At 33.9% G+C, this 225447-nt stretch overlaps 2 protein-coding genes across 2 annotated transcripts; one reads left to right on the plus strand and one right to left on the minus strand.

The window, feature by feature from the left end:
* Positions 1-17241: 17241 nt before the first annotated feature.
* LOC118196015 (putative polypeptide N-acetylgalactosaminyltransferase 9) lies at positions 17242-213484 on the minus strand. Its single transcript, XM_035367379.2, has 11 exons — positions 213324-213484; positions 85066-86013; positions 78514-78680; positions 75103-75267; positions 46775-46988; positions 41892-42009; positions 39900-40085; positions 36862-36990; positions 28444-28557; positions 22600-22728; positions 17242-20809 (listed from the first exon to the last, which is right to left on the minus strand). The coding sequence occupies exons 2-11, from the start codon at positions 85503-85505 to the stop codon at positions 20660-20662; spliced, it is 1812 nt and encodes a 603-aa protein (XP_035223270.1). The 5' UTR covers positions 85506-86013; positions 213324-213484; the 3' UTR covers positions 17242-20659.
* Positions 213485-218126: 4642 nt separating this feature from the next.
* LOC146997491 (general transcription factor II-I repeat domain-containing protein 2B-like) lies at positions 218127-219836 on the plus strand. The gene is made up of 2 exons (XM_085814320.1): positions 218127-218720; positions 218880-219836. The coding sequence occupies exons 1-2, from the start codon at positions 218127-218129 to the stop codon at positions 219834-219836; spliced, it is 1551 nt and encodes a 516-aa protein (XP_085670446.1).
* The last annotated feature ends 5611 nt before the right edge of the window (positions 219837-225447 follow it).

Below are 225447 nucleotides of genomic sequence, written 5' to 3' on the forward strand. Positions count from 1 at the left end.
AAGAATTGCTTGTTGGTAAATAAAATTTGAAGGTAAGAATTGTTAAGTAATTATAGCAATTGATAAAATACTAACTGTCTATATATATTTTTAGTTAAAACAGATAAGAATAAGCAACACAGTAGGGGCCCGAAAACGAAAAGAAAGAGCAGGCAGAAGAAACAAAAGTCTCAAAATGAGACAACTTTGGTATTAAAAACATCATACTCACAAAAAGACATCCAATAAGGTTAGAGAGACGGAATAAAAAACTGTATTATCGGTGGAAGGTGGTCTCTTACTAGAAAGGCTGACCATAAACATATAGAATAAATAATTACTTACACATCAACAGGCTCAGATAATTATGTAAGTAAAAATATTATTGGTGATATGAAACGGTTTCTAATTGATTGTGAAGAAAAACTTAGGGGCCCATTTCCAAAAGATATTAAATAAGAAAAGAAGCATTTTATTGCAACATATTATACATCCATGCAAGGGCGGGTTAAGCCAGTTGGAGGCCCCGTCGGTAAAATGCTTGGGTAAATATAAAATGCTATAAAAATATTTGTGTACCTATACCCTTGAAACACAATTAGAATTATTAATATTGTTATAAAATTACGATTTAATGTTTTTATTTTAATATTCTTACATTATTTCCTTCGCACATCAAGACTAAAATACATAAAAATTAAGTATTGTACGGAAAAGTACAACATAAAACTGCTAACATATTTTATGGAATATTTTAAAAGTAAAATAATTGACTATTAAATTAGATTACTAATTACTGATATACACTGGTGTGCAAAAATTAAGGACGAGGCGGTTTTTTCAATATAACTTTGTACAAAAGCTTTCCAAATCAACACATTTAATACCGTAAGATCCCCAATTTGTAAGGACATGAGTAATGTAAGCAACACTTACTAAAAGAGAAATAAGAGGGATAAAAAGAAGCTTTATTGAAAAAGTAGCATGGAGCGCAATGCGACTGAAGGCCGAAACATCCCCTGTGATGGGTGTCCAGCAAGAAACATCCGGTCTTTAATAGGGAATATGATCTCCCCTGACTGCTAGGCAGGTTTCACAGCGTCTGCCCATGCTGAGAATGAGGGTGTCAATGAGTTGTTGAGGCATTCCTGCCCATTCGTCTTGCAGCGCCAATCGAAGCTCCGGAATCGTCACTGGTGGTAAGGTACGAGCTGCCAAGTGTCTGCCTAGAAAATCCCATACATGCTCGATGGGATTGAGATCCGGAGATTGTGCCGGCCAATCCATACGTTCAATATCCTCACTCTCTAAGAGCTGTTCGGCAGCTACTGTGCGATGACATGGTGCATTGTCGTCCATGAAAAGGAACTGCGGACCCATAGCGCCTCTAAAAAGAAGCACATATGGAAGAAGAATCTCGTTACAATAACGGGTCCCGTTGACTGAACCTGCGTCGAAGATGTGAAGGTCTGTACGACTACCAAGCATGATGCCTCCCCAAACGAGAACACCGCCACCTCCATACCTGTCCCTTTCAATGATGTTCGAGGGATGATTGCGGCTTCCCCGCTCTCTCCAGATGAGTATGCGATGAGAATCGCTACTCAGACCGAATCTGCTCTCATCTGTAAAGAGTACTCGTCCCCATTCATTGTCTCTCCAATTCCGATGTTCCCGGCACCACAGAGAACGCCTTCTCCGATGGGCAGGCGTTAGAGGTACACACCGTACAGGGCGTCGTGCAAACAGACCACCACCGTGCAGTCTTCTGGCCACGGTAAAACGCGATATCGGTCGTCCAGTCGCCTGTGTCGTGTGTCTAGCGATTTCTCCCGCTGTCTGCCGCCTGTTTCTTCTGGCCTGTAAGGAAATATACCAGTCATCTGCGTGTGAGGTTCCTCGTGGACGACCACTACTAAACCCCCGGATAGCTGTTCCTGTAGTTTGAAATTGTCTCCAAAGTCGTGAAACGATGCTGTGAGCAATTTCGAACTCTGCAGCCACACTTGTCTCACTGCGGCCTTCCTCCAACTTCCCAATGATTCGACCCTCGGGTAAAAGCATCCAGATGTCGTCTAACAGATTGATTATTCGCCATTTCTCGCTGAGGCAGCAACTCGGTGTGATTTTAACTGCTATACGGCGTGCAATCTCTTTGCCAGAAATACTGATCTTACACCGACAACATGCTTTATACTACTCAGACACTCCCCCATTACGTCTACGTGCATATCTGCGCATGTGCTACCGTACATCACCTTACTTAATCTCCTGAGTGAACTGAACGAAGAGGCAGAGCGGACAGAAAGTGACTTTCTGTCCGCTCTGCCTCTTCGTTCAGCTGATATGCTAATTTTTCGACTTCGTCCTTAATTTTTGCACACCAGTGTATTTTATAATATATTTTAAAAGTAAAATAATTGACTGTTAAATTAGATCACTATCATATATCAAGTTGAATTTTTTTTCTTGACATAATTTTAGCAAATTCATCAATTATTTTCGATGTACGTTTGCTGTTAAACCATTTTTGTTTCATGTATCTAAAACCATGTAGTTTAATCTATTTTCTGACATCGTATTTCTTGAATAGTCATCCCCCCATTCTTAACATAAACAATGTTCTGTCTCCGAATCCCCACTAGTGGCCTAATAATTCAGACCCCCGAATATTGCTAGTTCGACATGTCTTGGTTTCGAACTCAGGCAAGCAGGCTTGGCTGCATGGTTGTTTTTTGTGGTTTCCGTATGTCTAAAATGAATGCAATCCAGTTTCCCTCGGAAAATCCTTTAGGAAGGCAGCCTTTCTCTTAGCAAATAGGGCCCACCAGCGGTCGAGCGGTAAAGTCGCTGAACACTGGCAGTTCGGTCTGAGGTTCGAATCCCGCGAACGGGCTGGCTGCAGGGGCGTTTTCGTGGTTTTCCCCATGTGTAACGTGTATACGAGTCAGTTTCCCTTAAAAAGTCCTCCACGAAGGCATCCCTCCCTTTAAGCAGATAGCCCTAGTGTGCTTTTCCAAAATTAAATAAACCAAACCAAACTCTTAGCAAATAGCCTTCGTTACTTTGCCATATTTAAGTAACCTAACCTATCTCTCTCCAAATGCACTAGAAAGTGGAATAGTAAAAAATATTATTTAAATCATCATCAGGAATGAAGTAACATCTACATAATTTTTCATAAATCTGGTTATCCTTTATATGAAAACTTTTTCTTTTAATTTAACAAATTTAAATCACAAAATATTTTCAAATTTTCTATATTATTTTTATATGCTTCATTTCTACCAGCAAGTCGTGATATTATATTGTCACAAATAATATTAAAAGAATTAAACATAATTTCCACGCGTTGAAAGTGATTGAGATCATTCCTTTCTATTATCAAAATTTTTATCCTTTTTGTGGCCTGCAATTCTGTTCTTCAAATGTCAAAAATGCGGCTGCAATTGCATCTTTTTCTATGTTAAACATTTGAAAACAGAACCCTGCAATAACATTTTTTCCAAATTGTAATAAATCAGCTTCTTTAAACAGGGTACACTCAATTGTTTGTAGGAATTTGCTGGTAGCATTCATTCTCTGTAAATGGTGTTGTTCCAAATGATTGTTATGTATATTGTTTCACAACGGTACAATTTTTATTTCCTTGTACGAAGTAAAGTACAGTAATACCAAAAAAGTTGTGTTATACTATTTCAACGGAAATATCCATTTTGACCATCCCCGGAATCTATTTGGAAGATTTTTTTTTTTTTCGATGTTTGTACATACGGAGAGAATAAGGGACTCTTTTTTCCCAAAACGGATTATAAAATGGATTCAAAAGACATTTTTTTCATGACGTCTGTACGTACAAACGTACGTGTGTCTGTATGTATCTCCCATAACTCAAAAACGATTAGAACGTATCTCTCTCTATATATATATCTATATATATATATATATACACAAACACACCCTTACTGGGTTGAAAATTCCTTATCTTGTCTTTATTTTCATATTCGCTATCGCAGCCATATACCTTCAAATTATAGAAGGGGTTTATATAACCAAAATATTCCTGTTTTGGGCACGTCAAATTAAAATAATTATCGCCTAATAACGAATCTAGCTTTTAATGCTATCTTCAGGTTCCCATATTTATATTTAGGAAGGTTTTATACTCATTATGAAAAAAATATATATATATATGTATATAAGTAGTCTGATTATCATACGACAAAAGTACACCAAAATTTTGGATTTTAATTCTAAACTTTGCAATTTTTGACATCATTTTTCATCTTGCCTCGGGGAATCGATCAATCAAGTTAGAATAATTTGAGGATATTTAATAGTTTAAATGAAGTGCAGCAAAAAATATATATAATTTAGTAAACATGTAAACAAGGATGTCATGTGGTATTCATAATATATTTTTTAAAAAGGTATAATGCTGCCATTCTCAGCAAATCCATCAACCCTCAAAGAGCTGTTCAAAACATGCAAAATGCGATAGATTATTTTTCCCATGGTTCAGTGCATGGAAAATTCGTGTCCCCAATAAAAAATGCATCAAGTATTTAGGAGTTTATCTCGACCAAAAAATCACATTCAAAGATCACGTTGAAAATACATGCGGTGGTGGTGTTTTTAATTATGGCAAAGCACACTAGGGTTATCTGCGTACGGGGAGGGATGCCTTCGTGGAGCACTCTCTAAGAGAAACTGGATCGTATACATGTTACACATGAGGGAAAACCACGAAAACAACTATGCAGCCAGCCCGTTCGCGTGATTCGAACCTCGGACCGAACTACCAGTGTTCAGCGACTTTACCGCTCGGTCGCTGGTGGGCTCTGAAAATACATGCAAAAAAGCTAATCAAGCAATAAGAAGTGTTTATGTGCTCATAGAAGAAAATTCTAAACTTAGTCTAGCAACAAAAAGAGTAATTTATCTTCAGGCAATACGTTCCATTCTTCTTTATGCATCTCCAGCTTGGGCTGCTACTGCAAGAACTCACCGCACCAAAATTCAAAAGATTCAAAACAAGGCAATTCGAATAATTACAAATGCACCTTGGTTTGTGCGGAATAGCACCTTACACAACGACATGAAAATCAAAACCAACAGATGGAGAAATTTGAAAATTAATCTCATAACTTCTTTACGAAGTGCGACAATCATCCTGAAAATATTATTAAATCTCGAAAATTATGATTACACAGTAGAACAACGCCACAAAAGACCCCGTATTATTCACCACAATAGTCGGTGGTAATTGTATATATTGTTACGAAATGTGCAAGTGCAGTGGGATAGCTTCCCCGCAAAGCAGGTTTAAGGTTGCCATAAAATAGCAAGAGAAGGCAGGTTTGCCCCATTTGGCGAGAAATCGCCCGTTTGGCGACATTTGGCAAACGAAATGTACAGACGCGGTGGGATAGCTTCCCAGCAAAGCAGGTTTAGGGTTTCCATAAAATAGCAAGAGAAGGCAGGTTTGCCACATTTGGAGAGCAATCGTCCATTTGGCGACAAAATTGGCGATATACCATGGACGGTTGGAGAACCTTCTGGAACGAATTCTTACCGGTTTAGCCCAGAATATTCTCGATCACAAGCCGAAAGCTATATAAACCCTGGTGCCCCGCAGTCAGTTAGGCCTCGTCTAGCGAGCTGATAGTCAGTCATTGAGCGAGAGTCTCGAAGTCTAGCGCCGAGTTGGTCGTCGAGTGCATCGAGAGAGTCTTTTAGTGTATCGCGAATTAGTGCATCGTCGAGTTGTGAAGGCTATGTCGCTGATTGTGTCAGCGTGTTTATAGTAGTTATTCGACGACTGTAACGTGATTTTGGAGCTGTCCTGATTAATATTGGCTAAATAAAGTGTGTTTCGATACTTCATCAAAGGTCGTCGTTATTCAGTCCAATTCTACAAAACCCGTGCGAACGTGAAGGAAGAAAATAACGTAACAACTAGTGTCAGAAAAGGAAAACGCAACAATATATTTTTCGTTCTCATGAGCACCCTCGTATTTTCTAAGTTTACTTATCTCAATGGATGGCGGCACTGGAGCCTCCATTAAAAATCTCTGCGTTCTAGCCCAGTATGTGTACAAGTACTTTCCATTCTAGTGGATTCAACTCCCTTGATTCTCAAGATTTAAAAAAGTCGAGAATAATATATTGGCTAAGGCCGCAATAGGCCGATTGCCTCTTACCCGAAGTTAAAGCATAAGACATATAAAGGTATAAATTTCATTACAGTTACTTTCTTTTCTCAACTTGAATCCCCAGATATCAGAGAAGGCTTCTTTTACACTCATGTCCATAAATTAAGGATAGTGCAAAATCAGACAAAGGAAGAGTTAGAAGCAAAACAAATTTGACTTATTTGTAAAGCTTATTTATTAAACAAAAGGTAAAGAGCAAAAAAAGATGCTATATATTTGATATTATTAAAAAATTAGCGATATTTTCTCCCTGGAGCAAATTACAAAAAAAAACCTATTTACAAAAAACCAATATTACATGGTTGGTATGATTGTTAATACATTGTATGTCTCCCAGACAATGCAATACAGTCCGTACAACGCCTAGGCATGCTGAGTATCAAATTATCAATCTGATCTTGGGGGATATTACACCACTCAAAAAGCAATGCTCTCCGAACTTCCGGTAGACATGTAGGAGGAGGTTAACGGGCTGCAACTCGTCGGCCAAGCATGTCCCACACGTGCTGTACTGGATTCAAGTCCGGTGAGAATGCTGGCCAGTCCATACGGGTGATATCCTCCGATTGAAGGCATTCGCTTACGATGTTTGCACGGTGAGAACGGGAGTTGTCATCCATAAACACAAATTGTGCGCCCATGGCGCCCCGAAACAAACGTACATGTTGTTCCAGAATGACATTCCGAGAGATTTGGCTGGTCATTGTTCCAATTTGAACATGCAGATCAGTTCTGGAACCCAGAATGATTCCACCCCAAAAGAGCACTCCTGCACCACCGTAACGGTGTCGTTCAATGATGTTTTCTTGGTGGTAACGGGTACCTGGAGCTCTCCGTATGAAAGTCCGGCGAGAATCAGACTGCAAGCTAAACCTGAACTCGTCGGAAAACATCACACAAGCCCACTGTTGCGGTGTCCACAAAGGCTGCAGTGAGTTGCAGTAAGTGGAACGCATCTGACAGTTCTACGAGCATATAGAACATATAGACCAATCTGCCCTAAGCGTCTGTACACGGTCTGCCTTGAAATTGTCGTACCAGTGGCTGAAGAGAGCTGACGAGACAGGTCTGAGGCTGTGCTCCGCCTGTTTCTTTTGGCAGTAACTGCCAAATACCAGTTCTTATTCGGCGTTGTAACTCTGGGGCTACCTGTGCTGTAACGTCTACTCACATTACCATCATCTTGGAATCGTTGCCAAAGCCTGGAGATGACATCTGGGCAATTCCAAGTTCGGCTGATACCTCCAGTTGGATATGCTCACCTTCCAGACGGCCGATAATTCTACCACGTAAAAAATCATCCAAATGCGTCCTTTGTGTCATAACTATTCAGTTATTGCACTGAAATGCTTATAAAGCGCCTGCGAACAATTTTACTTCTTTGCCTGTATTCCTTATATATCACTCTCTTAACTCTCGTCATTTTGACGTACCATTGGTGTCATCTGGTTACTTCCCGAAATTTGCATATGATTCTTGAAGATGTGTGTAGTGATTTTAAAGGTGATATATTTATTTTAGAGTTCGATTTCCGCGTGACTACGAATTATCCTTAATTTATGGACATGAGTGTATATGGTTGTACCAATTTTGAAAGGCATTATAGCTCTTGCCACCCGTCTAGTAACGGATAAATTTTTTTATATCCTTTTTCAGCTTTTTGCGCAAAATTTGAAAGCGATGAAAAGGTACAGACGTAAAAAGCAAGTAAATTTTGCATAAATATAAAATATTGAATAACAGCACTAAAAGTTTCGGCAGCACTAAATATAAACTAACTAAATTTTTAAAATGATTAGCGAAAAAGATGTATACAGATAGCATTCGGACGATAGTATTTAATATCAGCTTGAATTCCTAAGTATTTTTCCGATAGCCTGCTCTGTCATATATTTGCCCTATATAAAATTTAATATCCACAGCTAATTTTGCTAAAGATGACAATATCTTAGTTCCAAATATAGTGCTGTATATTTATCAATCGTTATAAATCTTAGAAACTGTCTTTTACATCCCCACTTGGTAATACGTAATGTATAACTAATACCAATTGATCAATGTAAAGTGATGTATATAAGTCATATGTAAAGTCGAATATAAGGCTTTAGTAAGTTGCTGATTTAAATTCTTCTGTAATATACACTGGTTATCATTAATTCAGAAAAAATCGCAAAAATGACGGTTAGTTAAAAAGCTGCAGGTAGAATTTAATGAAATTCACCCACAGCATACGACACATAGTAAGGTATAAAATAACCTGAAAAGAAATAACCAAAAAATTATGATATTATAAAATTAGCATATGTATAAAATAAACAAATCGTATGTGTCAGTTTGGTATAGGAAAACTGAGGAATATGATCTTCCCTAGAAGCAGCACAACACATATACAGTGATGCTGTCAATTATGCAGTCTCTCAGTTCCGTAGGAATTCAGAGCTATTGCTCTTGCAAACCAGTTGCTAGCGTGGCAAGGGTGGAATGACCGCAGATATACGTCTTCCTAAAGCATAACAAACATACTCGATTGAATTCAGCTCCGGTGATCGAGCTGGCCACTCCAGTCGAGTAAAAAGATGTTTCTACATCTTGACACTCGAGAATTAAATACGATCTGTGTGTGTGTGTGTATACTCTGAATTGTTTGTATTGAAGATAATCATCCACGACCACCTGTGCAGTCTAGCGTTGTCGTCCTGTAGGAAATTATCACCTATTGCCCCGGCATAAGGGTTCACATAAGCATCAGAGACGTCATCTCTATAGGCCTGAACATTCGTGGTTCCATGTGGACAGACATGGAGGTCTGTGCGTCCACCCAAAGAGACATAAGCATCAAAGACGTCAACCCAAACATATGTAAACATACATAAAAGAGATGCTTACTCTCTATATGCATCTCTTTCACGGATGTTTGATGAATGACAACGGGGTCTAGGTTCTCTCCAAATCAAATAACAGCTACAGTTGCTTGGGAGGTTAAACCTAGACTTATCCATGAAAAGAACAGCCTTCCATTGATCAGAGGGTCCAGTGGGCATGTTGACGTGCCCACCTCAAACATTCCCTTCTATGACGTAATGTGAGTGGCAGGAAACGGTTAGTCACCTAGCGTGCAGACCCCCTTCCTAAGGCCTTCTTACGCACGGTTGATATTGACACCAACCTTCCAGGGGCTGCAGCAAGGGCAGATCTGAGCTGATTCGGAGTTGAGGCTCTATTCCTTCGTGCTCATGTACGAAGCTCATGTACGATAACATATATCGGTCATCAGCGCTCGTCGTACCTGTTGGCCGTCCTTGGCTGAGCCTCCTAGATGCCGAATCCGTGGTTAGAAGTTGTTGCCAAAGTATGTGAACTACAGAAAGACTCACATTTATCCATCTGACCACGTTTGTCTGACTTTGTCCTGCCTCTAGTCTCCCAATAGCTATCCATCGCAGTTCTTTGGGCAAATGAGGCATGAAGGTCATTGTTACAAATTGGCTATCCTAGATTTCTTATCTCAGTATCACAGCGAAATTGTGCAGGCTTGCTCTGAAACATACAATTTTATGTATTTAGGCAATGCTCTGAAACATGCAAACTGGCAGATGACGTATTTCGATTGCAGCTCCACTAATTTGCATACTGCAGTTTTACTCAGCAATTCATATTTGACAACATTCAAATTTTATACAGATTGGCTTATTTTTGAACGAGTTTTCGTTTTTTTGCGATTTTTCCTTAATTTTTCCAAACCAGTGTATGTTATTAAACATTTGTTAATTAGGCTGATAAATCCATGACAAATGACGAACTTTTCCTCGTCCTCGATTATCGTCTCCTTTCTTGCATGAGTTCTAATTTTCATCATGACCCTCTACATGTTAACTGTAACCGATCTGAAAATTTTATAGTTGATAAAAATCTTTTCAACACTTATTTCTAATATTTCCTTCGTGTTCTGCTTGTTGAAATAAATTAGAATCGATTCTATTTAAAGCTGAAGAATAATGTATTTTTAAAAGAGTAATTTAAAGAATGATGTATTTTTTTCATTTGCAGCGAAAATAATGTAATCTAACATTTCATATTCTACTTTTCAAGCCTGCGTATGGTATTTCTTATAAGCTACTTTTCTTGTGTGTGTGTGATCATGGCAAAGCCTCGAGGGCTATCTGCCTAAGGGGAGGGATGCCTTCGTGGAGGACTTTCTAAGGGAAGCTAGCTCGTATACACGTTACACATGGGAAAACCACGAAAACGCCCATGCAGCCAGCCCGTTCGCGGGATTCGAACCTCGGACCGAACTACTAGTGTTCAGCGACTTTACCGCTCGGCTGCTGGTGGGCCCTACTTTTCTTGTAGTAACCAGCGAGTTAATTAATTGTTCAAATTAATATTTGTATAATTATAAATGTTAATAACTCATACCTATGTTATGCATACGAAGTAAATGAATGAATGAGAGTAGAAGTGTATATTTGTGTAAGGAATGCATAGTAAACCCATGCATATGTATAAGCATAACATATTAACTACGCAGGTTTTACTAAGATTCTGAATTCTTAGAAACTGGCTTCATTAAAATACAAGCTAACAGGAAAATCTTATAAATATTACACTCACTCTTTCAAAAAATGTACATACATTAAAATAAAAATGTTTATACTTATTTTCATAACTGGTGGCCAGAACAATATTTGTTGAGGTGTGTTTACTGTATGCTTGCCAAGTGTATTAAAACGTCTTCATATTCAAAACTAACACATCTTATATTTCGACTCTACATCAGTAATCTCGTCTTCTCAAAAGTACTACGAAAGGAACCGCAGAAATGTTTGATTAACGTCTTATCAGATGAGACAAAATAGGAGAGGAGGGGCTTATTATTTACTGAGCTTATGAAAATATATGCCAGTATCTTTTTTCTGCATTTTTTAACACTACAAAAAAATAAAGGATCTAATACCACTATTAGAATTTAATAAGATTAAAATTATGTCATTTAGTTTTATATACAAGTTGATTGTATTTATATATATGGCATGAACATAGGTTAAAATAGTTGAACATTCACTAGAAATATTAAACTTTCAATTTATATGTATATTGACCCAGAACCACAAGAACAATTCTCCACTACGGTGGATTCTTTTCTACATTCTATATTAAAAATTGTGAAGGAGTTTCGGTATATTACTCTAACCGTAAAATAATCCACAAATAAATTTAATTGAGAAACACTGATGTAGCCAACGACAATTGTTACAGAATTTTATGGTTATCTTTTGTTTTATTTTTGAAGGAAGTGATAGTCAGAGTTGGATTAACCATTAACCAAAATAAGCACATGCTTAGGGCATCAAGAAATAAAGGGAGAACTAAAAGGTACTTATGGACTCAAGAAACAAGGCATCACAAAAATTTCCCATTTCCGATTTTAGCTACGAAGACGAGAGAGATCGATAGGGGAAAAATTCTCATAAATATATGACGATGAGGGCATCAAAATCTTTTGAATGATTAGGCCTCTAAAAGTCTTAATCTGGCGCTGGTGATACTGTACATTCGGAAGTGAAATTTATAGCAAAGGTGCAGAATATATCCCTTCCAAAGCAACATTAACTATACTAATGGCACAAATTATTAGTAAACTTATTGCAAAATATTATTAAGAAAAAATATTGTTTTAATACATCATACTGTTGTTAAACTGACAGTAATCAACTGATTACTGTTCTTTGATCTAATAATACTCTTCTCATTTCTTCGTCTTAACTATGCACTAAGCATACTCTTAAGTGCCTTGAATTAAAAAAAATTTGTCTGCGCTCAAAAGTGATTGGTGATCATTTGAATGACAACATATATGTTGAGTGTCCATCGAAAGCTAGTTCAAGAAAGAAGAATGGAAATAGTTTTTCCCCCCTTAAATTTCAACCGGCGGGAACTAGCCGTTATAGGCACTGGCCTCTGCTAAGCCGGAAGCGGTGGTCACTGTATTATGGAGACACCTAATAGGCGAGCCACCGTTATCTCTTACAAAAGGACAGACAATTTATATCAAGTCTTCTCTGGGTTTCGAACCCGGTCCCTTCGGTACAGCAGTCAAAGTTAGTAACCACTTTCCCGTCTGGACGGAGCAGGTAGAAAGTTCTACAGAGGTTTGGCGCAGACAGGATTAAAATTATTACAGTGTAAGTTAAAGATTAAAAAAAAAAAAAAAAGGTTCAGGAATATCTTTGTTCCTTCAATAATCTGCTTACTCAAGTATCCGAGTCCAGTACTTACTTATTCGTTAATTCGATTCAGTTGAAACACGCGATTATTCGATTACAGCTATCTGCCTAAGAGAAGAAATGAAGGATTTTTCAAAAGAAAACTGTCTCATCATCCATATCATCACAGATACTTTAGAAAAATCACAACAATTCTCATGCATCTACGCAGTTCTTCGATAGTCGAACTTCTGAGCCTGATTATTAGTGCTCAACTATCGTTCTACTCGACCCTGGGGAGCGTATTCCAGTCCAGTTCTGATTTAATTTTTGAATTTAAAGTCGTGTGCAGTCCGAATCTAAAGTTCGGACATAGCCAGGTTCCTGGCTACCACCATCGATATATAACAATTTAGATATGACGAGTTTCTGGATTTTAAGCTGGCGACCTTTTTGCTGAACTTTTTTCCTCCAAGAAAATGTTCCTGCCCTTAGTTAGATGACAGGCAGTGCTTATGCTTTACTATAATCCAATAAATCCCAGTCCTTCTTTTTGCCCCCAGGATCCATATAACTTATACAACATGCTTCACGTGAAATATGCCACTTAAAACAAGCGCTGCGTGGGACGGATCGCCCCCTTTTCTGTGCCACCGAATAAAGCCAGCAAAAACATTAAAATAGTTGGAAAAATGTTTTTTTTTTTTTTTTTTTTTTTTTTTTGTGTTGTTCTAAAAAAAATCTTAGCTACTCAACGACCTGCTCCGCTACATTTGACACTCTGGGTGGTAGTTCTCCCTTTTCTTCCTATTTCCAAAAATGACATTAATTGTATAAGAATTTATTAGATTTCAGCAACTATTTCTGGTAATAACGTGTTAGTGAAATGCAAAAACTTATTGTTGCATAAGTATATGCACACACAATTCACAAATAAGATGAACGGAAACATGTTCGATGTCTCCCATGTATCTTGATTAAATAAAAAGTAGCAAGTTTGGAAACAGCCTTCTATTTAATACCATCTGAAAGATATTTACTTGTGGATGAAAATCAGAAATGGAGAATGATCAGTTGGATGCCTCCTGAACAGGATTTTAAGAACGTGGAAGAGCTTTTTAAGGACTGAACAGTTAATTATACTAGGGTAACTGCAGCATTTTGAAAATTATTATTAGTTATTGTTTACTGGAATATATCGTTACATAACCATTAAACAATTCGCTTGAGAACCTCTCTTCAGTACTCAATAGCTAATGTTTTGCTTAACAGAGGCTTTAGGCGAGAAAAATACTACACTGCGTTCCGTTTAAGAAAGCTAGTGTTCGTCTTATTCATCACGGAACTTTTTTTATGGCGGGCACTAGCCATTTTAGGCTTTGGCTACTACTAAAGTCAGAAGCAGCGGAGACACCTAATAAGCGGCCATCGTTGCCTTCTATGAAAAGACAAACCAATGTTACATCCATACCTTCTCCGGAATTAGAGCCTGGGCTCTTTGGTATGGCAATTCAGTGTCATTAACCACTTTACCGTCTGGGCAGCCCATTACGGAACCTAAAAAGACTGATCTCGAGTTCCGTTTACAAATGAGTACAAGTTCAGATTAAATGGTGACATTGGACGTACTTTCATTACTGACCCTGGAACATATAATCATTACTGCAAATTCATGCAGACACTGTAACATGGCGACTATTTACTTGCTTGGATAGAAATCGGGAGACACTGCAACACCGAATTTCGTACATATGACAGAGGCTCACCATTCTCGAATAACGCTATTTATGGTGCCGCCCATTTTTGTTAATGAATAAGCAATGCTCTGCTTCATCAGATTGCTGTGGTAGCTGAATACTTTCAAGATTTGATAGACTAACTGATTGAGGCAAAACACGTAAGGGCTGTCTGTCGAAGGAAAGAGATGCTTTCTACGAGATATTAGTGCGTATTTATGTTACAATTGGGAAGAAATCACGCAAATACCTGTGCATCTAGTCCCGTTTCCTGGATTTGAACTACGGACAAACTACCAACATTCAGCCGTCTTATTCGTTCGTGCGCTGATGTGACTCTGAAGGCTTTTAACCTAAAGGTATAGTTGGAATGGATTGGCGACTATACTTATTTGACTTAAGTCGTACTGAGCATGTCCTGTGATATGTTGTGTAAGTTCGGATATACCAGTTCTTATTTTTTTTTTTTTTTTGGAAGACTGCAGGAGGCAGGAGTTTGGTTTCAGAGAATTTAATCACATTTTAATTAATAAATACAGAAAGACGTTTTGAAGTGTGTATTTCCGATGAATTTAATATGCGTTATAAAATAATACCTTTGAAAACGGTGTTGCTTCAATTTCTTGTTTTTTTATATTTCGTGCATTTTTTGACATTAGCAAAAATATTTTAGAATTATTCAATTTATGAACTAAGTAATGTGTCTTTGAAAGTGTTTATGTATGATTTTTTACATGTCTTTTATTCTTTTTGCTACAAAAGTTCAGGTTAACCCCATTTTAATTATCATATTTTTATTTTAAACGCCAGTGTAGCTCAGTTTGGCTGGCAGGAATCTCGAATGCCTGATACTACCTCGAGTGGGTCTCACCAGTGACATCAAAGTTTGCTGAATACTGGTAGATCTTTCTGGGTTCGAACACAGCTGGACGGGCTGCCTGGATGGTTGGTTTTCCCAATACGTAACACGAATACGAATAGTTCTCCTTAGAAAGTCCTCAATGAAGTCTTCTTTCTCCTTAAGCAGATAGCTCTTACGCGTTTGTCATATCCAAAAGTCGTAATCTAACCTGCTTGAAAATCAGTGTGTATGACGCCAATAAACTGATGTAAAATGGCAAATTAAAATAATTTATTCAGAACTTACTTTATGATTAAACTGCTATACTTCTCATATCAGGCATTTTCTTAAGGTATAGAATTTATCTTGTTAAAAAGTGAACATACCAGATTTATATCAAAGTGCAAAACAGCTTAATTTACATAGCCTGTTGTCTAATTCCAACGTGTTAGAAGTATAACAGAATCAGTGAACTTTTCTTTATTTGAGAACAGATAATGACGTATTAGTATTTTTATTCTGAAAGTGACGTAAGGCTCAGGACGTAAATAATTATGTTGTTCCTTCTGTTCCAGTGACACATAATTATTTGCATATAATGACATATAATTATTTGCATTAATACTACAATAGATATATTCCTGGTGGCAACTCTAGTCAATCAGAAGAGACATCACCTTAACTTTTCCTAACAGATCTCTTTCAGCGTGATTTGTTTGAGTATTTTGCGACGATTCATCCAGTCTTGGGGATCGAGCCTAACCGTCACCACCGGCATAAAGGTGACGGCCTAATCCGAACCAGGGTAGAGCAAAAACAAGCTTCAGTGGTGCCATCTACTGGCGTTACAATTATGCTGCGTAAACCTACAAACGAATGTGTTTCACTACCATATATAGATGGCACCACAATATCGGCGGTCCAACACCTTCTAAGACGTTGCCGTTAATTATTTTTTGTATGAAAAATTTAACTTTTTTTAAACACCTTCCATTCAAGTATTAAAGGAAAATTTAGAAAGAAATACATAAACTAGCAGTGATTAAATTCAACCACAGCACCTTTATTTCTCAGTTTATGAAAAAACTGTAACTCCAATTATAGAAGAAGTTCTCAACTGAATGGGTTCCCCCTATTAATTTACATAGGGATAATTTCATGTAAATTAATAGATACAGGGGGATTTGCATTCAGCCTATTTATTTATCTGTTAAGTATTTAGTTACAGTTTATGAATATAAAATACAACTTTTATTCAAGTTTTGGCATTTATCAACATTTTCTATATAGTTTGTTGTTTAATTTATAAATCAAATTAAAAATAATCTAAATTTAAATGAACTTACATATGCATTTTTTGAGTTTTGGAAAGGGTGGATGATCTCCTACCAGTGGTGAAAGGGGTGCATGAGGATAAAAGTGTTGAGAACTACTAGAGTCAAGGTAATGAGATAAGTTTGAGGACTTCCCTGTATACCGAAATTTTAAAAGAATTACATAATGAAGCTTACATAACACTTCTTTACACAGTTATTAAAATTAAAATTGATACTAGCCATTCCCAGCACTTTTTGTGAAGAAATACTTTTAGAATTATTTGCTTTTATACTTACTCTTTTCTATTAATTTACTCATTATTCATTTTATTTCATTTTTTTAAACATATTTACCCGAATTTATTATTTATTTCTTCATTATCAATTTAGATTATTATTTTACTTCCCTCTTTGAATTTAATATTATTTACTATATCTGCTATTTATTTCTTTTGTTTCACTGATCCTGAACATCTTTCATACAACTCTTGCAATTTTAATTTTGGAAATTAAGCTCAATGTCTTATTTTATTGAAAAGTTATACCTTTTGATAGTTTATTTTGTATTTATGAATCAGATCATTGCTATAGAATAATAGTACAATTAATATGTTGTAAGATAGTTTTTCAAAATTATATAAATATAAAAAAAATAATCTTCAGAAGTATAAAATCATAATCTTAATTATCAGTATCTATGATTTTTATTAAGATGCTATTTTCCTGACATACACAAAAGACTTTATTCATTTTTTTTATATTTTGTAACAGTAAGCATATATCAATTTTACAGTTCATGACTTTCATTAAAAAAAATACTTCAGATACATATTGTATTATATATATCAAAGATTAAGTTTTACATGTGGCATTTTATTACTTCTCACAGTTCTTTCTTAAAACTAAATTTTAGTTACTAAACTGCAAGATAAATATTGCTGAAATGAATTACAAAGAGACTAATTTTTTTCTAAAATATTTTATTTTATAGTGATTTTTTTATACAGATGTTCCGTCTTTGATCAACGGAATAAAGTGGTCATATAAATAATGGCACTTACAAATGTAAAAGTGATTTTCATGATACAAATATACAGAAAAATCAATATCAGTAACAAATTTAAATAAGGTTCTGCAACTGCTGGTAACTAAACTATATATAAAAAAAGACTTCATTACAATTCATGTTTTCTTTTTCAAGATTGGGAGGGGAGATGCACATATTTTGAAAATACTTAAGCATTTTCTCCAAGGCCCTCTGCAATCAGAAAAAAATCACAGTATGCAAGTTTCACCGTGGAATGCATGTTGGAATGAAAAAGTAAATCTTCAGATGTTTTCATGGAGAGCAAACACTAAATGCATCTTTCAATTGTTCTTACTTCTAAATTTTCGCTCTGGTGCTACAAGTTTATTCTTGAAAATGACTGAATAAGCAGAAGGCATTCAGTATTTGCATGCAGCCTGCTGCTTAAAAAATTAGTAACGATCTTTAATTTATAAAATGTTAAATGATATATTACTTTCTCATTGAGCATCGTTCTCAGAAAGCTATCAAAATGCTGCACTAGTTAGTCTGTAAACTATTGTTTCTATTTATATTACTAACTGATGCAAAGATTTGTTTGATATCTATCATATAAAAGAATACTATAAACATAAAAAAGTAAAATATATTATCTTTAAGACCCTCAGTTCCAGATGATTTTGATCTATTGTGGAAGTAGTGGTTGTCTTATGAAGGATTGTTCAAAACCAATGTTTATTTATATTTTCAGAAATATGGTCACTTTCAAAAGTGATCATAAAAAAAAGAGGTCACTAGATTTATTTTCATCATATTTTGTACACATTTAAAAACACAACCTTTATATTTGAATGTGCAAATTAAACTTTTATATTTCAAAATGTTAGGTTATCTTAATAAAAAATTGTTATGTATGTTACATTATTAAATTTGACTTTACCAAATCTTACATGTACATATGTGCAAACACAACAATTTTTCTTATAAAATAGTTTTATATTTACATTTTCTTTATATTTAATACATATTTCAACTTCTGTTTTACACAATACATATACTAAGATTTACATTTATAAAAAATCTTCCATTTCAACAGCATTTCTTTTTAAATGATTTTCCATTACATTAATATTTTCTTATCATTTCTTAAGAGATAATCATATTGATATGATCTCAATTTGTCTTGGATTATATAATTTCAGTTTTATATTTGGCTGTTTTAATATACCAAGCATTAAAAATTCAGACAAAATCATTCCACAGGGGGAAAAATGATAAAAAAAGTCAACATAATTTTTTTAAAAACACATTTCAAATTCATAAAACTTACAATTTTAAAATCATATATACTAAACATTATTTTTGCATTACAATTATGAATTTATACTATTAAAAAAGGATTTGTATTATTTTCAGTTATTTCAGTTTATAAGTATGGAAATCTCAAAGGGAAATTATGCATGTAAAATATAATCAAATTTATAGGGTTCATCAGTCTCATAAAAATTTTCAAATCTAAAATTTTAGAACTTTTATAAAATATTTTGATTAAATGATAAGCTTTTGATAGAATGCTTAGACATTAATTCCTTAAACATAAAATATACATACAAAATGTCCACAAAAGTTTTTAGCTGGCCTTTATTTTCACAACTGTTGGTTATAGACGTTACTTATAATTACAAAAATGTTTTACATGAGCATAAAGATTCATGTTTTTATACTTTCGAATTAAAAAACAAATTGTATAAAATATGAAATCTAACTTTTTACTAATTCTATCAGGCTCTTCTATACAGGAAAATTTTACACTCGTTATAAAAAAAATAAAATACAAAATGTTTGACTTCCATATGACAAACATTGACCAATATATTTAATTTCAAAGTTTGTGATAGTTGATATAATTTTGAATTTGCATTAAGAGGCCATTTAATAAATAAATAAGAATAATTCGAGGTTGATTTTTTTCTCCTTTAAATGCTATTCAATGACATTATTTTGTGTGACTAGTGTCTTAATTTATTATTTTGTTATATTTGGTATGTCAAAAGAATTTTCACACAAGTAATTCATAAGATTTCAAAATCTAAAAATAAGTTGCTAAAATAAGTTTTATTACTTCAAAATCATAATCTGATAATCATAAAAAATCATTAAACTATAAATATATTTCACTTTTTAATTACTGTAAATTATATTACAAGTTGACCACGTGCTAATACTGAAGCCTGTCAGTATTTTCTAGACATAAATTCTATAAGATTCTATGAATAAGTTTCCATTCTGAAAACAATTTATATTGATTAATACTTTTTACAACAATCTCTGCATTAAAATGCTCACCACTTAATCTCGTAACATCAGAAATCTTTTTCTAAACTGATATTTTATTTTTGGTTATGTACAAATGCAAACATTTTGCTTTTATATTTGTATACAGCCCTTAAATATGACTTTACTACCAGCAAGCTGTGTTTTATTTTTTAAAATGAGTAGAGAATTTTCTGTATTATAATATCTAAATATAAATAAAGGAATGTACAAAAAAGTAGATTTCATATTCTTTAAATGTCACAATACCAAAACATGAATGTTTGCACATTAAAAACGTCCCCCCCCCAGTTGGAAGTATATATAGATACGACCAACAGTTGCGAAAATAAAGGCCAGGAAAGTATTTTTTGGACAAAATGATTATTTTTAAAAAACTATCATAAAATATAATTTAAAAAGTCCCAATCTCTTAACTGATAGCTTAATGCAGTAAATTATTCATTTACTTGTTTGAGCAGTCTAATATTTCATGAGATATTTAGCCAAGAATCTCATGACTTCAGTTATCTTCAAATCTGAATGATTTTAGTGTTTCAGATTCATTACACAGGTATCACAAATTACTGATTTTCAAATAGTTACTAAACTTTCTTATTCTCACAGTAATACAGGAAATTTCTTTAGAAATTCAACCATTGTTCCACAATAAAAGATTTGAATCAGTATCATATCATTTTACTGATTGATATATGCATGGAATCTCACTGCACCAAAGAGATACATCTCACATTTATCTGGCAGTTTCTTATGGATAATTGGTAAATGATAACCAATATAATGACGAAAAAATTATGAATTTTTTGTAGCCTCCACAACACCACCATCACCATTTGTTGAATATTTAGCAACTCCTGTTTTCCCTCGGGATAGTTACTAAATCTCAGGAATAATGTTCTTATATTTTAAGCTTTTGGCTTTCAGTAGTATCTCTGTAAGGCATGCAAACTTTAATCAAAAAGATTTTGATATTCCTTTTGTAAGCAAAAGCCATAATGATACAAAATATTAAGATTTTCGACGAGCTTTGGTGGGATCATAGTTCTCAAAGGACCATTTCTGCCTGGGTTCTTCAGAACACTCTTGCATCAGCACTTTCTGTTTGTCTGCACTCATTTCTAGACATTGACCACTACTTCCATGCTGAATTGTCTTTGTCTGAAATAAAAGACTTCATAATAAATACACTGATAAATAAATCCTGAGCTGAAAAAGCATACAGGTAAGTTTTAATAAGTTCTCTAATTCTGAACTATGAAACTGATTAAAGACTGTCCAGAATTATAGAAAGAATAATTTATTTCAAAATTTATATACTTTGTATTTAAAAAAAACTGCACAACTAAATATTTCTAAATGACTGCTCATAGATTCATGGCTCAACTCTGAGAAATAAATTTATTATGGTGGGCATTCAGACAGTGAAAACTTTGGTCAAAACACATCCTTCAGTCAAAAAATAATAATTATATTTCCCTTTTTAATACATATATATTTAACTTTATATACCTTGATAGGGCTCAGATAAAAATTTACTACAAAAATATGCAAATTTTGATGCAAAATCTTTCATTTCCATTCAATTAGGAAAAGATTACAATAGATTGCAGGATGGAAAAATTTAATCTGAAATCAACAGGAGACAAATTGTAATAATTAACCCTTTCATTTCCATTTAAAGCAAAAAATTCAATTTTATTGGCCAATGTTATCTTACAGCAGGAATTTTACACTGACTTGTGCTTTCATAATCCATATTATATGCAGCTTAGTTTTGTATTTGAGAGCAAATATTTTATTCAGCCTTTCTCATAAAGCATGCAGCATTATTGTGCATATCATTTGATTATTATGCTTCTACAAATATTTATGTAGTAAGAGGAAATGAAAAGAAACTGAATGATAAAAAGTACACATAATTTATTGATCATCAGTTTATTCGGTATCAGCTGAAGCTTTTTTACCTGAAATTTTTAATTGGCTTATACCATGGTGATTTTTAAATTTGGTTAACCAACCTGTCGAATATGTGCACTCAGTGTTTAAGTTCATTTCTTCATGAAATATTTGGGCTTGAGCCATTAGCATTGGTACCGTGAATGACACGCCCTTGCTGCGATGCTGTCTGACCCATTTAATCGTCACTTTAAGCATAACGAACCCTTTTTCTGTTATTCATTGCAAGTAAGGTGTCGGAATCCACAAAAAATTCAAAAAGTTCCTTTTTACTTTTTGCTTATGTCATATACAGTTGACTTTCCAATGTCATACTCCTCGCATAATTTTGAGACGGATATGCCTTTATTCATTTTTTGCAGCAATTCCACTTTTTGTTTAATGGACATTGAAACATGCTTTTGCTTTGTAGATCCTTTGGCAGCTCCAAAATTGGAAACTCTTTTTGACATAATCTAAAGTTCAAGCTTAATTTTTATAAAATTGCTCTAACAGTCTGCAAAAAATAATAAGCTGGATCCAATTAAAAGATTAAGGAACAGCGCAGTCTGCAACATTAACTGAAATGCCTTAGAATCAGTAAAGATAATTTTAGCCTAGCTTATACTGTCCATTATACATTAAATGTGCATGCGTAAAGCATACAAAAAAAGTTTATAGCTTTGAGGTCCGGATTATAGATCATTGTGAATAATGGATGTCCGGATTACGGACTTTGTACTGTATATGTATTTTTTTTTTTTTTTAATGTGTCCATCAAACTTAATCTCAAAATTGGAACATCCATACACAGTCTATGCACTTTAAAGGTACAAGTATTTAATAACAGTTTTAAATAAAATAATTTATACAGTGTCCTGATATTTATTTAAAGTTGTGAATTATTTACAATATTATTTATTAATTCTAAGAACTTGTATTTAAAGTTGTGAATCATTTACAATATTATTTATTAATTCTAAGAACTTAGTAATACTAGTGCAAAAATTTACCTTTGGATTGTAAATCCATAGCTGATTCCCTTTAGATCCATGACAAGGATATAAGATTACATCTTTACCAGCATAGTCTAAGCAAGCTTCATCCCTTCGTATTTCTCCATCACGGCTTAACATCCAGAACTAGAAATTTTGATGCAACTTGTTAAATAAAGAGGGCAGAAAATATGTATCCAAAATATAAAATTAAGAGTGGAAGAATCATTTTACTAAAATATCTTGTTTGCCTCAAAAATATTTCTACATATGAAGAGCTCCTTCAATGTAGTTAAACAAACATATAACAATAACTCAGTCAGTTTCTTTACAAAAACAAAATATGAAATAAGAAAATATGTTAAAAACTACTAGTAGAGAATGACTTGTGCTGTAATAGGTTTCTTTCAATTACTCCTGGAATATAAATTTAACATGAATGTAATTAATTAGGAATAAAATAAAATATAAATAATGTACAGATAACAGAGTTGCGAAAAGACTTTAAACCTTTCCAATTAAAAAAAATGAAAATTTCTTTTTGAATTTCTGGTATGCATTTAATTTTATACTGATAAAGTTAAATGCATAACAAGAATTCATTTAGTCTTATACTGATAAAATTAAATAATTAATACCACATACTCAATTTAACATAAAATCTGACAACACAGTACATGCATTGATTGACCAAGCAAAACAATGAAATTTCAGTATTTAATAATTATAGACATTTTTTATGAATTACTTGCTAAAACATTTAAGAGAGAAAAACATAGTCCTTAATATTTTAATTAATTTGAAAGCAAACAAAACATAAATTCAAAATTTACAAAAGTCCATTTTCAATTATTAATATAACCTAGAATGACTCTGCTTTTAAGTGAAAATTCTATTAATTGAACCAGATTAATTTTACTATAATTAAATTACATTTGTTAGTGAATACAGATATCCTTCCTTACATTACAAAATTAGATGAAAATTACCTAAACTAAAACTGTTTGTTTTACAAATAATTATACCAAATAAGTTGCAATACTTTTCAGATAAAAAACAAATTTTTTAAGGATCTTGTTGATAATTGTTTATTATAAAGAGACAAGCGAAACAGATGTTTTGAGTGAATTCCTATTCAAGACAAATGATGTTTGGATCTTGAACATTGTAGTTTAGTTCAATAAACATAACCATTAGAATTCTTAAAAAATGCAAAAATATGTCAACACAGATTGATATCCCTTTTCAGTGAATTCTTTCATATATTGATCTTAAGTAGAATGTCATTACAGATGATTAAAATTTTCTTTGTACATTAATTTTAATAAAGGCAATTTTAACATTTTAGAATTTGTCATTAAAAGTAAAATGTCTAACTATGCAGTAAGGGAAGTCATTTGCGATCAGGAATTTTATCAATAAAGAATTCCAAACTTTGGTGAAGATTTCTTTGTTTAAAAGGTAAAAAGTACCTTATCCATATGGTACAGTTGTCATGCAAAGATTCTTAAATTCATCAATAAGCAAAGGTTTCACTGGATTGTCTTACTGAAACTAGAGGCCTCTTCTTTTCATATAATTCCTTGTACTGATTTATATCCTTAAAATTTAATATTTAATCTTTAGTACTGAATGAGCTAATGAGGAATAGTTCATTAATGTATCTAATACTAGTTAACACTAGGAGAAATTAGGAATTTTTTTAAAAATAATTCTTACATATCCAAACATTCATTTATGAAAATGTTACCACTAAAATTAAAGTTGATTGGTTTTGTGTCATGAGAAAACACAACCAGAAGTCAGATTAAATCTCATAAGGTAAACAGCAAACCAGATCTTTATCAAACTTTTGATAAAGGAAAAAAGATTTTTAGTTGAATGTCCTTTTCTGCGTCATGTAGTGGATTTTAGAAAATCGTATTTTTGAATTCAAATATATTTTATTTCTGCAGTAACTTTTTTTTAATTATTATCCAATTAAAAACATTCCAAAATATTAATTTCTGAAAACATTACATATCCCCCCCCCAAAAAAAGCACCAATTTATGGTTTTTAGTAATGCAGGCAAAGATTCACTTCAGCACAATCTACTTTCAGATATGAGGCCAACCTAGCTTTATATGATAGGTAAATCAAGCTAGTTGCCATGTTGCTGGGGTCAAATTCTACACCAAATCAAGAGTTTTGTAATCATAGTATGTTCGTTGTGAAATGAAACAGTGCATCGATCAGCAAGGTCTCAAGAAACTGGTCATAGGTGAAGACAATTGAGAGCAAATCTGATAATATTTCCCAAGATGTTTTGTCCAGAATTAAAATGGAGCATGTCAGTAATTATGTATGTTCTGTCTAAATATTCCAGTCAAATAAAATCCAGTATAAATAATCAAATAACTATTAAAAAACCAGTACATCAAATATTATTTTATGCACTAGCAGTAGAAGAAAAACTAATCTTTGACTTGCCCTTGGATGATGAGTGTACTTTCAATCCAATTGAGTTTGGCTATCAAGTTTGCAATCTCAGTTCAACTCAAGCTGACAAACTGATATTTTGGACTACAGACAATATCCTCTTCAGTAGCTGATACTACAAGCAATACTTTATACATTCAATTGCACATAGCTCATAGTTTAAGTATTAGTGATTTCAGAAATGATATGAATTACTCCTTTGAAGCTCTACTTTTTACCCACAGAACTAAAAACATCAGTGCACATTTATATGATTTATGTATTAGATATCAGCTAGAACATGCTCTTTAGTGCACTGAGGCTGACAAGTGTCCCAGCTTGTATATTGTGCTGGTATACTGAAGAGAAAGTATTTTAGTGGTGGTGCACTAAAGGTGAAAATTAATCTCTGATTTATTCCTGGATCATGTATTTACTTTAAGTCTGATACTTAAAGCATCAGATTTGCAAGCAAAGGCAAGTTTGGCTAATAATCTTATAAAGTTAATGTTTCGGACCTCTCATATTCACCTCAATGAATAGCACCACTAACAGTATATCACTCACTTGACTGTAAATAGCTTATTGCTACACAGCCTTCAACTTATAGAATGCTGTAATAAAATAATTTGGTAAGTTTTGCCTCTTGTCTTCATTAAAATCCATAAGAATTTTTCTCTTCCTCTCCATTAAAATTTATAATATATACATTACTTAAAAAACATGATCAAATTTTATATACATTTCATATAAGAACTAAATTTGTGATTAAATAAATTGGTGGAGAATATTCTTAATTGCATTCTTAGTGCCCATGAAATAATTCCATATATATACAGCAACATCTAAGATGGAAAGGGTCTGTTTATATACAGTAAAGGCTTCTGTCCAATATGCTTGCTCTATACAAAGATAATTACTTCATAGCAGCTAAGGTCACAGCTAAGAATTTTTTTTCTTATAAAGAAATGAACAAGTGTACATTCTTATTTGTTAGAATTTTCTATAGAATATTTCAAACAAATATAAGCTTAGCAATTTTTTTCAATCATCGGTAATAATTTCTCGTAAGGCAACAGACAGTACCTGAATATCTCTGCCAGGGACACATTCCCACATTTGTACTCGGAAATATGCTCCAATTTTAAATGGTGACTTTTCTATGCACCATTCTTCATCCTGACTGGCCAAACTGAGTATCTACAAGGTTAGCCCAATTAAATAACAATTTTATAAACTGGTCAGATTTAGTTCCACTATTTAAGATGCTTTTAAGCAACAGAAGTACAAGAAAACTGCAAAGCAAATGGATGGAAGAATGCTTATTTATTTTGACATTTTTACAGCTTCAAGTGCATCACATCTTGCAACATCCAAAGGAGGTCAAGTTTGTCCTTAAACTATATGATAATGGAAATCTTTTTTGTTATTCCTACTACTAAGATAACTTTCATTCATTAAATGCTTTATTCAGAATCATTAGTAGCTGCTAACATGAAAATTTCATGAGATATAACTATCATTATTTTGGTACTGTTTATTTTCATTATTTCTCATTCTTTCACAGAAGTTTGCTCAGCCAAAGATTCACTGTTAGTCGTATTTTATTAATGATGTAACCCCTACAAAATCCCCCCATCAAGCATATATGAAGGAGTTTTATTTCAGTTAGGCCTTGAACAATATGCAGAATAAGAAAAATATGTAAAATCAGAACTAAAAGCTAAAAATTGGAACACAACTATTCTGAAATGGAGTGAAGTGTACTTGAATAGAAAAAAATATCAGTTATGTTTTGAACATTTTTTCTTTGTTAAAAAAAAAAAGAAGCCTTGCATCATCATCATAATAATAATAAAATGAAAAGATAGTTAAACGTAAAAGTAGGATCTAAAAACCGAAGTTCACATATTTTTTATCCGAACTAGTAAGTATATTTAATATTTAAATAGAAAAAAATTTCCCATTGAAATACAGTTAATATGATTAAGACTACATGACAGAGTTTTTACTGGATTTTCATTCTTAAAAGAAAGAAATTCCTTCTGATTTTAATATGCGGTCTTGCAAAAATAATCAGTCAATGGTACCATTTTGTTTCTGCTTGTTATTTTATGTTTAATGGAAGAATGAAAATAACTAAGGATAAAAATATACTAGATAAATGATAGTAAAAGATTACAGTTTAAAAATTACTTTATATTTGACATTCACTACAAGTGTAGAAGAAAAAGCTTTAGAAATTTGTTTCTAGTCAATATCATTCAATAAATTATTCTCAAGGGGAAAAAAAAATATCTTGCTATAATAATTTTTTCTCTTATGTAAATAATGATGTAACATTTACTCGTAAATAAATGCTTTTTTTTTTTTTTTTTTTTTTTTTTAATTTAACTTTTCAAATTCTGTGCTTTAGTTTTAGTTTCCTGAGCTATCATGGATAATTATAAAAGTCGAGATTAAGATTTAAATTGTTTAACCTTAAATCAGAAACCCTGAATTTTTATAAGAACAGTAGCAGATCACAGAAGAACGGTTTATGCTTCAATTAAGATAATATTCAACAGTATTATGAGAGTAGTTTTGCATATTATGTCATTTTTTAGAAAATATTATTGAAAAATTTATAGCAACAGAAACATTTTTTCTAGTTAGTTCTAATTAGAATGCAAAACATGCATCTAGTTTATATGTACTATACTTAATTCTTAAGAAGCATAGAAACGTTTTTATGGCAGTAAATGCATGTTCAAAAAGTAGGGTCTCTTCTTTACTACATTAATGGGATTGAGAGATGAAGTACAATTATCAGGTATATTTTTAAATAACTTTAATCACACATTAAGTTCACTACGATGACATATTATAACAGAAATAACTTTCATTCAACGTTTTAATGCATTTTGAAGCATGCCAGAAGGACACCTGAAAACTAATCAATATAATTAATGTTACCAAATCTACAACCAAACATCATTACAAATGATTTAAATCCTTTTATTTGGAACTGGAAGAAACATTGGAATATTATATATGAAAACTGAAATAGTACCATTATTACTTATTTTAAGTAATGAATTCTTAATTTTAATTGTCTGATATGATTCGTAAACTTATTTTTCTTAAACATTTAAAAATTTAATCATGTTAAAAATTATTGATCTAACACTTTTGATATATTTAAATAACAAAACAAATTCATACATAAATTTGAAAAATTATTTAAAATTAAAGGAGCTCCTCATATCAAATAAAGTTTGAATATTCCTAATATATATTGAGACAATTTTTTTTATATTTAAATCTTAGTGTCCGAAGCATGAAATATGTTTTAAAATGTATTAGAAAGAACCCATCAGATGTGAATGATTTGACCATTACCGGATTCATAAAAAAAAACTCACCTGGTTGCCCCCCTGTTTGTGGCAAGGATACAACCCAATTGGCTTATGTAAATTATTCCTCCGAGCAGGGCTGTCAAGACACATGCTGCGACCATCGCCACCTAAGTTTCGAACCTGGTTGGAAAGCAAAATTCCATCGATCAATCACTGCAAAAGCTGTTTTCATCTTGTTCAAAAGTAAACACTATTAACATTTGTGTAATAGTTGAGAATAATATATATAGGAAATGAAAATGTACAGGAATTCAAAAATCCTCAACACAATTTACAAACTTGTTGTGAAAAGTATAAACAATAGAAACACAAAATTGACAGATATTGTAAAAATAATTCAAAAAAATTTTGTTATATCACTACCATATATCATTCTGTCAAATTCTTGCTGCTTTAAGCATATCTAACCAACAAGCAAATTCAATTTGAAAATGCATCAGTCAGAGCATTTATCTGGGAAAGTTCTTGATTTTGCTGCTTTCCTAATTTCCAATAAGAATGCTATGATTTTTTGAAATTATATGCACACAGAAATAAATTTTAAAGAAATTAATTTTTGATATTAAACTTTAATTTCAACCTTTTAATACCATTTTCTTGCTTTATGCATAGCAAAATCATCAATGATATGATTGAAGTTTATTTTGCAATCATTGTTTTATACATAATGTAAGATTTCTTAAATGCATTTTACATAATGTTAATAATTTATTCTTAGCAAAATGATTTTTACAACTAGTTTAAAACAATTAAGGAAACTTTACTATTTTTAACAAATATTTTTACTATTTTTTATTAATTAATATTTTTATATTTAAGGAAAATTTGCAGCTGTATTGCAATACAAAGAAACATCTCTAAAATGACAAAAACTGTTTTAAATAATTTTGGTTTTCCTGTGAAGGTAAAAACAATAAAGCAATCATACAGTTATGCATTTAATGATTTACTTTTAGGAATCTGAAGCAAAGAGAGTAAGCCTTTTTTTAAGTTTATATTTTTATTTCTTTTAACTGTAAGTGTAACTATTGTAAAGCAACTATTAATTAAATGATGAAAGCTATTACATTAACATAAATCAAAGTACCATCAAAGAATAAAATTTCATTTCACACAAAAACTGCTGCCCCTTTCTAAGAATGTGACAGAGATGCATAAAAATATGCAAGAGCCTGATTTATTTGTGCAGTTTCCTACAGTTTTATGACTTATAACAAATACACTTTGACATGACTCACAAGACAAAAATCCAAGGGTCAGGATTCTGCTGAATTTAATTATTTGATTATGACAAGTTCACTAGAACTGTGTGCTTCACAGGAGAGGTACTTTCATAAAGTACGTCTAAGGAATATTTGCTCACATTCACGTTACACATGAGAAAATCATAAAAATGCCAGGCAACCAGCCTGTTTGCCAGAATATGAATCCCCAGGTGAAACTACTATTGTTCAATTGTTTAATTCCCTTGGACTGAGTGAGCAACTCCTTGCTCAGATAATCTTGCACTATTTTACACCTGAAAACCTGAAAAGGAGGTATACCATACTGCTGCCAAATCACATTTAGATGCAAGCAAAACACCCTGAGGAACATTAAAAATTTTCATTATAGCCAAATAAACTTTTTTGTGACAGTAAGTTTGGTTTAAAAAAGAAAATCTAATCACAAGATTTTGGGGGAGGAGCGGGAACTATTTTTCAATTATTCTGACAATCACAGAAAAACTTCATCTTCCTATTATTTATACTTTATAATTCATTAATATTTCAAATGTATTTAGAACAGTTTGCATTTCTGAGTTAAAAATTGATAAGTTACTGCCTCATTAAAAATATTAATTAAATATCACTAAAGAACTCTTTTCTATGCAGAATGTTTCGCAGTTTATATTACATATTTTCCAGATTTATTTAAGTACATAATTTTTAGCACTATTACTGAGGCGATCAGTTTTGTCTTTTCAATATCATATAGTTTCAGTACAATGAAATTTTAAAATCAATCATTAAAAATGAGATTTATTTTTCTCTTCCCTGTTAAATTAACAGTCAGTGTAAATTATCCCATTACATTTCATAGATAAGTAGCAGACCTCTAACTGTAAATGTCAATTAGAAATTCTGCATCAGATAAACATTGAAAGAATCAAAACTGAGTATACAATCAACTAGTATAGAATCATATGACATCATACAGCAAATATTATTAGCATTTAGATGCATAATTAAAACTGACAAATTCCTGGAAAACAATTATGTATATCACACAAATGGAACATTGATAAAACAAATGTAATTAATCAGAAAATGTGCAGCGAAGACAGTCGCAGCAAGTCTGTGTCTTACTTCTTTAACTCAAAATTTCTATTTGAATTAAATAAATCATATTTAAAATAATTGAATACATGAAAGTTTTGGCTTTATACTGACTAAATTTAATATTTTATCTGTAACGTGTTTTCTCCCTCCTTCCAGCATGCCTTTGTGGTGGTAGCGCACTCGGCATGTATTTGAGAGATCCAGGTTCGAGTCCAGCAAAGGCATTGCTCATTTTTCACATCTCCTGCTTCAAAATAGCCTAATGACTCTATATATAATTTCATCTATTTAGTTCAAAACAATGTAAGCTGCTAATTTTATTCTGTTGCTTTTAAATGCTTTCTTTATTTTAAAAACAATCATTCTTTTTTGTTTTAGTATATTCCTAATACATGATCAAGTGAGTAGATCAAGGATCTACAAGTAGAACTGATGAAAAGCACATTCACTCTTATAAATTAAACTAAGTATATAATTAACTAAAAATGAAAAATTCAAACTTGTAACTAACAGTAACCTTAAGGTATAAAACTATCTATGCTAGGGTTAGAAACAAACCTAAAAATTTTCCTTCTGTTGTATTTATCTTCTCAACATCTCCCCCTCTATTAACTATTATAGCAAAGCATTTGAGATCTGCTGCCTTTAGCACTAGAAATCTATCTACTTTTTTAGCTAGATGGCCCTCAAATCAAGCATGTCTTTGAAGAGGTTTTCCAAGTTTTTTTTCTTTCATATTACACATAAAGAAACTTATAAAAAAGCCTTATGCAGTCAGCCTGTTTAGCCATCAGAATATGAAGCCAAGAAAAACCACCAGTGAAGTTTTATTCTTCATAGTTAAACTATTAAGCATCTTAAATTATGAGTATAACTGAATTAAAATAATTAAAAGTTATTCATAGAGCAATTTCAAGTGAAGATGAGAGAACTTTGAACATAAAAATGAAGTTACTGTTTTACTGTGTTTGGAAATAAACTATTAAAACATTAAGCATTAAAATGTTACTTTCATAATTAAATATAGAAGATATACCAATATGTGTTTTTTTAAACTGTTGTGTTAATTTTATTACATTTATTGGAAAATTATTCCATTGCTATAGCTGTTATAGCTATTTTCATTATATGCATTAAATATATTGCAAATATTATTCAAACCTATCATATTCTGAACAAATGTTTCATTAAAGAATGTATAAATGCAGATGTTGCAAGATGTATACTGGAGCAATTTTCATAAATTAAATAATACATATTCATGTTAACCTAGTAATAAATTAAAATACCATAACTTTAAGTGGTATTGTTCTGCCTCTTCCTTTAGCAGATTTAATAAAATCGGGAAAAAAGCATCAACCATCCATTAAAAAGCAGTTAATAATATAAATTAACGACACACAATCTTATATTCAGAATTATTTTAACAATAAAAAAATCAATAAAAAAGAAAAACACTTTTAAGATAATTATAAAGCAATAAAAATACACAGTGCTTCTATAAAGTGTCAGACTTATTTTTTAACACGTTCCAGAAAACTTGCCAAATAATGACTGATAGTAGTTATTACTATGACATCTCAATTTATATTGCTTAAAATACTGTCTGTGTATGGAAATAATTTTCTATGCAGTTAACGATGCACTTTAATCTAGTAACATTTGCTGTCATCGATTTCAAAGCTGAGAAAATGATTTCTTCAGAACGGCAGACATTAATCATGATTTTCTTAAAATGTGATTGGAGGTGAAATTTGATGCTTTGCTTATGATCCTGACACAAAATGGCCATCATTTGCTTAAACTGGACAATGTTCTCTGCAAACACAGAAATTTCAATTTCAGAAATCTTTAATCTGTAAGGACCATGCTGGTGATGGTTTTTGATTGGGAAAGGTTAATTCATGTGCAATTTGTCCCCGAGGGACAGAGAGTGAACTATGGGTTTCGGCTTCCCTGTTCCGAGTAACTAAATCTCACTACAGGTCGACTCTGCCTTCGGGCACGTCGTGGAGGTTCAACCTCCACTATTACCCTCCAGCAGAGCCGCACACAGAGAGTGAACTAGATATTTTATAGACATAATAGACTTCTGAAGAAAATTCATTGCATTAGACCAGAAAAATTTCAATCAAATGATTGATTTTTCTTGCTGACAAAGTGTTATCATGCAATTCTGTTCATATAATAATATTTCTAGCAAAATAGTAAGAATATAATAATAAAACAAAGTACCACAATTCTTAACCAGTCACTCTTATTCAAAATTTCTCTTTTCTAAAGTGACAGTAAAGTTCTCTTCAGAGTGATTATTGTAATGTCAATGTAAAGATTTAGAAAAACTAGAGACTTAAACAAATAATATAAACTCTATGAAGGAACCAAGCAGTTGTATGAATGAGCCAGGTATTGTACAGACTTATAAAAATTACATATTGAGAGTTAAGAAGTAAGATTGCTATCTTTAACTTTCGCTTTTGTACAGATTTATTACCAAAACTTTGTAAAAGAACTGTGTATAATAACTCATTAAAAACAAATTAATAAAAGCATTTTAAAAAAATTTAATGTATCAGATAATTTCAAATACTGTCTATATGTGCATAATAAAACACAATTAAACTTTCTGCATATGCGATGCATTCCACATAACAATAAATCCAGAAGGGAAAATGATAAGTAAAATTTATAAATTATTTAGCACCACCCTTAAGATTTTTTATTCTGAATTAAAAATATATAGTTTCTTATACAGGTTTTATGGCTCGAGTTTCTAAATCTGTGTCAAATCTGAATCAAATATCTCAATTGATCATATTTAAAATGAATGAAAATAGTACTTATTTCTTGCATAATATATTTTCATGACTATACTTGACATTCAGATCACAATAATTATTACTTTTCAGTCAAATAAGGTACAGATCAAACTTTCACCAACATATGTAAAGACCACTAGATCTTTCATGACAAAATACTATCAAATGGATAAACTTTCAACTCCTTTTATCAAATATTATACAGGGAAATAAATTAAATTAAATTAATTTTTTTTAAAAAAGAGAAGTATTTTTTTGTTATTATTTGTTGTTATTTTCAGTTTTCAAATATTTATTTTCTAGCACATCTATTTTTTTCAACAATTAATAGTTTTCTTGAAACTGTGCAAAAATAATTTTCAGACTGGTGTTATATTAGGAAATAAGCATAATGACCCTACTTTTGGAAGATGGATCTATATGAGGTTTGATTCAAATCGCATTAAATTTTCCTATGCTAACTAACTGAATTTTGCATGATTTCTATGAATTCATTGTTTCATGGCTTCTTTTGTAATTAACACATAAGTAGTATAGACTTGCAATTAAAACACACATGCAGAACTGGACAGTACTTTATTTAAATTATACAACACGAAGGAAATATGCTTTTAAACTAACACAGTATATGTTTACACTTTTTTGAATGATTTCAGCATCTTTTATCTAATGTTTAAAATATAAAGAGTATTTTTTTTAAAAGTCCAATCTGATAGCTTAATTTTCTGGACTATAAGTTCAGTATTCTATCAGTTCAATACTGGATTATAAGTCATGATTTCCATGATAGACAAGTTTATCATTATGCTCTGTGTTTAGAAAGAGTTCTTTTCAAGAGACAAAAGGAACAATAGTCTATAGGTGAAACAACAGTAAACTTTAGCAATATATTGAATATATGCAATACCTGTATCAATCTTCACTTTTTTTAAAGGAATGAGTAATACTTTTTGATGCAAAACTTTATTTTGATGGTACATTAGCACAATCAGTAAAACTAGTATTCTTTCCTGCTCTTCTTGTTTTTAAGTTCCTTTTGTTAAAGAATCATGCAACAAATCATAAACCCCTTGCTGAAACTTTCTTTGCATTGATAAAACATAACTGATCTGTACATTTTATTTTCTTTGTTTTCCATTTATATGTAGACTTTTTTTTTTTTTTTTGTTGTTCATTTAGGTAAACACATGCTTCATCAAGAGCTACAATGTATTTTCATATTTCTTTTGCTAAATAGTTTTCATAGAAGTTTCTGCAATCTGTTCTGCATTGAGCCATATGCCTCAGCAAAAGCTGGTGAACGTTATGATTTTTAGCTTTTTTAAGTTGTAAATCTTGGTTTATTATTTTATTTATTGTTGTTATAAATGCATTTAAAGACTTTTCAATTGATTTCTTCATTGGGAGATTTTCGCTGTTACCAATGATTTAGTTTTAGAAACATTAAAAACAGTACGTACTTTTTTCACGTAAACGTTTAGAATCTGCTTTCCAGGTAGAATTAAAGATTGACAGTTTTTTCCTTTCAGATAATAATACTGCTGTTTTGCACTTGGAAATTTTAATACCATGTATTTGACAATGTTTTAGAATTATGGAATTGAAGTACTTCTCTTCGAAAAGTGCAAATGCATATCCTTTAATCCACAGCCTGTTTACATGTGACATTTTGAAAGAAGAATAAATTTAAAGCAGCAGAGATGATACTTCTCATTTTGAATAATAAGTTGTTGCCAAAAATTTTTATTCCAAAAACATTTGCTTTTTTGTAATTCTTTACCGAAATTTTTCTAAAAATGTGTAAACACTCTCTTGTGTACGGAATCCAGAACTGATCAAAGTACATCATCTTTCTGGATCTTTTAGCCATGTAGCTTATCTGAGACCTTTCTCTCTTCTTTGGAATGTATATGTTGCCTGATTGAAGAGAGGTGGGGCATGCCAGTTGGGCTTAAGTTCGCACGGCATACCCAAAATTTGACAGATCATGACAATATATACTTATGTATCTACTTATGACAATATCTACTTACCGAAACTCAGTACTTTATTTATTCATACAATAATCAATAAACTTATGCACATGTTTGCTGATGCATTTGCTAATGGGCTCTTTTTTAAAAAACATGAATAAGACCTGAAAAGGAAGCACGCCAATTTCAAATCCGTGTGAAATTTTAAACAAATCTGAAAGGATCGGAAAACCATAGGAAATTTCCAGGAACTTGAATTCAATAAATTTGTAACTTATTACAGCTATTTACTAAATTTAGAAAAAAATAAATATTTAAAGGAAGGGGGATAACTAAATAAAGTTTGGGAAAAAATAATTAAACAAGCCTATGTTGCAATTATTTTATTAATTATAATTAGCTCTTACTGCAGTAACAGCTTAATAAATGCAAGAAAAGAAATCCTTGACTTACCATTGGATCATAAGTGCGTTTTTAGTTGATGGTTTAAGGCACTAGATTAAAATGCAGCTGTTCCCAAGTTCAAAACTAGCTGAGGAAGTGGTGTTTCTGACTACCAATAGATGGCAGCACCAGCAATATTTCATTACCTCAATTGTTAATCATTCACTCAGCCATACACTCCAGTCTGTAATGGCAAACAGCTTGCTGCTACAAGTTGATGACAGTGATTGTGACATAAACTATGCAACTATTTATGTATGCACCTCAACATACTGGGGTACATTCATACATACTACAGCCAGGACCGGATTTAGATTTGACAAGGCCCTAAGCTATTTGAGATATGGGGCCCTTTATAAGTCCAGGTATTATATGCCAGTGGCAAATATGATTTTTGAATACTTAAAGGTTTTTTTTGGGGGGGGGGAGAAGAAAGCAGAGGCCCTAAGCTATAGCTTGTGTAGCTTATACATAAATCTTGTACTGACTACAGTCCTGCAGGCATATGTTATAGTTCATAATGTTGCATGCTAGGATAAGAATACTATAATGATGACTCATTAAATGCAAGAAATTAAGACTCCTGACTTGCCCTTAGATCATGAGTGCATTTTTGATCTAATGGTGCCATTAACAATGCTTCACTCACTCAATCACAAAGAGTTTGCCAAACAATAAACTTGAAAACTAAGATAAAATATATTTAGCTGCTATTTTCAATATTTTCTCAAAAAATGAAAAATTATATGGTACTGTGACAAAAGTCAATTTTATTCCAAATTACTTTGTATGTAGGGGGAGGAACTTTCAGTTAGCAAGCAAGAAAAATACGAAAGAAATTCAAAAGAATTCATGAACGAAATATACCTCTCCTGAAGCCACTGCTTCTCCAGGAATGAAAAGCTCAGGATATACATTGTCAAGGTACCACTTGAAAGTTTTGCATTTCAGATTCTTTCGAAGTTCCTTTCGCTCAGTTATGTCTCCATAATCACCCTGTAAAATGGTAACAAAAAATTACATTTACTTTAATTTGGATTACTTTAAAATAGTTATATTTTAAAATTATTACAGTAATATATTACAGTAAAACCCTGACTATCCAGCATTCAACTAACTGAGAGACTAAGTACCACAATATATAAGAATTTTAGATAAAAATTTGCCCCCACCACCAAAAAACATTTAGTAAATGAGAGACCTATTATGCCATTATAGTGCTTGTAATATTATTAACACATATACATTGTTGCCAAACCACAATCATAAGAAGTTCGTTTGTGTTTAATGTAAATTTGATGAATTTCCAATAAGCCAGTTTAATTTTTATAAAGAAGGACATAAGTTTATATTTTTATAAAGAAGGATATAAGTTGTTTCTTCCTCACATTTTGAAAAAAATGGTTAATTTATGGAATTCCATGAAATGGGGTATTTTCAAAGTTAAAGGATCTGAAACATCAAAAAAAGTCACGATATGCAATTTGAAAAGAGATAAATAATTGCAATGTAATGTGAAAAATTACGATAAGCAATTTAAGTTCTTTATATGCTATATCCTCAGTTTGTATCAGCTTAATTTCTAACTACATAAAGAATGAGCTGTTCATTTACAATTTTACAAAACAACTGGCGACATCTTTGACAACTTACATATTCAGCAAGACTTCATAATAATAGAAATGCATCTTTTTTCCCCTCCCCCCCAAAATATTACATGATTTTAAATGCAGGCTTTTATTATTAAAGTTTCTAATAAATAAGATGATTGTTTTTGTAATTTTAGAGTGGAAATTGTTCCCACTGATTCTAATGTAATTTCCTTTTTTTATACGCTCAACTATTCAAAATTTTCACATATCCACAATTCAGCATTTCTTGAGTTTTCTAGATAGTTGAGTGTCATTGCAACCCAGCATAAATAGCAAAGTATCTTTTCACAATGTGTTGCTAGCTAAACTTAGTCAATATTAATCTATATTATATAAATATTTGTGATTATTTCTATAATCAAAATTCAGAACAGTTTTTCTAATTATTCAAACATTTAATACATATTAAGTTCGCAGGCACATTTTTTATGGTATTCACAGAAATACAAAATACTGCACACAGAAGTCCAGTACGCTACATTTCAAAATGAAAACTTAGAATTAAGAGTGCGTGACATGGTACAGCTTATTATCATTTGTTTTAGGGAAAGCTTAAGTTTTTAGGGAAGAAAACGTTTGAGATAAATGCCTTAAGGTGATGAAATCTGGTTTGATTTCCAATGGGTGTTGTTTGGCAATAGCATTCAAAATGGAATTAAACAGATTGTTATTTTCGGAAACTTGCCTCTTTATCCACGCAAATTTTGATAAATAAGAAAACAAATGCTAATAAGCTCTACCATGTTAATGATTATTCCTAGATTTGGCTGATTACCAGACCTGTTCCAATGTTTGTGCATTGGCCAATCTCAAGATCAAAGTAAATGCTGGAATAATAATAATAAAATTTAAAAAAAAAACCCTCTCTGCCTTCTCTTAGCTTCCCAAATAAAGAGAATGGCAGAATATTTAAAAGAAAAGCGAATAAAAATAAAAATCTCATCTTTCTAAAAAGTCCTGAATAGCATCTAGGACTAAAAATGCACATGATCTGCTGGTATTGAGATAATGGTCACAATCAATTGCTTTGGGATTTGGAAAAAGGACTTAAGAGTGTGATTATAGAACACCAGTTTACTAGATCCTGTGCAACTTACCCATAGGCCCAAAATTGCATTTCATTATATTCTGCAACATTAGTGACATTCTGAAACGCAGAATTTTTTTAACTTTTATTGTACAATTACACATATCTAAAATTAAATCAATCATTTTTAATCATCCTGGGCTATAAAAAAATTCTTATAAATAATCTTCAGAGTAGCTAATTATCTCAGTACTTATTCTTACACAAAAAATTAAGGTACACATAATAATGAAACTTTTTACCAAACTACCAAATCATATGGTTATATTTCATTTGACAAATTTTTAGTTTGGAAAATCGACTCAGGAAATCTCATTTAGTTGGAAATGCATGGCAACATCAGAAACGTTAAAAAATAAATAAATAAATAAATAAAATAAAATAAAGTGTCTTATAAAACCAAAGAAAAATTGGAGGGAGAACAGGAAAACATAGAAATTTTTAATTACTTGAAAAGCAGAAAAGTTAAAATGCAATTAAGATATCTGGTTTTTATTTCATGAATTTCACCAACTATTTTATAAACATATATATTTATTTTATGAATAAGAATTAAATCATGAAAATGTTTTAATTAAATTTCAATATTTAGCCCTGGAATTAAGAATGAAAAAAGGAGAAACCAAGATCTCAAACTACAGTAGTTGTGTATAATAAAGTATTTACCAAATCAGTTCCAATTCTCTGATAGTAATATTCTTACACAAAAAATTAAGGTACACATAATAATGAAACTTTTTACCAAACTACCAAATCATATGGTTATATTTCATTTGACAAATTTTTAGTTTGGAAAATCGACTCAGGAAATCTCATTTAGTTGGAAATGCATGGCAACATCAGAAACGTTAAAAAATAAATAAATAAATAAATAAAATAAAATAAAGTGTCTTATAAAACCAAAGAAAAATTGGAGGGAGAACAGGAAAACATAGAAATTTTTAATTACTTGAAAAGCAGAAAAGTTAAAATGCAATTAAGATATCTGGTTTTTATTTCATGAATTTCACCAACTATTTTATAAACATATATATTTATTTTATGAATAAGAATTAAATCATGAAAATGTTTTAATTAAATTTCAATATTTAGCCCTGGAATTAAGAATGAAAAAAGGAGAAACCAAGATCTCAAACTACAGTAGTTGTGTATAATAAAGTATTTACCAAATCAGTTCCAATTCTCTGATAGTAATATTTGGCATATTCATCTAACCAGACTTCTGCTAGCCGGATTGAATTCCTTTTCAGAACATTCACTCCAGTTCTCCACTTATAAGGACTTCGTTTCCTGAAGATATGGCCAACATGGGAACAAGGCACTATTTCCAAAGTACCACCACACATCCAAGTCTGAAATATGGAGTATTACTACATTTCAGAACTTAATAATAAAATCAAAAATACACTTGCTTTTTCAAGAAAAAACTCTCGCTGTTCTAATTTTTAGGAAATTAAAGTATTTTTTATAAATTGCTTATAAATTTTCAAATTCAGTTATCTCATTTTGGCAATCATTTGTGAAAGTGACCAGTACTTCTGAGTAAAAAACTAAACATCAGAGTTGAACATCACCTTTCTATAAATGAGAAAGAAGCCTCAAATTATTTAGAATGGTGTGTTGCCATTTTAGAGAGAGAGTTCATTGTATTATATGTTTTTATTGCAAAAATATAATGCAATAATGTTATATACAGATTCCAAAATTTCTAATGGATGGTTTATTTTCTAATGGATCATTCAAACTTTTAAAAGAACAGCCATTACTTTCAAATTAATGTTCTTGTATCTTGTATTTTTAGTTTGCAGTTAAGAGCATTAAAAGACAATAATTTACATAAAATACCAGTGTTATTCATATGCATAAATAGGGAGGCTTTTATTTAATTGAATGTAAAATTGCTATAGATAATTTAAAACTTGCCCATATAAAATAATCAATTTTGATTATAAAATGTAAAATGAAGCAGAATTAATGTTTCCATTATTAAGAAAAAACAATAAATATCGTTTTCCTCAACTGCAAGGAATTTTCTTAGCATGAAAGAAAATGTTAAAAGCAAGAGTAATGTAAGGAATGTAAAACTAAATTTATTGTTTTTAATCATAAGCATAAATCAGCACTTTGATTGTATCTTTCTCATTATATATTTTATAAATTGATATGAGTACACTGGTGTTCAGATTTAGAGAGTTTTACAAAACTGTAATCAATTCATAGTATATGAAGGATAATGTAAATGAGTTCATTAACATGCACATATAAAAAAAGTGCTGAATCATGAATTAAATATGCAAGCTGGGTATGTGAAATTTACAAAAACTATTTACTTCTTACACAAATTGAGTTATTGTTCAAATATGTATGGATTGGTAAGAGACAAATGCACTCATAATGGTAAAAGTACGGTTAACTAAGTGAAAGCAGGTGAGTATTAAATGAAGTACTACTACAGCACTAAAATGACTCAAAATGTTCTGTTAAGATCATAGCAAAAATAAATAAAATTTAGTAGAGTTAAAGTTAGCATGAAACTTCAGTTTCAAAATAAATGAATATTGTATAATTTTAATGACAGAATATGTCAAATGATGGTGGTTAGACATTTGTTTCTTGAGTTAAAGAGTTAAAAGGTAGAGTCAGAGAAGAAAAATTCCATTGTTTCACAAAAGAGATTTTTGTTTTTTATTTTGTTTCGTTTTAAACACACAGTTTCCCAAATTTACACATTGTTTCACAAAAGAGGTTTCTAGGCTCAAATGACCTGTGTTAATTAAAGCTTTGAAGCTTTAATTAACCATTTTGCAAAAGGATTATAAATGAATTTATGGAAGATTTTAAAAAAGAAAAAAGGTCTCATGAGAAAAACTACAAAAACATTGTCAACTTCAGACAGGTCTGAAATTAACAGTAACAGCTTCAAACACATGACCACTAGTGGGCTAGATTACTTACAGATTAAAACACAACTGATAATATAATTATTTACTAAATCATGCAGAGTAATACAAAAATATTCTTCATTTTAAAAGTAAACATTTTTTTCTGTACTCTCTTTTCAATAAAACCAATATAAACTTTGCCTCACATATCTTTCCAATGAATTTTGCCACACATATTCAGAAAATGTAAAAATAATAAACGTCTACTATACATACCTTGAATGAAAGTTCTAGGTTTTCTCCACCCCAGATATCAAAGCCACTGTCATAAGTCCCCAGCTTTTTAAAGAACTTTTTATCAATAGCAAACAGACCACCAGCCATTGTTGGAGACCTAGAATAATATCTATATCAAAAATCTATCCATATGAAGTCCTTTTCTTTAAATAATTATTTTAAAAGTAAAAATTCAAAATAAATATTTTAATGATGCCGAGTGATTTAGGTTGGGTTAATTAATTAAGACAAAGCACTTATTATTTGCCTAAAAGGTGGAATTTTCTAAGGAAAACTGGTGCATACTCATTGCAATGATAATAATATAAATTTAATAAATGCAAAAAGTTTAAACATCAATATTTCTGATGAACTTCTTTTTATTCCTTGAGGATAGATCTGATATAGTATTATAGTATTAGCAGTGTGATACATTTATCTTTTATGAGAGAAAAAGGAATAAATAAGTATCCCCCCAATGAATGGCTAAATTGAGGTAGAGGTGGTACCATCTACTGTTGACTGTTGCAGGTGCAAATGAGTGGATGTGTTGGCATTTTCTATCACTAGCCATTGGAGGTACATGCTTCTTTCACCCACGGTCGAAGTGTCCCCCCCCCAGCGCTCATACTTTCAGCGAGTAAACTAAAAGCATTCTCAATTTTATGTCAGCTTCTTCCCAGCCTTCATTGATATAAGATGATAATTCATTGTTCTCTTTCAAGATAAGGAATTAAAGCATAAGGAATAAAATTAAATGGCTTTGCTATGATAACTTTGCTTTGAACCTACGATGACTTTGTTATTTATCAATATAACTTAAGGTTTCGAGTTCGCCGTTATGAATACTAATCACTGCAAGCAAATGCGCATAGATACTGAAATATTTAAGTGATGTGCTAACCATATCACACCCATCAGAGTCTAGTACGAAGAGGCATTCTTTGGAGAATACAAATCTCTGTAAAATTATATCGATCAACTTTAGGAATTAATCCAACAATGAAGAGATACACATAATCTTCTTCCTTCTACCCATCAGCTCTTACTCTTACTCTTCCTTCTTCTTTTCATTTTTCTTTTTCTCTCTCTCTCTCTCTTTTTAGTCCAAAGAGGCTTTGTCCCTGAAGGACTACTGTTTTCATTTTGCTATTTTGCGTTGGAGCCAAAAACGGCATTTCACTTTTCAAATCGTTGCCACCAAATACTATCGACCTGTATTATACTTGAAGAAATTAAATAATGAAGAATCTGCATAAATGTATCTATGTTTCTCGCATTGTGATAAAACAATGGTACCTAGAGCCATCCAATTTTGAATGCCGTAATCCTACTGCGAATATGGGCATCTGAAAGCCTAAATTTGAAATTTGGTTTATTATCGATTTCATATTTTGTAAAAATTTAACGAATTTTTGAGTAACAAATCCAACGATTTAAAAGCGAGCAATGGCAACACTCTACGAGGGGAAGGGGGAAACCTTTTTATCTTCAGCGAGCGGAACTGTGTATCAGAAATTCTAAAGATATGCTCATTTTAAAATTATTTTACGACATTGTTGTTGAACTGAATTTCATGGTTTAAGTGCAAAAAACATGATATTTAATACATAAAAGTAACACATAAACGTAAAAAAAAAAAAAAAAAAAAAAAAACCTTTGGACGTAATTTAAAATCTGAAACCTTTCAAATTTATTTATTTATTTATTTTGTTTATTTTTTTAAAAATTTTTATAATGCGATGCGATATAAAATTTCTACCAATACCCACAACTTAAGGAAGCCGCCATGGAAGATAGCGCTGAGCAGCCAAGTAAGAAATAAAACAAAATTTTAGATCGCCACTTGAAACGGCAAAAGTAGTTAATTCTGATGCCATGCAAACTTAAATTCATATCAGCTGAATTCTGAGTAAATTTCTGCTAATGATCTCAATCATATTCCTAAATGGAAAAGAACTGTTTAGATTTCATGCATAAATCCAAAAAGAGTACGGACTCGATCCATATTAAAAACTTCGCAAATACCAACTTCAAAGCTAAATTAGTTAGAATAATTGCTAAATATCCTTTCAGATTCCGAAGATGACAAGAATAAAATCATCAAAATTCTATATAAAGATAAAACGCAGAATTTTTCTTTCAACATTTTTAAGCAAGATATCCATTCCCAAGGCGGAATTAAAGCTTTATCCCATAGCAGCAAATATAATTTAATCAAAGAGCTTTGTTAATTAAAGTAAACTTTCAAAATAACAAAAATTTTACATCTGAAACATATCAAAACGCACAAACTAAACTTATTTCAGGTTTCAGTGTCGCCAGACTCCCCAATTTCCCAAGGGATGGATATTTTGGGGGTATTTGTTTGGTACAAGTGCTAAAGAACCGTGAAGTTGCTAAGATATTTGGTCTAAAAAAATTATGTTATTTCTCTCTGAAGATCGAAAAATGCAGCGCCCAAGCAAACCAAATAATGCATACCACAATTATCAACAATTAAAAATGCAGAACTCAGAAACTGCAGAAGACGTGTGATCCCACTTAAGGTTTTTCGCCATTTTGAACCAGGATATGTGAAACGTTCCACAACGTATAACACATCTCTTTTTCTGGAAAAACATTAATCATGATTCTCTTGCATCAATTGTGGGACAAGGACCCATCCTGCGAGTTAGAAAGGCTACCCTGGATACCATAGGAAAAATACCATTAATGTTCAACCTAAAACTGAGTAAGTTAAAAAAAAATGAAAAGCCAATGGAAGCCTGAGCTGATAAAGAAAAAAAAAATCTGTATCCGAAGACAACACCTAGAGAAGCAAATCAAAAAACTGATATTTTGCATTAGCAATCACAATGGTTTGGTTTATTCAATTATAGCAAAACACACGAGGATTATCACTCGAGGACTCGACGGAGTGACACCTTCAGTGAAACCGGCTTGTGTATGCGTTACACATACGGAAAACCATTAAAACGCCCATCCAGCAGCACATTCGCTGATATTCGGTTCTCGAACCGACCTATCAAGTGTTCAGCGACTTTACCGCTTAGCCGCTGGGGTGCTCAGCAATTATAATGATAATCTTATTGAAGATAATATGGAAAACTACAATATTATCAAATTTTTACTTAATATTCTTAAAAACATTGAAAAGATCACAAAAATATTTGGTAATGTCCCTCTTTTCTATATGACAAAAACAATGCAAAATCATGTCTGTAACTTAAAAAATACCTCAGAAACCAGAATAGATAATTATGCTTTTTAACCATACGAGAAATTACTGGCACTGTGTGCCAAATATGTTCATACCATGGGCAACTTGTAACTTGTTAAGAAGTCTAAAAATTACCTTTGTTGGCACCGAAGAGTTACCTAGTTGTTGAAAACTTCTTTTATATCGTTGAAAAAAATTACAATGTAACCTGCTTTCTTACTGGCTTATCACACTATATTTCTGTATATATCACACGATGCAGTTAGTTTACGATTGGTAGCTATTTTACTACTCCCTGAAGCATCATCAGGAAAACAAACACCATACACGACTTTGGAGACTTTTTTTTTTTTCCATCGGACAGTATACTCTTCAAGAGTCGTTTCTGTTTTATGCTAAAATGCTGTTTCTTGAAAGAAAAGTTGTAGTTACACTATGATAAGTTTTGTTTCATTCTATTGCCAGAGTGGAGATGGTGAAAGTAATAGTTTAATACAGTGGTGGCCAATCTTTGGCCTATCGCGAGCACATTTACAAAACATCAACATTTTCGTTAAACATATTTCCAATCTTATGTGATACATCTGAAATATTAATTTTGGCAAATGGGTTTGAGATTAATAATAATATTGGTTGAACTGTATGAAAATCAGAGAAGCGGAGTTTAAAATTATTTTTTAGTGCATTTAGGTTTTCCGAGTATTTCTCTGTTTCCATTACCTTGGTTATTAATATGGCTTGATAAATTCTGAAAATGGGTGAAATCTTTTTCTTTTCATCTGATTTATCCACAAATTTAACTTTTTCTTAAAAGCAGTTACAGTCCCAGTCAATTGAAAAAGAGTGTTTTTCTTTTTTTCTTTTCCCTGGAGATCTTCGTTCAATTTAGCTGTTATATCCGTGAGAAAATATATATTGAATAACCAATTATTATCGTCCAATTCTTTATAACCTTCGTTTCCGGATTCCCAAAACTGCTTTATTGGCGAAAGAAGTTCTACAAATCGTTCAAGTACTTTTCTTCTGCTGAGCCATTTAATATCGGAATGAAGCAGTAAGATTCCACATTCGCTATCAAGTTCATCAGTCAGCAATCAATTATTTTATAACGTCTTGCAAGATATCTCTTATGACTATAAATGCTTACCACATTTTAACAATTAAGAAATATAAAAGAATGGTTATTTTTAAAATATTTTTTGTTCATAGTACCTAATTGAGCTGGCGAGCACAAGGTTGGGCACCGCTGGTTTACTCCAAGAAGATTTGCAAAGAGTTGGAAATTTATGTACATTCTCAAAGAAATGGTTTATGCTAACCAAAAATTTAAATAGAATTTCAAATTGCAAGCAGCAGCGGGAAGTATCATAAGAATTCAAATATAAGTGTGGCACTATGACACAGGAGGATATGAAATATTGATATGCCTTTGAGCTTCTGTTGTTCCAAGGTATTTCCATTCGTTCAATTAATTTAAATTTTAAACTATTATAGGAACATTTTATTTTTACAATATTCTTCAAAGTGGATTTATAAAATTTAGTTACTGGAAGTACATATCTAGGATTCATATTTAAGAGATAAAAGCTATAGTTGTAGGTCATATATTGTTTTGTTTGTAAATATATCAGATAGTTAAAGCCAGATAAAAATAGCTTACGCAACAGGCATCCAGGTGTGCTTCCTTTTCTTATTCTCCCTTTCAGGCACAGGATGCCAATTAAATTGCAAGTTCCAGTCGAAACCTCCCACATTCAGGCTCCTCGAATCTCTGTAGTGATACTGGAATGTATCGTCACTGATGACATCAATGACAGGGCAAACCACATTCGTTGTATTTTGATAGATGCGATACAGCAGTGGTTCCAACCAACCTACAGGAATGGCAGTATATTAAACAAAGAATAGCAAGCGTAGAGGATAAAATCTTTTTGTCACAAAATATAAGCAGGTTTTGGGGATAACCTTTAGAGAAATGAATCAGATTCAAAATATTTTAATAGAATGTAATTAGAAAAAATCATTTCAGATTGAGATTAATTAATTAACTACGGTAAAATACTTTTGTGTTTATTAATTACGGAAAAGTACTTTATACATAGGGAAATTAGTAAAATGTAAGTCAAGCTATTCAGCTGTCTGATAGCAAATGAGATAAACTATCCGTATTCTAATAGTCTCCCAAAAGCCGGCACAGTAGTTTTAGTTACAAGATTAGAGGTAGTTATCTACTCTTGAAATCTAATGCAATACTCATACCTTTCATCTGTTCACAAAATTCAGAACGGAAAATATAGTCACAAGACTCCACAAATCGCTTCCTTTTCACAGAAAACCTATAAGGTATTTCTCCTGTCCCGACGAAGGCATTGCTCATCTCTTCGATTAAAAAAATCTCTTCTGCTTTAAAGAAAAATATCATCTCAACGGTGGCGGCCGAACTAAAAAAGGATGGTGGATGACGATTCTCCACCACCAGGATTTGTCGATTGGGTCCCCTGATCCCCAGTTCCCTTTAGAATGGGGAGTATATAAGATATTTCTTTCACCTTCTTAGCATGCCTTCGTGGTGTAATGCTCAGCACACTCGGCGTGTATTCGAGAGGTCTGTGGTTCGAGTCCCGGCATTGCTCATTTCTTCGATTTCCTGTTATAAAAAAAAACCTAATGTGTCTACAAACCCACTATGTAAAGTGGTTTTAAAACACCTAAAGATGACACACATTTATAAATATAGAACAAATGAGCAAAATGAAATGCAGTTAAAATTAATAAAAAAATTAAATTTAAAAAAAATTCCGAAAGCTTTCAGATTTTATATTATGTCGGCATTTTTTCTCACTTATATACACATGCACGTTTCGAGAGCATTTGAGCTAATGCCCAGTTGGACATTTAAAAGCAGCATATCTTTAGAATTTCGGACAGATAGTCTCGTGCGCTGAAGATAAAAATGTTTTATTTCGTACAGTTTTGCATTGCTCAATTTGAAATTGTTAAGTTTTATTAATCAAAAAATTCACTAAAGTTTTACAAAATATGAAATAGATGACAAAACAAACTCGAAATTCAAAATTCGGGCTTCCAAGTGCCCATATTCAGGTGGAGGACTACGTTATTCATAATTTGATTGCTCTAGGTATTCAAAATTTGATGATTCTAGGTACCGTCGTTTTTTCACAATGCGAGAAATATATATGTACATTCATGCAGTTCTTCACATCATTACAGAAGATTCCTGCAGAACATTATTTAATTTTTTTAAATGTAATACACCGTGATAATATTTGGTGGCAATAATTTGAAAAGTGATTCAACGCTTTTAGTGATTTAACGCAAAATGAAGTTTCGAGACTAATAGCCTTCTGGGACGTCCTTTTGGGTTAAAAGTTTAAAACTAAATTTTATGTCCTAGAATCAAAGAGCTATGATATTGTGAAAACATTAATTTGCAAAGGGAAAAAAAAAGATTTTGAAGGCTGGCCATGTGAAATACGTCAACTGTCCGATTTGACCAACCATATCGTAAACGTAAGATTCTTTACTCAATATAATTATAATAATTATAATTAATGATTTAATTATCTATATCTTGTAAAAAATCTTAATTAAAAATGACTTAGTGTCAAAATTTATTGTAAGTTTCTAGAAAACAAGGTACAAAATGTTTTCGTATGAAATTTAATCATCTTTAAAATATTCGCTTTTAAAGCAATTTCCAACACAGTTTTTCTTTTGACTATGGCAATTTTCAAAATTGTTACACGATTCAGAAATATGTATAGCAAAAACATGCGATTTATAAACTTCAACTATTACTTTCGGGCTTTAATCAAGAAAAAGTCATTGGGCGTTAAATCACGCGAATAAGGATAATGAACCATCAAATTAATTTTTCATACTCGAATTAACTAAAAGTTTGAAATGCAGAGGTACGTTGTTATAAGGCACAATAACACGACATTGTAACAATCTCCTTCACTGAATTCAGCACCTACTTCTGGAAAGCAAACGGTCATTTAACCATCAGCATTTATTGGTCTTCGAAAAGCCTCCAAAAATAAGGGAAAATTTGCAAGAAACAAACTGTGCAACTACCTTTTTTAAGCACTTCACACAAGAACTGTTTTTGAAGGATTTGAATCCTTCTGAAACTCCTAAACAATAAATAGACTGTCATTTTGTTTCGGGTTCACATGTTGTAATATCAATAACAGTTTCTGAGACACGAGAGTCGAATCTTCGAGATTTTTCTGCATCATTTGACACGAGCAACCTTTTGTGCTTGAGTTACATTATGTGGAACCCAATGAGAACACATCTTTTTTGTTTCTAAATGATCATGCAAAACTGAATGCACTGAATTCACCGATACTGAATTGTTTCCAGAAACCCCAGTTTCATCAGATGTTACATGGTGATCTAATTTTGTTATTTGTTGCACATCAAGAGTGTGTTCAGGTGCTACAGCAGTTCTTCTTCATAAAATTCATCATTGAGATTCTTACACGCAAGATGGAACATTTTAAAAAACTGTAAATAATTGCTCTGAATTGTGCTTATCATTAATAGTCGAATTCATTCGACCATCACACAGTTACGACCAACCATGTCGAAAATCATAATAAATTGCAGCTCGGAAATTCTTCGGATTTAAAACGATATTTTGTCATTATTTTATTACCTTTAAAACGGCAAAAGAATTTTACAGCATTTCTCGCTCTTTAACAGGATAAAATTTAAAAAAAAAATCCATATACTCCGAGAGCTGCTATTTCTGATACTGTTGATTCTAAAAACTTAAGCAATGGCTTATCCATTTCTATGCCCTCGAATTTTGGCAAGCTAAAATCTTGAGTTATTTTTCGATCACCCTAATATAGAAAGTTTTTAAAAAAAATTTTTTTTAATTTATTTTATTTATTTATTTATTTATTTATTTATTTATTTATATATTTTTTTTGTGATAAATAAAGAGCAACGTTAAAAAAAATCCTAAATTATCTTCATATTTATTTTCACTTTCATTTTATGGACGCAAGAAATGATAGGAAAGAATGCCCAGTTAATGGCACAACTACAACTGAAATTGCATAGAAAAAGAATGATTTTATTTCCAAATTAATATTCTCAAAACTCTTTCCAATTGATAAAATTATGTAGATTTCAAACAAAAGTAGAATGGGAAAGTTGGCAAATTAATAATTTATCTAATTCGAAAGGTGAATTCTTTTGTAATTATCCGAAAATCGAAATAGACAGCTCCAAAATTCTTTTTCTTTTTCATTCGAAAGCGGAAAATTGGACTAAAGGAAGAAAAAGAAAAACTAAAACGAGCTTTCTGGCAATGAATCCAATAAAACATGAATTCCTTTAATTTTTCATTGTGTCTCACCTATTGGTTCGCTTAAAAGGCAATTACAATCACAACAATTCACGGTTATGGTTGAGGAATCTCTGAAACACGTTAATCATCGCTGGTCCGCCCTGTCGGATAATACAGACGATCAAAAAGATGGAGGGGGGGGAAGATATAAAAAGACATGGGAAACAGAGACTAATAAAAAAAGTAAAATGATATATGGCAAACGTTAAAATACACATGACTAAAAAAGATAACCATCTGCGCTACTTGTTTCATCCACCATCAATTCGGTAAGCATGGATGGACTTGATCGATTAACAAAACTTATAGATTTCGGAACTTTTTTTAGCGGTTAAGTTTCATACGTTTCAAATTGCAAAAATTACACTAACTTACTACGTCGCAGACGATTCAGTGCACTACGTTAATATATATAATATAAAATACTTTTGTATTACTTGAGTTATATGAACAGTTTAAATTTTCAGAACGTTGAAATTTTAATCGATTTCAAACAATTACTATGGAATCTGGGAAATAATTTATTAAACTTAATTCATGAAGAAATTTTCTAGGCTAAAATTTGTCAGACATGAAATTCTATTAGCTGTGATAAATAAGCTTTAAAATAGAGAAAGTCCTTTTGTTCTTTTTAAGAAATTATCTCCGTTTTTTCTTTTACAGATAAACGAAATTTATAACCTGCTGGCATTTCATATTATATCTTATATTATGTAGTAACATGCTTTAGATCAGTGGTCTCAAACTACCCGCAGGACAAATGTACGATCTGAAAACAGATGAAGTACCAGATTTTTTTTTATTTCTTTCCACCCTTTTTTACAAAATGAAAAATTTCATTAACAAAACAAAAAATATAAATTTTAAATTTCCCTTACTAAGTATTTCTCAAACCACATGTAAACAATAACAATAATATCGCAAAGAAAAAAAATCAAATTTATATTTATTTTCTGTCTGAAATCTAAAGTTTGGTAAGACATTTTTGTTGGTTACACTTTGTAATTCAAATACATTGACAGCTAAATATTAACTCTTAGACTGACATTTTTTTAAAATAATTCTTAATAATTAAATTCTGATTAATTTAAATATTTAATTTAATTTAAACTTAAGGTTAAAAACATAATGAAAACTATATAATTTTTTTTGAGAAAATTTACCAAGTGGGACGAAACTTGAAAATAAATAATAATAACCCAGTCACTTTCTCTTATTTATTAAATTTTATTCAATACAAACATAAAAGTACATATGTTTGTACGTGAACAATTATTAATTTTGTAATTTTTTACTACAGTTTCAGTATTTTTTTACTACAGTTAGTATTTCTATATTGATCAAGTTTGTAGATTTGGAAATTATTAGAAATTATCTTCAGCACGGACTATAGATGTTCATCGACCAATCGATTTCTTTTCTTACTAATTTTCAACTATGAAAAAACGTTACTTACATATAAATGTACTTCCAAAAAAGTGATTATTCCCGATTTATTACTAAAGCCATTATTATTATTTAGCTCAAAAATCCGTAACTGAGCTGATTTATTTCTTGACAATTATGAGTGAAAATTAATAAAATCTGTATTTTAAAATTTCTGCATAAGATTTATATCACATAAATTAATTAGCTGTATTTATAGATTTTCTGGTGTTATTTATGTTAGTTTTAATGGAAATAAAAATGATATAAACTCGGACTTCGAGTAACTAAAATCATGAAATCTTTGCAACAAATACATAGCTGAAATGTCTTCGCGGGCCTCATAAAATTGTTGTGGGGGCGGCAGTTTGAGACTGCTGTTTTAGATGACAACTGGGACAGCAAAATGAACCAACAATTTTCAACTAAATTTTATCATTAAAGTAAAATTAGAAGTATTCCGTCGTAACATTGCAATTTTACTTCATCAGAGCCTCTTATAAGGTCTTAAACCTATCTCCTCATACATACTCAGCAGGTAGCTGAGTAGCTTAAACATGCGAAACTCTGCAAATTGCTCGATTCCATTTCCTGCAGCTTCAGGGGTGGCTACATGATTCTGTTTACCCCATAAGTTTAGCATAAAATACAAGTCACTAGAAAGTCCTATACAAAGTTGATCTTGCTTAGGAAGATAGACTTTTAGTATTTTGCAATAGTTAACTAACAAACCAATTTTCTTATTTAAAATGATAATATCACAGATGCTGAAAACTACAAGGAAATAATATAAACCATACTTCGCTTCTCTTTCTAAATGAAAATAATAACCATTGTTGCAGCTTAATGAAACAAAGTCTTCACAAATTAAACAAGGTACAATTTTATGATGTCGTTGGGTTTTAGTTTTCAGAAAAAAAAAAAAATAATAATAATAATAATAATAATAATATAAACTTAGAAAAGCGATAAAGAATTTCATAGCTACTATATTATCGGGCTAATGCATTTGAAATACTCGATTTCAGATAATGTTGAAAACGACCACTGAAAGCACGTAGAAAGAAAGTGGTGATATCACATGGATGACATTATGTGTTTGACGTGACTGATAAACTACATTGATAATGTAATTATGTCTGGTTTATTTGATTACGGCAAAGCACCGCCAGGGTTATCGGTCTAAGGCAAGGAATGCCATCGTGGAGGACTTCCTAAAGAAAATTGGCTTGTATCAACGTTACACAGGCGGGGAAAAACACGAAAATGCCCATGTAGTCGCCGAAAATTAAACCCAAGTCGAACTACCAGCGTTCTGCGACTTAATCACTTGGCTGCGGATCGACACGATACTTTAATTGGAAATTATAGTGAACTGCTGCACGAAGTCGTTAAGGAGGACAGTGGACAACTTAAGTTGATTTATTTTAATGAGTTTAAACTGAGTTATTCATCTCGTTCTGGAGCAGACAATACTAATTTAGCGTTTATATTAAATACAGCTAAGAATACAACTTTCGACAATGATTTGAGAAGTTCCTTGCATGCGAAATAGCATTGAAAGATGCTTTACGTAAGCATCGACTCTGGGGCGTAGCTAGAGTTTCCAGCGCTCAGGGAGAACTGAAGAATTTGCGACTCTTTCTGTGTGTCAAAAATGAAAAACATTTCATTAAAAAATTTCGTACCATCAATTTGGCAAGATGTCCCCCCTTGCCCCACCCTAGCTACGCCACTGCATCGACTATAGTCTTTATTCAGATGGCCTTCTAAATTAGATTGTGAAAGATGACCCTCGACAAACTATCAGTACTATTATAAAATATTTTGTATTTAATTAACCAATTACTATCTTTTTTCTTCAGTTTACGTTTTATTATTCAACTCTGCCAGCGAATATACTGGCTTTAACCATTTCGCTAGCCGACGTTAAAAGCGCGCCATTAAAACACTGAACCAACTTAAATAGGCCAATCTGTGCAGTTTCCGACTACGTTACCTTTAATTTTGAAATTTCAGCTTATGTTATTTTTAAGTACCCAAAAGTGGCGGAGTTTATTTATATACACGAGTTGCGTTTTCTGGTCATTTAAAAAATTAAGAAAAAGTTGTTTAAATCTTCGCAGGACTTTGTCATAATATTTTAAATGCAGCGATAACTCGCTTTGTCAGTCTAATAGGGTCTGAAGACTTCTGAGTTAATTCTACGTATTTAGGACATTATACAATGCTAAAAAATTTAATGTCTTCCATCCCACTATGGTTCGGCATCTGGCAACAATAGGTAAGGTGAAGAAGCTGGACACGTAGGTCCTTTATGATCTCACTCTCATAAATAAGGAGCACGAGATAGAGTTGTCCACTTCCCTCCTATTGAGATAAATTGGGAGAGGATTTCGAAAAGAATTGTTACCAGAGATGAAAAACAGATTTGGTTCATCAACTATTGCAGATGTTTTGGGTATGTAGAGACGAAGAAGCATGACGGATGCTTCCGAAAGCGAACCCTTCATTCATAAAAAAATGCTGTTGCTTATTTAATACTATACAGTTGACACTATTCACCATGCATTTTTTGGACAAGATAAAACCATGAACTTGAATAGTTACTCTTCACATGGGAATAAACAACTTCACAGGAAGCCGTTCAGCATTCGTGAGCAGAGATGGTGTCCTTGTGTTGCATAACATTCGTCCCCAACGGTCATATAAAATTCCTCTACATTACACTGGGGTAAGAAATCCTTCCTCCTATCTACATTCACTAACATATTATATTCAATGACTTGTCTTCAACAGATTATCACAGTTTTGCTCACTCGGGCAACTTTTCTTTGTCTCAGATTTCAAGATCACAGGCAATCGAGGTATTGGTTCAATGCTATTTTATTGCACTGATTTACACATTTTTATCAGTGCAGCTATGAATGCAAATATAAAGGCACAAGGATTTTAATTCTTATATCAAATTGCTTAGGAGTGCAATCGGTAATGACTTGCTCTCAATGGACGATAATGCTCTTCCTCATCGTGTTCCACTAGCAACCGATTATTTTGACAGCTAAGTAATCCAGCTGATTCGATGGTGCACATATTCTCCGCATTTCAATCCGACAGAACATGCGTAGCACGTACTAGAATGTCGATTTGTCTTATTGCAGTCTTCACCTAGTACTCTCCAAGAGCTTAAGGCGCTGTTCATCGTGAATACCACAATTTGTTACACCCATCGGAGGTCTATATACCATAATTTACCTTTAGGAAGCGCAACTGCTACTGCAGGAGTTTCTTGACAATCTAATACACAGCATGGAAAATCTATGAAAAACCTTGCACTTCGGACAAATGTAAGTCAAAACCACGGACCACTTTACTTCGGTCAAAAACCACAGACTACTTTATTTCGGTCAAAACCACGGATTTTCTTTCTCCATTTTATATAACACTTAGCATGCTCTTATTTATTTTTTGTAGAATTGGCAATTCTACATTTTGAAGATATGCCAGGCTTGACAAAAGAAAGTTCTGTACTCTTAGCTGTAAAATGATTGAAGTTACTTTAGTTTTTGTAGATTGTCCATTTTAATGTTTCCCGACAGACCTTTCCGACTTTATAGTCCAAGCCACGGAGATCACGTTGCATGAAATAACACTTGCAGAGAATGCATCAGAGTGGGGCGAATCCTAATTAAAGAGAGTGCATTAGAGGCGGAGTGAATCCTTTTCTCGAATCTGAATCAGAAAAGCAAAACGTCCCTCCGATCTCTCGAATCCTACAGGAAAAAAATCTGATGTATATATCACATGACTTCTTTGTGCGAAATATTAAATTATATGCATTTTCCCCCTGCCTTTCATTTAAACTTATTTTCTCGAATTTCATTAGGGATATATTTCTCATTAAATTAATTCAGTTCTCACATCGAAACAAGGCACATATACGTAAAAACTCAAAATATCTATCTTAAAAATTGAAAGATATAGAAAAAGATAAATCACCAAATACAGTTAAAACAACTAAATTTTTTTTTTTCACAATTAAAAGTACAGTTTGTAAACAAAAACAAGCAATTCGGCCAGCGGGCAAGAAGGCAGATTTATTGGTGCACAAAACTGAAAGTTAACTTTTGGTCTCACTCGGCAAAAAGACACTGAAGTGTAGAAACTGACTTAATTCGTTGTGGACGCTATGCGGAGTCAATATATGGGATAATTTAATAAATTAAATGATAAATCCAGAATGGATTAAGCATAATTTAATTCGCGATAATAAAAGAATGTGTTACTTTGTTGTTGCGAATCTTAGTTTTTCTAGATTGGCAACAAATCCATTATACTGCTAAGTTTCAAATGAAAACAAATATGGCTGCTACGGTAAAAAAATTAGGCTTAGCCGCACTTTAACAACTTTTTAAATTGTAATAATTCTACAACTATAACATGCAGGTTAACCAAAGGCATAAAAACTTTAACCGGAAGATAAAAACAGCATAATTCAATCATTTTTAAAGTTAAAAATGAACAATTTACAAACATATAAGAATATAAAGAAACTGAGTTCACTGAGTAACAGAGTGGATATATACATATATTTATATATTTTTGGTGCGGCCGATTGCAACCAAAATTGGAGATGCACATCTACATGCATCTATAGCAGTCCTATATACAAAATTTGAACGTTCTGAGGCTTCTCGTTTTTGAGTTATGCGAGATACATATATACGTACGTACAGACGTCACGAAAAAATCTCTTCTGAATCCATTTTAAATCAGTTTTAGAATTCGTTTGGGGCAAAAGAGTCCTTTATTCTCTCCTTACGTACAGACGTCACGCAAAACCCTCGAATTGCATTCGATAGCGGTCAAAATGAATATTTTCGTTGAAATATGATACCCGACATTTTTCGCGATTACAATACTTTCTTTTTACTTCGTACAAAGAAATGTTTTTTTAAAAAAATCCTTTAAATATTAGAAGCTTTTAATTAAAGATAAATCTGAAATCTGCGTTTAATCAAAAAAGAATTTAAGAATACAGTTTTTATATTACACGATATTTATTCAGAAGATACGAATGAAATGAGTAAAAGAAATACTTTAATTAAACTCTTGAAGCGTGACTTTTATTCTCTCAAGATAACTTGATAAAATATATTTGAGTAGCAGCTCAAATCTGTTATATTTCCCCAGAATATTTTTCAATCCAAGCAGGTATAGGACGAGAGATTAGAGTTACAGGACAAGAGTTACATAGAATACGAATTTTTTCCAGAAAATTAAGAGTGCAGCTCTATGAATTGCTACGTGGTGATCCTGACGGTTCAGGTCAAATGAAATATCAGCAGTCACCATTTTCTTTTTTCATTTTTAATGAATATTTCTTTTAGATGTAAAGAGAACTAATCTTTACAAAGTTTAACGGATTTTTAAATTATGATTCGAAACATTTAAATGGTGAAAATATCACAAAAATTTTAATTTTAAAATTCAATAGATTTCAATATACCACCCCTAGAATCGACCATTACGATCTGAAATGCTACACGACAGAAGAAAAATCAAATAATAAGTAAATTTAAGAAGCTATTTTGGTACCGATATAATGACAATTAATTTCTTTTTCATGGTCTTAAAAACCATAAATTAATGAAATTCATTTTCTCATAAAATAAGAAAAGGAAAATTTTGATATACATCTACCATTGAAACAACAAACTCTAACTAAATATTAGGTAAATAAATTATTCGACGACCTTGATTCAGAGAACATTTTCTATAAGAATGCCTAATAAGAGAATAAACTTTTGAGCATAATGCAGAATACTTCTAGAAATGTATTTCGCACAAGCATAAAAACCAGTTTTATTCTGTTCCTGATTACTATTCAAAGTTACTGTCGAAAACAAGAATTATTTATTAAAAAAAATTTGAGATATCTCCCCCCTCCAAGACCTTGATTAGAGATACCTTTTTGAATGATGCAAAACGTTAACTCGCTTCGTTGCATCCGCTTCTGACATCTCGTCACGGACTTGACGAGAAACAGACGATAGAAAGTTTTTCTTCTTCAAAAACAATTTCATACCATTTCCAATTTAACTGCTGCTTAAATACTATCAACTGCAACATCATCTTTCTTATTTCATTATAATTGCCCTAAATGTATTCCTTTGCGTTTTAAAAGACTAAAACCTTTAAAACCTAAACGTCGAAAAACATAGCTTCCGATGACTAGAAACAACAGATTTTTCTCGATCATAACCGAAAAGAAAATGATATTTAAAATTAGGAAAAGGAGCAAGCTTGTGGTTGGCGTAGATTTTAGTCAAGACTCAACCGATTTCGAGTGCAAATAGGTACAGGACTTTTTTCGGAGCAGACCAGTTGAAAAGTCCATTATGATTTTGCAGGAATTTCAGGTACGGATCTTTCAGTTACTAGCTGGATATGCTACTATTTGCATGTACGGGTAAATGCGATGGTTCCTTATATCCCACCCACTTAAAGGGCGATTAGGGTAAGACACGAAATCCAGTCGATGAAATCCAAGCGGTGATAAATTATCATTCATTATGTTTTAACTTCGGTGTCACTATAGAAACATTTTTTAATGCTTTTTGAGAGCCAGAAAACCTAAGAAATTAACTGTGCTCTCCCCGCGATTTGAACCACGAATCTTCAGTGATAGCTGGACACACTACCACTTACAGTACGACAGTATGTAATATGGTCGTAATACGACATGGGGTATGGATAATTCCCCACACTTTTGTTTTATGACTTTAATACCACTAATGCTCTAAATATTTTTATTCTGTCATGTTTCAATAGCACTATTTTTTATTCATACCTTTTAAAATCATCAAACACAATTCTTTTAAGTCCTAAAAATATTACTGAATGCATTTTTTTTTATTTAATCTTTCATCTTGATTAATTTTACTATAAAACCCAAGAAAGAAATTTCAATGATTTTTCCTAAGAGTGAAGCTACCTGTAAAATTTTTTTTGCTTGTTATTGAATGTTAAGTTTCATAAATCCAATACACTTAGCAATTGTATTAATAACTACTAATTTTGAGCATCTTAATTTTTATTTATTTAGTTATTTGCGTGGAAAGATTAGAATTGACGGTCTGACATGTCTCCACCTAAATGTTCCAGCAGGAAAAAAAATGTCTTCCATAGAATTAATTGTAACAGAGCTAATTCTTAGCATGTTCAAGCAAAGCAGAAATGTTACTGATAAATGAACAAATTGAAAGTTAAAAAATAAATAAATAAAGAGAGAGAGATGTTACGGTGATTTTGATCAACAGACTGCACTGTAAATTTTGATTCTATCTGTACTTTTTTTCATTTCATCTATTTAATAGGCCCACCAGCGGCCGAGCGGTAAAGTCACTGAACACTGGTAGTTCGATCCGAGGTTCGAATCCCGCGAACGGGCTGGCTGCATGGGCCTTTTGTGGTTTTCCCCATGTGTAACGTGTATACGAGCCAGTTTTCCTTAGAAAGTCTTCTACGAAGGCATCTCTTCCCTTAGGCAGATAGCCCTAATGTGCTTTGCCATAACTAAATAAACCAAACTATCTATTTAACAGACGTATTTCTAGAACGTAGAAATATTTTTTTGTTCCTTGAAAGATCTAATTTAGAAATGGATAACCTTGCTGTAAAACCAATATCAGTCTAAAGCTACAAACTATAGAACATCAAAGGCAAAAAGCAACTCCTAGAAACGCGAACCCTGTTTCAATAATGCAGGTCTGACTGAAAACACAAAAATTTGCCTCTAGCGAGGTGTTTCGAGTAGCCTAGTCAATCGCAAGACGAAAAAGGTTGCCTCTACCTGCTATTCGACTCGTGATTGGTAAGAAGTATCCTTAAGAAATGTTGTTACTCACTCTGTGTTTGGTCTGAGAGCAATTTAAAAGTGAATTTTACCGAACAATTATTAGAAACAAAGAGTGTTAAAATTGCTCAGAAAATTATACGTCTGAAATTATTACAACAATTAATCACAAACACAAATTCGAACTTTTTTACCTTGCGGTTAGAACACACCGTACAGTAATACCGTCTATTTTTCTCTTTGGTGTTAAGAACAAAGAAAATTAAATCAAATGTACAAACAAATTTGAAACTGCAAAGCTAAAGTTGCCGAAATACTGAAGATTTCTACAAGTATATTATTCCCTCTCAAAACAATCGCATGACAATTTCAAAATCAGCGTCCTAAAAAATGAGCCAACTCAGTGTAATAGACCCATTACGGTAACCCTCGTTACTACGGAACAAGCGCCAAAGCTGAGAAGATTCAAATCACGTACCACGGTAAAGCCATTTAGTTCTGGTTGAGAAAAGAGCGACATTTTTTTTTCTCTTGTCACTCTTCTTTTTTCACTCTCTCTCACTTCTTGTGATAAAACAATGAGGGTAAAAGCACTCGGGCAGTCGCGAGAGACCACAGATGCCTAAATAAATAATTTCGCAACTTGATGTGGAAGCGTAACGAGGCTTACCAATGGGGGCGCTAGTGACCCATGTTCCTCAATTTATCTTCAGCCGCCTCTTTTTGTTCCAGCCGGTGTGTGCTTTTATCTATTTATGTTGGCAACAGAATGACACAGGAGATTCATTTTTTACATCACACCCAGTGTTGCTACAATAAATGGATGGAATATGGTACGCAGAACAAGAGCAGAGATCCAAGAGAAAAATGACGCCAATATATGATGCAATTAACATTAATTAATATGGACGCAAATAAAAAATTTTATTTTTGTAAAAATTTAAAAATTTGTCAAATATGTTAATAAGAACTAAGGAAAGTTATAATTCTTTACACAGATTTATATCCATTTAATTAATTAATCATGTGCACCTTAACGAAGTTAAAAGAAATTTATGCTAAATACATACATTTGTGATAATATTTAACCACCCGCCAAAAGAGTGTTCTTTTATAGTGAGAATGGCTAATCTTTGGAATATGGTAACAGGTAGTTTGGTGACATTTTGGTACGGCGATAAAGGTTACTAGCTAGGACTTTATCAGTGTACATGGATAAAGTCAAGAGTGTGCGCAATGCCATTTTTGTGCTATTCTAGGATGTTTTTTTAAGTGAAAATAGGTCGACGTGTACATGGATGATACAGTGTATATGCAATTCTTAAAAACGCGGCAAGCAGTGGGCGATTCTGCACTTTCTCTCAATTTCGCCCCTAGTCTTCATCATGATTAAGCACTTTTGTTCCATACTTTTGTTACATCTAGCATAAGCGTAATTCGGCTAGCAGATTGTTGGAAAAAAGATGCTGAGTTAAAAAAAAAACTAGCAGGTTGCTGTAGCAGGGTTGGTCGCCAAAAAATCGCCAAGTTACCATAATCCAAATGTCAGTATATCTGAAAGGTATATTAATATCAGGATTCAATATTATATCTCTACCGTGGCAATTTTCACAGAAGACCAAACTCATTTGGATCCGTATATGGTCGTCTTAGCGAGGGTTCACTAGAATATATTTCATTTTTATGTTTTCCATTAAATAACATATTTTTTTTCTATTCTAAACTGCACTTTTTTCCTCGCATAAACATTGCTAAAAAGAAGGTGCATATTAGGTGCAAATACTTCCGGATTTGTTTTTATTCCGAAGTAAATAACTTTGCCAAAATACTAATTTAAATAAAGGTACTGTTGTTGTTAACAAATCCAAACTAATTGTTAAAAAAACACAGTGAATCCTTCGCGGTGACCGCCTTCTTAAGACTATTATCTCTGAGGATTTGACATGGGTATAGAACTTCACCTCTGTAAGATGACCGCTTCCAATAGAAGACCGAAATCACCTGGAACCGTAAGTGGTCATCCAAGAAGAGGTTCACTGCGTTTCCTAGATGTATTCGAACGTTTCATTTTTACTTTCTTGTATGATATAAAGAAAGTATTGTAACCACGAAAAATTTCGAGTATCATATTTCAACGAAAATACCCGTTTCGACCTCTCTCGAAACCATTTGAACGATGTTTTTGAGTGACATCTGTACTTACGGACAGAATAAAGGGCTGTTTTTGCCAAAACCGATTGTAAAATGGATTCAAAAGAATTTTTTTTTTCCTTGACGTCTGCACGTCTGTATATAGGTATCTCGCATTACTCAAGAACGAGTAGCCGTAGAAGGTAGAAATTTTGTATATGGGACTGGGAAAACAACATAAACAGGAATTATCGGATTTAGGAATCCTTAAAACGTGAAGTCCTCGACTCAAGCTTTGTGGACTTAGGGAGTAATCAGGCCCTGATTCTAAGTTGGTTTCACAGAAAATCTCACCAACCATATAAAATATACTCTTGTTAATTTTCCCTAATTCTGCGAGAGCATTTATTTTACTTTATTTATTTATTTTTTTGACATCATTAACAACAAACATTTATTATTATTATTATTATTATTATTATTATTATTATTATTTTGGAGGACTCTAAGCTGTTTACAAGATTTACTTCTATAGCTGAAAATAAATCAGGGCACATATGCTGAAACGTTATTTTTCGTTCAAGGATTTGTCCGTTTAAAACGTAGATGCTTGATATTTTTACATTTGACAATCACAACTTTAAATAAGGGTAAAACTTCTTGTAACACAACAAGACATTTTTCTTGAGAAAAAAAAGCATGGAGTCCATCATAATGCTTTAACTACTAATATACGGTTACAGGTTGTGAAAATAATTTATTACAGATTTGTAAACAATCATTCTTATAGTTTTTACTAAAATCGGAACAAAATTTGTATACGTAGGTACATTAAAATGTTTCGAGCCTCACTTATACACTGCTGGCCACCGTAAATGCAACACCCTAAAGGAGGCATGAAAATAAAATGAAATTTACAACATGCATTAGCGGAGGTGAGATATGCAAATGATTAGAATTTCAACGCAGACGCTCATCACGCGCGCCTGTGGCGCCACTTCAAAGCGCTATTTAAGGCTTGGAGTTTCCGACAATTTCAAGTTCGGCAATTTTTTTTTTTTTTTTTTTTTTTTTTTTTTTTTTTTTTTTAAAGGATCAATTATGCTTTATAGTAAACGGCGATCATCGTTTGATCAAGTATCCGAGTTCGACAGAGGAAGGATAGTGGCCTACCGTGAGTGTGGATTATCTTTTAGGGAAATCGGTAGTTGTGTTGGACGAAACCAAACAACTGTAATGCGGATATGTGACCGTTGGATGCAGGAGGGTACGACGGACCGACGTGTTCGATCGCATCCACCTCAGTGCACCACTTCACGAGATGACAGGAATATTGTGCGCATGACAGTGACGGATCGCTCAGTCACATCACGAACCATAGCACAGCACATTCAGTCTGTAACGCATCATCCAATGTCTGCGCGTACCATTCGACGTCGTTTACAGCAGAGTGGTCTGTCCGCAAGACGTCCATTGCTTCGTCTACCCTTGACGCAGAACCACAGACGTCTCCGCCGCCAATGGTGCGATGAAAGAAGGATGTGGACGGCAGAAAGGAATGAAATTGTCTTTACTGACGAGGCAGGCTTCTGTCTACAACACCTCGTTGGTCGGATTCGAGTTTGGAGACACCGTGGAGAGAGAATGCTGGACAGCTGCGTTATGCACCGTCACACTGGTCCTGCACCAGGTATTATGGTATGGCGCGGTATTGGATATCACTCTCGCACTCCTCTAATACGCATTTCCGGTACTTAAAACAGGCAGCGGTACATCTCCGAGGTGTTGGAGCCAATTGTCCTTCCTTACCTTCAGGGCTTGCTCACAGCCATATTTCAACAGGATAATGCGCGACCACACGTGGCACGCATTGTCCACGGGTTCTTTGTCAATCGCCAGATTGAATTGCTTCCCTAGCCGGCTTGCTCTTCGGATCTTTCGCCGATAGAAAACATTTGGTCCATGGTTGCTGAACGATTGACCCAGATTACATCTCAAGCTGCCCCACTAGATCAACTTTGGCAACGTGTGAAAGGTGCTTGGTCTGCTGTACCCCAAGAACACATCCAAAGTCTCTTTGAATCAATGCCGAGGCGTGTGGCAACGGTGATCTCCAACAATGGGTGGCTACTCTGGCTACTAATTCTGGAAGGAACCACACTTCACAGAAGTCTATAAATTTAATCATTTGATACTTGGTCAACATGTTATCTACTAAATAAATTTTGTTGTGATATCTCTTGTCTTTCTTGGTGTTGCAATTTGGGTGGCCAGCAGTGTATAAAATCATTTCACAATAAATTTCTCTTGCAGACATGCAGTGACAATAATAAACGAATAAATTTGAAAGTTTCGTTAATGAAATTATCTGCAGCTTTTTTTAATTGACTCTTTACGTGCTAGTTTGTTTTAAAATATTTAAAACTGAGTATCGTTCTGTGATTAAATTTTTCACTAACGAAGTTCTTAATCCCAAAGAAATGAAACAATGCTTGGATTGTCTGTACGGTGATTCGCCTTCTTCCTATTCTACAGTGAAAGAATGGGCAATACAATTTTATATGGGCCAAGAATCCGCAGAAGATGATTTCTGTGAAGGTCGACTATTGGGGCACTGGCAACACAAAATATTGGGAAATAGAAGAATAAAAATCAGTCAGGTAGCAACAAGATGGGAACTATCTAAAACCACTGTTTTAAGTACTTGACATGAACATCTTCACATGAACCTCTGCAAGATGGATACTGCGACTTTTTTTAGCAATTAAATCAACAGTAACATGTTTTTTGCTGTGAATAGTTGTTGCACGTTGTGTGAGTAGTTGTACAAATTATAGAAATTTTTACAGCCGATCGTAGGCAGTGAAGAAATCCAATACTGTGATCCCCTATGGAACAGGGAATAAATGGAGTGGAGAAAACCAAAAGGAATGTCATCAAGAAAACCGAAGATGCAGCAAAGGAAACGATAATGGCTACTTTGTGTGTGTGTGTGTGTGTGTGTCAAAGAATCTTCCTGCTAGATTTCATAACCATTAAAGTAAGAAACACAACTATTAATTTGGAATAGTCAGCAATCCTTTAAACATAAATTGCTACGAGTAATTAAAATTAAAGAGATAAAGCCTGGAATGCTGAGCCATGGAATTTATCTTCTCCATAATAATACTCAAGTGCATTCAGGTGTCATTGCTAAAGAAGCAGTGAAGAAATGTGGGCCTAAAGAACTTGCTCACGTCCCTTACAGGCCGGATTTAGCTCTGGATAATTTTTGTCAGATTTTAGTTTGAGAAAATGAAACCTGAACTTCACGGAAAAAGATTTCATTATGATGATGTCGTGAAAAGAGCAGTTACAGAACATTTTGAGTACAACATGCACGTTGCTTTTTCAAGGACACGGAATTGCTTTGAAACACTTCTAATGAAGTACAAGGATATTATACTAAATAAACTATTTTGTTTTCGAAGTATATCAGGCCAGAAACATTTGGATCTACATAAGCACTTCTCAAAAGGACAGGACGGCTGGAAAATTCCCCTCCCCCCTCTTCTAAAAAAGAGGTACTGTCTCATTTCAAATGGTACGTAAGCGCGCAAGGTCAGTTTAATTTAATATGAACACATTCTGAATTGCTTTTCTTTTGAATTCCAAGTTCTATTTCAACGAAATTTCTGAAATCAACGAGCATGGATTTCCTTCGAATATAATAAAATGCCATACTGCGCATTTTGCTGAACGGTAGTTTTGTTTCTTTCGATGAACTTAAGTGAAAGCGATTTAATATCATATCAAACGTGAAAGAAATTAATATCGATTTCAAATGCCTCCAGTGATATTAATGCCATTTATTAAGTATATATATACACTCACGTTTGTGAAAATTGCAACACCATGAAGGACTTACGCGAGTGAGCTGAAATTTTCAGGAAATGCAAAGTAGCGCATGATATGCAAATGATTAGAATTGCAAATCCGTAGCGCATGCGTATGCTGAGCAGCGCCCTCTGAACGGCTGATGGATCCGAATAAATAGACGGCTGTAGCGAGGCGTGTATGGTTATCGGTGGTTATCTGCTAGTGGTAAACGTTAACTCAATCTGTACTTATGCCTCGTCGACGAAAGAGAGCGAGATTTGAACAACTTACAGAGTTTGAACGAGGGAGAATCATCGGCCTTCGTGAAGCTGGATTGTCGTATCGTGCAGTAGCCTCTCGTGTGCAGCGTAACAGCAGCACAGTGATGCGCGTTTGGAAGCAGTGGACGGACGAGTGTCGGACAACTCGGAAATCCGGGAGTGGACCCCGAAATGTGACGTCAGCTCGCGATGATAGACACCTGGTCCGCATGGCGCGGACGGACCGTACAGCTTCCTCTAGACAATTGGCAGCACTGTGGTCAATAGCTACAGGTGTTTCATTGTGTGCTTCATCAATTCGTAGACGTCTGCTGCAGTGTGGACTGCGCGCACGGACTCCTTTATACAGGATCCCCCTAACGCACGACCATCGCCGCCTGCGGCTACAATGGGCCAATCAGCATAGAGACTGGCTTGCTGATTGGCAGCATGTCGTGTTTTCTGACGAATCCCGCTTTAATTTGTGGTACCATGATGGCCGCATTCGTGTCAGACGCTATGCCGGTTAACGCCACCTTCCGGAGTGCATTATCGAACGCCACAGTGGACGAACACCCGGAGTTATGGTCTGGGGCGCCATAGCATATCATAGACGATCTCAATTGCTACGAATTGTGGGCAATCTGAACAGCAACCGGTATATCCGTGAAGTTCTACAGCCCGAAGCTGTTCCCTTCCTTCAAAGCTTGCCAGGCGCTGTATTTCAACAGGACAATGCCCGCCCTCATACTGCTCGGATTGTTAAATCCTTCTTTGCAGCGCAGCAGGTACAGCTTCTTCCTTGGCCAGCGTGTTCCCCGGATATGTCGCCAATTGAACATGTGTGGGATGTCATTGGTCGGCGTCTTGCTCGTGATCCTCGTCCTGTTGCGTCTGCAGACGAACTTTGGGTACGCGTACAAACGATATGGAATGCTCTTCCTCAGTCAGACATTCAAACTTTGTTTGACTCCATGCCACGTCGTGTAGCAGCACTTATTGCGGCGCGTGGTGGCCACACAAAATACTGATTCTGATCTCTTGTTCTTGTTTGTTTGCTTTGAACATTTAATCATTTATTTGTACCACTACCACTCAACTGTGTATTAAATTGCATTCAATTATGACGATTCCTTCTTGGTGTTGCAATTTTCACAAACGTGAGTGTATATATATATATATAAAAGACGACATACATAGCATTTAATTGAGGAAAACTGAAGTATGTGGAAACCGAGTGGTAGAAAAGTTTCGATGGTTGGTTACATGAATATAACAAAGCACACGAGGGCTATCCAAGGTAAGGAATGCCATCGTGAAGGATTTTCCAAAGGAAATGAGATCATATTCACTTTACAAGTGGGAAAACCATGAATCCTAACCATGCACCCAGCCCATTCGTTAAGGTTAGGCCCTTATGACACACGCATTTGTTTCACATGAACAACTGTTTCGCATAATTCTTCTGCCTGGTTTACTATTGCAAGAAATACAAGCGATTTTTCCCTTCTTTTCAAAAAAAAAAAAAAAAAAAAAAAAAAAAATGCAAGTTGTTCGTATTTAAGCAATCAGTTATCAACTTGTTTGAAATGGGGAACCAGTTTCCCAAAGCGATCAGTGGTGGTTGGTTGTTGTGACAAAGCAGAAAAATTGTTCCAAACAGCTGTTCTTCCAAAACAAACGGATGTGTGATAGCAGTCTTAGAATCCGGGACAAACTACCGGTACTTAGCGGTCTTTAATCCCTTGGCCACTAGTTGGGGGGGGGAGACTGAGAAATGATTCGAACCACTTACTAAAACGCAAAGAATTTGTAGAGGCATTAGGTATTTTTGATGCGGGAGACGTGAAAAATGAGCAATGCCTTCGCCGGGACTCGAACCACGGACCTCTTGAATACGCGCCAAGCCTGCTGACCACTACACTACGAAGGTATGCTAAGAAGACGGGAGAAATACCTTATAAATTTTATTAAAGTTTCTTTCAACACGTACCTTTGCTTCATTAATAAGTACGTACTCTGGCAATGAAAGATGGGAATGGATGAGGGCTGATGTTCCATCGCTGGACACCGAATATCACTTTCAAGAACTCGTGATGATGAAGGCTCACTGAAAAGTCCTTAATAAATTATAAGAATAAAAGAAAACATTTTTTTTGTGCGTATTTATGTAAACAAACTTAATTGTTTCTACAATTACAAAATATAGTATTGTAAAGTGGCTTAAGACAATCAACCTCATATAAGCCACTGCAGAATGTGATAAGCATCAAGGGAAAATAGTTCATCAACAGAAGGAATTTTTGAATCATTTTAGCAAAGAAGAATCATTTTAGCAAAGAAAAATCTTTATATATATAAGCGGCTAAAGTGTGTGTCGCTGATAGTTTATTGTTGTCACTCGGAAAAATGAGCTCGCAAATTAACGTTTCTGCAGTTTTTAATTAATATCTCGGTCGATTAAAGTCGTACGAAGATGAGAACGGTATCGATGGATTCGGAGAATTTTTTGGAATCCGAGAATACGCGTCTCGAATTTCAACTCCGCGCCGTTCCGTAGATATTCGAGATAAAGAATTTGGCACGTAACCAAATCCCTCTAATAGGGAAAACCCAAGAAAGAAAGCGGAAAATGTAGGGAAAACGTAGGGGAAAATTTGTTTTTAATTACTATCTCGGCTAATTAAAGTCCCAAGAAGACGCGAATGATCAGAATAGCGTGCCACGGACCTGCGGAATCAACCGATGTGCTTCGCTAAGCCCGGGAGCCAGCCGTTTCGGAGATGATGTTAATTCACCCCATATATATATATGTAAGATAAAAATATATGAATCAAAATTATAGATTAAACTATAAAACATTAATTCTTCCTCTTTATTCTAAAATCGTAATAACTTCTCTGCATTGCGTCATTCAAATTAATCATGCGATCTTACGTAACCGCTAATGCAGATGCCTCTTGACCAATCACCAAATCGCAAACAAAAACTTTTTCTCTTCGCGTGCTTCCATCCTTCATAACTACGCACTTCAGCTTTGCTCTCTACGATATTAAGATGTAATTTCGTTGGCTTGCTTTCTATCTCAAAAATATCAAAAATGTAAATCTTCTGTGGAAAGGCACGACTAGAGTGCCAAGTGTTTGTGACCACAAATATCAGTTGCAAATAAAAATGGAATTAAAACTGCCTCGATTGCCAAGTTCTTTAGATATTACCAAGTTAGCATTACTGGCATACTATGCAATCAAAATTCGTCTTCAATATGGATCTAAGCACGCATCGATACTGCTTTGGCTTTTTCTTGTGATTTTATTATCACATATATATGCAGTTTAAGTGTCTGTTTGTCGCCGATAGTTTACTGGTTGCTCGCGTAACTGTAATAGCCAATGGGGTGAAGTTGCCACGGCACAGGGTTGCCGTTTCAATTGAGACGTAGACAATTTCCTGTAAAACTTGCCTTTGCTATGACTATCCATAAGTCTCAGGGCCAAACGCTTAAGCGTGTTGACATTTTTTTCCTGAGCCTGCATTTGGACACGGTCAACTTTATGGTGCCTGTTCAACTGTTCGTGAAAGAACGGACGTAAAATTAAAAATAATGGATGGTCCTCTGCAAGGCGAGCTTAAAAATGATGGAAAGATCTACACAAGAAATGTTGTGTACAAAGAGATCTTTGACATGTGAATTAACATTTCATTATTTAAATCACCTTTATTTATTGAGCTAGCGGTGACTCTTAAGAAATGTACCGCCAGTGGTTTCCTTCATTGCACTCTACTTTAAGCAATTAAGCAAGTAGAAGGGGAAACCTCATGGGGCAGTAAGTACAGGGGCGTCCTCGCCGCCTGCCCTGGGTAATTCAGTTTGAATTAGCAGACACCTTTGCACAAATCATTTTAATTACAATTTATAATATCTAGAACAGCGGTCATTTCGTATGGCTGCCGAGCTTTCTAGTTAATAAATAAATGATCAAGAGACAGAAAACTATCAATAATGACTAACTCCTATTTTTAAATTCTTATTTGCTTAGCTATCTTTCTCTGTAAACCAAAATAAGGCTTTTGTTTCTTTTTTTTTTTTTAATAGCCATTTTAGACGAAAAATTGAGACAAATTTGCGGTTAGTGTTAAATAAAATTGCGGAGAATCGTTGAGGAAATGACTCTAACGACCTTCAAAGCATAGACAGACATCATATTTTATTCAAAAGGAAATTAGATCCCATTGGAGTACAGCCGAGGAGAGGGGAGACGAAAATTATCCAACCGGTCAACAATAGGATGGATCTATTAGGACGGTTATATGCACATTCACAGAAATTGTTCCATCACTAATATGTAAGCAATTAAGGATTGCACAGCTCTTTGAACAATTTTATAAATATCATAATCAAAGAATACAAGTCGATTTTACACATCTCCATACGTCTGGCGGGTTTATAAAAAATATCTCATGTGTACACCCCATGACTTACTTGTACGGAATATTAAATTATACGCATTTTTTCTTGCATTCAATTTAAACTTATTGGATTGAATTAAATCTACTTCGCCGACAGCGCACAAACCACAATAGAATAAATGCATTCTTTAAAATTCACTCTATTTGTTTACCATAGCGACACTCTGGAGCTAGGTTCACTTAAGAGTATTATATTTCGTTCATATTATAACTCAGAATGCACAAAATTTATATCATTTAAAGAATTATCTAATCGTTGCCACATGTTCTATTCAAATACAATAAAGCTAAAACAATGTATAAAAGAAATTAAGCAAACAAAACAAAAAAGAAACAGTTTTTCACAGACGATTGAGTACTTCTCATTCAATTAATTCAGTTCTCACTTCGCGACAAGGCAAAAATACATAAAAAGTCAAAATATCTGTATTAAAAATTACAAAGTAAATCTTAAACACTTATTTCCTCGAAAAAATTCCAGAAAGGATTAGGCATGATTTAATTCGCAATAATAAATGAAGGCGTTATCTTTGTTGTTGCGAAGCTAAGTTTCTCTAGATTTGCAACAAATCCACTATTCTGCTGTTTCAAATGTAAACAAGCAATGGCCGCCATCAAAAACATTATTAGGCTTAGTGGCACTTAAACAACTTTAAAATTGTTGATAATTCTAAAAATATTGCATAGAGATTTACTAAAGGCATAAAATCTTTAACCGGAAGATAAGAACTACATAATTCAATCATTTTTAAAGCAAAATATGTACAATTTATAAACATATAAGAGTAAAGAAACTGAGATCACTGAGACGGGTAACAGAGTGGATATATATATAAATATATTTATATATGTTTGGTGCGGCCGATTGAAACCAAAATACGAGGTGCACATCTACATGTTATAGCAGTCCTATATACAAAATTTCAACGTTCTGAGGCTACTCGTTTTGGAGTTATGCGAGATACGTACGTACATACGTTCGTAGAAACGCCACGAAAAATTCTCTTCAGAATTCATTATAAAGCAGTTTTATAATTTTTTTGGAGGAAAAGAGTCTTTTATTCTATCCTTACGTACAGATGTCAAGCAAAAACATCGTTAAATTTCATTCGATAGCGTCAAAATGGATATTTTCGTTGAAATATGCTGCCTGAAACTTTTCGCGATTACAATACTTCCTTTTTACTTCGTACAAGGAAGTAAAAACAAAAAACCACATTTTGGTACTAATATGAAGAATTTTAATAAAGGTGATCATTACAAGGCTGATTAGGAAAAACCCTAATCTCTTTTCTGCAAGACGTTTTAAAAGGTAATTTTTTTTAGAGGGAGTTACAAATTACCAGTTAGCATATATGAAAAATTCATATCTAGTTAAAGACTTTTTCTTTGAATAACAACAATAAAATTAATTCCAGTATCGAGAAAAAAAAGTATCAAGGTCTGACACGTCTTTTCAAATGCTCTTAATAAAATATATTTCGATGACTTTATTCCTCTTCTCCATTTACTTCTTTCCTCTTTTGATGCATTCATTTCTCCTCTTCCTTTTCCTTTCCTTTCTCTTCCTTTTACTTCTTAAATCACGTTAAATCATGCTAAATTATCAGACTGGTTTGCAGTTTTCATTGGTGTTACTTACTGAATTCGTTTATTTTTTGGAATAAAGATAAGAGAAAAGAAGATGAAGATATAACATCCTAAGTTAATTATAATTGTTGTAAAAATGGCAAATTTCATTTGTTCCTTCCACCCGCTCCAAAAAGACTCATAAAAATACTACATGAAGTTAAATGCGAAACAGAACACTCACTCACCATTTTGCTGTTAAGTAAAGGACATCTAAGAGCGAATGATGGCATTTTATGCCTTCTCTTAAGCATGCATTATGCAAAATGGATTCCTATCAAAATCTATCTATCCACAAAAGGATTCTGAAGAGAATTAATAAATTTCAATGTTGTAGCATTGACAGTAAAACAGACGTCACAGCGATACTCAATTATGGCCCACAATATGGAAAAGATCTATTATACATCGCTTGGAATTTCATCTGCGGTTCACTATTTGAGGTAGTCAAATTATCCACATGATTCGAAAAGTGAGCACGTGCTCCATCTTATTGAAAGAAGATTTGCTATTTGATGTCTTTTATTTCCATTTACTCTAATTTATTAAAAAATCGCATGTAGCACTACTAATTGCAAGTTGAAGCCGATATTAGCTTTGACAATGAAAAAAAGTACTCTTACTCATTAGGACCTACTATACACTGATTTTAAGAGAATCTTAAATGGATTATGAGTATACGCGGCTGCACATGTCGCAAAAGCCCATGCCTCTTGAGTGACTCATATTAAATAAAAACACTTCTTATCTATTTCAACTAACACATATTTCACAGTGAACTCGTTAAACACTCCGATGCCCGGTACTTTAATCGACATTTTCAAAGCAGTAATGAAATATATCGTAGACACCATAACACGAATCCGTATTTTTGCTATTGACTTACATTTTTTGCTATTTTTGCTATTGACAATTTCTTCATGCGTCTAATTTCTACATATGTCCAATTTCTGCATTATTTTTTCAATGCCTTACGCTAAATCAAAAGAAAGAGATGTGTACTCCGAGATGAATATATGAGAGTTTTCGTGTTGAGGACAAACCTCAGTTTTTCGCAAAACGAAGTACTTGCTAAATGTTTAATCGAGTTTTTCACAAAACAGCGATTTTGAAACTATACTTAAAAAATAAATAAATAAATAAATAAATAAAATGCTTTGTTGAAACATAGTTTTCACAGTCAGATCCCGATTTTCTAGGGTAATACTAGAAACGATGTCCCCGATTAACTCAAAATTACGATTTATCCAAGAAGCATTTAAAAAATATATAATAATAAAAAAGATAAATAGTTTATAGGAGGGAAAAAACTATTAAATATTTACCTTTACTCTAAAACAGGATAATGTGGAGAATAAGTCCGTTTAGTTACGTAAATTAAATCAGTATTCAAAGTTTCTCTTTTTCCGGGGTATGCATCTTTTATCTCTTTATTTCTTTCTGCCCATTTATGCTTCTTCCTCGCTTCACGTTTACATGGGCTTTAATTTTGTTACATTACTTTGTTTTTTCGATAAGAGTCAATAAAAGATTAACAACTATATACATAATTTATTTTTTAAACTGAGCAGTTTATTTTTAAAGAATTACTTAAATATATTTACATAGTCCGTATTTAGGACAATTAAATTTAATACTTTTGTAAATAAAAATAAATTCTATATACTACTATGACATGAGCTGCTATCCTTGTTGTTAGCCCACGCATTTTCCATATCACTTTTGTAGTTTCCTTAGACAGTTTTGCATCACGTTGATGGTTTCAGGTTTTCGCATCATATAGCAACATCATCATTTTATATCTACAGTAGTTACCTTTAGCGGAATTGTCACATTTATTCTCAACTCCCCAGCCCATCCCTAACTTTTTAAGAAGCTCTGCTTAGATCGTCAGCCGTGTTGCTTGTTAAAATTTGAGGCGCTGCTGCTGATGATGGATTCTCTCTTTTGTGATTGGTCCACTGGCGCGAAGTTCAGATTTTTCAACTAAGAAGTCAAAATACCACTGTGTCGAAAATAACAGTTTTTCTTTCTTCTGAATCTGCGCCGTCTGTGATATCTGCCTACGCTATCTTAAACAGACCCAGCTTGAACAGCTTAAGGAACATTTAAATGGTTGTACAGTCACGATTGTCACAGTGCTTAGGCATAAAATCATTAGCTTCGCTCATACTTGTGGAACAAGATTTAAGCCATAGCTAGTCAGGGAAATATAAAGTTGCGCATGCGTAAATGTGAAGCTGACTAAACGAAATCTTCGGGTAGTTCGTGTTTACTTCGTTGTGATTGGTCAGTTCTTATACCAAGAGACAGTTAGAACCTTTATACAAAATCATTATGCCAGTTTCCTTGACGTAGCAACGGCTGGCTGTTTAGCAGAAGAGATTCGGCTTATATTAGATATAACCATGAAGCCCTCATGTGAATGCTTTCTTATGGATGACTTTTCCAAACGTAGGAACTGTCGGTCGCTTATTCTCAAGCTACTGGCACTAAGGATTAGTAATCAGCAGATTGACGTTAGTGAGGACAGTTGAAGTACAGGCTAAAGCAGTTGAAAGCGTTTAGTTGAAGTACAAGCAGTGTGATGAGGAGCAGTATATCTCGGTTCAACTACCAAGACTCTGTCTTTCCTACAGCATGGGTTCCATGCACTTCAAGCTCATGGGCAGTTTACCCTCCATGGGAAATTAGAAGCAATAACTATAACAGCAGTGATCGCCTGAAGAGACTAAAATATGCGCTAGAGGAAATTTAAATATGGATTTTCAATTCGATTTTATTCTTAATTTACAAATGAATTAATATTCTTAAAAATAATAATTTTTAATGAAGTAGTCAATAAATAACTACTAAATCTATAATAATAAATAGATAGAATAATAACAAATAGAGTATGTAATAATAAATAGAATCTATACACCTAAATATGAATGAATAACTGATAGTTAGTAGGAAATGGTCATTTTTACCTTCAGTGCATTCACAGTGAGAGTCCAGGTAAGTGAGCACAGGTCCAGAGGCGACGGACGCTCCAAGAAGACGAGCTCGGATGAGGCCTTCGCGCTTCTGTGCCCTTACCAACTGCACCTTTGGTAACTGCGCCAAGTAGTTTTCCAGCCTCTTCTTGAGATGAGCTGCAAAAGACAAACCAAAAAGTCTTTCATTTATTTATCTTCATACATATTTCTTTATATTACTCTTAATTCTATCGTTTTATGTACCTTCAAACCCAGATATAATATTATATAAAAAATAGATACTAGACCCAGAACTAAACGATTAGTTCTTCATATCCACTCTTCCTATATAGAACCCTTTTTTATTCATTCTACACAAGAGCTACCCTTGTTACCTGTACGTACATTTCTAGCAGACTTTATGTAGTAAAACATTCAGAATTTCATAACCGCTAAGAAAATCCAACAATGATTCAATCTCGAACGATTTTGAGTCAGATTATTTGTACTTTGAGAAGTATGCTAATAATTCTAAATCCCTTATCAAATTAAGATGACTTTATTGCTCTGTTTTATAAAGCAAATGAAGATCCAGATATTATTTTAAGTTTCTACTTAATTCTTAAATCTGATTTTTTTGTGAATCACCTTGCTTTTCTTCATTGCACGTTTCTTAGCAGCTAAAGATAAATATCTCTCTCTCTCCTTCTTTTAAGGAGAAATAAAATCAGGATCGCAGCAGTTTTAGACCTTACAAATGTAATGAATAAATAAATAAATAAACTCTCAATTTTAAAAGAATTTAATTCCATATGGAATAATCTAAATACATTGAATAAAATTTCTAAAAACAGAAGCCAACTATCCAATTGAGTAAATCTTCATATACTTCAACCCACTTTGAAATTCGTTTAACTTTTTTCTTCGTGACATTTTGGTCATTCCTAGCAAGAACAACAAATAGAAGAAGCCGCAGCAATGATTCTATTTAAAAACTGTCGAAGAATTTCAGACGTCACCTACAGTTTTGCTTTAGATATCTCTTCCAGATTCATAGAGCCAATGTTGCCCTCAGCAGCGTTCTAGAAATATTCAGTAGAATCTAAACTCGGAGACCATGAAGGACAAGGATGATTCTAGAACTCAGATGTATGTTTTCGAATCACTGTTGGATAACAGTGAACCCAAGAGTCATACATTTACCCGCTTACAATTTTGAGGACGAATGAAAGCTGCAAATTTGTGTACTTAAACTTAATATACTAGCATTCATGCATTCTCAATGTTTAGTTTTAATCTTATGAGAATATATTTTTGTACACTTGTTCTGCCTTGTTTAATTGTTTGAATATGATCAAAGGCGAAAGTGTCGGGGAGCTATTTTCTCAAGTAAGAAAATAAAACTCACTCTTGTAAGAATTTTATTCCGAGTTAGAGACTACATTTACAGTTTGACAAAACCGACGATTTCTTCCTGATTTTTGATTAGCAATTTGAATCACTTTATTCCGATTTGAAGATTGCACTTAAAGTTTGACAGAACCGCAAAATTTTTCCTGATTTTCAATTAGAAAATTGAATCTTTTAAACTTAGTCTTATTAAACAGCTTTTTCACTCTTTATTCTTACATAAAGAAAGACAAAACACTTTCGCATCTATTAATTATTGTTTATTGATCAGAAGTTAGTTTGTAATTTGTAATAATGTACTTTAATAATTCCATTATAAATATGCTAATAAGTAAATTCATTTCAATAGAATTCTAACTACTTTTTTTAAAGGAGATAATATATTCAATAATCTACTAGAATATATATATATATATAAATTGATTTACATCATGTAAGGGAATTCTTGAAATGCATACGAGTAAGCTAAATTTGGGGAATTGAATATTTACGTATAATTTTAATTTTTAATTAACATATGCATAGCAAGGACGAAATACGATGCCTGAACAGTTTAAAAGAGAGTGAAATAAGCTAATTCTCCCCGAAGAGTCAGTATTGTTTCGCTATCTTTTCAACTGCTCATTTTTAGATAATTTTCTTTATATGGCTAAAATTATCATTTGCAATTTTTGCATCTCAGTTATATACAGTTCCACTACTATTAGCCAGTAACCGTAGGGCAATTTTTTTCGATCTGCCACTTTTCCTTTTACTATTTCAAGTATTTTTAAAATCATATTATTTCAAACACTTTTTAATACTTTACTAATTTAAAATAATATCAATTTTATTTAACCTTTCATTTTAATTTTTCTATCTAACCATCTAACCTTACCTATTAAGAGTTTGTAAATTAGAATTTATGTCGACTTCAAATTGTAATTCTTTTACTTTATTGAAATATTAGAATTTTAAAAGTAGTAGTTCCCTTTCATTCTTATACACAGTCAAAACAAGTACAATCTTTAGAATTTCAACACATTCTACGAGAAGAGTACAAAATTTTTTACAGAACATAGCACAGAATATGGAAAAGGGAAAAAAAACTATGCTTTGAACAGAACTACAGTTATTAAGTAACTGAACATCACAGAACAGACTCATGGTCTTATATTATCGACGCCGCCTCATGTCTTTCCGACAATTCAGTAATTCATAAAACAGTCTTTATCTGACCACATAACTTAGTATCATTAGTATCAGTTTCTAGAAGTCCAGATTTGAAATTTTCGACAGCAGCCAAAGCATAGCTATCAGACAATGGGTAATTAACACTGGCACGTGTTTAAGACGTCGACTTCTATAACCTAAAGTCAGTAGACTGCATACTAGTGTGCTTATTGAAGACCAAATATATGTCAAGAACAGAAGCTTCGTTAGCACTGAACTAGTCAGTTTGAACCACTTTAAACATTTTACACCGACACAGGTCATCAGTGTACATAAGTGGCCGTTATATACTCCCTCGGTCCTGTTCAATCAGTTTATTAACCGTATATTTACGCGCTATATTCTGTAAATGGTTGACATTAATGTTAACAATACAGCAATATAACAAATAAAAAACTCAATACAGATTTATAAGTGCATTCGTCTCCCTTGCGTTTATAATCAGAAACACTACCTTTATATAATTCACAGGAACAATTCAGTTTAAAAAGGAAAATCAATTTCCATTTTCTTGCGTATTTTTCTCCTTAACGTTTTAGCACTAGGTTCTGAAATTTTTTAAAAAATATTCGCAAAAATTTCCCCTTCCTCTGTTGTACATAATTTTTTCTATTGAAGGCTAATTTCCTAGCAAATTATTTTATTTTTCTACTGAAGGTTAGTTTATTAGTACATAGTTTCGCTTTCTTTGAAAATTATATTACTTCTATAATTTTCCTCTTTCTATTTTCGAATGATAAATTAAAAGAGGAGGGGAAATACGCGAGATATTTGCAGTGACCATTATGAAAGTGAACTTACGTAGGTCGGAGTAGTCATCGACAAGGATAATCTCTTTGATGAGATGTTCTGGTGAGCGTTCTAGGACACTGTGGACTGTCCGTAGCAGGACACTCCATGCCTCATTGTGGAAGCAAATGATGACGCTGGTCGGAGGCAAATCGGACGGATACTTCAGATCCCGACACCTAAAAAGAGATTTTTTTAAAGCTTTACAAAATATCTAAAACAAATAACAGTGTCATTATATCTTGTAACATATATTAGCACTGTCGAGAAATCTCGGGCCTTAGCATAATTATTTTTAAAAGAATCAGACATTTACTTTGAAAAGTCTCCACAGAAAACAATTAAAACCACTTAAACTGCTCACTTCTTAATGAAGGATTTTTCTCTATATGTATACTTCGTTTTGTACGCTGGTCTGAAATTCGCTAACATTGAATGCAAGAAAATGCCAATTTGAACTTCAACTTAGACAAAGTTCAGCTTTAGAGACTGGCAAACACTTCATATAAAATTCCATGCATTTCGAAGAAATCTAACATGGATTCTTTTTAAAAAAGCAAAAAATAATACTCGGTAACAAGAAAATTATTTTTGCATTTTCCTTCAAAACATTTATATGAAAGAACCTATGACAAATTCTTTTAGAATCCAGGGCCTTTATAAAATCAACGTTATTTTAGTGTTAAATTTTGCTTAGTTTTAGAATGACGATAAAAAGCTAGAAAATCCACTAAACCTTGTAATATGTAACTTCAAAATATAGTGAAATCTGTCATGATCACATTGCAAAAGTGAGATCGAACATGAATTAACAGTTAACATACGTACTGAACATCACCATTCTAACATGATAACTTCGGCAGAAAACCAAAATCCTATGGAACCGAGAGTGGCCGTCTTAAACAGGATTCGTTGCATTATAAAATTTAAAAGTTATAAAATTATAAAAAAATTCCGTTATAAAAGACTCATATTTAAACATTTTGTTAAAAATAAGTTGATGCAAAATTGTAAGTATTTAGTCCCAACGAAATTAGTCACAAGTATTATTTAAACTGTGAAGACAGGTGGTATTATTTATTTAAATGACAAATTCAGGAATTCTATCGTCTGCAATTCTTTGTTTGTGCAGGTAAATTTTGCTATTATAGATATTTGTAAACTTTATATTTTAAAAATTAGTAATAAATGGGAAACAGTATCAGGTTTTCCCGTTTGATTACTAATTTTTTTTTATTTATTTTATTTATTTATTTATTTATTTATTTTTTAATTTTTATTTATTTAAGCAAAACGCTACTTTTCGCTCTGCTACTACTTACTTTTTTTTTTTAAACCGTTTCGTTTTTGGCAACTTTTATATGTTTTAGAATTAAATGTCTTTTTGTTTTGCGAAACAACATTTTTCTCTCAGCTTCCGCAATTTTGGCATTGTTCCGTTTTTGGTAGCTTTTTATAGTTTTTAAAAGTTTTCAATTAGTTTTTTTAGTCTATTTTTAGTAAGGTTCTAGTAAGATTAAAAATCTTCGACGGTAAACTAGATTTGCCATAGAACTTCTGCTGAATAAGATTGAAATTTAATTACGGAATCAGCCAGCTTCTGCATGAATCAAAGTCAATGACCCTGAATCTTACCTGCTATCTATTCTTAAGCAACTGAAATTCCATTAATTTACCTTTGTTTTTCCTTTGTTCTCCATTAATGACAACTATCACAATACTAATTTTTTTTTTTTAATTTTAAATTGGTATCATGAAGATTGTTTCTAATACATTGATAAAAAAAATGCCGTGGAAAGGTTAGAATATTTCGTTCATTCATTTATTTATTTAAACAAACGCAAAGTCTGGCTGATTCCGTAATTAAATTTCAACCTTATTCTGTGTATTTTGAGAGTTGGCGCTTAAACAATCACACTGAAAATAAATAACAGAAGTTTGAAAAAAAATCAAACAAGCAAAAATCTAATACTGGTTATAACTGAAATGCTGGGTCTATAATTACACATTTAATAGATTAAATAAAGGCTTGCAATCCTAAATCTTGAAAATATTGTTTAACATCTCAAACAACAGATTATCACCAAAAAGGTTTCAAAAACATTTAATATAAAAAAAAGTGTTTCTTAAAAAATAATAATAATAATAATAATACCTATAATAATAATGCTGCCAACTCATGAATTTAAATTTTAACTATTCAAAACTATTAAAATTCAACTGGAAAAGATTTTTAATCTTGAAAGCTCCATTGATTTCTGTATTTCTTTTAAGAATATAAAATGACATCGACAGAAAAATATCAAAATATTAAAGAGGTATACTCATGCTTGAAGGAAAAAAAATAGAATAATGCTATTATAAAAATATAGATACAGGCTTTGAATGTGTATACTACAATAAAAAATTTTATCATAACCAATTGATATTATTCTGAATGCAGACTCTGGAGCAGCTAGAGGAGGGCGGAAGATTTTTATGGTCGGCATTTTTGCATGAAATATAGGGGTTAGTCAGGTGAAACATCCAGGCAGGTGAAGAATAATTAGATTCTAAATAGCCACATAAAGTTAAATTGCGAAGAAAAAGATTTTTTACTCTAGTTAAAATGTTCAATGAAATCGCGACGTGATTTCAACAGCTACATATTTTTTGATATACCTTTTTTACTTCTTCGAAACATTGGAATGCAAATTACGAATATCAACTAAAATACGATCATGGTGACAATAAGGAAAAATTCTTAAGAAAGAAGTATTAGCTTTATTATAAAATACAATCTCCAGAACCAAGTTCCAACTATTATAACACTAGTCCTAAATTTCCTCTTAATTGCTAAGAGTGTCGCAAGCTGTGAGATGGGTTTTCTAAATAAAAATCATTTAAGAAATATTTAAGACGTACAAATGTTTATTTTACATTTATTGCGAACGAAGAAACAAGTGAAATAATAATATAATTTTAAAATGTGTCAATTTAAGTTTTTTTTTTTTCTTTTCTTTTCTTTTCTTTTCTTTTTTTTTTTTTTTTTTTTTCCCCAAAAATAAATACAGAGTTTGAATTTATTTCTCTATGCGTCGTTTTGATAATTTTTTGTAGTTCTTTGTTTGCATATCAAGAGAGGCGGCAAACTCAATAACCACCCTAGGCGGTAAATTTAGGGACGTTCCTGGGAAGCAAAAGTTCCAGCTATGCCACTGCATAGCATACACAAGAATTAGGATAAAAATTTTTGCAATTGATTAATTATAAACCTTTTGATTACTAGAAAACTATTTGATTTATGAAACTCGACATATAAAATAACTCTCCTCACAAAATATTTTTGAAAACTTCAGATAAGCAGATTTTTTAAATGATAAATAAACGTATGCTGTATTGAGACAAATACCGAAGACAAATGAAAAATTTTATGTATTATCTTTTATTGCTAAAGCATCAAATTATCACGAATACTGTTTTAACGCAACTGAAAACTAGACTTCTCGAAGAGTGTTTTCTTCAAGCTGTTAATTATAGTTAAAGTAAAGTTTTCTAGCTGAATTAATTACAAACAATTTAAATTTCTGATCAATCTAAAGAAAATTATAAAATCATAGAACAAATAATATCAGCAGTAAAAACACTAGAAACGCGTTAACTTTTATCAGGCTATATCACGCTCGAAACTACGCCCTTCCGCGATTTTTTTAAGAGCTCTTATTTATGCTCCCTTTTAAATACTTCTTGAGAGAGCGAGTTAATTAATAAAAAGAAAAGACATTACATAGAAATTTGCTTAAAATGTTTAATATTACATTTGAGTTTTCGATACTTCAAAGACTAATTTGATTCGAGGATTAAATATGTTTTATTAGCAGCTAATGAACAATTAAATTACAACTGTCGTACACAAATGAGCACGAGAAATTACAATCTCCCCACATTCCCCACAAAAATTGTATCAACACAGAATAATTGATTTGGATGTGTATATGTTTTCGTTTCTTTTCGTTTAGTTTCAAAACTTTGAACTAACGACAACGACAAAAATTTCAGTAATGCCTCTACCGTTAGTTTTCACTGTTTTTTACTAATATTTCGAAGGGCAGGAAATAAACAGAGACGGCAGGCTACGAACGTGACAAACAGGTCGAAGGAACATGCGATATTAATCACACCCACAGCCACAGAGCAGAACCTAATTAATTTCACCAGTTATGCTTCCAAACGAGGTATCTCATTTAAATTCATGAGGATAAATTTTTAATGGGTAGTTGTTCGGAGTTTTCACATAAATTTCGATGTATTTCATACTTTATAAGCGACGCATCCAAAAATTCGTAAAGATGCCAAAAAATCTCACAAATCGAATGGTTGGGTATGAGCTCTTTTTGCATGGAAATGAAGTAAGATTTGTTTTACATGTGTGTGCGTATGTGCTATGAAAGGGGGATATATAATTCACTTAATGGGAGCATCTGGACTTAACGAATAAAAGAAAATTAATTCTGTAATGCTAATCCACAAGGGCTGTCCTTCCTAGACGGGTTGGGATGCCTGAACGTTCTAAGGTTTGCATTTACGTTATACAGGGACAGGGAAAAGTGGACGGAGCACCAGAACTTCGTCAGTGACTTTTACAGGTGTTGCTCCGCCGCACTACTGTAACCCGCTGGGCTTTTAGTTGGCCTGCATCCGGATGCTAGCCTACCAAGACATTTACATAGTAATTTTACATTAATACTAGACTTACGTATTGAATATACAATTACAAAGACACAGTATACAATTATTACAAAGAAATTAACCTATTAACAAAAGTTGGATTATGGCAAATTAATATAACATAATTACTTCGAACATACATACAAACTTTCATTGTACATTGTACTTCATACAAACAATATATTTACATTAGTATATCTAGTTACATCGAATTACAATAAACATCTTTTTAAGGAACTAATTGGGGAAGATTTTTTTTTCATCTTATTATACTTAGTTGAATTATTAAGGCGGATTATCTTATTAATACATTTCCTTTCATTTTTTAACTTGTTACACACAACTGCATCAGCACTGAAGTCTTACATTATTATTTTTGTAAATTAATGTATCATAAACACAGAAAATATACATTAGAAAATCACATAATACTTACATTTACACTAATATATCTAATAGAGTCGTATATTATTTATATTATTTTTAAATTAATGATTTAATTATTACAAGATTTTCCCCCCTTATCTCCTAATACAGTCCAAATTCTTAATGTAACTATTTTATAAAAACTAGTCATACCATATTTAGCCTGTTTCAGACATTTGCAATATTTCTGATATCTTGCATTATTTTTGCAAGTTGTGGAATAAAAGGTATTTATACAGATGTGATAGCATCTTGACATATGTCTTCTCTTTTATATGCGAAAACATTCTTCATAATCAAGGAAACCTTTTGTTGTAATTGAGGGATCGTTAGCATGCATTTAATGTACTCGGGCGTAATTTGTGACCTTCCTTTGCAGTGTAGCTCTTTTGTGAGCTGGCACTTGAAAATATAGTGTTCTGGGTTTCCTTTTTCCCCACATACGCACTTGTCTGAATCGCTCAAATTTCGTGCAAAGTAGTACGTGGGGAAAGGACCATGTCCAGATAAGAATATGTTGATGAAGAAGTTATAAGAGATTGGATCAAATGTGGGTTTCTTGTAGAAGTTGAAAAGCCTTCTACCTACTTCTGCATTTTCCCATTCAGTTTGCCATTTCTTTAATGTAATTTTTTTCAACATATGTTTCGCATACGATTTAGGGAATGGGACATTGAATGGAGATAGAGATGGGTCTTGAGCTGCCTTCTTAGCAAGCGCATCTGCCCTTTCATTTTGGGCTTGTCCAGCATGCGCTTTTACCCACTTTATTTTTATAGATGTTATTTACGTTATACAGGCGAAAAACTATGAAAACACCCATACAACTAGCCATTCGTCAGGATTCCATTGTTTACCGATCTTACTATTCGGCCATTGGTGGGCTGAAATGACTAGTAAATTTCATCACTTCTTACAAAACTCATAATAAGATTTCGAAAAACGTTCAATCGCCATGGATTGATGTTAAGCTTAACATAATATTTTTCTCAGTGATGCCGTTTAGATACACCAATGGCGAAGTGGATATATCTACTACGCCTGAGGTACCCGAGTATATTATACTGGTAACTCTATTGGACACTGGTTCAAGTGAATATGAGCCAGTTTCCTTCAAAGAATCTCCAACGAAGGCATTCTTCTCCTTAAACAGGGAGAAGTTGCCCATTTGCCTTGGTATGCTTTGCTATATCCAATAAATCCAATCCAGTGCACTGCATTAGATCATTTCTAGTTGACGAAACTGTATTCCAGTATGAAAACTGACAAACAATTCACTTGTTAAGGAGACGACCATTTTTAAGAATTAATAACAAAATTCTTGTGATTTATTGTTTTAAGGAAATTTAATTCAGAATAAATACATTAGGCCTAAATTGTATCTTAATCTAAGCAAATTTAGTGGAAGATAAAAAGTACTAAAACACTTACTCTTTGTCTCGAGGATCCGGCAAGCTTCTGTGGAGGGATATCATGTCGCTTATATACTGATTAAAAGCATTGTTCTTCCATCCTCTCTTCACAAGGATTTGCTGTTCCTCCGTTAGATTGCTCAACTTGACTGGCTTTCCCATTTCGCCGGGGCCATCGGGTTCGCGAGGGGGTAGTAGTACACCTTGTCCTTGTTCTACATGGTATTCAGGATCTTTGTTTCGAGCCTGAGCGTTGTTGCTGGGCTCGACTAGAAGGACATTAGGATGCGCAGGTTGTTGTTGCTGAAGAGAACGTTCTGCTTTGTGCTTTGGTTCGGAGGGCTTTTCCTCCCCAGCTGAGTGACTGGAAGTGGCAGCAAAAATGTAAGTCACAACCACCCACATGGCAGGAACGATAAGAAGACCCTTTATAATAAGTTTACGGCGCCGAGGCATCATCTTGCTGATTATAATACTGAACAATCAAATAACATAAAAGGAAAAGTCTTATATAATGAAAAAAAAAATCTGCTACAGACTATCAAAAATGGCAGAGGAACTTTGAGAAAAGATACTATGTTTTACTCTCGATTCAAACTAGAACAAAAGTCACGTAACTTTGGAAAAATATAAAAGGAACAGCGGTTGTCCTTTAATGCACTAATACTTTTATAAATGCTTGAATTAAATAAATATATGACTAAATTGAGTATATTACCCAACTACATGAAAAGAAATACTTAAATAATAGGATATCATGTCATAGTGAAGATATTAAAACAAATAAAATATTTTACATGAACCACAGAGTACGAAACAGAACATTATTGTCATAAACCAGTTATCATTTTCTAAGCCGACAGCTTGCCTAAATTAGGTTAAATAACAATCAACAAGGAGATCTTTCATTAAAATAATAAACAGCTTTGGACTTGAAAGGAAGCAGCATTGGACAGTTGTTATGGACCTGAAATATAAACAAAAATTATCACTTATATTGCATAAACATAAATGGATAGTTTTGTTATTCAATTCAACATCATTTAAAATACGTTATTATGCACTGAGATATAGCATTTATTTTTATTCTCTAAAATTCATAGTTTTCGGGGATACATTTCTAAAATTTAATTTGGAAAACTGTACTTGATATACTAGGTGTTTAATAATAATGCCATGTTAATACTAAAAAGGTAGGATTCATAAAAACCTTGTTGTGTTTCCTTCGATACCTTTGGATGCATGCATGATGGAAATTTATAGTAAATCGTATACAAAATCGTTTGCTATATAGTTTTTATGCACAGTATACTTCGGATGTCACCTTTATAGTGACCCTGTGTGAAAGAATAGTTCCAGTGTAGCTCATACAGGTCGTAAGAGGAGACTAAAGTGAGTACCCAGCGGTCGGGAGTATAGCCGGACACCCTGCCCCTGGGGATTATATCAGGGCGCTGGCCCTCCAGTTTGGGGGTTGGGCATAAGGCCCTTACCCAGTAAAAAATACTCTCACACCACAACAAAGTGTAGGAATTAAGATGGTTGAGCCATGTTTGGAGAAACCCAGAAGATAATCTCACTAAGATTTTGACATTAAAAAAACATAAAGGATACCGGACTGAAGACCACCGACTAGATGGTTAGATGACATTGAAAACGACTTTAAAAAATTGAAAATAAAAAATTGGAGAAGAGTCGTTGCAGATAGAAGACGCCGGATGAAGCATTCGGTTAAGGGAGCCAAAAGGCTTGTAAGGGGCTGTTGTGTTTGTGAAGAAGATACTTCAGATATGAGACGATTTTTTAATGATGGCCTCTCATACAAATTAATTACTAGCATTGGGTGTCTTTTCGCTTGATTTAAATACAACGGACTATTTCTATAGCAATATAAAGACCTTTGTCTACTCATTCAGGCTACATTCTTTTTCTCAACATCGCAGGAGCAAGCCGTGAAACGACTGATCAGCAAATGCGAAATAACTCCCACGGGTTGGGGAAGCAGGTTAATTTAATACGTCTAAAAAAGTGGTTGCCATGGAGAATTTTAGACGTCTGAATGTACCCAATAAAAGATACAAGAAACTTTCATGTGTAGTATAACTCTTTATTTCCCTTCGGGATTTAAAGTCCAATGAATAAAATCGATCAATTATGTCCCAACGGCACTTTTAAGCTCCAATTTTAAATTAAAATAAAAGCAATGAAAAACTTATAATAATTTTGTAAGTTCAACGTGAGATGCTTCTCATGCATAAAGAAATGTCATAAAAAAGTTTAAAACTCTTTTTCAAAACGTATAGTAACTTGGCACATAAAGGGTTAAACTGTAATATTTCTTATATGGGTACATGAAAAATCATTAACGTATAATCTTGGAAGAAGATACTTTTTGTTAGATACCTTGTAGAGCCATTAGGGGGCTTTTTTTGAAGCAGGAAACGTGAAAAATGTGCAATGCCCTCGACGGAACTCGAAACTGGACTTCTCGAATACGTACCGAGCGTGCTACAGTTACACCGCGAAGGCTTGCCGAAAGGAGGGAGAAAATACCTAATAATAACTTGTCACATCAAGAGATTCTCAAGGTTGCAAACATCAGACTAATCAAAACGAATCTGGACAAACACAACCAAATTTGGACTAAATCTGGATCTACCAGAATGAGATTTAATCTTGTTTTCCTACAAAGAAGTTCTCTTCTGCATTTACGCAGAAGCACAAGTGGTGTGATAGCACTACGATGAGTATAATCCCTGCTTTGAGCTGAGCCTTAGATAACTCTTTGATTTCGCTTGAGTGTCCTTTAAGGTTATTACAAGAAATCGTAGTTTGATTCATAAATGATATCTTGAATCTAAGCATGGGCCTAATGGATATCATCGCAGATTTTTCAAACTCAGACAGACCAAGGAATAACAAAAATGCAAAAGTAAATAATATTGACCATTTTCTCCCCATAATAAGAGAAAATGAGTAGTCAAAATTCGTTTCCTAAATCAACGAGCGTTTTATTGCGATTTTTAAATCAGTTGAGAAACGAATCAGCCTCAAAAGATTTCAGCCAGAATCGAATCAGAATTGACTGTTTCCCAAATCTAAATTCTTGACAGTCACATTGCAGTGGGCTACGTCATCGCACATTCTACGATTTTTTTCATTTTACATTCTATGAGTCAAATGAAAGCCAATATGGAATATTCTTTTCACAATTTTCCTAAGGCTGTTATAATTATACTTCCGTAAAACTACTTTAAATATTTTCTAACAATCCGCATTCCCAGTTTCATCATTCGGTAGAACTGCAATGATTTTGGCTTATTTTTGAGTATACACGCGATAATAGCTGACCCACGCATGTACATATCATGCACGTGTCCGAGTACACGTAGTTCATATTTAACCATTATTTCAGGAAACTTTACCCTTTTCAAACTGCTTTTCTGGGGGGGGGGCAGATATGTGTATATGTAAGTGCCATAACGTAATGGTAATGGTAATGGTAAAGTGGAGTGGCCGACAAGAAAGAAAACATTAGATTTCTTCAGAAATATGGTGATTTGTCGTAACATAGAAAAAGCGAAAAACCACAAACTCCTCAGTGAGTGGCAACTTCTTGTAGGAGTGCAGATAATTCAAAGCATACATGTGTTCAATTAGGGTCTGTTACAACTAAAATCGGCAAATTAAATAATCTCGCTACTTGCTTTCTAAGTAGCAAAAGCACATAAGTAGCTTCCAAGTAGCTTCTATATTGCTAAAAAGCTGCACCGATTTATAAATCAATACTGTATGCAAAATCGGTACACTTTTGTATACAAAAAATGCATGCCAATCGATACAATGTTTAATTATCTAACTACCTCTGCTTGATCTAACACTGCAGTAAATTAAGTGTTTTACATCAGAAGTTCTTCGGGCTTGGTGCACTTTCAGTTCTATTTAAACCAGTGGTGTTGCATGCGTCTGAAGTTTATTAAGAGATTATGAAGTGTTTTTATAATAGCGTTTGCATCTTGATTCAATATAACCAATATTATATTTCAAGCTCGATGAAACTTTAGATTTTTTTCAAAAGCTTACTGAAACTAATACGGTTATTGTAAAGAAGAAAGAAAAGCCTTTAAAAATGTATATTTATTTACAGTTTTAATTATGTAACAGCTTGGGATGCCCAAAACAACGCACAGTAATGCTTTAAAATTGCATACAGTCGGCTTCCGATTTACCGTGATAATACCGGAGACTATGTCTACGGTTAACGAGAGTGCAGTTAAATAAAAACACAAGAAAGAGGAATAACCCATATTAGTATAATTTAAAAAAATGCTATTAATAATTTTACCTGCATTTTCATGTATCTTAATTCGGAGAATAACATCATTTAGTTACGTATAACTAAAGCAGAATTTGAAGCAAAAATAGCATATTGCAGGGGTTCTCAATCTTTTGACTGTCGCGTACCATCTAAACAAAGATTGAAAACCTTTAGTACCACCACTACAAAGTATTACTACTACCACCACTCTTGAACAAAGCTCAGATCGCATAAATTTACGCGTATTAGAGAAAAGACTCAATCGGAATGATGAGGTTTTAATTTTTTAATTTAATAGTTAAAAATACTTTGCTTCTTTGCGTACCACCGGTTGAGAACTCCTGCCATATTGAAAAGAATAATAAAAATCCTGAAGAAACTAAGTTATAAATGACATTAAAAAACAATACCCAAGAGAATTTGCATGATATCATTGAGTTCAAACTCGTGTAAGACAATTCAGTTAGAACGTTTTGTTTTCGAAAGTTCATCTGACAGACAATATATGCTTAACACATTCCTTTTATAATGCAATTATCCCTTGCATTTTAATTTTCAATTTTGAATGCTGTTATTTTATACATTTTAATTCCTCCTTTCGAATCTTCCAAACACAGTTTTGTTTTACGCTGATGATTTGCGACAGCAATTTTTCCATTATTCCAGAACAAAAAAAAAGTAATTATTATTTTATTTTTTTTTTTTTTTTTTTTTTTTTTTTTTTTTTTTTGACACAGCCCTGTTAATCCGTCCGTGGTTAATCGGGAGTTGACTGTAATAATTCGCTCCTAGACCACCGACGTAAATACACATATTTTTTTTTCGGTAGACCAAAAGTTAATATAGTTACACGATTTCCCCAAAATAAGTAAACTAATTAATAAAGTAGCAAGCTTCGAATCAACACCTCGGAAAAGTATTTACAATTTGTAATGTTCCAACCTAGAATTTACAGCTAAATGTGTGGAACCTTGAAAACTGGTATGTGATAATCGCTTTAGTTCAGTAGACAGAGAACAGATACTCAAGAAGGGTTAATTACTTTTTATGGCTCAAAATAAAGTTAACAGACATTCCGTTAACTTTATTTATTCTCTCAGGACGTACAGAAAAGCCTCTACTTGGGCTTGAACTCAAGAATACTAAGCAATAAAACTTAACTAAAAAGATATAGCCGAAGCTATCTAAATTCTACAGGAGTTGGCCCCTTAACACTAACTACACAGATAAGCTATCAAAGGCCTAAAAATACGGCCGAGCGCAGTAATAGCTTACAGAGAGTATAGCCAAACGAGCGAAAGAGTGCTGGTCAGAATCTCTGGCTCTCTAACGAAGTCAGTAGAACTTCCACTGTAAATACTTGCTCTTCCTCCATTTGCATTTAACCGCGATTCTGAAAACACGTTCTATCAGGAAAGTGTAAGCTGAAATTAAGAAAGATGGGAAAGTGTCTTTAACTAAAAAGTAACTGTTAAAAACTTAGGATAAACCTTTTAAATTAACAATAAAAATATCTCTACAAAATGTAAAACATAATACAAATTTAAAACAAAAACAAAAAAATATTTGCTTAACACATGGCGTCAGAAACATCTTTTGTAACTTTGAAGCTGCAAATGTTCATTAAAATTATTAATTAGATAAATTATAAGTTTAATTTATTTTTGATTTATCGAAAATTTTTCAAACGCTTGTACATTCTTTGTCTATTTTAAATTGCAATGTGATTTAGAAATTCACAAGCTCTCGCTGTAAATACAATTTACTTTAACAATAAATGAAAAGAATTGTGAGTATCGCTATTTTAGGGTAAACATGTGTAACCATCAGTGAAAGGCTTATGCTCATTACAGAAAAGAAAACAAAACGCAGTGAGCGACAGGTAAGAAGAAACGACAGTTTCGCTAAGACGACGGTTTCATCGTCATAGCTTTGTGGCTTAAACATAAAAAGTCCATTCACACCTTTTAACATGTAAGCCATGACCATTCAGAGAAGGGAAAGTTGTGCATGCGTAAATTTGCAGCTGAATGAAATCATTAATCGATGTATGCGTTGCTGTGTTTGGTGGTTCTTATACCAACTTGGTATACAGTTGAAAAGTTAGACCTTTTAAGCTTCGTTCACACGGTGGTTTTAAAAACCATAAGTGTCTAAGCTGCGTTTCGATGCTAAGCAACCAGTTCTAGCTACGTCAGTAAAACATGTTTAAGGATTTTGCCTAAATGTTCTAACTTTTCAACTTTATGCCACGTGATGTAAGAGCCAACCATTCACAGCGAAGCAAATATCGGTCGACGGTTTCGCTGCGTCAGCTAGATATTTGAGCATACGCAACTTTCCCATTCCTGAATAGCTATCTATGGCTTTAACCCTACTAAAAAAGTGTGAATGACTTAATGGCTTTTATGCCTTAAATCACAAAGCTTTATGATGACAAGACCGTCATATGAAGGAAGCTTTAGGCAAAATCCTTAAACCAGGTTTTGAGACGTTGCAAGATCTAGTTACTTAGCAAGGAAGATCGGCTTAAACTTGTTATGACTTTAAAACCACCGTGTGAAAGAAGCTTTTGGACCTGAAGACGTTTACTGAGTCAGAAGCGAGTTTAAAATTAGCCACGCTACATCATCATACACAGCCATGCATAATATCTCGGTCAACACTTGAAACAGTGAAGAAAACATATGCTCGTCAGAATCGTGTATTCAAAGCTCCACTGGATTTAATCCTTTTGCATAATTTTGTAACTGTTATAATATTTTCTAGTATCAAATAAGAACTCAAAACGCAAGAGACAAATTTCCTAGCAATGTATTCCACCAGAACTAATTTGAATAACAGGTTTTCGGTCGCGGTATTTTAGAGAACAGCGAAAAAGTTCCGTTCGATTATGTGTTTCGCGTATATCAACCAACCAATCAGAAGGAAAGAGGGATTACGGGAAATAACTATGTAAACTTCTCGGAAGCAAAAATTTCCTCAAAAAACTGTGTTTGACGAATTTTGAAGGAAATTGTTTTCCTGTCTGATAGCCGTTTTATAAAGGGTTCAGACTAATAGATCAGGTTCTCCAGTTTCTTCAAAAAAGCTTTAATTTTTCAAATTATAGAAGATCATTTAACATTAATTCTTATTACCGAATAGTAAGGAAAACTTTCTGAGGGGTACCGTAACTGCACAAAAATCCATTTCCTTACGATATGGACTGGGAATATAAATATGGGATGACGTAAGTACCAGAAATACTGCAATTCCCTTAGTACGATTACTCTTATAAAAAAACTGTTCAATACTGCGCTAAGCCACGTACAAAAATTAATTTGTTCGTACAGCATGAGGTACAACAAAATTCTTGCCAAATTACAGTTTTCATTTAGGAAAAGGTAAGTGCTTCTTATCAGCTAAAAGAGAATTTTTTCTTTAATTCAGAAAGCATAATTCTGCCTACGAAAATCGATGAATTTTTGAATGTTTTATGTCACAATACGGTAAAAGAGAACATCAGATACATTACTAACAATTTTGACAAAATATTTCATCGAATAAGTGGAATGTTGTTGTCACGGATTTAAGGCTATCACTATAAACATTTCTCCGCATTGCATGTATTTTGGCTTACCTGGTCAAGGAATTTTAGTATTGGTTTGTTATCGATTAATTCACAAGCAATTATTTACTACAGTCAACTTTCAGGACAGAAATTATTCATGATCAGTAATTCTATCTTTAAATGGTAATCAATCTAAACCATAAAGAACTTGCGTGCTATTAACTTGCTTATAAAGATTTAAAACATCACGCACAGAGCTTAAATATTAAAGCCGCAAAGCAAAAAAAAAAAAAAAAAAGCGCAATATGTGATATAAAAAATTCGGTTGTTTTCGATTTCAAAAGCCAGTTTCTTGTAAATGTTGCTTCGATGAAAACGAATTGATTGGCAGTTCCGATATCCATGAGAGAAACACAAAAACACGGTATTCCTAAAAGGCTATAAAAGCCAGTCACGCAATTTCCCAGAGAGCTGTAGGACGTATTGGCTTAAGTAATTGCCTGGCACCAGGTACAGTGGGTAACTATGGTGTAAGCAAAAGCACAGTAGTCTGTGGTAATGTAAATAAATCATTCTTGGTTCAGTTACTAACAGGTTTTACACGAAAACTACAACTCAAACATTTATGGAAAAGTGTACATGTAAAATTACAATAACGATAAAGAAAGAACTCATACATACATGCTCATATAAACAGAAGGAACAGAAAGAAAAGAAAAGCGTACAATTTAAAAACTGCAAATTACAACCTAACTCCTCAATGAAGAGTTTACTATCAAAACATTGAAAAAATATAACAGTGCTCACGCTAATATAAATACACAGTGCCGCAGAATAACGTTTGTAATTTTGAATGCTGATAGAGGATAAAACTCTAAAAGATGACTTCATTAGCCATATTGTACTTGAAGCTGAGATAACGTACATTAAATGTGTGAAGACTTGCTGACATTCTGTTGTTTTTAGCTCTATTGTAGAAACTATTGTGTTCTTCGGAGAAAGACAAATAACCCATATTATAAATAATAGGAAAGAGAAAGAACTAGTGGCGAACTTGAAAATTTCGACAAAGAACTCTTACTTTATAAAATTATAATTAAAAACATAAAATACAAATAATTGTCGCCGAGTGTGCTGATCACTACACTGCGTATTCGAGAGCTCCGTGGTTCGATTCCCGGTGAGAGCATTGCTCATTTTTCACATCTCCTGTTCAAAAAATACCTAATGTCTCTACAGTGGCGCCCGAACTAAAAAAGGTGGTGGATGTTGATTCTCCACCACCAGGATTTGGAGATTGGTCCCCTAATCCCCAGTCGTCCTTTAAAAGGGGGATTATATAAGGTATGTCTCCCGTCTTTTTAGCATGTCTTCATGGTGTAGAGGTCAGCACACTCGGCGCGTATTCGAGAGCTCCGTGGTTTGAGTCGTGGCAAGGGCATTGCTCATTCTTCATCTCTCCTGCTTCGAAATAACCTAATGTCTCTAGAGTTCAACCACGTAGCACTGGTGGGCCATGGTTTATTAAGATCCGTCAGTTTACATTATGAAATACATATTAACCAATGGGATGCTGAAAGCGTTAATTTTAAACTAAACTAGAAATAGTTGTTCGGGGTCTTATTGCAACTTGTTGAGTTTGGCCATGAACGCCATACTAAATATACTAAATTAACAACTATTCCACATTAAATTTCTCAATCACATGATTACATCAATTAACTGCAAACACAGCAACAACACGCAATTGCTATATAATTAAAATAACATAAAAATTGCTATCAGAACTTCAGATTACAAGTTAGTGCTTTAAAAAAAAAACAGGAGCTGCCCCCCAAAAAATTAATGTTATTAAAAACTAAGAAAAGAATTAAACCAATAAAATTTTTAGTTAGAAAATTGCTATTAGGAATTTATTAAATTACAATTTAAATTAAAATCAGAAAAATTTATAAAGTAAAAAAATGTGAAACACCATAAGAAATAGAAAACAAAAAGACCGCAGCAGTTATGCAACATTACAACTGAACATTACGAGGCTCCATTTCATTCTCCATTCCATAAGGGCTCAACGGGAAGAAATTCCCTTTTTCCAAAAAAAAAAAAAAAAAAGACAAAGACAAAGTACAAGAAACAAAACATAAAAAAAGAAGAAAGCTAATTAACTGAATAGCTTTGTTGTTCAATTATGAGATTTTTGAACAACTTTTACGAAAAGAAAAACTGGTTGAAAGTTCCATTAAAAAATCAACGTATGATTGAATCTGTCGTAAAGAAACAAAAAGGGCCGTAACTTTTCAATAAATCTAAACGCGTAGTGGGCCACTTTTGTACAATGTCATAAGTAAGTAACTCGTGAAAAGAAAGTGAGAAAGCATGTGAAATAAACAAAACTGGGAAAAAGACTGTGTTTTCAATGAAAAGTTTAATTAACAGCCAAACAATACCTACTATAACATTATGTATGTATTTACATGATCTTTGTGTACTGATTTTTCTCTTGAGATCTTACTGTTCTGAAATTTTGCTCTTGGATGCTATTAAATAACTACATTAAAGATTACTCTGCAACTGAAGAAAGAGATTCTTGGCTGCAAACAGATAAAATTAATAATATTTTTCTAATCTTTGCTCTAAACTGCAACAAAGTTTACAAAGATATTTGACTCGCGTAGTACTATGAATCTCAGGCATTAGCGTTCACTAGGTAATGCAGCCACCTTCTTTTAATGAGTTGCCATTTTATTTGGTGTTCAAGCTGGAAAACTAATCATCACATTTTGGCTGTTTGAGCTTACTTCAAGAATAATATTTTTATAGTTTTTCTCGTAGAAGGGGGAGGGTATTTAAAGCGAAAAATTTTCCTAACAGGTCCTAACCTTAGATTTGTAAGATGGCGTCAGAGTGAAAGTCACGAACATGCTGAGTAACTGCTATCACACAGGACAACCGTTTTCCTGAGCACCTTGGTTAATACAATTAATTTTTCGAGGAATCTTTGATTTCAAAAATTTTATGCAGCTAGGTTCTGTGACCCTTCCCTTTCGGAAATTGTTCAAAGCGAAACAGACCATCGAACAGAATTTTTTCGCGTCTTTAAACTCAGCATTCAAACTAATTCCGCATTTCTGGGAAACTTTCCGTGTTCCGTAAAAGTGATACAACTTTTTAAGGACAGCTTCCACTGAGGACCGAGAATAAATGACACAGAAAATTTACATCATACCGTCACTTTTGCTAAATGCAATAAAACCTCTAAGACAGGGCGGGAATTTTCTGATTCCAAATTCGGCAGTTGTGAGTATTTACTGCTTCGTCCACATGAAAATGCGCTTCTTCTGTCCAGAGGATATTCCAAGGCAATTCTCGAATCGACCTCAAAGCCAGCAAGAAACTGAAGTGAGAACCGAAGTCGAGCGTCAAAATCATGTGCAAGCAACCGATGCATTAGTGAAAGTTTGTAAAGATAATATCGGAGGATATTCCGCAAGATCTTATGACAGTCAAATGTGGTCTATCTATAGCGTCTCTGCTTTACCCGGGATCCTGGTACTAACCTGAAAGTTTAAAGCTGTGTCCTTTACAACCTGAAGCCCAACCTCCTGTACAGCTTCTCGTTTTCTTCCTCTTCCAGGACGAACAGAAAATGATCCTCTTCACATTCCGTTTCCATTTTTCGAAGGTTTTTAACGTTCATTGGACCCCTGAGAATCATCTTCAAAGTCCTAAATTTTCATAGAGGAGATACTGTAGTATCACTATTTTGGTAAAACAATTTTACTAACAAAGCATGATCTCGTAAACTTACCGCCATTGTGAGCATTGTGAACATTGGAAATAAAATCTCCGAGAATGCTTCTAGGTTTTATAATAGCTGCTGCATGACGTGGACAAAGATTTACATTCTTACTAAAGGCTTAAATTAAAACGTCCTCTGGTGACGCTATCTGTAACTAATTTTTTTTTTCCCCCCGCTGAAAGAAATTTTTATCCCTTCATTAAAACCCACACAAAATTTGACAATTTTCTGATCACTTGTTTCGCCTGTAGGCAGCTTTGAAATGGTGTCCTTTAATAATAGACATGTAATATTATGTGACGGAAATCAAACAAAAGATGAGACAGCATTTAACTTGCGGCGTCCGCGGAGCCATTGCACGTTTGCACATTTGAAAGAGTCGGAATTCTTGAAGCTAGCTCGTATTGGTAGATGATTCGTCTCCAAGTTCTAGATTCCAGAACACCGAGATCTCTCGCACCACGCTTCTGATTCCACCCATAGATGTTGTCACGAGCAAAAGCCTCAGCTTAAAATACCGAAAGCACGGAACGCCAGGAGAGCAACAAATCAGACTCGCTCCGCGGACTGCCACAAACTTAACTCTTAGTAAAATTTAAAATAACTGCTACACAGTTAGTACTTCTGACCTGTTGCAGGATTTTCTTTCAAAACAAGAATTTAGAGAATTTAAAAATATATAAGAATAAAAAGGGCAAAAAAAGAAAGGGAGGCTAAAAGGAAATTACTCATTTTTAATAAAAAAACTTTTTAATACTAGTCTTTTTAAGAAAGTTCAGCATGTAAACTGTTTTACGATCTTCCTCTCAAAATTAGGTATTTTTTCGAAGCCACAAAGATGAAAAGTGAGCAACAGCCTTCGCCGGGAATCGAACCACGGACCTCTGGAAGACCGGCCCAGCGTGCAGAACCACTACACCACGAAGGCACACTAGGAAGGCGGGAGAACTACCTTATATACTCCCCCTTTTAAAGGGCGACTGGGGTTTTTAGGGTACCCTATCACCAAATCCTGGGTGAGGAGAATCATCATCCAACACCCTTTTAGTTCTGGCGCCACTGTAGAGACATTAGGATTTTTTGGAAAAGCCAGAGAGATTAAAAGTTAGCAAACGCCTTCACCGGGAATCGCACCACACTGGAATACCGGCCCAGCGTGCAGAACCACTACACCACGAAGGCACGCTAGGAGGGCGGGAGAAATATCCTATAACGAGAAAGTCTCATAGCATATAAAAAAAAAATTCACTTTTATTACATAAAGCTTCGAACGCAAAATAATTTTCCACACTATCTACACCAATTTTTTTTTTTTTTTTTTTTTTCCATGCACCCTTGTGCTCATAGGATGTCTTGAAACAGTGAATAACTTCATGATTATACCGCGTGTATTTTTCAGTTCGGCAGAGCAAATTCGATTTTTTAGTAAACATCAAAGCAAAAGGAATCACACCACAAAGAGCAATGGACACTACGCTGTTGACAAAACTTTTTTATTTTTTCTCTAAAGATGTATAAAACCAGTTTGCATTCAGTTTATGTGTGTCCAGTTCGTAGGTTTCTCTTTTGATTTATGAATGCAGTTTACACGTTTACTAAAAAGCACTGTTTGATGAAAATCAGTTTGTAGCCACAAAGCGAGCATTTAAAAAGTATGTTGCATTGGTCATACTGCAAATAGCAAGCTACGAAAAAAAAAATAAATAAATAAATAAATAAGTCGATAGAACAAATACAATGTAAAAATACTGCAAATAAGTATAATCTCTCTTTCTTGTCAATCACGATCAGTCCATCTCGAAGAGAATTATTAGTATTTTAAACTAATAATTCCCATTGAGACATACATATTTATACAACAGAATTAAAATGTTATTTTAAGTAAAACGGCAGGGCATACGTGAAATGATAATAAAACAACATATTAACCTCTTGAATACGGAACACACACCAACTCATATTAGTGCTTTGGTTTACTCAGGGCCGATCCTAGCGGGGGCCAAGATGGTACACACCACGTGGGCGGCCAAACTTAAGAGTGGCGAAATGATTCTTAGACATACAACTATTTCTGTAAAAAAAGGGCGGCCAGTTTTAATTTGCACGTGGGCGGCCGACGGTCTATGATCGGTTCTGGGTATGGATACTGAATTTCAGCTAATTTATAGTTAGAAAAGTAGCATTAATATGTCTTTACTAGAACACATACTACTACGAAAAACTTGCTCATCTATTATCGCAATATTAATCGCAAAAATGGGTCACCCACAGGTATGCGGTGATTCATATTATAATAACAAAGTTCATGTTCGTTCGCCGTACAAGTTGCAACCTAAAAGCCAATGCCAAACAATCGAACCATCAGGATACGATCTGACACTATAAAAGTAATAACTTCCTCAATAATATTACCACTTGATACTATAGAAGTCGAAACATCATGACTAGTGTCAGAGGATCTCAGCGCTCTGCAATGTGACGATCATTAAAGCTATTCGATATAGGAGGATCATCGACCAGCGATCCCGCAATTCCTCTAATATCATCTTCACCCACAGCGAATCACAATACGTAAAATACAATAGAAATCTTAAAAAGGTGTGATTGATTCAATCTGCGAAATGAACCAGACAAAATAAGTACGCAGAATTTTCTGAAACTTTCAACTAGAAAGAATTTTTAAAAACTTGCGGTTATCAAGAACTCTCTTTTCACACCATAAAAATAATTAAGTATTTTTACTTTCGAAAGCTCACTGGCTAATACTGCCTCAATATCAAATAATAATTTTTAGCTTCTGTTAGTGGTATTAATCGTAATAATACTAATAATTACTAAGATTTTCGTAGATTATTAAATGTGTTAGAGTTCATTGTTACAGTTTCCATGATCTAGAATGCGTAACTTAAGCAACACGGAGCCAGATCACCATTCGCCACACCAAAAAAATTTCTAAACCTAAAACTTATAGCTCCCATTCTCACCGCGGCTTGTATTTCGATAGATCGAGCTATTTATATGTACCCGGAAAAAAAACTAGTTAAATAAAACAGCATATGGAATTTGATTGGACGACAGTGTCTGAACTGTGCCTATATCAATATAGATAAATTACAACATTTGCCAAGCAGATAGCAAAACTCTTTGCAAATCTATTCCCAGCGTTAAAACTAACAGTAAACACAGAATTTGCCCCAAAAGAGCTACATTACTAACCGAAAATGTGGAAATTTTGTTCACGTCATTGTGTCACAACTTCCTCTTCCAACAGCAAAAACATTACTCTTAGAAAGAGATAAAGCATTCGAATCCTCGAATTTTGCAAGTTTTGAAAATGGTTCGAGATCTGAAAATGCAAATCTTTGTGTATTATCCATTTTTTAAATAACTTAAAGAAATGTTAAACGCCGCAATTCAAACTTTAGAAAGATAAGTTTTATTGGCATGTAATAAAAGCATTCCTTGAAAAAAAAAAAAAAAAAAAAAAAAAAGATTTCACTAATACTAGTTTCACCGTATCTGGATCACTAGTACAAGCTCAAGACGACTCTAAGAACCACAATATTTGAGTATGCTATCTACTTAAATCTGACAGATTCTAAGACGCTTATACTATGGTATGTAGGTTCAAGTGTTTCAATTACATACTTCATACTTTATTTACTAAACCTTTCGTGCAAACTGTAATTCTTTTACTCAAGTGTAATTCTTATTCTAATGCAACTGTAATTCTTATTCTAATAAATAAAGACTTATTTTTAAACTCGCTTTTCATTAAATACAAATATTAAATTTTGTATTAATTTTTAATATTTATTTTATTTTACTTTTTAATAAAGGATTCAGGATTTTTCAGGATTCAGGATTACTTTTTAATGAAGGATTCAAGAACTCCTTAGGACTTTTCATTCAAAAAAAAAAAAAAAAAAAAAAAAAAAAAAAAAAAAAAAACTTCCTCTTTTAGTTTTAAATATACTCTTCTCTACCCTACACCACCATGAAGAGACGGCTGACTTATTATAAAATGTAAGTTATAGCATACACTAATAACTATTCCTTAAACATTACAAAAGTGCAAAATGGAATGAATTACAGTCACGTTGACCTACGAACATGAAAACAGCAAGCTGATGTTCACATATACGACCAGTGACTCAAATATTCTTTTATTAGAAATTACTTGAGCCAGCAAAGACGTTCGCAATTAAGGAAGATATTCTGAAGGACAAGGCTATCGAAAATCACATGTGATGTTCGATTAGAGCCACATTTTGTAATAAATAATCAGATAAAAATGACACACGCAAGCTTATGTCATGTATTTAAAATAGATAAAATACTCATACCTGATATTCACTGAGTTTGAAGGATGTGAGCCCTGGAAAATATGTGTCTAGTCCGTTATTTTCAAGGAATCTCACCCAGAACAGAAACATTGCTTATTCGTTGAGACGGATAATTTTGTTGTCTAACCTTGACACGAAGGAAACTTCCTTCTAAGCAATCGAAGGTCAAGATAGTACGTCTGATTCAGAAAAAGTGACCAAAAGCTTAGAATGACGTGAAGAAATACAATACGGCATGAATCATTGATAAATTAGTGTCCTACTAAATCTATTAATGAAACAGAATTTTACCAGGTATTTCCTTTTAAAACATGATCTGTCGGTTTATTATTATTACATTACGAGCTTTGAATATAATAATGAAGTATCTTCTCAAAAACGTTTTGCGTTCTAAGAAGAAATATTACAACAGGAGGTATAAAATCACGTACGATAAATTTACAGGATTATTTTGCCCTGCTAGGTTTAAAAAGCGATGGCTTCAAAAAGAGTTTTCAGAGTTTTGCAAAAATAATTCCCACATTTGGTATTTTTAAAAAATGGAAAATTTAAGTATTTCTGCTTTACAAACGTTCTCATAAAGAAACTTCGTTTTTACGGAAAGCCTAAATTAGTCCTTTTTTAGGATAACAAATGAAATCCAAATAATAGATTTCGCTTTTACATTGCTTGCCATTACTACTGCAGCACCAATAAGAACAAAAGAATACATAATTAAATTTGTTTTATAGATATCTTATAATACAAAAATGAAAACTCTAAAATTTTAGGTATGTTGGATAAACATAATATACTATGATTAGTACAAAAATGAGGCCTCCATAAGCAACAACAACTACTTTATAATACCTACTGTAGGATAAGATTTTAAATCGAAGAAATTTGGGGTAGTATTTTGGGTATACAAGCAACCGTAGTTCGTTGCCGAAGTTCACTTCTCATAAGCAGGGAGTGTGATACCGGAGACCCGCACAATCATGAAATTTTTAATATCCTACCAAACTGAATTAAATTTAATATAAAAAGTAAACCTTCTCGTCGTAACCCCCTCCCTCAGACAATCATCTCTGAAAAGGATCATTATTTATGAAAACATAAATAAGCATCGGTAATGCATATCGCCTCTGTAAGACGATCACCACTACAAGGCCAAATTCATCTGGAATTGTAGTGCCGTCTTAGGCAGAGTTCCCTTTTGCACCAAGAACCGGTACTTCTAGCATGGTATGGTCGTTGACAAACATAGTTTACTGTGCATGGGCTGTTATATGAGTAACTGATAATTTTTATCAGTTTTTACATCAAATTCCTACTGTGATTCATAAAATATGTTTCTAATGCCCTGTATTAAATACTCAATACAGAATCGTTTAATTCCCCCTCCAATTATTTTTTTTTAATTTGTTAATTCTTTAGAAGTAAATACATATTCTGAAACTGAAACAAGAGTATCTCAGTGCATGTGTACACAACAGTGGTCACGGTCATCCCTTTACATTATCTACATACACATACAAGTTGAGCTGCCGTTTGAAGAGCAACATACATTATTTACACATATATCGTTCATCAATCGGTGGCGCAACGTAGATGCTCATAACCATTTGCAAGAAAATACATACGTCTGCTTACCAACGTTATAAAGATTTACGCTGCCTTGCAAAAGTGAAGTATGTCGTTATCAATTGGGTATAATCTTGGTCTGTGCTGGCAGTTTTAAGATAAATGTGGCAACTGGAATTTTAGAATTCAGCAAAATTCAGCAGCAGGCTCGGCGTTTGTTTTAGTCCATGTAGTTAGATATAATCTGACATAAATCTTAGTCGGAGGAGTTTCATTTAATTTTTAAAACTCTCATGGATTAATAGACTTCCAATATGAGTCTTCTGGTTTAATTCCAGAGGCATACAAATTGCTGAAGTTTTCTGGTGAAGCTAAAGAGTAACTGTTTGAAAAGGTTAAATATTGTTTAATTTTCTCATTCTGGTGTGAAAGGGATCACAACATGTGCCAAAGAATGTCCGATTCGACGCTTCCGACAATAAATAGGTTAGGATTTCGGTACATTTATAGCCTGAATGGATGTAATCTCAAAAAGAAGCGGGTCTGGCTAGCGGCGGATCTCCGCATCGCGGCAAGTGTCCGCGCGCAGATGGCCTCTTTCGATTGTGAAGCTGGCTGGACGGGCCAAAGGACGACGGAAAATCCATTTCCTAGAACGGGTTTGAGAGCGACCTTAATCATTTTCCAACCCTTTTTTCCTTTAGCCGTAATGCAACAGGAAGGCTGTAGCCCGAGGATGCGTTCATGTTTATAAAAGGATCATACGTGGAGAGGAGAGGAGATCATGTGATTCCCAACAATTTGAAACGAAGTAAAACAAAATATAAATTGAACAATGGTCAAGATTAAGCGATTACAATATTCTGAAGTTTCTGGATAAATGGGTGACTAACTGAGCTTACCAGTCGGATAGAGAAAGCTATCATTCGAAAGGGTAATCTTTTTTCACAAGCAAAGTAAAACTATTTTCCTTTTTCACCGAAAATGGAAATTTTGAAGCATATAACAATATTATATTTTTCTCGAATGATTTAAGCTTCATAAATTCCTCAGAAATTTCCTAATTGTTCGTTCCTTTAGCATTTTTTAAACTCACGTTCTGCTAAAAGTATCAAGTAAATTTCTTCAGTTGATAAATATTTTCTCGAAGACATCCTCTTTAATTGAAATACACGTAATGTTCGTTTTGGATATCGTGTGTTTCGTATAGGCAGTATATAAGTTCTGTTTCGCTTAAAAAGAGCTAATTTTTTTTAAACATCCTCCACAAAGACATCATCTCTTTAGATAGATAACCATGTGTTCTTTTCCTTCAGCAATTTCCGATTATAAATCCAAACCTAACATAAGCCGACGGGTAAGATTTGGTGTAAAACCTGTGGATTTGATGAATAAGCGAAATTGAAACTGTTCAGCCAGAGCATTTCATAAGTGAAATAAATGCTTATTTTGGTTTTAAAAGAAACAGCAGATTTATTTTTACAATTTCCATTCTTGTTTGCAACATGTTACTTATTTTTTTTACATAAAAATATAACAAGCTTTTAAGAAATAAAGCTTACGCAACGCTTATCAAGGAACACTTCAAGTAACAACGTTTTTAGCTCGACTCGTTATTGCCACACGGCGAATCTTAATAACTATTCAAAACATTACATCATGTTGCCACTTAGGAAGTCTTAATTATATAAAAACAATAAATTATGTTCCACTACAAACCCATGTATAAACCGTATTGAATTCGCCCTATAAATCCAGTTGACCTATCAGCCGAGGTCCAAAAAGGTTCTCTTTGTATTCGAAAAATATTAACGACCCCCAGACTTCAGAAGTAAAAAAGTACGAGAGAGAAATTCTTGCATATATACAAATTAACAAGCTGCATTATACAGTTCCTTATTCCAGCTCAGTAGCAGCACGTGAGCGGAAGAGGATTCTGTGTCAAAACATATGAAGTCAGATCGCTTTAGATTTCCTGATTCTGAGGCAAGAAAGAATCGGAGAATCCGGGCTACCACTGATGCCCTTGGCAAAGGATTTTCCGCTGAGCAGCCGACAAATAATTTCCCAGGCGTGCACGGCCAGCCATGCTGAACGCCTTTTTCGTTCGTCTTCGTAAAGAGAGAGAATAATTCATTGTTCTGAGGCACACAAAAAACAAGATGATGTCTCAGTTATTAACAAGTAGCTGTTTATATTAATCGCTGCGCCTGTATAAGGATTATCATCTTCAAGGGCACTGCAAACAATGCGCATTGAAATCGTTGAATAATTTACAGAGCTCGGAATTATGTGAATATTAGTTAACAGCGCTTGTCAACTAAAGAACTTTCAAGTTCGACATGAAATGGCGTGATTAAGAAAATAAAAGTGGTAATAAAATAAAATACACGTTGAAAGCTTCAGATGACAATCTCAAGACCAAGAAAATGATTTCGTCATTAATAAAACAAAGGAATTAAAAAAAATGTATGAACAATTAGAAAAAGCAGTGACCCGTACAATATTTCGCTTCTCAAAATAAACATTATACTATTTACCGTTGTTAGTTCGGGAAAAAAATCTACTGTTGCACAAATTTAAGATTCAGCTCGAAACGAATTTCAATTTGAAAAGCACCATGCGCTTCTTCTTGAATTTAAAATTGTATTAACAGAAAAATTATGATTTGAAAAGGATTAAACACACAGAGATATACAGAGAACTGCAATTTATATGCTACTGCAAAACTACATCAGAATTATTAAATTTCATTTTGGATGCAGACGACATCGAATCCGAAAAATAAAGCGATGACAGCGTAACAAAAAACAGGTTAGTAATCTTGTATTTCACCAATTAATATGGACAGCGGTTATTTTCATAGTGGAGGGAAGGCAAATTTTGCGGGGCTGTCGTAGAACAAACAGAGAAAACCTGCGAAATTTTCGTGGCCCATGACTGACTTTAAGAATTTCGCAACTGAGGATACGCTAATATTTCCAGAGGAGGGGGAATGTCAACGAGAAACGAGGTAGTGAAAACAAATAACTAATACGTAACGAAATAAACATCACAATGTAAGTTATTTTCTCCCTCCTTTACAGCACGGTCCGTCAGCGGAAGAGCGGCAAAGTTGCTGAACACTAGTAGTTTGATCCGACGGACTGCTGCAGGGAAGTTTTCCTCTTTTCCACCTGTGCAACATGTATGCGAGCCAGTTTCCCTTAAAAAGCGTTCCACGAAGGCATCTCACCACATAGGCGCATAGCCCTCGCGTGCTTTGCCGTAATTAAACAAACCAATCCTTCTTAGCGGGTATGCTTTTGGTGTAACTGGAAAGCACATTCGGAAGGTCGGAGTTCGAATCCTGGCGACAGCACGGTTGATTTCTCCAGTTTCAAGCTCAAAAATTATAATATGATTCTACAATATTATATTTTCTTCAATTTACATTTATAAGCCAATCAAATTTTAGTTACATGTTCAACACTATTATTTTATATCAAAACAACCATTTCATTGGCTGACGTTTTTATACATTATAGTGCATACAAGATTCGAAAAACATTAATCAAAAGATTACAGTATTCCAAAAGATGAGCTCTACGAAGAAATCAAATCAGCTGTATGAACAAGGCAAGAGTTGTAAAGATTTACAAGAACTGCATGTTGACTATTGCATTTTTTCAGTTTCAGATTTTGAACGAATTCAGTCCTAGCGGTTTGAAGGCGCACTGCGTACAAAAATTATCTTCATTAAATGGTTGTAACAGCTTTACATATTATTAAAATCTTGTAGTTTAAATAATTTAAATAGTTGAACATTAAGGTATTTGTGAATGGCAATTTTTGAAACCAGACTCGAGTGCCACGTGCGACTCTCGCACGAAGAATGTAATTTATTTTTAAATGTTGGAATATGTTTTCTCTTCTTGTTTGTATGTCGCCATTTTTTTGAATGTTAAATAAAAGTTATTGCTGTGTTCCATCATTGGAGTTGCTTCATATTGCCAAAGAAGTATCCCAGTCTTAATTATTTTGGAGGCACCGACCGAGATCGTATAATCGTGCGTATTTTTATTTCATTAGTTCATCACTGAACATAATATTAGTGATACCAGATTATTACTTTCTGTTAATATTGAATTGCTTTATTTTATTAGTTCATCACTGAACGCAATATTAGCGATACCAGATTATTACTTTCTGTTAATATTGAATTGCTTTATTTTATTAGTTCATCACTGAACGTAATATTAGTGATACCAGGTTATTACTTCCTGTTGATATTGAATTGCCTTATGTTATTAGTTCATCACTGAACGTAATATTAGTGATACCAGATTATTACTTCCTGTTGATATTAAATTGCCTTATTTTATTAGTTCATCACTGAACGTAACTTCCTGTTGATATTGAATTGTCTTATTTTATTAGTTCATCACTGAACATAATATTAGTGATACCAGGTTATACTTCCTGTTAACACTGAACTGCCTTATTTTATTAGTTTATCACTTGAACGTAAACTTAGTGATACCATTTTAATGCCATTTCTACTAGAGCTCAAAGGAAAAGAAAAATAGCTGAAGAGCAGATCTTGGAACCGATGAAGGAAGAAAATAAAGCATCCAGAGATGTATTTGAAGAAGAAGTTAAAATACCAGAATTAAACGTGGAAGATTTTCACGAAAATTTGAAAAACGATAAAGAAATTAATATTGAGAATTATTTTGCAATGCAGCGTTATCATCATCTTTCGGCTTTTGATTTAATATCAAAGCCGCTGCTAATAGACAAAGAAAGCAATTGTCGAAAGCAAATGACAATTGAATATTATCCGAAAGGCACAGATGAACTGAGGAAAGGCTTTGCCGTGAAATATAGCCGAGGAACTGATCCAACATGGAAGAGAGCTAGGCACCGTCAAAAAAAAAAAAAAAAAAAAAAAAAAGGAAGACTAATTTTGAACACTGTTCATTTTCTTCCTATTTAAATGTGGTGTAAAAGTATTTGTTTAAAACTTAAAATTTTTGCCCTGAAATTTGGAAATTTATAAGAGAAATTACCTTTTCTCTTTAAGCATTTGAGCAAGCCGAGCTTATAAACTTTCGAATTTTACAGAACTTTTCCCTTCGGCAAAAGTCTCTCCGTTGGGGGAGAGGTTGTAACAGCTTTACATATTATTAAAATCTTGTAGTTTAAATAATTTAAATAGTTGAACATTAAGGTATTTGTGAATGGCAATTTTTGAAACCAGACTCGAGTGCCACGTGCGACTCTCGCACGAAGAATGTAATTTATTTTTAAATGTTAGAATATGTTTTCTCTTCTTGTTTGTATGTCGCCATTTTTTGAATGTTAAATAAAAGTTACTGCTGTGTTCCATCATTGGAGTTGCTTCATATTGCCAAAGAAGTATCACATACTCATTCAAAATTAGAAATTCTTGTCGGCACTAAAATGCAAAGTAGAGTGACTTTGCGTAATTTCCGAAAAAGCGTTTCCTCGAATTTGAGAAATTCAGCGAACTTTGTTTAATTCAAAGTTCTGGTGCGGTTTCGAAATAGGATTACTCTGCAATGTAAAGTCTAATAAAAAGTAGCATAGAAGTTATTTAAACATAAAAACACTCTAACAATGAAATCAGAAATTTAAAATAAATAAATAAATAACAGGAAAAAATACGAAATTATCAGATATTGAGAAATCTCTGAGAATCTCCTAAAATTCGCGCTGCGATAAAGTTATTGCATCAAAGTGTTTTCTTTTTAAATGGTTGACTTCATGGTGCTCTTATATAATTGCTGAAAAATATTTCTAAGAAGTACCGATCTTTTTCAAATGCTTCATTTCGTGAAACTTCTTAGAAAAGCGGTGTCATAATTAGAGACAATTAAATTAAAGTGCATAGATTGACAGCGCCCCCTATTTTGCCAAAAGAAAATTTTCTTTGCTAGGTAAACCATAGCATCTGAAATATATCTTAAATGTTCTTTTTTAATTTGGTTATTTCCTCTTTATTCTAATAATAATAATAGCATTTCTGGACAGTGTCATTTCTAGATTAATCTATACCACAAAGCTAGTGTGATAATAAGCCCATAAATTGTGACAAAAAAGAGAAAAAACGTAGCAGTGTTGTTAGACGTAGAACGTAGATCCATACTGAAGAGGAAGAATAGTGATTGTGTAGAAAACTGGATACTTAGAACGTAGAGTTCGTAATGGCTAAGAAACTTGGCAGCCGAGGCGGTTTTAATTCCATTTTTATTTAAATTCACATTTAGAGCCACAGTTCACTTGGCACTTTAATCGTGCCTATTTTCAAAATATTTACATTTTTGAATACAAGTGCGACAGGAACAGGGCACAACAAAATGACGTCCAAACGGCAACAAAGTTACAACCGAAGTAAGCATTTATCCAATATAGCAGCTCACCAAAGAGAAAGGTTTTATTTTACAAAAATTTCAGTCCTCAAGAGTTTAGGTTATGAAATAACTACGTCATCAGCATTACGCAAGCTTTGTGGCATACATTAATCTAGAAATGACACAGTCCATAATGTTATTATTATTAGAATAAAGTGAAAATAACCAAATTAAAAAAGAGCAGTTAAAAATCTAAAATAAATTGTAAAGCTAATTTACATTTTTTTTATCTTACACACACACATACATACATATAGGGTGGTCATAAAAAAAAACTTCCCCGTTATATGAACCTCTAGAGGTCTGAACATTTAACTGAAAAATATTGTTATCTGAAGGTATGCACTGGAGATTATGAGGATTTAAAACAATAGAGCTCTTCCGGTTACGGTTATAAGGAAAACATTTCCAAATTTTCGAATGGCAACATCCACCTTTTTCCTTCGCAAGTTGATCAGCGTACTGAAAAACCATAAATAGCGTTGGAAAGATACATGTATGATACAAATTGCCGGATTTGCTAAACACTTTTATTGGAATTACAAGTTTTCAATATGTACAACGTTTTAAGCTTTTCAATATGTACAACGTTCCCGTAACTTTGTAGTTTCGTGGCATGTGGATCCCTCGACCTCCCTTCTATGGATTTCGAATTCTGGGGTTATCTGAAATCTAAGGTATACACTGCGAGGGGGGGGGACAGTTCTATATCTCCCGTTCTACTGGGCCAATTGACGAAATTCAAATTGCGTTTTACAAGTCTCGAAAGCGCGACTTGGGATATATATTAGATTTATATATAGCATCATTCTAGCATAGGTGTTTTGACAAAAAAATCGGACTTTTTCTGACCGATGGCATGCCGATATGTTTCCATATTTCGATTCTAAGACTCAAATTATGCCTAAAGATTAAATATTGTAAAATTTGGTGCGAAATTTACGGAGAAATTCAAACATTTATCTTGGCGTATTTTTTCAGTTTTCGGCAAGAATAATTTACTTGGCGAACTTTTTAATTTATAGCAACCTATTTTACTTTTTTTTTTTTTTTTTTTTTTTTTTTTTTTTTTTATTGTAGACGAGCGGGAAAAAAGTCATCGTTCCTATTTTCAAATAATTTTGACAAAGTGCGTAAAGCGCATTTGGCGTTATTATCGCTTATAACAAATATGCCAAATTTCAAAATGCGCCAATATGTGAATTTACGTATAATCACGTTTGTTTTATATACACAATGTAAACTTCGTGCGCTTTATTTACCTTCCAGATTGGGCGCTGTAAACGACATTTGAGTCAAGAATGCCTTTAACTCGGTGTCCGCCGAAAACATCGCGGACAAAAACTTCGCGGAGAAAACAACGCAAGGCGAAAATATCGTGAGAGAAAAGCAAGTAAAGAGAAAACATCGCAGTTTTAAAACAACGTGGTACAAAATACCGTCATCGAAAATAAAGCGGTTTAAAAACATCGCCGTCGAAAATATCGTGGTAAAAAATAAAGTTCCTACAAAAATCATAGCATAACGATAACATCGCACACATGCCTTTTTCAGGTTTTTAAAAGCTGTAAATTCATTTTCGCATAATGATTTTCGAGCGCAAGAAGGAAAGAGGGATAGTTTTGCTTTTATATTTTATATTTTTGATAGAACTAATAATTTTTTCTGAAAAAGTATTAAGGTAATTCAAGCATTTAAAAATTGAAAATGAATGTAACAGCAGTTTATATAATTTTAAATTTTCACAGTTAATTAACAAAGGTCATTAATAAATTAATCTTCTTTTATAAAGTTTTGCTCACAACTTTTCATGGAAAACACAGCCCAAAAATATTTAGGAAAAGGAAGATAAATAACTGCAGGAGGTTACCTCTATAAAAATTGCTTAGTTAATTATCAGATTACTCTCTTTCACGTTTGTTAATCTGATAATGTTTTGGTGAAAATTACTATATCTTGTTTTGTTTCCGTTTATTGTTAAAGCGTCGTTAACATTTATTGCGCTTCCAAGTCTTTATGCAAATATGCATTTACAACTTTTAAAAACCGAAAGCGCACGTGTGCGATGATTTGTAGGCACCACCATATTTTCGACGACGATGTTTTTAAACTAAGAAATTTTTGAACCGCTTTATTTTCGACGAAGATATTTTGTATCACGATGTTTTACAATTGCGGTGTTTTTTCTCTTTGCTTTCTTTACTCCCCCGATGTTTTGTAGCACGACGTTTTCGCCTTGCGTTGTTTTCTCCACGACATTTTCGTTCACGATATTTTTACCATGATGTTTTGGGCTGTAACCCTTTAACTCTCTCGCTGATTCGCCCGAGCTAGCTCCGGATGAGAAAACCTCCGGCAGTGATTCTCCCTTGTAAAATTATTCTGAAACGCTTAACATATGATTAGCCATAGCGCTAGAAGTAAACACCTCCGGTTTTGACTTGCAAAGCATATTTTGCTTCCCTCTCCCTCATCAAAGTAATTTTTGCCTCAAAGTAATTTTTAATTTTCATAGAAAGTAGAGCCAAGTCAGCAAATGGCGATATTCTTTCCCTATATGCGGCTTTGTTATAAAAAAAACTTAGCTTATTTCGAGCAACAAAACATAGCTTCTAATCTTCAGAAGCAAATGAACCTGGACACGAGAGATTACTGTTCTGTCTTCTGAAATTCATTGAACTTCTTTAAGCACATGAACGGTATTGTTGTTTACAGGGTAAGATAAAAATCGGCCCGACTGTAAATAAATTATTTCTTCCCAATCCACATTATATCACTGATCTTGCATTCATCTTTCAAACTATCATAAAATTTAATTATTAACTTTCCAAGTCTCGAATGTTTCTGACTTTTGCTGTACCTTTTCTAATGTTACTACACTTTCCAATTATTTATTTTAATTAATTTCCGGCTCGTTTAACGGATATCTCGGTTTACAGAGGCCCGGTTAATCGATGTTCTACCGCAAAACAATTCGCACTCCACTATCAGGATGTCAACATAGATGTCAAAAACTTGATCCACCAAATCAAGAGTGGCCAAATTTCATCTCCAATTTAACCATTTTACCAACGACAGAGTTGCCCTGGGTGCACTGCAGAGAATAGACCGGTATTACTTCCGCAAGAATAGAGCACAAACAACTATAAATATCAATACCTTCTCGGTGATTCGAAGCAGAGCCAAACGACACCGTTAATTACCACATCGAATAAAGTGTTAAATGTCAAAATCTGCATTACGTAAAGGATAGTTAACCTACATCTTTATACAGTATTATATTGGGGAATTATAACAAGAAAAATAAAGGTGCTAATAACATAATAAATGTTGTTAAAGAAATTCCGCTTTTGTACGGAAAAAGGAATCAAAAATGGTGGTTTTAGGAAAACGGGTGGCCTCAAGGGTTCATTGGGAAAAAAAAAAAAAAAAAAAAATACAACTTTTAAGTAACATCTCTAGTATAATGATTTACAATGATATATATATATATAAACTAGCCATGAAAATTCGAATACTTGTGACAACCATTCGAAAGCTATGACAAGAAATTCTTTTTTAATTACAGTTTTAGCAACACAATAAAGTTTCCGTTTACAAACAACTGTCCTTTTGTAAAATAAATAAATTAAAAAGTAAACAAACAAAAGAAAACAGCAAATTAACTCATTGTATATAAATATTACTGCATTTTTAGCTGAACTGCATTCCTCATACGCATAACATTTCACATTTTTTATTTTCTTTGAAATGATTGAAATTTATTTCATCCTCAGTTCAGCTCACAAAATATCCTGAATTTATATTCTCTGGTCCAGTAAAACATACATTCGTTCAGGAAGCTCTAATACTAGTGATATATATTTTACTTTTGTTTTAATTCTTATTAATTTGACCTCTTTCAGCGATCTTCATTGTGTGTGTGTATATATGTATATATAGAGATAGAGGGAAATCCATAAAAATCGTTAAATGTATTTCCTCATTAAAATAAAAAAGGAATTAAGTAGATACATAAAGCCAAAATACATTACGCCAGAAGAACAGGAAATAAAAGTTATGAAAGGGAACAAGAACCCAACGGAGTACAGGTTATACTCCTATCTATAACCTTTGCTCCCTGGGATTCCAAAGAGATATCAACCGGTTTTTAGAGAGGGATGAGCTCAGACGGAGTTGCGTTCCTTTTGATTTCGTAAAGGCAGGTAATGCCTCCAGTCATTCAGAAATACTGTCAGACCTCTGTTAATCGAGGTAATCGTAAAGCATTTTCAAACATCTTGCTTTACGAGTGGCACAATAGTTTCTCCCTTGTAGAAGCCCCCCCCCCACGGTACCGAATATCAAAGTGCACTTACGAATTATCCTACACGACCACGTCGCCCACGACTAACACAAAATCGCAATTTTGTGTCTGTTTGTCTGGTCAGTCTGTCCGAGAGTGAGAGAAAATGAGTAATAACTCCATATTACAATTGACAGAAAAATATGATTAATAATTCATCTGCATTTTCTAGCCGTTTAATCTGGAGAACAAGTCCAACAGTTTACGTCAATAAATTCCATAAAAACGTTTGTTAGAATTGAAAAAAACTAAAGCTCTAACTGTCCTTTTATTTATAGAAAACAATATTTACAATAGAGCTTAAAACGATGTCCATGAGTTCAAATTCGAGAAGATTAGAAAAACTTTTATTTTTTTTTTCACTTACAATATTTCAATATTTATATATTAATTAAAATTGTTGCGGATAAGAACAACTCCTAAATACTTAGGACATCAGCTGTTATTCATTGCAGTTATTCTTGCCTTTTTCTCTTCTCTTTCTCATTTTTTTTTTTTTTTTTTTGGTTTGTTTTCAAAAGACAGTTTTTCTCCAACGCTAATATCACGACCCTATTTATAAACCTGGACGAGCGGGACAAAAATCTCTTATGGAGGTCCCTTTTCCTCTAATTCTTTTCAATGTAGCAGATATCACGCAAGCGAACTAGATAAAGTAGCACTGAAAGATTTCAGGTTTCCAGATTTCATTAGAATTAACTTATAATTAACCTTTATTGCATCTCTCTCGAATATTGTCAACTCTCTGATACCTCTTTTGATACCGCTCAAATGACGTCAGGGACGAACAATCATGTTCGGAGTAAAAATTCATGTTAAGGACACACACACAAAATAAAAAGTGGGTTATCATGGAAATTGTCATGCGGCATAATCTTTAGTCACATAATAAGTCGCATTCTAACGATGAACTGGAGATGCTGCATTAAGTAAGATGTAACACAACCAAAGAAGGAGTATAGCCTAAGCCAAGTCAAAGTTTCCCCAATATTTTTTAACTGAATACCTTGTTTTCGAAGTTTATTTTGCTCAGCGATCTTACAACAATAACATATTGCATGCCTTTTAATACAATCTCTACACCCGCGATTTCCAAACTGCTCTTCCCGAGGGCTCCTTGGCCGCTTTAGGAAAATATAATGAATAAAAGCTAAATGAAATTCCAGAATAAGAAAAGAAAAATAGAAAAAAATAGTCAGAAATTTAGAAATAACATTGAGAACGCAGAATTTTGCCTTAGTTTAATTTCTTATCTTCTCAAGCAGAGTACGCTCGGCCATTCCTTGTAACTACACATTTGAGAAGCTTCTCTCTTACTTGAGAATTCCTGGAATCAGTTCGAAGCTTTTCGAAACTTAGCCCTATATCAATTTAGATGCTTAATCAATCTGGAGTCACTTCACCGTGCATGTTCATAGCGACAATATAATATCTAAATGATTCTTTTAAAAGTTTTCTGAGCGTTTAATTTCTTCGTGGTTTAGTATTATAGCTAATAAGTGTTCATTAATAACAGAAATATTAAACTCTGTAAAATCGCTTAAATGCAGACTCTATACTGGGCGATTCGCTACCAGACCGACAAACTTCCAGGGAGTGTAGGGAGTACAGAGACGGCTCGGAATCACATTGGAATGCAGAGTCGCAAATGCCGTAGTTACGAGCTATAGTGCAAAGAAACAGAGAAAAAGCACAGAAACAGCAATACATTAATAGGACAGAAAATATTTTATTGGAAGGTTGTACTACAACAGGTGTTCGAAATTACGACCAGAAGTCATCAGGTAGTCTTGACAGCGGCGCTGCATGGAATTCCTTATGTTCTGGAAGATTCCTGGCATGTCACGTATCCTTCTAGCAGCTACAGATATTCGAGCGACGAGATCTTAAAATGAAAAAACGGGCGTTTCGTAGACCAAACTCTTTATGTAACCCTAGAAGAGCGGCGCAGGAACATGTACTGCGTCAAGAAGTTCGGGCAGTACTTGTTGCAAGAACATAAGGTATGCCCTACCGTCCAACGGACTGGGCGGAAGGTACGGTCCAATGAGGTAGTCTCCAAAAACCGCCGGCCCAAATATTGACCAAGAAACGCTTTTGAGCTGCACGAGGTTGCGTACGATGAGGGTTCTTCAAAGCCCACACATAGGCGTTATGCTGATTGAAGGCTCCCTCATGTATGAAGTATGCTTCATCCGTAAACAATACAGACGCAGCAAATACGCTGTCTGTAGCACTCTGTTGCAAGAACCACGTAGCAAACGTTCTCTGGAGTCCTCACGTTCTAAATATGGGACGCGATGAACATGGTATGCGCTCATTTGGTTTGCTGCGAGTGCCCTCCAGACAATGGATTGAGATAAACCCACTTGTTGGGCTATCGCTCGAATACTCGTACTAGGATTGGCTTCTGCCAGACGTAAGACCGTCTGCTCATTGCCAGGTGTCCTCGTCGTTCGCTGTCGATTCATTGTAGCTCTCGTTAAACAACTAGTCTCACGTAATCTTGTGTTCACATTTGCAAATGTCATGTGATGCAGAGCATGCCTGTTCGGATAACGCTCCTGGTACAACAGCCGAGCGACGTTTTGTCCATTACAATCCGCAGTTTCATACACGATCAGCACGTCGACAAGTTCATCGTTTGAATATGCGTTCATTCCACTACCTCGGGAAAAGGATCGCAAATGACGGCTTCCAGATGGATCGCTGTGGCATACAGCCTTGTCTTATGAAGCCTTCGGGCAGCTGTAGACTGTTAAACTCGGGTTCCAGTGGCAGAATACAACTCACGTGAAAGCTATAAAGCTGTAAGCAGTCCTGCGTCACCACGCTGAAGGTGCCTGTAAATGTTTTAGACGTGGCTCAGAACACTTACCAAAAGGTTGCGTATTCATATCATGTTTGGGTCACCATTGTAAGTATTTTAGATGTGGCTCGGTGTTATCCTTGCAAGTTATGACTCCTAATTCTAAAACAAGCTTTATCAACACAACTAATTTATAAACACACAGAAGCTCTTATACGATGCTCGGTACTTAAAGAACAGATTTTAAAGACATCGTGTTGTCAGATGATGGGGTGCATAGCTATTGGGAAGATATATAATGTCAGCTGGCTCTGACCGCAGCTGAACATGAGATAAACACATGCCAAATAACGATCCTTATTAGTCCGTTGTAGATGTTGGTCAATCTTGTTCTTCTCGATATAGATACGGTGTTTGCACAAACTGCAGAAGACAGTGGGCGTTACATTGAGCTCTGTAGCCACCTGTTATTATGACTGGCCTGCCTCCAGTCTACCGACATTTCTCCATTTCATTACGTCAACCATATGCCCGTGGCTACTCACATGACCGATTACCATATAAAATTTACCCAACTCTTTCCAGAAACACGGCAAATGTCGTGAAGGAGTACGCACACACAAATCACCGAAAACCCCTCGCGAGCTTTATCCCCTCCACAATCACAGCTTCGCAGACACGCAAGTGTACGTACGCTTACTTATCCGACTCTGAATGTTTGCATAGTTCCTCGGGGACATAATTTGCAAATTCTCTTAATCTTGCATGCAAGTGTATATTAAAATTCCTCACGCTAAATGGGAAACGGAATGGTAATAATTAAAGATTTCTCAAAATATTTACCTGCAAAACATGCACAGACGGGCATGCTCGGATGAAAGAACGTGTTATTTGGGCTTACTGGATATGAAGTACTTGCTGTGAGTATGTATTTCTGATAATGTTTGTAAAATTCATTTCTTTAATTTTTTAAAGAATTTAAATGTGAAAAGAATGAATGATCCCTTGGAATATAAAAATGAAGCTACCTTAAACTTGGACCAACTTAGATAAGAGGTCGATTGATATGATTTGTTATCAACTGTAGTAACCTTCTTTTTCCAGTCTTCTGTTTTATATGTTCCCCAGCAGTCTGAATAAATCATTGATCCCTCTTATACATGGTTGCTGGTTTTTGCCATGAATGTGGCTACTTCTGTTAAGAATCTGAGTGAGAAAGAATTCACCAGCTTCTCAGTGTAGCAGGTCAAATATCCACTGGTGAGGCAGAACTGGATATGAAGTACTTGCTGTGAGTATGTATTTCTGATAATGTTTGTAAAATTCATTTCTTTAATTTTTTAAAGAATTTAAATGTGAAAAGAATGAATGATCCCTTGGAATATAAAAATGAAGCTACCTTAAACTTGGACCAACTTAGATAAGAGGTCGATTGATATGATTTGTTATGAATCTTGAAAAAATGTATGAATAAAAAAAACGTAGCTGACTCCCGTATTTGTATAAGCAAGTGGATATTTAAATATTTGTTTCAAAAGTGCTTAAACGACAAAATTTTCCAAGAGTGCTGTTATTTGCTTCTCAATAGCCTCTTGGACCACTTACGCTACCTTAGACCTCAATGCCCATCAGTAGGCTATAATGCCTACGTTGGGAAATTGTGGTATAAGTGAACAGCGACAACAACGTATATTAGGCATCGTCTCTGCTAAGAATTCATTTAGGAAAAATATTTGCAAAATGTCTTATAGAAAGCACAGTACATTAACATAATATAAAGAAATTTTGAAAGATATGTACCAAATAGTTTCAGCGTGTTTATAAAAATAATTAATAAATACAGTAAGATCTACATAATTAAGTATTGGGCTATATAAAGCGTAATATAGTCTATAGAGGTTGAATTAGATTTCGAAATTCTAAAAATTCCTAAATATTTCAGGGGCCGTGCGACGTGAAAGTAGTAAACAGAGCAAGTCTGAAAATCACATAAAAAAAGGAACGAAGGAATCCTCTCCCCCCTAAAAAAATAATAAGTATTCTGTGCAATGTAAAAAGTAATAACAGAATAAATTCACGTTATATCAAATTTAAAAACCAACTATTAAGATGAATGAAACAGTTCCTAGAAAAAGTTAGTAAATATTCCGGAGAAAATATAATTTATGAAAGAATTTATAGTCTCTAAACTAAGAACTCATATATACAGTTGCTCACATTTGTTTTCGAACCCTTGTGTTTCAGTTTTATTTCCAAATACTAATTATGAAACATTAGCCAAATTTATTTTTTTTAACATATACCATTGATCATCTATTTTAAAACTTGATTATTTTAAAAGAATTTATTCAAAACACTTTCCGTAAAAATAAATAAATAACGGAACGTTCATTATTTCACAACATAATATCCTTTCGCTAAAATTATTCTTTTTATGCGCTTTGGCATGGATTCAACTAATTTTTCCGAGTAAGAATGTTCCAATCCTATGCAAGAACTGCTTTTAGTAGAACTTTCGAAGAAATATCATTTTCGTTTTTAATTCTTTTTTCCAATCCACTCTTTGCATGTTCGACAGGATTTAAGTTCGGAGATTATTTAAAAGTTTTGGTATTTTTTACACATTTTCTTAGTAATCACAGGCGAATATTTAGGACTGTATGTTTAGGATCGTTATCTCAATAGAACTTGAATCCATTTCATAAGTTTTCTGTTAAGTTTTCCTTTAAGAATGTTTGTATATTTAAACTAATCTTTATTATTTTTGACAAACACTAAATTTCTTGCTCCAAAAGCGGCAAAACATATATAAATAATATATTAAATTCTGACTTTTCTGCAAATATAACATTGTTCCAATATGACGAAATTGTTCACTATAAGATTTTGCGAATGGCAGAAGTTTCATTCCTCTTAGCTCTGTCTGGAAGGCGACTGCTAAACTCAAGAGATGCTACACCAATATTTCGCCCCTAAACGGCCAACAAAATATTGCCCTCACAGATATTGAGAAAGCTGAGTCACTAGCTGATCACTATGCTTCTCAATTTTGCACAAACAACATTTCTCACCCTCAAACAGAACGTCTTGTTAACACCACACTTACAGAATTCCTTTCAAAACCACGCACGAACAACATCACTACTGTCAGACCCTCGGAGGTCTATGGCTACATCGAAAAACTGCTGATCAAGAAAAGCCCTGGCATTGACAAGATCTCGAACAAAATGATCAGAAACATGGGAACACTCATGCTGCTGAAACTCACTTCAATCATCAATGCCATCCTAAGGCTAGGACACTACCCAATGCCATGGAAGATTGCTATCATCGTACCTATCCTTAAGCCTGGAAAGCCTCCTACAGACCAATCAGTCTTCTGTCCTCGCTCAGCAAGGTGGCAGAGCACATCATCCTGACAAGAATTCAAGCTTACATGGATCTTAAAAATCTCATCATCCCTCAACAACATGGTTTCAGGAAGAAACATTCCTCTGTCCACCAGTTGTACCGGGTGACGGATTACACCTCTAAACTGCAGGAGCGGCAGACCACAGGTGCCATCTTCCTTGATGTAGCTAAGGCCTTTGATCGTGTCTGGCTGGAGGGCCTCATGCACAAAATTATCTCTCTGGGTTTCCCAGATTACATTACAGCCATCACCTACTCCTATCTTAAGGATAGACACTTTGTCGTTCGTGTAAACAACACATACTCAACCTCACGGGCTATCAGGGCTGGGGTCCCACAAGGGAGCCTCCTTGGGCCCATCTACTATAATATATACACGAACGACATCCCACAAACACCACACACCACCCTGGCTACGTACGCTGACGACACGGCAATACTCTCAAAAAATGCATCTCCTGGTCCAGTTATACAAGCACTCCAATCTCACATCCACACACTCGAGTCCTGGCTTACTGCCTGGAAATTCAAAATCAACGTAGACAAGTCGGAGGCGATCTGGTTTACGAAAAAAGTACATATTGACTTGGAGGACTCCATCCTCATGTATAACACCCCTGTACAGTGGACTAGGCAAGCCTAGGCATTACTTTAGATAGACGACTCACATGGACCCCACACATTACACAACTTATTGCCAAGTTCCGTGCTCGTAAACGAACACTTACCCCCTTAATTAGCCGGAACTCAGTTCTCTCTATTGATAATAAGTTGCTCATTTACAAGACCCTTTTGCGTCCCATACTTTCTTATGCCTGCCCTGTTTGGGGATATACCAGCAATACTAATATCAACAAACTGCAAGTCTTGCAGAATGTCACCCTTAGACAACTTTCCAGAAGCCGATGGTTTATTAGAAATACGGCAATCCATGAGGAGTTGGAAATACCAACAATCCCAAATTATTTTGCACTCCTCGCAGAAAAATTTTATGAAAATATTCCCAATGTAAATAATAACTCAATTACTGTACCTCATTATGACTATACACTTGATGTTAATAGCAAGCGCCCGCTTGCGATCCTAAGACATCTAAATTAACCCTGTTTTTCTTTTAACCAAATTATGTAAACACCCTTCCTTACTTCAGCTTTGTTTTGTTTTTATGATCTTATGAATTGATTTGTACTGCTGCCTGACTCTTATTTTTGTAAATAATGTACATAATTCCTACTTTATATTTTATATATGTTTTCCCTATTATGTATTATTTAAGTATCTCTGAATTATTATGTATTTATGTATTTATGTGTACCCAACTGTGTTATTATGAGTGGTCACACGGACGCTTGTTCGGACTAGCAATAGGAAATTTCTTTTACGCACACTTTCCTCCGTCTAAAGGCTTATCAGTTCACTGGTTGTTTCTTCTGGACTCTATCATCGGTTCGTGTATGAACTTTTATAGTGATCGAATCCTCAAGTCAATTGCTCGATGTCTCAATGAATCGAAAGTCGCACGCATATTATCCCGGGATAGCGTTGTCACGCGGGCACCCACTTTGCGATAACTCATCAAGTTTGCCTGAGCCGAAGTTTCATTCCTCGTTTTCTTGTTGACAAAGACCATACGCCCTAAATGACTCTTCTAAAAGTTCCGCACCTAACTTTTGTTGCAAACTGTCCTTCTACATCTGCTGAGCGTTTTATAGTATTAATTTTTGGTTTTTGTTTAATTTTTCACAGAATAAACCTGCAATCCTTGGTGTTAGCTTGAAATATGGCCCAGACTTCAGGGCATTCTCAACGGTTCAACGCAATTTGCATTGTTTTATTACATCCGAGATAATCAAATACTTCGCATAAGTATTTTTGGATATTTCGATTACTTTTATCATCTTTAAAAAGATTAATTTGTAAATCCCTAACAGAATTGATCTTTAATTTATACCATCCTACTATATTTAGTTCAGATACAGAAATATATTTTGCTAAACAAGTAATTCGATAAACAAGTAAGTATGATAATTCTTAAGACGTATTTTCATTTAAACCATAAAATTACTGCATGAAACATTATCTACAACAAAACACATCTCAACAAAATTTTACAATAAGCAAGGCTTAAAATAGAGAAAAAATAATAAATGAAAAAACATTTTAAGTCTGTGTTTTAAGGTTTAGTTCCAGATCTATGCAAATGAATTTCAAAAATAAAAGTGTCCGAAAGCAAATGTGAGCCACTGCATAAAAAATTTAGTTGCCACTCACTTAGTTTATATCTTATTGCCATCCATTTCGTTTATCAAGTGAATGGCATATATGACTCCTTGATTAAAGTTTTATAATAGCAAAAATTTTTCGTTATTGAGTTTTAATTAAGAGTTCAAATAACTTAATGGTTTACAGGAACGAAAATTCTTTATGACTAGATAGGTAAACAGCTAAATGATCCAAATATCCTCATTCTCTACATACGCATAGCCCTAAAGGAGAGAAGTTTCTTAAAAATAAACAGGAAGAAAACGGAGATTATCTTGTTTTTAAAATTGATTTAAGTAACCACCAATGTAACAGACGTTCATTACTTACTTTTGTTAGAAAAAGTTTCTTTGTCTTTGGAATGCTTCCTCCCAGTCTTGTTGCCAACTGCTCGATGCACATTTTAAATAGCATATGATTTAAGTGAAATTCGGGCCATAGAATTTGAACTGTTTGGTCATCCTCGTCATGAACTGATTCTTAAGCAAGTTGGGTAGTCTTTCGCTTGTTGTTCGGTTAGTATGAGCTTTAATCCAAATAAATTTGATGAGCAAGTTGTGGAAGATTATGCTGAAAAGAATACATGACCTCTCCTTACCAATTGTAGAACTTGGCTTTCGGCGTGACATTGGAATTTTTGCCGCGTAACGTGGACGACACACAACGGTGCCTGAGGGTTATTATTACTGAACAGCCACCTCTCCTTACCAAAAGAGCTTAACTCGAATCTGTCCTTAAATACCCATAATGTAACAACAATAAACTGCCTTCTTTTTTATGGCGGAAGTTCGGAACCCGGCGAATGGGTGGCTGCATGGATGTTTTCGTGGCTTTCTCCAGAAATCGTGGGGAAAAACCATAAACGTGTGTATACTATAACGCAAACAGTAATTTAATATCAATTTTTTTCTCTTGCCTAATACAATTTCTTACTTAAAATCTCGTTTAGGAAAAGATCTTATGTCACAATAGAAATTTTTATGGTCGCAAGGAGTCACTGGAAGAAGAACATTTAGATTCTTACCCAATCCCTCACGTAAATTAGTTTCTACAAATAGTGCAGTGACTTATCTTCTGACAGCTCATCGACTTTTTGTGGCCTACTTATTTTGTTTTTGGCTACATGATACAGACAGTTGCATTTGTGGCTTACCAGGTGCATTAGCCCACAACTTGTTTCAGTGCCAAACAACCAAAGATCTAAATTTTTGGCCTAATACAACAAACAACGCTCGTGAATGGTTTCAGCGCATGCTGAGGAATAAATAAATCTCTTCGCCAGAAGCTTCAGACTCTAATGAACTATCTTTTTATAAACAGCGACAATCTCAAAGCAGTATAATTCTCCTTTTTATTTATAATTTTTTAGTTATTAATGTAAATAGCAGTCACAAAAGTGGCTTATAATCTTAATGATAATAGTTTTACTTTTGGAATATATTATTTATTACTTTTATTTTATTTTTATTATTTAGTTTGTTATTTTATTAGTTTCATTTTTATTCTTGTACTATTATTGGATTTTGTTAAATAATTTCAATAAACTGTTTAATTTTCGCAGAATTGTAAAATCTTCTCAGAATTTCAGACCCTTATTATGTCAAAAGTATCCACTATCAACTCTGATCATCAACTTTGCATTACTCTTGGTAAAATATTCTATAACAGTGCTTTAATTTGTCAAAATCCTTTATAACATCTATGTTATACCTGTAACAAAATTTTATACTTCACAGAAAAATCTCTGTAAAATGTAACATTCTTTGTAAAGTGTAAAAAAATTCTCTATAGCATTTGTATCACCACTATATCAAAATTTTGTATACAAAGAATTTTATTTAAAAAAAAAAAAAAAAAAAAAAGGCCGCTTGTTGAAACTCTCAGAACTTTTTAACTGAACTTTGAGAACTCGTGATGGACGTTTGAGTGAAACATGTAATCCTCTTCTGTGTTATATATATATATATATATTTTAGTTTAGTGGTGTGATTGTAAATTAAATATCTTATTATCTTAGAAGCCTCTCTCTTTCTGTGAGTACTGCATCGATAAATGAAATAAAAACACCCCCGGATACGCCTTTGGATTAGAACGAAGGCCGATTAATAGGTAAGTCTTTTTACCTTTTATTTTCTAAGAAATTATTATGATTATACACCGCTAAATGAGCAGGAAAAGCTGAAAGTCTTTCAGATGGTGTGTGTGTGTGTATTTAATTATGGCAAAGCACACGAGGGCTATCTGCCTAAAGGGAGGAATGCCTTTCGTGGAGGACTTTCTAAGGGAAACTGGCTCGTATACACGTTACACATGGGGAAAACCACGAAAACGCCCATGCAGCCAGCCCGTTCGCGGGATTCGAACCTCAGATCGAACTACCAGTGTTCAGCGTCTTTACCGCTCGGCCGCTGGTGGGCTTCTTTCAGATGGAACAACTGCTCATACTGTGGTTTCTCGTATACGATAACGCGTGTATCCGTGTAACGTGTATACGATATGCCATTTCCCCTTCGAAAGTCCTTCACGATGGCTTCCCTCCCTTAGACAGATTTTCCTTGAATGCTTTACCAGAATCAAATAAACCAACGCTTTTTTTTTTTTTTTTTTTTTTTTTTTTTTTATGGCGAGGTCTATCTTACGGTAGTTCGTCCTGCTTGTGTACAAACCCAGGCGAACAGGTTAATTGGATGGTTGATTTTCGTGGTTTACCCCTCGTGTAACGTGAATACGAGCCAGTTTCCCTCAGAAAATCGCAGATAGTGCACATGGCTTTGCTATATTCAAATAATCTAGCCTAACCTTTTTCATGGCGACAAAAATCGCCGTTGCAGATGACTTTATGAATTTCTCGCATCGCATGATAAGAGCAAATGTCATTAAAGGTTGGCTCAGACTGCAGCATTTCACGCAGTATACTGAAAGAGGAGTAGGGATCGTTACAGCGGTGACATAACTATTATTTGAAATATACATGAAGATGCAAACATGTTCCAATGCAAAGTACAGGAACAATTCTATACAAAAGTCTTGCAACAAAAGGCGAAGAATTTCAGAACCAGCTGAGAACCTAAGATCAAAACTATGCTAGTTTTAACAAATGATGATAAGATACAGTATAGAAAATCTCTTCTTAATTCGAATTCTGCATTCGTAGCGGAATTTTTTTAGGCCAAAGTTCATGTACTAAAATGAGGAAAGAAAGCAGAACTCGCCCTTCCATTTTGGAGCGTGACCTTGAACCACTTGGCGAATGACTCCTCAACACAGCATAAACGCATCTTCCAATTTCTAACACGGCAGTAGTAAATAAACAAATAGCTAAGCAGTTTTCGGAAATCGGAAAGTGGATGACCACATGAAGTATTGTGGGAATAACCGCGCAATTTCGTTCAAAGAAAGTTTCATCACTCCCGGTAGATCCTGGAGTAACAGCAAAACTGCGGTGTAAAATCATTGGGTAATTTCCACAGTCATGGAAATATACAATTTTAGATCTCACTCAGTCTTTTCTTCCTATCATTTTGGTAACGAGGCTTTCAGACATGATAACCAGGTAACCAGATAATAATAATTGCAGTTCTGCAATCTGAAAAGATTACATCATTTATTATAAAAAAGTTCATTACAAAAGTTTAATTTTTTTAAGTACGGAAAATTTAAAAACCATGTAATATTTTACTTCTCTTTCTGCATACAAACAATATCTACTGCTTACATGGATTCATATTGTCCTGAAATTAAATTCTTATTTTTCAATAAAATTCAAACTTTAGAATATCAGTTTTAAAGACTCCAGTCTTTATTTTTGCCTTTCTTTTCCTAAAGGTAAACAAGCGCAAATATATATTATTGGAATACTAAAAGAGTGTATTACCGATTTAAAAAAATTAAAAAATAGAAAATTAAATTGAAATAGAAGTCTGAGATCTATACTAAAATACTTTATCGTGATTACTAGATTTTTATTCTGGATGCAGATGATAGCGTAGACAAGAAACAGAGTTAGAAATTTCGTATCAGCCATTTATAACGTGCAAGAAACCTACTTCATCAGTTCAAGCTATCAAATAAGGCTTGTATCAATATATAATTTTAAGTTAAGCTCAGGGTATTTGAATACAGCAAAACACACAAAGGGCCTAAGAAGAGAGATATTTTCGTGGACGACTTTCTATGCGAAACTGGCTCGTATTCCTGTTACCCATGAAGAAAATTGAGAAAACCAATCATGCAGCCAAATCGTTCGCCTGGCTCGAACCTAGGACGAACTACCAGTATCCTGTGTTTTGAACCGCACATCTAACCGGTTACATAATATATGTTGTTAGAAACACGTTTAGAATCATGCTGCAAATATTCATAACAAATGCCAGTTGAATTTGCTTAGTTAACAATATTTGAATTAAATAAATTAAATACTTACTTTTAGTTTTAGTTTAGTTTTAGATATCAAGTAGAAAATCTATTAACCAAGCCTTCATTAACTGAACTGGCAATCAGTTTAAAGAAATCACTGGGAAATACAACATTAAAGAGGGTATAACGAAAATCAGTCATATTCGCGAATTCGCTTTATCAATTATCGATTATAAGGCCTTTCATATCACTTATGGGTCATTTAATGGCCTTAAATATTGTGTTTTGCAATAACAGATATGGTATACAAATACTGAAAATGAAAGCAACATTAACAATCAAAATACCAACTGACAACGAATTCGTAAGCATATTTCAAGAGATAAAAGAATGAGAAGGCATCATTCAATATGATGTTTCAAAATGATTAATGATATAAGAGGGTTCGTATTTAACATGCAAGTTAAGTACTTTTAAGGACCATTAATGAAAAAAATTAAGGACCCTTGGACAAATGGGAACTGAATAGTTCAATTAAACTGAAAGTTACACATGGGGAAAACTACGAAAACGATTATGCAGTAAGCCCGTTCGCGGAATTCGAACCTCGGACCGAACTACCAGTGTTCAGTGACTTTACCGCTCGGCCGCTGATGGGCCCACATGAAATGGGAACTGATAAATTTAACTAAAGATATTAGCAATCCCTAACTTCACTTTTATGATACCATCCTAAGAATAAAATAGATCTACAAGTAGAATGCATTATTATTAAACATAATTATAAAACAAATTTGAGAATAAAACCGTCTTTATAGCATTTATCGGGTAGCATTAAATAATTTACCCTTATAATAGAAGATACGTGATATTTCATTTACGTTTTACAAACAGTTAGCTTTACCTTGATTTTTTCTTTTATGTCCCATTTTGTCACACTTGCTCAGTTTAGAGGTTTAGTAAATTTTGTGTAGCTAAGCAGATTTTATGTCACACGGCATAAGTAGAAGACTGGCTGTTGCCACCACTGCTGCTTGCCTAGAGAGAGGCCTGCTGAACAGAAAGCCTGATGTAGGCATGTTTGGCAAGTTTTGAAAGTTAGTTGCGCTCTGCCTGTCTGACGCAATTAGTATAACATCGTGCAGAGTTCTTGAAGTTGTAACCTAGTTGATATATTTTAAGGTTCCAATAAGCCTGTAAAGCATCAGAGGTGATAAGTTGTTTTGTATTATTTTAAATCTCTCACTAGATGCAAAGAATGAAATTTTACATTTTTGTGCTGTATCTTGTGACCACGGTAAAGATCAGCGAAAGGCAATAATTCCATTTATTATACAGAGATAACTTTTAAGGGTGACCAGTTAGTTACAAACAATTAAATTAGCTAGTTAGATACCCTTAGTCATTATATATTTACACGGCATGCAAACCAATATTCTCACTAGTTTATGTATGTATTATTTCCTAAGTTTTCAAATCTCTCGACTATTTACCTATGAGGTGTTACTTGATCTGATAAAAGTTAAATAGTTTAAACGTCGTGAAACGTCCAGACGTGAAGCAAATTATCACTATATCTGAAAGTAACTACAAACTCAGAAAAAGGTTTAAAAAAACCTCTTATTTAAAAGACCTTAAAACATAAAGGCGTGTTCTTATATTATCAAAATCAATTACAGCTTATGATCATCCAACCAAACAGGAACAGTCAAACTAAAAATATGGAATAGTAGACAAAGACTACACAATTTAATTTTCATCTAGTGTCACATTCTTGCCACTAGGTGGCGGGCATCTCTTCCTTTACTTTTGCTGTAATTAAGTTCCGAGAAGCAGTAGAGATTGGAACCGCTCAGAGGAGCGTAAAGACTCAGAACTAAAAATGTACTGTCTTAAAATAGTTATCACCTACCTTGTAAATAGTGTATATTAGCTTTTTATTTCAATAAATAATTAAAAGACAAGATGGCTTGTTAGCAGTAATAGAAACTCTTACTGAAAACGTGATTATTAGAAGCCTGGCGTCGAGAACACTGAAGATGCAGCAGGTAAGGAATTTTACATTAATTTTATTGTAAATAGAAGAACCTGATGCAACATTTTTATGGCGCCCGAACAGGGACGCCAGGTTTTTTGAAAAGTTCTAATAAAGTGAATTCAAAAGCTGAATATTAAAATTGAAGATTTTAATACTTGTTCTTGAAGTATTCAGCAAAAGAATAATTTTGTTTTCTAAGTAAGAGTTAAATATTTGTTTTTCATGAGACGTATATTTTTTGTGTAAATGTTTGAATCTAAGAAAGATAATGGCTGAAGTAGATAAATTAAAAAAGAAAAGAAGTATCTTAAGAACTGCCGTTACAAAACTATTTAAGAAAATCGAAAGTGAATTAAATAAATCTGAAGGTAGTATTAATGAGCTCGAAGAATTGTTAGAACAGCTTAATGCTAAAACCGAAACGCTATCTAATGCCGATGTGGAAGTTGAATCAATTCTGAGTGTAGATGAATTCGAAATTACAGAACAATATCGCGAGAAGATAACGTTATGGAAATCCAGGCTTAAGAAACGGATTAAGGAACTTATTCATGACTTAAATGCACCGAACACACAGCAAAATATAAAAGATACACCTAATGTTAAAGTACCAAAACTTTCGATTCCCGTATTTTATGGGAACAGTAGTCAATGGCTTACTTTTTGGAATAGTTTTGAGTCCTCAATACATAATAACGAATCATTGAACAAAGTAGACAAATTTAATTACCTGAAAGCATATTTAAGAGGAACAGCTGCTAGTTGCGTTCAAGGACTTCCGTTATCGCCGAAACATTATGATTCAGCAATTCAAATCTTACACGACCGTTTTGGAAGGAGAGACATTCTTATTAATGCGCACATGAATAATTTGCTGAATATTGAATCATTAAAAAATGCGAATGACATAAAAACATTTCGTAATTTGTATGATAAAGTACAAACACAGATTAGATGTCTCGAAGCGTTAGATGTTGTATCGGAATCTTACAGCGCTTTGCTGTGTCCGATGATTTTGAAGTTATTGCCTTCAGAATTAACGCTTGAATTTCATAGAACACAAAATGTTGGCACCGATTATAACATAAAAGATTTAATGTCATTTTTACACGCAGAACTTTCATCCCGTGAACGCACGAGGTCAACGGTTTCGCAACAGCAAAAAGTATCCGATCGGCGACAGTCTTCTTCCCCCCCTGGAACGAAAAGCGCATATGGTTTCTCAAATAGACATAATAAACCAAAGATTCCGACCGCTACTGATTTGTTTACAAAATCCGAATGCAGAGAGGAAAATATGAACTGCGTCTTCTGTAATCAATTCCACAAGATTTATGACTGTAGTTTCGTTTCCGGCTTATCATTACAAGAAAAAAGGGACATTTTAAAAAGAAAATGTGCTTGCTATAAATGCCTAAAATTACACCATTTGGCTCAAAACTGCAGAACAAAAATAACTTGTTCTATTTGTAAAAAACAACATGCAACTATTATGTGTAATAAACAAAATCCTTCTGTCGAGGTTTCGGAAATTAAAAAAGACGAACAGATAGAAAATAAAGTACTTTCAAATCAAGCAGGATGTTCAGAAGTATATTTGCAAACTTTAGTTGTTCGCATATATGGAAGAGCGAATAACCAATTTGTTCGAGCGATAATTGACACCGGAAGTCAAAACTCATACATAAGCAGGTATGCAGCAGAAAGGTTACAATTAAGAAGCTTAGGTGAACAACGTGTAACCCACGGACTTTTCGGTGGCATAAAAGTTTCGGAAAAACATAAACGTTATAGAATAAAATTGGGTAGCGTAGATAAACGGTATAATTGCGAAATCAATGTATTGGATGAAAGAAAAATATGTTCTTCGGTCCCTAAAATAAAAAATATACACTGGATTAGGGAACTTAGAAGAAGAGGAATTTACGTCAGTGATGTTTTTGAAAATGGAAATTGCAGATTATTTCAAGAGAACCCCCAAGAGATTCATTTGTTGTTAGGGGCAGATGTTGCTGCAAATTTATTTACAGGTAAAATCGAAGTTCTTCCTTGGGGAAGATTAGTTGCTGTAAGTACAAGACTTGGGTGGACAGTCATGGGGAAAGCGAACACTGACAATTACGAAATAGAAAATTCCTTTTCCACGCTTTCGTTATCTTTACATATTTCTGATGCCACTCTGTCAGAACTGTGGAGGCTTGATGTTATCGGAATAAAAGATCCAGTTACAAAGAAGGCTAAAGAGGAAAGGGATTTGCAATCAAAATTGCAGTTCGAAAATTCTGTATCTCTAAACGAAGAGGGGCGTTATGAAGTCGCACTTCCGTGGGCGGAGAATCATGTACCACTTTCCACCCACAAGGATTTAGCGTTGAAACGTCTACAATCTACCAGCCAGAAACTTTTATCTCAAAATTTATTTTCTTCATACAATGCAGTTTTTAATGACTGGTGTAACTTAGGAGTGATCGAAGAAGTTAAAGAAAATATTGCGGTTGACTATGGACATTATTTACCGCATAGACCGGTGATCAAAGAAAATAGCTCAACACCAATTCGACCGGTGTTTGATGCGTCTGCGAGGAAACAATCGTCTCCTTCTCTAAATCAGTGTTTGGAGTGTGGACCAAATTTGATAGAACTAATTCCATCTCTTTTGTTGAGATTTCGGGAAGGCAAGTTTGCTGCTATAGCAGACATTGAAAAGGCTTTCTTACAGATCAGTGTAAGGCCTCAAGATAGAGACTGGCTTCGGTTTTTCTGGTGGAATGATGTGGAAGAAAGGAAAACGAAAATATTTCGTCATACTAGGGTAGTATTTGGGGTCAAGAGTAGTCCTTTCCTTTTGGCAGCTGTTATAGAATTCCATCTACAAAAGTGCATGACAAATTCTTCATATGATACGGAGATGATAACTAAACTCTTGCGTAGCTTCTACGTAGATAACGTTGTTGCCAGTTTTGACAAAGAATCCGAGATGATCCAGTTTATAGAAAAATCTCGAGAAATAATGTATGAAGGAAAGTTTAATCTTCGAGGTTGGTTACATAACGGAGATAACTTGAAACAGGAAACTATTTCACCCGTATTGGGTCTGTTATGGAACTCTCAGAAAGATAATTTAACTTTGAATCTGAATTGGCTAGAATATTTTGAAATGGGCATAATAACGAAGAGAACAATTCTCGCTGTAACACACAAAATATTTGATCCTATTGGTATTGTGAGTCCTGTTCTCTTGTATCCTAAAGCATTGTTGCAGAACCTATGGAAAACAGGAATTTCTTGGGATACTGAAGTCGACGAGAGTACAAAACAAAATTTTGTGAATTGGTATAAAAGCCTTTTTCTCTTAAAAGAAATATCCCTCCTATGTTGGATACATTCCAGCAAGGACAATAGGAAGTTCTGCAGCATTCACACATTCTGTGATGCCAGTAGTAATGCGTATGCTGCTGCAGTTTTCTTGAGAACTGTGACGAATTTTGGAGTTGAAGTTCATCTGTTGGCATCGAAATCTAGGGTAGCTCCCGTGAAATCTATTACGATCTCTCGTCTGGAATTGATAGCTGCCACGATAGGTGCCAGACTATGCTCTTCTGTTTTAAATGGTTTACAATGGCAAAATGTGGAAACGCATTTTTGGACGGATTCTACAACAGTTTTGACATGGATTCAAAGGGAAGAGATTGTCTGGGCTGTCTTTGTGGAAAACATAGTCAGGGAGATTAGGAAACTGACGGATCCAAAAACGTGGAAACATATTGCTGGAACAAAAAATCCAGCTGACCTCCCATCAAGAGGTTGCACCGCTAAACAACTTTTAGCAGTTAGATGGTGGGAGGGCCCCGACTGGCTGAAGAAAAATCAGGAAGAATGGCCTATACAAAGAGAAATACCGGACATGGAAATAGTGAATTCAGAAAAAAGGAAATCAGTCATTTCTGCACTAAATACGCAAAGGGTAGAACATTTTTTTGAGAAATATTCATCTTACCATAAAATGTTAAGAATAACTGCTTGGATATGCAGATTTATCAACAACTGCAGAAGACCAGATTCTAAACAATCAGGAGAACTCACGGTCCCTGAAATAGAAACTGTAGAAAAGAAAATATGCAAGATAATACAAATAGAAGCATTTGGCAAAGAACTTAAAGTTAGCAACCTTTGTACCTTTTTTGACTCAGATGGCCTTATTCGGTTAAAGACCAAGATTACTAGAAGAGAGGAAGAAGAAAATTTTCTCTGTCCAATTGTATTGCCCTCAAATCATGACTTAGTTCATAGGTTAATTTTAGATTAACATTTGCGACTATCCCACGCTGGTGTGCAATTCGTACTAGCCAATATTCGACAGAAATTCTGGGTCTTGAGAGGAAGAAAAACAGTACGTAAAGTTCTTATGAAGTGTGTTCGCTGTAGAAGATATAGCGCAAAGAATATAGAGACTGTTCCAGCACCTCTTCCTGAAGATCGAGTTCGAGATGCTCTGGTGTTTGAAGTGACCGGAGTCGATGTAGCCGGTCCTCTTTATTTACGAAAAGGAAAAAAGGCATGGATCTTGCTCTTTACTTGCGCGGTCTATCGCGCGATACATCTTGAGCTGATAGAAAGTTTATCAACAAATGCGTTCATTTTGGGATTAAGGAGATTTATTGCCAGAAGAGGTCGTCCAGGTATTATTTACAGCGACAATGGCACTAATTTTGTTGGAACTGAAAATCTGTTAAGATCGATAGATTGGAAAGAAATAGAATGTCATTCAACTAGTATGAGAATACAGTGGAAGTTTAATCCCCCAACTGCTTCATGGTGGGGCGGTTGGTGGGAGAGGTTGGTACAAACAGTCAAGAAGATGTTGAGAAATGTTCTCGGAAAGTCCTGTGTCTCTTACGAGGAAATGTTGACTATACTTTGTGATATCGAATCAGTGATTAACTCAAGACCCCTTACGTACCTTTCAGAAGATCCAAATGATCTTACGGCACTAACTCCTTCAATGTTTCTACAAGATGTGCACGACGTCGGAGTGCCTGACTTAGACTACCTGGATACCATTAATCTGACAAAAAGATACAAGTTCTTGCAGAACTTGAGAGAACATTTTCGCAAAAGATTTCGTGATGAATATTTAGCTATCCTAGTGCAAAAACCATCTAAACGATCTACTTGGACTATCAACAAAAATGACTTGGTGTTTGTCGGCAGCGACAACAAGAAGAGAATAGATTGTCCAATAGGTCGTGTTGTAGAACTATATCCTGGGAAAGACAACGAAGTACGTGTTGTCAAAGTGAAAACTGCAACAGGTGAACTCCTAAGACCTGTGAAACGTATTTATCCTCTCGAACTTGATAGACCTAACTTGTTTAGTGACTTCACCATGAACATAAAAAACTCTGCGGATAAGTGTTACAGTGATATGAACTATCAAACTAGATATGGACGTAAAACTGTAAAACCTCTTACATATTTTTAAATTGCTATACTAATTTTTGTTTCTTTTCAGTATTTTAGAAATTTAATTGCCCTAACAGTTGTCAATTGGAACATGTTATCTGGATATGGTATGAATGTAATGCAGAAAATGTTTAGATGTGTAATCCTTCTTTGTAAGTATTAATTTTAGAGCATTAGTTACTTTTCATATTTGTGAAAGTTGTACTTGAATTTTTGTTTGATTATTGATAAATTTTGTTTTGATTTTCCCATCTTATCGAGGTAAAATCAAAAGGTGGGAGGATGTCACATTCTTGCCACTAGGTGGCGGGCATCTCTTCCTTTACTTTTGCTGTAATTAAGTTCCGAGAAGCAGTAGAGATTGGAACCGCTCAGAGGAGCGTAAAGACTCAGAACTAAAAATGTACTGTCTTAAAATAGTTATCACCTACCTTGTAAATAGTGTATATTAGCTTTTTATTTCAATAAATAATTAAAAGACAAGATGGCTTGTTAGCAGTAATAGAAACTCTTACTGAAAACGTGATTATTAGAAGCCTGGCGTCGAGAACACTGAAGATGCAGCAGGTAAGGAATTTTACATTAATTTTATTGTAAATAGAAGAACCTGATGCAACATCTAGGTTCAGTAACACGTCGCAACAAACTCGTAATTCGTCGTAAAGTAGTTACCAAGTAACAAATTAAAATACCGGCAGCTATAACGCAGAGACGAATAATTACAAATTACCAGAGCTGGTAGGAACTCGTGCAAGCGGAAACCAGAAACAGATTCTGCCTTACAACCACAAAACCTTAGTTTAAAAACTATCAAAGTAGTTTGGTGAGGAAATGGAAAGGAAAATTTTAGCAAAAGCTGAAATTATAAACAACTGCTTAATTTACATAATAACTGTACATATCTTTGAATAATAATTTTCTTTCTCTTTATGTATTCGGTTTCTTTCTTCAATACATTTCCTTTTCATTTTAGAATTTTTGAATTTAATTAAAGATTTTTGTTATTCTAAAATACTAAATGCAATTAGAATGTATACAAAAAGGTGCTAATTTTATTTCTTTAGTAATATGAATATTCAGAATTTATATGAAATGATATATGATAAGGTTACAGAGCCGGTGTAGAAAAAATTTTAGAATTTAGTGACACACCGAATAATAAAATCTTAGAAATGGCACAATTTTAGAATTTGGGAAGGCACTAGGCAGCAGAATTTAGGATCCACAGAGATTGCATCAGGTAGGAAAATGCGTACGTCAATCCTGTGTATGATGCACAGAGCCCTAGCTAGGGTTTTCAGCGCCCGAGGAAAACTGAGGATTTTGCGCCCACTTCTGTATGCAAAGAATGAAATAAATTTAATTTTAAAATTTTATAACATCACTTTGGCACTCCGCGGATGTTGCGCCCGGGAAGGAATGTCCTCCCTTACCCTACCCTAGCTAAGCCATTGATGATGCATTGAGACATACAAAATGAATCTTTTGAATTGTCAGTTTTAAATTCCTTTAACAATAGAAAAATTCTTTTCTATAAATGCCTGCCCATGTGATAAGATTAGAAGCATTTTTGATATTTACATGATTGTGTCTTGTGAAAAGTAAACAAAACCAAGGGAAAATAAACATGCTGTGAAAGACTTCTAGTATCAAAAGTAAAACATTCAAATATTATGTTTTCATTGATCTTCCGAAAATTCTCCAAAAAGTAAGAGTTCATCACAAAACTTCTGCAAAATACATCCAATACGTCTTAGTAATCTTCTAGATTCGTGAGTCTATAAATATTGCCTACAATTCCAATCAATAACTTTCTAAGTTGCAATGTCTAAAATCCTAAAGAAAAATTACCCCTACCAATATTGTAACAGCAAAAAAGACAGAAATATGTTGGAAAAAAAATCGGAGGAAAAAAGTGAAAAATTAATTTTGGACAGAAAACTGATGCATATTGAAACAATTACAAGGAAAAAATTCTTACCACGAAAAAAAATTAAAACGAAGGCATTTTTAATTAAGTACATAGCTATTTGGCTTTTTCTAAGAATTGTTTCGCAAATTGTGCTAATGCGCAATTTACGCATTTATTGCCTTGTTTATTTTTCAGTTTTCAAAATTTCGCATAGTCGTCAAAAAAGTAAAGTCACTGTACAATATGATAGTGAAAAATAAAAATGTTTCATTTTAATGTTATTTCTTGAATACATTTTCAATATATTAGTATTATATTAATAAAATTGATCAATGTAATGATGTTTTAAAATATCGTGGAAAAATTCTCAGATTTCCGAATTAAAAATTTTCAATAGAAACTTATCTTAAAATTGCCCAAATGTTGACAAGTCGCCAAATTTGGTACCGTTTAGTAAAGTTTGGTTTGGTTTTATTATATTACGGCAAAGCACTCGAGGGCTATCTGCCTTAAGGGAGGGATGCCTTCGTGGAGGACTTTCAAAGGGCAACTGGCTCGTATGTATACACGTTACACATGGGGGAAAACCACGAAAACGCCCATGCAGCCAGCCCGTTCGCGGGATTCGAACCTCGGACCGAACTACCAGTGGGCACCGTTTAATAAAGAATTCACATTCTCAAAAGGGAAAAGTTGTTTAAGAGCTCTTCATTAAAAAATGAAATAATTACTAAATGCTTATGTTTCACTTCTTGGTCAGAAACTTGAGTATCCCACCATTTATAGGCAATAGGAACAACTATTAATCCATGAACCTATTCACCCATTCAAAAAATAACTATATTTGTCAATGAATCGCCAAAAATATTTGTCAAAAATGCTGATTCACATTCAACATGGCAGTCTTAGAAACAGACAGAAATTTCAGATGCTTAAAATTAAGGACCTCCTGCCGAAATTGGTCGAAATTAAGGATTCTTTCTTAAGGACCGTATGAACTCTGTATAAAAAAAAAAAAAAAAAAAAAAAAAAACAGTACTCAAACAGCTCATATTCAAGCAGCAATACTCAAGTTTTCTGATTATAAGTGAAGAAAACATTCGTACTGTGGGTTCAAAAATAAATAAAAATTCCAGTGATGAGACAGATATTAGGATGACGATGAATCGAAAACAGATGATGTGAAAAGTAATCCACCTGAAAGCCTTACGCAAAAGTTTTCTAATTTTTGCTTGCTTGTGTATCTACAGATGGAGGACAAAATAATAGAAACACCTGTGAAATAATGGAAAATCTTTATTAATAGGGAGTTGGACTACCATTTGACTGAGTTACAGATTGAATGTGACGTGGGATAGATGCATAAAAGTCATGGACAATATTTAAAGGAATATTAAGCCATTCCTTCTGCAGAGCGGTCTCTAATTCCGAAAGTCCGGATGGTGGTGGAAATCGGGTACGACAGGTGGAAATCGGAACTCCAAATATACCCATAAATGTTCAATAATATTCAAATCCGAAGACTAATGGGGGGGGGACTAAGCGAGATGTTCAATTGCATCGTCATGCTCTTCGAACCATTCTTGAATACACCTAGCAGTGTGGATAGTGGCGTTGTCGTCTTGAAAAAGCGATCGCTTCCCAGGGAATACAGTCTGGACAAAAGGATGGACTATCTAAGCCTAGAATGATCAGATAGTAATTGGATGTGATCCTCCCATGCAGAATAACAAGTGGCCCAAGACCGCGCCAAGATATCGCACCCCATACCATAATGGCGCCACCCCCATGCTTCACAGTCGGCAAGAGGAAGTCAGGATGAAACGCTGCTTTGGGCGTTCTCCAGACATAAACGCGTCCAGTTGTCTGAAATAGGGTGAATGACGATTCATCTGGCCATATTACATGTTGCCACTGCTGTGGGGGCCAGCCTTGTGATCTCTGCACCATTGGCGTCGCTTTAAGGCATTAGTTTCTGTCACCAAGGGTTTATGAATTGCCACTCTGCCATAAATGTTCTCAGCATGAAGTTCCCTTTTGAAAGTTTTTGTTGAAATGGGGTCCTGGAGATGACTGTTCATTTCGGATGTTATCTCGGATAACGATTGCTTGTGCTTTCTGGCTACTATGCGCTTAAAGACCCGTCTATCCCTATCAGTCAGCTTTGACTTTCGGCCACTGTTGTGCTTTGAAGACGTCGTCTTACTCTCTTTCGTGTACGCTGCCATAATGGCTGATACCATATTCCTTGCACACCCCACAAGGTTTGCTGTTTCCGTAACCAATGCTCCACTTAAACGAGCTCCAACTATCATTCCTCTTTGGAACTCTGACAGGTCTGACATTTCAACTTTTCACAGATAGTTCGATCGAAGCATGCAACGCAGGTGACTGCTGTTGAGAGACTGATACCTTCCTCTTCACGCTCACTAGGTGGCAGACTTTTGTTGCAGGAAGCGCGGCTGAACTGCAGGTGTGAAATACGTCATACTTTTTCATAGGTGTTCGCATTATTTTGTCCTCCATCTGTAATTTTTGCCTGCTTGTGGAGCTACAACCTCCTTGTGGATCTTTTACTAATATATATGTGACGTAATCGTGAGGCGGCGTAGTTATAGGACTATCACAAAGAAAAGTAAGAGAATGTTCGAAAAAAAATGATAATGAAAAATATAAGAAACTTGAGCAAACTTAAATAAAGAAAGCCCATACATTTTTATGAACTTTTATTTACGTTTTTTCGTTAATACTTTTGTCTCGAAATAAAATCTTGTATTAATTATTTGTTTAACTGAAAGAAATGAATTTTATTTAATTAAAAAAAGTATTTTTAAAATGTTAATTATAATACTAGAGCAATAATTTCAAATAAACAGTTGAAAACGTTTTCTTGAAAGAAAAACTGGCATGATTTAAAACTCTATTAACCGAGTTTCAAAAATAAGTTCGGTTAATCAAGGTTCTACCGTACTATTAAAAAATGAAGTAAAAATTACGTGCCTAATTGAAATAAATTGACATTTTGCATACTGGGCTGCATGAGAAATAAATTAACTATTTTATGCATCTCGCAGTGGCAACATTTACCACAGCGCATGAATTATAAAAATTATAAAAAGAAATAAATGCTAGTGGAAAACGGTTTAAAAAAAAGAGAGAGAGAGAGAGCGAAGAAAATTAAAGAAAATGCACAATACACATTTTTTACTTTAGCAAAACAATTAATTAGGTATTAAAAAACCATCACATCTAAAAACTTATGCTATTTTTATCTGGCGACCGTATTTTCTTTCAAAATTCTTCGTTTTGTTTTATCGTCAATTGATAGAGCTCTTCGCACGATTCAGCTCCGCATTTTGTGGTAAACGAAGCCTTCACAATATCAACCATTAATTGAGTGTTCCCCCCTTTTTATGTGACCATACACTTATTAAGGAAGATACACACTTTGCTGCATTTGTTGTCGATAAGCACAAACATAATGCGATTGTCATCGATTTGAAAAGAATATTTTGGAAAAGTAAAAAAAAGGAGAAAAAAATCGCCTTCTATTTCGCATGTTTTAGTTTTATTTATTTATTTTTCCAACTCGCATGACTGCTGAATTTTTTGAACTGTAACAGTTATTTTTAAATATTTCAACAAATATTTTGGTATCGTATAATTCTTTCGATATCTTTTGGCTCGTTCGATTTATCATAGTACATAATCGGATAATTCAAAAATTAAACTTTCCTGTTTTTCCTTCCATTCAACCGTAATTTTTAACTTGATATTTTCGAAATGCTTCCTCAAGATGATTGAATTGCGTTGTCTTTTAACAAAGGGCTTTCAGCCTCAGCGATTTTTTTATTGAAAACGTTGACGTATTTTTAATTAATTTATTCATAGTACTATTTTAGCGCATCAAATGAGTTATACTGACAAATGAAAAAATTGTCCATACAAGACAGAGGTTTTAAATATGTTGAGATTCAGAATGAGTTTCAAAACAAATTTTATATACACGTTTATCAATAGTCAATATTAAATTACTGGTCAAAGCACAGTGAAGAACAAGATATGTGCTGAATTAACAGCGCTTGGTAAGGCCATGAACATTACTTAAGTGACTAAGAAAACGATTGGGAGAAGTACCAAATACGCAAACTGAAAGATGTATCCCAGACAGCATGGATATATCCCAAACAGCATGGTGTGTCCCAGAAAATTGTTTAGAAACTACGTTTTCTGAAGATAGATGCTTACCAAATACTGGTATTCCATTCACTTCCTAAGTAAACATTTGCTTGTCGTTTACCAGTGTACATCGATCACCCTTGAGTATGCTAAACACGAAGACCTTACGGAAGATTTATTTATGGACGGTGCCATACTCGGGAAATAATTAATGGCCTTTAAAGCAGGATATAGACTGATGAAAATATTGATGAAATATATTTCAGTGGAATAGAGACTGGCATTAAAAGAAATGTCAGTAGTCCATTTGTGTTCTCCAAGGCGACACATGAAATAGTCATCTCAACATGTTAGAAATTTGATTAGAATCACAGTTGTTTTCAGACGGCATATACCATGTAACTACGCTTCGAATAGATGAAGCCCCACCACATTTTCCAAGCAATGGTTACCCTGCTAGGGTATTTTCCAGTCACCAATTGACAGTGGTTCGTAACTAAAGTAGGTTCGGTGTTGACCAATTTTGACACTTTTTATTTCTTTGCCTAGAATTTTATGAGGGCGTACAGAGCGAAGATCAAAAGCATCGACAGATTCAACTAATGTCAAATGCTGCTAATAAAATTATATTGTAAAAATACGGGAAAAGGCTTTCGATCAACTAAGGAGAGGCTGAAGATTTGCGCAGAATTGGAAGAACAGACTGGCATTAATGAAAACTACTTAATATTCCATGTAAAATTTTCTTTTGAATTATTATTTCCTTCGAAAATACTTTTCAGTCATGAAATAAAGACTTTTCGTATATTAGTTACAGAATTTGTAATCTTTTAGGTGGGAAAAAAGGCACATATTCTTCACAATACATTTCATTGCCTTTTATCATGACTGCCCTATAATTATGATGCATGCATTAAGATATTAGATTCACGACCATTTTTCAAAAAGTTCTTGTTTATGAAGTCGATGCTTTTTTTATGGTTGCAACATGCAAGTCTTCGTACGTAAAAAAAAGCACGCAATATCGGGCCGAATAAGAAAAGAGTTTGAAGACATCAGTTAAAGCAATATAAGTTAGGATATTGCTGTATGGCAAAACACTCAAGAGTTCTCCATACAAGAGATCCTTTTCTGGGAAGAGGTTGGTTGGCATATTATTACGCCCAGACACTATCTTTAGACGAATTCTATGGTCAACGAATGGCCTGTTAGGCTCATAGCTGATCTCAGCGCAAATAGTTCATCGCCATTACACTTATAAACAATTAGTGTAATTTCACTTTCTTTTTAACTATTTTCTTTTGTCTCTCTTATCGTTGTCTTTTTGGAAATCAAGTCATTTCGAATAGGAACGCCTCACTAAGAAAAAAATTAAAGGAGTTCTTTGTTCTTCCGAAATACGCATTTGTAAGGTTCTCAGTCCATTCACAAAGATAGCAATACAAAAAGTTTTGTATTGAGGCAGCTTACTTGCGTTTTAAAATTCAAAGCAAGAATTTAAGTTCTATGGAGTTGAAAAATCGTTCGACAAAAGAGTTTCTAAAGAACAATATGAAACTAATCGGGCGACCATCAAACGAGAAAACCGACAACAGCAGTTATCGAAACTGCCCGAACTGACCTGTCGCATAGATTCAAAATACAACCAACCATCTGATTATAGCATTGTAATTTGAAAATACAGATGAAGATCTTAACAAGTTAATGAGAGCTGAGTTAAATTGAGTTGACCAGTAGATTCTAAAGCACAGAACAAGGCAAAGGAAATGAAAGAAAAGGGAAAAGAAAATAAGAGATTTTATCGTTTTCTTTTTTTGCCCTTTCTCACTGAGCCGAATGATTCGTTTTTGAGAGCAATAAAAAGATTTTTTGTCAATTTGTAAATCTCTTCCTTTTGTTTTTTTGTCTTTATTTTTTTCTATGTCACCGAGAATACTAAATGAGTTTCGAGGACAATTCAGTTGTGTGTTTTTGTTAAACAACTGAACAACAGGAAAGAATCCCGAAATGAAAGCAAACCGACTGGAAAAATTCTCAGTGAAATACTTTAAGATAAAACTAAAAATAGCAGAGTTCCTATAGTTCGAACATTTTTTTAAAAAATGAGAATAGTTTCGAAACGCTTCACATTAGCGAAAAAATAAGTTCTTTTGTTTAAAAATACTTTAACATAATCCGATTAGAATGCTGACAAATATTTTCTAGGCTATCGAAGCGAATCCTTCCGTTGCATTGAAAACAAGAAAATTAAAAGAAAAGAATAAAATGTCGTAGCATAAGTGCAATCTGGTTTTTGATTTGCTCTCAAGCGCCTGCGAGGTGTCAGAAACTGATTTCGCTGTAAAGAAATATAATCTTCAGGCTATGTATATTAGCACCTTTAATTTGTATTCATGATCACAAAGTATTTAAATACGAATTCCTTATTATTAAATAAATACATACATACATATTATTTTGTTAGGCATTTATTATCTGAAAGAGCAGTGTATATGTAACCAGTATGTATGTATATTTTAAATATACATACAATACACTAGTGTGCAAAACTTAAGCAACAAGTGTTCGTTTTGCCGTTGTAGGGTTTATATTTATTTTAACTAACATTTATTTTAAGTTTAAACTATCTTTCCTGTCAATCCTTACTTTTCCCTGGAACTGCCAATGCCAGAATATGTAAATTTGAGTAGAACGCGCAAGCATTCAAATTATCAGCGGAAGTAGTATGGTTTAAATAGAAGGAAACGAGTTCGGTGAGAGAGTTATTCTTACTTAGCGAGCGCGGAGGTAGAAATCAAGAATTGAAGAACCCCGCGTTGCGGCCTATGTGCTTGGCGGTAAGTAGTTGCAATTGTTCCAATGAGCTTCAAGTCTGCTGAATTAGCTGCGGCTTTGGTAAAAAGCGGTGAGTTAGTTATTTTAGAGAGCCTCGTAGTTAGAATATTGTCTTTACTTTCTTTTCAGGTTCTTGTTTTTATTTTGACTGCCGAGTTGGCACCGTTTGTAAGCGTCAAGAGAACGCAATTGTAATTCATTACGTTGAATAAAAAGGGACTTAAACCCTTTACAAGACTCTGTGATTTATACAAGCTTTCACAGTCACCCTTGGTTGCGTGCAAGTTGTAGGCGCGCAACGTTATATTGGCGCCCGAACACTTATCGAACTGAAATGGCCGAAAATTGGATGGAAGCCGCTGGACAACACCAAGAAATGACAACTCAGTTAGAAGGATTTGGATACCTGGTCCAGACTTTGAGAGCATCAATCAAGCCAAACGTCTATTTCGACGGAAAAAATTCGGTGTCCGTATTTTTAGAAGGTATATAAAACCACTTTCAGCTCTACCCTGTGCCTGAAAGACAAAAAGTTGCCATCGCCACATCAGCACTAAGAGGACAGGCCGCGCTATGGTGGAAAAATATAGGCAAATTTCTTCTAGGTGAATTTGGAAGCCCGACGTATACTTTTGAAAATTTCAAAAAATCGTTAGTAAAGTCCTTCCCCATAGTGAAAGATCGCGCACGGCTGGAAGCCGAGCTATATAGTTTCTATCAACGGGATACAACACAATTGACGGACTTTATTTTACGAAAAATCAAGCTAACGGATATGCTGTATGGCAAGAAACCCGATGCGGAGATTATTGAAATAATATTACCAAGATTGTTACCCGCTGTCCAAGACTACTTTGAAATTAGAAACCCAACCACATTGCAGGAACTTTTCGAATTGGCGGTGAAATTTCAAAATCGCAGAATAGCGGAAAGAGCGAGAGGGGAAACATATTCTCAAAGTACCAGAAGGAAGGAGGAAACCAGAAATGGAAATCGCTCATATGGGGGAAAGAACTATCAAGCTAACGCATCGAAACTCGAAGGTCAAGGCCCAAAAAGAAAATTTGAAAATAACCATCCGCGTACCCAGAAGACACAGATTGAAAGGAAAGCTTTAAACGACTAGAGGGGCCTGTGAAAGGGAGGGTCCAGACCCCGGAAGGTTTAGAAAAACCCTCAAATAGACATCTAAATACAGTCATCGTAAAAAACTCACAGCTACCAATTATACAAGTCCTGGTTGGCGATGTACCAGTAGAAGCCCTCATCGATACAGGGGCAGAAGGAAATTTCATGAGTGAAAAGTTCTTCAAAAAGAATTTTTATAGGATACGACTATTCAAAACCAGAAATACGGAAATTATAGCGGGGCAAGGAAAAACATGTCACTGCATCGGGAAAGTATCATTAAACTTACAGATAAAAGAGGAAAATCTCAAAGTATTAATTTTTGTGGTGAAACACCTCCAACACTCTCTTATTTTAGGTATGGACTTTTTAAGGGTCGCGAGGGCCAAATTAAATTTTCAAGATAGTTCCGTGGTGCTGGAGATGGACCAGAGGGTGGTGGAACCTGCGGAGACACCTGAATTGGACCTTAGCCATTTGAATGACCAGGAAAGTAAAGCAATACAGCAAGTGGTGAGTAATTTTTCTCATTTGTTTTCAGAAAAACCGGGAAACTGTCAGATCGTGACTCACAAGATTCAATTAAATGCCGAAAAACCTTGTAGGACTAAACCGTATCGCTATGATAAACAAAAAGATTTAATCATCGAAGAACATATTCAGGAGATGTTAAAGAATAAAATAATAACGCCCATAAATAGTGAATACGCGAGTCCAGTCGTACTATGTAGGAAAAAGAACGAGTTTCCTCCTTCGGATAAAAGGGCTTGGAGGTTTGCTATCGATTATAGAAAACTAAATAGCATAACTAAATTTCCAGTTTACCCTTTGCCGGTTATAGACGAGATCATTAGACAGATCAAATCGACGAGATATATGTCTACTTTGGACTTAACGTCTGGCTACTATCAAATAGCTATGAGACCCGAAGATATACATAAAACCGCGTTTATAACAAAATCGGGCACTTATGCATTTTTACGCATGCCTTTTGGGTTGTGTGGGGCCCCATCAACATTCCAGAGAGCTATGGACATTGTTCTAAAGCCTGTCCTAGGAAAATCAACTTTAATTTATCTAGATGATATAATTATAACGAGTAGTACGTTGGAACAACACATTAATGACCTCGAACAAGTTTTTAAATTATTAAAAGAGGCCGGTCTTACAATTAACGCCTCAAAATGCAAGTTCGCAACTAAAGAACTTAAATATCTCGGTTATAAAATTTCGCAAAAGGGAACTTAAATGCGCTGTGTGATTCAAAAATAAAAGCTATTAAGAATTTCCCACCGCCCAACACCGCCAAGAAACTTTCGTCTTTCCTTGGACTATGTTCTTACTATCGATCTTTCATAAAAGATTTCGCTAATATTGTTGAACCACTCTTAGTAATCAAAAGAAAAAAGAGTAAATTTACGTGGACAGCGGAAGCGAACACAGCTTTTGAAAGATTAAAAGAAGCGCTTATTAATGCCCCTGTTTTAAAATTCCCTGAGGGGGACGAAAACCTGGAAATTGCAGCAGATGCATCAGACTATGCGGTGGGTGCGGTTCTTATGCAAAATAACCATCCGCTGGCATTTTTTAGTAAAACATTGAATCAAACACAAAGGAATTATACAGCTACAGAAAGAGAAACATTAGCCGTATTAATGGCTGTACATAAATTTCGAGTTTATTTCGGCAAATCGCCAGTAACAGTCTTTTCGGATCATGCGGCTGTTGGTAGACTTTACTCGGGAAAAAACCTAACGCCCAGGTTAATAAGATGGGCTTTAAAACTCCAAGAATATAATATCACAATAAAATATAAACCGGGTAAGGAAAACAATGTAGCTGACGCACTTTCTCGTATAAAACTGGACGATGAAGGTAATGAACTTAAATGCGCTGTGTTGACTTCAAAAATTTTAGATTCTAGAGATACGGTTATTACTGAACTGAAAGCTGATCCTGAATTTGGAAATATCTATGCTTATTTGAAACACCCCGAAAGCTTTGAGCATACAGATATCGATGCGATAAGAAATAGAGCAAAAAACTATGAAATAATAGATAATTTATTATTCTATACGAAAACAACAAACGAAAATCTTGAGTATAAGCCAGTCATCCCAGCCTCGCTTCGATTAAGCATTTTGAAGGAGTTGCACGAAAAAGAAACAGCGGGCCACCTCGGGGTCAGAAAGACTTTAAAAAGGGTACGCGAGGCGGTATATTTCCCGCAATTATACAAAATAGTAACGGCGTATGTCAGGTCCTGCAATCAATGTCAATTAATAAATGATATTAATTACAGCCCGGCCGGGTACTTAAATAGCATTCGCGCTACATTTCCGAATGAAATTTTAGGCATAGATCTCATTGGTCCCTTCCCCCAGAGCGAGTTAAATAAAAATCGTTTTCTTTTAGTAATAGTAGATCATTTTTCAAAATGGATAGAAATTGTTCCACTTAAACGCGCGTCAGCCAAAACAGTCGCAGATGCATTCTTACACAGATACATTTTAAAATACGGTGCACCGATAAAAGTCATTAGCGATAACGGAAAACAATTCATTAGTCAAATATTTGAAAACATATGCAATGGACTTGATATACGCCATATCAAAATGGTTCCGTATAGACCACAGGCTAACATAGCAGAAAGAGTTAATAAAAACATTGTAAAAATAATTCGCAGTTACGTTAGCACACATCACAAGCGCTGGGATGGCTACATAAATGAATTAGCTTATGCTTTAAGAACGGCACATCATGATACTACGGGAAAAACTCCAGCAGAATTATTTTTAGGCAGAAAGTTAATTACGCCTTTAGATAAATTATTCTTTGTGCAACAAAGAGAGCAGGAATTTAGACAAAAGGACGTGCAAAAGCTAATTGATCAGGCGCTTAAAACCTCGGATACGGCAAGAAATAGACAGAAAATTTATTATGATAGAAAACGCCGTGAAGCAGATTTTAAAGTTGGGGATAAAGTATTGAAACGGAAATTTTCTTTATCAAGTGCCCCAGACAATTTTATGGCAAAGCTAGCTCCAAAGTTTGAAGGCCCCTATGTAATTCAGGAAATCAAAGGAGTAGTCTTATATCTTAAAAACGAGAGAGGGGAAATCTGTAAAGCAAGTCCCGACCAGGTGAAAAAATATTATAATCCAAATGATTTTGAAATCCTTAAAAGTTTCTTGCAGGACTCAAGTCTAAACGAAATAGAAGGGCCAGAGACTGCAACAACTATTCCACCACCCAAGAAACGGAGAACTGAAGAGAGACCTAGCACTTCTACAACCCGGACGTCGGTATCAAAAAGAAAAAATGAGTTTCAAACTCCGGCGTTTAAGAAAAACAAAAATACAGATGAACCGGGTAAAGAAACCGCGGTAAAGACGAAAACACCACCTACAAAAGATGGCAGGAGAAATTACACATCAAGGAGAACGCGCACACGGCCACAGAGTCAGGTGCCAGCAAGGCCGCCGTTCCGGAAACTGAAACGCCAACAGGAGGCACAAAAATACGACGAACAGAAGAAATTCAAGAAGGACTCCAGACCGGAGGACGTCAAGACCAGCCGTCACTGGCAGAAACGCAAAGGCCAACAACCAGACGATTACTCCGTCAAGAGGCCAGCATGTAGAGGACGCAAAAGAAAGAGCAACGGGGACGACACTCGGAGATCAATAAGGAGAAGATTGACATCCATGACACCTCTAACTTGGGATCAGTTTTGCCAAAAACGGATGACGGAATTTCAAGCATCGAAAACTCAAAGATAAGTTAAAACCTTCTATAATTTTTTTTTTTCTCTTTTGTTCCGAAATGTTATGCATAAGTACGAAGTTCTATGTTTTGACGAAAGTCAATATGTCTCGGTTGAGACTTAGTTTTGTTTTACTTTATTTAGCTAAGGCAAAAGTATTATTTTCTTTAAGTGTAAAAGCTAAAAACAAGCATTTTCTGTTGGTCGAAAGACTAATTCTGTTATGTTAAAGCCAAAATTTGGCCGGAGATAAAAATAACTTCGTATTCTTGTACCAATAAGAATTTTAGTTTCAGTGCCGCCAGCTTGGCGAAGAATGAGTAAAGTAAAAATTTATTTTCTCTTATTCATTTTATGGTAAATTGTAAAAAGCATATGTATTAAACTTCTGTAAATGTATGTAAATACTTGCATGTTATGTAAAAGTAGAATTTAGTCTAGAAGCATAAAATTGTAGATGCTAAAAGTGAATGCTTAAAAGCAATGAAGTCAAAATTTAAGTATTAAACTGTAAAGTCATGCTTTAGAGCGAAAGCCTGCATGTTTAAAGATGAATGAGGGGGAAGCTAGAATGAATGTGTTTTGTAGGGTTCTCCACCTACATTTGAATTTTTAAGAATATTAAAGTAGCTCATTGAGTTGTAGAATGTCGAGTAAGGTGTGTCTATTTGGTTGTTGAATTCTAACAAATCATGGTGGTTAGGGGAAGTGTTGTAAGACTAAAACACGAATATTCCCGTTTGACACCACACATGGTGGAGAGCCAGGGTAAAGTTAAATTAATGCTTGAAAAATTGAATGAATGTGAAGTAAGCAATAACTAAGAAAAACGAAACGTTAAAAACAAAAATTTATTGTGTCAAGAAAGTGTAAATTATAATGTATGTAGAAAGATACTGATACTTATTCCTTCCAGATGCTGGAAGGAAAGACCAAGATTGATTGATGAAGTCCAGGAAAAGTTGCTGTAAGAAGAAAGCTTTGTAACGACTAACAGAATTTTAATATATAATTGTTACATAAGATTTTTTTTGTGTAAACGAGGCTTTCGCCAGTTAGTTCAGAATTAGATAAACTTACAACAGGTCGTTTGTAGGACCTGCTTCCAAGTTTTCCAAATTCTGGCAGCGGCAAATGTAGGGTTTATATTTATTTTAACTAACATTTATTTTAAGTTTAAACTATCTTTCCTGTCAATCCTTACTTTTCCCTGGAACTGCCAATGCCAGAATATGTAAATTTGAGTAGAACGCGCAAGCATTCAAATTATCAGCGGAAGTAGTATGGTTTAAATAGAAGGAAACGAGTTCGGTGAGAGAGTTATTCTTACTTAGCGAGCGCGGAGGTAGAAATCGAGAATTGAAGAACCCCGCGTTGCGGCCTATGTGCTTGGCGGGAAGTAGTTGCAATTGTTCCAGTGAGCTTCAAGTCTGCTGAATTAGCTGCGGCTTTGGTAAAACGCGGTGAGTTAGTTATTTTAGAGAGCCTCGTAGTTAGAATATTGTCTTTACTTTCTTTTCAGGTTCTTATTTTTATTTTGACTGCCGAGTTGGCACCGTTTGTAAGCGTCAAGAGAACGCAATTGTAATTCATTACGTTGAATAAAAAGGGACTTAAACCCTTTACAAGACTCTGTGGTTTATACAAGCTTTCACAGTCACCCTTGGTTGCGTGCAAGTTGTAGGCGCGCAACGTTATACCGTAACTCCACGAGAAATCCTCTGAGACACATGAAATTCAGAAATAAGAGACAGCATTTTGTATTTAAACGATGACGAAAGCATAGTTGGGCAAAAATGAATACAATGCACACAGTATGGAATCAAACAAAAATGGCTTTATTGAACTCATAAATATCGTTACACAGTGTCTGTACAAGATGAAGAAAAACAAGCAGATGTTCCTTAGTATGGGATATGCCCTCCCCTTATTGCAATGGTTACTTTGCACCGTCTCTCCATACTCAGCACCAGATTGTCTAATAGATCCTGAGGTAAGAGTGCCCATTCCTCAATCAGCATCTGTTTCAATTGTTGGGGGTCCCCGGAGGATGTAATCGTGGCGCAAGGTGTCTCCCCAAAGCATCCCACACATGTTTTGTGGGATTTAAATCAGGGGAGTACGCTGGCCAAGCCATTCGAGTGATATCTTTACTTTCCAGTAGCTTCTGAACAGCAGGAGTCCGGTGAGGCCGTGCATTGTCATCCATAAAAACGAAGTCTTCTCCAATGGCACCTCGGAACAGACGTACATAGGGAAGGATCACGTCTTGACAATAGCGATCTCCGGTTACAGAACCTCTGTTGAAAACGTGAAGCTCTATCCGCCTCTTCAGCATAATGGCTTCCCAGACGAGAACTCCATGACTACCATAACGGTATCTTTCCGTGATGTTACTGGGATGAAACCGTGTTCGACCTCTCTCCAAATCAACTGGCGTTGAGAATCGCTTGTGGCACAAAACGACTCTCATCCGTAAATCTCCGTCCTTCCTTTTACTGTAGTCTTGAGTCGAGCGCGCCAACCGCACGCGTTTTGCGTACGCTCACGTCGCCTGTGACGTTTTGTTCCTGGCATTTGCATACGCATGACCTTTCTATTGAATTGTGTGTTCATTGTACTGATCGCAAAAACCCCTTTTCTGCAGTTCCATGGCTATCTGATTAAAATTTACATTGTCGCTTAAGTTTTGCACATCAGTGTATATAGTAGAGGTCGTTCTGTCTCCTGAAGCTGAAAGAGAATACCTTTGAAACTATAGTACTTTAAATTTACTCATGTTTTTCTGATTCTTGTAGCTAATTAAGTATCTTTAACATACGACCTTTTCTTTGATCATCATGAATTTATTATCATCGACCGATTGCCAAAAGGCGCTACAGTGAATGCCAAGAGCAATCGATCCGGAATGTCGTCTCCAGGTATCGTTCTTTTGCAAGAAAATAAAAGCCACAATCAGCAGCTGACTCTTGACATAAATCGGACATTTTGGCGTTGATGCGGTACCCAGCTGTTCACTTTTCGCCCTATGTGTTTTTAGGCGTTCGGCGCATAAAGACAGTTCGCAAGAAGCGCTTTACGTAGCATGTCCAAGTACAGCTTTAAAGCCAGACGAAGAATTCTGCAGATGAGATGACAGGCTACTGTATCTGTGACATCGACGTCTCAATAACCATGGAGAATATGTCAAATAAAACATTTCTGTCACAGAGACCTGAAAGTCGCTCATTTATCAAACAATCCATATTATTATACATTGTGCGATGAAATATTAGGTCTATGGCAGGTAGATGATTCTTATGGATAGATTTATTGAAGTAGATGCAGCCAAAGAAGCTTGATCTGATTCTATTTTGGCATTGCTTTTTTTTTTTTTTTTTTTTGGTTTTGTTTTGTAGTAGAACTGTTTTGTACTAAACTGTGTTTTGTATTTGTATTTTGCTGAACTGATGGCATAATTACGAAATGCGCTCTTCACATAATCACGGCATGAAAACTGGAAAGAAAAAGAAGGTGGGTACTGCAAGTTAGCAAGACAAATGCAATGTTAGAAGAACTAAATAAGATTTTGGTATTGATGTTATATGAAAAATGATAAAATTGTTTCAATTTTAAACGTAGGGACATTGTACCGCATTATTGTTATTGCTTAACTAAACGTTTTGGTTTATTCATAATTGGATAAAAGATTTCAATTTCGCTTTTACCGTTAAATCAGTACGCGCGACACAAGAATCATACAACAATGATTCATTCCGAAATGGCGCATTTTAGAGAGAGCTCAATTATAAGCATATTATTATTTTTTAAGCAAGATGGAGATGTAACCACATTAAAAGAAGGAAATTCTTTTAAAAACTGAAGTTAGAATTTTTTACATGAGTATATTTTTTACAGTTAATGAGATATGTGGTGACAAGTCAGCTTTAGAACAATTCATTTTACTTTAAAAAACACAGGACGGACAAGAAATGTCAAACGCATTCCGATTCGGAGTGTTTGGAGGCGATTCAACGACCGCCATATTATCTTCTTAGAGCCTCTGGAAAATAAATATGAACAGTTTTTGAGCTTATAACAGTAAGCACTATCATCCTGAAATAGAAACAACACATCACGGAACTATTCCTCAAAAGTTGTAAGTAAAAAAATATACTCTAAAATGCGTCACGTTTTTAATTTTGAGCGCAGAAATCAATTTTGCCAACCTTCATAAAATGATTACACTCACTATAAATTATAATTCCTGTCGAATGTCGAATTGCACAAGGATGAAGGAATCTATGTGACACGTTTTCTTTGATGCTTTCCAAAGAAATCACGTGATCCTGCGTTATCTTCATAGCAGATATCATACAGGTTTTTTATTTGGTTGCGAGATGTGTGGCTTCTTTATGACTCTGAATACAGATTGCAGTTTGCTCTTGAAGAGACCTTAACACTGCTGTAGTCCCTGACCTTCATCAAAGTTTCAGATAATGAAATCTGATTGCATTGGGAAAGAGGTTTTAATGCTCCATCATTTCGTTAAGTTTCTTGGTCACCCATATCTCAGATGAATGAAGCTTATATATATTTTATAGTGCCCATATATATATATATATTATAGTTATATAATAAACATATTTTATAGTTATATATATTTCACAGATTTTTTTTTTTTAACAACTTACTGAACAGCTGTCTCGCTAAAAAAATTCTTAAAAGAAAGTCTAAAAAATTATCTGCTGTACTTTTCTCCCCATTGTACGTAAAAGTTAAAATGCCTTTTAAAACTTATAATAATACTTTTATAAGCTGCAATTTGTTTTGTAAATGATCATTATTAACTATTAATTAACATTTATTAGAAAATTTTTCTGAAATCTCTTATTTAGTATAACACGAAAATTTCGGCAGTGATGCTGCGCTCAGAAATGATGTTTTTTCAACAAACGTACAAAGTGAAATAAAGAAAAATCTAATTGCTCTAAGTTTAAATTTATTCAATAATCTAACATTTTCGTCTTTTTATACAGCATCGTTATTTTCGTCACATTTTTTATAAAACGAAAGTTACCTATTATCCGAAATCTTAATACATTTCACATTGACATGTATGTCAATAGAGAATATATGTGAAGGAAAGTAAATAATTAGCACTTGAAATCTGGGCTCATGTTAATGAAAAAATTGTATAATACATTTTAAATGGGATTATATTTAATCATTACTCATGATAGACATGCAACTTTAAAAAAAGTAAAAACAAATTCGTGCACGTGTATGATATATTATTAAAACAGAAATTTAATTAACAAAGAGCAGTAGCAAGTTATAAAAATATTTCAGTTTCCAACCTTAATAATTTCCACCGTTTTTCATCTAACTAAATCAAGTATTAATAGTTGACACAAAGTTTAAAAAAATAATAATGATAAAGATAAGGATGACTAAAATCTCTGTTGTTACAGAATTTTATTATCAATGCGTTTTACTTTTTATGCACACAATAATGTAGAGGTAGGGTAGAGAAATAGAAATTCTGTAGGCATAGTACATAAGTATAAAAAGTTATACATTATCTACTACTCTATAGATTTAATCTTTATTAAATCTGCTGATAGAATAATGCTCTAAGTGGATTAGAAAATGCTTCTATGTTTTATTCAAGAAATAAAATTTCTTTGCAAAGTAAATGCTACAACGTTCTTATCACGTATTTATTAATTATTCATGCTGTGTTCTATTTTACGTATGTGTTTCCTTAATTGCATGTACTTAATCTTCTTAACATTACGTAAGTTATTTTATTGCACATAAAAAAACTACCTGAAGAAGAATATTGACAATACGTATGATTTGATTCGCATCAAAAAGAAGGTTACCCACGGAATTCAAAATAATTTCCCAGTATTTCTGACATACGACAATAAATATATCTATCGTCTGTGATACACGTGCATTTCGTTCAAGTTCCTTGGAATAGTTAAATGATTGAGGGTAATATAAGAACGCGGAAGTAAAAACGAACAATTGTTGGGTCATTTGAATTTTTTTGACTTATTACAGTATGATTTTTATTCCATTATTATGCTTTTCTTTTTGCTTGCTTATAAATACGCTTTGATGTTCCTATCCTTCCTCTATGCGTGTGTAGCATCAGTATATAAAATGCAATAAAAAATACGTATTCTTTGCCTTCAACAGATTTCAGAACTTCACGTTTACATGGAAGACAGTCATCCAAATTTCAAGTTCCAGAGTCATGAAAAATACACCCTTACTTAGACGATGATTTTAAACGAAAATGCTATGCATTTCAAGAGCGAAAAGTATGGACTTCAAGAGGAAAAAATATTCTATGCCGTATGTCGGAAATATGCCTTTTCAATAAGATCAAATTAATAAATTATGAAAAGAAGTGTCAATCATAGGTTCATCTAGCAAATAAAATATCGAAATATGGATTCAAGAACTTGCATCTTACGTCAAAAAGAAGGGGGCAGGGAAATTCACAATTAATCATTGTTAGTCCTCTAATCGTGCTTTTAACTTTAATTTTACTAAAAATAAGGCAAAAAATTATTTCTCGAGGCTTTCATATTGATCATCATAATCAGAATTTTCAGTTTAGTTAAAAATTTAATACTATTCCAGTTTTCCAAGTATTCCAAAGCTTAATCCTATAATTTTCATCTTCTTTAGCTCCTTTTTAAGACACAAAACAATTTTTCTTAAAATAAATTTAAGACATAAAACAGTTTTTCTTAAAATTAAGCTCATGTTAAACATTTTCTCTCAGACAAATTGCTGAGACATCAGACTCTGGCATAAAAGTGAAGAAAGATTTTAAAAGCATAGGCAAACTTTCACATTCCATCAGGAAAGTTCTGAAATTTTTTTAAAGTTTTGAAAGCTATTTTATTTAAAAAAACACCTACGAGTTTTTTTTACAATCCTTCCTATTATAAATAGCGTTCAATAAATTAAAATATACCAGATAAACTATGAAATTTAAGAAAACACATTATCTCGTTAAGATTTCATTTCTTAAAATAAAATAACTTACCATAATAACAGTAACAATTAATAACAAGACTCAGCAGAAACTTACCTGCAAAGAAAGAAAAACAAGTAAATCAGTTTCGAAATTTAAAAAGGTTTGTAATCAGAAATTAAAGTACGAGTTTGTACAATAACAAACTGTCTGGTGAGTTTGCATAATATATAACAAACTATAGCACAATCTATAACAAACATTATTGACCAAAAATGTCATCAGATTTTAAATTAAAGGAATAACTTCAAAAGTAAGTCATAAGCAACTGAATTTTTTGTTACGAGTACAAAAGCTTCAAAGCGATCTGAAAATATGGTGCTCTATTTCAGGTTTCCCACTTCAGGCTTTCTCGAGATGGCTACAAAAAACCGTGTCACATTTACTTTCCTTCTGCAGATATTTTGACGGATGGAAACATCAAAAACTGTGTTATTAAATTTTTTCTTTATAGTTTTCCCCCTTCTCTCTAGCTAGACGGAAGACAATTTTTTTTTGGGGAGGGAAGCCGATGTTCAGTGAAGGAGGCTGGCCGAAGTGATAAACTATGCTCCACGTGTACTGTTTCATGAAAAAAATTTCATGTTTACAGTATTAAGTATCAACGCCAGTAACGGTAATATTGATCTAAACAGTATCTGACCACAAAGTTTAAAAGGTCTCTGTTACTGTGGCACCCTTTTGTAACTTCACAGTCATGTCAGGTTGAAATAACACAATTTTGAAAAAAGCCTCACCTGAGAAAGGCTGATTTGAGACATACCCTATGAAAGTGTCAGGCTGATCGGGGGGGACGACAGGATGAAGCCAACCTCCTTGATCCAAATATTGTCTCCATCCCTTTTAAGTAGTGCTCTTCCACATTTTTCTAGTACCAATCCCAGCATTTGAGCTATGACTGGAATGATCGTTGTAATAAGTGTTCACTGGAGCTGTGTCTAGCATTCGGCATGAATGTTCCTACGGAAATGGAATAGCAACATCCCACTCTGGATTTAAACTTCGGAAATAAAACTTGTCTCAGATCAGTGATCAATGCGAGTTTCGTTTCTGTCCAAAATTGAGGCCTTTTAAAGGCACTGTGGTTTGTGGTGTTGTCACTTCAGTTCCCCTCCTTACACAGATGAAGTCTCTTATAACAATATCCTCACTCAACCGCCTCAAAACCCACCTACCTGGAGGAAAGGAGTATCTGTGCTTAGTCCACTTCATACTGAAAAAAATATCAGCATTACACTTTTTGTTCCATCTTGAGGAACTCAGAATCCTTCAGTCTCGAAGCTAGTTGCGTCATCTCAGAGCCATGAAGTTAAGTCAGACGTTTCGACATGATCTAAAATACGATTGCATAAAGAATATTCCGGACCATTCGCATTTTAAAAGTAGCTAGAAAGCATTTTTGTTGAGGCACAGATGCTGGGATCGATGCAAAATGCAGAAGACTGTTCTAACAGCCATAAAGATTACATTTAACTTAGAACTAATTCTCGGTGTTCATAAGAGTGCCCAGCCACATCTGTATGAAAATCAATTTCTAACTAGAAAAAGTCAAACTTCATAAAGGTGCCGTAATATGCATAATGGGGCACTGGGTTATGGGCGAAAACATCGCGGGCGAGAACGTCGCTGAGAAAATAACGCAAGGCGGAAACATCGTAGGAGAACACATCGCAGTTTTAAAACATCGTTTGTTAGTACAAAACATCGTCGACGAATATAAAGCAATTCAAAAACTTTGCTGTTTAAAAACATCATTATCCAAAATATCGTGGTAAAGAATAAAACACCTAAAAATCATCGCAGACATGCGTTTTTCCGGCTTTAAAATTTGTAAATATATATTCGTATTGTACAGACATTAGGTATTTTTTGAAAGCAGGAGAGATAAAAAAATGAGCAATTCTGGTGACTTTGCTGTACTAAGAATTATTGTTCTACTCATATTCAGTTTTCGAATGCTTAGATTTCCTTATTTTTTCAGGAAAATTTATTATTTAATTCAAAAACATGAAATATAAAAGTAAAAAACTCCCTTCTTATGCTCACAAATCATTATGCGAATAAACGAATTTTTAAAGTCTATAATGTTCCTCCCTCTTATCTGTATTAACCAAGTGTGGAGAAACCATGGAGGTAGGAAAGGAAGGAGGAGCCAACCGGCGCTAGAAGTGAAGCACTGCTTTGAAGCTTGGGTCACCAGATGGGGTGTTCTTTGTTTACATTCAGAAGCTCGCTTGACAGGGTTGTGATAGTATTTCGACACACGACAGTTCCATAAAAATCGAAAAAGGGACACTTTCGCATGAAAGAAACATTCATAGTGTGATGCATAATAGCAATTTGTATAGTTTAGTGACATTTACGCAAAAATCACATCTTGGTTATTTTTCGATAACTAACAACAGTGATTTTGATTATGAATTTGTTTTATAAAATTCTAAGCTGCTGAACTACAAAAATATAGATTTTAAGAAAAATGTTATTCTTAAAGAATGAAAAACTTCTTAAAGAATGAAAAACACCTTACGGTACATTTAAAATTGTATACGTCTTTCGATACCCTTTATAGAGTATTCGCTACTTTTATTTTATTTTTCAAACGCCAAAATGTTTTAAATAAAACAAATTTTTTTCACATCCATATATTATTTAACATGTACCTTTTAAAGTTTTTTAGAGGAGAGGCTTTACTGCTGCCCATTTTAAACTCATCGTTTTAATTTTATATATCTGAAAAATAATCACTTTGCGCTTACACATTTTACTTATTTGGGTTAATTAAAAATAAAATTACCATCAAATGCTGCAATCCTCGTCAAAATTAATAAATATACACACAGATATGCCAATAAGTTAGCTTTCCCTTGATTTGGAACCACACATTTGTGTAAAATTAAGTACAGTTTTACACAAATGTGTGGAACAGAAGAGGGATACATTTGCAAATTTGGCGGAAGTACCATGTGCGGTAAAGATGATGTGACCATGCGAACGTGCTACATCATGAAGACAGCTTATTCAGAAGTTGAAAATAGGGTAATCGACGGAGGTGAAAACATTTGTATATCCTGCCAAAGGAGGTCCGATCATGAATGGTCCTCTTATTGATTCCAAATTGTTAAATGTTTCCCACGCAAGTCTTTTTTTCTCGGAAATTCGAGAAAAAAATTCGTTTTATGCTGGCTTCTTAACGTACGGAGGTCATTAAATTATTTATAAATGTATTTGAAATGAAGAATTTATTCACTTATAAACAACTGTGAAAGTACTGTGAAGAAATCTAATGATTACATGTATCTAATTTATAAAGATTATAAATGTTATCTAAATATATAATAACCTTAATATTGAATTGTAAACATAAATTGAAATCCTGTTGACAAATACGTTATAAAACTATTTAAGCAAGAATTGTTCGTATTGGAAAGCAATCTGTTAAAAGGTATTGTAAAGCATATCCTATGAGATGCGCAGTTAAGAACGTAATAAAGAGTTTTGGAATATGTATTGTTGAAATGAAGGGTAAAAAAAAAAAAATCTGATAAGTATAATTAAAAGAATTATTCCCTTTACATTTTATAATAACTCAGTTACAAGTTTTAAATAATACTTAAAAAAAAACTTATTTTATTCCCTTTCAGAAATGTTCAGAGAAAGTCAAATACTATTTAATACCTATTTAATTATTAGGAATTAGCGACATACTTATTTAAAGTATTTTATTGAATACTTATTTAAAGTATTTTATTTAAAGTATTTTAATTATTAGGAATTAGCGAAATACTTATTTAAAGTATTTCGCTAATTCCTAATAATTCTCTAATTTAAAATGAATCGAATAGAGCATTAATTATAAATTGACTTACATTTTTCGATTTAAAAGAAGCCAAAAAATCATGTCATATTTAAGAAAGTATTTTAGGAAGAAGCTCTATAAATAGAAAAGAAATAATGCATAATTTTAATATTAATAATACAATAAACTTTGATCTTAATTTTTGTACCTTAACCGAATAAAATCGAATTACCTTAATTTTTTTTCTAATGTAATTAACGAAAACTTGTGAAAATATTTCATTCAAATTAAACCATTCTGAGAAAACTGTCCTGTGAAAAGTATAGCATTTAATTCCGTTCAGAATGAAATGTTGTTTAAAAATATGTTGTTTTCACATACTTAGGACTCTGAAGTGTTGTAGAAAAAGAAAATATATACATTTATACGTATATTTGCGACGTAATTACAAAATATTTACACCCGAACGCGTCAAATCCCATAGAACTCAATGGTAAATGACCCAATGTTTTGGTCACCACGTAGGGATCGCCGGTGCTTCAGAGCAGGGTACGGGAGAAACTTGTTTAGGACGACTCCATCTTACTTCCTACCTCAATGGGAGAAACCTAGTGGACTGCTAAGCGAATAATTGTTTAAGTCCAAAAACAGAAACGTAACACTCAAGAAGGGTTAATTAACCGTTATTGCTCAAACTAAAGGTGTACAGTCGGTCCCTTTCAGGGTCGTATAACAAAGTCTCCACCTGGGCTTAAACTCAAAAACATAAGAAATAAGAACTTAACTAATGACAAACTAAAGAGATTTAACTGAAGCTAACACAATTTTAAGTAGTTGGCCCCTAAATATCGAATTAGCTAGCGAAGCTATAAAGGGCCCTTAATACGGCCGAGCGCAGTAACAGCTCAGAGAGATGTGGTTTTCAAAAGGGAAACGCGCGCTAGTCAGAAACTCTTGATTCTCTCTCTCGAAGTCAGTGGAACTTCTACTTAAATACTCTTTCTCATTTGCATTTAATACACAAACACATTCTGGTAAGGAATTTGTTAGCTGAAATTAGGAGAGATGGGACAGGAGTTTTAACTTTTAAAAGTAACTGTTATAAACTTAACATAAACCTTACAAGGTTGAAAACGCATGTCTGCTATATTATCGTCATGCGATGACTTGTAGGTACTTTATTTTTTTTTCCGCGATATTTTCGACGATGATGTTTTAAAAATACGACGTTATCTCTTTGTTTTCTTCCCTCCCACGATGCTATACACAAAGATGTTTTCACCTTGCGGTATTTTCTACGCGACATTTTCGTTCGCAATGTATTTGCCGTGATGTTTTTGGCGGACACCGGGGCACTGCTTATGTAAGAAAGGTTTTAGTTTGCTACTCTGATTACCCAAATGAATGAAAATTCTAATTGCGTAGCTGTGCCCGGTAAGTTTTCTATTTAGAAATGGATCTGCAAAAAGAATGTGGGCACCTTTGTGCTTAGGCACTGGCACCTTTATGACGAAGCATCATTACAGGCTTCCCACACTGTCTTCAAGATGCCAGTCTTCCTCTCCGACACAATTTGCTATCATTGCAGTCCTCTTTGTTTTCAAAGTCGGTTTCTTGACTTTTTTTTTAGCTGTTACTTGCTGTTTTAAATTATACCCGCGTAGTATCCGAAACCGTAACATATTGAGCTAGAGTTACAATCGAGAAGTACGATAATCTTATAGCGTGACTTCCAGGGAAATTACTTCCAGTTAGAAAGTTTTATTTTTATTCCAATAACTTTATTTTTTTAAAGGAAACCGCTCCAAAGGAACTAGTGCCAGCTAAAAAAGTCTTATATAGGACACCATTTTTCATTCGGTGTAACTATTTCGTTGGTCCATAAATTTATAGGAATTTGAAAGTAAACGAATCGTGCAAAGGCAACAAACGTGATGAGGATCACCTAAGAAAAGCACTAGGAACACATAACGATGCTTACATCGTGACTAAAACGAGCAAAATCGTTACTGTGAAAAATGGATGCTACCAGCAACACAATTCTAGGCATCCGTAATAAAAAATATGAACTTTATAAACAGTATGGTCACGACTTTTTATAAAAGGAAAAGTGGATTGTAGCAAAAAATTTGAATTCAAAATACTAATATTAAGAATTTTTTCCCACAATATTAAAATACCTATTAATAAATGGATTTTGTAATTTCTAGTTCTAAAACCAAGAAACAGACAAATAAAATCTGCAAAGAACATTCAGTTCAAATGCATTAAATGTTTATAATATAACACTGAATATTTTTTTTAACATAAAATGAGATTGAAGTGACTACTATAGTTAGAATAATAAATTAGCTTTCTTTTGATTTATCAGTTGCCATCATGAAGTACCTAAGAAAGTATAAAAATTAAATCACTAATTTGCCAGATGATAACAAAAAAGATAAATAAGTATATATAAAATCATTCCTGACCGCATTCTTAAAAAATCTGATGTGTACACCCCATGACTACCTTGTACGGAATATTAAATTATACGCATTTTTTCTTGCATTTTATTTAAACTTATTAGATTGAATTAAACCTACTTCGCCGACAGTGCATAAACCACAATAGAATAAATGCATTCTTTAAAATTCACTTTGTTTACTATAGCGACACTCTGGCGCTAGGTTTACTTAACAGTATTATATTTCGTTCATGTTATAACTCTGAATGCACAAAATTCATATCATTTAAAGAATTATTATCTAATCGTTGCCACATGTTCTATTCAAATACTATAATAAAGCTAGAACTATGTATAAAAGAAATTAAGCAAACAAAACAAAAAAGAAACAGTCTTTCACAGACGATTGAGTATTTCTCATTCAATTAATTCAGTTCTCACTTCACAACAAGGCAAAAATACATAAAAACTCAAAATATCTGCATTAAAAATTACGAAGTAAATCTTAAACGCTTATTTCCTCGAAAAAATTCAAGAAAGGATTAAGCATGATTTAATTGGCAATAATAAATGAATGCGTTATTTTTGTTGTTGCGAAGCTAAGTTTCTCTAGATTGGCAACAAATCCACTAGTCTCCTATTTCAAATGTAAACTTCAATGGCCGCCATCAAATTAGGCTTAGCGGCACTTAAACAATTTTAAAATTGTTGATAATTCTAAAAATATTGCATACAGATTTACTAAAGGCATAAAACCCTTGACCGGAAGATAAAAACAACACAATTAAATCCTTTTTAAAGCAAAAAATGTACAATTTACAAATATATAAGAGTAAAGAAACTGAGATCACTGAGCCGGGTAACAGAGTGGATATATTTATAAATATATTTATATACGTTTGGCGCGGCCGATTGAAACCAAAATACGAGGTGCACATCTACATGTTACAGTAGTTTTATATGCAAAATTTCAACGTTCTGAGGCTACTCGTTTTTGAGTTATGCGAGATACGTACGTACGCTCGTACGTACGTACATACGTTCGTACAGACGCCACGAAAAATTGTCTTCAGAATTCATTTTAAAGCAGTTTTTTAGTTTTTTTGGAGAAAAAGAGTCTTTTATTCTGTCCTTACGTACAGATATCACGCAAAAACATCGTTAAATTGCAGCTTTTCGCGATTAGAATACTTCCTTTTTACTTCGTACAAGGAAGTAAAAAAGAATCAGAATGCAATTGAAGCAAATGTAATTGATTGATACATAATATAAGGCTCATATATATAGTTTTTATTAGCCACAGTAAGAATATATGCGTTAAAAACACATATTATAAAGTACACTGCTGGCCATTAAAATTGCAACACCATGAAGGAAAACAAATACAACAAAGATATTTATTGCACGTAAACAGTATGGTATGAAGACAAAATAATTAAATTTGTAAGAAACAGCCCTTACCCCATTAGGCATTGAGTCAAACTGCGCTTGGATGTCAAAAATGGGCAACTCATTCTGTGTCTATGCCACACTTCATCAACCGTATTAGCTGTAGAGGGCTAGTCTCTCAGCGACCCATGACTGGGTGTTTTCAATGGGTGACAGATCCGGAGACCGCGCAGGCCAGGGCAGCAATCGAATACCCAGTGTATCACGACGGTCAGAACACGACGTGCAACATATGGTCTTGCATTATCTTGTTGGAACATGCCGTTTGGGACCTCGAAGATAGGGCGCAACTACTGGACGTAAGATGTCAGATATGTACCCATCTGCGTTCAAATTACCGTCGATCCGAACTAGAGTTGTGCGTGTCGTATACCCAATCGCTGCTCAAACCATCTCACAAGGTGCAGGGACCCTATGCCGATATCGAATGCAAGCAGGCGACGTGCGGTCTCCTTGGAGCTTTCAGACACGTATACGGCCGTCAGAATACTGCACGTAAAACCCGGAGTCCTTTGAAAGGTGCCACTCTTGCACCCTTTGAAAGGTGCCACTCTTGCACCCAGCTCTGTCGTTTGGCGCACCAGAGCCGCCGTCTATCTCTATGCTGCATTGGCAAGGGAAGCCGAAGTAATGGTTACCTTGTTGACAGTCTACGCCGCTTCAAACGTCGACGCACCTTTTGCAGGGCTGACCTCACAATATGTCTGTCCTCTCTAGCGTTAGTCACGGAAGGGCGTTGAGATGCTGATGCCGTTCAGTATGACCGTCAGCAATCCATCGATTCCATATTCGAATGACAGTAGTTGGATGTCGACCAATGCGACCGACGATATCACGAAACGATAATCTATACTTTCGAGAGGCAACGATCCTGCCTCTATCGAATTTCGAAACTTGCTGGTAAGCATTTCCTCTTCTTATTCGAGGCATAACACGATATTCTAAGCAAACTCCAACCTTACAAGGCACTTTCCAAATGAGAAATCCACTACACAACTTTTATGCAATGCTTCAGATGTCGTTTCTCCCTCCTGCGTCATCTAAATGCGCTGAAATACTAATCATTAGCGTATCCTAACTTCTTCCTTTCCTGTGATTTTGACGTTCGTTAGATCATTCCTTCCTGGTGTTGCAATTTTAATGGTCAGCAGTGTATTATCAGAGAAGTAAATGTTGCTTTTAACTATAAGAAAATCCTCTCCTATCGCAGTGGAAAATTTTTTTCTGTTCTACAGCGGCTAATAATTTGTACTCGTTTTGCTTACTGTTTTGATATAGATTAATTCGTTTTGCTTACTGTTTTGATATAGATATACATAGATTCCTTTGTGTTATTAAAAATAAAGCATATTAAAAAATAGAGATATAAAAAATATTTTCATAACATGCGATTATCTTTTTCTAAAAAAGGCAGATATTAATTAATTATAATGAACCCTCTCTGAAACAGCAGAACGGTTCTAGATGATTTTCGTCTCCTGAGAAGGAGGCCATCTTGGAAAAGTGTCGCTTAATACCGATGCTGATTTATCTTCTCGAAAATTCAAGTAACTTTCAGAAAACATTGCCATGAGAGTATTCACTATCTTAAAATTACATAAAATAAAATTTAAAATGCTAATTCTTGCCAAAGCTGAAGTTTTGGCATTAGGAAGTCATACTGTCACAGTTTAGCTAAGTAGAAAATACCCATTCTGGAGAACACCTTCCTAAGACGATCACCTCCCAAAATAACCTATAACTTTCGGTCAACATAAATATTGGTACTCACTAATGCTACAAAAAATTAAGTAAAACAGTGAGTGATCATTTTATAAATGATTCACTGAGTAGAGACCATTTTCGAAGCAATAAATCCGAAAATCAGCTACGCTGTAGCCGGGATTCAAACTACGGATGTCCAATTGTTAGTTAGATATATTAACAACTTACATCACGACAGTAATCCCGGGAGAAATGCGAAACTTCCTTACAATTGCACGAAGTGAATTGAGTTATTTAGCAGCATACAGTCCAATTTATGACCTCAGAATGATTAATTGAGCAATATTGATTTAATATTGATGAGAGTTCACCACTTCAATTAAATGATAAATTGTTAAACTATCAATTAAGGATATCAAGTATCAGCCAATAATTCCCTAATAAATGTTTGTGACTTTTTCATCATGTTTCGTCACTCAGCCTTGAGGAGGAATGAGGAAACTACTTTAGAATATGTGTTTATATAAAAGACTTTTTACGAGAAACCGGGTGACAATTAATAAAGAAAATCACGAAAGCACCACCCAGCGAACCCATACAACAACCAAAATCGAGTCTGACACAAACTACCAGTAAGCAAAGGTCCACTCACAGTTAATGGGTTTTAAGTCCCCAGAAATACAAAAAGTGCATTATTAGCGTTAGCAAAATCTTTTACCATTCAAATGTTACAACTTTGTATGGCATATGAAAAAAATGAAACATCAAGAAACGAGTAATTTTAGCACAATAAAACTGACCTATTCGGACAGTTCATCCAGGATAAAAACGATTTTCTTGAGATCTTGACATCTAGACTGAAAGAAAGACAAAATTCGGAAATATTTCATGGAGGACACATAGTTACACGCGATGGACGAGACCAACTTCAACGTCTGCTGGGAGACAATTTCGCAAGGTCTTTTGAACAATGGGAAGGCCGCAGGAAGTCAGATTTCCCAGCAAGAGTGTGCAAGGAAAGAATGGAAGTTATTTTTATAATAACGGCCGAGTTCTTCGATAACAGGTTCTGCCTCAATTATTATTCCTCTTTTTTCCGCGATTCCAAGGTTCACTTTATTTTAATATGCAATTAGATTGTTGACAAAGAGATTTTCTACTTAAAAAAAAATAAAGAAAGAAAGAAAGAAAGAAAGAAAGGTTGCATTAGCATATGATTCTACTTTCCTGCCTAGTTGAAGAAATATACCCCAACTATTGACACAGACTACTTTAGCATGTAATATTAAGACCGCTGAATATTCTAATTTCATTTTTTACTGCTGAACATAAGACATTCAGTTTGTTCAGACAGTCGAGTACTTTTGCATATCCAAGAAAGAAAATATTGAAACTGCGTGGCTGAATTACAAGCACTCTTCTTAGCTCGTAAAATAAATAACTATAATTCAATACTGTAATTTCTCTTTTACTGCTCACATGTCTGTTACAAACAAGATGAAAGCCATTAAAAAATACTTAACGTTAAGTATCAGTTGTAATGCACATTGTAAACACATTGTAAAGATTATTAGGTATTTTGAACTACGAACAACAAACATGAAAAACCAACTGTGTCCCTACAAGGATTCGACCCACGAATCTTCCAGTTTCTATTTGGACGCACACACACATGGTAGAATGTGATACAGTTCCTTATGAAGGAACAGAAATTCCTTATAAAGAAACTTTGGTCCAAGACAATTCATTTGGCTACAACAGCGCCTTTATGCACCAAACTGGAATTCCCAAGCTATCTTCATTTTAAAGAAACACAATGAATAAATTTTAGAAAAATTTGTTCCTACTATCAAAATTCTATCTTAATTCCATAACTTTTACTGCGATCTTCAATTCATCAACTTAAAGTCTGAATCTTCAATCATTTCGTCGCGTCAATGATGCCAAGAATTAGAATCATCGTAGCTGGATATTTAAACCATGAATTGCATCGGTAATTTTTACTTTGAATACTGATTTAATTTCTATCATCAAATTAATTTATTCTTCCAGTTAAACTACTTGAGAAATACAGGTAAATTGTCACTAGCATTTTTCTGTTAAATTATTACGGATTACTTCTCTTTCTTGTGTTCAGTGTCTTCGGATTAACGAAGCCTGTATAGTCCGTTCGCCACGAGAAGAGATTTAATCATGGCTCTGAGTAAGAGTAGTCATTTCACTTCGAGGAGAGATGCAGATGACATGTCCAGAGTTGCAGACAGGTGAATCCAAGTTGCATTGCTACAGAGCATGCGCCGTTAGTCGATTACCTAACGTAAGATGCTGGAATCGTTCGACAATATGTGATATAGATGTGGTCAAATCTCTTCTCGTGGTAGACAGACTATACTACTTCAGAACCATCCTGAAGTACATGGAAATGTAAACTACTTCTGACAACCTCTTGAAACCCGAATCTTCCATAAAAAAAGAAAGTCAACAGCAATTCAGTCTCGCACTTCGTATGAAAAACTAGAGAAACTTAGATTAATCTGAAGTGAAAATGTGTGAGAATCTGCACATACATAAAGTACATAAATATTTTTATAACTAATACATTAGTAAATTCCTAACACTTCTAATATCAGTAATTCTTTTAATATGCTCCCTTTAAAAAAACTATTTGGGATTGGGCAAGGAAATGGATTCAAATTATCACGGCAATTTACAAGAATAAAGAAATCTTTCCGCATAATGCATGTATGACATCGTGGAACGGATTACGAGATATTCGTTAAGTAAGGTGCCACTATACCTCAGAATTAGGATCCAAGAACAAATGAATAAAAAAGGTTTCTCATTTAGAATCAAGAGAAGGACAAAAAAATTTCTGTAAAATGTATTTATTAGGTATGAAACATTCCGATATTTCTCTTTATTGCTGCATTGGGGATTGAATAAATGTTTCAAAACACTTTTACTTACACTTTATTTTACATTAACAACACTTCAGAGAAACAAAGAGAGCTACTAATTAAAGAGAGTGTACGTTCCCAATTTCAGAAAGTATAAAGAAATACCTGCTTACTTACAAAAAGTTTAAGGGTTCCAATGAACTCAAATGGCGAACTACAGTACCTATGTATATAACACAAATTTGGATTTAACTCTTTTAAGACTTTTATTTTAGGGATAGTGATCGTTTTATTTCCTACACAAATCGCTTCTATAAAGGTGCAAAATTTTTCTTTTATTTATTTTTAGAATTCAATATTAGCAATGTTCAGTATGGTCTACTCCTCAATTACCAAAGTGATACCGGAAAACGTCTACGATTAACTCAAAATAATGGTTAATTCAAAGGCAACGGAAAAAAATCAGGAAAGCGGAATAAACCATGTTATAATTAACAAAGAAATACGTTTAACAACTTACCTATACAGGGTATTTACAAAGGCTGTACACAATTTGAGGTTGCTCGTAAAATGAGATTATCCAGTACAGCAAAACAATTTTCAAATACGGACATACTGTCTAAGTTTTGCATGACATAATAAATACGTCTCCATAAGGAGCCAAACTGATGATGTCGTGCAGCCAAACCGATGATTCACACGGTCTTGCTATGTACGCTGCATAGCGACGATGAACAGTTTGCTGCCAGACTTCGAACTGGTATCTTCGAAGGATGGCAGTAATGCATGCTCGAAGGTCATCAGCGAACGTGACTTTAGTTTTGTAAACCACAAGCTTGATAAACCCCCATAGAAAGGGTTAATTTTTTGATAACAGAAACCATAATAACGAAGCCTTTCTGTTTAATAAATTTTCTAATGCTGCTACTCGTCGCTATCTAAAACTAAATCACTGTTGCCAAACTTTGACAGCTGTCAGTTTCTTGACCGCAAAAAGGGAAAAAAATCTTGTATTTTTTATTGTAAAAGATGACGAAGTTATAAACGTCATTTGTAGATACTCTGTATTTTCAGGCAATTTAATCCGGAGAGTAAATTCATTTGGTTACATAAATCAGCATTTAAAGCAAAAAGAACAACGATGTAAATAAGGAAGAATAGACATTAGGAAGAAAAGAAGCTAAGTTATAAATTGCATTAAAGCATAATTATAAGAGTTCTTGAACATCAGCCTTGAAGTCAAACTTGCTTTAAAAAAATCAGTTGAGTTCCCTTCCCCTGATTTTATCTCTCTTCCCCGCCTTTTATCATCGATGATTTTATGTTGCGAAGCAGCACTTTGATTAGTTTTTCCATCGTTCCACAATAAACAAACTTGACATTTTTAGAAGAGCACAGTTGACCTCATACCTAGTAAATCGGAAACTGTGCCTACCTACTAGAAATCCAGTGGTCTTATATTTTAGTCCATCCAAACTGCTCCAATGCCGAATCCCCCTGGGCAAATCACATAAATTACAAAGAAAGTTGTATAAAGTGATGCTGAGTGTCATATCGTTGGTTCCGGTTTCTAATCCCACATAAGATTTGATGTTTGTAAATGTCTGTGAGATATGGGTAACTCAAAATTCTGGCAAACCGAGCGTTTTCACAAAACATTTGATGGCAGGGCAAGAGAGATAGAAGACCTTCGGAGTCGTCCTCCGGGATGTCCTCCATTAAAACTACGATGAAACTTTGCCGTTACAGAGGTGGAAAAATTATATCTGTAAAATAAGTTGTGAAATTCTGGTTTCTTTCTGCTTCTTTCTGTTCTATACTATACAGTTAGTAAAACTTGTAAAGATCATTTGAAAGTCTTTCTTTCCATGATTACAATTTTATTTTGCAATGTCTTGAAGATTCGATTAAGGAAAATCCTATTTTAAGGTCACAAATGTTTAAATTTTTTAAATAAATCTAAGTAAAATCTAAGCAACAAACAAACTTCTAGACTACAGTGCAACACTTCAATTATAAAATTCTATTGAACATTTTGCTTTCGACTGCAAAGAATATCGAATATTCACAAAGATGCTCTTCTCTTTTCTAGGGATGCCACAGATAAACACGAAACTTTCGGAATAAAAATAATACTATAATTACCATAAGTGTTTCGTTCATGGCATCACAGTTTTAGAAAGTACAAATGCATCTAAATATTAGGTAAATGTATATGCAAGAATTCCTAATGACTTGCTGTAGGAGTGTGCAGGAGATGTCGTCAAACACACGGAAAAGTCCTCGATCAGAGATAAACCACTTCACATTTCTACTCAAAACACGTTTTTAAAATGTGGTTTGATTCTTAAGTGCAAGTTGCTATCACACCATGAGTTCCAATTTCAAACCCATTAGTGATATATTTAAAGGATTTTGTCGGTGATGTTCCTGTTGGTGCTCTTGTTTCAAAATCCTTGATATCTTCTTAAAATTGGAGTCTTACTCGTCACTAACAATGTTGCTATCGAACATGCCAATGGTATATACAGAAAGAAAGTTACAATAAACATAAACACGGGCAGCTAACAAACAGCTCAATCACTTTTTCCTCATGAATTTCTCCACAGATTATCCTCGAATGGCTATCCACGCTTTTTTTTAATATTCTCGTGCTTTTAGTTCTTGAGAAATGTCTTCGGATAAGGTAATTCACCTTAAAATGAGCTGAGCTCTGAAATGTGACTATTCCCCCCCCCCTGACGCTAATTTTTACTTGAATATTTAAATAAATTCAGGGAAATGGTGCTCCAAATGTAAAATGGCGAGAAAAAACTAATTTGCGTAGAAAATCCTAGTGCACTGTTTGTATGATGCAAATTGGCGAGAAAAATTCTTAAAATGAATTATTGAACTTACTATTATTGAAAATTTTCTGAAAATAAGGCGGCTTGTCTAGAACAACAGTAGCCAGAATTTTTGTACAGGAATAAATACAGGTAATAATATCATTCAGTTACTAATTTATAGGAATTAAAAATTAATTACAATGTATGCAAATCTGTAGTGCATGTATACCATGTTACCTCCAACAAGATATAATGGATTCCTTGAAATCATTCATTAAAATTATATAATGATTCCAGCTAGTACAATTTCCCGGATCTAGCTAGTAATTAATAATAATGAAAATGCTAAACTGCGTTTATTGCTTTTAAATCGTTTAGTTTACTAATCAAGAACAGATTAAATTTGAAAGGAAAATTAAATATATTACGCTTTTCCTAACTGCAACAAAACAGGCAAATAGAAAACAAAAATAGTTTGTTCTGGGCAGTGGCAATAATTTTTTTTTTTTTAAATTGCTGAGTTTATTTATTAAATTTTGAAGACAAATTCCTCACCCTTTTGCCGAGAAGCTACACTATGCCTTTAAAACCGCTTTGTTAATCAAAATTTCATTAAATTCGCACATAACTTAAAATAAACGGGGGAGAAAATCTAAATTCAAAATTCGGCTTTTGAGGTGCACATGTTCGGATGGAAGATAACGTGCGTTCGGAATATGGTGACTCTAGGTGTCACCGTTTTTCCATAATACGAGAAAAATACAGATTCTTCATTACTCTGTAATAGAGATGTTACATTGTATTTTACAGATAAAAAAATATAGAATTATATAGAATAACTGTTTGCATGGAGCCCAGTAAAGTCTCCTACATAATAAATACTTAATCCGAAATTCAATGGAAACCAATTTCACATATATCAGTACGCAAATAATATTATTTACTTTTTTGTTCCGAGTGGAATGGCAACGCAACGACTCCGATTATCCGCTAAATAATTAATTTCATTTTATTGCTACAAGCAAATTCTGAATCGGTGCATTAATGAAAAGCATTAAACCATGCAACAAAATGAATTATCTCAGTTAAGTCTGATCCGCCTACGAAATTTCCATGGCCACATAAAAAAGCTGAGCAAAAAGTTTAATTTAGCCATTGTTTTTGAGCACTTTTCATCCCTTGCAATACTTCCTTTACCTCAAATCCTGCGCACAGAAAGCCGTTCACAAGCGATTGTTTTTGTTTTTAGAACAGGAGAACGTAAAAATAAATGCATTCGCTCAATTGAAATAGAAACCATGTCATTGCTTGTTTCTCCTACATCCTGAAATACTGCGGTAGAAATTTTTTCGTTTTGCGCTTAACAGCTAACTTTCTTCCCACAACGAAGTAAGGATAACAAAGCGCCATTTTCCTCGCATTAACTTTCATTAAGAGCTGTAAAATCAAAGAATAATAATTTGCTTCTTTTTTTCTTTCCATTGTTAGGTATCCCTAGAGCTTTAAAAAAATCCTCACTTCACCTTCACCCTCCCCTTGTAGCATATTTTTTTCCAAACACTAAACATTTTTTTTCTCTCTCTCTCTCTTGCAGCTGAACAGTCGAGCCTTTTCGGACATTTACAAATATTTACGTATATGAACATACATCGAGGGTTTACTTTCCTTTTTAAAAACGTTGATACGGTTCCGCAGAGCATATCGAAAGCATATGAGATTTGTGCATATGCTTAAAAGAAAAAAAAAATGGAATGGTTATTTTCAGCAAACAATGAGTTTTAAACTGTTTTACAGGAAGCAATTAAAAGCAAACAAGATCACTGAAAAAGTGAGTCAAGCTTCTTGCTGAATGACGATACCGCATGTCATATACCAAAGTCTAAACGCAGTAAGCCTATCCGCTACAAAGAAAAAAAAAAAAAAGAGGCAAGAGATGGGGGGGGGGAAACTTAAATCTTTGTGAGGATTATAAAAATGAAATATGGTGCAAATGTAGGTAACGTTACTTTTACAAGCCACGGTAGGCATCAATGATTGTTAAGTTACGTAGTACTTAGTAGCACACCAAGATAACAAGTGAGGCAACTACATTGCATCAGTTGAAGAATTCCGGAAAGGACTACATTGGGAAATGGAATTATCAGTTACAAGCAGCGAATGTCACAGGATTCTTTTGCAAAAATTCGCTTCGAAATGGGAAAAGTAATTTGGCTATAGTCAAAGATTGACTCATTTTTCTTTGGTAGGAAAGCAAACATCGATAAGAAATGTATTGGTTTACCACAATAAATGATTTCTGTACAAATGATTATTAGAAAATAAAAACTGACTTTCACTTCCTCAGTTTCTTAACTATTTAAATGTAATTAATCTCAAGTAAAACCGCCCACTTGTTTGAGCAATAATTTTGCTACAGGAAGTATATGTCTACAGAATCTTCAGATGTAACAAATTTGAAACATAAAACTTGTAACTGGAAACGTTATTTAAAATATTACAGAAATATTATTACACTGGAATCCCATTTATCCGAACTGGTAGGGGCAATTTCGAATAGCATTTTTTTTCGGATAATTAATAGTTACGTTTGCTTTCGCAAAAATTAAAAATGGTTCTCTTTGGAACATTTTCACAAAATTGTTTTAGAACAAATGCATTTATTGCTAATAAACATGCTCACCCGCATCCTTTAAAAATAAACTATAAAAAATGTTTCACCCCAAAAAAATGTCCAGTGTACTTTAAATCATTGTATGCTTATATTCACACAGGCGAATGATTATGTTACGTTTTTTTTTTTCCTTCCTTCACGTTCATACGGGGTTCTGTGTGGATTTAGAGTAAATAATGACGACACTATTTGATGAAATATCGAAACGCACTTTATTTAGCCAATATTAACCAGGACAGCTCCAAAGTCACTTTTTACAGTCGTCAAAGATCTACCATAAACACGCTGACACAATCAACGACACAGCCTTCACACTATCCGGCTATAACGGTAGAAACAGCTTCACTGCAAAGCACCAGAGTACAACTCTCGGCTCTGCTCGGTCGTTCTCGGAACTCCACGTACTCTGGAGACTCTCCACGCTACAACTCGCGATCCACTCGACGACACACAGAGCACAGCTCCCGACTCTTCGGTTGAGTCGTTCCCGGAACTTAACACACTCTCTCGACGATGCACTAACCGCGATACACTAAGAGACTCTTCGATGTACTCGACGACCCACTCGGCCCGGCTGTCAACTCGATCGACTTTGCACGGACTGACTATCTCGCACTCTAGACGAGGCACACTCTCTACCAGCTCGCTAGCCGAGACACTCACTCTCGCACTCTATGCGAGGCACACACTCCCTGACTGCAGACCAGCAGGATTTATATAGCTTTTGGCTGGTGTTCGAGAACATTCTGGGCTAAACCAGTAAGAATTCGTTCCAGAAGGTTCTCCATCCGTCCATGGTATATCGCCAATTTTGTCGCCAAATGGGCGATTTCTCGCCAAACATGGCAACCCCGCCTTTTTTGTTATTTTATGGCAACCCTAAACCTTCTTTGCGGGGAAGCTATCTCACCGCGTCTGTACATTTCGTAACAATTCTAATTAAACCAGTTATTACTTCCGTATATTCTATTTTAATTTGTAGGAAAAATTGTAGGAATAGAATGCATTTGTAAAACTTTTATTTTCATTAATAAAATTTCGATAGCATCAAGTAACAGATCTTCACATTGAAGCCACTGTCCAGAAACGGAACCAGCTTTACCTATCACGTTAAGTACATATCATTGTTCATTTTTGTAGCATAAAAGGAACACTACTACATCGACAACATTCATTTTTCTTTTCTCTCGCCAAGTTAATTGCCCGTTTTCAGAAACTCCTTTCCGTGATGCACTCAAAATGTTCTCCATCCCGTGGAAGTATTTGTTCTCTAAACACGCAAAAGAAGGCGAATGGCGTGCTAAGATTCTTAATCCCGAGGGATAAAAAGTTAGATGCCGAATGAAGTTCGTGATAAAACTTGATTCCGATGAAGTTTTACTCGCTTTTCTTATGCGGTCAGTAAGAAATTTGGAAATAATGCACAAAACGTTTGACAAGTGGCAACGCTGAACAAATTTCTTTTCGTGCCGTTTGGCTATTATTATCGAAAGCCACCGCTAGAAAAATATTCTAATTTGCTGTTAAATCTCCCATGTTTTGAATAAAGTCCTGATTAATGTAGCAAACAAAACTGTTCTGCATTGACATTTTTCTAATTTCCATTAACATACTGAATGCTTAGATTTGCATTCAACTTTTGTGGTGATTGCTTTGACTGTGGCATAGCATGTGGGGGGCTATCAGTCTAAGAGGAGAGATGTCTTCCTGGAAGACTTCCTAACGGAAACTAGCTAGTATTCACATTAAACGCCGGAGAAAACACGAAAAATCCCTTGCGTTCACTAGTAACCGAACCAAAGTCTGGAGGGCTCAATGCAACAGATGGATTGAATCCTTTTCGCGTCGTTCGGATATTATTCAACACATTTAAAATATACTTCGTTGCTTAAAATACTCTAAAACATACGAAAACTGTTTTCTGTAATTGATATCTTTTGCTTGGGCATTTATTCTACTTCTTTCAATTTACACGTCAAATGTTTACATTTACATGCAACTTTTGTCAAACGGCAATGTCTGACAAAATTTTTTCCATGCTGTCTGTTATTATTTCAAATTGCTACATCAACACTTAAAATTTTTCTGATACAGGTGAATACTTGTCAATTATATTAACTATCTTTATAAAATTAGTTATCAGTTAAACAGCTTTTGTTTCGAGCAAAATTCCGATTAAATTTACATTATCTTCTGCTTTAACATTATTCTACTTCTTTTAGCTAACGCATCAAATGCATTAATTTACATTTACCAGTAGGCAACTAGTGGACAAAATTTTTTTTCACGCTATCTGGCATTTATTATTTAAAGCCGTCACGGAAATTATCTTGACACATTCTAAATAACAATTGAAAACTATCAAATTAAAGTTTCTCATAAAACTGATTCGCTGTTATAAGCAAAACTTAATTTTCTGAGAACAGTATCTTCTATTTGACAGATCATTTATTTCAACTTAACACTTGAAATCACCTGCTGGTTATTCAGATTTGAATTTAACGGCAGTTTTTACTTAATACTTTTTGAACCGTCAGATTCTATTGTAACACCTGAAAGCGATTAAGTCCAAGTTGAAAAGGTCGCGTAGCTTCGCATAAAAGTCGTTAAGATAAAATGTAAATAAAAGTCTGATACTGCGCATTTAAAGATGAAACTCATTCTATAAAAAATTATTCGTTTGCACATCGTTAAAACACAATACACGTCTATAAATTTTAAGTAAATTCAACAGTTACTACAACATATGAGAGCTTTGCCATAGGAAATGGTACTTAAGTAGAGGGACTAAGGGCTATCATAACACAATTTTTGGAAAAATGTTTATATTTATACATGTATTTAAGATTTCTTGACTATAACTGCTTCTTTTTATTATAGCATAACTATCCATTCCACGCAGTCATTTTTTTATGTATTCTAAGTAGAAGAAATTTATTAAAGCATTTATTAAAAAGTATTTTCTTTCTAAGAAGAGCCCACCAGCGGCCGAGCGGTAAAGTCGCTGAACACTGGTAGTTCGGTCCGAGGTTCGAATCCCGCGAACGGGCTGGCTGCACGGGTGTTTTCGTGGTTTTCCCCATGTGTAACGTGTATACGAGCCAGTTTCCCTTAGAAAGTCCTCCACGAAGGCATCTCTCCCCTTAGGCAGATAGCCCTAGTGTGCTTTGCCATAATTAAATACACACACACTTTCTAAGAAGAAAAAACATTTGGTAATTATTATTATTTAGTATAGTGACAATAGATGATAACAAGTAATTTATAATGAAAATAATGATAAAATTATTTAACCAATCAACATTAAATTCAGTTTTCATCAGAACTGCAGTTAACTAAAAAATTAGATTATTTCTTCTCACACATTAAAGTGTGCTAACATTTTGGAAATATGAGCACACGTTATAGCACTGCACCTAATCTTCTTCATCAGAGTTGTGGTAGGAATTTTCGGAAGTTTAACAAAACCACTTTTCTGTTTCAAATTTCGCATTTGAATTCAACATCCTCTTTCTTCGCCCTTTTCATCTCTTCGTTTTCTTTTTGACATTTTTTTTCTTTAATTTCTCCTATATCTTTCTTTTCTTGTTTCCGTTTCTTAGCAACTATTTTTTCACATTCTTTTTGCAATGCTTTTTTTTTTTTTTTTTTTTTTTTCGGTTGTGTCAGTTAGGATGGAAGAATTTCTTTTGTGTCGGCCTCTGCTAGACTATTTCCGAGATGAAGCCTTAGGGAGAGGTCTAATCTTTAACGGGAAAAATCAATTTTTCTGTTTTGGGAAAAAAAACTAGATGTAATAAAATAATTTGCATGTTAACATTTATAGCAGAAAGTCTCACTACACGAATCAAAATCTTGCAACATGTTACAACTTTCACTGATATTTTATTACAACTTGTCGCATGGTATGGTTTCGAGGATTTTTTAATTTATAAAAAAATATTTTAAGCAGAATTTGAAAACTTAACACATAAACAAAATGAACAGGTAAAACCATTTTAGAAAGATCAAATAACTTTCCTTAAATACAAATTTACGAAATATATATATATATATATATATATTTCATTAACTATCTAAGACGAAGCACGTACACACAACCTCTTACTATTTTCGGCGGAGCATTGACTGTGCTTACGTAATACGACCCGCCGTAAAAATCATGTTTAGTGAAAATTCTGATCAAAAATGTTTAAAACTACTGCGTAACATGCGCGCTGCTATTTCCCCTGTTACAACTAGCTCATAGCTACCTTACATAAATCACTAATAAAAAAATGCAAAATGCCTGCATTATTCAAAAATAAGACTTCATTTATCTGCTACATTTTCTTTCTAAAATTTGACAGAGTTTTATAAGCGCATATTTTAATAATCGCAGAATGAGATGAAGTATAATGATCATACAACATAGAATCATTATGCTGTTATAGACTGCACAACTACTGCTAATTATAATAGCCGTGTTTACCTGAGCGATTTCAGTTTAGGCTTATGTCCACACTATACTTATTATTGGTCTGCCGGAAAACAAATAATGCATCATTAATTTTTCCTGAGTTTTCTTTCTATACCACAGTAAAATATTGCATTTAATTAGTTAGCTTGCCTTCGTTTTAACTCAGGAACAAATTGAATTCTAATCAGAACAGTTTTATCATCAAATATTCACCTACACCTTTATTTCTTAAAATTTATCCTAAAATGTAAGGTATAAAATAAAACTGTTGTTGTTGTCCATATTATATAGAACAATGGTTGCCACAGCCTACTCCGAAGAGATGTTGGACTTCTATTTTCCACCCCCAATTTTGAGGGAGAACATCCCGGGGAGAGGAATCGGGGGTCTCCCACCCTCTTCTCACCCACCAATCGACAAGAGAAGACTTTCGGCTCGCCGCATATTTACAGTGCCGCCATGCCGCACCGACACTTTACATTTATAAACATCCATGTCTTACCCGGGATTCGAACCCAGGCCCTTCAGTACCGTAGTAGGCTCCCCTAACCACTATACCGTTTGGGCGACAAAAAATGAAACTAAAATTAAAATATGGTACGTCCCAACCACTGAAATGTATTATTATTAGTAGTACTTACGTATTTCCACGTCGACCATTACAACAAACAACGCTATTAATCGCAAATAATAGATAAGCGTAAATATTCTTTCAGGCCAAATACATACAAATATTCACAAAGCACGCAAAATTTCCCACAGTACTTTAGCACGTTAACAATAAACAAGCCCTCCCCCACTCGGCCTTAAAAAAAATAAAAAGAATTACGCAAAGGGAAGTAAACCAGACGCCATCACTAAACCTTTTTCTCGTTTAAAACTGGAACATTTCCTCGCACAATAATAAAAAACAGCAGAAAAAACATTATCTATTGTACTATTTCTTCATACAAACGATTGACAAAGAGTATTTTGTCTGAAGCAATAGAACGTGATAATTAATTATCACCATAAAAAAGAAATGAGCTGAAAAGAAAAAAAAAATTACACACTTTCTCGGCCTGTCGAAGCGCTTTTTATTTTCCTTATTTGCTTGTTACTATATCCTCTTTTCTCCCTTATTTTATAACCTCAGCAGTTGAAATACACAATCACGAGTACGTCTTCGAACATATTCCATGCTCTAGTGATCATTTGTGAAATTTGCTGTGTGAAAGCTCACGATATAGACACGGTTAAGGTTAATAACTAAGTCAAAAGATTGGAATTCCGATATTATTTGAGTGGCCCGGCAGTGGAGGAGAAAACGACAGGAAACATTGGAAATACTTCAAAGAACACTGAATACAGCACTGAATATCGCAGCTGTATTTTAAGTTGTGCAGGATGTGAATGGATATTAAAGAAATCACGTGGATGATCTCGTTTAAAGATAGAGGATATTGCGCATGCGCAGTTCCATGACAGCCGCTCCATTTGAGTTTTTACTGGGTAGTGAACAAGAAGAAAATGTAATTTAGAATAGTGTTTCCAAGCTGCAGTCACGCCTCGAGCAAGATAATTTGAAACTGATTCGAAAGTCGCCTAAGAAAACTATTAAAATATTGTTTAGAAGTTACAGAGACTTTAAAAATGAAAACATTTGCCCAATTCACTGATAACGACATTTTTTTTTTTTTTTTTTTTTTTTAATCCCAAAGAAGGTATCTTCTTGGTATTGCTGTTTTCATTTTGTTTAGATCACGTTCGAGACCGCAAATAAACTCAAGTAAAAATGAAGATTTAGCAATTCATGCTACGTAGGGTCTCCCATATAATTTTTTAAAAAAGGCATCTTCCATATCATAAAAAATAAATTGCTCCTCCGTATAACGAAGAGAACTTCTTAAAAGCACTCTGTAGCGAATAATATTTTGCAACTAGTATTATTGATGTTTACATCGATAGCATAATTATTAAAGGCGTTTCTCAGCACATTTCCATCAAACTCACATTTGAAATTATATACACTTCAGTTATTAAGAAGTCCAACAAACATTTAGAAAGATTCACTTCTTTACACTGATAAGCAGTGTATTCTTAGCGAAGCAAAGTAGATCTTGGACATCGCCAGTTGACAAAAATATTCTTCTCGTGTAATGATAAGGATTTTATCATTCATTGAACATATAAAAATTATCTTGGACGTGTCCATTTCTGTTATCTCTCGATGAAATGTATAATACTAGTTGAAATTTTTAAGCTAGTATCCTTATATGAAGATTTAGCAAAAATAACACTTCTTTCGTTTTAAAGTTTTTGAAATGCTAAATGATGCAGGAAAGGAAACGTTTCCCAATTTAATAATTTGATACTTAGGCATTATCGCAATCATCTTAATAGGAATCACCAAAGTTTCAGATAGCAGCAGACTAGTAATCACGATGATAATTCTTCAGTTTTAACAACCAATATCGTCTCATTCGTATGGCCCGAAACAAAAGGAAATTGTAAAGAAATATTTCTTTCTCGGTCACGTGTTGTCCGTTTTTGAATGCTATGCATTATGTTTAAAATTGCGTATTTGGAATAAAAAATGGTTGCGTTACAGTGATGCATGAGAATGGATTTAACTAGGATTAAGACTGAATATTCTGTGCGCAATAATAAAATGCATTTGTTAGAGAGATGAATTCGCTGGTGTTTTTTGAAGTGAAAACAGATCGCTGTGTACATGGAGAGAAGAAAAATTGCGGAAGAACTTCAAGAAAAATGTAAAAGTTTTACTCTTTATTATATTATATAACCTTTATTTAATAGTTAAAATTTGTATTTTGAATTGCTTAGTGGTTTTCTTTTGATAATTTTTACAATAACTATCGATAGTGTAATGATCTTTTTTAAAAAAAATTGTCACTGTTACGAACTTGCACACGATGAGTAACTTTTACCAATTAACTAAACTTCGCAGAGGTGGTTGAGTTAATACGTAAGAACCAACAATTTTAGTTAAAGCTGTGTTGTACCTCCGTCATTCGCCAGCCGCAAATAAAAAAATTTTTCCAAGGGAACACTAAATTAGATTAAAATAAGAAATTACCTACAAATTCCCTTGCAAAATGACTCATTTTTGTCAAAGGAAAAATTTAAACATTCATCAGGGACAAATTTTACTATTTCTTAAAACTGAATTTAGCTAAATCTGCTTAAAATAATGAATAGCTTCCAGTGCTTTCATATACATAAAATATATCTAGTAAATAAAGATATGAATTGCATACAAAATACCCAAATTGCCTATATGTAAACAGAAAATTTAAGTAACTAAAAACGTACACTTTACAGGTGAAATTTTTCTATTGCTGTCGTTCTGTTGGTTCACGAATTGGTAAATTTATCTTGGATTAAAATTACGTTATCATATGTGCAGGTAGAAGTGGAAAAGAGACCAGAATGTCACCACTGGGTCGTACAGATATAGTCTTGCCGCATCAATTGTACAATTTGTGCCGGCTAGACGAGCCAGGTTGTTAGACTTTAAATTTAAATTTTGACTTGTAAATAGTTAAATCATTTCTGATCGTCCCTCCCGCAAGCTAATTTTATTAATGAGATACATTCCGCAAGAGAAGACGAGGAAGAATGTTTACATTAGCTATATGAGTCACGCGTGCTCATCGGAATTTATCTCATTATCTTCATAACTTCAGCTTAAAGTTCAAATAAATCTTTTAATATTTTTTTTTTTTTTCAATTGTTGTAACTGCTTAGAGCATTGGCATTGAAAGGCAAAGCCAGAACGAGAATTCGCCGTCTTGGAAGGTTACTCTAGTATTTGGATTAAGCCAAATGAGTTCAACCTAATGATTAGTTAGGAATGAATACACTGTAATACTATATATGTGTGTGTGTGTGTGTGATGTACCAGCTTTTGTCCAGAATAAAAGATTGGTGAAGAATCATAAATGTAGTCGTAGCTTAAATTATCAGACGATAAGTTTAAAAAACAGAATCCATTTATTATTGGTCAGGAGAAATAGCAGTTACAAAATCAGATATCCGGAGTAAATAAAAAAGAATTACTAATAACATTTTGTATGAAGTTTACTGCATAGTTACATTTATGAAAAAGCCCCCGATATTCCTTTTGCGAGTCCTTTTATAGCCTCTGGAAAGGCGGAGCTTAAAAAAAATGACGTCAGCCAATCCAGTTCGCTTTAAATATTTCCAGAACATTCTATAACTGTACGTGTAGAAAAAGCGGGAGAAACAACTTGCCTACGGGGCTGTGTGGATTTAATCCGGCGTACTTTCAAATAAGAGAACGTTGCCATTAAAAAATTAAAAGAACATAGTTAGAAATTTAAGTGTATTCTTGACTATGGAATTTTATTATTACATATATATATATATATCAATAACAGTTTCAGTGAAAGCCTAAATTTTGTAATTTGGCAACGATGTATGAGGATTTCAGAAAACTTTTTAATAGGATCATTAATGACGTTCACTGTCCTTTAGTGCACGAATTCTGACTAAAATTGATTGATTTTGGAAAACAAAAATTCTGAAGAATAGCAAATTTTCTGATGAAAGAAAAATTTTGAAAGAAGTATAAAATGAATTTTTCAGAAAAAAAATTAACACGTATCTGAATATTTTGAAACAATTAAAAGGGTGATAAAGATTTAATATTAAAACCGAAAGGAAAATAATGTCGTTTTTAGTGGACGAAGTTCCGATCCACCTCGCCCACTCAAGAGTACGAAATCTAAGGGTCAAAATATATCTGGCCAAAAATGAAAAGATAATTTCGAACGCTAAATACTGACCAGCAAATGCATCGCTAGGCGCCGAAACATGACGCATTAAAAGCAGCTGATTCTACACATCTATCACTGATTTGTGTCTACATGACATTCCTTTTGGCAGTTTATTTTCACAAACTGAGGTATCAGCTGTCCAAATGACGACACCGTTACTTTTTTACAAGTCAGCGTCAGCGCACACACAGACAGGTTTACGAGCTAACGTCACAAAAACCGGCTCCGGAAATGTAAGCTGCAATTATCCTTATTAAAGGATTCTAATTCTGTTTCGCTTAAACGATGATATTCTCAAATATCTTTATTGCATCTGAGGTTATTACAAGCTTCTAACACCTGCTCTTTCTCTCTTAGTGTCTGAGGAAATGTCCTAAGAAGAAACATCCATAATTTCAGATGAGTTTGATAGTATATTATTTCACAATATATTATCGCCGAGCTAAAATATTTGCCCGTATTTATTAAATAAAAAAATTAATTATCCAAGGGTGTATCTTTCTCTAATTGAATCACATAGTAGACTTGCAACTAACACCCTTTTCTTGGTGTTGAAAATCATACATTTATTCTATACCGAGGTACAGAATATATGAAGCTAGTAAAATCCCTTATAATAAGTTCACACATATTCATAAAAGTTAATAGTTAGCTATGTTATGAATTAAATATGCAACGAATCTTCTCTAAGACGACTATCTTATAGTTTCAGATGATTTCGATCTTCTGCGGAGGCGGAGAGGTGATGTCCGACATTGATGCTAGTACGGATTACGAGACTGACGCGCTGCCTACTGCGCCTTTTATCACTGCTCTGAACTTTCATTTACATCGACATGTACCATAAACTGTTCGAAACTACAAAAATTCGAAAGTCGGAAGCATTACGCCGGAATAGCGACTTCATGCGGGTACCCGTTTTTGCGAAATTCTTCGAGTTTGCCTGAGCCGACACTGATGCTTGTTTTGTTCTAAGAAATATTAGTTTTATATCCATTTTTATCCAATAAATTCACCATCTATTCAGAAATACTGCTCACTTTCAAAGATGAGACGTGGTCGCGAAAGAGATATCACTTTAAATTATATCAGATATATTATAAAAACAAAGATTTAAGTTATTAATAAGCGCCCTTATTGTTTTTAAACGTCTCAGTTTGATAAGCAACACAGTTAAAATTTGAAAGGTAAATTAAAAACTACGTGACTTCCAACGACAGCACTCTGGAAACTAGGTATTTGTCATGCAGTGTGTGGAAAATTTTTAAAATCTTACGTTTTGTGCAATGGTGACACTAGTCGCATAGATGTCAACTCAGGGTACCGTAACTTAACGCAATGACCCCAAAAAATTTAGAAAACTTTCCCACCTATATGTTTCTAACGGCAAAAATCTGTAAAATTTCATTTGCATATTTTTTCGTTAAGAAATTCAGTTTTCCGGTGTCAATCAAGCAGTTGATCGGTTCTCCGCCGTCTTCATTCTCATCGATTGAGCACACCCCAAATAAAACAAGATTTGGTTGGCCACGCGTATCGTCCTTTTCCCAGAGATAAAGAGGCGAGAACGCCCGCAGCAAGGACGGCACGGATGACGAAAGGGGCGCTGCTCGATAACTCGACAGGTGGGTAGAACAGCGGCTACCATCCCAACAGGAAACTAGTAGCCATAATTAGCTCGCAGTTCAGGTCTAGCAAATTAAAAGCGTTAATATTCCAGAAATTCTGACTTGAAATTTGAGGCTGTATGTCAGTAAGATTCAATTAATATCATGTAATGTATCCTGTTTGTATTTTACATACGGGATGGTTCACATGCATAAAGTCAGAACACTCTTAACTTCAAAGTACTACTTTGTTACGACTTTCTCATTACTGCAGACTTTATTCTTTATTATGTTAAATAGGAATAGCTAAGTCTTCTCGTGCATACGCTCGCTAATGCATCAAATTTCAGATATATCATCCACGCTGCTGGATGCAAAGAATGACCAGAAAGAATAACGTCTGGTGCGGAATCACGACATTATATACTGAATTTCTGGTATTGTACTCGCTGTCTTGGAGTTAAGGTCTTCAAGAATTCTCGAGTTATCACTGTACTCTTTTACGGATAATTCCAATAAGTTCTTGGAAGCTATCTCTCTTAGTTAAACTGATTTCTCGGATTATTCCTGTACTCTCTCTTTTAGATAGTTTATCTAAATTTTTGGATTACCTCTACAATCTCGTTTCGTTTTTCTTTCTTTCAAGTCCCCCCCCCGAGGGTCGACGTAGAGAACTCTGCGAAGCTACTGGCTAGGATCTGTACCTAGGCAGTCTCGGCCACGGGGGTATAAAATCACGAGCCTGGCGGTTCTAGAGCCCGGGGTTGGGTCATTTGTATGGCTGGACCCCGGGGGAAAGGCGTAAGACGTATACCAGATGGTTCTGTAGCTTGGTATGGGACGGCACCGAGTTAGGCGTAAGACGTATACCAGATGGTTCTGTAGCTTGGTATGGGACGGCACCGAGTTTGCTAGGTAATGTCCTGATGGGACGCGCTGCCCGTGTAGTACTGGCGGGAGCATTTAAACGACCGGTCAAGTCCATCAGGTTTTCAGGTCACGCTTCCGTCGAAAAGCCGAGAACAGGGAGTGGTGACCCCTCGGGCCCGGCCCAGTAAGCGAAGGATTTTTGGAGTTATTCAGTCTGAGGATCCGGTGTGGGACCTGGTTCTTCAGACATTATGAATTAGATTAAAACTCCTAAGTGGTTTTTGTAAAATTGGGCTGAAGTTTCGGATTTGTGCCCCACGACTCCAGCCCATAGAGTCGAATTCGTTTTTGTGGCCTACCTGCCACGACCTCCCCCTGCCTGATATGGGGGTTCACAGTAGGTCGATTCCCTCAGTTGCGTCACTGTTCGCAGGAGAGGTGTAAAAATGTTGATTGATTTCTTTCAAGTCATTTTACTGAGTTACTGAATTATCACCATAGGCTCTCTGTTTTTAGTAATTTATCAGAATCCTCGGACCATCCATGCGCACTTTTTCACTGCACAATTTTATGCAGTTCTTGGGTTATCCGTATCTGCTCTTTTAGGGCAAATGAACACTCTTTAGATCAGGGGTAGTCAACCATTATCGCCTACTTTGTAGGCAGTAAAATTTCCTATCCGCCCACCGGCAATTTTTTTTTCAGTGAAAAAATATATCTAGTTCAATTTTTCCATTAATTCATACTGCTGATGCTGCGAGGCTAATATTTGATGTCTGGTTCAATTTTGCAATCTGTTTAATCGTTTGACTTCTAAGCAATTCTTGCAAGAACGCACGAAAGCTGCGGGACATATTTTGACTTGATGTTGTCTATTGACTTATATTTTATTATATTTTGACTTGATGACGGAGCAACAAAGACACACTGAAACTCGCAGCGCAATTCGAGATAAATGAACGCAGCGCTTTTGCGCCGAGTAGCAGTCAAACGGTTACAATATTTATTGGTCATAATATGATTAATAACACTAAAGCCTTATTTACCAAGATATGAGGTAGAGAAAGGTATCAATAAATTAAACATAATTTTCCACATGTTTGGATATAACGCATTTTCTATTTAGCCAAAAATTCTTTTGTATCCACCCCTATCAAAATTATATTTACAATACGTTTCATCAGATTTAAGTTCTAATAGTTCTTCCTGGCAAGTAATATCACCCTCAACATTATTTACAGTAACAGGAATTTTCATCCAGTTACATACCTTCAAGTTCAAAATATAACATTTTACTAAAAAAGTCCAAAGCGGCGCTATAGTATTTATTTGAATTTGTATCGAAAAATATTATATGGCGGAATACAGCTTAAATTATTTATATCAAGAAATGTTTTATAAAAGAATTAACTGCGTTCTATAAGATTACTGATTAATTTAAAAAATAATTTCATTAGCTTAGATTTATTGATTTAATTTTATTATAGAGTAAAAAGTTTAACCACCACAAAATCAGATAACAAACATGGCCAAAAATTTCAATATTTCAAATTTAGTTATGTAATGAAGATGACGGCCACTGTTCCTATTATTAAGAGAAAGAGACAACTGCGTTTTTTATACTACATAGTAACAGCGATTTTTTCGAAATTTATTATAACGAGCGGTTTAATGAATAAAAATAAGTGAAAATAATGACAATTAGAAATAAAATACATAATTTATATGTATGTTTCCATAGGAAAACGTAATAATGCCACGAACAAGCAGCAGTCAACTTGAGCACGTTTAATTCAAGAGAATCCAAACTCATCGTCAACTGTACATTGCGGTCAAACGTAGAGTGTGTGTGTGATTATGGCAAAGCCTCGGGGGCTATCTGCCTAAGGGGAGGGATGCCTTCGTGGAGGACTTTCTAAGGGAAACTGGCTCGTATACACGTTACACATGGGGAAAACCAAGAAAACGCCCATGCAGCCAGCAAGTTCGCGGGATTCGAACCTCGGACCGAACTACCAGTGTTCAGCGACTTTACCGTTCGGCCGCTGGTGGGCCGTCAAACGTAAAGAGTTTTCTCTTACTCACATATATGACTTAATGTGTTTAATGTCTTTTACAGTTTCCATTGTCAGGGGAACCCCTAAAGTACCCAATAGCATGGAAATCGCTTAAATTTTTTAAATCAAAATTTTATACATTTACGAACATCTTACCGAATCGAGCCTAAGTTTTTCAAATGAACGACCAGAAACTGTCTATTCCGGAATCTTGGGAAATTTTACTTTGAATACATGAACGTCAAAGTATGTGAAATTGCCTCAAATCTCTTCCAGGCACATGTCCGGTAGGTAAAAAAAAAAAAAAAAAAAAAAAATTCTTTTAACTGCTGAACTTCTTGGTTAGGCAGCTATCTCATCACAAGTCAGCTTACTTTGATTAAAAAAGATGATCTGTGAGTCAGGAGTCCATGGTTATACTTCCCATTCGAAATCACAGAATAGAAATGGGAATACTTTCCGCCATCAGATGTTCAGAAACAAAAGGCCTGGATATTGAACGAACTGGGTGTTGCTGACGAAAGAACCAGACTTTGAACTTCAACCGCCCACAGTACACCTACGAAAATTCTGTTTTCACTACGTAATAAGAAAACAAAAAGTTCAATACTTCCTCTTTCGATAACAACAGAAAGATTTTTCAAATGCCTAAAACGTTTCGAATCTGACCTTGCTAAAAAAATTCCAATCCTTCCTCCAGCCAAATTAGTTGCGCAGAAACAAATCTTCCGTAATTAACATGAAATGCAAACAAATAAATGACAGCAAAACAATTAGAAACACCACCAATGTTGGAGAATTTCGGAATTTTCTAATTTGTCACTCATAAAAATATTTCTATACACTATGAATATAAGAAAAGCTGCTTTAATTTAGCTCACCTTTGTTTTTTTGGAATTCAAAACCTTATTTAAAAATGGACTTACTCTTCTTGAGAATGATCATGAAGTAGTTAGTGCATGGCTTTGACATCCAACATTTCATCTCCTCTCATTCGGGCGCGACTGTTTGTCTGTGACCCACAACTCTTTTCACTTATAATTAAATACATTTTGCTTTAAGAAATGCGGAATCAGTACAATTTTCATTTCAAGAGGAAGGTCCTGATATAGTGAGAGAGAATTAGTTTATTTTTTCCCACTGAAATTTTTATGTGGGTTTCATATCGCATCAGACTGAAAAATGTGTGACTATGAATCGTATTTTTTGCATCGTTATGTTTTGCATCGTTTGCATCGTTATTTGACCTTTAAAGCAACAATTACAACTAAGGTTGTAATTGCTTTTTCGGCTTTGCATTTTTCTTCTGCTTACTAGAAAAAAATTCTATCTAGGCATCCTCATCTTCCTGATCAATGAGTTGCAGTTTTTCAATGTTAACACAACATTAAGAAATACGCTTATTTGTCAGCTCTTCTGCTTGTTATCTTTGTTTATAAACAGACGTTTTTTGTACCTATGCGCCGTTGATATTTAAACAAATTTAGCTTCGCATTTCATGCGTGATGAAATTCACGTGTATTTCATAACGCCAGACCCGAATATTTTCTATTCTCGGATTTTCTCGTTCGTTAAACAAAGCATTAGTTATGCAAGCCGCTACTGTAGTGCAGTAAAATCGAGGATAAGCTTTTAGTTCTGGTTTCGATAAAACAAAATTAATCAAAACCAGACAGAACAGTTAATGAGATAAAAGTTATTTACATGAGTTAACTCAAAACGACGCAGCACACGCTAAGAAAAGACTTAATATGATACACAAATTATAGATAAATATTACTTCCACAAAATTAATGATATCTGTACCAGATGCAAAATTATTGGGAAATTACAGGGAAAAAGAATTCGTAGCATTAAATCTTAATTTTCTAGCAAGAGCAAAAATATTTGCAGAGAATCTTGAATTCCTACCCCTTCTTTTTTACTAATACATTTAATAGAGTATTTTCTCATTTCATTGCACTGGATGTACCTGATGCCTAGTGAGCAAAGCAAATGCACCTGCTGTTTAGTTTGATGTGATGTGAGCAGTGTGAAATCGCGATCCATAATTAAGATTATACATTACACTGATAAGTAACGTGAATAATCCATTAAGCAGATTCCAAAAATAAAACTTCATATCCATCCTTATGTATACTTGCATACGCTGTTCTTAACTATTCGTGGTAATTAACGATATCGGAAAATGAAAAAAGACCACACAAAGTTTAATAACAGGTACTGCAAAAAATTAACTCTTAAGAGGCTTTTATATAAAGTGCTGTTTAAAATAAAATTTAATTAAAATAATTTTAAAATTTGTATGTTTTTCTGTTAATTAGCAGACTATTTTATTATTTTGCTTTTATTTTCTCTTCTGCTTTCAACAACTCCCTTACAGCAAATTAGTTAATGCATTTTAAGCCTCTATTTCTTCAGTTCGAGGCAGAGACTTTAATAGCTATTTACTGGCCGGTTACACCCCAACAACTTCTGCTACTGAAAGCACAATTGCTTCGCGAACGATTGAGGGTCGAGCCAAAACTTAGTAGATGCCTGCTATTTAGCATTCAATATTTTAATCTGACTTAAGCATTGGTTCTAAATTTCCTGCAAGTTGCGGAAATCTGATTTTCTGTTATTGTTATCAGTTTTGTGTACCCGTTAAGCTAATGGGTTAATAATAAGAAAGATTTATTTTAAATCTTAACCTGAGTTTTCTACTTACTATAGTGCAGAAGTAAGAAGGGGCGATAAGTCACCAATCTGCTTTAGGCTTCTAGAATTTGTCATTTAAAATAGCATGGAACCGTAAAAATTTGAATACGCGTTTAATCTTCCTTCTGAAAAAGTATCGTTTTACGATCATTTTTATTAATCCCTCAAAGAGTGAGGGTGCGTTGATATCCTTTCAAGTAATACGAATAACATTCACCAATGCTGTTCGTTGCGGTGTCCTCTGCCTGCAGCCGAGAAACCATTCTGATGTCGTTTCCCTTTCTTTGGAAACCTTTATTGATTCATGTAAAAATGCTGGCATCTTAATGGTGGGGACTGCTATAAAGGCGTCTCTGTCATCCATACAACGGAATAACTTATCTGTGAATGGTGATTCGCTACCTCCTACAGAAACTTCTGAGAAAGCTGGATTATTTTAAGATGGATCCGGATCAGAAGCAATGCAAGATCAGAAAAGCCATCATGATATACAAGTGTGCAAAGAATATAAGAAATAAAAGTGTAACTCATAATTGAAGAACGTTATTTTATTCATCAAAATTTAACAATTGCGATATTAAGAGAGGTTCTAGAAGGTGTTCGAAGTTTTGGTCATCAGCTAAAACGCAAGCTTGGGATATCGGCACCGCATGGAATCATGGAAGTATTAAAATATTTTAGGCGTCTTTCTGACAGCCGAAGCAGCTAAGCAGATGCGTGTGACAAAGTCACCTTCCCTATCGTACATCACTATCATATTCAGAAAAAAAAAAAAAAAAATACCATGGATGTTAGGTCTGGCGATCCTGCAGGCCAATTAATAGGACCACCATGCCCGATCCACTGTTGTCCAATCATCTCATTTAAATGCTTCTGAGCGCCACGGCTGTCATGGACTTGCGGCTCATCAGGTTAGAACCACATATCATGGCGCAGCAATTGCTGGATCTGTTGGTCATTAACAGTTCAGGCAAAACTTCCTCAAAAAATATTAATTGCAACGCCGTCAGTCCAAACGAATAAGAGATATGGGCCTAGAATGTAGTCCACCAAGATATCGAACCAAACACTAACACTAAACTGGTTGTGCTGTACATTGCCGTGTAGCACAGAAGTTCACCACAGCCCATACATGCGAGTTATGTGCATTGTAACGACCTTCCCAAGTAAAGTATGCCTCGTCTATGAATAAAGCGGAAGTCGGGAAAAGGGAATCCGCTACATTCTTCTGTAGCTACCATTGGGAAAGTAGTTAATCATCAGGCTGCTCGCGTTTTGGATGCAAATATTACAATTCAGGATCATTCAGATGGTCATTTGAGTAAGACCGATGCGAGTAGCTACTTCTCGTGTTCTGGCACGCGGAATTTTTCTGCATAATAAGGTACCATCTTTTTTATCTTAAATCGCAGCACTGACTCCCGATTCAGAACGGGTATCGCGCAAGAACCCGTTCCACATAATCTTTAATGCAGCCATGCAAATATTTGCTTAATGCGCGTCATAGGGTAGCAATCACGGTACAAAGCACAGCGGTTTATCCGTTACAATCAGCAGCACTATATGCATATCTACTCGCATTTATGATATATTGCATCATATATCCTCCCGTTTTCAAGTAATGTCTCATCGGTTCTACAACAGTTCTCTCTATCGCACACATCTCCCTATAATTGATGGTTTGCATAAAATTTAATGATCGTAATGAAAATTTACAGTACTGTATAGATTAAAAAACTTCTATATGCGTATAGAATGCGTATATTATTAAAAAGACAATATGGCATACCATTTTGCTTGCACATTTCTCCCCTTTGCGTAATTTTCCTCCTAATTTTTTTAATTCCTACTATTTGTTCACACTTTCCCTATATTTTTTTCAAATTTTCAGTCGTCAATAAAATACTTATTCACCCACTCAAGTTCAAATACATTTTTTTTAAACTTGTAGTGAATGACACCTGATATTAATACAGCTTTTTCATATATTAAAAATTGATTTTAATTTTTTTACTTAATTAATTATTAATTAATTTTCATTCGTTAATAAAATACTTTTTATTCATCCACTCAAGTTCAAATAATTTTTTTTTTAAACTTGTGGTAGATGACACTTGATGTTAATACAGTTTTTTTAAATATTAATTTTTTTTTTAATTTGTTTGTATTTTTATTTTATTATTATTATTATTATTATTATTAAGTTTTCTTTGTTGACCTAAGTAGTAACTGACATGAAACAAAACTAAAAAAAATTATATTACTTGTTAAGCATATGATTTTGGATCTTAATTTCATGGTAATAATGTAAAATGTATGCACAAATATAAAAGTATTTTATGCAAGTAAAAAGAATATAATTGATAAATTCTACGAAATACATACTATATAATAACCATGGTGTGCCTTTATGTGTGTTTTTAATGTGCTATGCCTTTTACTTAAGCCGTCTCTTCATAAACATTATACAACACGTAATTTCCTCTTCCCGGTTTTCAAGTATTATGGTTAGTAAAAAAGGGAAAACGGGGAAATACGCCAATGAATAACGGTTTCTTAACTGTTTTACATATCTTCTTGCGATAGTTTTTTTCGTTCAGAAAAGAAAGTTTAAAATTAAAGGTTAATTAAACTCTGTTGTTTTGAACTGAGTTTTAATGTCACTATAGGGTAAAGATTTAGTTTTTTTTAAGTTGGCTGCAACAGATATTACGTTTGTGAAGAAGTAGAGCAAAATATCGGTATTTCTTATTTTTTTCATACTTTTAAAGCTTTATATATTTTTCGATTTTTTCAAACTTTAAATGGTAAATTCTTTGAATTTTTTTAACTGAAATTATTTTATTCATTTATTTATTATTTTTAGTTACTTTTTAAATTATATATTATTATTGTTATTCTTATTATTTTAATAGCAAGTTCTTTCTTATGGTAAAGTGAAATTTCCAGATTGCAATTTTTTAAGTTTTTCATGTTAGTCATTTATTTTTTTTCTTAATAACTGCTTTATATATTTACTTTTATTCACTGATCCTAAGAGTCATTTAAAGGACTGCAGCATATCTAATTTTAAATTTAAGCTCAACACAGGAATCTTTTCTTATGATGTAATACACAAATTTATATAATCACATATTCTTCAGTATTCTGAAAATTTTAGAGTGCCTGCACAGGCGCCATTGATTTATGGACCGTATAAAGGTACATTTTCCACTGCGATATTTTTAAGACAGATAGTTTTTCATCTTGGGGTTGCCTTGTTTTTACGACTCACAGAAAAAGGGAGAAAGCACGCGCCAAATGTGGAAACCCTACCGAATCGGAAGAGCAGACAACCATCGAGCTACCTTGACCTCGGGGGTTCAACCTCCCAAAATATGGCCCGCAGGCAGGGGACTGAACCCGATTTCGCAGTAAAGAGAGAGGCGTCACTAGACAAACGACATTCCGCCGCACTCTCACCCTTTCGCTCTCTACGCCGCGTTCACATCACCAAGCTCCCCGTTCTGCAGACGACAGTAGTCCGATACTCATTCTGATACTCTTCACAAGACATACAAATTCAAATTTAGATATTTATGCGGTATTTTTGAAGCTAAAGACATTATCATATAAACATAAAATATCAAATGTTTTATTTCTTACATAAACAGTAAATATAAGTAATTCATGAGCATAAACAAAATAGCAGTTTAAAATTTTTTAAAAATTAGAGAAAATCACAGAAATTACATAAAATAATAATTATTTTCTTCCCTCACCTCAGTTGATCTCTTAACAGATTTTAAGCTTAAGTGATGATTTTCAAAAAGGTTTAGCAGTAAGGTCCAGTGTCCACTAGCGGTAAAATCGCCGAACATCGATAGGTCGATTCGAGTCAAAAATCCCATCAAACAGGCTGCTTAATGAGATTCTTCAGCGTTTTCTTCATGCGTAACGTAAATAAGAATTACTTTCATTTTAAATAATCTTTCATGAAGGGCTCTTCTTAGGCAGACAGTTGTTCTGATCTTTGTCGAAATTAGAAAAGGATGAGGCTATCGGAATTTCGGGAAATTTCCCAAGGCGCCAAGTATGGCCGTAAATTCTTCCTTGTACCTGATATTATTGTTACTTATAAAACGAATGAAACATTAATTCTAACTGCAGGTTTCATGCAACATAAAGCAATAAACTCATTGGAAGGAAAAGATTTATGAAAACTCGGAGTGAAATAAAATAAATAATAAATTTTAAAAATTCAATAAAATTACTTCCACGAAATCGTTTTTTAATGTTATGAAGATAAAACTCATCTGAACAATCAACAAATTTTTGTTTCATGCAACGTGGTTGATTTTAAATGAGATATAAAGGATGTCCATAATTTAATCACCGGACAACAAAATTAAATTGAAACGTAATTTTACGAAGTAACCAGAAATTATTTATAGCTATATAATCTTTAATTCACGGAATTTCATTTGTTCTAATTTTTATGAATGGCAACAGGAAACTTGTTTGTTTGAAAAAGCAATGGTTATGGGAAACGAAATCTCCGAAAATATATTCGACACGAATTCAATAAACCTCCATCAACGAAGCAATCAACTGAAAGACGATTGAAACAATTTCAAGAGATGTTTTGCATGAAAAGGAGGTGCAGGTAAGCCAAGCGTCAGCGATGTTTCCGCTTTTCCAAATGTGTTTGTGTGCAGTCCGAATAAACGTATTCGCCATTCCAGTCTGCAAATAGGAATTTCCAAGTGGACTGATCATCAAATTGTTCTTGAACGGTTGAAACTGACTGCGAATAAATTGCAGATTTTTCAATAAAATCATTTTCTCAACATACATGAAAAACCAAATCTGTGCTGCAGATTCGCAACATCGAAGAATTAAAAAAAATCGAATCGCCACTAAAACACGTGCTGTAACTCCACAAATGCTTATTAACATCTGGCGGGAAATCGAGAACGGACCTGATAATTCTCTGACCAACTAATCGTGCCCATGTTGAAGTGCACTAATATAAAATTCTTCGAAGTGCTAAATAAAATTCAGTCAGTTCACCCCCCCCTTTTCTGTTATTCTGTATTATTCAAAATGTATCTCTATCCGGTGAATAAATTATGGACACCTTGTCTTAATCTAGATCAAATAGATTTGGTATTACTGTTAAATAAGCAAGCTGAATTACAATAACTAATATGGATCAAATAGATTAAAACAGACATGTTAATATAAATGAGTTGCTGATTTTAAATAAATGAGAAAAATTAAATTATGTAGATCAAATAGACTGAACGTTATAATTAGACAAAAAACTAAATTAAAATTAAAATAAAATAGAGTCATAGATCAAATAAATAAAAAATTATACATTAAAATTTGTCCTCCCCCCCCCCTAAGAGCATTACGGATATGGGTAGTGAAATAACATCGGTTCAAAGTTCCAAACAAGAAACTTTCGGGACGACCTCATCTGTCAATACTTCTAGGAATACTTCCCAAAAAATGTTCTACAACAGTCGTGCAGCCTTTGCGATTTTATTACTGAATTTTCAGAAACGCCGGCGGTGTTCGATAGAACTGAAGATATCATGACGAATTATGAGAAAGTTAGCTTCACGGTAGAGTGGATAATAGAACAACTAGTACGCAAAACTGCATAAAAGGAAGAAGGGGCGGCTGACCGAAAAACTTAGAAAAGCACCGATTTTCTCCTTGAAAACTCTCGATGATTAAAGACGCAAACAATCAGTGAACCGTTGCCAATTGTTTAGATGGTAGAGTAACAGCCGCATTCCGCGAGATTTCGTTATTCTTTAATTTTACAGAGTTGTTTAAAATGTTCCAATTGTAGAGTATTTAATTTGATATTATTTGAATATTATTAACTATCGTCTTTCTGTTCTACACAACATCCCATACAAAATGCAAGCCACCTCTTGCAAACAGGCATATTAAAAGGAAAAAAATTACACTGTCGCTTAGAAATGAACAATTAGGTGGAACGCATACGATCGTTTTATGCCGAGTTACATAATATTATGAAGTTAAAAATAGGCTTTTTTAATTATTATCGTAATGGTACAAATGTTGATAAAAATTACCAAACAGATAATTTAAAAATCAATTATTCGGTACAAAGTTCGAAATACAGTGGCCTCTACAAAAGATCAAACTCATCTAGAACCCCGGCTGGTCGTGTCAGAGAAGGTTCATTGCATATGACTTCAGATATATCTACCGTTAGTTATAGTAAAGCTACAAATGTTCACAAAAATAATGGATTGGATGCATAATGAAATCCTCTCAGATCTCTCATCCTCCTTACCTAAGATGACCACCCACATAGAAGATAAAATCATCGGGAGCTGAGTATAATCATCTTAGAAAGGTCTGAGTATGTTGTAATGGCTTTATCACATATAGCGATGCCGACGTTATAAGAAACTTCACCCAAAAACGGCGTTCCTCCAGCACAACTCTGATCAGGAAATTTCAAGCCGAAACAGTTGCGCTCGACGATCTATTGCGCTTATGTACCCAAAACATTTTACGAAGCTGAGGAAAATGTTTCACCTGCAGCTCCATCTCGCGCAAGAAAGCATGCCTTCTTGGCAAGGTCAACCAATCAGATTTCCCGGAAGCGAAGATTCCCGGAAATGTTTCTTTAGACGTGCAGTTGAGGGAGGGTATCTAGCAGTTCTGAAAGCGGTTTAAATTGCATCAGTTAAATGCTTTACAAAAAACTATTTTAATCAGAAATATTGAAAACATAAATTATTGACAAGTATATGCATGTGATTTTAAACAGCATAGTTATTTGGAGCGAAACGTGCATGTATTAAATTACTAATTACTAAGCTGTTAAACTTTGTTGATTTACAAATAATGCCGCTTTAAAATTTGTCGAATAAAAAAAAATTATTGTGCCCTCTGTCTGCTTTATTACAGTAGATCCCCTCTAAAATGGTTAGCTAAGGTTTCAGATGAGTTTAGCCCTCTGTCTGTCTGTCTGTCTTAGAGGGCCATGATCGTTCATTGTATTAGCGCCCTAAACAATTAAAATTATTTAATAATTAATCCTATCCCAATGAAAGTCAGTTTGCTTAAAGTGGCTTACTTTTTATTTTACAGTCTTGTAAATCAAGAAAAACAAAAAACAAAATTTCATATAAAGGCTCAAATATTATAATTACGTCATTGATCTCGCGCAGTGGCAACAATTATGACATCACGTAAATTTTAAATAACATAACATTTTTAAAAAAAATAATATTTTGAAATAGATGTTACGCAATTTTTAAACTCTCCAGTTGATTGAGAAATTACTCATGTTTATGGGTATTAGCAGAAGTTAAAGCAAAATAACCAAGAGTCTGCGACTTACGCAACTTTATGTATTTCAGATATTAAAAGCTTGTAAATAAATGTATGTATAAAAAGTACACTATCGATTCCTTTCATGCATGATTAATGATACCTTTAATTTTTTTCCATTGATTTTCCAAATGATCATTCTGTGCGCGTTTAGAAACCGGGAGGGGGGGGCGGTTCTCGCACATCCCGCAAAGCAAAAAATGCTGCAATAATGATTGCAATAACTTCAGCAAACATCCCTACAGCAAATGCGGAGTCGTCTGCGAAACCTGACCTTGGCGCGTAGAGGGTTATTGCCTCCTCATATTCCATTCTTTTAAGGGGTGTACCGCGTCCTCTGCATGAAAAACAAGTTGCGATTGTTATTACAGCGACGACGATAATGCGAACTTGAATGGAAACGTGAAGTTAAGCACAAATACCAATTCGTTGGCAAAGATTCTGTCGATTTTTTACGCCGTTCATTTACTACAGAAAATAAATATGCCGATTATAACTGTTTCGCTTTAAAATAATGATTCAGTTAGACCCAACCGTAAGAGCACGTAGGATTGACATACAAGGTTTGTACAATAAACTTCAAAAACATGACAATTATAGTACACGAATTTTCGAGCCAAAACACGCACTTCTAATTAGGAGCACTAACCAGAATTATTTAATTTATTAACCTGACTTACTTTGAATTTTATCAACAACAGCAAAGTTTGAAGGTTGAATTTCCAGCGGTATTAGAAATACTAAATTGGAAATTATAGAAAATGAATGGGAGATATATCGCAGTTTAGAACAGTGTAAGGTATATTTTAATTTTATAAGTTATTTTAATTTAATTAAACTTTCCTATCTTGCCTCGTTTCTACCAGAATGAGTTTTTAAGATCGCGTTGAATGCAAATGCGTAAGAGATAGTATTAAAGGAAAGTTGGTACTTACGTATTAACGCAACCAGGCCAAAATTCCTTTAAGCCTAAAATGTCTCCAAAAACGCGGTTTTCGCACATGCAAAAACTACGTTTTGAACACACGATTTAAGCTAAAAATCCGAAACAAAAATAAAAAATTTAGATAGCAAAAACGTAAAGTTTCTAACCAAAAATATTTGACAAGAATCCATGTACACAGCGACATGTTTTAACTTAAAAACACATCTACGAGTGGCACAATGTAGGCAACGAACGAATCTACGAACTACGCACACCTCGCTTTAATAAATTAACATAAGGTTGCCGTAAGTAGGGTAAACAAAATAATATAAAAAACTGTATTAAAAATTATCTGTAATTAATAAATGTACATTTTCTTTCTATTCATACTTTTTTACTCAAACTTACAAATCGCGCCAACCTGGTTGCGATAATACGTAAGTACCGGAAAGATAAACTTACTTCGAGAAAGAGAGAGGTAGGAATCCCGAGTAGCGCGCGTTTGCCTTTGGACTAAGTCTCCGTAAGTGCTGTTACTCTCGGCCGCATGTGCCTTTTGATAGTTCGTCGGCTAGTTTAGAACTAGGGGCCAGTTACGTTAGAATTGTGTTAGTTTCGACTAAATCTCTTAGTTAGATATAGTTAGTTCTTATTTCTTAATTTTAAGCTCAAGTGAAGGCTTGTTGTAAGCCCGAAGAAAGAGGCCGACTGTCTTATTTTTGAGTGAATAAAGGGTAATTAACCTTTCTTGAGTTTACAATTTCTGTTCTTTAAACTAAGCGATAAGTTCACTAGGCTCCTCGACATTTAATTTAGCAGAATAAAAGTGAGGAACTCTATAACAGAATAAACTCCTAATGCTTCTCAAGCTGGTGTATGTATTATTAAGACAGTAAATCTTCTTGAGGTATCCAGAGTCACATCAGTACACGATATTCGTAAAATAGCGAAGAACTTCTAAAATAGATTAACTGGTACGGTAAGAAGTAAGAAGAAGCTCTCTGGAAAAAAAAAAAAAAAAAAAATCTAAAAAATATACTGTTAGACATTTAAATTTACTGCACCATAAAGAAAATGCACTATTAATCTGAAACTTTCATGAAAGGTAAACATGTAGGGCTATGCATTTTACATCATGTGCATGTTACAAGCAATAATGACACTACAAAACAGCGTAAAAAAGTGTGTCTCTAATATGGTCACGTTATGTTTCGTATTCCCAACAATTCTCATAATTCATTCACGAGAAAATCACAGCCTACCGAGATTTTCAATGCCAGCGCTAATGTGGCTAAACTAGACAGCAGAGTTTTTTTTTTTTTTTTTTTTTTTTTTTTTTTTTTTAAATTCCGTATGCAGAATTCAGTGGCGGCAAAGATTATACAATTTAGGAAGACACTTGGCATTAAAATTTGCCATTGAAAATTTGCCTTAAAGCCCGAGTTTATATTATTTTCATTTCCTTTAAAAATGACTCTGAAAAACGCGGCAGAAGATAAACGGAGCTATCTTTCTTATAATGTGATATAAATCTTATTCAAAGATTTGAAGAATCAGATTTTATTAACTTTTTTTTATTCGTACTTGTCAAAAAAGAAAAAAGCCCAGTTACGAACGTTTGCACTAAGAACAATCGCTTTGTTTGGCTATAGAGCAATATGTAAACAACTTTTTTCCCAGCTAAAAAATAATAAGAAAAGAACTCGATTCACGGCTACAATCCATGATGAAGATTATTGCTAGTAATTTCTCTTCAAGGCTATAAACTCTATCAGAATAGAAATGCCATCAGTCAAGCTGCAGCAAGAAATAAAGTTTATAATTATTTACATATAAACATGCGTATTTTTATGCGTCGAAGAAAACGTTAAATAAATAACAGAAAGGGACAGTATTATTACTATAGTTATTCTCAAGTTTTGTCCCACCTGGTAAATTTTCTCTGAAAGTTTTAATTATTCATTTATTTTTTAAATTAAATTAAAGTAAGTTATTTAACGATTATTTAAATATGTAAGAATTATTTGAGAGAAATGTCGGTTTAATTCAATATTTAGTTATCAATATATTTCAAATAGAAAGTGTAATTAATAAAAAATAACTTATATGTACACTGCGGGGGGGGGGGGGAATGGGACAGTTCTACATCTCCCGAACTACTGGGCCGATAGACGAAATTCAAATTGCGTTTTTCATGTCTCGAAAGTACGACTTAGGATATGTATTAGATTTATATATAGCATTGCTCTAATATAAGTATTTTTACACAAAATCGGACTTTTTCTGAAATAACATACCAATTTTTTTTTTCCATATTTCGATTCTACGATTCAAATTACGCCAAACTAACAAGTTTCGTAAAAATCGCACGAGTAGTTTTAAAAAAATTAGCTCTCAAAATTTTAGCTTTTCAATGTTAATTGAGTTTGGTATATATTTATGAATCTCTCTTTTTTTTATTAATCTTATTCTTTCTTTCACATGTCGAAATTTAGGTTTATTCCAAATAAAATTCACCCATTTTTTTATGATTTATTTTTAAAATTTGTATTTTTAAATAATTTTCATAAATTTTTCAAAAAATTTTTTAAATTATAATCTATAAAAATTTACGATCATCTTAAAGTAGACGTATTTCTAAGCGAACCTGCAAAAAATTACAGTTTTTTATTCAAAATTTCCGAAGATATACGTGAATTGATATATTGCCCGCTTTGAAATTTGACATATTTGTTGAAAGCGATAAAACATCAAATGTGTTTTAGACACTTTGCTAAAATTATTTGGAAGTAGAAACGATGTAACTTTTTTTCCGCTCATACACCATTAAAAAGGTAGGCCTGTTTTTCCGCTCCCGCATAATGGAAGGGAAAGGAAAATTGGTTGCCACATATTAAGAAGTCCGCCAAATGAATTATTCTTGGCGAAAACTGAAAAAAATTGTGGCAAGATAAATTTTTGAATTTCTCCGTAAATTTCGCACCTTTTTACAAAATTTAATATCTAGGCATAATTTGAGTCGCAGAATCGAAATATGGAAAAAAATTGGTATCTTATTTCAGAAGAAGTCCGATTTTGTGTCAAAATACCTATGTTAGAACAATGCTATATATAAATATAATATATATCTTAAGTCGCGCTTTCGAGACATGAAAAACGCAATTTGAATCTTGTCAGATGTAAAACGGAAGATGTAAAACTGCCCCCCCTTTTTTTTGCGCAGTGTACCAAACTTTTAAATTTCACATAGAAAACAAATACAAATTTGATTTTTTTTTCCTTTGCAATATTATTGTTATTATTGCTTACGTATGCTTTGATATATATTTAGTAAGGGAAACTTAAAATTTATTTAAAACATTCTTTATTTTCTTATTTTTTTATTATTATTTTATTAAAAAAGCTTTACGACCCGTCAGCTGTTTTCAGATCGTGCATCTGGCCCGCAAGCAGTTTGAGTCTGAGATCACTGATATTTTGAGAGAGAGAGAGAGAGTCGCAACAGAGGGTTTTCAAATCTTCTGGTGCAACTTTAAAATGTGGATCCTTTCAAACTTCTTTTAATATTAAACATAATTTCAGACATAGAAATATGGTAGTTCTTTCTTTTAATTCGAGTTCATGATTTCTATTTCTATTTAATAATCTGAAATTCTAAATTTTAAACTCTACTTTTTTAATGACAAATTAATACAGTTACTGCTTTTGAATGACAACAGTACTTCGAACGGGGTAAAAAATTACAATCTAAACTATTTGAATAAGTCAGACCCCTAAAAAAGTCATCTCGAATCATCTTCAAAATTAACTTTTCTTTCACTAAATTACTGAATTAAATTATAAAGCTGATTTACATATTTTTTATCTTACACACACACACACACATATATATATATATATATTCCAACCCTGTTGCCAGGCTCTATGAGTTCAGTATTTTTTTTTAATATATTAGTAAATTCTGCATTTTTTGCTTTAAAAGTAGTTAAATTATGTTGCTCTTGTGTTCTGGTTAAGGTTCTTACGCCTTTAGTTAATCTGCATGCAATAGTTGTAGAATTATCAACAATGTAAAAGTTTAAGTGGTGCTAAGCCTAAATAGACGCCGTTTGTTTAGATTTGAAACACTTAGTGGCATACTGAATAATGTGCACCTCCTTTTTTTATTGCCATCGATTTTATTGCACCTCCTTCTTTTATGCCATACCAAACGTATATTTATATGTACTTTACCCAAACTTTAATGTCGCAATCATTGATCGCAGTCATAAACAAAACTACCATCTACAAGTGTTTTAAATGACGGAAGTATTCATGTTTTGCCACTGCCAAATTAAAAAAATAATTAGCTTTCGACAAATAACGAAAGCTAACTTTTAATGCGGTCTCAGGGTTCCTATAGTTATATCTAGGAAAGTTTTATACTCATTATGATGAAATAAAATGATAAGAAATTCGACTCTGGTACAACAAATATTGACCAGGATTTTTAATTTCAAAATTTGCAATTTTTAATGACATTTTGCCTTGAGGTATCGGTTAATTAAGTTATAATAATATTGGAAATAAGTTTAAATTCATTGCAGCAAAAAAAAAAAATGTGCATAATTTAATACATCGTACAAGGAAGTTCTGAACTCCATCCACATCAGAATTTTCTTTTACATAGCAAATAACCATTTCTCAGACTGTTGCCATTTGACATTTCATAAGATATTTACGTTTCAAATTATAAATGTAATTGCTTAAGAAACTTGGTATTTAAAATATATATATATACGTCTCAGTAACTGATATTTTTATGCTTTTTTTAATAACTAGCTTGAAATAGTTATTGTAAAATAAAAAATGTATCATGAGTTAGCTAGTGCAATTTCGCTGGTTCAGCTAGTAATTAATAATAATAGAGATAAGAAGCTCCGTTTATTATTATAAATTCGCTTATTTTGATAATAATAGATGGATCAAATTTAAAAAAAAAATTAAATACATTACGCTTTACTGATGGCAACAACTGAATGGCAACATACTAACGCACGGAAAATAGAAATATTTTATTTCGAAGTGCAATACATTTCTTTCAGATAACTGAGCTTATTCATTAAATATGAAAGACAAATACACATGCTGCACCGAATGGCAGCACATTTCTTTTAAACTGCTAAGCCATCTGATAAATGAATGATAATCTGAAACAAATATCTTACGGTCGAGAGGCAACACATTGCTTTTAAATCGCTGAGTTTGTAAATCAAAATCCCATCAAGTTCACATAGAACATGAAATAAATGGAAAACAAATTCAAAATTCGAGCTTCGTGGTGTACATATACGGCCGGAAGACTAGGTGTGCTTAAAATTTGGTGGTTCTAAGTGCCGCTGTTTTCCCACAATACCAAGAACATATGTGCATAGCTACATTCAAAATTGGAGGACAAATTCTTGCTCCTTCATTCTTTAATATTACAATGCGATATATCCGATAAAAATTTTAATTTATAAATGTATTCGATTAGTAATATTTATGAATTTACAGCATGATTGTAAATCATATTTTCAGATGAGCTGATGAAAACCTGTCTAATTTTGAACAAAAAACATTAACTACATCTACGTTCTTGATCGATACGATATTATATCGGGCGATTTTAAATCAAGCGAGCATATCATACAAAAGATTTTTAAACTTTAGATGGCATCCAATAAATTTTAGAGTAACTAAAAAATTGAAGCAAAAAATTAGAAGGGGGTTAAATTCTCAAATAATATAAGGAAAACATCTCACCTGAAAATTAACATTTCACTTCCGAATGCTATTAAGCATTAGTCACTTTTTGATGTGACTCATCACTTAAAATTAATTTATACCCGTGAACTTTTAGGAAGCGTTGCCTTCGAATATATTAAGCACAAATGATATTCTTGCAAACTAACCTCGAACGAACATCGGTTTAGGTTACGGCCTTCGAGAGAACAGTTATTCGCTTAGCTAAAACAATCAAACGAACTTCCAGATTCAATGGGCAGAGAGTCACATTTGATTGTTCTCTGCATGCAACATGGTTTTCTCTTGCCCAGAACAAGATGCAGAGAGAAGATGAAAACGGTTTTCTCAGTGAGAACAATGGCAACGATATGAGACGTTTATTTTTATCGTTTGGAAAATTCCATGAACTTGTCTCTGGCAAGAGTTTTGGAACGAACACGACTTGCCAATCATTACTGGAATGTTGCCATTCGAAGTTTTCGTAATAATCAACAAGCTGTAGACCGATTCCCGCCCCCCCCCTCGGAATCGAATTCTTTGCGCAAGCCAAGCGATTTCTATGTGAATCATTGATTCGTGTAGTAGAGACAGTTATGTGCAATGCTTTCAAAAATTGATTTATCGACTTTTTTTGCAAGCTGTTCAGGCTTATGATTAAAACTAAATAACAAAAGTACTTGGAAGTATAAAAATTAAAACAGAAGTGGTGAATGCATGATTATTGACTTCTATTTTTTAATGGTGACTTCAGTTATAGCAAGTCAGTTCCATTATCACAATAGCATTTTTACTAAGTAATTTCAAACGATAAAATATTTTTCTTCTATTTAATCCTTTTTCGTCTGCGTTTTAATTCTCCTTTATTTTTTATACCAACATAAAGGTAACAGATTTAAATTTCGAATTGTGTTGTTTAAATTTCTTAAATTATGAGATGTGAGTTATTTGATTTTATTTTCGAACTATTTTTTATAAGTATCGCATAAATATATGTCAAAATTTAAAAAAAAAAAAAAAAAAAACTATATTTTTTTCAAAATTCCATTGTTTTGGTGCTGCCAAAAAAAATTAGCAAAACAAAACAATATTTTTTCCATACTAACTTTTTCGGTGGCAAGAAAATTATTCATATTTGCCGCTTATATTCCTACTTCTACTTTAATCTTTATATGCAAACAGAACACGAATATTTTGGAAAGATTATATATATATATATATATATTTAATTAGCATTTGTACAACGAATAAAACAATTTAACTCGCATAATTTATCCGGCATAGTTATACAAATTCCTCTTTAATGTCCCTTTTCTACCAAACTTTCTTTTAATTTTGGAAATGTAACGTAAAGTGACGTGAAAAAATAAAATAAAACAAAAACTTAGAAACGTGTTAATGAACAGTCACATCTCTTATGGAAGAATTTCCCGATTCAAATATTTTGAGATATAAGGAATGTTTGGTCGCAAAAGCATATAAGCGAAGATGAGGAACTGTCTGTCTGCGAGAAGAATAGCTCCCGCCACAGTGTCTGGCGGGTAGTGGTCGCTATAGCAACAGGGCTAGTATATTTCAAATAGAGACAAGTAGACGTTGCTTTATTGTTATTTTGTTTCTGGTGACTGTTGGCCGAGGGCTGTGTATTCTTTTTTTATTATGGCAAAGCACACTAGGGCTATCTGCCTAAGGGGAGGGATGCCTTCGTGGAGGACTTTCTAAGGGAAACTGGCTCGTATACACGTTACACATGGGAAAAACCACGAAAACACCCATGCAGCCAGCCCGTTCTGGGGATTCGAACCTCGGATCGAACTACCAGTGTTCAGCGACTTTACCGCTCGGCCGCTGGTGGGCCGTTGGCTGAGGGGAAAAGAGTTTATCATTCGTCTTCAAGACAGCCCTACATAAAATGGGTCAAGGCTCGTTTCTATGGCAACAGACAACTGCAGACTATCTGGCGAGAACTTTTCTTATGATAGACAGACTGTAATAGTGTGCGAAGGGCGATTCATTGTTTTATTATTATTATTAAATCCGAGTTTTGAAACCATCGAGGTTTGCTTTGTGATTTTTAAGAACTATGAAAAACGCAACAGAGTTTGCTAAGTTTGAAATGATTGATCAATTTTTAAAAACTGTTATGCATTTAAAATTATTGCTATCGCTTTAATCCCTAATAGGTTACGAGGATTTATTTATTTATTTCGACCAATAGTTAATTTTGAGTTAAAACAACTTTTCTGTTGTTCTCCTTTTCACGTTCTTTCTTCATGCCAGAATGTAAATCAGACAGCGCGCGTTTATTCAGATTAAGGGAAAAAGAAGTGCTGTTTAAGGGAAAGTTTTGCAAGCTGATTTTAGAACGCGTTATGCCTGTTTAAGGCCACGTTATTACCGTAACCAGACAACGATTTGATTCTGAGGCGTTGAGTGCTCCTAGCCATTAGGCTTGTCACGCCGCCTTCTACGAGTCAGAGCCTTCCTGCGTGTTTACTTTATCCTGTTAGCCGTTAGGCTACTCTAAATTACATTTGATTTTAAGTTAAACATTACTTGTTTAAGTTAAGCCAGACGTGTTGGCTTATATAAACCCAAATGGGGTCAACTATTAAATTCTTTGTGATCAAATAAAAGGGCTATTTACACCCTTCTGATTTCTTCTACAGTTAAAAACTCGAAGATAATTCCTCTACAGTTTTTCTAGAGCCCGTGAGCTTATGCTAACAAAACATACGGGACTCTCTCTATAACATTAAATCCATGTACTTTTTCTAGATTATACTCGTGAAACACTTACCCAAAAATGGTTGTTTAAGTAGTTAACTAAAAATTTTATTAAAATCTAGTATATCCTGTAATAAAACTAAAATTTAGTGAAAACTGCTTTTTAGTCCGCAGAGCCTCAGAAAATAATATATTTATATACGATAATTTTCGTCTCACTAGACCTGCTCTAGCTACAACAATTTCAAACCCTGTTCACTAAAAAATACAAAATCTCTCGCCACAACCCAGATCGGTAGATAAGTAGACATCTCAGGGGTAAAAAGCTTCTGGCGAGTTGCTGTAACTCTCTCTCTCTCTAACCTGTAAATTCGCTTGCTGTTCATACTCAACCTAAATCGCCTTCTATCTAGGGAGAAAAGAGAAGATACGGAAAAAATGAACATGAACAATGAATGCTATCCAAAATACACTTTCTTGAAGTCCACAAATCCATCTCGGCGATTAAAATGATGAATTGCATTATCAAAAGCATAAAATGAAAATACAAATTACTAAGTTAGACTTCTGCTATTTTTAAATTACCCAGTTTGTAATAATTATCATGAATGCAAATTTTTATAATAGAATGCACAATTAATGCCTATCAAATTCACTGCTTTAATCCTGAATGCATTTTGTATTTGATTTTGAAATTCTGTAAAATTTTATGCCGGCATTTTTCTAGTATTGCATTTGTCTTAGCGATGCCAGCAAACCTAATCTAGAATAATTATTTTGTTTACCTTTTTGCACTTTTCTGAATTGAATAGTTGACCTGTTTTTGTGAATTTGATTGGTTTTACTTGAGTTCTCTATTGTAAAATGTGCATTTAAGGCAGTATTTTATAATAATTTTCTTTGAATTATTTTTGAATGCATTTGGTTTTTGAATTTGAAATTTTTCATATCTTTAATGTTGGCATTAATCTTGTACTGTATTTCTATCGCGTTGCCAGCAAACCTGATGTAGAGTTTTTATATTACTTGGAGTGGTTTTGTTTTTAAACCAAATTTATGTTTTGTGTTGTAATAATATCTCAGGTTCAGTGTATTTTATGATAATATTGTTCAGTTATCAAAGTTATTGGTTCTAAATTCTGAATTCATATGAAGAAATATCATTTGGCAGTTTATTATTGTCTTAGTTTATCTTTATGCATTTTTTCTAAATTGAATGGTTCTTCTTGATATTGTGAATCTAATTGAAATTAATTGTGTATAATACAGTAATGGATGTATTATATTTTGTTTGTTTGTTTGTACCATAGTTTTTATTTAAATTAGTTGGACTCAGTTTTGAAAGTATTTCGTATTTTCAATACCAAATTATGAAAGTATACTCAGTTTATTGTTTGAATGCTATAGGTAACTACTTGTAACATGCTTTCTTTAGGGTTTATTCATGACTATGTTACTTACGTCCTTGTGTTCTTGAAGGTCTTGTATGCCACTGTAAACTTATTTTGCTTAGTGATAATAAATAGCTTCTGAAGGCAGGGGCTTTAATCCGTGTAAGGCAGACATCATGTCAGCTAGGTTATGGAGCCCCTGTTCTCTGGTTAACAGTTTGTAATAATTCAAAAAATAGACATTTTATAAAATATCAATTGGCAACACTCTGAGAACTGGTTATTTGCCATGTTGCTTGAAAGACGAAACAAAGATCTTATGTCGGCAGCAGTCACAACATGTGACTTGTTGGATGGGTTAAATGGTATCGTTTCAAAGCGTAACTTAAACTTCTGTATCCTAACATAAGTAACAGCCCTAAAATGCTTGGAAAGAATCAAAGGCGTTTCTAGCATCAAAACCGCATTTAGCTCCTTATAAATATAAATAAGTAAAATGCTTGCAAAATATTTTTGAAGATGAGGGATGCAACCTACTTATAGTTCTTCTTTCCTCCCGCTTTCCACGAAAACACGAAGAGTCATTCAAATTGCATAAACTCGTTTTCAGAATAACGCACAGGGCAAAACATGACGTACTTTCGGAAGAGGTCAAGGAAAGAAGTCATCATCACTTGTTTTCGAACCGAAGGCTCTTTTCAAACAGAAACCACCACATGTACAGGTGCTGATGTAACGTGGAATAACATTATACAACCGGTTGATTTCGCCGTCAGACGCATAAATGTAACAAAAACATTTTATAGGTAATTATCTGGAGAAAGAGAGAGAGAGAAAAAAAAAGCACCTTGCAGCTATTTTCTTTAGATTCCGGCTTAACTCTTGAAAGGAGTCATAAACTTGTATTCTGGCAAAGTAAAACTTGATCGAAACTTTCTCTCTGTTTTTTTTTTTACCCTTTTTTTCTCCTTTCCCTTTTCTCCCCCTCCCAAACACATCAGAAACATCATTGGCGGAGCCTTTCCGAAATTTTAAGAGAATTATACTACGTTCGTTACCAAGCATTTATCTTTCTAGTATGCAAGGCTGGTATGCATTGCCAATCGTGAGAGTGTTTCTATCTGACAAAACTTAAGATCTTCAACTGGCAAGGTTTGCTTTTACAAGGACATCATTTTTGTGAATTATTTTCGTCACCTTGTATTTCTTCCATTGGCAGAATACAAATTAGGTTGAGTTTAAACGCGAACGAACTAGCAGTTTAGAGAAACAGATAGCTCTGATAATCTGCCAGAAAGCTGTTTATCCCTGAGAGACTATCCACCAGCGAGTCCCTCCCTACCTATCTGCTTTGGTGAGTGATTGTTGCAGTTGTTAGCGCGCGGGATAGAAACCGTAATAGCTACGACGAGATTGCGGGATGCTCAAAGTTACCTTCTATACTGTATTCTTCAATACCTCTACAAAGATTTAGGGCTAAGTTCTTTAATAAACTGAGGCACACCTACGACACAATAAAAAGTATTTATTACTACGGCATCTCGAGTTTGTTCTTTCTACAATATCGTCTGCTTAAGAGTAGAATTTTTTGGGCAGTTAATCTTTTGCTTTGATCCATGAATCTGTGGCAACAGATGAAAAACTGCGTCGGATTCGAAAGCTGAGCACAGAACGGCAATAAAATTGCGCTGCGAAACGAAATTTAATTGAGATTTTTATTTTCAAACATTTTGTGACTGAGGATGAAAACTGATGCTTTCTTTATGATCCTAAGACAAAACGCAGTCATTGGCTTATATTGCAGATGGTTCATCATGACCACAGAAACTTCAAAAATTTCGAGTGGAAACCGTGCTGGCGAACGTTTTTGATTGGCAAAGGATAACTCACATGAAATCAGTTCCTGAGTTACAGGAGGCGAACTTTATTTTATATAGACGTAACTGACAAATGCAGTGGTGTTGGTGTACTTAATTATGGCAAAGCACACTAAGGCTATCTGCCTAAGGGAAGGGATGCCTTCATGGAGGACTTTCTAAGGAAAACTGGCTCGTATACGTTACACATGGGGAAAACTACGAAAACACCCATGCAGCCAGCCCGTTCGCGGGATTCGAATCTCGGACCGAACTACCAGTGTTCAGCGACTTTACCGCTCGGCCGCTGGTGGGCTCCAAACGCAATGGACAAAAGAAGTCAGCACATTGGGTTTGAAAAAGTTCAGTCGAATTACGGACTTCAGCTAAACAACAATGCGTGATCACATAATTTCGTGCTTGTCAATCAGTTTCTAGCAAAAGAAAGTGTCATAATATTCAATCGACAAGCTTACTCACCAGATTTGGCACATGAAGACTATTTTCTCTTCCCCATTCTTATGCGTCAAAGATCATTATTTTAATAGCACTGAAGAGATTCAGGAAATTGTACCCAGAAACTTAAACAATATTCCAAAAATTGAACTCTACCAAAGGAATCAAAAGAGTCGTATGAGTTTACCAAGCGCTGTAAAGACTTGTAAGCAGAGATCTGTCTAAGCACAGCGCGTGTGCGCGAGCGCGCCTTTCAAAAATTTAATGCACAAAGAAAGTAAACAAGCGCACACGCAGGCATGTCACTAATCAAAATAACAGTAATAATGAGAATAACATTTTTACATAACTTTTACAATAAACCATATTCGTTAAAAATTCATTGAAATTTCACATGCGTGCTTGTGTTGCGAAATACCATGTGGTAAATTAAGTGCACATTGTTAAACAGCGATCAGCACGTGGTACGTTGTCGGCCAAGTGTAGCAAATAATATGAATTTATGCATTGCCCTGTATGTTGATGCATTTGTATATAAACCATGGAACACTTTGTAAAAACTATAAACCAAACGAATTATAAAACTGTTTTTAAATGGATTCAGAAGAGACTTTTTTTCGTGGCGTCTGTACGTACGTACGTATGCATGCATGTACCTCGCATAACTCAAAAACGTATAGCCTTAGAACGTTGAAATTTTGCATGTGGGAGTGCCATGACATCTAGATGTGCACCTCCCTTTTTGGTAGCAATCGGCCGTACCAAAAGTATATAAATATATAAATATCCATTCTGTTACTCGGCTCAGTGAGTTCAGTTTCTTTATTCCTACATGTTTATAAATTGTGCATTTTTTACTTTATAAATGATTGAATTATATTGTTTTTATCTTCCGGTTAAAGTTTTTATGCTTTTAATTAAACTGCATATTGTAGTTGTAGAATTATCAACAATTTAACAGTGGTTTAAGTGCGGCTAAGCCTAATTTTTTTACCACAGCAACCATATTTACATTTGAAACTTAGCTGAATAGTGGATTTGTTGCCAATCTAGAGAAACTAAGCTTCCCAACAACAAAGTAATGTCTTCTTTTATTATTGCGAATTAAATTATGCTTAATCAATTCTGGAATTATTACTTAAGTTATTAAATTACCTCATATATATTGACTCAGCATAGCATCCACAACAAATTAAGTCAGTTTCTACACCTTCAGTGTCCTTTTTGCCGAGTGAGCCCAAAAGTAAACTTTCAGTTTTGTGCTCGCTAGGCGAATTGTTTATTTTTACGTACAAACTGTAATTTTAATTCTAAAAAAATTTTTTTTAGTTGTTTTAACTGTATTTGGTGATTTATGTTTTTCTACATCTTTCAATTTTTAGTATAGATATTTTGAGTTTTTATGAATTTTTGCCTTGTTGCGAAGTGAACACTGGATTAATTGAATGAGGAATATATCTCTAATGAAATTCGAGGAAATGAGCTTAAATGAAATGCAGGAAAAAATGCGCATAAATTAATATTCCGTACAAGGAAGTCATGTGATGTATACATCAGAATTTTTTTAAAGAAAAAATAGACAGATAATTGGAAACTGGATTTTTTTAAACGGCATTTAAGTAGTAAATCTCAGTTTAGTAATATTAAGAAGAAAAATCGCTTGCTACTTACAAGGGAATTATATTTATTAAATGGATATCAGACGAAACAATCATCATCATCATGACGAAAGCCTCATCATGATATTTTCATCAGACCGAAACATTAATGAACATCAGACGAAAAAGTCCATTCGTGAAGAAATTAAGCTATTAGTTGATAATGTATTAGTAACAATTAAAAGGAACATTCCGTTGCACTCTGTCCAGAATATAAATTATCATACGGCAAACTATGTTAAAATGCCAGAAAATTGGCGAAGACCTACGCTTTCACGCATTTAGAAATTTAATTCCGCTATAAAAGCCGACATTGAAAAAGAATTCATTTCACACTATAATCGTCGATGAAAGCACTACATTTCTATCAACAAATGTTTCATATTGTACTTCAAATTTAGATATCAATAGAACAACCAGTACTAGATTAATTTTGGTGGAATAATTCAATTAAAATTTTGTTACGCTTTTTCAGTTATTTCGGCAGTAAAATTCTTGTACTAGAAAATAATACTTATTGACAAAAAATGGTTATGTTTACTTCCGATGGGGCAACTGTTATGCTAGATCAGATAAATGGAGTAGCAGTAAAACTAAAAGAAGATATACCGCATTTTGGTTCAACAGTTCTATGTTACACGTCGTGAAGATTTGGGTTTTTGAGATGATTAAAAAAAAAGTTTAAAAAATGAGAGATATGGAAACTGCGATGAGAACGATATACATCGTATTTTCTAAATATTCAAGAAAGCGAGATAAATTTCAAGATATTGCTACTGCTTTAGAAAATAAAGCTATTCCCTTTAAACTATAAAATCATGTTAGATGTTACCTAGAAGTTTTGCACTGAAAACAACAATTAAAAATTATGAAAGATTAATTGAATATTTTAAAGAAGATGAGTTGGAAAAAGCCCTCTTTTAAAACTAAATGTATAATAATTTGTTTATTTATTTTAATCAGAGGACTTTGATCAGTAAATAAAAACTGTAAGAATTAAAAATTATTCTTTTAATATTTGCACAGAATTAAAAATAATTAAATTAAAAACTGAAAATAATTACTCAGTAATTATTTAATAACATACTACTGATTAAATACCTCAATGTGGAAACATTTTTTGCTGAAAAAGCACATGCCAATTAATTAGATGTCGGAATTCCAAATGAGAACGTGTGAAAAAAAAATATTTTTCCCACATTAAATTCATATATTTCTTCTCTAACATGTTAATAACAGAAAACAAAATTCAAAAGAATTTAGCAAACTTTTAACTGTAACGTTATTTGACGGACAAATGTTTAAACACTCATATATTAGGCAAATTCCATTAAACATTAGAAGAAAATATTTAAGAATATGATAGAATTAAAATTATGTAACTGATATCAATTCAAGCTCCCCTTCATATGTAGTATAATTAAAATATTAATTTATAATGTATTCATATCATTAAGACAAAATCATTATTTTGTCGTGTTCCGACTTGGGAAAACATAAACAAAAAATAAGCGTAAATATTTATTCTTAAAATATATGATTACTTAACTGGAAAATGAACACCAGAAAAAAGGCGGAAACCATAATTTATAGCTTTTACAGTTTTAATTTACCATGCAGAAATTTTACCTGCTAAAATAAACAAGTGTCGAAAAGTGATAGACTTCTAAAATTTTAATTAAATTACCCATAATTAATGCCAATAATACGCTACGAAAACTGATGATTTTTAAGAGTTACTAAATTGATAATGTAAACATATTTATAAATCCACACGAACAAATCTCAAACGAAATTTAATACTTTTTTAAATTTACCACACAATAGTTTTTATAAATTGCCATACCATTTAAAATATAAATTTATCACGCGATACAATTTATCAGTTAGTTCAAATAAAAGATGCGATCAATGTTGGTAATTTTCAAAATTTTAATTTTAGTTATTCATCAGAACTTTAGCATTTCAGAAACTTTATCATGATTTAAAAACCTTACTTAAACTGTATAACCAAAAGTGTAGGCTTTTCATAATCTAAATACGAATTTAAAGAGCAATATATTATTATTTGTTATAATTATAATTTTACTTGTTTACATATCAGAATATATTATTATTTCACTAAAGGTTTATTAGACTTATTTACGACATTTAATATTGTTTATCGATAATGAACTACTAATAAACTGATTTGTGACACTTAAATTTATATGTGGTAAATATTCACTACAGCCCTCAATGATATTTTCCGGTCCTTTTCTAAGACACTTCACTATAAATGGAATGATTTCGGAAAATTTGGTACTTACCACGCTGATGATGATGTCCAGTTATTTTCAGCAGCAAGAAATGTTAAACAAAAGAAAAACCGGAGTTATTCCTTGAATTGAAACTGTCACATGGCGTGAACAATCACACGCGCGATTACGTCTCCACCACCAACAAGCACACCGACCTAAGTCTATTGTATACGAAGCACGTAACTGAAAGTATGACTGGCATGTCGCTACCAAGAAAGAAATCGCCAATTTGGCGATAGGTAAGTCACATTCGGCGCCAAATTTCAGAGGAAGCAAAAATGGTATTATTCATGGCATATATCTTCAGTTAACTGCATTATTTTAAACACGAAAAACTGATTTAAATTTTTGCGAATAAGCAGCATTGCTTTATATTCCTTAATTTTTTCGCTTAAAGTAAATATTACTTTTAGTATTAAATATTCTTTTTATCATATTAAAGATTTTTATTTTAATAACGATTAATATAGAGAAGATAACGAGAACAAGCGTAATCTAACTCATTAATGACAGACAGTTATGAATAAAGGGGGGGGTTCTTGATTTAATACTTTTGTTAACGATTTTTGCTATTTAGAGGAATTTTTCGCCCCCTCCCCATCTCGCTTGTTCAAAAGGAGGGGAAAGGGTGTTCAATTTAACAAATATTTTTCACAGCTTAACAAATATTAAAAAAATTCCAAATTTGTTCAACTTTTGATTTTTTTCAAGTAAACAAAGCAACTTTTTTTGGAGGAGTTAAAGCAAGAAGAGTCGGCTTAATATTCATAAATTTGCAGGACTAGTTTCGAAGGTTTAAATATAGAATCCCCTTCTGCATCTGCAGAAGTGCTAATTTTTGAACATTGCGCTGATTCTTATTGCTTCAGTACCTTCAATAATGATTATGTGCCGTGTTAGTTTAACTCATAAAAGCCAGTTTTAGTTCAGCAATTATTTTAAAAATTACATGCAAGTGGTATTCACACGTAAGAAGATATTTTCCTCATTTTTGAATGCTGCTTTTTTCCTACCAAAATACACATGAAAATTTTAGTTTTTAGATACGGGAATACTAGCAAATATATATGTATTGGCTAGCACCACGACCAAAGAATACAAGTCGAAACTGGATATGTATTCGAAGCATGTAAGTGCGATGACACTATTTGTTAAATGTTAGATATATTTTTGTATATATTTTCGAAATTTTAATAAATGCCCGAGGTCTTGGTTGGGAGTGCCAGGGCTCGCAGAAGGTCTCGGGGCTGTCAATGTGGGGTGAAAGAGATGTTTCGCGTAGCGACAGCTTGGTAGGTCCTGTGATCATCTGGTTTTCTCTAGACCGAAGTGTAGTGGGACTATACCTACATTACTTATAGTAAACATTGGATGTCCCACTACATTTCCGCCTGAACCTGAACTGGATACGGGAATGCTTTTATTTCATTTGGTTTGGTTGATAAAGGCAAAGCACGCGTGGGCTGTCTGCTTAATAGAAGGAATGTCTTCGTGGAGGACATTCTCAGGAAATTAGGTTGTGTCCAAATTATACATACGGAAAACCACGAAAACTTTCATGCAACCAGCCCGTTCGCCTGGAATAAAATCCAGGTCGAAGAACCAGTGTCCAGCGACTTTACTGCTAGGCCTGTGAGTGGACCTTCTGAGGGAGAAATAGAAAATCTGAGTTGAACTACCAGTGTTCAGCGAAGTCAACCACTCGGCAGTTGGTAAGCGTAGAAATGTGAATAATTCTAATAAAAAAACATGAACAAACGAACATTGAACGATCTGGCACTAAAATCTCAAACTACAATATTTAAACGTGTTCTTGATGCGACGGATTTTTGTCTCAGGGTCGTGGATGAAATGGCACCAGATACACTCAATAACTAATTTCAAACCTTTAAATGTTTTATTACAAGGTGCAGTCTAATGCTATTTACCTGCTGATATAAAAAATATAGTGGAATATTGTTGCTTAGTCAAATGTGGCACAGCATGCTAGGGTGTCAGAAATTTCTATGGGGGATCTGGCGAGTTTTCACATTACACATAGTGTAAACTGTAGAAACAGCTATGAAATTAGGCCAATAACTAGGTTTCGAATCTGCTTGAACTACCAGTGGCTATCAGTGATCGAACAAATAAAACAGAGTTCGACCTGGGTTCACACCTTGGCGAATTAGCTGGTTCAAGGAGCGTTTCTGTGGTTCTGCCTATGTTTAATGTAATAAGAGACATTTTCCTTTCGAATATTCGCCATGAAGGCATCCTTTCCCTTAGATAGCACTAATATCCTTTGCTATAATCCAATAATCTAATCCAATTCGAACTGCCAATGTTCAGTGGGTTTATCCGCTTAACCTCTGGTGTGCGATACTGAGGAAGGGAGGAATGAAATTTCACCTGTCTATTATTTTCAAGTCATTCTGAGGAAGTGTTCTATCTAAAAAATATGTAGCGGAATCTAACACCTCGAAAAGTTTACCATCGAAATTTCAAAATGTTAAAAAAAATATGTTAAAGAATTAAAAAGTATAAAAGACATAAACTTTAACCCCTTAACTGCTGCGGGCGTATATATACGCCTTGCTCAGCCGATGCGTTAACTGCCCCAGATGCGCCCAGATGCGCAGCCGATGCGTTAACTTTGCGAATAATTTTAGGTGTAGCAGCGCAAAGCAAATGATAGCAGTTTGGAAGGACGTATATATACGCCTGGGGCAGTTAACGCATCGGCTGAGCAAGGCGTATATATACGCCCGCGGCAGTTAAGGGGTTAAAATACTTCAGTCTGATTTTCGTATGCAAATGCCAGTTTAACGTCCAAAACAGTTTTAAGCTAAGTAATAACAATCAGATTACTTATTTAAAAATCAATCCACCGAAATTTTTGCCATCGGTAGCCGAGTATTAAGGCCGTTAAGTACTGGTAAGTTTGGTTCGATTTTTTTCTGATCTCGGATAGCGGGCTGATTATTTGAAAAATTTAATACTCTTCAATCTGTAAAACGTGAGTGCAGACCTGTTTCCCTTAGAAAGAACTTCACGAAGGCATTCGTCCCTTTAGCCAAATAACCTCGCGAAATTTCCCATAATCAAAATAATCCATTCCAAATCCAGTTTAAATCACATTTCAGATTTTGAACATAATGATTTGAATATAGAACAGAATGAAGTAAAAGCTGTTAGCCCATTCACGTTTCATCCAAAGGGTTTCCCCTCCCCCCTTCATTTTGCATTTCTATTTACCTGTTCAAATTTAATGACAAAAATAAAGGAAACCTGCCCACAATAACCAACTTCCTGAACCAACTACATTTGCTCAAAGGTATTCAATAGGAACGGCCGAAACCAATGGTCCTTTAGCCCACATCACCGAGAATGTTAACCAGGGTGCACCACAGGAAGAAGATCGATATTGCATCGCAAAAAAAGAAAAAGACGAAAGAGAGGTAAATTAAGAGAATTAAATTTAGAAATCTGATCTTCCTCGGTGATTCGAAAGATTCTTGTTTACTCCCATTACATTACTAAACTCTCATTTTTCAAAAATGAAAATTCAAAAGTAATTTCTTTGCGGATTGAAATTACTAACAAGCAAATTCTGATTTAAATTCAACTATTTACAGTTCCATTCTAAACTCAGCGTCACACGAATTCAATACTAAAATGTCTAAAAAGTACAAATCTCGAGAAGGAAGAAATCGAAATTTTAAACCATTAATTTTATTAGTAAAGGGGATTTTCCTGTGTGATTTGTTTGCAGTTCTGTCACAGATTTAAAGTACCATTACGTATTCAGAAAGAAGCAGTGAACCAGGAATGGGATACTGAAATTTGCGTGACACTAATCGGAGCATTGACTTGGGAGCATGACCACTTTGCTCCAACCAGTGTCACGCATATTTCAGTATTCTGTATATATTACGTATAATCTAATCCAAAAAGAAATGTTTAATTTTTTTTTTTTTTTGTACTGGCTTTACTTTCCAGTTTTTGAATCAGTTGTATTTAATTATTGGAGATACAAGTGGTCCCTGATTTGCATTTGTTTGACTTTTGAAAATTATTGTAACAACTACAACACTGATTGAAAGATTTTATTTCCTCTGAGATCTACAATCATTTCATTGCTATGTGGATTGTTTGATAAATAAGTGGATTTGTAGAAGGGATAAGAACCACTGTGGTTGCAGTTGTAGTTTTTATTTGACATATTCTCCATAGCTACGTTGATCCCACGGAATATACTAACCCATAGGTGGGGAACTGCGGCCTCGAGGCCGCATCCGGCCTCCGCGAGGTTCTTGTGCGGTCCTTTGTCACCTAGTACAAAATGGTAGAGTTCGTTTCAAACAACTATTGTACATCAACGCCATGACAGTTGCGCGAAAAATCCCGCCAAAGACAGTCATATTGTAACATGACGTCAGAATACTAGTCTGAAACGGACTCTAACACGCATGAGCGAGGCTCTGGCCCACAGCTAGCAGCGCCAACTACCTTGTCTAAGAAGTAAACAAAACTCGGTTTCAGATCTCCCGTTTGAGTGTCACACCTTGCTTTGGCTTCTCTGACTCGCATCTCCCAACGCTTCCCTGTTGCGATCTTCAGCAAACTGTAGTTAACAGTGCGTGCTTATAACAGGTACACGGTTTTATTGTATTTCTAAAAAGTACACACTTTGTTAAAGATATTATTTGATATTCGTTTTTTTTATCCACCAGGTCAAATAGTAAGAGAAGAAAATTAGGTGATGAAAACAGAACATTTAATGTAGAATGGGAGTTAGATTTTTTCTTTACTGCTGAGAAAGATAAAATAATGTGTTTGTTGTGCAATACAGTTTTAAATACTTTAAAAAAAGCGAATGCAAATAAACACTATTTGACTCATAAAGAACATAAATATTTCGCTTTAGAAGGTGAATCACGAAAAGCTGCACTTCAAAAGTTGAAAAATGAGAAGCATCATCAGCAGGTATCTTTTAGTGCCTTTGTAAATCAAAATTCCACTGCAGTTGCTGTTATGTATAAAATAGCACATATACTTGGAAAAAGGGACAAACCATTTAGTGATACTGAAATAATTAAAGAATGTATTGTTGAAGCAGTGAGTATGTTAGATCCAAGAAATGTCGACAAATACAAACAATTACCTCTTTCAAGAAGAACTGTAACAGATCGACAGCACGAATTAGCGCAAAATGTAACAGAGCAACTTCATGCAATTATACAAAATGAAGATGTTTATTTTTCAATTGCTTTAGATGAAAGCACTGATAAAACAGATTCAGCACAAGTTTTATATTTTATTCGTGCTATAACTAAAGATTTTCAATGTTATGAAGAACTACTTGCGTTGGGTACATTAACTGGAAGAACTCGCGGAGCCGATATTTTCGAAAACTTCAAAGAAGTATGTAATAAATTACAACTGAATGTCAGTAATTTAGTCAGTGTCTGCACCGATGGCGCACCTTCCATGAGAGGCAAAAAAGAAGGATTCGTTGCTTTGTTAAAAAAGGAAAACTTAAACTTGAAAAAATTGATATCATTTCACTGCATTTTGCATCAGCAAAATCTTTGCGCAAAATCTACCATTTTGCAAGACACTCTGGATAGGACCATTGCCATTGTCAACTATATTCGCGTAAATAGAATGCGTCATCGTGAATTTCGGCAGATGCTCTCTTTAGATGAGGAAACGTATAGTGTTGACCTGCCATACTACTGCAAGGTTCGCTGGCTATCAACAGGTCAGGTTTTGATAAAAGTTTTGTCTTTACGACGACAAATTTTAAACTTTTATAAAGAACAAGGAAAACAATGTGATCTATCACATGAAGTATTTCTCAGAAACCTTGCATTTTTGTCTGATATGATGACAAAACAAAACAATTTAAATATTTGCCTGCAAGGTGAAACGAGGTATATTTATGAAATGTGGCAAAAGATCCAAGCGTTTAGAAAAAAATTATCATTTTTCAAAACATTGCTTTGTCGATCGGAAATATCTGCACAACACTTCCCGGAGCTAGCTAAAATGTTAAATGAGCAGAACTGTGAAAATAAAATATTCGATGAATATGTAGGTGTCTTGGATTGTTTAATAGAAGAGTATACTAATAGATTTTCTGATTTTGACGAGCACACTCCTGCTATGAAACTGGCATTTGAACCACATTTAATAGATATATCCGAGGCTCCTGCAGAACTACAAATGGAGTTAATTGATTTAGGGGAAGATAGTATCATCAAATCCCTTTTTAACGCTAAAAAGGATCCCATAGAAATCTGGAAAAATGCTGTTGAATATCCATGCCTTCGAGAACATGCTCGCCGTTTACTTTCCTGCTTCGGAAGTACCTACTGTTGCGAGACAACATTTTCTCTCATGTCAAAAATAAAAACAAGTTTAAGAACGCAAATTACAGATGCACATTTAGAGGATCAATTAAAGCTGTGTGTTACGAAGCTTGATCCAAATATACAATTACTGTCAAACAAAAAACAAAGCCAAATAAGTCACTAACTTAGTGAATAAAAAATATTTTTTATTGTATTTTTTATAATATTTTTATATTATTTTATATGTATATTATATTTAAAATTTTGTAGTATTATATTTTATTTTTTCTATATAATGCAATAAATTGTTAAATCTATAGAAAAACTATAATAATTTCACGAAAGTCACTTTCTTAGGTCAATCAGCTTATGCGGCCTCTCTTATTGCTGCCTAATTTAAATGTGGCCTCTAATGGTAAAAAGGTTCCCCACCTCTGTACTAACCTGTTAATGAGATACATTCCGATGACCTCATTGATCACGTGACTTATGTATATCTTTTGTAAACAAACAATGCAAATAACTTCAGAGATCACGTGACTTATGTGCAGCTAATGCAAACAAGCAAGGTCATTCTTCCTCTTCTTCTCTTGCGGAATGTATCTCATTCCTTTTGGCAGAACTGTTTGGGCTGGCTGCGAAAAAGACCTTTTGCACTTAGATATACTACGCAAAACGTGTTTCTTTGTGGGCTTATTTATTATCTTGAATACGATAAAAATCACTGGGCGAAGACGGATGATGGATATCGCATTGTAGACGATTTATTGGATTTTTGTCAAGATGTCAGCTTCTGTAAGCGGCTTTGTATTTTCCTTGGTCGATCATTCATCGACGTCTTTCTCAAACGTTAAAGTGTGTTGCAAGAGCGAACAGCCTTCCTTGTACCTTCATGAGGATAAGTCCAACAGGATAAGTATTCCATGAGGATAACTCCGCATCGATAAAGATAAGGATCACTAAAATCTTTCTAATAAAACTCAAACATAACCAAGTTAAGCAATGGAAGAATCTATACTCATTGACATTTGAGTATCGAATGTTGTGCTTGCAAATAAAACAGATGACTTACTATATGTGAAATTCAAGTATATCAATAATCTTTTTTTTTTTTTTTTTTTTTTTTTTTCTCATTTTTCTGCACATCAAAATCACAAATTCAATCCAGTTATTTATCAAAAAAAACCATTATACGTTTCTATAAGGAAAGAATTTATTTTTACATGCAATTTATATACAATAGCCTACAGAATAAAGTTGAATCAGCATCAATTCAGGAGACTAAGCTCCTGCCGAAAAAAATTAAATCTTTCTCAACGGGACACTCATTACCGTGTTTCCTTAGTATCAGACAGGAGACCACGCAAGAATAAAAACCTATGACCCATATTTTGGCAAATTTGTGGTTCTTCTTGAGAAATTTGTTGTACCAAAAAGCCCTGAACCACTACAATAGCTTGGATGGTTACGGTTCTTTTAAGGTAGCCCTCAGGACAATCAATGGAAGCAAATTCACACATCTAGTTCCAAACTTCCCAACAATGCTTAAAGAGGAAATAATTTTTATTCGGATTTCTGTGATCCTTCTTGCATGTTTACTAGTTTACTGTTAATCGTTTTTCTTTTATCTAGTGCGGAAACTGATTCAATAACTAAGAAAGCGTATCAAGCAAATGCTCTTAACATCTAAAGTCCGTCTAATGGCGACAGACATGACATTTGCTGTGGTGAGGAATTTCTGCGCATCAAGTAGGAAATGTATTTAAAATTCTGACAATTGATCTTATTTTTTATTTATTTTTATTTATTTATTTTTTGAGCTAGTAAAATCCCCAAATGTTACACATGCAGGTGCATATGAGTAAGGGTTACAATCAAGTACAGGATATTCCTGCTTTCAATAAATCAGTGGCGTAGACAGAGCTTTTGCTGTTTCCCACGGCGATCCGTTTTTTATCCTTCTCGATACAAGCACAAAACAGGTTATAAGATGTCAAACAACGCATAGGAAGTAAATAGGAACTCTAATTTTATGTTTGAAATGAAACTTTAGTTTCGACATTCCGGAGTTGCCATTTTGTGTGTTATTTTATTCCCAAAAAATCATTGATGGTAGTACAGAAATTCGTTTCATTACCCCTGTTACTGTTCTGTAAGAAGTATAGTAAGACTTCTGAAACGGAAAGTATTTATTTTTTGTGTCTTAAGTGCTTCTTAATAGATTTTTTATTCAGTAATGCCCACATCATTTGTGAGAAAAATTTGTATTAGAATTACAATGTTTGAAACTGCGCTCTGGAGACTGTTTTAAATTAAATTTGAAAAACTCAAAGCCAGTATCCTACCATCTTCATGTTTCATCTTTCCAAGCAATAACAGAAATAAAAAGTTAGCAGCATTTCTTTCTTAACGAGGAATTATCCCTTATTTATGTCACTGTGATCATAATTTAAATTGATATTCTTATTTTTTATTCAAAAATTTGGATCAAGTATGGAAGGCATTGCATGAAGAGAAGATCTGAAAATATTCGTTGTGAGTTCTTTCATTGCTTTATCCACTATAAAATAAACTCCCCTCAGTTCAGTTTCGTATGACAATCCAGCATCTTTCGATTCTTTACCTTGCAAATAACCGAGTAGATAAGATCTCTAAACGGTTCAACCTGTGGTCAAATATCAATGAGCTGGCTGGCTGCATGAGCGATTTTGTAATTCACTCTCATGTGTAACGTGAGTAAGAGCCAGTGTTCCTTTCGTTATGTGAATAGGAGTTAGTTTTCTGTTTCTAAGTTCTTCTTGGAAACTTGTCCTCCACGAAAGACTAAAAAGACTTGTCCTACAATGAGGCATCTTTACCTTGCTCAGATTTGCTCATTCAGATTATCAAATTATGTTTCTGAGGAAAACTGTCGTCCTCAAAAGATGTGCCTCCCAGAGCGAATTGCTCTCTCAGTTTCTTCTAGCTATTCAACTACTGTACTGACATGCACAGTGAAAAAAAGAAACAAATTCTGCAGTCAATCTTCTTTCTTCCTTTCTAACTTCTAAATATGTATCTATGTTCTAGTACACGTAGCTTCTGCCACCTAAACTAATTTCAGTAAGTGAAGTCGACAGAACTGCTTCGTAACGGTGCCTGTCATACAGGTTTTGGCATTTTTATGCAAATCCGCTAATACTTGGCAATACAGAAACCTTCACTAGGGTCTTTGTACATTTATGAAGATCAAATTTGAAACCGAAGAAAGCTATTTTCATAGAAGCATGTGCATCAAGAAAAGAACAAGAAAAATGCATCAAGGTAAGGTTTTAATTTTCTACTCTAATCGATAAATGAAACTAACGAACAGAACTCTTATTTGAATAACAATGTCCCTGTATAAAAGAAGTTGCACCTTTATGAAAATTGTTTTTTTAATTTTCGAAGCTGATCCTCGTAAACAGTACAGCCATTTTTATGTCGGGGCAATCTTAAGAAGATTTCTATCTTGGAGATGCTAACTTGTATAAAGATGTGGACACCTTTATGATGCATTATCGTTATGAAGGCACCTCAATGATCTTATCAAATATAGCTCGCAAACCTCCATCCAGCAGCCATACATATTGCACCATGTATGGCTGCTTTCAGTGGTGAGCTCTCTTATCACCGCATTCGTTACAATGTTGAATGCATTATATGTGATTTCGGTAATATTTTTTGCAAAATAAGAGTTCACTAGTATATATGGAGGTACGATTACTTAATCATTAGTAATTTACTTATTTCCATATGCGTAATGTGAATATAATCAACTTTATGTTAAAATGGCCTCCACAAAAATAGCTCTTTCTTAGACATTTATGTGCTTTGCCTTAATTAATTAGCCTCCAAATTATGGTTTGTGGTAAATATATTGGTATTCTATCTTAAACTTCTATGTATATTTAAGACATAACTAAGATATGATATTATTGAAGTCTGGTTTTACTATATTTTCAGCTTTATAATACATCTGATAAACCCGACTTGAGCCGGACACAGTCAGTGTTGTCTAAGAGCACACTCCACTATTTTACCTCAATATGTCAAATATTCAGGAGGGATAATGCGTCGTTCATTTACACTTGTACACCCAGAAGCTGTATTTCTGCATTTTAGACTCTGCACTCGAGAAAGAAGAATTTCTCACACCGGAAAGAAGACGACCATGAGGCCCTTTCATATAATTTTAGTGATAATAAAGCAGTTTATATTTTAATTAAGTTTTTGAAATATTTGCTTCTTTGTTATGCTTACTGTTCTTGCCGCATTCCTTCCGCTTTAATTCGGCATTGTCTGTAGTCATATGCAAATTTGGGTGGGGGTGGCATACCTATACATATATCAGTGTAAAAAATAATTACATACACTAATTAAAACGCACTTTTACTCATTATTTTTTGCATTAGCTTCGATAAAATGTTAAGAAAAGTTTGATTGCGGATAACGACTCGCAGCCGTTCTTATCCCATAAACCAACACAGTTTTTTAAATTTTAAACTAAATATTTTAAAGACCAGAATAAAGTGTACAAAAGTTAAACATTTCCTCAGTTAGAGAACGAAAAGGAAGTATTTTGCCTCTTCCAGGTGGGGAAAAAAGTATGAAAAGTTTGGAGCAAAAGTTGCGACTTTTGCTCAAACTCCACTATCTGTGGTGCTGCCATCTATTGTATAATATGAGTAACTTCCACTCACCTGCTTTTCCGTTTTACCCGCAAAAGAACAAATGTTTTATTTTGGAGACTCCCACTCAAATGTATATAAAATAAAGATTTACTAATCATAATTACATATACATTTTTAAAGGGAATTTGTTTTATGCTTCCCCAAATTAGTTTCGCTGAGAAATTAAAAACGTTAGAAGTAGTTTATAAAAGGTATTGAAATCAGAAATAAATACAGGGACACATCTTCTCGCGACTAGTTTACGCAAATAACTACTTCTACAAGAGACAGTATTTCCAAAAACAGAAATAAACATTTATATGAAAACACTCGCCTCTAAAGGGACCATCTCTGGAGAAGATCAAAACCATCTGAAGTATGGGCGATTGTCTTAAGACTACACTATTAACACAAAATTTCTGCGTCCATTTCATAAATACTCATAGCCAAAAAGTTGAGTTCAAATTTTACCATCCGCCAACTTTATATGGGTAAGGGAGGTAATGCTTTAGGTTCAAAAATTCGATAGTGAGTTTTCAATGAATAAGCACGAATTAGCGTCCCCACAACAGTTTTTTTGGAATGACGTCTATCTGTCTGTTAATATGCCTGTGATAATTTTTTAATCCAGAATAATTTTCAAAAATTTCCATTTTCTGTGTTTAAGCTTTCTACGCCTATATAAAGAGTTGATTAGATTTTGGGTAAAATTAGACAACCGGAAGTGATACTTTACTTAAAGCTCTTAAAGGCCTGTTTACACTAAGACTTTGATCCCAAGAAATGAGCATGAACTTGACGGCTCCCCTAAACAGTAAAAAGAAGGTACGGGAGGTAATGTTTTCGATTCAAAAATTCAATAGTGAGTTTTTAGTGAATAAGCATGAATTAGGGCTCCCAACACGTCTTTAATATTTTCACTATGATTGATATCCGTATGTATATACGTGACGGTTTTTTAGTTCACGACATCTCTCGTACCAAACTTCTAAAAATTTGGATTTTCCATATTTCAGCTTTCCATATAAAGAGTTGATTAGGTTTTGGGTAAAACTGGACAACAGGAACTGGTACATAACACTGTTGTTGTGACTTATCTCACTT

This window comes from Stegodyphus dumicola, chromosome 4, assembly GCF_044657685.1.
Source record: "Stegodyphus dumicola isolate Sdum_Otavi_A_Nest chromosome 4, ASM4465768v1".
NCBI lineage: Eukaryota > Metazoa > Arthropoda > Arachnida > Araneae > Eresidae > Stegodyphus > Stegodyphus dumicola.

Coding starts and splice junctions, on each gene's coding strand:
- LOC118196015 (XM_035367379.2), bottom strand. CDS start 85,505: ATGATGCCTCGGCGCCGTAAACTTATTATAAAGGGTCTTCTTATCGTT. Junction 78,681..85,065: donor CCGGATCCTCGAGACAAAGA/GTAAGTGTTTTA, acceptor ATCTCTTTTTAG/GTGTCGGGATCTGAAGTATC. Junction 28,558..36,861: donor AAGCAGTGGCTTCAGGAGAG/GTATATTTCGTT, acceptor CTTTCCAACCAG/GTTCGAAACTTAGGTGGCGA.
- LOC146997491 (XM_085814320.1), top strand. CDS start 218,127: ATGTGTTTGTTGTGCAATACAGTTTTAAATACTTTAAAAAAAGCGAAT. Junction 218,721..218,879: donor TTTTCGAAAACTTCAAAGAA/GTATGTAATAAA, acceptor ATTTTGCATCAG/CAAAATCTTTGCGCAAAATC.